The following is a 288,358-nucleotide window of genomic DNA, read 5'->3' as shown; positions in this document are numbered from 1 at the left end:
ATTTACATCCAATAACATTCTTGTCCTTTGGTAGGGCAACCAAATCCCATGTATCATTATGGACCAATGCGTCCATCTCCACATCCATTGCTTTTTCCCATACATGCTCTCCAATAGCCTCTGTGTAGCATGTAGGTTCCACATGCTTTACCATAGATGTCATGTATGCATAGTGCATAGCAAAATCTCTGTATGTCAACCTGTCACAACAGGATATCTGACCCTCTGGGATCTCCGCAATGCATGCGGGTCACTCTGTACACCTGTGACTCTAGCATGTGGTGGCACATATCTATCCTGTCTAGCACCAGGTGTGCGTAAAACAGGTATGCCAAGCTCCTCATCCAAACTTTCAGAACTGGATGACTCATATCCTGTGATTCCAATCCCTTCGACTTTCTTCTTTCCTTTGTCCATAGCACTACTCCCAGTGCTCACGCTCTCATGCCTCAAACGTCCTGACCATGGACGTACACTGCTACTCTCAGCTTCTGCTGTCTGCTGGCCCAGACATAGTAGTAGAACTTGAACTTGCTTGTGATGGCAAGTTCACATGTACATCAGCCTCAAGTGACTCAATAACACCCTCATCTTTTGCTTTATACCAACTAGCAAGCTCATCAAACACCACATCACGTGAGATGACCACTTGTCTAGTTTGTGGATTATAACACTTGTAGGCCTTTCGATCCTGTGCATATCCAACAAATATACATTTCTCTGCCTTAGGATCCAACTTTCTTCTCCTTTCATCAGGCACATGAACATAAGCTATGCATCCAAAAACTTTAAGATGTCCAATGTCTGGCCTGTAACCTGTGAGCCGCATCTCTGGCGTGCTTCCATGAATGGCTGCTGTAGGTGTTTTGTTCAATATGTATACTGCAGTAGCACATGCTTCTGCCCAATAGTAATCTGGCATGCTCTTTTCACTAAGCATTGCCCTTGCCACTTCACATATAACTCTATTCTTTCTCTCAGCCACACCATTCTGTTGAGGTGTATACCTGCATGTCAACTGTCTTCTTATTCCATGCTTCCTCAAGAAATGCTCAAAAGCCTTTGAGGTGTATTCACCACCTCCATCTGTCCTTAGACATTTAATCCAACAGCCATACTGCTTTTCTACAAAAGCTTTGAAATCCATGATTTTTTCCAACACTTCACTCTTCTCTTTGAGAAAGTATATCCATGTCATCCTGCTAAAGTCATCAATGAATGTAACATAGTATAAACTGCCTTTGATAGACGGGTTTTGTGCAGGACCCCATACATCACTGTGCACAATCTCAAGTGGCCTGTTACTCATATTCCCTTCTCTAGGAAATCTTAACCTTGCCTGCTTCCCAAACTGACAGGCTTCACAAACATGCATATGTCCATCATATTTGAACCTAGGCAATCCATTCACAATGCCTCTTGTTTGCATGTTCTTTAATCTCTGTATATTGACATGGCCAATCCTCTTGTGCCACATATCAATATCCTGTACCACATTCCTGCTCTTTGAGAACATGGCTGATTTTAGCTCAGGAATTCCAGCATCCAGCTTAAACAGTCTTCCTTCTTTCTTGCCTTTAGCAATCACTCTACATCCATGTTTGAAGTCTTCAACAAAGCATCCATGCTCGTTGAATCTAACCTGTAATCCCTGTTCCACCATTTGACCGATTGAGGCCAAGCTTTTAGTGATCGAAGGCACATACAGCACATCTGACATAGACTTTGTCTGACCATTATGCATGACCAATGGTACACTTCCAACATGTGTAATGACATGCTGGGTATCATCACCTGTTTCCACATAGCCTTTTACATCCATTGGCTTCATGTGCTCAAACCATTCACCATGGCATGTCATATGATTTGATGCTCCTGAGTCCATATACCATGTATCATCATTCTCAGCATTTGTTGTCATAGAACCCACAACATGCTTCATGGCAAACAAATGATTTGCAGCTCCATCATTGCTACTTGATGCATAGTTGCCACCATGTTGTGCATAGTTTCCACCATAATGACCACCACGTTGTGCTCTTCCCCCTCTCAAATCATTCTGTTTGCGAAAGCAATCTCTCGCCATATGACCATATTTGCCACAATAATGGCATTCCACATCTTGGATAGAATTTTGTTGGCCTTGCCAACGTCCTCGACCACGCGGGGGGTACCTCTACCTCGCTGAGGTGCATAACCACGACCACCTCGAGCACCATAAGAAGGCTGAAAATTCTGTTGTGGAGGTCTATCCTGCCATCCACGACCATTACCACCACGTCCACGCGATGCAAATCTCCCCCTGCCTCTAAAACCTCTCTGCGAGTAAAATGCCTGATTTCTGCCATCATCATGGCTAGTAGATGCATCCAGAAATGAATCACTGAGCTTGATTTCCTCAACCAACAAGAGGGAAACCAACTCATCGAAGTCGGGTAGACCTGTACTCCTCATTGAGATAGATGTATCAAAGGATTTGTATTCCTTGCCAAGACCACGCAAGGTAATATCCACCAAATCATCATCAGGCATGGGGGCATTTATTGTGGCCAATGCATCTGCAAACTTCTTGATTTCTTGCACATAATCATGTATGCTCCTTTTATTCCTTTTCACATTGTGTATCTGCTGTCGCAATTGAGACTTGCGAGCACTCGTATCTGTATCAAACATTTTGACCAAGGTATCCCATGCATCTTTGGGATTCTCAGCATCCTGAATGTGTATGAGCATAGCATCAGATATACATATAGACAAATAATGCAGCACTTTGAATGCTCTCTCTGACCACTGCTTATGAGCAATAAGCTGCTGCTGTGTAGGTTGCCGAGGTAGCTCAGGCTCTGGCTCAGCACCTGTAATGAGATTCCAGAATCCTTTCCCTTTCAAGAAACTCTTTATCCTGTACTTCCATGCCTGGAAGTTCTTCCTATCCAGCTTTTCACCAACAATCTGAACTGGATTGTCAGACATGTTCGCTCAATGCATACACCTTCCGCACACTTCAAATCTGTAAGTGAGCCTTCCTCAGCTCAACCACACTTCAATGAATGTTCCAGATACTCCAAGATAGCTAACAAACTCCAAATTTGATGTATAAAATCAACCTGTAATCATTCAAGATGAACTGACTCTCGCAGTGCGGAATACCCTGTATTGACACGCCTTCCAAGGCTCCAAATCGCAATGTCAGTTCATTCAAGATGAACTGACTCTCGCAGTGCGGAATACCCTGTATTGACACGCCTTCCAAGGCTCCAAATCGCAATGTAATGGTGCAATCAAGTCTAGGCAACTTGCATTGACACCTAATGAACCTCAATGTTGAGTATCAACTCCATCTGATATGTGTAATCATCAATTTTTGAAAACCCCTTTTTCTGTTTTTGAAAAAACCAGAAAAACCAGAAAAACCAGTAATGATTTGGCTCTAATTCCTTCAATATTTCACCAAATTGAGCAACCAGGCATTCATTGGCTTAGCAATAGTGTCCATCAACTCCATGTAAGAGGAATTTGTCCAATTGTAAAACACCAAAGATTAATTGCTCAATTAAAATGCTCTGTTTCTCTGCAACCAGTGGGGACAGCCTGTTTTAATCAGCTCATTCCCAGCTCAATTAAGCATCATTGGCCAAACAAATCACATAGCCCTCTTCTCCAAAGTGTAAAGCATCCAATTGCTAAGAGAGTTGTGGAAGATGTCAAGCAACCGAGTGCAAATCGACCTCCTCGTGTCAAGATGTACAGTTTTCAGGTGTGTTTCTCTGTAGATGGCTGCGCCGCCTGCTGTAGAGGGGTTTGGGAGTGTTTTTGATGCTAATTGAAGAGTGCTACAAGTGCCCAAGACACCTAAGTATGTGTGCAACCCACCAATGGTTGAATTTTCACCAAAAATAGGCTCCAAATGCATCAATTTTGGGCTTCCTCTTCTCTGTTTTGTGAGAGCTCAAAAAACCAGTAATTTCTCTCAATTAAATGCATGTAAATTGCTCCAAAATCACAGTAGGGCTTGCATAAGAGTTGCCAATACATCCCTCATTGTCAGATACATGTTTGCTTTGCCAGAATCACACATATTTCCACCATACATCAATGTTGTCAAGCTTTAATGGAAAGCTTTAATGGAAAGCTTCAAAAACCAGAATTTTGCTTTGCTTTGATTTGCTCTAAAATGCTTTGCTTTTGCCTGTTTCACCTGCAATCCGCTCAAGGATGTTTAGAAGACCTTACCCGGTAGGCCAAGCTCTCAGATCTGATAGTATTTGGTGTGCTCCAAGCTTCAGAGCTCCAATGGCAGCTTCACAGCTTCTTTTCACAGCTTCTTCTTCTCCCTCTTCACTCACTCACTCATAAACCCTAATAAACAGCACAAGGCTCTGATACCATGTTATGGCATCTTTTGCATGCTACCCAATATGATGCATATACCTGCAAAATGTGGATTGATCATACATTGTGGCTTTCAGATCATTCGCTTGTATGGCTTGGGTTATATTTTGGCATGTCAATCCATGACCATGCTTTCTATGGCAAAAGTTTGCTGATGGTAAATAATAGTTATCTATCGCATGCTCACTTTAAACAGATGATGGTACATGCCATTGCCCATCCTCTTATGCTTCACATGAGAGATGATTTGGATGTTGCTTGTTGGTATGGTTTTATGATGCGCATGCATGCTGTCATTCAAGATTATGGTAGAATGGTATATGGGGGAAACTAGGATATAGGTGCTCATGTAAAATCAACCCTGCAAAAATATATTGAAATTAGCAAATTGCAACATTTGATAGTTGATGAGCACCAAAATATGGCACATGCCAAACATTGTCTTGCCCAAAATGATGCTCTTCGCAAGTTGAACAAGTGGCAAACTCGAGCTCGACAAAAGCCGCTTCTTGACAAAGGTTGTTCTTCCAAATCCTTTTATAAAAATTTGCACACACCGGACAAAAGCACTCTATTATAAGAGCGACACTATGTGATAAAGCACAACTTGCTGATGTTTCATCACTCTTTTGAAGATATGTTTGCTACCCCTCATGCCCCTTCTGAGGAAATATTCCATGCGCATGTCATGAACTCTTGCAATATGTTCACCCTATAGCCACACCGTCGCTGTATGTTCAGGCTATAATCACACCGTCGCTGTATGTTCAGGCTATAATCACACCATCCTGTGAACTCTTGTAGTATGCTTAGCCTATAGTCACACTGTCATGAACTCTTACAATATGTTCAGCCTATAGTCACACCACATGAGGCAGCTAGTATGGATACATCTTTTACTGAGGAAGAACTAGATGATGCTCTCAAAAATCTAGGTAAATGAAAGTCCCTAGGATGGGGTGGGCTTACGGTGGAGTTCTTTCATGCATTTTGGGATGTTCTAAAATAGCCCATCCTCTTAATGGTCAATTAGTGTTGGTTTATTGGACATTTGCCATATTCATTGAAAAGAAGGCTTCCTTAAATTGTTGCCCAAAAAACATCTTTGTGAAGGTTTAGCAGATTGGCATCAAGCTTGTTACTAAGATACTTGTGAATAGAATCAATGGTATACTGCATGTTAGCCTTCATCCTAATCAGTATGGCTTTGTCCCAAGAAAGAAAATTATGGACAATACATCCAATGCTTATATAGGCATTGAATATGTCAAATACACGCACCAAGATGTCATCATTATGTAGGTGGACATATCTAAAGCCTTTGATACTGTGTCTAGTGGGATTTCATAGCACAGGTAATGGATAGAATGGGATTTAGGTGTAAAATGAAAAATGTTTTTTTTGGCTATATCAAGAAGGTATAATGCAATGCATTTTGGGAGGAGAACTTTCAGCTCCCTGGAAGTTAAGTAAATTTGTCAGATAGGGTTTTCCTCTCACTGCCTTGCTATATGCCATTGCCATGCATCCGCCGATGCTCTTGTACATGGATAAGCTGTCACATAGAATGGCCTACTACATGGATAAGCTGTCACATAGAATGGCCTACTACATGGAATTTCCATGGGGGATGGTGGAAACCAGTTTGTGGCTTAAGCCTATGTTGATGATTCTTTCCTTTTTCCTCGGAACACAAAGCTTGATGATTCTTTTTCCTTTTTCCTCGGAACACAAAGCTTGATGTGAGGGTTCTCATGCAAGCTTTGTCACTTTATGGGTTGGCTGCTAGGTTGAATGTAAACTTCACAAAATTCAAGCTATTACTACTAAAAGATTATGATTGGCATACTTTGGCTAGGACAAATTGTGTCACATGATCAGATAGTCAGACATCTTGGATATCCCATTGGTGGATATCTCCCTCAAAGAAGAGACTCAGTGGGTGCTGCAGAAGCTACATCACAAAATTGAACATTGGAAGCTATCTACATGGCCATTGCATGTACGTCTGCAAATAGTGTAGTATATAATCATGGCTTATGTGTAATTCTATCTCCCTTTACTGCCTTGGTCTTGCAAATAGATTGACATTTTCATGTCTAAAGCCCTATAATTCCTGTGGTGGAAAACAAAAGAAGAGGAAAAGTCCTTCGTCTAATGAAGCTGTAGATGACCCCGCCGGTCCTTGCTAGGGAACTTGAGGACTACCAACACAAACACTAGGGTTGGGGAAAAGGGAGCATGATCCTCTCAAGGAAATATACCCGCCAAGGATGAGTCGACCTCACTAGCTAGACACGCAAGACCTATGCTCTACATTGTCTACCGTGCTCTCCGACCACCACCTAGCACTGTAGTATCCCTATAGGCCTCTCACTCACACCACACCCACCATTGGTCACTCACTCACCTCTCTCACACAGAGAGATAGACAAAACACCACAAGAGTGAAACACTATATACCAAACTGTAGACAAGAATGATACAAGAGAGACTGTGCTCTAACACAGAGAATGTCATACACCAGAGAATGTACTATCCGTCGCCCAATGTGCTAGAGTGAATGTGATACAAGAGAGAGTCTTCTGCCAGAATGTGCTACGATGAATTTCCTACAGGAGAGAGTCTGTCCCACTACCAAGATGAGAGAGTGCTCCCCTTATCTCCTCCTTAGGTGTCCTCCTCCTCGAAGTACCAACCCTCATCATGTAGTATAGAGGGAAGATCTTCCGTCTCGGGAAAAGGGAGATGGTGCTCAAGAGGATCTCGTCCTGCCTTGGGAAAGGGAGAGGATGTTGCCTCCATGTGTGCCATTGGAGTTGGTCATGCACGTCGGAGATGTCGGAGGGCACTGGTGGTGTCGGCCCTGGTGGTGTCGGCATGGTCGGAGATGGCGATCGGAGCCGTCGAAGGGCATCAAGAGTGACGATGGTTGGAGCCGTCGGAGGGCATTGGCAGTGATGGTGGTGCACCGGCGATGATGATGGTTGGAGCCATTGGGAGGGCACTGGTAGTCAGAGATGCCAGAGGTGATGGTGGGAAGCTCTTGGTAGAGTATGGAGGACCTAGCTTCCTATCCACAAGTTGCCCACTACTACTCAATTCACCGTCCTGGTGAATGGCATAGAAAAAACACAAGTGGTTCTCTGGCAAGCTATAGACTCCGAGAAAAACATCCAAAACCTTCTTTCTATAGGGATACACAAATAATACAAATGATTCAACTAGGCTCCTAGGCAGCAAGCGAGCTTGAAAGAATTATTGAACTGAGAGCTCTTGGGCACTTCATCCAGCAAGACATTTCTAAGAGCTTATGGGCACTTCATCCAGTAAGCCATTTCTGAGAGCTCCTGGGCACTTCATCCAGCAAGCCATTTCTGAGAGCTCTTGGGCACTTCATCTAGCAAGCCATTTCTACTTGCATTACCACTGTCATCCCCCAGGTAAGGCATCCGCGGATAGGAACATTACTCTGACACTAATAAAAGCACAAATCAATGAAACAATAATCATCACTAGCCGCTTCGTCCGAGCAAAACTTTTGGCATGAAGTGCCAACATACAAAGATACAACATGAAACCTGGCCATAGCCCTGGCCATAGCGAGTACATAAAAGATCCGCTTCTCATTAACAAAAAAGGTCCGCTTCTCCCAAGCATCATTAGCATCTGCCAAGGCAGCTTCAGTGTCAAGACCGCACATAAACTACCACAGAGATGGCCATACCAAGGGCTCTATAGAAGTCAAAGGGTTTAGAAGAGCTGTACATGATGTGTTATGGTACATCAGAGCGATGAAGAAGGGGTGTGCCCTTGAGAGTTTCTCTGCAACCTAGCTACACCCCATGCTAAAAGCTCTATTACACTTTCAGTTGCCCGCCTCGCACCGCAACATGCAAAGGCGTGCTCCCAAATCTGAGGCTGCTTTCCAAATTATCTAAAGGTAGTGGAGGTTCCCACTGTGTGTAGTGTATTGCCTATAAGTCCTCCCACGGGATGCATCAAAGATGAGGACATTAGCTCCCCATTCCACCGACAGCTCAATGCTAGCTGCTCTTCCATTCGTGCAAGCAAACCTCAATGATGTCCGTTTGAGATGAATCAAGGCCTCCACCATAGCCCCATTCTCCAAAAGCAGCAAGAGGACATCAGGTTGTCCATGGGAAGTTGCATAGTGAAGCGGAGAAAGGGCATTGTGAGCCATTGACAAGCTTGGGCTTGTGGTTCAGAAGAAGATTCACATGTTGCAGATCACCTTCTCAACGGTTTAGTTACTTAACCCAAAGATAACCATAACCATAGCCAAAAGAAACTTCACTCTCTCTGAATCGGAGCTGTTCCGACAAGCTCTCCATAACCATGGCCGTAGCCATGGCAAGCTTTATCAGAAAAGCCCTTCAAGAATCAAAAGCTCCCATAGGCATAGCCATCAAAGTTAGGTGCAACCCGATTCTCTACATCAAAAGAGGCTTTGCTTTTCAATGCCTATCCCCCATTGCCATGGCCATCTGACCTTGCATTGCTTGGTAATTTGCACCATCACACGGGAGACATGAGTGAGGGGGAGTTGGGTGAGAGGGGGAAAGGGGGTTCGGTGAGTGAAGGGGGGTGAGAGAAGAGAGGGGGTGGGTTCGGGTGAGTGAGCAAGGAGGGGGTGAGTGCAAGGGGGGGTGGAGGCCATGAGTGGGGGGTGGGGTCGGGTTGGTCGGTGGGGGAGAAAGGGGTGGGGTGGTGGAGAGGGAGAGAGGGGGGTGAGAGGGTGGTCGATGGGGTGAGGGAGAGAGGGGGGGTGAGATGGTGGTCGGTGGGTTGAGGGAGAGGGGGGAGAGAGAGTGAAAGTCGCGAGAGAGAGAGAGAGAGAGAGAGAGAGAGAGAGAGAGAGAGGTTGGTTGGTGGGGTGAGAGAGATAAAGGGGAAAAATGGAGTTGAATAAGTTTCTGATAGCTTCCACATATTCTAGAGGGGTATCTTAGTTTGCAACAAGGTATGCTTGGTAGCCAATGATAAATGCATGTGCCCTTTGTTTGCTTGGGAGCATCATCATCGAGGCTGCCTTTTCGGCCATGGCTTAGTTCAGTTTTGAGATTTGATCCCTCTCTACAATTGCATGCACACTTTTGAACCTGCCGCCCGACGGGGCGAGGGGCGATGAGTGGGGGGATGGGTGCGTGTGAGAGGGAGAGAGGGTGGGTGGGTGACAAGAAGGTTGCTTGTGGGGTGAGAGAAAGGGGGGGGGGGGAGGAGCAAGAGAGTGGGGGTGGGTGACGGTGGGCGCGAGGCGGGGTTTGGGTGAGTGATTGGTGAGGGGGGGTTAGGTGCACCAAAGAGAGAGAGGGGGTGGGTTGTGCACGGGGGGGGGGGGGGGGGGGGGGGAAGCTGCACCCGAGAGAGATGGAGAGGGGGGGTTGACGGGAGGGAGTGAGAGGATGCGCAAGGGAGAGAAGGGGAAGGAGGGGGTCGCAAGGGAGAGGGAGAGGGAGAGGGGGTCGCAAGGGAGAGGGAGAGATGGGGGTCGCAAGGGAGAGGGAGAGATGGGGGTTTGCACCCAAGAGAGGGGGCAGGAGGTTGACGAGAGGGGGGCGAGAGGGAGAGGGAGAGATGGGGGTTTGCACCCAAGAGGAAGAGAGAGGGGGCAGGAGGTTGACGAGAGGGGGGCGAGAGGGAGAGGGAGAGGGGGTCGCAAGGGAGAGGGAGAGATGGGGGTTTGCACCCAAGAGGAAGAGAGAGGGGGCAGGAGGTTGACGAGAGGGGGGCGAGAGGATGCGCAAGGGAGAGAGGGGGTCGCAAGGGAGAGGGAGAGAGGGAGAGAGGGGGAAGGAGGAGGGGGTCGCAAGGGAGAGGGAGAGAGGGGGGTGCACTTGGATGGGGGGTGGGGCCGTGGGGAGACAGGTGGGGTGGCGAAGGGGGACAGAAGAGAGGGGGAGTGGGGTGAGAGGTAAGGGGGGGGGTCGATGGGGTGAGGGAGTGAGGGGTGGTCTTTGGGGAGAGGGAGGGGGGCTTGGTTGGTGGGGTGAGGGAGTGAGGGGGTGGTCTCGCTGGGGAGTGAAGAGAGGGGGGGATGGTGGGGTGCGGGAGAGGGGCTTGGTTGGTGGGGTGAGGGAGAGAGAGAGAGAGAGGGAGAGAGAGGGAGAGAGAGAGGGGGTGGGCAGTGAGGGGGGGGAGAGAGAGAAGTTTTGTAGGTTTTTTTTTCTTCATTTTTTTTTGTTGGTATTTGGAAAAAACACTAAGGGGGGGGGGGTTGTTTTTTTTTAATTTTGGGAAAAAAAACAAACAAGGGGATATTTTGTGGGATTTCGAAAAATAAAAACTAAGAGGGGATTTTTTTTGGGTTGATCGATGAGAAGGGGGGTTGGGCGGTACGAGGGGGGTGGGGAGTGAGAACAAGGGAGGGGTCAAGTGCAAAAGAGTGGGAGAGCGGGAGAGCGGGAGAGAGAGAGAGAGAGAGAGAGAGAGAGAGAGAGAGAGAGAGAGAGAGAGAGAGAGAGAGAGAGAGCGAGAGAGCGAGCGAGATGAGAGGGGGTGACGGTGAGGTGTGAGAGAGAAACCTTTAAAAAAATGTGTAATGGAAAAAATAACTCAGAGGGGGGATTTTTTTTTTGTTTTTGTTTTTAAGAGGAGGAGACCCTTGATACTAGCACTTCACGAACACCAGAGTGAGTTGAGGCAGGTCGAACCACCACCCTTGGCTGGCCACATCTTCAAAAAGCTACTCTATCACTCACACCACACCCACCACAACTGACCACACACTCACCTTGTTGTGGAATAAATGTTAGGGTTGCAAACAATGCACACACACAAGATAGAGAAGCTTGAGAGCACACAAACTCACTAGATTAGAATAAACAAATGCGTGCCACATACAAAAGATAAGTACACACCCCAAAATGAGTAGATAAGAGGGTGTACATACGCACAGGGGAAAAAACCTCCTAGTGAGGGAAAAAGTGCCTGGCAGTCGTAAGTACACATTCACACGCATCACTACCATATAATGCTGTAAATCCCCCCTGAAGTGATGATGTGAACACATATACAGGGTATGGCTGATCAATCCTAAAAAGGCAGTAAGCCCACGAGGAAGAGCCTTCGTGAATAAATCTGCCATGTTGTCATATGTAGGCACATAGACCAAGATGATCTCTATTATAGAGAGTCTTTCCCGGACATAGTGGTAATGCACTTCAATGTACTTAGTGCGAGCATGAAACACTGGGTTCCTCCGCAACTGCTAATACGCTCTAGCTATCAGTGAAAATTATAGTGTTAAATGACTGTCCAACACCATAAGACGTCTGAGCCACACATATTCAACTGTAGCTGTAAAAGCTGCCCTGTACTCATCTTCACATAGTTGGAAGTGGCCATTGTAGGTTGCTTCTTTGCTAAGCCATGATATACATGAATCACCAAGGCAAAAGCAAAACCCACTAGTGGACACTCGTGTGTCATAATATCCAGCCCAATCTGAATCATTGAATGCATGCAGCTATGACTCACCCCCCTTTGGATAAAATAATCCAAAATACTAAGTGCTCTGTAAATAGCGGAAAACCCGCTTAACAGCCTGCCAATGCTTCATACTTGGGCTATGCATAAATCTGCTCAACTGTGAGACTGCAGACTGTATATTTGGCCTCGTGTTGCACACATAAAGAAGGGATCCAACAGCCTGCTGATACAAACTAGCATCAAAAGAGTCTCCTGCATCTTGAAGACTAAGTCGAGTACCTGTCTCCATAGGTGTAGCCACATGTTTATAATCTTCAAGATTAAACCTCTTCAATAGCTTATGTATATATTTAGACTGCAGCATAACAATCCCATCATTGTGCTACATAAACTAAATTCCCAAATAGTAATGCAAGGGCCCCAAATATGACATCTCAAACAATGACAGCCTTAAAGGCTGAAATCTGATCGATATCACTGCAAGGGCCCCAAATATGACATCTCAAACAATGACAGCCTTAAAGGCTGAAATCTGATCGATATCACGTCCCGTGAGCAGCATGTCATCAATGTATAGAACGACGACCAAAAATGTGTCCTTACTCCTCTTCGCATAAAGGGTATTCTCTGTTGGACCGTTGCAAAAATCATTTGCAACCAAGTATGCATGAATTTTCTCATACCATGCTCTAAGAGCCTGCTTAAGGCCATAAAGAGCCTTTTTCAACATGCATACTTTAGACTCTTCTCCTTTCACAACATGCATACTTTAAACTCTTTTCCTTTCACAACAAAACCAAGAGGTTGTGATACATACACCTCCTCATGTAAATCACCATTCAAGAATGCAATCTTAATGTCCACTGATGTACATTCCACCCATGATGTGCTGCCAAAGCAATGAGACACCTAATGGTAGTCATACGAGATGTGGGTGTAAAGGTATCATCATAATCAATGCCCTTTGCTAGGCATGGCCTTGTAGCGATCAATGCTACCATCTGCTTTGCATTTTAACTTGTAAACCCACTTAGTACCAATGGCCTTCTTGCCACCATGAGGTAGATCTGTTAAATACCAGGTGTCATTCTTAAGTATAGAGTTATACTCATCCTGCATAGCATGCATCCACCAATGATCATCATCCTCTGCTTCCTTAAAGGAAATAGGTTCCTCCTCATTACATAAAGTAGAAATGAGAACATGATCCACATGATGAGAACCTACAAAAGTTTTGCTAGGTAAAGGAGCTGCTAACTTGCTATCCCTCAATGTCTGCATAAGCCATTTTGGCATACGCCTAGATTCTTCTATGGCTACTCTCTCCTCATCCACTACATCCTCAATAATTGCCTCATCAAAAGGCTGATTTGTAGGCTGATTTTACACTTGCAAAGGCTAAATTTTAGCACTTGGTTGAGCATTCAATTGCTTTACATATGGCTACCCTCCATTAAACAAAGGTAGGAGGCGAATCAAACATGTCTTGTGAGTATACATTCTTTTTTTTTTGCATGAAAGCATGGGCTGACCTGAGTTTTTGACAAAAACATCTCTACTTACCAAAATTCGCTTTGAGGCTGAATACTCTATATCCCTTGCTTTCTGAATTGTATCCCACAAATATGCATTTAACTACCTTATCATTAAGCTTACTGCATTGTTGCTCAGGCACAAGAGCATAAGCAAGACAACCAAAAACACGCAAATGAGCCATAGAAAGCTTCCTGTCATGCTAAGTTTCATAAGGAGTTTTAGACTGCAAGGCCTTGGTAGGGTATTTGTTCAACACATAGTTTGCACACATAGTTGCCTCTAACCAAATACCATGAGGTAATGCATGAAATTCCTTGGACATATACTCCCTCTCTCGATTTGAATGAAGGGTGCCAACTTTACATTCACATGCATTTTCAGCCATGGGTAAAAAGTGCCTAAAGCACATAAAACCTCTGACTTTTGCTTTAATGGATATACCCAGCTATATCTAGAGTAATTATCAATAAAAGTGACAAAGTAGAGATATCCCCCAATAGATGGTGTCCTCATAGGACCACATACATCACTATGTATAAGTTATAATTTCTTAACAACTCTCACAGATCCATGCTTTGGAAATGATGCCCGATGCATTTTACCAAGAATACACCCCTCGTATACATGTCGAGCTGGGGTCTCAAGAGTTGGCAACTCAGACACCATATCATGCCTTTGAAGGCGTAACAAACTGCCATGATTCAGATGGCCAAATTGTGCATGCCATAATTCTGCATCACTCAGAGCACGAGTCTAGAGACTGAGCAAGCATCATGCTGCAACTTCTCAAATATATTCATCTTGTATAGTCCATGAGAAACAAGGTACCTAAGGCAATGATAGAATAACCACCATCATTTCTATCCTAAACTGTGAAAAGATGCAGGGGAGAAGAGAGCTTGAGCTCTTGCCAAGTACACACACACTCACAAAACCCTAAAAGAGAACACACAAGGTGAGAGGCTGAAAAACTTCTTCTTCTTCACACAACACTCAACACACCATATACAAAGATAAGAGTACACACAATATGAAAAGGTACTCAACCAAATACATACTAGGGTTCTCTATAGTGTGAACCCAACTAAAATGAGCTGGCGCTATAACTATGCCAGTCTCTAGAATGGCTGTCACACAGCCTGTCATCCCACTGGCCGCATATCACCCATGATCTCACCAACCATGCCAGTGGTGTAAGTGTGGGACCTATCCCCCAAGCGGGTCATCAGTGTGGTGAAAGTGTGGGACCTATCCCCCAGGTGGCTCATCAGTGTTCACCGCCTCACTAGATGAGCTCGATATCTCAACACTCCCCCTCCTCGAGCTCAACTCCATCTCATGTACACCAAGCGAAGCCCTGAATCTGCGGAGCTTCTCTGTACCCAATGCTTTGGTGAAGATGTCAGCGACTTGATCCTGTGTGCTCACATAAACAAGCTTTGCAAGTAGCTTTCTCAACCAAGCTACCTCACATGCTGCCATAGCAGCACCTCTGTACTCGGCCTCTGTACTGGATAGAGCAACCATAGGCTGCTTCTTGCTGCTCCAAGTCATAGCAGCACTCCCCAAAGAAAACATAAAGCCACTAGTAGATCTTCTATCTGAGATACTACCCATATACACATATCTCTGTCCCAATTTCATAAAATAGTCCACAATGCAAAGTAGACCTCACATACCTCAGTATGCGTCTCAATGCATCCAAATGCGGCTTCCGAGGAACCTACATAAACTGACTCACCAACCCAACAACATAGCTCAAATCTAGCCTGGTGATCGTCATGTAGATCAAGCTTCCAACTATGCGCCTATACATAGTAGGATCCTCCAAAATCTCTCCTGAATCTGCACTCAACTTGCCATTCTGATCCAATGGCACTGAGATAGGCTTATAGCCTGTAATACCATACTTAGACAACATGTCCAAGCCATACTGTCTCTGCAGTAATCCAATACCATGTGGTGACCTAATCACCTCAATGCCCAAGAAATATCTGAGCTCCCCCAGATCCTTCATCTCAAACTTCTGTCCAAGCAAGATCTTTACATCAAAGATCTCTGCATCATGGTCCCTCGTAATGATCAGGTCATCTACATAGATGACAACAAGCACAACCCCTCTATCACTGTGTCTCACATACAGCGAGAAATCTGCATTGGCTACATGAAAGCCAATAGTGACAAGATATTCAAAAATCTTGTTAGACCATGCTCTTGGTGCTTGTTTTAAGCCATACAAGGCTTTCTTCAATCTGTAAACATGCTCGGGGTGACTCACATCCTCATAACCAGGTGGCTGCAACATATACACCTCTTCCTACAAATACCCATGCAAGAATGCATTCTTTACATCCATCTGATGTAAAGACCATTGCTTTGACGTAGACACCACTGCTATCACAACTCACTGTTGCCATCTTGGCAAATGGGCTGAAAGTTTCCTCATAATCAATGCCATATATCTACGCATATCCTTTGGCTACCAATCTAGCCTTGTACCTGCTTATGCTTCCATCACTGTTATGTTTTACTTTATACACCCACTTGCATCCAATGGCTTTCTTGCCTTCAGGAAATTGCACTAAATCCCAAGTCTCATTTCCATATAGTGCATCCATCTCCTCATCCATAGCTTTCTCCCAACACACATTTCCAACAACCTCATCAATGCATGTGGGCTCTACAACCTGCACAACTTTTGCCATGTATGCATAGTGATGTGCCACATAACCATCATAGGTAAACCTCTCCACAGGACTCTTCACTCTCCCAGATCTTCGCAGCTTTGCATTCATGGCTTCCATAGCCTTCTTTACACCAGGTGTTCTCATAGCTGGTATCCCAAGATCCTCATCAAGGCTTATCTCTGAGCCACTAGACTCTCCATCAACATGAGAATGCCCTATAGAAATGTTAGGCATACTAAGGGGCTAAAACCACTTTCTCTTTGCCTTTATGTGATGTACTAATCACATTTGTAGGACTGGTATTATGACACAGCCTGCCACTCCATGGTCTATCAACTGAACCACTAGATGAGGACTCTCCTGGTCCACTCAAAGACTGTGATTGCTGACTTGCATTCTGTGCAACCACATTTCCACTCACATCAGCCCCAACAGCTTCTTTTTCAGCAGCATACTAGCTGCTCATCTCATCAAAAACAAAATCCCTGCTTACCCTCAACTCACGTGTAGCAGGGTTATAACACCTGTATCCCTTTCAGCAGCTTCTTTTTCAGCAGCATACCAGCTGCTTATCTCATCAAAAACAAAATCCCTGCTTACCCTCAACTCACGTGTAGCAGGGTTATAACACCTGTATCCCTTTTGCTCAAGGGAATACCCAATAAACACACATTTTTCATCTCATAAAAAACAACATCCCTGCTTACCTTCAACTCACGTGTAGCAGGGTTATAACACCTGTATCCCTTTTGCTCAAGGGAATACCCAATAAACACACATTTTTTAGCTTTTGGATCCAGCTTAGTTCTCAGCTCATCTGGCACATGCACATATGCAATGCATCCAAAACTTTCAGATGAGACAAATCAGGTTTTCTGCCAGTAAACCTCTCCTCTGGAGTTACATCATGTATGGCTACAGTTGGGTGGATTCATGTTTATGATGTAAACTGTTGTCTCAGCCCAATAGCTATGCGGCATATTCTTCTCTCCCATCAATGCTCGTGCAATCTCAGCAATGTGCTTGTTTTTTCGCTCAGGAACTCCATTTTGATGCGGAGTGTATTTGCATGTAAATTGTCTCTGAATACCATTCTTCTGCAAAAATTCAGAGAACTCATTGGAGAAGTACTCTCCCCCTCCATCTGACCTTAGGCACTTTACATGTTTCCTTGTTTGCTTTTCAACCATAACTCTGAAATATCCCCCAGGCGGGTCATCAGCGTTCATCGCCTCACTAGATGAGCTCTCGATATCTCAACAAACTGTACATCTATCATCCACAAATTTCACCCTCAAGTTTGACAAGGCTAAGGTTGAAACTGATAGCAAGTTCTTCTTCTTAATGCCTGGCACATATAAAACTTTAGAAAGAGTAAATGCACCCCCATTTGTAATAGTGAGCACAACTCTACTAACTCCTTTGGCAGGATATGAGAAACTATTTGCACATGTGACGGTTCCTACACTTGGGACAGATTCCAGAGACGAGAATAAATTTTTTGTGAAGTAATGTGCTTACTAGCACCACTGTCAAAAGTACCAAGCATCCGATCCTGCCCACCCCCACTGACATGCATACATCATGAACAGAAGGGTCATAACTGCAATGTACAATCCATGCCCAATCATCTTGAGAAAAACTTGTAGATTCCTTCTTCTCTGCACTTGGTGAATTAGCCATAGCCATGCCTGATTCTTTCTTTTTATCCTTCTCTAGCCTTTTCTTACACTCATTTATGTAGTGCCCTAGTTTCCTGTAATAGTGACACTTGCCCTTCTTTTTAGGCTCATCACCTTCTTTCTTTTCATCCTTACCCGAGGATTTTGATTTTGGCTTATAGCCACCATGCGAAGAAGCTTTACCTTTGCCTTTATGACTAACAACAAAAGCTTGGTCACCAACTTACATAACAGATCTGTTTTGCCTAGACTGCTCTTCTTGTAAGAGTACTGAAGCCAGCTCATCAAATGTAAGGGCATTTGGATTTCCCTTCATCATGAGTCTAAGGGTAGAGATAAAACTTTGATAAGAATCCGGCAATGCATTGAGAACTATGGACACAAATATACTATCAGAATATATCTCATGCACACTAGCGAGCTGCTCCTTAAAATCTTTGATTTTAGGTCAAGAAGCTGTCCATTGAGTCTCCCTCATTCATGTGCTCAGACTCCAACTGTTTGTGCAGATATGTAACATGTGCTTCATTGTGCACCTGGTATAATGTAGCAAAAAGTACATCCCCCTATACCTATTTTGAAGTCTTACATGATCGAATATGAGGAATAATGCTTCGCTTCACAGAAACTGCAAGCAATGCATGTGCTTGTGCGTCTCTTTGATCCCATCTCATTTGAGCAACAGTGGGAGGTACTGTTGGTGCATGTGGAGGAGTCACATATGTATCAGATTCTACTTCAGATATACTTGTAGCACCTAGTTGCTCTTGTAGTTGTGAAATAGGACAAGTTTCACTACCACTGACCACATTCCAAAGGCCTTTAGCCAACCAATACATGCCTCATCATATAGGACCACAATGGGTAGTTAGTCCCATCAAGTTTGTCCTCAGTAGACAACATGTTGAATACATCACTATTGCCAGCCACCACCATGAGTGGCTACCAAATGCAAAATCTTTCAACACACTGCAAGTACTCATCAGTATTCACTGAATGCAACCCCGGATGGCTGCTAATTGACTAAATTACCTAAAAATGTATGAAAAATAACATAGAGTAGAGAATAGAATGTTACTGTGGTGAAAGTATGATAGTCAATGTTGTTGAAGATATTGTAGATGCTGTTGCACACTAAATCTTTGCCGCTGCACAGCCCAAACACCCAAAATCAAGCAAAACCAATCTAAAATGATGCCTCTCCGAAACGCTGTAGAAACCTTGCGGTGCCCAAAACGCACCACGGACCTCGAAAACACTGTATACTTCATATACAACACACTACAGTATATACCTTCTTCTCCTAAGAGGGTATATCAATTAGAGACAGAAAAATAGGGTTGTGAGGAGGGAGACCAACTACAAGATCAAGTGTTAAGGAACTTGGCTCTGATACCAATGGTTGGAATTAGGGTTAGGGTTGGAACAATGTGCACACACAAGATAGAGAAGCTTGAGAGCACACAAACTCACTAGATTAGAATGAACAAATGTGTGCCAGATACAAAAGATAAGTACACACCCCAAAATGAGTAGATAAGAGGGTGTACATACGCACGGGGGAAAAAAACCTCCTAGTGAGGGAAAAAGTTGCCCCAACGGTCCTAAGTGTGTTCACACACATCACACTACCATATAATGCTACACACCTTGCTCACACAGAGAGATAGACAAAACACCACAAGAGCGCAACAATGTATACCAAATTGTAGACAAGAATGATACAAGAGACTGTGCTCCAACACAGAGAATGTCATACACTAGAGAATTTACTCTCTGCCCAATGTGCTAGAGTGAATGTGATGCAAGAGAGAGTCACCTTGGCAGAATGTGCTGCTACAATGAATATCCTATAGGAGAGAGTTTGTCCCATTGCCGAGAGAGTGCTCCCCTTATCTCCTCCTTAGGTGTCCTCCTCGAAGTCCCAACCCTCATCATGTAGTGTAGAGGGAATATCTTCCGACGAGAAAAGGGAGATGGTGCTTGTTAGGGCTTTCTTATGTAATTCTTAGACCTTAATCAAAGGGCTTGGGGGTTAGTTACGTGTGGATGTACCTTTTGGGATCTAAACCAAGTGGTTATTCCCTGATAGTTGCATCTAGGGAAGGGCGCTGATTCTGATCGCTAATGAATGAAGGAGAAGATCTGCTATGTTTTTGCTCATCGTTTATCATGTCTTTCTTGATGTTTGTGCAATCATTATGCTATTGTGATAAATCAGAGTCTGTGCTCTGAATGGTGTTGAGTGAGTATTGTTTGTTAATGTCTTGTACAGAACCTTTTAGAGGCCATGTACACACTGGCGATCTTGCGAGTTTGAATGCCCTGAGTTCTGGGAGGATATGACATATTCAGAGGACCGCTCCTTGGATGTCTGAAGATAATTCGGGGAATTCAAGACGATATTATACAAGGTTAAGGGCCAGAGATGCTGATGCTGCTTTAAAGCAGGAATGATGACGAAGAAGGTGATGATTATGATTCAGATTATGAAGTTCCTCCATGGACAAGTGGACCATTGGAAACTGTTTTGGAAGAAGATGTAGAGGAGGAAACATTGGATCAAGAAGCAGAGGATATTGATGATGAGGAAGAAGCACATGATCAGTTTGTGGATGCTGTTCTAGGAGAAGGGATTCCGACAGGTTCGGTACAATCTGAATCTGATTCGGGCATTCCAATTTTAAAATGCTAATGCTAATGCAGAAGCAGGAAGTGTTGGGGATGCTCAAAATCCACCAGTATTCTCAAGCACTTTCAGGACATTTCTTGGAGGAACCTTGTTGAACAGAGTTATCAGGGGAAGTAGTAGGAGAAGGTTGCAGTTTCAACCATTACCAGTCTTAGCAATGAGGCCAGTTAGAGGGGCAGTAACAATGAATCCTCAAAATCCACCAGCACAGAACCCAAAGGTGAGATCAGCAAAGTTCAGGGGAAAACCCAAGGAGGACCCTGACTGCCATGTAGCCCAATTCCAAACAAGTTGGGAGGCTAGTGGCTATGACACACTTTATGGGGGAGAGGTGAAGAAGAGGTAGTTTGCTGCTACCCTAGAAGGCTCAGCAATGGATTGGTTTAGCCAGTATGGTTTGGGACATTTTGGAAACTTTGATGCTTTGAGAGATAGTTTTCTTGCCAGGTTCAGAAGGGAGAAAACAACCAATGATATCATAAATAAAATTAAAGATCTTCAACAAAAAGAAATGCTAGTAGAGGACTATGCTCAGAAGTTCAGGGTTCTCTCTAGAAGATTGGAAGGAGCAGATAGGCTTTCTAATGAAATGTTAGCTTCCTATTTCCTGAATGGATTAAGGAAGACAATCAGATCAGCAGTGGCTAATGTAGACATTGTTGCAAGTTTTGATGCTTTGGTGTAAGCAGCAGTAAGAGTGGAAAAGAGGTTGGGTGTAACCAAGAAGAAGAAAAAGAAAAAGAGGTCTGATTCAGACCTGGACTTTGACTCTAATGGAGACACAGACTCAAAGAGCTCTGATGATAATTCAGAATATAATAGTGACTCAGATTCAGATGATGAATCAACTAGCCAGAAAAGGAAAAAAGAAGAAGAAATCTTCTAAGTCCAAAGATAAGGGCAAAAAGAAGAAGAAAGGATTGGATGATGAATAACTGTTAAAGAGGCTTAAAGCATTGAAGTATGCCTCAGTATTAACAAATGACAGACCAGTGTGTCAGATATGCTCAAAGGAAGGACATTTAGCAACCAATTGCTGGTATAACCCAAATTTCAGAGGAAGAGTTCCCCTTGGTGTACAAAGGTCAAAGCAGGCAGGAAGAAACTTCATCTAATCAAGTCTTCCCTGCTCAAGCTATTAGAGGACCAAATAGACAGCTCAGATCACAGCCTAGACAAACATGGCAATTAGATTTTAGAGGAGAATTGAAGTGCACTTATTGTGACAAAGAGGGCCATAGACAGGGCCCAGCTTGTGAGTTATGGTGCAAGCATAGGACAGAGAGGGGTATCCCAATTGTAAGGTACCCTATAGCAGATCAAAATCAAAGAGAAAAGATACAGCAAAACCAACAAATAACACAGTTAAATGCAGTGACAGTGACAGTGACAGAGGACCAGTTTCAGAGCAACTCTGATATGGTTGAGAATGTTGCTCGTGATTGTTCTAGATGTGTAGACCATGCAAATGATAAGGATGGGAAAGAACAGGTTCCTGCCTTGGCAGTGACAAGAGCTGCAAAGTTGAATAAAGGTCCAATTCAATGGGTGGATCAGGAGAAAGTTAGAAGCAAGGTTCAGAGGAAGTTGGACAAGAAGAAGCCAGCTTTGGAAGAACTATTGTCAGAACAAATAGAAGAGGTTTGTGTGAAGAACAAGGACAGGACAAAGGAGAAGAGGAAATTTCTATGGTTGACTCACTCTATGAAGCTCTGTTACATTCAGAAATTCAGATTTCTCTTGACCAATTTGCTGACATTAGTACCAGGGTTTAGAGATTTGCTGTTTTAAAGAATTCTTCAGAGAAAAGGTGTTGATTCACCTCAAAGTAATTTTTCATTGAGCAATATTGTTCAGGTGGAAGATGTTGATTTCAAAGTTCCTGCCATATCAGTCAAATATCAGGGCTAGTCCATACATGGAGTTCTTTTGGATGGTAGATCAGGAGTTAACAGACTTCCTGAGTCAGTTTATATTCAATTTGGGAGCCAAAAGTTGCATCCAGCACCTTTTTAGGTTAAATGGCTTATCAGAGGAGATTACAACCTTTAGGTTTGTTAAAAAACCAGGAGATCTTCATTGCAGGATTGAAGTTTAAGGTCAACTTTGTAGTACTCAGGATGCAATTAGGGAACTTGGCCTACCCAATGCTCCTTGGAAGACCCTAGTTCAGGCAGGCTAAGTTAAAGCAAGATTGGGGAGCTAATATGGTGATCTTGAAACAGGGGAACCAGAAACAGACTTTACCCATGACTGTTGAAATATACAAGTGAATAGGGTGTGTGCGGGAACAAGCCCTTGGTTAGAGGTTGTAAAAGAGGAGATGTAATTGTGAAAGAACCCGTGAAAAGGTGAGAAGAATCTATTGGGAGAGAATAAAGGGTAGCATAAGAAAATTTTGGAGTGTGGAGATATTCTTGGAGATATTCAAGGAAAAGAGAAGAGGTGGAGAGAATCAGGCAAAAGGTGGAGATATTCTGGGAGTGAATCATGGAGAAATCAATGGGATTAGATGCTTGATGTAAACTCTATAAATTGAGGCATAGCCCTAATGAGAATTTGCTGGTTTTTTAGTATCCATGTCTACATTAATCTATTTGCTAATTATTCACTAATTACATCTTAATCATTTGCTAATCACTTTGTTAATGATGTTGATTCTAGTGTTTGATCCACCATAGCTCATCATTATGCTCAAATTTCAACATGGTATCAGAGCCATGCCTAGAATCTATCAGAATTATGAGCCTATTAGTTAATTAATTAGGATTAGTAGATAATTAGCAAAAAATCAAATTTTTAGTGAGTTTTTCACCTTCCCCTTCACCCCCAGCCAGTGGAGGACTCCATTCTCCTTGCATAGTCAAAATTAGCCCTAGTGCTTCTAACACAAGCTAGCTAACCTACTTGGCTTCAAGCCCATCTACTCCACGCATCAAACCACCGACCCCGGCAGCAGAGCAGATTTTCGCAGATTGAAGGGCGCCGTTTTTCTGAAGGAGAATTGAGATTCCTACTTGCTCAGTTCAAATGTTTCTAATTCCTCTTAGCCCAAGGGGTAATCAAGCATGCTCTACAAGCTGGTGAAGACAGAATTGAGTTTCATCAAGTCTACATTGAGATCCAAGCTCTTCATCAAATCTGTAGGTGACTTTGGTAAAACAGAGATTAAGCTTTCATTATTTGGTCAAATCTTGTGTTTCTTGGCTTACTCCTCTACTAGACTCATTGCTATTGATGCCTTTGGAAGCATTTGAGCTCATTTGAAGTGGAAGGCACCTGATCTGGACTCCCCGCATACTCTGTTTTTTGCACACAAAACAGAGCATTAATTTGCTAATCAGTGATTAATCAGTGCTAATCACTGTACTTTGGTACAATTGAGGGTTCAAATTAACCATTAGGTATCTGATACAGATCCCTATAACTTCAGATTTCAAATCGGAGTTGGTTTGATACTCCAACCATCCCGTACAAATTGGTTACCCTTAATTTAATGTAATTTTTGGTAAAATTGTGCTGATAAAATTGTGAAAATCATCATTTTGCATTTGACCCTTGGTTAATGCCTGTAAATCTCACTCAAATTCAAGATTATTCACAGCCAGAGTTGCATTTTAGAATGTGCATGAGAATGAATGCTATACGCATTATGTATTGGGCACATTGCATCAGTGTAAAAATGGGAACAGACACTGCCCTTGTCCAGATTAAGGCAAGAGGTAAGACCTCCCGCATAAATTTGGGTTTGCATTGCATAATCACAAAAGATAAACATAAAAAGCCCAAAGGAACTGTCAGCAAAACATTGAAACATGTTGCTCACATGGAGCAAAATGACCTGACGGACGAGCTCATGGCCCCAGCCATGGAAGCAAAAGAATATCTCTTCCCAAGAAGAGGATCCACACCAAGAAGATCTAAAGGAAGACATGGACACAAGAAGAGAAGCTGCCCCGAGAAGACTGAAAGAAGAGACGGACACGTGGAGAGAAGCTGCCACGACAAGAAGACTGAAGACAAGAGAAGATGTGAGGCTCCAAAGAGTGAGGAGCCATGTGAAAATCTCTGAGAGAGAGAGAGAGAGAGACCCCACAACCCAATGTAACCTGCCCCAACAAAGTAAAACCACCTCTGAGCCCCACCGATGATGTAGGCCACGTGGTAGATGTATGTGTGAGCACTTTAGTCAAGGTCGCGGGAACTTATAGTAGCCTTGGACACATAGAGAGAGAGAGTGTCAAGGACTATGGAGTTTAGGGACTTGAGGCACTGGTCGCAAGTAAGAAAGAAACTTGATACAGGGTCCAGGTGTGCTGAGATAACTTGAGGGGAGGAGTAGACACTGGTCGTCTCGCGGACTTCCAAGTAAGGGGAGGCAAACTTGGTATAGGGTCTAGGTGTACTAGGATTATTCACTTGAGGGGAGGTGTTGAAATATACAAGTGAGTAGGGTGTGTGCGGGAACAAGCCCTTGGTTAGAGGTTGTAAAAGAGGAGATGTAATTGTGAAAGAACCTGTGAAAAGGTGAGAAGAATCTACTGGGAGAGAATAAAGGGTAGCATGAGAGAATTTAGGAGTGTGGAGATATTCTGGGAGATATTCAGGGAAAAGAGAAGAGGTGGAGAGAATCAGGCAAAAGGTGGAGATATTCTGGGAGTGAATCATGGAGAAATCAATGGGATTAGATGCTTGATGTAAACTCTATAAATTGAGGCATAGCCCTAATGAGAATTTGCTGGTTTTTGAGTATCCATGCCTACATTAATCTATTTGCTAATTATTCACTAATTACATCTTAATCATTTGCTAATCACTTTGTTAATGATGTTGATTCTAGTGTTTGATCCACCATAGCTCATCATTATGCTCAAATTTCAACAATGACATCTACTATAACTATGTCAAAGGAGCAAAGAGCTTTGTGGGCACAAGGCATACACCTGGCAGATGAAGTAGAGATGATGGAAGAGGAATATTTGAAGGCCAATCCAGCAGTTGTCCCAGTGTTTGATATAAATGTGATGACTATTTTGGGAGATTATGAGGATTGTTTTGTTGTAGCTGTTGAAGGGGAGACAGACCAGTAATTACAGGATATTCAAACAGGGACTGAGATGACTAAGGAACAGTTCAGAGTTCTACAAGAATCAGAGCTGTCACAGTCAGAGGAGATACAGAATGGTCTATCAACTGATTAGGCTATTGCAATAGCAGAGCAAAGATATGAAAACAGTATGAAGAAATCAGCTAGAGTTATGGAGGATGATCTGAATGAATGGAATTTGGGAATAGAGAATGATCCTAAAGTTGTCAAAGTTAGTGTTCATGTGGAAGGAGAATTCAAAGACAATCTTCTGAAATTATTAATGGAATACAAGGACATTTTTGCATGGGAATATTCAGATATGAAGGGGATTGATCTTGCATTTTATTCCCATAAGATTAATTTGAAGCAAGATGCTAAGCCTGTTATCCAACAGAGGTACAGAATGAATCCTAATTATGCAAAGCAGGTTAAAGATGAAATTGACAAGCTGCTCAAGGTGGGATTCATTAAGCCTATACATGAAGCAACATGGCTATCTCCAATTGTAGTAGTTCCCAAGAAAAATGGAAGAATCAGAGTTTGTGTGGATTCTAGAAAGCTCAATGTAGCCACCATCACAGATCCTTTTCCATTACCTTTTGCAGATACTCTGCTAGATTCAGTTGTTGCAGGGCATCATGTATAGTTTTCTGGATGGGTTTTCAGGATATAATCAAATCAGGATGCACCCTGATGATGAACACAAAATAGCCTTCATTACAGAGTGGGGAGCATTTGTGTTCACATTAATGAGCTTTGGATTAAAAAATGGACCACCAGCTTTCTCAGAGGTGGCAAGCAGAGTGTTTGAGCCCTATTTGTCTTCTTTTATGAGGGTATTTATGGATGATTTCTGTGTGTTTGGATCCAAAGAGATGCATTTGGAGCACTTGAGGAAAGGTTTTGAGAGATGCAGGAAGTATGGTATGTCATTGAATCCATACAAGTGTGCAATTGCAGTTCAAAGAGGAGTCTTGTTGGGCCACGTAATTTCAGAGGAAGGTATACAGGTGGATCCAAGAAAAATTCAGAGCATCATAAAGTCCAAGAGCCCAGTGAATCTGAAGGAAACATCTAGGTTTGTGGGTCAGATCAAGTGGCACAGTAGACATTTAAGATATTTGTCAGATGTATGTGCACCCTTGTCACATTTAACCAAGAAAGGAGTAGAATTTAGGTGGTCAGAGGCCCAAGAAAAGGCATTTCAGACTTTAAAGAAGATGTTGGTGGTAGCTCCAATTTTGCAACCTCTTGATTGGTCTTTACCATTCCATGTATTTGTTGATGCCTCAGACATTGCACTAGGAGCTGTTCTTATGCAGGAACAAATCAAGAATTGTTCAGACTTGTCTACTATGCAAGTGGAATGCTAACTTCAGCTGAGAGGAATTACTCAGTTATTACATAGAGAGAAGCTTTGGGCATGGTGTTCTCTTTACAGAAATTTAGACATTATCTCTTAGCTAACAAAGTCTTTTTCCATGTTGACCATCAAGCTCTGTTATTTCTTGTGAAGAAACCACAGTTGACAGGAAGGTTAGCAAGATGGATGTTGTTGTTGCAAGAATTTGACTTTGTGATAGTACATACTCCAGGGAATCAGCATGCTGTGGCTAATTATTTAAGTAGACTTGAAAGTAAGGAGGATGTTGCAGGAGTTAATGATTATTTCCCTGACTCTGATCTGTTTGTTGTGTTCAGAGCTGGAGCTTTGACTCCTTTTATGATCAAATGTTGCTGTTTCTCACTGATGGATTTCTACCAGAAGAGATGAGTGTGGATCAGAAAAGGAAGTTTGTGCTGAAAAGCAAGTCATTTTTAGTCATTGTAGGAGCATTGTATAGAAAGGGGATAGATCAGATAATAAGAAGAAGATTTGTTCCTGATTTTGAACAAGCAGTAGTGGTACAAGCGGCACATGCAGGGTTGTCTCTAGAGGTCACTTCTCAGGGGAGATAACAAGAAAGAAGATTTTACAATTAGGTCTATGGTGGCCAACTGCTCACACATATGCCAAGGAATGTTTGGTTTGTCAGCAAGTGGGCCAACCCAATTCTAAAGATAAGATGTCAGACCACCCTGTGCTACCTCTAGATCCATTTCAAAAATGGGGATTAGATTTTGTGGGTCCTATCAAGCCAAAGAGCAAGACAGGTAAGAGTTACATTCTGGTGGGGGCTATAGATTACTGTACTAAATGAGTGGAAGCAGTGGCTCTCAGAGACAATAAAGCAGCTAGTGTGGCCAAATTCTTGTATAGTAACATCATGACAAGGTTTGGATGTCCCATTGAGCTTGTCAGTGATGATCAGGGAACACACTTCTTGAATGATGTTATCAGAGAGCTAACTCAAATCCATATGATTTTGCATAAGAAGTCCACTCCCTATCATCCTCAGGCAAATGGACAAGCTAAGAGTTCAAACAAAATCTTGCTTAAAATCATTAAGAAGATTGTTGAGGACAACAAGTCTGATTGGGATATGAAAAATTGGACTCAGCTTTATGGTCATTTCGAACAACCTTTAAAGTAACCACTGGAATGACTCCTTTTAGGCTTGTTTATGGGTTAGAAGCAGTAGTACCCATGGAGTTTGTGGTGCCTAGCTTGAGAGTTGCTGCAGAAAGTAGACTTCCACTCAGAGAATCTCTGATCTATAGACAACACAATCTGAATCAGTTGGAGGAAGACAGAGCAATGAGTGCTTATGTTTCAGAGATCATTCAAAAAAGGAGACAAGCTTGGGTAAATAGGAATGTCAAGTTCAAAGTCTTCAAAGTGGGAGATTGGGTCATGCTTTACAATTCCAAGTTAGCAGGGAAGTTGAGGGTCAGGTACATTGGGCCGCCCTACAGAATTGAAAAAGACTTGGGGCAAGGAACCTTCATGCTTTCAGATGCCTTTGGAACATTGGTACCAAAGGGGGTGAATGGGTTTAGACTTAAGCCATTTCTGGGCACCCCCCCTGTAGTTCAGAGTACATGTTCAGATCAGGGCAGAGCAAAAGATCAGAGAACACAGGAAATTCAGAGCTTGTGTGTGGATCAGAGTCCGTATGGATTTTTCAATTTGAACGGTGGGGAATATATTTCGCATGAGTCGGTTGTCAATTGGCTTGATTTAACTTTTTGTCCGACATTATTTGCGGTAATGGCGACGTGATGCATGAGAACCCCTATTCATCCAGCCTGTTCTAGTAGTGCATGGAAGAGGAGATTGCATGAGGAGACATCTGCATTTTAGAGGCGTCCGTTCTAGAAGCCTCATTATACTGTGTGCTATGCGCCTCATTCTTTTTCTCTTTGTTCTCCTTATCCCCCTGCTCACATGCCCCGTAGTTCTACCACTAGGCCAGACCTTCTTGCTCTGAATACTGTTAGGCAGAGGTTGGCCATGGTGAAGGGTAAGCAGGCTATGCAGCAACAAGGGCGACCTAAGGTGTGGAGACCACATCAGTTCGACGGTCCCTGCGAGAGCATTCAGCACCAAGCAAGGAAGTGGAGCAGTGTTTTAGCTCGGATTCTGAAGAGACAGGACAACAGGAGGAGACTTCTACGAAGGATATTACTACTGCTGGGTAGCCTGATGGAGAACTTTGCACCCTTCAAGTACAGCATGGACTTGGAAAATAACGCAAATGTTCAGTGGCTTACTTCAATTGGGTTGATCGGATATGCAAAATTGGCCTGGGCTGAGTGGCAAGACAATATCTATGCTCCCACACAGCTAGCTTTGCTGAGAAAGACAGAGGGAGTACTCAAAGGAGGTACAAGGGTAACCCCATCTCTGATTTCTCAGGTATTTGACTTACCTTTTAACCCAGGTTTGGAAGCTTTGAATTTAGTTTCTGATGAGGATATGGAGAGAGAATTTGGGAACCCTGTGGGCTCCAGACATTATTATCATTTGAAGATAGTAGAGGCCGCCAGGAAGCAGCAATTGCGATGGTTTATGGAGCGTGTTCTTTTACTTCAGAAGGTTGACTACATGTCAAAGGAATCTTATACCCCTTTAGCTGCAGAGCAGAGGGAGGAGTGGATGTGGATTGGGCCACTGTGGTATATCAGAGGATTATGATTGAAGTGGGAGAGAAGGATAAAAGGAGAGCAGTTAGTAAGAGTAGGCTTGGCCCTTTCCTCAAGGCCTTATTTGATTATGACTCTTTTCAAACAACTATACCTGCAAAGCCTGTGGACCCTAGACTTTCTTCACATACATTGGCTCTGACTCTGAAGAGGAAACTTAGGGATAGACAGTTGACAGAGGAGGAGCAGAAAACAGTAGGGTGTCTCTTAGAGGCAGGTTATAGTTTGGAAGAGGCTACAACTTCTGTGTTGCAGTCTAGGATAGATGAAGATGATGAACCATTTTTAGGGGCAAAAGTCTTTGGGATAGGGCAATCTCCGACTCCTTCTCAAACCAAGTTAGGGAAGAAGATACAGTTGATTGAAAAGGAACATGTGGCAGGAGGCAGCAAAAGATATGACCTATTGAAGATGCAAGGAATGCCTTCGAACCGTTGGCAGCAAAATTCGGTTCAGAGCAGTCTTGGACTGTCACTACAGAAAATGTGGGAGATACTCTTGTATTTCTGAGGAAGTTTTGTCTGTAGCAAGTTGAAAAGATTAGGGAATATCAAAATAGAGCCTATGCGGAAGAGCAGTTGCAAAAGGCTAATGATAAACTTAGACTGATGCTTGCAGAAAAAGCTCAAGAAGTGGAAATGTTGCAGAATCAGATCAAAGCTCTGAATGTTGACATGGCTGAGTTGAAAGTTTCTTCAGCCAAGGAGATCTCTGAACAGACTAGTCAGTTGGTTAAGAATAGATTGTCTCTGAAGCTATTTGAAGAATGGACATCTTTGAAGGATAGTGTAGAGTCAGAGATGCAAAGATTTCTTGAAAGACAGGTGGATCTTGAAACAGAGAATAGGATGCTTTTCAATAGATTGGAACCCTTAGAACAGATGACGGAGCAAATATTAAGTGAGCATGAAGAACTGTCTGTAGGAGGTGTTCTGGTCTCTGAAGTAGATGTGGGGAGAATCAAATCATAAATGATTCAGCACAGGGATCAGCGATATGGAAAGAGATCAGAGAAAGAATTGGGAAGTTTGTTTTCAAGCCATACCAGAACCTCAAAGGAGTTGTGAACACAATGGAGCAAGAGGTGAATTTGAAGCGCATTGCTCAATTGGAAGCTGAGGTGGTACAGCTTGTAGCTGAAAAGTCCAAATTTCAGAGCAAGGTAGATGAAACAGATATGCTGGAATATAAGACGCCGAGTGGTTTTGCTCTGAAAGGCACAATCAGGCCAGAGGAGTCCCATATAATGGGGATAGAAAGTCCTAGTTCTAATCCTTTTAAGCTTGTTAAGTTGAAATCGTCTGCAGAGGGAAGCTGAAGAAGATTAGAGCCCTTTTTTAGACACAAGAAGAAGGAGCAGGTGCTGCTGAAGGACAAACATCTGGAGCTGTTTCGAAAAAGAGCTCTGATGAGCACGTGAGCTTGCTGATGGGTATGGATAAAGCTTTACCAGATGATGAGGACCCTGAGGCGGTGATCAACATTGCAAAGGAGGTTCAAATGGACGTGGAAGCTCAGCAGGAGCAGGTCTTAGAGATTCAGACTGACCAACTGGGTCAGGCATAGTGATGCTCGGAATGTTTACCAGTGTTTTTCAACACTAGTTTAAAAAAAACAAAAACAAAAACAGACAAACACTAGGCATTTTCTTTTTAGGGAAATTTCATTTTGTTCTAGACACTCTCTTTACATGATCAGAGGTCTACTGCAGAAATCAGATTTTGCTGATCAAGGATTGATGGGTTCAGGTCAAATTTTTGGGAAAAATTTAGCCACCAGGCTATGCCAAGTGTTAGGGATTTCTTATGTAATTCTTAGACCTTAGTCAAAGGGCTTGGGGGTTAGTTATGTGTGGATGTACCTTTTGGGATCTGAACCGAGTGGTTATTGAGGGTGCTGATTTTGATCGCTAATGAATGAAGGAGAAGATCTGCTATGTCTTTGCTCAGCGTTTATCATGTCTTTCTTGATGTTTGTGCAATCATTATGCTGTTGTGATAAATCAGAGTCTGTGCTCTGAATGGTGTTGAGTGAGTATTGTTTGTTAATGTCTTGTACAGAACCTTTTAGAGGTCATGTACAGTGCTCAAGAGGATCTCTCAGAGGATCTCGCCCTGCCTTGGGAAAGGGAGAGGGGTGTTGCCTCCATGAGTGCCATCAGAGATGTTGGAGGGCATTGGCGATGTCGGTGGTTGGATATGGTTGAAGGGCATCGACGGTGATGGCATTTGGAGCCGTCGGAGGGCATCGATTGGTGACGGCGGTTGGAGACATCGGAGTGCACTAGCGGTGACGGTGGTTGGAGCTGTGGGAGGGCACTGGTGGTGATTACGGTCGGAGCTGTCCGGAGGTGATGGTGGGAAGCTCTTGGTGGAGTGTGGAGGACCTGGCTTCCTATCCTTGGAAGTAATAATTGGTTTTCTCGCCTAAGATGCATGGTGTGGACGTAATATTCTCAATATCCATTATCATGTCATTCGTGAGGAAGAGGCAATGCTTCTACGTGATTTTCTGGCACAAACAAAGCCATGGGTTGCATGTTGGGTAGTATGTGTGAGGCTCCATGGATATAGAAGCATACTTTGGGTCAGCCATTATAATGATATAGTTTTTGGACATTTTAATGGTGGCAAAATCACGGGTTCTCCCTATGCTACTGCTCTCATTCAAGATTAGAAAGCTTTGTTACACACCTACATTGGTTGGGCCAACCCCCAAACCAGGAAAACTCTTTGACTATGGAGACCATTCATTGGAATAGGGGGTTTAAAGTGCCTCTTGCATTATCCCAACCAAGGAAGGCCTATAACCTTTCTATGAATGGAATTCGCCACATAGGGGTTATTGATGAGCACGGTATGGTTTTTTCATTTCCTCAAGTAGTTAGACATTATCATTTGGGATTGCATCATAGGTTGATTTGGAGAATCATTATGGAGATGATGCAACCATTATAACCAGTGCTTGCACTTCAAGAAGAAGGCTGACTCAGAGACTGGCTTTTTGAGAGGCAGCTCCCTAGATATACACCTCTTCCATTTAGAGTAGGGTGTTTGAAGTGCCTCTTGCATTATACTAGTCAAGGAAGGCCTATAACCTTTCCATGATTGGAATTCACCACACCAAGAAAACTCTTTGACTATGGAGACCATTCATTGGAGTAGGGGGTTTAAAGTGCCTCTTGCATTATCCCAACCAAGGAAGGCCTATAACCTTTCTATGATTGGAATTCGCCACATAGGGGTTATTGATGATGAGCGCGGTATGGTTTTTTCATTTCCTCAAGTAGTTAGACATTATCATTTAGGATTGCATCATAGGTTGATTTGGAGAATCATTATGGAGATGATGCAACCATTATAACTACTTCAAGAAGAAGGCTGACTCAGAGACTAGCTTTTTGAGAGGTAGCTCCCTAGATATACACCTCTTCCTTTTAGAGTAGGGTGTTTGAAGTGCCTCTTGCATTATCCTAGTCAAGGAAGGCCTATAGCCTTTCCATGATTGGAATTCACCACATACGAGATGCCATTGATGAGCATGGTATGGTTTTTTCGTTTCCTCAAGCAGTCAGACATTGTCATTTGGGATTGCATCATAGGTCGATTTGGAGGGTCATTATGGAGATGATGCAACCATTGCAACATGTGCTTGTGCTTCAAGAAGAAGGCGGACTTAGAGTCTATCTTTTTGACAGATAGCTCCCTAGATATACACCTCTTCCTTTTCATCAGCTCACAGTTTCTAGGGCATATAAGCTCCTTTTGCCCCTTAGATTCAGGAGCATGCGAATCATCTATCGAGGATGTCTAAATCCTTGCCTTGGTGGAAAGCGGCATTGGGATGGATATGAATGAGTAAATTGCCCTTGAAGCAACAATTGTTTATATGGAGATGTACTGTGGGTGTTTTTTTTATGGGATTCTTTTGGCACATAGACACATTGCTTCAGCCTCATGTAGGTGATGCTCTCACCCACATGAGACAGTGCTCCATTTTCTATGGCATTGCTCCCACTCTTAAGCCCTCCTGGATAGCTTGTAGGAGGGCACTTGTAGGTAGACTTTTTGGCAAGAGGCAATTTTGGTATTTTGGTCGACTCTCTCCACCATTGCCCAGCTTATGTAGTCTTTACGAGATTTTGGGCACTCTGGACTATCTACCATGTCCAAAATCAGCTGCTTTTTGTTGTCGTTCATGTCAATCCTTTTTCCTTCTTTCATAGATCACTTTACCAGTCTCTTAGATATTCTTTTGACCTTGGAGAGCTCTCTTTCCCATAGCTCGAGGTGTTTTCCCATTGATTCTGATCTGAGTTGTAGCTGTCCCACCACTCTAGAATAGCTATGAATGTACATTACTTTTATTAATGAAGTAATGGTTTCACTTTTAAAAAGAGAGAGAGAGAGAGAGAGAGAGTGTGTGTGTGTGTGTGTACATGCATGCTTGCAACCCTTCCTCCCTTGCCATAAGCCATCTTATTCAAACCTCCTACACTCCCCCTATAAGGATTCTATTTCTACAACACCATTTCAATATAAGAAGCTAGGTTGAGAACATAACTTAGATGTGGCCCCTCCATACAAACAAATCATGCTGATGTTTTTCATGCCACGATGTTTTTTTGTTTGATTAAGAACGAGCAAAATTTATCTTTAAGAAAGCATGCCTTAATCCGTAATGAATGAGAGAGAAGGGGGTGGCGGCCGCGAAGGATTGTGTGATGCCATTTGGAGGGGGCCTAACACAATCATGCGTAATATGGCATATATTTGAGGGTGATATTCACTTATTTGCAAGTTTACAGGCCATCTGTCACACTATTACTTCCCTTAGCAATCCCTTCCTTGTTCGCTTTACACAAAGGTTAACTACCCAAGTGGCACAAGCTTACAGGTCATGTGTCACACTATTACTACTACCCCTAACATTCCATCCCTTATTGAAACATATCTTCTCACACACATCCCTTTATATTTTCCTATAGCTCTCTAAAGGTTCCTCCTAAACCACATATAGAATATTATAATCCTTCTCTAATTCACATCACACATATCAACATGTATAGTGCATACATTTCCTATTATATTTTCCTATAGCCTTCTAAAGGTTCCTCCCAAACCAAATATAGAATATTATAATCCTTCACTAATTCACATCACACACATCAACATGTACGGTGCACACATTCCCTATAAGTGGCACCTTGTTTTACCCTTCTTCTAATACAAAAGATATAAAGGGAGGCGACATAATGTCACATGGATTCTCTCAATTTTCCTAAAAGTATAAGAGATTGTCCTTGCTTTGTAAAATAAGAATACCTTTTACATTCAAGAAAATACTTAAATATCTTGTAGTGGGAGTGGCTCAAGTTTCTTTTGTTTTCTCTATAATAAAAAACATTATCTAAAGTTGAGACTATTTTAAACACATAAATACCATATTTTGGGGTTGGTGGTATGGCTCAAGTTGATGTTGTTTTTTGATATTTAACACCACACAAAGGTTATAAATTTATGTTATCCCTTTTAAAAAAAGATAATTATTGGAGAAAAGCAAAAATACACCACCATTGGTTCCTTTTTTATTTTCTTTATAGTTTGTGAGAAAACAATGCATGTTAGGCCGCCCCAAACCTTGACATTTTCACCTTTAAAATTTTGGTTACTCTTTTGTCTTTCATAATAGAATATTAAGCCTCACAAAAGGTCCCTTTAGGTCTTGATGAGAAAGTTAATAAGTATTTGAACAAGAATTGTAAGCAAAAGGATGGATGGACTTTGTGATTATTTTAAGGGAGCAAGGCTCCATATTATTTTGTGTAGATTTGAAAGATTTCTTATTAAATCATTAAAAAGGACATAAGGACACCTAAGGTCAAACTCAATACTAAAGAATGCATTTCAATGTAAAATGAGGAAGGTTCTATGTTAATACGATTGAATTATATGCAAAATTTAATTTGTCTTAAAGAAAAAGAGTGGAAAAGAAATTATAAAATGTATGTCTTTCCTAATGAGAAAAAGACATATTCTTGCCATTTTTGGCTTGCCATTGGAAAAATAAAATCTTAAAGACATTTATGCTTCTTGCTAAGCAAAAAGATCGAAAAGTGGCAACTCGCTCAATGCTTTATTCAAGTCAATGCCATATTTGGGTGACAATGGATAAAGAGACACTGCTATGGAGAGCACAAATTTGGGAAGAATTCTTATATCACATTTCATAAGAAGAAGGATTGATTTTATTTTTACATTTTGGTTAAAGATACATCTTTTAACTTTCAGATTTTTAAGTGAAAACCAATTTTGCATAATACCTTTTAAATTTTTTTACATATATTTGAAATAGAGCTCGAGAAGATGGTACCCAAAAATGTGCCTTAATGTCAAGATATTGGTACAAGGAGAAATCTCTCGCCACTCACTTACCTTTCAAACTAGAATTGAACGATGTACAAATAAATCAACCATGGCAAAAGCACATAAAAACATGAAGAAATTAACACAACCATGGCAAAAGCACATAAAAACATGAAGAAATTAACATAACACAAAGCATTGGGTGAGATCCCCCCCACATGAGTGGCTCCACATACGAGTATTTTTTTTTCCAAGATAGCCCAAAGAGCCATAAATAGCTTTCTGTACAAAATTGGCTTGCCTTTTACATAAATAACCATAAGTCTTGCAAACTAATAATTGTATGTGCACAAAATATTATATGCCTCAACTTTACAAAATGGGTGGCGGGCATAATAACAAAATGTTAGCTCGTGTGACGAAGTAACTTCAGATAATATTGCAAATGATAAATATATGCTATGTACAACCCTACACCCATATGACATCGTAGTCGGGTTTGTTGTAGTGCTCATCACCTATTACTCAATAATGTCAACCATGTTTAGTTACAACATGATAGCATATGATAAGCACAAATATATACTAATAATACTAACTCAATATGTAACACATAAGCATTCGCAATACCAACAATAACACTAACATGGCCCCAAATGTGCATACACCAATAACACTAGCCTATTCATATTCAATAACGGAATCACCCATGATACCAACTATTAGCATGGTGCAATGGTATTTCAGGCATCCCTAATCTACCATAGAAGGATCTAGCTAACATCTCTTTTGTTTGGGTTTCCAATTGTCCTCAACTACGTGTTTTCTTATATGAGTGGATAAGATCTAGACAAGTGCAAAAATATCTCTCAGGCATCCACCAAGCATCTTTTATATAGGACGCTTCTTGAAAGTCAAAAGATACTTGGTGTAAATGTTTCATGTACGTGCAGAAGTGTGTTGGTTGATCAATGATTGTGTCAAGCTCAAGTATTTTCTCTTGATTAACGATTAGAGATGGCTCTTCATAAGTACAATGTGAAGGAACTACTCCTCAAAATGGTTTCAACAAACTAATGTGGAAAGGATTATGAATGTGCTCGTGTGATGGTGGCAGATCTATTCGATATGTAAGGTCTTTTACCTTTTTGGTGACCCTAAATGGTCCATAAAACCTTGGTGCCAATTTCACTACTAGACTCTTCTTCCCAACACTTTTGAGATGTCTCTTTTCAAATGAATTCTTAGAAGGACAAAATCAACTTCTTTAAAAGAAATGGTTTTACATTTCTATTTGCTTGTTTAGTGTACACTTCTTGGGATTTGCATATAGCTTGGCATACTTTGCTGAAATATATTCTCAAAATCTCGAGTAAACTCATTAGTAGCCCCTACTTTATGCGAGAGGTAGGAATGGGTAAATCTTTCCAATAAATAATATCAAATGGTGCATGGTCTGTACCTGAATGAGGTGTATTATGAGGTGAATGAACAAAGCTTTCCAATAAATAATCTCAAATGGTACATGGCCCGAATGAGATGTATTATAAGCAAATTGAAGAAGATGAATGTATTTATCTTGAAGTCTAGGCTAGGATGAAACATAAGCTTTAAGTATGTCCATAATCATACTATTAGTGACTTCAATTTATCCATTAGACTCTGGATGAAATATAATTATGAAGTCCAACTTAGTGCCTAAGTTGTCAAGTAGTGTAGTCCAAAAAGACTGTAAAAATTAGAATAACGATCAGATACAATGACCTAGGGTAAGCCATGATGAACGAAGATTTTCTTGATAAACAAGTGTGCGACTTATTGAGATGTCAATGTCTTTCTGCATGGAATAAAATAGGCTTGTTTACTAAAGAGGTCCACTCTAGTCTAAGTCATATCGTTATAACTCACACTAGTAGAAAAGCCTATAATGAAATCCATTGATATTTGGTCCCATGGTTAATTAGGAATGGGTAATGGCATCAATAGGCCCCTTGATTCTTACCTTTGTAACTCTTGATCTTTTGGCAAGTCATGCACTCGGCAATAAATCTAGCTACATCCTTTTTCATCGTAGGCCACACTAGTAGAAAAGCCTATAACTCACACTAGTAGAAAAGCCTATAATGAAATCCATTGATATTTGGTCCCATGGTTAATTAGGAATGGGTAATGGCATTAATAGGCCCCTTGATTCTTACCTTTGTAACTCTTGATCTTTTGGCAAGTCATGCACTCGGCAATAAATCTAGCTACATCCTTTTTCATCGTAGGCCAATAGAATTCTTTAGCCACAACATGTAACGTTGAGGAGGATACCCCTTTATGACCCATATATGGAGGCTGATGCATCTCCTTTAAAATAAATTGTCTAAATGGTCATGTGATTCACAATCTTTTCTAAAAGAAGAGATATCCTTCATTATATGAGTACTCATAGCATTAGGAAATCTTTCACTGAGTTTCAAGGTTCCAAAAAATCTAGATCCTACTCTTAGGAATCCTTCATGGATTCAAGGGGCGAAGTCTCTATGAAAAAGATATGATCAATGCTTGGTCTTTTTCTTAGAGCATAAGCCATTACATTTTCCTCTCGCTAGGTTGATATTTTATCATTGGCTGAATAAAAGATGCCCATTTAATATGTCAATCTGAAATCATTGCTTAGAGCATTAGCCATTACATTTTCCTCTCGCTAGGTTGATATTTTATCATTGGCTGAATAAAAGATGCCCATTTAATATGTCAATCTGAAATCAAGGATTGAGAGAGTAAGTGTCTAATACTTTCTTGATGAATTTGGACCTATAAGATAATTCAATCTTTGATTGATGAATCTTGATTAGGAATTCAAACCTATAATATAATGTTTCCAAATCCTAAGGGCATGTACTATAATGGTTAACTCTTCACATATGTGTTGTAGTTACACTCTGCTTGTTTCAGCTTGTGGCTCTCATAAGCTAAGGGATAATCAACCTGTGCATGAGGGTTGCTCTAATCTCATAGCCACTTACATCACTTACAACTGCATTGTCAAAGAATGGTCTAGAGAAGTTAAGAAGTTATAGCACAAGGGCATGAGTAAGAGCTTCTTTTAAAGCTTGAAAGATTTATCATGTCTTTCAATCTAATGACATTATTTAGCCTTCTTTAAAAGTTAGGTCAAAGCATGTACAATGTATGCAAAATTCTTGATAAATTTCCTATAATCGCTACATAATCCTAAGAATGATTGTAAGTCATGTATATCAGGAGGTCTAGGCCAAGTGACAATGGAATCAATTTTCTTTGGATCCACCTAAATGCCCTTGGTTGAGGCTATGTGGCCCAAGTACTGAATTTTATCTTGAAAGAAACTACTTTTGTCAAGGTTGAGAAGAGTTTGTTTTCCTTCAAAAGGGAGAATAATAGCTCCAAATAAACTATTCTTTTTAGTGTTGAAATAAATTTGGTTCTCCTTTAAAAGGGAGAATACTAGCTCCAAATGTTTATTATGATCTTCAATATTTTTGCTGAAGGCTAGTATATGTCGTTAAAGAACACGACCATAAATTCTATATGTTTGAGGAATATGAGGTTCATTATATGACTAAAAGTTACAGGAGAATTTTGGTTCGTTAATTCTTTTTCGTACATATAAAATCATGGAATAGTTTCTTTTTCATGATTGCAGAACTATGCTATGGGAAATCATCCTCAAAAGAGGGTGGATTGCTAAACATGACTGCAACATTATTGGAGGACAAGACTGCAACCATCAAATTCGAGCAAGGAACCATGAATATTATTCTTCTAAAAGGAGAACCACAACAAGTCTCCTTAGAGATGTATAAATTTTTCACTTTATTACAACTTGGTCCAATCAGTCAAGTAAGTTAAATTATCTATAAACTCCAAGTCTCATTGAAACAACCATAACCTTTCCAACTCCATTCAAAAATAGGGGCCGATAAACCAAAAGCCGGACCTAAAGAGGTGAAGCCCAAGCCAAGTAGAAATAACAATTCCTACTGTCTCCACTTCACCACCGATATGCAAGGGTAAACTTCGACAAGTGTATGGGCACCAAAAGTCTTAGTTATTCAAGCTACTATATCCTATACTTCTCTAAATGCCAAGGTCAAGCAACCAAAATAGGTGTGGATTCCAAAACCCTATACTTCTCTAAATGCCAAGATCAAGTAACCAAAACAGGTGTGGATTCCAAATCCCAGCATATCAAATATGTAACGAACATATGACAAATTGGTATGGATCCCAAGGCAAGGAAGAAACATCAAATGAAGAAATGATCGAGCCACACAAGGATGGATAACAAAATGCTCCCTCAAGGCCCATGGATACTATCGAGGATAAAGCTTGATTTGGATGTAGAAGATAAAGCCAACGTGGGGTGTCCATCAACATCAAAGCATATAAGAGCTAGTGTGCATAAAAAATCATCATAATACTAAAGCCAATACACAAGATGGCTAAGCAGATATGGGTACCTAAAAGGACCAACAAAGGTAAGGCAAACAAAGAGGAACGGTTGACCGAGGAAGAGAGGGAAAAAATCCACAAACAAATTTAGCACCTCCCTTTAACCTCCAACATAAAGAAAATTCCTCCGAGCCTAACAAAAGTATCGGCGGCGGCTGGACAAGCAAGCCTCACCTCAGAATGGCCCTAAGACCTTGAAGCCTGCAATCCTTACATGGACAGAAACCTATTTGTAAAGAGGATGTTGTTAGAATGGCCCTAAGACCCTGAAGCCTTCAATCCTTGCATCATCGATGACAAGTAAGTCACACCCTCGGAGTGGCCCTAAGACCCTAAAGCCTTTAATCCTTACACAGAAAGAAACCTTGTTTATAAAGAGGATGTTGTCACCCACATGCCAAATCCTAGGACAAATGAAGTTGTTACTTACCCAATAGCAATACAATGTAGAAAGAAAGGACTAATAGGACAACCTGTTATGCAACTGACATGTCAAGTCATCGGAAGATCAAAATGTGCCAAGGGCATAAGAGTCAAAAGCTAGTTTGTAAATGGTTAAAATGTGGCCAAGTGTAAATCTCACAATATGTTGTTCACAAGATCTCTCATAGTCAAGTTACTTATGTTGGAGAAACAAGCATAACTGTCAAGTCAAGTTGCCTATAGCGAGATGTGGTAGGCATAATGGTCAAGTAAAAGTCAGGGTTGATGGAGTGAAGAAGTGAGTCCCACTCACGCATTGATCATAGATTGCATTTAAGTAAAACCTTAACTCAAAGAGCCTCTTAGGTACATTCCTAGATGGAGAATCATAGATTGCATTTAAGTAAAACCTTGACTCAAAGAGCCTCTTAGGATGGAAGGGAAACCTTTCTCTACTTGGCCTAGTGTACCACCCATCGCCTGAGAAATCCATGATAATCTCTAAGGTAAAAATCCCCTAGACCCCCACTAACTATTTTTGCATTGCATGTGAATCCTTGGGTGTGCCTATATTACACCAACGCATGCACTAGGCACCTTGATTTTGTTGAGACCCTTGCACTAACACCCAACCAAGAGCGAAGATATCCCAAAAGAAGAAAAAGGAAAAATATAACTGATAAGTTTTGGATCGCTTGATCTGAATCCATCCAATGATCCCAAATTTTGGATTGCCACTAGACTCTGGATCACTGATCCCATTGCTTTGCTCTTGATCGTCGTTGATCTTAAAAACTTTGCTTCCTATCGTGTTGATTCCAAATTTTGACCTCACCGACTACCCAATCCTAGCTTTAGATTGCATCTTTTGACCTTGCTAATCTTAAACTTTACTTGATCTTAGCTTCAGATTGCATCTTTTAGATCACCATCAAGCCGGTCACCTATCCCAAAATCTACCATTCAAATTGTTGATCCTAAAAATCTCAGATCGCTCTAACTTCAAATCATCTGGTTGCTTTTTGATTGTCAAGACCTTCAAATTGGATCATTGTATTTTTTAAGTTGCCTTAAGTTTAGATCGAGCAGTTTTGGATCATCAACAACTAGATCGCCTTAGGTATGGATCATTAAATTTTAGATCACCCACTCGACCCAATTATCTGATTGAGAAGCCTATAAAAGTAGAAGACCTAGCCCGTTTCTCAATTCGCCAATGATCTTGACTCTATCGCTGTGGAGACTCTATCAAAATTGCCTTAGTTTGATTTGCTTTTAGTCATTGATTTTCATCTCAATAGGGCACAGTCAAGAAGAGGTATTTGCAATCTTGGAATTTCCCTTACTAATTTTTGCATTGGCATAGCTCTCATAATTAGTGTGGTTGGAGAGAGTGCTAGGACACATTTGGGTTTTTCTGTAGGTTATTCCTCTTTGCTAAGTTAAAAAGGGATAAGCCCAGAGAGGAAAATCTACTAAAATTAGGGCAACAGCGCTATAGGCCAATGAAAGTTACCTTTTGTAGAGATTACCAGGATGAGGGAGCCCATTATAGTAAGGTTAATTTCAAGGTTTAGTAAGATGACTACCCATAGTTGGCATATCTAGGTCCCACAGGATCGTAAGAAAGTAGATAGTAGCACCAAAGGAGGGAGTTCCCTTGTATATCCCCCTACCAAGTCGTAACAGACATGGTTGGCTACTTCCAAGCCAAAGAGCTAGAGAGGGTCAATGAAGATATGCTCAAATTTCACGTCATAGTAGATAGGGTTGGCTACTTGGATTAGCATGAAAAGGAGGCTCAAGAAGATAGAGAAAATCTCTAAATTTTACACAGTTGGATCAATGCCTAAACTATGAGACTATGAGATATAGAAACTTATGAAATGTCTGCAAATGATGTAGATAATTATGAAGTTAGAATTTGTGAGCTTATGGAGAATTCATATGCCAGATACATTAAAGAATTTGAAAATATCATTGATCATGCATGCTGACCATATCAACTCCATCAAAAAAATGCAGATGATCAATCTGGAGCAGGCGGGGGATCTAGAGTAATAACATCCAGATACATTAAAGAATTTGAATATATCATTGATCATGCATGCCAACCATATTTTCTTCAGCAGAATAGCCAGATGATCAATTCGAAGGTGGGGGATCTAGAGCAGGAACATCTGGAGGAGTTGAAGCTAGAAAACACACAAAAGGAGCAACAACAATAAGCCAAGTTTCAGGCCAAACCTCTAATCAAGGCAAGAAGGTGATGGTAGAGCCAGATGAAAGACTTTAAAGAGAATGCATTATTTTTAAAGAACAAGCTCGTGCCTTCCATCACAACTCAAAGCAGTTTAAGAATGAAGCATAAAGCTTTGAGGCTTGCCCCACAATCAAGAACTCAAGAAGAGAAATGCTGAGCTTGAAGATCAGCGAGTTCTTGATTCAGTGAGAATTGCAAAGTTGAGAGAAAAAATTACTTCTTCCACATAATTGAGAGATTTTGTTAGGAAGGTGGATCAATATGAGGAGGACATTGAAAGGCTACAAAGTCAACATGCTGAATATGAAGAATTGATGGAAAGTAAGGAAAATATTTTTGAAAACACAGGTCATAGAATTGAAGACATCAGTTAATGTATTGGAGCGGGAGCTGGAAAAATGTTCCACCTACACACTAGATACAGTGGAAACCTTGTGATCCAGATAGTTGCCACTACCAATGAACTGGCATGTTGTATAGCATGTAGTGGCCCATTTCAGCAAGGAGGTTCCGCCACTGGCCCAACAATTATCTCCAAGTGCTCCCAAAGGTCATCAACAACATTTGGATTGTGCTCCAAAGACTTGCCACAATTAATAAAGGATTTTCATTAGCTCCAACCTGTTCACAAAGAAGAGGTGTCGTTACTTGACTATATGGTCAAAGTAACCATTCAGATGATGCTAAACAAAGTGCAGAAAATCTTGACTCAGGATACACAGAACAACAAACAAAATTTTCAAATATTTCATTCTTATAGGCAAGTTCATCCTTTAGCTCATGTTATAGATATAGATTTTAAATAGCCATCAAATAGATATGGGCTGGGTTTTCAAGAAAATATGTTATAATCAAGAAGTTACAGAATAGATTTGGGCATCAAATATATCTGGGTTGGGTTTTCGTCCTCTAGCTCATGTTATTTACATTTTATATTTCATTCTTATAGGCAAGTTCATCCTTTAGCTCATGTTATAGATATAGATTTTAGACAGCCATGGAATAGTTCTGGGTTGGGTTTTTAAGAAAATATGTATAATCAAGAAGTTACAGAGTCTAAATTTATTTTTACTTATCCAAATAATCCTAGTCATCAAGTGGGTTTGAATTTTGTCCGCAAGGCAGACTAACCACCATTGAGTGTACCAAGTGTTAGCTTAGGAAATAACTTGCCATAATAACTTTATAACCTTAGCTTAGGGGTAGTTTAAGAATAGGACTCCAACACTCGTAAATGTCATTCTGATTCTCAATTCTAATAACTATATATCCTCTCACAAGCGCTCCTTGTAATCATGAATGGATGAATGGATAATCAAGAAGAAGAAGAGCATTGAGTCTCCTTTTCTATTTTCACATTGTCTGTGCAATGTCATATTCGTGTGCAGTATGTATTAATCAACTATTCATTATTTAATTTTGCCATAATGTTTACTGCTAAATCTTTTATTACTAGGTTGGTTTATTCGCCAACACCGAGCTAAAGAGCCCTTTGGCCACTTTTGAGCCAAAGAGCTAGAGAGGGTCAATGGATATATGTTCAAATTTCACGTCAACGTGGCAACACCGATAAGGCTTATTATGCCATGGTGCCATTGTTGCCGGATTACAAGATAATAAATTTTTAGGATATAAATGCCAGTCTTGGCTTCTACCAAAAACTAGGACTCCTCAACTTCTTTAGGTTGCCACCCTGGGGGACAGACTACCTTAGGTTGACAGCAGACTACCTTAGGTGCTTCCAAGCCATGGCATCCTATGTCTACAATACAAAGGTCTTCCATAAAGACTTTGCCTAGGGCTAGGGAGGGTAAAGGGTCATTTGAGACTGACCATGAAGGTAGTGCAGAGTTCACCTAGGTTGCTAAGAGTGAACCATCATGCTTGGATCAAAGCATAATGCCATTGAGTCAGAGAGGGTAGCACTTTTTGACCCAACAAATTTAATAAAGCCTCACTAGATAGCTGTCAGGTTTCCCTATTTAGTCACCCCAATAAAGACCATTTGCACCTATTTCTCCTTTTATAAACCAACAAATTTATAGAGGTGAACACATGGGTGCTCCTCAAACTTTACATAACTTACAAAAGAGGATGAAGTGGAGGCTGCTATCCAAAACTTTGTAAAGTTAGTGTACAGAGAGCTCAAGAAACTCTTGACTTTGGGAGACCACAAGACCTGCGAGCAAGACTTTTACTAACTCGGGTCATTTATTCCTGATTGGAGGCATTCCAGTAGCTGTGCATACCCATGGAAAGACTTGTAAAAAGGGTAAAACCTCTACATAAGCCTTGTAAGGCAGAAAAGAAATAGAGTCCATCATTCCCCCACCTATAAAGAAGCTGAGGTTCAAAGAGAGGAGGCACAAGCTACAGTCGAGAAAGCTACAAAAGCCAAGGGCCAAAAAAGAAAAAAGTCAAGCTTAGGGGAATTGATTTAGTAATGACCTTAGAGAGAACACCTTCCCTTAGGCCACAAGTAAAGGGCAGGGGCAAAGAGCCTGAAGGGCCATCTGTTAGCACAACCTAGGCAACTATAACATGACAAGGCTTGTAAGAGAGCACAATGCAAGGAGGAGCAAGTGAGTCTGAGAGGATGCATGTAGTGCCACACCTTATACCATTGTTCCCAAATGCTAAATAGATTTCGGAGTGGATGGAAAAGGATTTAAGTGCTAGTTGGAGCTAGAGCTTAATTATAATTGGACAACCAAATATCCAAGCTAGATGTATCAAGTTGATCCAACATTTTGCGGCTCAAATCTCCCAAATCTACACCATACATGCCCAGAGGGTTGCAAAGAATGCACATCATATCCCTATTTTACAAGAGTAGATCAAATTAAGGGAGGCCTAATGCTTTGTGTTGTATTAATTCTTCATGTTTTTATGTGCTTTCATATACTTTTGCCATGGTTAATTTATTTGCACATGTTGCTCAATTCTAGTTTGAAAGGTAAGCAAGTGGTGAGTGATTTCTCCTTATACCAAGATCCTATCAGTGGTATAAAAGCCAAGGTAAGGGAAAAAATCAAAAGCATGCAAATAGGGAACTAAAGTTCAAAGGAAGGCTTACAGAGGACCCTTGGATAAAGAAGGAAGCAAAAGGAAGGGCAAACTAGGTTCTTGAAACCTTAATACAAAGGCTTGAAGAAAATGAGGAAACTTCACATATAACGGGGCCTATCATTCATCATAATGAAATTTTCTCTGGTGCATCTCTTCAAGATCCTGACTATACATAGAGTTTAGCAATGTCTTGAAGGTCCCAAATATGTAGAGACATAGCTACCTTATGTGCAGAGATAAAGATCAAATCCCTTAAGCAAAGAGCATCAAATTTCATGATCTTTCTCTTGGTGTGATAACGTTTCTTAATCCATATAAGGTGATTAAGCTACCTTAATAGCTCTTGTACACATGAGGCTTCAAAAAAAATAGCATTTCTACATTATGTTGGGCCCAAATCTTATGTCCCTTCACAATTGGGAGCCAGCTACAAGAGGTTGTTTTTGTACAATATTTCTACATAATCTTGGTGCTTGGAAAATAAAGAAAATATCTTTAAAAAGCTACCAAATCATCTTGGCTTTCAATGAGCAATTTGAGGAGTGATGTCCTAGCAATATGATTTATATGGATATCTAGAACAACCCCCATCCATTGACTATTCTTAATTATTTGAAGCTATGGTGAAATAAAGAGAGAGAGACTTTAATAACATGTCATGCATGCCCTCTCCATTGCAAGGTCCCGATGCACATCATGTTGCTGAGTGTCCTCATATATCCATCGCACCAAGGACCCCACTTCTTCCCTGAATCTAGTGCCAAACCCTAATGTCATTCCATATGGAGGCACATGCTACAAGTATGGATTTGAACATGCAAGGATTATCCCAACAGAGTGGCAATCACCCCACTAGTAGGAGCAAGTGGTCAAGTACTAACCACTAACCTTGCTTGATCATATTCCAAAACCTATTCCAAAGTCAATCATAGAGCTAATAAGGGAACCTCAGAGCGTGCCAAAGGCCATAGCCAAACATTGACCATTCTTAATAAGCTTCAAAAAAGAGCTGATTTTGGAGCCTATACCTTTGGAACCAATCCAACCAAATCATCTTGCACTATTAGATGATGCAATAAAGGAGAACTTAATGGGAGGTGAAAGTTGGCCTTCCATGAGTCATTATAGTTACCACAATATTTTTTATAATGTGATAGGTGAAGACTTCATTTTGACCCCATCAGAGGCACCATATCTTAGGAAAAGATCCCTTAAATGTGTTGGCAAGTCATCTAAGCCCATGTCTGAGTGAGTATAGACCAAGTGACCACACGAATATTGCCTGAGGGACATAGCATGCCTCACATGCTTCTTGTACTTGGAAGTCTGAGTCTCGAAAGTTCTCTTTCAAAGGAATTTCTCAACTTTGGAGATAACAACTGGATGATTAGGAACCTAAGAGCTCACAAACCTAAGTCTAAAGAGGAGGAGGATGAGCCATGCCACATTGAGTACTTGCCTTCCATAACCAAGATAAAAGGACTGCCAAAAGAGACTCTTTATAAAGGCATGACAATCTCTATAATCTTGGACGGTGGTGTGCTAGTGTCAACATAATTTCACTGAGGACTGATAGGAGGCTTGGGGAAGCCAACAACCAAGCTTGTTGATAAGAACATAGGTACACCTTTTCAAAAGGCTACAAAGATTAAGACATTGGGGCTAAGCTTCCACCACACATTGGTGTGGACAATTGGGAAATCAATCACATTTACATATGCAAAGGTAACCAATCCTTGAAAATAAACTTGAAAACATGAAAGACTTATCCTAAGGGTGAAGGCATGCTCATGTGTGCTACTCCAACCATGTTAATTGATATATGCAGAGCTTGCAAGATGTTGGATGACCAAGAATATGAGCCCCTCTTAGAGCTTATTGACTTTGAGGATGGGATTCACATTTTGGTGTCATCACGGACACTCTTCCACAAAATCTTAGGGCAAGTGGTATAATCATATCCTTGTTTATGTGGTCATGGTGTGCATTTGAAATAGAGCTAGCATAGTGGAACCCAAGGCAAGCAGCAGAATCCGCTCACCTTGAGTTAGATTTCTCTCAAAAAGATCACCTAGTTTCATTACTTGCCTTGGTTGACATTAGGGCTAGCCATAACATGTTATCTTGGGAAACATGGACCTCATTAGGCCACCCAACCCTCACACCTTCCACATCAGCCACTACCATAGTAAACAATCCCCAATCCATGATTGTTGAAGTGGTTGTTTTGAAGGTGAATTTTATATTGAAACTAAACCTGCATCTTTTACAAGTTTGATCTGATTCCCATAGGTATAATGAAAAAGAGTATCATCCTTTAGAAGGGACGGATTATAGCCTATGATTGTGTATTCAACTGGTGAAAAAGGATCGCTAGAATGGTTACCATACCCCTGGTAGATAACGACACCCCAACCCTATCAACATCCCAAACGTCATCCTATACTTATAAGACATAACCTTAGTTAACCCCTTGGTGGATGAAGGCACCCCGAATCTTTCAAAATCCCAAGCCATCACCTCAATGAACCCCTTGTTGGATGAAGGCACCCCTAAACCTATCAACATCTCGAGCCTCGTCCTCCACTTATAAGCCATCACCTCAATTAACCCCCCCTAACATTCAACACTTCTCTTGCCTCACCGCATTGTTGACACCCACTCAACCCGTTATGTAGATCTAAAATCTCGTCGGCAAAGATGAAGACCACCCCCTAAATGACAACGATAAGAACACTTCAAGGAGGTCACCACCAAGAAGGATTGGGTACCCAAAAGTACCCCAACTAGCCAAGGAAAGTATGATGCCCGAGAAAAGACATGATAGCCACACCACCATTTAGCCAAAAGACTACCCACCATAAGTAGAGATCTACCAAATAAAAGCCCTATGTAACAATAGAGTTTTACCCACACATTGAGCCCCATTGGATCTTCGAAGATGTTAGAAGCTTAAGGCTTCTATATATGGACAAAAACCCTGCCATGTGGGTCCTAAAAACCTCATGAACCCTAATCTCTAAAAGGATAAAGAGAGTCAAGTGGTGGCATTAAATGCCAGTGTTCGAGCCTAATAGCCAACATTCCATTGGGTCCACGCTACTAGAAGCACAAGGATTCTACAAATGGAACCCTGCATTTGGGTTCTTAGATCAAGAAAACCCTCACCAAAATATAAATACTAGATCAAAGATGGAGTGGAGACTAAAATAAATGCCTCTAATGCCAATTCCAAAGCTTAAGTAGGAGGATTTTGAGAGAAGTGGGTTCCACCTCAACTCATGTGCCATCATCACCTTCAGAAAAGCTGGAGGAGTCTATGGATGCTAAACAATAAGAGATAGTACCTTGCGATCTGATCATATTTTTTTTTTAAAATCACCTTCTTACTTTTCATTTCCCCCTTTTCACATTTTCTCTTTTTTTCCTTCCCCCGCCTCTCTTTTTCCTACTCCTAATTTAGCTCTACCATAGCTTTTGCTTTTCTCCTAATTTAGCTCTACCATAGCTTTTCTCCTAATTTAGCTCTACCATAGCTTTTTCTTTTCTCCTAATTTAGCTCTACCATAGCTTTTGCTTTTCTCCTTCTCCTAATTCAACTTGACCATCGCTTTTGCTTTTCTCCTTTTTAGGAAAACACTTATAGGTATGTTGCTTAGCCTACTAGTCTTCAAGTATTTATGATTCTAATTTTTATTATACCTCGTTGATATTTATGTCATTATTTGGTTAGTTTTTAATGTTCCAAGTTATTGATAATGCATGCATTGTTGTAGGTGTGGGCTTTCTATTTTGAAGTTTTGGTACTCAGAAGTTTTTCGGAGTAGGTAATAATCACTCTTTAGGTTTTCAAGTAAGCTAGGACTTTAGATTTGGAGATTAATCTTCCATGATGGTTGTAGAATTTTTTAAAGAGTATATAATAATGATTCTTTAGGTTTTTTAATTAAGTTTAGACTTTAGACTTAGAGATTAATCTTCCATGATGTTTAAAAAAAAGAGTAGGAGGTTTTTTTGGGTCTACGGGTTCTACTTCATTAAGCTTTCATGATGTTTGTCTTTGCATGGTTATTGCTATAGGTTTAATGATTTGCTTTATCTATGAACATCTTCTTTAAAGAGCTATATGATTACACGTTTTCCTTTCTACTTATTCTTTAATTCTTAATCTTATTTGCTTTATCTATCAACATCTTCTTTAAAGAGCTATAAGATTACACGTTTTACATTCTACTTATTATTTGGCTCTTAGTCTTATTTTAATTGTGATGTCCATTATATTTATATGTCAGCATCTTCTTTAAAGAGCTATAAGGTTGCATGTTTTACATTCTACATATTCTTTGATTCTTAATTTTATTTTAATTGTAATCTCCATTATATGCATATTTGTTTTAGATAAGAGAAGAGGGTCATACACAGTGATCCATCACCACATGTTTGTGGTGATGGATATTTAGAGAATAGGGTCGTACATAATGATCCATGAAAGACCTTACATGAGGGAAGCAAGGGTGGTTCATGATTGGGAAATCAATCACATTTATATACGTAAAGCCATCTAGTCCTTGAAGATAAACCTGAAGATAGGGAAGATGTGTCCCATAGGTTGAGGCATTCTCACAATAATAAGCCTAATGAAATTGTTGGAACCACTTTGGTCAACATGTGTAAATGTTACAACAAATTATTGGATAGTGAAGATGAGAACCATGACTACAAACCTCTCCCAAAGCCTAACAACTCTAAGGACTCAGTCTATGTCTTGGAAACAATGGACATGCTTCCACAAAATCTTGGGCCTAGCAACTCTAAGGACTGGGTCTATGTCTTGGCAATAATGGACACGCTTCCACAAAATCTTGGGCCTAACAACTCTAAGGATTGGGTCTATGTCTTGGCACAACAATGGACATGCTTCCAAAAAATCTTGGAACAAGGATTATATAACTAGATGGGATGGAACAAGGATTATATAACTAGATGGGATGGAAGTCACCCCCTTGTTCATGCCTAGAAAGCTTAATAAGGTTAAAGCTAAGGTAGAGAAGGAAGAAAAACTCACCGAGCTTGAAGAGAAGATTTGAGGTAAGTGCCTGAGAACTTTAAGTACTATAACATCAAGGACAGAGTGGTACATGATGATAAGAAGGCCACATGCTTTATATGATGGCCCAGCATCGAGGTTAAGGAAATAAATCTTGCTAGCCTAGGTAAAGAGCCTATGCTTATGTTCATTGCCGAGCACTTGAGCCCTAAACAAGAAGGAGAATTGATAACCTTGATCAAGGAATTTTAGGAAATACACTAACATAAACAGAATTACTTTGGAAGTGGTAAAGGCACTATCCCTCTTCCCATGAAGGTGTTAAACCATCCAAACAGAGAAGCATGAATCCTAAGTATGATCGAATGGCCAAAGAAGAGCTAGGCAAGATTATTGATGTGATATTTGTATATGAAATCAAGCAAACTAAGTGGTGGTGCCACCGATAGTGATCATTCTTAAAAATAACATAAAGCTTAGAGTGTTAATTGATAGGAGAAATTGATAACAGTGAGAATGCTTTAAAAGAAGAGTTAAGATGGCATCATGAGAAAATGTGTTCATGATGTTGGCCATGGTTTGCTTGGGATAAACCTAGCTTAGGATCGACACTAAATGTTAAAAACATTATAGCGTTGGACATGGTTTATTACCACTATTGAGGGAGAAAACCTTGAGATTCTTGGTCGTGCTCCTGCTCCTTCATTGAATCTTCACCCAAAGATAAGGTATTTTAGTTTCCTTTGTATAAAGTTTATGTAGAGCCAGTTGGTGAATTTAGAACTTGAAGGACCATGAACAGCTCTTATTTTGAGGTGTTCTGTTGTTCCTCCACTCACATTTATGTTTAGTTGGCTCATTTTATCCCAAAGCTTTTCGCTGTAGAGGTGGATCCGAAGGAGTTTTGCCTTCTTAACATGAAAGCACTCTATTGAGTGTGTGCTGGTCCGTCTGTTGGGATTAAAGGCTAGGTGGGTTAAAGGAAGTGTGGTTTGGTGCACTATAGTTGATTATGTTATAATTTCTAAAATTAGTCTAGATCGAGTTTACATTAAGGGTTTCACTCTGGTGGTGAAATGGCCTCTAATGCTTCTTGAAACTAATTTCAAACACGTTTGTGTTCTGTTGAAGCTACAAAAAAAGACATTTTTAATTATAGCAAGTAGGTTTCAAATTGATTTCAAACACGTTTGTGTTCTACTCAAGCTACAAAAAATAAGTTTTTGGGTTGTTTTGAACTCTTTTGCTCACATCTCTAGGTTCATGCCGCTAAAATCACCTATCGAGTCTCATGTATGTAGGTTTACATTTCTAGACTCACGTGTCCAGCCTTATGTATGCAAGTTTACATCTCTGGACTCATGTTTGTAGGCTCACGTCTCTAGATTCACATATAAAGCTCCATGTTTTTAGGTTCACATCTTCAGGCTCACACATGCAAGCTCATGTCTGTAGCTCATGGCTTTTTTGTATGAAATAGGCTCATATATTTTATTTTTATGAAATAAACCTACTTGGGATACACAATTTTATGCAATAGGACTATAATAGGGTTTATGTGTATAACTTTACCTAATGCCCCGATAATTACAAAGGATAAGATTTTTTCTTGGAGTTTATTAGCTGACATAGATTGTATGATAAGAAAATCCTTAAAGAAAATGAGTAGGTATGTCCTTAAAAGTCTTTAAGGCAGTAGAATGAGTTGGTATAGTTTTAGATTTACCTAGCTCTAGACTCACATCTCATGGCTCAAGTTTCTAGACAACGTCTGTAGGCTCATGTGTCCAAACTTACATCTTTTTGCAAAACTGTGGGCTCATGCTTCTCAACCCAAGAGCTAACATCTTGCTTGGTTTTTGGAGTTTTTTTATATTTTTTAGACTTGATGGGGGTTAATTCAAATTAATGATGGTTATGCAAGTAATTAAGTATTTTTTATTATTTTTTATTGGATTTGCATGCTCCTTCTAAGCTACTAATTCAAAAAATAATGGACTTTATGGGGGACGATTAAGGACCCTAATTCTAATTAATGATGCTTATGTAAGTAATTAAGTATTTTTGAATATTTTTATTATATTCACATACTCCTTCAAATAATAATGCATGAGTAAAAATTACCTATCCCACTCTAATCCACACCTAATGGAGCTTAATGCTTACGTTTTTGGAGTGGTTTTGACTCCTAATCAGAATTGCTAAACTATTCTTTGTCTCAATACAATGAAATCTAAGCCTTTTAGGGCTTAAAAATAATGTAAATCACCAAGAAACTAGAGATTTTCCCTTCCAAGATGTGAAAATAAAATGTCCTAATGCACATAAACTTCAAATCAAAATAAAAAACAACAAGCCAAACATATCTAAGACTCCGAAATCATATGTTTTTTGGAGTGTGACCTCTAATGATGAACAATGGGAAATATTGATGCTAATAGCTTGGATAGTGGCAGACAAACAAAGCTAAGCCCTAGGCTAGTCCTCACCCTGGTGGTGCCAAATATGTTCAATCTAAGATCTTACCTTAGCTTTCCAAATCATGTGTTATTAGGCCTCGCCTTAGAGCCACAATTGAAACTTCCCAATGTGGGTGCACTAGCTCATCCATTTGCATCTTCATGCATTTTGTCACATCAAAATTCTCCTTTGCTAATGGAGTGAAGAAGAGCTCTCTATGCTCAAATGGAGACAAAAAGAGATTTGCCTTTGTGGTACTTCTCTCTCACAAAAGGTAGGGGATGAAGAAGAAGATAATGTAAGAGGGAAACTTATAAACAAACCTATCTAGAATGCAAGTAAGATTTAATAACATATAAGCAAGAGAAGAGAAGAGAAGAAGGGGAGCTATTATTCTATTACAAGAGAATGATTGCATATAGCATACAAGCAAGAGAAGAGAAGAAGGGGAGCTAGTATTCTATTACAAGGGAATGATTTCTTATTACTTAGTATCAAAAATGACTTATATACAAGTGACTAGTTTTCACAATAGGTCAACTAAACTTAAAAATAATATGGCCTCTATTACTAGTCTTAATTAAGTATGCACACAAAGTCCTTATACTTTCCCTATTTGACATTAAGCTCAAGGTTAGGCTATCTTACAGACAATAAGTGCCCGTATGAGTGAGTAAGATGGCAAAGTGAATAATAGGTCAGACAAGTAAAACCATCTTAACCTATAGAGTGGTTAACAGCATGAGTCACATGTAGGTTTTAACATATACAACTATATAACGATTGGTGGTTTCTTTACTAAAAACCTACCAAGGAGAGGTGACACATCAAGTCTATTGGAATTCTTTTTGTACACCATTATCTAGTGCATAATATCTTCCACACTTTAAAACAAGTTGGAATTTGGTGTAGGGTTAGGGATCGAGTTAGAGTAGTATTTTAGAGTTTGGTGTAGGGCTAGGGCTCATGAAGGGCTATAGTAGTATTCTAGAATTTGGGCCTTATTTTCATGCCATTGATATAGGTTATATACTAGTATTTGATAAGGAAAGCAATTCTTACATATGGCCTACAAGAAGGTGAGTTCCTTAGCATTCAAAAAATGAGATTTATGGCCTCCTTGTATTGTCACACCGCCGCATTGCACTACGTGTACTTGTCCCTCCTCTTACCTCACTTCACTCACACACACTAACTAGCATGCATTAGAGAGATAGATTAGCAAAGAGCAAGACTCTATTACACAATGGGAGAGTCCTTTGTATTATGAGAGATATTCACTTATATACATGGCCATAAGTGTTCACACTCACTTAAATTGTGGCTCGTCGGGAGCTTTAGGCTTACAAGAGGCCTAATGTTATTACAATGACCCATCTCATAATATATCCATGAAGTACATCACGTGGGACTTCATCCTAACTTACTACCACACACTCTTGAAGTGGGAATCACCATAAGTATTCCATAGGACCATCACGGGCGCTCGTCTAAGTTGTAGATTTAGACACCATTGCTTCATATCTTGAATGTATGACCTTTAGGTGTATCTATCTTGACTCCTTGATATAAGATAATGGTAGTAGCTCTTGTTAACCCTAGGAATGGGTTAACATTCTCCCCTTCCTGATGTCGATCGCGTCCTTGTGATCGCATTGAAGACCTTTGTGTGGAGAGAATTGGTAAGCTTTGTTGAGATGGCTTTTGATGTTGAGTGACGTTCAATGGTCATTGTTCCTTCGGAAGGGATAAGAAAGGCTAGTTAAGTAAATGAAAAGGTTAGAGATTAGCAGGAATTCCTAACGGGTGGGGGTGGTGGGGTTTTTGCGAATGATTGCATTTTATATTTTTGTGAGCTTTAAAAAAATATTTTTTACTCACTTTGTTTTTTGGCAATCATAAGTAGAGTTACATGGGATTTGTGTTAGTTGGGGAACTAAGAGATGTTAATAATGGGGGAGAAGAGAAGGAAGGATCCGAAGGAATGTAGACAAAATCATCAAAACGAGATTGTGATTGTCAACAATTTCTCATCTGATTCATTGAAGCGACATTCATCATTTGAAGAAATTGGCCTTTGATGATGTCCCTTTTTGTGGTAGGATTCTTATCAAAAGTTGTTGAGTAGGACCTGTTTCCACATGCTTCTTCCCACGTGCTTTTTATGCTTTTATGTATATTTAAGTGCTCTATGAAGAAGCAGATAAACATGAAGTACATTAAAGGAGTCAATTGGACTCTTATTGAGCTGTTACTTGTTGTTGAAGTAACCACTTATTGGCGAGGCATTAAAGAAGTAGTCAACTTGCGAGGCTAATTTAGATATCTTCACCAAGGATTAGAGATCAATGTGTTGTGAAGATTCTAGCTTTGTTTGGAGAGGTTTGCAATTTGAAAGAAAATTCCAGGCTATGGGTTGTACCATTGACTAGGCTTTCGTCCACCATGCCGCCCCATCCAGAGATGTACCTGGAAGGTTGTTGATGATGAGGCTTTGGTGCATATGTCCTCCAATGCATGAGTATGGATATGTACCCATAGAGTAGCCACTACATTAACTTAGCCAAAAGATTGGTAAGCTATAAGCTTAACAAAAATGTATAGAGAGTTTCTTGTGATATTTTACTATTTTGAGGTAGGCAATACTGTGACTCCCTTTTGTTTCTTGTTTTTTTTTTGTGTGTTAGTAATTTGCATGGGTGTTGGATGGGAAGCGTGTTAGTGTGGTGAGCAATGAATCAAGAAGGGATGTGTGTGAATTAGTGTTTGTCATGAATTAGTCCTAATGCATGAAGTAGTAGGGTTAGTTCATGAATTAGTGTGGTGAGCAATGAATCAAGAAGGGATGTGTGTGAATTAGTGTTTGTTGTGAATTAGTCCTAATCCATGAAGTAGTAGGGTGTGAAGGGTTAGTTCATGAATTAGTCCTAATCCATGAAGTAGTAGGGTGTGAAGGGTTAGTTCATGAAGTGGGCTTAACCCGTGAAATGTTAATTCGTGAAGTGTTAAGCCGTGAAGTATTAATTCATGAAGTTTTTTTTGGGTTACCACCTTGCGAGTAATAGGTTCTCTCCTTTCTGAGAGAATAGGTTCTTATATCTGCTGCGTAGCTTCTGCACTCATGCTTCTTATCCAGAGTGGTGAAAAGCACATTGTGAGTTTATCTTTGATGCGCTCATAAGTCTTTGTTGTTGCCGATGTGGGAATTGATTCTTGAATTTGTGGTTCAAGTGTTGTTGAGGCGACAAGTACTGTAAGATTCCTCCTCAGCCTGAATAATGAATAGGCTCTACTTCAATCCCTTGTAATCATTCCCTGTTTCTGAATACAAGAAAATATTATTTTTCCTTATTTTGCCAAGTGAGATAAAAATTTCTAGAGAGTGGTAAATCAATACTGAGATATTTTTGGACATAAATTCTAAAAATATCAAAATATGTTTCTAGAGAGTGGTAAATCAATACTGAGATATTTTTGGACATAAATTCTAAAAATATCAAAATATGTTTCCCTGAAACAAAAAATCAAAATAAATTTTCCAAGGTGCAATTGAAATTAATTTAAAATGATTTAGAAGACCTTAGCCTAAGGGTCAAGATTTTCTGAAAATTTTGTAGGTTCCTATGGACCAATAAGATTAATCCAAGTGTTGGGATGAGATAAATCCAATGAATAAAAGAAAATACCCAAAAATGAGTAAATGCCCACATAAGATGAAGAGTTGACTGAGTGCAAGATTTATTAGTTAAAAATTATGAAATATTACTAAAAAAAATGAGATATTTTGGAGTAATCATTCATTTTTGACACCTTGGTAAGGAAAAGGGGGGCCTTCAAGGAGGTACCTATTTCACATGTGTGGAGGAGTTTTAAACTAAAAAATAATAGGATATTTTTATCTCTGCTCTCTCCTGGATCAAACCAAATAAAAAAGGGAGCCAAACTGGTCCAAATCTTGTCCAAATTCAGCCAAACTAAAGCCGAAAAATTCTAGAACTTAGTTGGACTCAGTTAGTGGCCTCCCTCACCTACTATAAATAGACTCTCATTCTTTTGTATTCTCATCTGTGAACTAAACTATGCCGGTATTACTCTAAGATAAGCTTATTTTCTATTATCCTCTAAAAATCCTCTACAAATTGAAGAGATTGGAGCTTCTCTCTCTCTCTTCAACCTTCCTTGGAGTCTTCATCAACATACCAAACCAATTGATTGGTTGGGGGCCTCTCCATTGACTAAAAAATCAAGCAAATTAAGAGGTAAAGTGTGGTTTATGGTCTTTTTTCTTAAATCTCAAAATGTTTCTCACTTCTCAACCCCTCTCAAGCTTGAGAAGCATTCAATTGAATGGCTCTTTAATGCAATTGGAACTCTCTAATGAATTTTAGTGATAAATCTTATAAATTTTACATTTATACTTAAATTAAAATGTTTTTTAAGCATATCTCTCTCCCCCCCAAAGAATGGTTATTCCTATGACCTATTCTATATTCAAATGATGCTTCTCATGAAGCAATTCTCAAATCCAAAAGTAATTTCTATGCTTGTCAAAATAGAGGCCAAGAAGTGGCTTTTTAGTGCTTTTATGCTACTTAATTTATGAAAAATTTAGGAATTAAGTCCATAATTGGATATTGATCCTAATGATAGTTATTCTATCATATTGTATTATTAAAACTTTATGCTTTAAAAATTATTAAAAATGATCAATAATAGCAACGGAGCTATGGCAAAATTTTCACATAAATCATTTTCATTCATAATATGAAAAGAGGACTTCCTACCATATTCTAGGATTAATCATCCTAGATTAATTGAATAATTCTCATCATAACCATGGAAAAATTGATTTTAATGTTTATGCTTAAATATTTAATTAGAAAAAAGAGAAATTTCTAGTAATTTATTTTTATGATAAAAGAGAAATTCCCATGATAATAGAAATCCATGTATTCCAATGAAGTAAGAGAAAAATGGGAATACTAAAATAATGTATATTTTATTTAAAAATTAAAGAAGAATTTTAGTTAAATTTATCTTTTTGCATAGATAAATTTAAATGATGAAAGAGGAATTCCCACTATAATTGGAATTCAACTATTTAAATGAGAAAAATGAAATTTCTAGTGTAAAGGAATTAATGGAGATTTCTATTTAATTTTCAAGAGAAAATTTAGTTAAATTTATCTTTTTACATAGATAAATTTAAATGATGAAAGAGGAATTCCCATCATAATTGGAATTCAACCATTTAAATGAGAAAAGTGGAATTTCTAGTGTAAAAGAATTAATGGAGAATTTTATTTAATTTTTAAGAGAAAATTTAGTTAAATTTATCTTTTTGCATAGATAAATTTAAATGATGAAAGAGGAATTCTCACCATATTTGGAATTCAAATGAGAAAAGTGGAATTTCTAGCTTAATGGAATTAATGGATATTTTTATGTAATTTTTAAGAAGAATTTTAGATAGATTTAATTTATGGTAAAAGAGGAATTCCCATGATAATTGGATTGCACTCATTAAATGAGAAAAAGAGGGATTTCAAATTTATTCAAAAAATAGGTAATTGGTATTTAGTTAAAAGAAGAATTTTTATGATATTTAAGAAAAGATGGATTTGAATTAATTTGTGTCAAAAGATGAATTTCCACCATAATTCTACCTAATGAATTAAGGTCGAGAAATTATGTGGCAGAAAGAATATCTTGGATATTTTAATTGGTAAAATAACTAAATTGATATTTACCCAAGACTAGATGTTTATCTGAAGAGAATCCTTGTAAGAACCAAACCGAATGAATTTGGTTAGACTACGAGAGGGACGGACAGTAAACCTACTTGTCCATCTCTCGATCTTCAAGCAAAAACTTCGTGAGTGACCAATTCTAGTTCCTAAATACAAAGAATAGACTACCGGAACTAAACTAGTTTTTCCTTTGACCGAATTCATCAAGAATCTAGTTGGACAAACAGACAAAATGATGGGTAGATTACCCTCATGAGAGATCAAAGATCCTCATTATGAAAGCGGGAATTATGGAGAAAAGGGTTTTGTGGAACCAATCTTAAACTGGGAATTTTACTTGCATTGGAACCTCTGTTTTTCATTCAAGGACTGTTTTATGCCAGAATGCTGGAGGAAGCATTTGGCATATGTGTTTTACTAAGAGGAGGTTCGTTGGAACAACTGGTGGTGGGGAGTCGTCAAGGGACATCGCTCGCGGCAAAGCCTGTCGAGGTCTTGACTAGCCTTGGTACGGTTAAAATGGTGTGCTTCTGGTATGATGGGTGAGGACTGACGAAGTGGTCCAGGAGTGAAGTGCGAGGACATCTAAGGAGGATCCTACAGGGTTCTGACCAGGTGATGCACGGGCTCGCGGTTGCTAGGACACCCATGCGTACGTCGAGGAAGATTTCGGATGCACAAAAAGGAAAGATTTTTGGGAACCAAATTTTGATACTGGATATCGTTGGTTGGCCAGCTGGTCTTCAACGGAGAGTCCACCAGAGGACACAATTTGTAATACAATGGACTCGGAATTTTGGAAAATGATGATCAGAAATATTATGATTTCTATTGAAGGATTGTTTAAATTTGTTATAAATGGCAATTTCATATTAGGTGTGTACGTGGTATGCCTACCTTAATTTTTGCATGAATTGCGGACCTGGGAACTCTTTTCCTTGGTACCCGGGCAAAAACACAATCAAATATTTATAAAGAAATCTTGAAGAGAAGACCTTGTTCTGTGGGAGGGGATCAGCGGGGCTGTGCCGCCTCGTAAATGGGAAAAAAAGCGGTGATTCCATGGACCAAGTGCAAGTCTCTTCTTGATCTGACCATGTGACTTCAGGTTTGGTCAGATCAGTTTAACTAGTTAAGACTTTGACTCGTTAGAATAATTCCCCGCCGTTAGAAGATTTTCCCATGGCGGAATCGCCCGAGCGAGGGGAGTCTTTTCGAGCCCGGCTTTGGAGGAACCGCTCGGGCCTCTCGTCCGACACCCGCGGGCAAGGCCCCGAGTGTGGATCCCCGCCCCGCATGGGAGGCCGACGCTGCTTCCACCGTCGCCCACCAGCAAGAGCCCTGGAGGGGGTAGGGATCCCATAGCTAGTATCAGAGCTTTGCTGGATAAGCGAATTCTTATCAGAAATTGATATAATAAAACTCAAAAAAAAGCATTTTTATATTGTATTTTCATTCCGTAAGCTTCATTAATGAAATCAAAGAAATTATTTTTATAGATGGAAGTTCCATACTTATCTGGTGTTCCCAACCTCACCCAGTCACAAGACATGATTGCGTTCGCCTTCGAGCCTCTCATCCCTTCTGCTACAACTCGAACGAGTCGAGCAAGACTCGCACGCCTTTTTGAGGATCTATATTTTCCTGACCCAGTGGAGAGACGACAGCACAAGTGGTTTGTAGGGCAGTATGTCCATGCCTCTTGTGACCCAGCGTACGATGCTGAGGCAGAATCTCTCATTGACAATGATTCTGATGAAGCTATAGGTGATACATGGCGTTATTTTATATCATTCAATGCCTCGAAATTTCAGACTTTCATGCCAAATCTACAGACTTCATAGTCGCTTTATTCCTAAGGAGAAGATAGTAGCTCCCTTGGCAGTAAGGGAACGTTTGTAGTATTAGGGCATGGCTATGGCCCATGGCTATGGCCCAGTACCACCGTCTTATGCGTCTCCCGAGGAGATTTTGATTTCTGGAGCCGAGCTGCTCTATGTACATATTGTAACTTTTATATAAATAAAGAAATGTTTTCTGGAGAAAAATTCCTTGTTGTGTAAGTGATTGTTTATGGACGAACTGGTAAAGAAAAATCTGTTACCGGACATATGTCATAGATCTCCGATAAGATCAGTTATCTTGTTTAAGAAAATGTTTTTCGAACCTCTTAAGTCTTAGGATCTTGTGGATGATATCAAAATAAAAATTTAATAATATATCATTTTTGGCAGAATCATGAGACGAGAAAATCGTGGCCGTCAGCCATACCCTCTCTCTGAAGATGAAGAGCTTGACCCCGATGTCCATAAGGCTCTTCTCACAAAACTCAGCCAGGACCCTTCAAAGAAGAAGGGGAGAACCTAGGCGAGGCTATGGAGAAATGGGTGGAAGCTATGGAAGAATATTTTGACGTCATAGGCTACAATGAGAGAAGCAAAATGGCTCTTACCAGGCTAAAAATTGTGGAAACAACCAGAGTGGCATGGAGGAACCATTGTGACACCAACTATCTAGACAGAAATGCTCAGTCCTAGAACGACCTTAAAACCTATTTGAGGAAGAGATTTTGTCCCCCCAGGTTTTTAGAAACCAAAATGAATGAATTTTTAGAACTAAAATAGGGGAGCAAAACCATCGACGAAGAATATCACTAGGCATTCGCTCTTCTACTCAAATATTCACCACCTCTAGATGAAGAGCAACTCATGGTGGCCAGGTTCATTTGGGGGGAATGAACGAACCCTTAGACACACTGGTCAAGAATGCCAAGCCAGTGTCCATAGAGCCGAAGCTGTCAGAATGGTGAAGGACTTTGCCAAAGCTTTCATCGTGAAAGTCCCGCCAAAGCCAGCTCCCTCATCCTTCAAAAGATTTCAGACACCAGGGAGTTCTTCCAACCTTCCGCCAAAGCCAGCTCCCTCATCCTTCAAAAGATTTCAGACACCAGGGAGTTCTTCCAACCTTCCGCCTCCAAAGAGACACCAAGGTCCCAACCAGAATATGTGGAGACAGGAAGCTTTAGGGAATGAAGGAAGACCTTTCCCTCGAAGTACATTCTGAGGAACTCCGGCTCTCTCAAGAATGCAGGTAAGAGCTTCGAAGTGGTGAGAAAAAATGCTTCGGATGTCAGGGATTTGGGAACCAGCTCAAGGATTGCCCATCTCCATAGAGCATTAGGGGAATAAGTCCTCCAGACTCCAGCAGAGTACCAGGGTAAGCAATTCAAGATTTTGATTGATTCAGGCAGCACTCATTCTTTTATTTCCCCAGGATGTCTACGTAAATTAGTCCTAAATAAAAAATCAGGGAAACCTATGCAAGTGGAATTGGCCAGTGGAAAGATTCTTTTTACACACCTTGAGAGTGACATTATTCAGTTTAGCCTAGATGGAAACATAACAGAGTGCGAGTTTAGAGTCATACCCTTGGGAATCTATGATGGAATCCTTGGAATGGATTGGCTCCAAAAGAATCAGGCTGACATTCACTGTCACAAAGGAACCATCTCTTTCCTAGACCTTCACGGGAATAAAGTTCAAGGAATTGGAATTTTTGGATCCCTAGTGCTGCAATTAGTCAAGGCTTCTAAATTATTAAAAGGGCTTAGAAAGAGGCAAGCTGTGTATGTCATTAAAACGAATCCAGTAGACATAAAATGCAAGGCTAAAGAACCAAAGTGGTTAAGTGAGTATGCAGATGTGTTTCTTGAAGAGCTGACTGAGATGCCTCTGTCTCATGAAGTAGATCATGAGATCCAATTAACCCCTAAGAGCTCGGCCAGTAGCCCAACATGCATACAAAATGCTAATCCCTGAAGCCATAGAACTTAAGGAATAGTTAAGACAGCTGTTAGAGTAGGGATTCGTCAGACCCAGTGTCTCACCTTCTTGGGGTGCTCCTGTTCTCTTTCAAAAGAAGAAAGATGGAACGAAAAAGACTCTATATTGACTATAGAGAATTGAATCAATTAACAATTGAAAATAAGTATCCTATTCCTAGGATTGATGAACTTTTGGATTGGTTAAGTGGGACCCAAATGTTCACAAAGATAGATCTCAAATCCAGGTACTACCAGATCAGAATCAAAGAGCAGGACATCCCCAAGACAACATTCAATAGTTGCTATGGGCATTATGAGTTCATAGTAATGCCGTTTGGATTGACTAATGCCCCAGCGACGTTTAATCGTCTTATGCAGGATATTATCAAAGAATACTTGGATGATTTTGTTCTTGTCTTCTTTGATGATATCTTGGTATACTCAAAGAATGCTGCAGATCATGAAGATCATGTGCGCAAGGTCCTGGAAATCCTAAGGAAACACCAACTCTTTGCAAAGAAGAGTAAGTGTTCTTTCTCTGTTGACCAGGTGGAATACTTGGGATTCATAGTGTCAAAGGATGGGATTTCTCCTGACCCCGCAAAGATCCAAGAAGTAGTAGAATGGCCAGAACCCAAGTTAGTAAAGGAAGTCAGAGGATTCCTAGGGTTAACCGGATAGTATAGGATCTTTATACCTAGGTATGCTCACATAGCATCCCCTTTAACCAACCTTCTCAAAAGAAGAGTACACTTTTTCAGTGGACTGCAATGTGTCAAAGTGTCTTTGACAAGCTAAAGACAGCCTTAGTAACCAACCCTATCCTTAAATTACCAAATTTTACCAAACCCTTTGAGGTGGTCTTACTGATGCCAGTGGATTTGCCTTAGGTGGTGCTCTCATGCAGGAAGGTCATGTAGTAGCCTATGAATATAGAAAACTCAGAACACATGAGAGGAATTATGACGTCCTTGACTTGGAGTTGCTCTCAGTAGTTTATACTCTGAAGTTGTGTGGAGACATTATCTTTTGGGACAAAGGTTCACCTTGATGATAGATCATCAAATTTTGAAGTGGATCTTCACCCAAAGGGATCTCAACATGCGTCAAAGGAGATGGATGTAGACCCTGTAGGAATTTGATTTTGAAATTAAGTATCGACTGTGGAAAGAAAATGTGGTTGTAGATGCGCTTAGTAAAAGCCTCCTTGCTTGCAATTATAGTGGTGTCAAATCCATTCATCAGTGAAGCAAAGGAGAAAATCATGCACGATAAATTCTTTGCCCCTATTGCTACCCTTCTAATGCAGGAAAGCAAGACTCCTTAGGAAATGAGTCGAGTTCGATGAAGGATGCATGTATTATAATAATCGGCTATGTATTATAATAATCGGCTATGTATTATAATAATCGGCTATGTATTATAATAATCGGCTATGTATTCCCAATGATGAGGAATAAAGGGAAGAATTTTGAGAGAAGCCCATGATAGCCTGATAGCTAGATATCCAGGGTTTATAAAAACCTATATGTCTGTGAAGAAAAGCTTCTTCTAGCTAGGACTCAAAAAGGATGTACTTGATCATGTGCGGAAATGCTTAATGTGCCAAAGAGTCAAGGCAGAGAGAGTCAAGATGCCAGGGAAACTGCAGCCTCTAGACATTCCACAGATGAAGTGAGAATGTATCAGTATGGATTTTGTCACTAGATTACCTTCAGTACAATCAGGTTACAACTCCATTTTTGTGGTAGTTGACAGGCTAACCAAAGTTGCCCATCTAATTCCAGTGAAAGAAACATTAGTGGATGTTGCCAGAGTTTTCCTTAAGGAGATCTTCAGATTACATGGCTTACCCAGGAGGATAATAAGTGATAGAGATCCCAAATTCACGTCGAAATTCTAGACTGCATTCTTTGAAGCAGTAGGAACTTTCTTGGATCTCAGCACAGCCTATCACCCCGAATCAGATGGCCAAACTGAAAGAGTAAACCAGGTAATTGAAGATATCCTTTGGTCATGCTGTGGCAAGGAACCCAAGAAGTGGTTAAGCCATTTGCATCTGGTCGAGTTTGCTTACAATGCTTCTTATCATCGAAGCTTTGGAATGTCCTTTCAAAGCCTTATATGGACAAGATTGCCTTACACAGTTGACTTGGTCTGACCCATTGATCAGAGTCGAAATGTCCAGACAAATGCTTGATGACATGTGTAAGATTCCTCGCCAGCCCCTCAAGATGTCCAGTTTCTTCCCTTGTAATCAATCCCTTTTTCATAATCTTGTTTCTACCTGTTTTGGACTAGAGAGAGAGAAAATGTTCTAGAGAGAGATAATTCAGTTTTTAGATATCTTTGGATGGAAAAATATCCCTTCTTATTAAAATAAATTTTCCCGAAATAGAAGTTTAAAAAGAAATTCCTAAGGTGCATTAGAAATAAATTATATTGTGCACAAAAGACCTTAGCCTAAGGGTCAAGATTTTCTGAAAATTTTGGATTAAGGTTCCTATGGACCAATAAGATTAATCCAAATGTAGGGAGGAGATAAATTGAAGAATAAAAGAAAAACCCCCCAAAAATGAGTAAATGCTCACATAAGATGAAGAGTGGACTAAGAACCAAAGAAAACAATTTAAAAAAACTGAATTTTGACACCTCTCAGAGTGGGGATCTCCCCTCATGAAGTAGGCGCCTTTTTCTCATCATTACCCCCAATTTTTTAATCAATAAAATGAGATATTTTCATCTCTCCTCTCTCCTATTTCAAAACTAGATCCAAAAAGTAAGCTGAACTGACCCAAAAATGGTCAAAAATTGACCAAACTAATTAGGAAAATTCTAGAATTAGTTTGCTTGGTTAGAGGCTCACTTTTTTACTATAAATAGAAGCCTCCCCCTTTGTAAAAGCTTAATGGTGTTTATGCACTGTTACTCTACCCCTGCCCTGAGCCATCTACATTGAATTTTTTAATAATTCAATTGCTTTTGGCCTAATCCTCTCCAAAGTGAATTGGAGGCCACTCTTGCTTCAAACAAGAGTAGAACCCTCAATCCCTCAAGCCAAAGGAGAGCTTACAAGCTCCATGTAAGCTAATTTTCTTACTTGTTTAATGAAAAATCTATGGTTTTCTTAAATTTTATGTTTTACATATGTTTGAATTAAATTCAAATGCTATGCCTTTGATAAAAAGGACACCCCCTTCTCTTCTTTACATTCCAACCATTCTCAATCCTAGAAAGATTAACTAAGGGATTAATTACACTCTTCTTATTGTTTACTCTCTTGAATTTAGAAAATTGTGTAAATTAGAGTTATATAAATCTAATTTGGGTTAATTTAAGTTAAATAAAGAATGATAAAAATGAGAAATGGTCAGCCATACAAAAGAGGTTACGGTAAAATTTTCCAGAATTTTGTGGAAAAGAAAGTTTATTTTTATGTTATTCCAAAAGAGTAATTCCCACCATTTTTGCATCTAAAAGAAATATTCTAATTACTCCATGTACATATTCACCTATGAATATGCATGGATATCACTGATATTTATTATTAAATTTAATTTCTATGCATAGGAAGATGCATAATGAAATTTTTATTATTATAAAAGTGTTATTCTCATTAAATTTGATTTTCATGCATAGAAAGATGCATAAAGGAAATTTTTTTATTGCAAATGTGTTATTCTTATTAAAATTGATTTTTATGCATAGAAAGATGAATAAAAGATTTTTTTATTATAAAAGTGTTATTCTCATTAAATTTGATTTTTATGCATAGAAAGATGCATAAGGGAAATTTTTTTAATTACAAAAGTATTATTTTTATTAAATTTAATTTCTATGCATAGAAAGATGCATAAAGGAATTTTTTTATTACAAAAGTGTTATTCTTATTAAAATTGATTTTTATGCATAGAAAGATGCATAAAGGAATTTTTTTAATTATAAAAGTGTTATTCTCATTAAATTTGATTTTTATGCATAGAAAGATGCATAAAGGAATTTTTTTTAATTACAAAAGTGTAATTTTTATTAAATTTAATTTCTATGCATAGAAAGATGCATAAAGGAATTTTTTTAATTACAAAAGTGTTATTCTTATCAAATTTAATTTCTATGCATAGAAAGATGCATAAAGGAATTTTTTAATTACAAAAGTGTTATTCTTATCAAATTTAATTTATATGCATAGAAAGATGCATAAAGGAATTTTTTTAATTACAAAAGTGTTATTCTTATCAAATTTGATTTCTATGCATAGAAAGATGCACAAAAGTGTTATTCTTATTAAAATTGATTTTTATGCATAGAAAGATGCATAAAGGATTTTTTTTATTATAAAAGTGTTATTCTTATAAAAATTGATTTTTATGCATAAATAGATGCATAAAGAAATTCTTTTTTTAATATAAAAGTGTTATTTCCATTGAAGTTGATTTTTATGCATAAACAGATGCATAAAGAATTTTTATATCAAAATTAAAATTCTCTTAAATTTTATGTTTAAATTCTATGAGTAATTGATAAATGAATAATTAAATACTCTAAGAGAGAAATTTCTATCGTTTTATATTCACACGGTTTGTAAAAAGAAAATTCAAGAAATCTATCAAGATCGAAATATTCAGATAAATGATTAATTTATTCTTCATTGGAATTCGTAACTAAATTAGAAATCAGTTGAGTGTATATTCGAAGAAAGAAATTCGATAAAATAGTAACTAAATTATCAAACCTTTTCGAGAAAGATAATTCAGGAAAAATCTTATCCGACTCGAACCTTGAATCAGACTATGACCAAGACCAAACTCTTTCGTCAGTTTCGAGGAAGGAAGATGTGACCAGTTTAGAAAAATACACTCAAAACTCCCGCCAAATATGAAACTAAGTTTGAGACCCTTCGAATTGATATGTGGATCAAGGTTACAGAATTCGAGGAATTCTGGTATGAAATTCAGAATTCCGTTCAAGAGTTTTGGGGATACTGATGCAAGAAATACTCATTGTATTCAAAAGAAAATCAAACTGAAAACTTGCATAGAAACCATGTTTTCTTAAAGGACTGTCTTAATGCCAGAATGCTGGAGGGAGCATTTGGTATATGTTTTTCTAAGGGAAATTCGGTTGCAATAGCTAGCAGGAGTGTTCTAAGGAGGACAGCTCATGCGGCAAAGCCTTGACCAGCAGCCTCGATATGGTTGAAAAATGGTGCGCTTCTGGTACGATGGACGAGGGCCGACAAAGCGGTCCCTGAGTGAAGTGCCAGGACACCTAAGGAGGATCCTGGAGGGTTCTGACCAGGCGATGCACGGGCTCGCGGTGCCTAGGACACCCATGTGTATGTCGTGGAAGATATGTATGATGGACGAAATGATTATTGTAATCTTTTACTAGATCTCGTTGCTACTGACCAGTTGGTCTCAACGGAGAGTCCAAAGTGATATTGTTTTTTGAGAAACAAGGGACTGGATAGAATTTTTGAGTTATGACATCTGTAACCAATAACCGTTTGTCAATGGATTATTTTATAAGTTAAAGTTTTAAAGAGGAGTGTGTGCGTATCTATATTCGAAAGCTAAAGTTAAGAAATGCATTCAATTATGGGTGGGTGAGTAATTGTCTGGTTCTACCGATTCCAGTGGTTGGGTGGTGGCTATAACCCATAGGTTAGAATCAGTGGAGTTTTAATAATTAAATTAAATTAATAAGAGTACGCTTAGAATTCGAGTAGTTAAATAAAACCGTGAAGAATTTCTCAAATGAGTAGATCAATGGCTGTGCCTGACTTCGGTTAAGAAAAAAGCATTGATTTCCTCAAATGATTAGATCAACGGTTGTGCCTGATTTCGGTTAGGAAAAAAGCGTTGATTTCTTCAAATTAAGTCAGTGATAGTTTTCCTTCTATTTGGTTTAATCAGGTGAAGGATAGTTGAATCTCTTGAAACCGTTAGAAAATTCGTTAAGAAAATCAAAAAGGTGGAATCGTCCCCGTTTTTTGGGCGAGAAATTTTCCCGGTTTTGGTTTCGGAATGACCACCAGATTAGTCTCGTGTCCGGACATTCGAGGGCGAGGCCCCGAGTGGAAAACCCTGCCCCACGCAAGAGGAAGCTACTTCCGCTGCTAACAACTGGAATCCGGTGCACGAAGGGGGCAGAGGAGTCTCACAGCTGGTATCAGAGCGCTATTGTAAACTTACAAAACAGCAGCAGAAATTACCTAAAATTTTAAAGTAAATCTGGGAAATAATGTTTTCACTTGTTAAGATTATGTTGAAATGAACTTAATAAATTGAACTGGATTTTAGATCGATACCCCAAATCTGTCTAGCATTCTTGGACTCTCCTAGAGTCAGGATGATATGATCGCCTTTGCCTTCAAAAATCTCATCAACTCCGCTACAACCCGAGAAAGTAGAGTGAGACTCGCTCGTCACTTTGGGGATCTATACTTTCCCGATCCAATAGAGCGACGTCAGTATATGTGGTTCTCTGGAGGGCGAAGTATTCACGTCAATACCAATCAACGACAGACTCAGATAGAATATCTCGCTAGCCATGATCTTGATAAGGCTAGGAGTTGTTCATTATGTACAACTCTATAATCATTCACCCCGGAATTTTATAATTTCTTGCCGTATTTTTAGACTTCTTAGCTGCTTTATTCCTAGGAGAAGAATTATAGCACCATTAATCGTGTATATCATAGCATGTCTCTATCGCAATATCACCTTTTTATGCATATGCGATTGAGGCAGTGACTTTTGGAGCCGAGACGCTCTATGTGTATATCAAAAACCTTTGATAATAAATGATGTTTTACAAAAGATTCTAAATTATTTTCGTGGTTGTGAATATTAGTTAATAAAATTATCAGAGAGAATCTTGTTTTCAAGAATTATGATGGAATATTTATTTGTTTAAGAAAAAAATGTCAAAAATTAAATAGTCATAAATCTGATGACAAAGTTAAGTTGATAAAAATATCGTTTTGTCAGAATCATGAGGCGCACGGCCCCCCGTGGTAGTAGCCGGATCCTCTTACGGATCGATGATAAAGAGTTAGATCCAGACGTTCGTAAAGCCCTGCACCGATCCCAACCTGGTCCCTTCAAGGGTGAAGGGGAACAATTAGAAGAAGTAGTGGAAAAATGGATCGAGGCAATGGAAGAGTATTTTGATGTAACTGGTTATAACGAGAGGAGCAAGATGTAACTGGTTATAACGAGAGGAGCAAGATGGCTCTCGCTAGATTGAAAATTGTGGAAACGGCTAGGGTCACATGGAGGAACCATTGCAAGACAAACCGTCTCGACTGAAATACCCAGACCTGGTCAGATCTTAAAGCTTACCTCAGGAAGAGGTTCTGTCCTCCGAGCTTCCTGGAAACCAAAATGAATTAGTTCTTGGAACTGAATCAGGATAGCCGGACGATTGAAGAATACCATCAGGTATTTGCCCCTCTCCTCTATCAAATTAGAGGCCAAGAAGTGGCTTTTTAATGCTTTTATGTGCTACTGAATTTCTAGTAATTCATTTTTATGATAAAAGAGAAATTCCCATGACAATAGAAATCCATGTATTCCAATGAAGTAAGAGAAAAATGGGAATACTAAAATAATGTATATTTTATTTAAAAATTAAAGAAAGATTTTAGTCAAATTTATCTTTTTGCATAGATAAATTTAAATGATGAAAGAGGAATTTTCACTTCCCATCATAATTGGATCGTAAATGGAAAAAAAAGCGGTGATTCCATGGACCAAGTGCAAGTCTCTTCTTGATCTGGCCATGTGACTTCAGGTTTGGTCAGATCAGTTTAACTAGTTAAGACTTTAACTCGTTAGAATAATTTCCCATTAGAAGATTTTCCCATGGCAGAATTGCCCGTGCCTTTTAGGCAAGGGGAGTATTTCCAGGCCCGCAACTTCGGAGGAACTGCCCGGGCTAGCCTCTCGTCGGGACATCCGTAGGTGAGGCCCCAAGTGTGGATCCCCGCCCCCCGCGCGGGAGGCCGACGTCACTTCCACCGCCGACAGGAGCCCCGGAGGGGGCAGGGGTCTCACAGGTACAACATCTGGTTAGTTACCACCATTGGGGTTGACTAAACAAGCAAGCTCTTATGGATGTGTTATATGCACGACGACACAAGAGGAGTTGAGTGGCTTGCTTGGTTGTATGTGGGTCTCCATTCTTGTTGAGCTTTAGGTGAAGCTGTTGGAGTTGAAGCTATTGGTGAAGCTTTCTTCACTTTGTTCGATCTTGGCAACCATATGATGGGATTACCATCATAATACCCTTGTTCCTGAAGAAGCACGTGCACATGCACCTATCTTTGATGAACATTATGAATTGGTGGGCTGATGCTTTTGGTGCCAAGGTTTCTTTTTTTGTGAGGCTTAGGGGACTTTTTGATGCGCTTGGGAATCCAAGCTTTGATATTACCTTGGTAGTACCCTTGAGCTTGCAGTAGAAGGTACCCACCCTTGTTGACTTATCGGAGTTCTGTGAGGAACTCGCATAGGCTTTTGTGGACAATGTCGTGGAGTACTTTTATTCTTCCTTGGCCATTGAGTTTTACGTTGAGGAAGAGGCTTTGATTGTTGAGGCACCTAGATTGGATTGGCACCTTCGTAGTAGCCTTGAACTACAAGTAGCTGCTTTTCCACCCACATTTTGATACCATCAAGATACCTTGATCTTGGCTGTCTTGGTGGAGTTTTCTTTGTGGATGAAGTGGAAGGTTTTGGGCCCTCCTTCACATTGGTTGGCATTGAGGTTGCGATTTTGAGACTCATGGGTATTGTTGTCGATAAGGCTTGAGTCTCGTGTGGAGTGGCTGTTGATGATGAGGCTTTTGACCATGTAACCGTCTCCTTTGGTGAGGTTGGTTGATGAAGAGGCGTTAGCTTCGAGGCTTTTCCTTTGAGTTCCTTTTTAGAGATAGATGGTTTCACTTGGGGAATTTTTTCAAGAATAGCTGATGATTGCGAGGTTTTGATATTGGACTTTTTCGTTGAAGATGGGGTTGATGGAGTAGATGATTTATTAGAGTCGGTCATAGATATAGTTGGTAGGTCATTGTGTAGAGAGGTTTTCGTGGAAGAGGCTTGTAACTTTTTACGTTCAACATCATAAAAATCCATTAGGGTTAGATCCTCTTCCTAGCAGTATGGTATTGTCAACTTTGTGCCATTGACCATCATGTGATGAGCCTATTTCTAGCAAAGCACAGTGGTGCTTGGGCAGCAATAAACCATTTATGCCCCAAGATCAAATTCGCTTCCAACACATATTCAACCACAAAAAATTTGTAAGTAAGGGGGTTAGTTTCAATATACATTGTATGTTCAAAGTACCCCAAAAATGGCATGTTTAAGTCTTGTGTAAATTGAATTCTTTCAGGATGAGCCGTGAGTGTTGGTTGACCTAACAAATCCCATAACTCGAGGGTCATGAGATTTTTCTCTCGTTTGTGAATAAAGTTGTGCTTGGATTGTGGTGATTTTATTGGAAAGTTCCAATCCAACCATAACCCTTGGGATATTCCAAGTAATATATGTTGGAAGCTCCAACTCCTCTAAGGTCTCTCCCTCCTATAATAGCAATTTCACAATTCCAGGAGTATTTAAGGTGACTATTTGCATGGATTTATCAATTGAATACAACGAGTTATGTACCCAAGTTCCACCCAAGATGACATCATACTCAAGGGGATATGGGGTAACATGGAATCGAAATTCCACATTTCCATCGATTGTTTGAGTAGCATAGCTAAAGTAACCTGGAACTTCAATGTTTTGTCCATTGGCACCTCTTGCAAGACCATTGTCTTTAGGGATGATTTTAGGTTGTCCCCACAATGACACCCAATTGTCTATTGTCATGATGTTATGACTAGCTCGAGGGCTAATCAATGCACGTTTGCGCTTAACATCATTGCCCATAAGGAAATCTAACCATACCATGAGAGAACCTTCAAGTGGATCCATAGATGTTTTAGTTTTGGTTACAGCTTTAGATCCCATGTCGGTTTCATATTCCCATTCACTTTCATCCTCTTCTTGGCTTTTAGCTTTTCAATAGTATCTAATGTGTACAATGGCACACTTAAACCTTTGACAATTTTAATTGAGGTCTGTTTGGAAACTTGCGAATCCATACAATCTTGTTCTATGTAGCTCTTGATGTCTTGGTATAACTCATGTTTAGCCTTTTTACAGGTGCAAGTGCTGACGCTATGCTGGCTTCACCACACTAGAGAAGACCACTCCTCAAAATGAGGATTTGAGAGACTACTTTAATTTTGTGTAAAATATTCATCGAATTCCTTACACGCTTTTTCAACAGCATCATTCGTGCAATCTGCCTCTAATGACTCTTCTTGGCTTAATGAGTTTATTTATGTAGTAGGAAGTGTGTCTTTCTCTGGAAAGGGGAAGCAACACTCCTCTGGTTTTTTTATTTGGGTTGCTTTTTTAGGTTTGACATTATGCGGTTCAATCACAACCGGTGATCCTATATGATGACACTCAATAATGCTAAGCATGCTCTCCTGAGATTTCTTTTTGCGTTTCATATATGTCATGTGATTATGATTTTCAGTTTGGGGTGGTTGGGCAGGTTCCAGATTCTTGATTGGTCTGTGAGAAATCAGAACTTGGTTCATCCTCACTTAGCGACATACTAGAACTTCTTTCATCTTCTGACTTTCCTTGGATCGTCAGGTTTTCATTATGTCTGCCCATGCGATGAGGTTTCAAGCTTTTGTATTCTATGTTGCACATGTGGGTTTTGTGGTTTGAGTGGTAGCCTTTGAGGTGGATGCTTCCGCATCATGTGTAGCTTTTGGCTCTTTTTCCCTATCCTTTGTTTCAACCCTTGTTTCGACAATTTGTTGCCCCTTGTTTTTCTTGGGTTTAGAAGGTTTTGTTTCCTCTTTTGGTTTTTTCTTTAAAACATGGTCTTCTACACATTTCGAAGTGTTTTCTTTTGCATTCTTTTTTATTGTTTCTCATGCCTTGGCTTGTAAGCGTGTAAGCACATTCAAGGGTACCGTGGACAATTGCCTGTTTTGCACACTCAAGATGTTAAGAGTTGTATTCTGCGAGAGATAGGTTGCATTAAAGCAACTCGTCTCCTTGAGCAATCTTGGAATATGTGATCAATGCCACATCGTTCACATATGGGTTGCAAAGTGTCAGTGACTGTGGGCATGGGAGTATTCCAAACTGTGCAATCTTCTACTTTGTGCGGTCCACGATAATAGAAACACCAAAGTAATCGTTGAACTGTTTCTTGAGCAATTTCGACCCTTTGAACTATGTTTGGGACACGGGAGATTGAGGTAATTATAGGTGCATTGCGGCATGGGAGATTGAGGTTTTGAGGTAATTGTAGGTGCATTGGGACATTATAGTGTGTCATGACCAAAGGTTTTACAATATATGCAGTATAGAAAAAAAGGTGCATTGTACGTACATTGGGGATTGGGATGGATGTAGCAATGGAAATCAACCCAAGACATTTCGCCCATCACTTTGAGAGGCATTAAGGATGTTTGGATTTGAAGGGGCTCATCCTCTCTTGGAGATTCTGGTTCAAAGCTTTTAAGCAAGGCTGTATAGAATTCAAGGAATGATAATTTTGAGATTAATCTTTCCTTAGCCATTGCTTCACTTGGTTTAGATGAGGAACATCTTGTATTGTGATTATCCTCCATCATGTTGTCATCTAAATGTATTGTTTCTTTACAACATTGATCGAATAATTCCGGATTGGATACAATGATAAAGTTGTATAAGCTGTTATTCTTTATGCCCATCATGAAATATCTCTTCAATTGAGCATCGTTTAGTTTCTCCCATGGCTCACATTGTGAGTTTAATATTTTTATCCGAAGGATAAAATCTCTAATGGTTTCGTTTTGTTTACGCTCAATTGAATAGATTTCTTTTGCTGCACTCCACCGATCACCTTGTCTTGAAAAGCTGTGGATAAAGGCTATTTTCAAGGACTGAAGTTTGTCTTGATCACCGGCATCAATGTGATGAACCATCGACTAGCCTTTTCCACTAAGCATAGGTTCAACGCATGTACCTTGGTGGGACAGTTTGGATTTCCAAAGGCTTCTCATATTTGTTCAAACATTTGTAAATGAATTGAATAGGATCGGTCGTTCCATCGTATTTGTCCATCGTATTCGTTCCATCGTATTTGCCCATGAATTGAATAGGATCGGTCGTTCCATCGTATTCGTTCCATCATATTTGCCCATGAATTGAATAGGATCGGTCGTTCCATCGTATTATAATGACTCATCTCATAATATATCCATGAAGTACATCACTTGGGACTTCATCCTAACTTACTACCACACGCTCTTGAAGCGGAAACCACCATAAGTATTCTATAGGACCATTACGAGCGCCCGTCCAAGTTGTAGATTTGGACGGCATTGCTTTATATCTTGAATGTATGACCTTTTGGTGCATCTACATTGACTCCTTGATAGAAGATAATGGTAGTAGCTCTTGTTAACCCTGGGAATAGGTTAACATTTAAGATTTCTGATGATTTCAACATCATAAATGAGTTCCAACGCTCTAATTCTTAACAATTTGTTCAAAACTCTATGATCCAAGCTCGTAGATGATTTTAGCGTTATGGAAAAATTCTAGTACTCTAACGCTCAAGTCAGCCTCTTAGATTGCAAATGATTTCTAGTACTCCAATGATGTGTTCAGGCTTTCAGATCGCAGAAGTGGGTCGTGTACTTTCTCATTCTTCTCTCCACTTAGATGTAGATGAATGCAGACGACCGTAAGACGATCCAGTGTTCTAATAGTGATTCATTTTGATAATCACTAGCATTAGACAATTTGTTTAAGATCTCCGATCATAGACAATCTTATAATTCGATTCAAGATCTTTGATCATAGACTCCAATCACAAATGATCGAGTGTTCCAATGATTTTGACGAACCTAGCATCAGATAATTTGATTGGAGATCTCAGTGATCCAACAATGCAATGATATGCGGCGATCCAATGTTCCAATGATCTGATAATCGGGCTCTCAGATTCACAACGATTAAATAATCTAGCATTCCAACGATCCGATGATCGGGCTCTTAGATCATAGACAATCCAACATTCCAGCAATCGATTATTCCAACTATCTAACGATCCAATTTGGTCTCTCAACTCATATTACAGACGATCCAACATTCAAACGATCCGACAATCCAACGATCAAACGATCCGACATTCAGACGATCCGACATTCAAACGATCCGACAATCCAACATTCAAACGATCCGACAATCCAACATTTTGTCGACTCGAATATCCTACTATTTTGTTTGGGTTCTCAGGTTGCAGAGACAAGGATATCGAATTGCAACTAAGAGGAAGGAGAGCTTATTCCACATGAGATTGATAAAAGCTTTAGCATGAGTTCATGCACTCCATTGTAAGAGAACCACATATCTAGTCCCTTGTACTACACATTTTTTCTCTCCATTTGAATCTAGTATGCTGCAAGGGTAGGCTTGGTAAGTAGAGAATAGGTGCCAAGTTGGAGAGTTTGCTTGAACCTTCCTTTTGCCAACCATGAGTGCCACGGTAAAGTGGTAGGGAAGAGAATTAGGTGTACCATGGTGAGTAGGCATTAAAAGAGACACACAACATCAACATTTCCACTTAAAGCCATTGATTACATGATACTTGCCTTGCCAATCATTATGGACAAGGAACGATGACAATATCAATTACAATGCAAAAGACATGGTTAGCACATGTATGAGCTATGTTTGTGGGCAAGGTACATGACATGAGGTTGCATGTATATGATGCCTTGGGAGCTAATGCCGGTGCTCATTCTTTGACAAAGCATACTTGAGGTGATTATGGATCAGAAGGACTATTGATCTGCACATTTTGGTGGGTTTATGTGTAAAATTTAGTCAAAATTGGTAAATTTTGCAAAAAGTATTAAACCCTAATTTAGTCCAAAAACCTAAGGGTTGTTTTAAAAGCGGTTACATAGTTCAATAGAGTTATCTTGGAGCTTTCTAACAAGCTATAGCACACTTAATTTGGAGTTTTTTTGGGGGTCATTTTAGCAAAGTTCACCATAACTTGGAAGTGGACCTAGTGATAAACATTATGTTATTTTTGGGAAGTGATTACATGGTTAAAAGTACATCCTATGAGCTTCCTATTGAGCTAAATAGTACTTTATTTGGATGTTGTTTCAACTGTCACACTAATTGAATTTCTAAAGAAGTTAAAATAGAGAATGGTTACCCTTGGGCTAATTGAAACGATACACATTGGGAAAATAGAGATAATAAGCTTTTCATAAAGCTAAATAAATCCTGAATGTGACATTATTTTGGTGTTCAACCAATTAAAATATTTTTTTAGCATGCCAAAAGGGGAAGACCAAAGAGGGTTTCAGAAGTGTTATAAGACACCAATGTGGAGCTTAACAGTATGGATATAATTGATGAAGAGAATGTTGCTCAAGTGCATTTGAGCAATGGCAGTCACAATACTATGGAACAACTGCATGACATGGATGAGAATGTGGATGTACCCATGTGGGGATGACTAGTACAAACCCTCCCCAATGAGCATGGAGATGTAGTTAATGATAATGATGATGCATCAACAAGTAACAAGAGAATTTGATGAAGGAATGATGAGCAAAATGTCTTCCATGCCAATGAGGAGAGTCATCCACCACCATCACGAATCATGAGAGGAAATCATTACCAAATGCCTTCTTCATTATAGAATCAAGACAAGGGGAACATGTGACTTGTGATTTCATATGCATGGACAAGGATGCATTTGGATGACATTGATGAATTCAAAGAGGTCAAAGGTAAAGTAGTTCTTACCAGGTTCAAAGGAGAGAGAAATTCCAATGAGTAGTTTGAAGAATGGGACATGTATTTTCAGCTCAATCCAAGGAGTGAAAGGGCCAAAGTCTATTTTGCCACTCTTCACCTTGAGGATATGCTCACACTTGGTGGAGACACATTTCTTCTCATGATTATGAGGTTACTACTTGGATAGCTTTTAAAGAAGATACAAGGGAGACTTTTACATCAAAATTACACCAGCAATAAGGCCATTGGTGCTTGGAATGACTTGGAACAAAGGGGAACTAGTGTTAATGAGTACTCACACCATTTTCTCAAGCTTTCTTGCATGTCAAAAGGGTGAGTGAAAAGTACCAAATGATCAAGTACATAAAGGCTTGAAGCCTAGCATTGGTACCAATGTAAATGCACAAAGACTTCTTTCTCTTGAGTGAAAAGTATCAAATGATCAAGTACATCAAGTCTTGGAGCCTAGCATTGGTACCAATGTAATAAAGACTTCTTTCTCTTGAGGAAGCTATGATGTGGCTGAGATTTATAAGGAGAATATGCTCAAATTAGTAATACAAAGGTAGTTAAAAGAGTTATTCTACTCTTGCTTCACATGTGATGGCTCCATATGGTTAAATAATGGGACCTACTATTTTGAGATATCCTATAGTCTATGGAAGAGGTGCAAAACTAGATTTTAGATTTGGGAGTACTTCTTTTAGGGGTCCAAATAGTGATGGGAAGCCTTCAAGTGGTTTGACTATTAACCCTTATCGGAGACCTCTATGGCGTTGACATCGGCCATCGTATTATTTTCACTTCTTGTGGGCCACAAGCATCGGAATGGCCAGAATTCATTGGAAAACCATGTATTGTACATTTTACGTGTGTGCTCACCAGTTGTCTATTAAAAGCACACCACAAGATCCTAGGTTGAGAGTTCTAGCTTTAGAATAGGCGTTTACACTAGCTAGACTGGCCAAATATCACCATCAAGAATAGGTTTCCAATGCCTCATGTGAATGATATTTTTGATGAACTTAAGGATGCCAAGTACTTCTCTAAGATTGATTTGAGGTTGGGGTACCATCAAATTAGAATGAAGGAAGGTGATGAGTTCAAAGAGGGCTATTTCATTTCATGGTGATGTTGTTCGGGTTGTGCAATACACACGCTAATTTCCAAAGCATTGATGAAAAAAGTACTATAAACTTTCCTCTTCAAATTTGTATTGGTGTTCTTTGATGATATCCTTATCTATAGCAAGGATGAGGATGAGCATTTGATGCATGTGAGAGAATAATCCCTTATATGCAAAGGAGAGCAAATGTACTTTTATGGCTCAGGAAGTGGAGTATCTTGGTTACATTGTGAGCAAAGAGGGCATCAAGGTGGATCCACAAAAAGGTTGAATGTGTGAAGAAGTGCCTAAACCCACTAATGTGACTCAATTAAGAGAATTTTTGGGCTTATATTCTTTCTATAGAAGGTTCATTATTGAGAGGTATGCAGAAATTACAGCCCCTCTTATCGACAAGCTTAAAAAGAAAGCCTTCTTTTGGGATGCAATAGCAAACAAGAGCTTTGAAGAGCTCAAAAGGATTCTCACTTCTACCCCTATTTTGGTTTTCTTACACTTCTCTAAACCGTTTACCACTATTATTACATGCTACACCATCTCTCTCCTAATGCTATGGACAATGCTTATCTTAATTTGTCATGGGGAACTTGCCAGCATCTGAACTCATATCTTGGAAGAGAGTGGCAGCTAGCTCCACTCTCTTGCCTCATCCTTAAGATGTCACCACCCATGAGGTTACCTTTCTCCATATAAGGGCACTCACTAATCTCTACTCTCACAGTCATGAAAACAAGGATAAGAGGAACATGCACCAAGAATGTAGCTCTCTCTCCTCTTAAATCTCTCTCTCTCATGCCATAAACACAAAAGAGCAAGGAGATAAGACTAGAATCAATTGGCACAAAGGGGGATTGTGTCTTGCATTACGAGACTGTTATTATTTATATAGTTGGCCCTTATTCACACTTGGGCACCCAAAACTTAATGAAAGATGAACTAAAAGATCACAAGATACATAGTTTTGTGGTATTGCTAGCCATTCTCATAATTAAAATGTTTATAGTGCCATTTCATGACACTTATTATGCTATCTCTCTTACGTAACCGAGAGATGCTAGGCTAATTGTGAAATGGGGTGAACATCCTCCCTATTTGATGGAGATTCTATCCTTGGAATCTATTGCCATAGGGCCTGCTTCCCTATATATTCTTTATAGTGGCTCTTTCTTGTTTGGAGGACACAAAGGGTTCAACATAGAAAGTAGAGTGACCTCTAGAAGTTTGTGTCAATCATATCCTCAAATGTTGTATGCATGTATGGGGAAAAACAGTCCAGTGGATGATAGTAGTACATGATGCTTGGCTAGAGGTCCTTTGTTGAGGTCAAAATGCATCCCTTCTCAGTTATAGCTATGGACATAATCATCTTGAATATCAATCAGAAGGATGATAAGCTTGAAGAACTGCATTGTTGTCACTATTGTAGGTTCACTTACCATGCAAAGACTGAAGCGTGAACTTCCTTTGTTGGTTTAGAGTATCAAAGAGGTTGTGCTTGAAGTAAGGGAAATTGTAGATGAAGGGAGAGTCTTGAGAACACCTTTAGTGGAATTCTATGGCAGTAAACCTTTGTTCAAAAATAGTGGGTCAACATGAAGGTGCCGTGGATATGCCCTGTATATGTCAGCATATTCTTTGATGGCAAGGAAGGGCAGTCTCCACGTCGGCTGGATACCAAAGTTGTTGATTGCAACTTGGCCCATCAGCATCAGTGTGTATTTCTTCATACCCTCCCCGTGACTTGACTAAATGCTCCTGCCACTTGTTTCTAAGTGTGGGTGATCATGAATGTGATAATTCATATCTCGAGAAAATTCAGCCAGCCATGGGTTGGCAAGCCTTGATCCTTTTGCCACGTTAGACCATAATGTTTCTGGGTGATACATCTGTCCCCAGCTCTACCTTTCTCCCACTAAAGGGTACAGCAAAGTAGTTGGCTATGCTCCTATTGTATAAGCTTCTGCTTGGAGTGGGGTGGTGGGATTGAATGGTGTGATCTATAGGATTTCTTGGTGCATAAGATGAGGCTTAAGTAGAGGATTCTTGCTCATGATTTTCTCATATACTAGAGCTGAGAGATCAAGGATGGGGTCAAAGGTATAATTTTTTGTGTCAAGATCTTGGTGTTGGTGGTTCCTCGGGGTCAAGAGTGTTAGGGGGGAAATCAAATGAAGAAGAGGGAAAGTCTTTCTCACTTATCCTTAGTCTTATTATCATGAATGCTAAATAAATAAGAGGTTATTAGAGACTAATCACCGAATAGGTGTTGTCCTCTTTTGCTTCTCTTTTATCCCAATCCCTACCATTGGAAGGTGAAAGTGCTTTCTTTGTGATAAAGAAATCATGTAGAGCATGCAAGTCCTCTTCCCCAAGGAATGAGGGGTACTCAATGTGCACTTGGTTAAAATCATAGACTAATGATGTTAATAAGTTTTGTAAATGTGCACAAATGATATCATAGACTAATGATGTTAATAAGTTTTGTAAATGTGCACAAATGATATCATAAAATTCAGCATACCATAAGTGTGAGATCCCATCAGTCCAGCCTACAGTCCCATGGGTTAGCCAACCGCCCAACCACTATAGTGATGGAATCCAATTAAGAATTTGTTTAGTTTTGTCCTGGGTACCAGGCAAAAGAGTTCCCAGGCCCCCTAGCCGCCGGATATTCATACAAACTTAAAACTAGTCACACCACTTATACACCCAATATGAAATTGCCTTTTTCTCAGCATCATCTATCTTTAAAAATAATCATTTAATGAAACCATTGTCTCACTGATCATAATCCTCAAAATCTTCGGTTGAATCCTTATTTCCAATCATTCCTTCATCGGTGTATCTATGGCATCATTAGCAACCAGAACGCTCACCACCTGACCACTCATCAGGGGCCTTTTTGATAGTTCCTAGCTCATAGTAATCGGCAATATATTCACATATCAAAATGGAAACTCCGTTGAAGATCGGCAAGATCAACCAACGGATCCATATAAAAGGGCCATGGACTCATCCGTTGAGGACCAGTAAGGTCAATCAACCAGATCCATGCCCAAATTCAGAAAACAACTCTTACTCCTTGTTCCAATATCTTCCTTGGTCCCTCATCCACCGTACCGGAAGCTCACCATTTTAATCGAACCGAGGCTGGTCAAGACCTCGGTCGACCTTGCTACGCGAGACGTCCTCCATTGACTCTCCATCAACTGTTGCAACTTTATCAGCTAGGTCTCCACGACCTTAATCACAAGATGGTCAAAACGCTTTCCCAGCATTCTTGACATAAAATAGTCATTTAAAAATAGGCCATAAATAGAGTTTCTATAACAAACTCTCGTCTTTCCACAATAATCAACATTACTTAATCCACATTCATTTCATATAAATTCCCATTCTCATTCAATTGCATCATTTTTCATCTTATCACTTCTTTCCTCAAATATCTTCATCAGATCTCATCCACTCGCATTTACCCATCTCCACATCTCATCACATCATATTCATTCACATCTCATCCATTCATATTTACCCGATTCGCATCACATCACATCACATTCATCACATCTCGATTCACATCACATCACATCCATTCTCATCTCATATCATTCATTCACATCCCGATTCACATGACATTTCATCCATTCACATCCCATATCATTCATATTTACCCGATTCGCATCACATCACATCACATTCATCACATATCGATTCACATCACATCACATCACATCCATTCTCATCTCATATCATTCATTCACATCCCGATTCACATGACATTTCATCCATTCACATCCCATATCATTCATTCACATCCCGATTCACATGACATCACATTCATTCACATCCCATATCATTCATTCACATCCCGATTCACATGACATCACATCCATTCACATCTCATATCATTCATTCACATCTCGATTTACATGACATCACTTCCATTCACATCACATATCATTCATTCACATCTCGATTCACATGACATTAAATCCATTCACATCTATCCATTTTACATCACATTACCTCCATCATTCACATCCATCACATCACATTCAATTCATATCCATCACATTCACATCCACATATATTCTTTCACATACACATCTATATCCATTCTTTCACATACATCCACATCCATTCTTCACATACACATTCACATCCATTCTTCTCATACACATCCTTATCCATTCTTTCACATACTCATTCACATCCATTCTTTCACATACTCATTCACATCCATTCTTCTCATACACATTCACATCCATTATCATCACATACATTCACTCATATCCCATATCATTCATTTACATCCTCATTCACATGACATCACATCTCATCCATTCATTCATATTTATCTGATTCATATCGCATCTCATCACATCTATCCACATCACATTCTCATCACTTCTATTCATATCACATCCATCCATCCATTCATATCACATCCATCCATCCATCCATCCATTCATTCACATCTATCTGATTCTCATCTCATCTATTCTCATCACATTCGTTTAAACATAGAATTTAAGAGAATTTCTAATTTTTGACATAAAGATTCTTTATGCATCTATTTATGCATAAAATCAACTTCAGTGGTAATAATACTTTTAACAAAATCCTTTTATGCATAAATTCAATTTTAAGGAAAATAATACTTTTAAAATAAAAATAAATCTTTTATGCATCTTTCTACGCATGAAATCAATTTTAATGAAATTAACACTTTTGGAATAAAAATAAATTTCCTTATGCATCTTTCTATGCATAAAATTAAAATTAATGAGAATAACTCTTTTGAAATAAAAATAAATTCCCTTATGCATCTTTCTATGCATAAAGTCAAAATTAATGAGAACAACTCTTTTGAAATAAAAAAAAATTCCCTTATGCATGTTTCTATGCATAAAATCAAAATTAATGAGAATAACTCTTTTGAAATAAAAATAAATTCCCTTATGCATCTTTCTATGCATAAAGTCAAAATTAATGAGAACAACTCTTTTGAAATAAAAATAAATTCCCTTATGCATGTTTCTATGCATAAAATCAAAATTAATGAGAATAACTCTTTTGAAATAAAAATAAATTCCCTTATACATCTTTCTATGCATAAAATCAAAATTAATGAGAATAACTCTTTTGAAATAAAAATAAATTCCTTTATGCATCTTTCTATGCATAAAATCAAAATTAATGAGAATAACTCTTTTGAAATAAAAATAAATTTCCTTATGCATCTTTCTATGCATAAATTCAATTTTAATGGGAATGACACTTTTGTAATAAAAACAAATCTTTTAGAATGCACTAGATTTAAAATTCACAATAAGTAAGAATTAAGCTTAAATGAAATTTGTAAGCTTTCCTTTGGCTTGAGGGATTGAGGGTTCTACTCTTGTTTGCAACAAGAGTGGCCACCAGTTCTTTTGGAGAGGATTTAGTAAAAAACAATTGAATAATCAATTGAATTCAATGTATTTGACTCTGGGGAGGAGTAGAGTAACAGTGCATAAATACTATTAACCTTTTACAAAGAGGGAGGCTTCTATTTATAGTAAAAAATGAGGCTCTAACCAAGCAAACTGATTCTAGAATTTTTCAAATCAGTTTGGTCAATTTTTGACCATTTTGGGTCAGTTTAGCTCACTTTTTGGATCTAGTTGAAACAGGAGAGAGGAGAGATAAAAATATCTCATTATTTGTGAGTTTAAAACTCATCCACACATGTGAAATAGGCGCCTCTTTCATGAGGGGAATTCCTCACACTAAGGTGTCAAAAATGCATCATTTCCTCTAAATATCTTTTCTTTTTTAACTAATAAACCTTGTCCTTAGTCAACTCTTCATCTTATGTGAGTATTTACTCATTTTTGGGAGATTTTTCTTTTATTCTTCAGTTTATCTCCTCCTTACATTTGGATTAATCTTATTGGTCCATAAAAGCCGTCATCCAAAATTTTTAAAAATTTTGGACCCTCAGGGGACAGAGAACCTTTTTACCTATTTTCAATTTATTCTAATTGCACATTGGAAAGTTCTTTTTGAATTTATGTTTCAGGGAAAATCATTTTAATAAGAAGGGATATTTTTCCATCCAAAGATATCTAGAAACTTAATTATCTCTCTCTAGAATATTTTCTCTCTCTAGGCCAAAACAGATAGAAACAAGATCTGTTATTATTCTGAAAAGGGGATTGATTTACAGGGAGAGAAACTGGACATCTTGAGGGGCTGGGGGAGGAATCTTACATCCTACCCCACTTAAAAAACGCGAGATATTCTCATCTCGCAGGTGGAGTATGATCTCTTTCATCATCTTCTTCTTCTTCTTCAATCACTTTCAGCGTTACTGCCTTGGAAGTGGATGGCCGATTTGGGAAGAACTCTCTTTGACTTCCCCTATTCTGAGAGGCAGAGGTCTTGCATTACTTTGGTTTGAAACTGCGGGTTGGTTAGAGGGTCTACCTCTGGGATTTCCCTGATTTTGGCGGATAGAAACCTGATTACTCTGCAAGGAAGGACTGGAATCTTGATCCCTGATTTCTCTACCGTGAAAACCTTGATCCAAAAGGAGTTGGACAATCCATACTGCGATGTCCAAATCCTTGACAGTTATAGCATTTCACTCCCTTGTTCAAGGGTGGAACTTTTGAAGTTGAATTCCAGGGGATTGAGTTTCGAGAAAAGGACATTTCTTTCATTCTGAAACTTCCCATATACTGGGCTTGATGACCCTGATATCTCTTAGGCGGTGGAAGGTTGAAATCACCTTCTAGAACTAAAAACCTTTTGAAAGGTGATGGTGCTGGCTTTGGTGGGACCTTGACATCAAAGGCCTTGGAGAAATCCTTCGCCATCTGCACTGCTTCGGCCATGGAAACTCGCTTGGCGTTCTTCACCAAAATATTCAAAGGTTTGTTTAGTCTCCCCGAATGAACCTGGCCATCAGCTGTTCTTCATTCAATGATGACGAGTATTTGAGGAGGAGAGCGAACGCTTGGTGATATACTTCAATAGTTCTGCTCCCCTGGGTTAACTCTAAGAATTCATTCATCTTTGTTTCCAAAAAGCCGAGAGGACCAGAACCTTGTCCTTAAGTAAATTTTGAGATCATTCCATGTTTGGGTATTCCAATCCAGACGGTTGTCTTGCAGTGGTTTCTCCATGCCACTCTGGTTGTTTCTACTATCTTCAGCATTACAAGAGCCATTTTGCTCTTCTCATTGTACCCGATGACATCAAGGTACTCTTCCATTGCTTCGATCCACTTCTCCACAGCCTCGCCCAAGTTTTTCCCTTCACCCTTGAAAGGTCCAAGCTGCGAACTATGAAGAGTTTTACAAACATCCAAGTCGAGATCTTCCTCATCGAGTTGGGGGTTATCATTTCTACCCACGATGACCTCGATCCATGTTCCTATCAATACGAAAAATCTTGTTAAGTCCCTTTATTTATGATTCAAATCCGATTTTTGATTCTTCTAATTTTGGGGTTCTTTAGATAGGTCGGCTCCCCATAGAATCGTGGGATAAAGATACTCGCATTATCAGATAACAATTCATTCAGAACATATCATTCATATCTTTAACACAATAATGGTCTATTAGACCGAAATTTTCCATCAGTACTCCATGGGGGATTTCAATTTTATAGATTTTTAATTTGTCATCCCTTACCTTGATCCACTGGGTCAAGAGTTAACAGTAGCAATCTGTCAGCACAATCCACTAATCTCATAGTGATTTGCTGAAGTCATTATCATCATGCTAGTTACAAACATCAACACAGGGACTCGTCCCATTCATCCTCATTGTGGTTTTGCTCAGTTTATCGCTTTTCAACCAAAAATTCAAGAATCATCATTTTTCAATCAGAATCCAATTCAACTCATCAGTTCTCAATCAGAATTTTAAAATCATATCAACCACATTCGAATTCATCATCTGGATAGCATTTTAGCTTATAATTTCAAGATCTTAGATTTACTCGTATATACTGCCAGTAAAGAGCTGCAGTTATACCCTTCGGTATACACGAGTAGTCACGGTCCTTGGAACTATAAGGTAAATACCATCATGTCTAAGCCTCAAGCAAGTCAAGGATTCCATACAATTGCAGTACTTCCATCTGAACACCCAATTATCAAATTAAGAATTTCATTATGAATATCAATTTGTATGAGTTTCATCACACAATTCTAACCTTTTATTGCTACTTCATAAATTTATGACATTTTTGGCTTCTCGGTTGATCCACTTTAGCCAATTTGCTCTAATACCAGCTGTGAGATCCCTGTCCCCACCGCGCAACAAATTCAGGGGTGCTAGCAAACAGCGGAAGTAGCACTTCTTACGTGCGGGGCAGGGTCCCACACTCGGAGCCTCGCCCACGGATATCCGAACAAGAGACTAATTCATCGGATCATCCAAAACCGAACCCGGAAAAACATCCCTTGACCGAAAAGCACAGGCGATTCCTCCAGGATAACTTTTCTCTAACGTAGTCAAAAGCCTTATCTAACAGAACTTATCTGACCAAACCCATAAGTCCCATAGTCAGATCAGGGAAAAGATTGCACTTGGATCATAGAGACCAACGCTTTTTTTCTCATTAAGAGGCACAGCCGTTGATTCTTTTCCATAGAACAATTTTTGTCCGGAATTTACTTCATCTATCGTACCATAACAGAATTGAGTCTCAAATTAGGGATCCATCAGTCCAGCCTAACCCATCCAGTCCCATGGGTTAACCAACCACTGTAGTTATGGGATCCAATTAAGAATTTGGTTAGGTTTTGTCTTGGGTACCAGGGAAAAGAGTTCTCAGGCCCCCCTAGTCGGATATTCATGCAAACTTAAAACTAGTCACACCACTTACACACCCACCAATATGAAATTGCCTTTTTCTCACCATCATCTATCTTTAAAAATAATCATTTAATGAAACCATTGTCTCACTGATCATAATCCTCAAAATCTCCGGTTGAATCCTTATTTCCAATCATTCCTCATCGGTGTATCTAAGGCATCATTGGGCAACCAAAACACTCACCACCACTCAGGGGCCTTTTCGATAGTTCCTAGCTCATAGTAACCGGTAATATATTCACATATCAAAATGGAAACTCCGTTGAAGATCAGCAAGATTAACCAACGGATCCATATAAAAGGGCCATGAACTCATCTGTTGAGGACCAAAAAGGTCAATCAACCAGAGCCATGCCCGAATTCAGAAAACAACTCTTACTCCTTGTTCCAATATCTTCCACGACGCACGTGTGGGTATCGTCGGGTGACCCAGAGCCCAAGCACCATATGGTCAGCACCCTCTAGGATCCTTCGCAGGTGACCTAGCGCTTCACTCATAGGCCGCTTCCTTGGTCCCTCATCCACCGTACCGGAAGCTCACCATTTTAATCGAACCAAGACGTCCTCCATTGACTCTCCATCAACTGTTGCAACTTTATCAGCTAGGTCTCCACGACCTTAATCACAAGACGGTCAAAACGCTTTCCCAGCATTCTTGACATCAAATAGTCATTTAAAAACAGGCCATAAATAGAGTTTCTATAACAAACTCTCACCTTTCCACAATAGTCAACATTACTTAATCCACATTCATTTCATATAAATTCCCATTCTCATTCAATCGCATCATTTTCCATCTCATGACTTCTTTCCTCAATTATCCTCATCAGATCTCATCCACTCGCATTTACCCATGTCCACATCTCATCAGATCTCATCCACTCGCATTTACCCATGTCCACATCTCATCACATCATATTCATTCACATCTCATCCATTCATATTTACCCGATTCGCATCACATCACATCACATTCCTCACATCTCGATTCACATGACATCACATCCATTCTCATCCCATATCATTCATTTACATCCCAATTCACATGACATCTCATCCATTCACATCCCATATCATTCATTCACATCCTGATTCACATGACATCACATCCATCCACATCTCATATCATTCATTCACACCCCGATTCACATGACATCACTTCCATTCACATCCCATATCATTCATTCACATCCTGATTCACATGACATCACATCCATTCACATCCATTCACATGACATCACATCCATTCACATCTATCCATTTTACATCACATCACCTCCATACATTCACATCCATCACATCACATTCAATTCATATCCATCACATTCACATCCACATATATTCTTTCACATACACATCTATATCCGTTCTTTCACATACATCCACATCCATTCTTCACATACACATTCACATCCATTCTTCTCATACACATCCTTATCCATTCTTTCACATACTCATTCACATCCATTCTTCTCATACACATTCACATCCATTATCATCACATACATTCACTCATATCCCATATCATTCATTTACATTCTGATTCACATGACATCACATCTCATCCATTCAGTCACATTTATCTGATTCACATCGCATCTCATCACATCTATCCACATCACATTCTCATCACTTCTATTCATATCACATCCATCCATCCATTCATTCACATCTATCCACATCACATTCTATCCACATCACATTCTCATCACATCTATCCAAATCACATTCTCATCACTTCTATTCATATCACATCCATCCATCCATTCATTCACATCTATCTGATTCTCATTCACATCTATCTGATTCTCATCACATCTCATCACATCTATTCTCATCACATTCGTTTAAACATAGAATTTAAGAGAATTTCTAATTTTTGATATAAAGATTCTTTACGCATCTATTTATGCATAAAATCAACTTCAGTGGGAATAACACTTTTAACAAAATCCTTTTATGCATCTATTTATGCATAAATTTAATTTTAAGGAAAATAATACTTTTAAAATAAAAATAAATCTTTTATGCATCTTTCTACGCATAAAATCAATTTTAATGAAATTAACACTTTTGGAATAAAAATAAATTCCCTTATGCATCTTTCTATGCATAAAATTAAAATTCATGAGAATAACTCTTTTGAAATAAAAATAAATTCTCTTATGCATCTTTCTATGCATAAAGTCAAAATTAATGAGAACAACTCTTTTGAAATAAAAATAAATTTCCTTATGCATGTTTCTATGCATAAAATCAAAATTAATGAGAATGACTCTTTTGAAATAAAAGTAAATTCCCTTATGCATCTTTCTATGCATAAAATCAAAATTAATGAGAATAACTCTTTTGAAATAAAAATAAATTCCCTTATGCATCTTTCTATGCATAAAATCAAAATTAATGAATCAAAATTAATGAGAATAACTCTTTTGAAATTAAAAAAAATTCCTTTATGCATCTTTCTATGCATAAAATCAAAATTAATGAGAATAACTCTTTTGAAATAAAAATAAATTCCCTTATGCATCTTTCTATGCATAAATTCAATTTTAATGGGAATGACACTTTTAAAATAAAAACAAATCTTTTAGAATGCACAAACGGAAGGAATTACTCTTTTAGAATAACCTAATGATAAACTTTAGTTCCACAAAATTTAAGAAAATTTTGCCATAACCTCCTTTGTATGGCTGACCATTTCTCAATTTTAACATTCAATTTATGACTTGAATTAATCCAATTTGAATTCTAATATCTCTTATCTACTCCATTTTCTAAAAATCAAGAGAGTAAACAATGAAAAGAGTTTAATCAATCTTTTAATTAAACTTTCTAGGATTAAGAAGGATTGAATTGTAAAGAAGAGAAGGGGGTGGCCTTTCCATCAAGGCATAACATCAGATTTTAATTCAAACATTTACAAAGCATAAAATTTAAGAAAACCATAGATTTAAAATTCATAATAAGTAAGAATTAGGCTTACATGGAATTTGTAAGCTTTCATTTGGCTTAAGGGATTGAGGGTTCTACTCTCATTTGCAACAAGAGAGGCCACCAGTTCTTTTGGAGAGGATTTAGTCAAAAACAATTGAATTATCAATTGAATTCAATGTATTTGACTCTGGGGAGGAGTAGAGTAACACTGCATAAACACTATTAACCTTTTACAAAGGGGGAGGCTTCTATTTATAGGAAAAAATGAGCCTCTAACCAAGCAAACTGATTCTAGAATTTTCCAGATCAGTTTGGTCAATTTTTGACCATTTTTGGGCCAGTTTAGCTCACTTTTTGGATCTAGTTGAAACAGGAGAGAGGAGAGATGAAAATATCTCATTATTTGTGAGTTTAAAACTCATCCACACATGTGAAATAGGTGCCTCCTTCATGAGGGAATTCCTCACACTGAGGTGTCAAAAATGCATCATTTCCTCTAAATATCTTTTCTTTTTTAACTAATAAACCTTGTCCTTAGTCAACTCTTCATCTTATGTGAGTATTTACTCATTTTGGGATATTTTTCTTTTATTCTTCAATTTATCTCCTCCCTAAATTTGGATTAATCTTATTGGTCCATAGGAACCTTAATCCAAAATTTTCAAAAAATTTGGACCCTCAGGCGGCTAAGGTCCTTTTTACCTATTTTCAATTTATTCCAATTGCACACTGGAAAGTTATTTTTGAATTTCTGTTTCAAGGGAAATCATTTTAATGAGAAGAGATATTTTTCCATTTAAAGATATCTAGAAACTGAATTACCTGTCTCTAGAACATTTTCTCTCTCTAGGCCAAAACAGATAGAAACAAGATCTGTTATTATTTTGAAAAGGGGATTGATTACAGGGAGAGAAACTGGACATCTTGAGGGGCTGCGGGAGGAATCTTACATCCAACCCCACTTTAAAAATGTGAGATGTCCTCATCTCGCAGGTGGAGTATGATCTCTTTCATCTTCTTCTTCTTCTTCAATCACTTCCAGCGTTACTGCCTTGGAAGTGGACGGCCGATTTGGGAACAACTCTCTTTGACTTCCCCTATTCTGAGAGGCAGAGGTCTTGCATTACTTTGGTTTGAAACTGCGGGTTGGTTAGAGGGTATACCTCTGGGATTTCCCTAATTTTGGCGGATAGAAACGTGATTGCTCTGGAAGGAAGGAGCTGGAGTCTGGAATCTTGATCCCTGATTTCCCTGATTTTGGCGGATAGAAACCTGATTGCTCTGGAAGGAAGGAGCTGGAGTCTGGAATCTTGATCCCTGATTTCTCTGCCCTGAAAATCTTGATCCAAAAGGAGTTGGACAATCCATACTGCGATGTCCAAATCCTTGACAGTTATAGCATTTCACTCCCTTGTTCAAGGGTGGAACTTCTGAAGTTGAATTCCATGGGGATTAAGTTTCGAGAAAAGGACATGTCTTCCATTCTGAAACTTCCCATATCTTGGGCTTGACCCTGATATCTCTTAGGCGGTGGAAGGTTGGAATCACCTTCTGGAACCAAAAACATTTTGAAAGGTGATGGTGCTGGCTTTGGTGGGGCCTTGACATCAAAGGCCTTGGAGAAATCCTTCACCAGCCATGGAAATTGGCTTGGCGTTCTTCACCAAAATATTCAAAGGTTCGTTCAGTCCCCGAATGGACCTGCAGCTGTTCTTCATTTAGCAGGGGTGAGTATTTGAGGAGGAGAGTGAACACTTAGTGATATACTTCAATAGTTTTGCTCCCCTGGGTTAACTTTAAGAATTCGTTCATCTTTGTTTCCAAAAATCCGGGAGGACAGAACCTCGTCCTTAGGTAAATTTTAAGATCATTCCATGTCTGGGTATTCCGATCCAGACGGTTTGTCTTGCAGTGGTTTCTCCATGCCACTGTGGCTGTTTCTACTATCTTCAGCCTTGCAAGAGCCATTTTGCTCTTCTCATTGTACCCGGTGACACCAAAGTACTCTTCTATTGCTTCGATCCACTTCTCCACAGCCTCGCCCAAGTTTTCCCCTTTACCCTTGAAAGGTCCAGGCTACGAACTATGAAGAGTTTTATAAATATCCAAGTCGAGATCTTCCCCATCGAGTTGGGGGTTATCATTTCTACCCCCACTACGACCTCGATCCATGTTCCTATCAATACAAAAAATCTTGTTAAGTTTCTTTATTTATGATTCAAATCTGATTTTTTATTCATCTAATTCTGGGGTTCTTTAGATAGGTCGGCTTCCCATAGAATCATGGGAGAAAGATACTCGCATTATCAGATAACAATTCGTTCAGAACATATCATTCATATCTTTAACACAATAATGGTCTATTAGACCGAAATTTCCATCTGAGCAGTACTCCATGGGGGATTTCAATTTTATAGATTTTTAATTTGTCATCCCTTAACTTAATCCACTGGGTCAAGAGTTAACAGTAGCAATCTATCAGCACAATCCACTAATCTCATAGTGATTTGCTGAAGTCATTATCATCATTCTAGTTACGAACATCAACACAGGGACTCGTCCCATTCATCCTCATTGTGGTTTTGCTCAGTTTATCGCTTTTCAACCAAAAATTCAGGAATCATCATTTTTCAATCAGAATCCAATTCAACTCATCAGTTCTCAATCAGAATTTTAAAATCATATAAACCACATTCGAATTCATCATCTTGATAGCATTTTAGCTTATAATTTCAAGATCTTAGATTTACTCGTATATACTGCTAGTAAAGAGCTGCAATTATACCCTCGATATATACAGGTAGTAACGGTCCTTGGAACTATAAGGTAAATACCATCATGTCTATGCCTCAAGCAAGTCAGGATTCCATATAATTGCAATACTTCCATCTGAAGACCCAATTATCAAATTAATAATTTCATTCTGAATATCAATTTGTATGAGTTTCATCACACAATTCCAACCTTTTACTGCTACTTCATAAATTTATGACATTTTTGGCTTCTCGGTTGATCCACTTTAGCCAATTTGCTCTGATACCAGTTGTGAGATCCCTATCCCCACCGCGCAACGAATTAAGGGGTGCTAGCAGATAGCGAAAGTGCACTTCTTGCGTGCAGGGCAGTGTCCCACACTCAGAGCCTCGCCCACGGATATCCGAACAAGAGACTAATCCATCGGATCATCCAAAACCGAACCCGAAAAAACTTTCCTTGCCCGAAAAGCACGAGCGATTCCTCCAAGATAACTTTTCTCTAACGTAGTCAAAAGCCTTATCTAACAGAATTGATCTGACCAAACCCGTAAGTCCGATAGTCAGATCAGGGAAAAGATTGCACTTGGATCATAGAGACCAACGCTTTTTTCCTCATTTTTGAGAGGCATAGCCGCCGTTGATTCTTTTCCATAGAACAATTTTTGTTCGGGATTTACTTCATCTATCGTACCATAACAGAATTGAGTCTCAAATTAGGGATCCATCAGTCCAACCTAACCCCGTCCAGTCCCATGGGTTAGCCAACCGCCCAACCACTGTAGTGATGGGATCCAATTAAGAATTTGGTTAGGTTTTATCCTGGGTACCAGGGAAAAGAGTTCCCAGGCCCCCTTAGCCGGATATTCATGCAAACTTAAAACTAGTCACACCACTTACACACCCAATATGAAATTGCCTTTTTCTCACCATCATCTATCTTTAAAAATAATCATTTAATAAAACCATTGTCTCACTGATCATAATCCTCAAAATCTCCGGTTGAATCCTTATTTCCAATCATTCCTTCATCGGTGTATCTATGGCATCATTGGCAACCAGAACGCTCACCACCTGACTACTCAGGGGCCTTTTCGATAGTTCCTAGCTCATAATAACCGGCAATATATTCACATATCAAAATGGAAACTCCGTTGAAGATCAGCAAGATCAACCAACGGATCCATATAAAAGGGCCATGGACTCATCCGTTGAGGACCAGCAAGGTCAATCAACCAGATCAACCAGATCCATGCCTAAATTTAGAAAACAACTCTTACTCCTTGTTCTAATATCTTCCACGATGCATGTGTGGGTATCCTCTCGACGACCCAGAGCCCAAGTACCATATGGTCAGCACCCTCTAGGATCCTTCGCAAGTGACCTAGCCCTTCACTCATAGGCCGCTTCCTTGGTCCCTCATCCACCATACCGGAAGCTCACCATTTTAACCGGGGCTGGTTAAGACAGGGCTGGTCAAGACCTCAGTCGACCTTGCTACACGAGACGTCCTCCATTGACTCTCCGTCCCAGCCCTGTTGCAACTTTATCAGCTAGGTCTCCACGACCTTAATCACAAGACGATCAAAACGCTTTCCCAGCATTCTTGACATAAAACAATCATTTAAAAACAGGCCATAAATAGAGTTTCTATAACGAACTCTCGTCTTTCCACAATAATCAACATTACTTAATCCACATTCATTTCATATAAATTCCCATTCTCATTCAATCGCATCATTTTTCATCTCATCACTTCTTTCCTCAAATATCCTCATCAGATCTCACCCACTCGCATTTATCCATATCCACATCTCATCACATCATATTCATTCACATCTCATCCATTCATATTTACCCGATTCGCATCACAACACATCACATCTCATCCATTCATATTTACCCCGATTCGCATCACAACACATCACATTCATCACATCTGGATTCACATGACATCACATCCATTCTCATCCCCCATATCATTCATTCACATCGCAATTCACATGACATCTGATCCATTCACATCCCATATCATTCATTCACATCTCGATTCACATGACATCACATCCATTCACATCTCATATCATTCATTCAAATCCCGATTCATTCAAATCTCGATTCACATCTCATATCATTCATTCAAATCCCGATTCATTCAAATCCCGATTCACATGACATCACTTCCATTCACATCCCATATCATTCATTCACATCCCGATTCACATGACATCACATCCATTCACATCTATCCATTTTACATCACATCACCTCCACACATTCACATCCATCATATCACATTCAATTCATATCCATCACATTCACATCCACATATATTCTTTCACATACACATCTATATCCGTTCTTTCACATACATCCACATCCATTCTTCACATACACATTCACATCCATTCTTCTCATACACATCCTTATCCATTCTTTCACATACTCATTCACATCCATTCTTCTCATACACATTCACATCCATTATCATCACATACATTCACTCATATCCCATATCATTCATTTACATTCTGATTCACATGACATCACATCTCATCCATTCAGTCACATTTATTCGATTCACATCGCATCTCATCACATCTATCCACATCACATTCTCATCACTTCTATTCATAACACATCCATCCATCCATTCATTCACATCTATCTGATTCTCATCACATCTATTCTCATCACATTCATTTAAACATAGAATTTAGGAGAATTTCTAATTTTTTATATAAAGATTCTTTACGCATCTATTTATGCATAAAATCAACTTCAGTGAGAATAACACTTTTAATAAAATCCTTTTATGCATCTATTTATGCATAAATTCAATTTTAAGAAAAATAACACTTTTAAAATAAAATTAAATCCTTTATGCATCTTTCTACGAATAAAATCAATTTTAATAAAATTAACACTTTTGAAATAAAAATAAATTTCCTTATGCATCTTTCTATGCATAAAATCAAAATTAATGAGAATAACTCTTTTGAAATAAAAATAAATTTCCTTATGCATCTTTCTATGCATAAAGTCAAAATTAATGAGAATAAATCTTTTGAAATAAAAATAAATTTCCTTATGCATCTTTCTATGCATAAAGTCAAAATTAATTAGAATAACTCTTTTGAAATAAAAATAAATTTCCTTATGCATCTTTCTATGCATAAAATCAAAATTAATGAGAATAACTCTTTTGAAATAAAAAATAAATTTTCTTATGCATCTTTCTATGCATAAAATCAAAATTAATGAGAATAACTCTTTTGAAATAAAAATAGATTCCTTTATGCATCTTTCTATGCATATAATCAAACTTAATGAGAATAACTCTTTTGAAATAAAAATAAATTCCCTTATGTATCTTTCTATGCATAAGTGTAATTTTAATGGGAATGACACTTTTGAAATAAAAACAAATCTTTTAAAATGCACAAACGGAAAGAATTACTCTTTTAGAATAACCTAATGATAAACTTTAGTTCCACAAAATTTAAGAAAATTTTGCCATAACCTCCTTTGTATGGTGACCATTTCTCAATTTTAACATTCAATTCATGACTTGAATTAATCCAATTTGAATTCTAATATCTCGAATCTACTCCATTTTCCAAAAATCAAGAGAGTAAACAATGAAAAGAGTTTAATCAATCTTTTAATTAAACTTTCTAAGATTAAGAAGGGCTGAATTGTAAAGAAGAGAAGGGGGTGGCCTTTCCATCAAGGCATAACATCAGATTTTAATTCAATCATTTACAAAGCATAAAATTTAAGAAAACCAGAGATTTAAAATTCACAATAAGTAAGAATTAAGCTTACATGGAACTTGTAAGCTTTCCTTTGGCTGCTTGAGGAATTGAGGGTTCTATTCTTGTTTGCAACAAGAGTGGCCACCAGTTCTTTTGGAAAGATTTAGTTAAAAACAATTGAATTCAATGTATTTGACTATGGGGAGGAGTAGAGTAACAATGCATAAACACTATTAACCTTTTACAAAGGGGGAGGCTTCTATTTATAGGAAAAAATGAACCTCTAACCAAGCAAACTGATTCTAGAATTTTCCAGATCAGTTTCGTCAATTTTTGACCATTTTTGGGTTAGTTTAGCTCGCTTTTTGGATCTAGTTGAAACAGGAGAGAGGAGAGATGAAAATATCTCATTATTTGTGAGTTTAAAACTCATCCACACATGTGAAATAGGCGCCTCCTTCATGAGGGAAATTTCCCACACTGAGGTGTCAAAAACGCATCATTTCCTCTAAATATCTCTTCTTTTTTAACTAATAAACCACCTTGTCCTTAGTCAACTCTTCATCTTATGTGAGTATTTACTTATTTTTGGGATATTTTTCTTTTATTCTTTAATTTATCTCCTCCCTATATTTGGATTAATCTTATTGGTCCATAGGAACCTTAATCCAAAATTTTTAGAAAATCTGGACCCTCAGGCTAAGGTCCTTTTTACCTATTTTCAATTTATTCCAATTGCACACTGGAAAGTTCTTTTTGAATTTGTGTTTCGGGGGAAAATCATTTTAATAAGAAGGGATATTTTTCCATCCAAAGATATCTAGAAACTGAATTACCTCTCTCTAGAATATTTTCTCTCTCTAGGCCAAAATAGATAGAAACAAGATCTGTTATTATTCTGAAAAGGGGATTGATTATACAGGGAGAGAAACTAGACATCTTGAGGGGTTGGGGGAGGAATCTTACAATAAGGATGATATGTTTTACTATTATGGATTAGCAGGTGCTAGTACGCGTGTCCCAAGCCTCAACCCAACCATGCTGTAGGATCTAATTCAAGCTATCTTGTATCTTAACAAGGGGAGCTAGAAAGGAATTTATATTAGAGGGTTGCATTAGTTCTATTGGTTCTTCCCCATCGCTAAAGTTAGTTGAGTTAATTAGTGCCCTAACCAAGATAAAAAATTTGTGCTTCTTCATAAGACTTTCTACCTAGATTTGCAACTATTTGGTAGGATATTTCCTCAGGCACCTCTTGCTTTTGGGATTCTAGTTGCTCAAGTAGCGTCTGGACCTATGTGGTGAGGACATAGTTGGCTTTTATACCTTTGCTCGGCCTCCTTTCTGACTTGATCCATTTTTGCATCAGTTGTGCATTAAGCTTTTTTGTTATGCTGGCATGGTTCTCGAAGAGAGCAAGCGGTTGGCGAAAGCCTACATATGAAAATTATGCTCCATCATCTGGGCAGAGAGGATGTTTAGGTGGAAATATATATACATGTATATGTATGTATATACATATATACAAATATATACATGTATGTATATATATATATATATATATATATATATATATGTGTGTGTGTGTATGTATGTATGTATGTATGTATGTATACATACATACATACATTATATATGTGTGTGTGTGTGTGTGTGTATACACACACACACACGTATATATACATACATACAAAAAAGTGGAGGAAATTTTAATTTGAGCGGGAAAATCAAAATTTTAATTTTCATAACCCGAAGGGGAGAATGGCATTATTGTCATTCATAACTTGATGGGGCTAGTGCCATTCTCCCCAACCCAAAAAGGAGATGGCACTAGTGCCATTCTCCAAAACCCATGGTGATAATGGGACTAGTGCCATTCTCCACCATGGGGTTGTGGAGAGTAGTACCAGTGCCATTTTCCACATTTGGAATATGGAGAATGGCACTACTACCATTCTCTCCATGACCTCATGGAGAGAATGGCAACATCGTCATTCTCCACCATGGGTTATGGAGAATGGTAGTTGTGCCATTATCCCCATGGGGTTATGGACCCAACGAGGAGAATGGCACTAGTGTCATTCTTAACTTTGGAGTTATGGAGAATGGCACTAGTGCCATGCTCCTCTTCTCTTTGGGTTAAAGATAATGGCACTAGTGCCATTCTCCGTAACTCCAAAAGGGATAATGGCATTCTCCATAACCAATGGTGGAGAATGGCACTAGTGCCATTCTCCGTAACTCCAAAAGGGATAATGGCATTCTCCATAACCAATGGTGGAGAATGGCACTAGTGCCATTTAACATAGTCTCCATGGGGTTATGGAGAATGGCACTATTACCGTTCTCCTCTACAGTCCTGTGGGAGCATAGCTATGCTTGTTTATGTGTGTAAGGATACGAACTTAACTATTGAAATTCATTGGCACCAATCTACTTGTATTTTTTTTTTCCATAATTGAAATGATATGGATGGCTACTAGAGGTAGGGACGAGCTCAACATGTTGGTGGAGAATGAAGTGGTTGCAGTTGGTGCGGTTTGTGTAACCGACCGAAATGGTTATTGTAGTGGTGTGAATATTGGGGTAGATAATGTATCAGTGATAGTGGAGAAGGGTATCAATAATGATGCGCTCATGTTATTTCCCACTATGGATGCAATGAATTCATGCGAATCACTTTGGAGTGTTGTCAGAGGTGGCCTAAGAACTCTCTATAACATGTTGGTGTGGCTTTAGATAGCCAATATCTCAAGGGGCTGCACGTAGTGAGCCCAAGAAACCTCATGTTAAGGAGATGCTAGTTTCTTCATTGGAAACTAACAACAACGTCTGTGGAACTCGGAAGGAGAAAAAGGCTATTTTGTGGGATGATGACATGATACGTACCATTAGGGAGGGCATGATCTTATATGTTTATCTAGACGAGTCTATAAACTTTGATCCATTGGGTAAGGATTTCCTCGATGTGGGTATTGAGAAGATCAACCACGTTACATCAAGTGCCTCATAGTCTTCTATGCAAAACATCAGTAGTGTAAGCCTAGTTAGGTGTGGCCCATTAAGCAGGTTACTATGTTGGATGGAAGCCCATTGTAATGATATGTGCCCATGACTCAAGATGCTAGTATTGATGATGAAGTGGTCAACAATGAAACGTTGGCACAAGATGCTCCATCTTCAAAGAAAAAAAGATACACTTTCATTAAGAGGAAGCCTAAGCAAAGAGAGCCACCAACATTAGTATTCAAAATGTCACTAGAATTGGTGCAACAAGTTTTCTCCATTGATTGTTGTGAGAGTAAGTGTTGCCAACATGCTGATCAAGGCATGTTAATGAGAATACATATTTAATTTTTGGGTTTCTCCTTGGAATCTCATATAAACTATGTACATGATATGATGTCTATGGCTTGGCATCACGACTTGGTTGGGAGGGTATGCTACATTTTTAGGGTGAATGGTGTGGTGGTATGTTGTAGAGCATGGCATGAGATATACGGAATACCAAAAACATAAATTTATCGATACAAGGAGTAGTTTGAGAATGGTGTACAACAATATGTGCATGTGAATATAGGGATTATGTGAGGAGGAGTAGGGTGCACACAGGTATGGGTAGGGCTCTTATCTAAGACTTTGTGGATAATAGCTCAAAGCGTATGCCTCACAAGAGTAGAACCATGTTGAATGGTTCTATAGAGACCTAATTGTTTGGTGATACGTGAAGTATACAAGTAGGTAGACACACCGCACTACACTAACGGGGCTATGAGAGTCTATCCACATCTACATTTGGTAGGATTTAGAACACATACTTTAAGAATGTGGCCCTAGCCAAGACTAGCGAGTACTCTAAATGCATTTTGTGCAGTGGGATGAAGGCTCAGTTGGCAGCCACAAAGAGACAAGAAGAGCATAATATGTTGATGGAGGAAAGAAAGAAGCATATGATACAGTAACAAAGTTGCAAGACCCCATACTGTGCATGGCACAGGTACTCAAAGATGAATCCACAATACCTATGCATAATCCATGACAAGATGGTGGACCAGAGGAAGATAGTAATTCTTAAACTTCAGATGAGGTCAAAGGACACAGATTCCATATGGCAATTATAAATGCCACTAATTGGAATGATTTCTCATGGGCATGGACATGGTCATTGTGGGCACTTCACCCTCAGTGGTTTGTGGCCATCTGACCCCAACCTCATGATTAGCTCCCTTTCATTTTGTTTGCACACAACTTGGAGAGGATGGACACACATGACCTTAGAGACCTAGCTACTTATGGGATTCCAAGAAGTAGTGTTCCACTTCAGAATGCTCTGAACTCAAGAAAGGCATTGGACTGTCATTACATTTCTGAAGGTAAGCGGCCTATGAGTATGGGTGGCTCATGTGCAATTGTAGATGCTACTATCATAAATGCAAATCTAGAGACCTCAAATGGTGGCCCAACATTGACCATGGAGGCCACAACTTCCATTGTGGAGGCTACAACCACATCCAGGGATCCCATGTGAAATTGTAGATGCCACTATCATAAATGCAAATCTAGAGACCTCAAATGGTGGCCCAAAATTGACCATGGAGGCCACAACTTCCATTGTGGACTCTACAACCACATGCAGGGATCCCATGAAATTGTAGATGTCACTATCATAAATGCACATCTAGAGACCTAAAATGGTGGCCCAACATTGACCATGGAGGCCACAACTTCCATTATGGAGGCTACAACCACATGCAGGGATCCCATGCCATTACATGCACATGGAAACTCCCCTCTTCAAATGGAAATGGTACTATTCACCCCCCATTCCATAAGTTGCTAGAGAACTTGCTACTCCAATTAGATAACTGTGCATTGGAGAATACTTATTTGCATACCTTCCTCTGCTTGTAGGCAAGGGGTGTTTTCAAGACTATTCATTGGGCTTCTTGATGGTAGGGCACACACAGGAGGATATCAATGCAATGTTAAGCAGGTTCTTGTAGTGATTACGAGTGGGCCAAACATTCACTTTCCTCTGCTTGTAGGCAAGGGGTGTTTTCAAGACTATTCATTGGGCTTCTTGATGGTAGGGCACACACAGGAGGATATCAATGCAATGTTAAGCAGGTTCTTGTAGTGATTACGAGTGGGCCAAACATTCACTTTCCCACATGTAATCGATACATTTAGAAAATCTACATCATCCTCACTAGTACCATTTCTTCTTACATGGGTTTCTAACTTTAAGCGTTATGTGGATGGCTACCTACGTGATGGGCAGGACATGCTAGTCGGTCATGTAAAACTATTACAGTTTTGATTTTGCATGCAACGTAACAAACCGATCATGTAGTATAAAGTGCATCCAAATCACTTGACTAGATGCCCATAGAAGGGGGCATTAAGGTGTGGAAGAAAGATAATGAGGGACGGCCATTGCTGCCAGTAGGCTATGGCTGAAATTTTAAGGGACCACTCACAAGTAATATCAGGGATAGAGAATTACATTAGGTTTTGGGAGAGGTGTGTAGCTAGAAGGGACAAGAATGCATCATATGAAGCCTATATTAGGCAAGTGATAGATTACTAGAAAAACACGATTGGAGAGCTTGATTGGCCAAATTTCTCAGAGACAGGAATGCACGCTGATTTTTGGTGGCCAAGAACAAAGTTACCCCATCAGGTGGATAATGTAGATGCTCACATTAATAAGTTCCAAGGTTATGAGGAATGCAATGACCACTAATGTGGTCAAGAACAAAGTTACCCCATCAGGTGGATAATGTAGATGCTCACATTAATAAGTTCCAAGGTTATGAGGAATGCAATGACCACTAATGTGGGCCGCCTCAAAGTGGTAAGCCAAGGGAAGGGTTCAGACCAATGATAGACATTAAGCAAGGTGACTTTGTCTTGGGGAGGCCATTTGACCCTATATACCCCATATGGCTTGGTGTTGCCCAATCAAGCATCAAGATGGATGCAACATCTCCTAACTTCAAGAAAGTATTAATTCAATATTGGGCACCATATGCCTAAAGAAAAGGTCTAAGTGATGCAAAAGCCTATGATTTTTGGAACAAGTATTGGGTAGTGAGTTTGATCCATAGGTATGGGAATGTGTTGATGCGATCGTGTGGTCATGGACATCAAAAGCCATAAATCCACTGAAGAAGATAAAGATTTCACAGCTTGTATGTATCAAAGCACATGAAGGCTTGCTTCTAGTGGAATCTAGACAATGGTGATGATTTTGTCCTTGATGATCTCCTAGCCTATCAAGATAATATATTATGTCATGTGATGTTTCTCATTTATAATGATTTTTCCTTGTCAATCTCCTAGCCTATTAGGGTAATATGTATTGTCATGTGATGTTTCTCATTTACAATGATCTTTCTTGAGCATTATAGTTTACAAAAGACTTTGACCAATTTTATTTCTCGTGATGCAAGAAAAATGCAAAATCAAAGGAGAACATACTTTACATGGTGTTTATTAACACCACCCTCTTGTACGATATTTAATAACCTCTAGCAATCCATTGAATCCCTAAATGGCACCAATTATATGATTTTCAATCTCTAGCAACCCTTCATGCACACTGTCACTACTACATTTTGGTTTCCCAAAATTAACAAAATTTCCCAAAATAAACAAAATTCTTCCAATTTAAAAACTCCCAAAATGCAAGATTTTTTTTCGCTTTAATTAATATGGTTATATAACTATGGTGTTACTATCTCGGAATAGAACCAAGAATTTTTTGAACTAGGGATGGGGATTACTATCCAAAATAGAACCAAAAAACGGGAACCTAGGAACTTGGAAAAGATAGTATTGCCTGATGGCATGGAGTTGCACCAACAAGGACATATTGAGAACCTAGAAGATTGAAACTTGGAAAAGAAAGTATTACCTAATGGCATGGGGTATAGAATGAGAAAATAGAAGATGCTGGCAAAAAACAAGCTAGGAAAGATCAGAGAAGAAAGAAACATAAGCCAAAGAAGCCGAACAAGCCGGGAAGTAGGCATAAGAATAGAGTAAGAATAGAGTAAGAAGACACGAGCAAAACAATTAGAGAATAAAGAAAAAGAAGCTAAAGAAACCGAACAAGCCAGGAAGCAAGTATAAGACTAGAGCAAGAAGCCACAAGGGGAAAGAACAAGTTAAGGAGCTCGAGGGAAGAAAGCAAACAAAGGAACAACAAAAGCAAGGAAAAATACATAAGCTAGTAGAGCTACTCCAAAGAAATCAACAACATAAAAAGAACAAAATTTCCAAGAACTTGGCAATTATAGCTCCTGGTACCATAGCACAAAGGGAAAAAGGTAGACTACTACAAGAAACAAAGTTGGTTCTTGGCAATTACAGCTCCCAGTACCATAGCCCAAAGGGAAAAAGGTAGACTACTACAAGAAACCTGGGAATTATAGCTCCCATTACCATAGGGAAAAGATAGACTACTAGAAGAAGCCATGAACAAACAATAAATTTATAGCTCTCATGACCATAGGGAAAAGACAAACTACTAGAAGAACCCATGAACAAATAATAAATTTACAAAGGAAAATCCAGGAATGACATCAAAAGACCAAACAGATCCAAGAAACGCAAAGGGTAGCATAACAAGTTACATAGGAGATAAAAAGAATAATTCAATAAGTCAAAGAAGGAAACAAAGATACGAAGAAACACTTGCAAAAGATGGCGACATAAACAATAATTCAACAAGTCAAAGAAGGAAACAAAGATACAAAGAAAGACTTGCAAAGGATGGCAAGGCATAATTAAAAGTTAGAAAAGTTATTGTAAGAAGGCCAAGAAGAGCAGCCAAGGCTAGCAACTCTCCTAATCACCAAGAAGAGCAGCCAAGGCTAGCAACTCTCCTAATCACCAAGGTCACAAGAGGTGAAGTGACTAGATGCATCAGTAGAAGAAGGTCATAACTGTCTTTTATAATGTTCTTGTGTGCATGTACTGCTATGAATAAAGAATTAATACATGCAGTATAACTCTCTGTGTGTAAACTTAAATGTGATAACCTTAATATAACAATTGCTTCTTAGTGCACTACTTTTCTCCACATGCAATGCTCATTATCAATAGTTGCTTCCCGTGGTGGTCAGCGATCCTAGACCCTAACCATTACCCTTTTCACTGAGTCTTGCTTGTAGGATAAGGTGCAATGTGTTTAGGTGGAGTAAAACCCATGTCTAGGAAAGAGACATGAAATCTGAGCAGTATTGCTATTGGGAGAAAGCTAGTAAGCAGGCTGCCTAGACTACTTTTGGGAAGGCAAGAAAGACATTGCCCGCTTCCCTGCCTGCTCTGCAGGGCTGGACTAATCACATGGAGTCCCTCGTACATTGTACATACATGCATGCAAACAAGATGGCTAAGTCTCTCGATCACTAATTCTAGAAGGAGTCTTAGACCTTTACAAAATCCACGGTAGCTCAAAGTTTCTAGAGTGGAGACCTCCGTTTTTTGGGGCTTGTCCTGCCGATGCGTGTGAAGGCACCCTAAGGAGCTCTATGTCACACGGAGACGCCCTTACGGCACCACGAAGGCGCCAAAATATAGGAATTCGCCATTTCAATTTCTTTTTGTGTATGTGGAGAGAGAGAGAGAGAGAGCTATGGAGCGCGAAGCACCTTCGCCTGTGGTTCTGCATGTCGATTTGGACTGTTTTTACGCAGCGGTGAAAGCTCTTCTGTTATTCTTAGCTCAGTTTTGTTGTTCTTCTTCTCTCGTCGGTGGGAGCAATTCACACGTGCGGTTCTATGGCATGAGCAGGTGGAGCAGGTGAGGCTCGGGATACCTTCAGAGAAGCCTCTGGCTGTGCAGCAGTGGGAGGGCCTCATCGCTGTGAACTACGCTGCTCGAGCCGCGGGAGTCGTCCGCCATGACCGAGTTTCCGAAGCTCTGCGCAAGGTATTCTAATTATTAGAATTTTCTGTTGCATTTTTTCAAGGTTTTGGCTCATCAGAGTTGCCCTTGCATCGTTTTCCGCAAATTTGCAGACACATTTATATGCAATTTTCAGAGTCTTCCCCTTTATTAATCAGGGCTCACAAAATGGTCAACATTGTGCTAAACTATCATACATCCTCGTCCAAGGAAGATGAAGTAGGTATACATTGTGCTCACACACACACACACACACACACACACACACATGCACGTGTGTGTACATATATATGTATACATACGAATATATCACACAGGTGTGTGTACACACATAGGTGATCTTTATAGAAGAGCCAACCATCCATATAATGATATGGTCTAGTGGCCCTAAGTGTTCGTGCCCATCGTGTTTCGAATTCTTCAGAATCCATGTGTTTGTGCTACATATCATAAAGGCCAAGCCCCTCGAGGGCTATTCAAAGTGGGAGGGGTGAATAGGAATTTGAAAGAAGTGACCCCTTTCCTAGTAAGAGCATCTGCAATTCTTGAATTGTACTGGATCATTTTCCAAAACTATTAAAAACTTGGCATGGTCTAGTTCTTGATGGTCCATGTGAATGTTAATATTAATAGTCCTTGATGGTCCATGTGAATGTTTTAGTGATTAATGTGGGCATGGTCCACTTACCACTCGGTATGGTCTAGTTCTTGATGGTCCATGTGAATGTTAATATTAATAGTGATTAATGTGGGACAAACTAACATAATGCAAATATGTTTTTTCATGACTCTTGTATACTCCCCTTTAATCCTCAATTAATCCTTTGTTAATGTGCAACATTAGTCTCTCTCTCTCTCTCTCTCTCTCTCTCTCTCTCTCTCTCTCTCTCTCCCCTCAGCCGTGCTTTTTGCCCTCATTGCACTGGGACCAACAGCGTGGTATTAGACGTGCTTAGAACCAGCTGTCAGAGCCAAATCCTTGCCGCTTTCAAAGCCAGCTGCCTTCACGGAGCTTGTCACCACTAGTGTTGCCACCTTGTGCTTGCCAGACCGGGCGGTGCGAGTGCAAAGGATCCTCCAACCTAGAAGGTGTCGCTAGTTTCCACCAATTTTGTAGTGGCTCAGCTCCTCTAGTGGGCAACAATACTGCAGCAAGCTCCTCCGCCTCAGCTCTAAGATCGCCACTGTTGCCCAACCACTTGGCCCTGAGACCACCATCCGTCCCATGTGCCTCTACCACCTCAATCACGCCCTTAGGTGGTTCAGCCACTTGCAACAGCACCGAACCTGTCACTAGTTGGGCATTCTCTATGCATCTATGGACGGACTTCATTGTGTGGACATAACACTTCATGGCAGGGGACTTATGTCTACGCCAATGGTCATGTGGACTGGCACTTCATGGTAGGGGACTGATGTCTACACCAGGGACAGTAGGCTAGACATGAGAGGTTGGGGATTTTGGTCTGCGTCCATGTCAAGATTACGGTATTTCGGTTGGCCTGGGAATGCAATATCTATGCCCGGAATGATCGTTTCTTACAAGCTAAATGAAAGGGAGATTGTCCAATACATTCTTATGCATGGCATACTTACATGTACGAACTATTTTTGTGTGCACTGTTTTATTGCTTGCAAGATCTATATGTGTAGTTTATGGGTAGGGGATGCCCGTCCGTGAATTGTGCGCATGAATCTGTATTCTGACCTAGCTGGTGGGTTGTAGACAGGTGGTAGGTGTACCTCTAAACTCTATGTTTCTTCATTTAAGAGTTATGGCTAAATTTGCTGTTTTGTAGGTCCACATCTCATTTAAGTGTGGGCGGATAAGTTATAAGTGACTTTCGTTTACACTTTATTAAAGTATGGGCAGACAACTTATAAGTGGGTTTGGGTGCCTAGACAAGACTTGGCCACCCTCCCACTCTTGGGAGAGTTATGGATACTTGGGAAGTGGCCCAATGAAAATCTTTTGTCAGAATTGGACCAAGGCTTATCCTCTCTCTCTCTCTCTCTTTTTTTTTTTTTTTTTTTTGGGGGGTGAAATGGTGTTTTATATTATATGTAAAAATGTACATCAGCCACATGGCTCACACAGAACCTATGGCCCCAAGAAAACCCCCACAAAAGATCCTCTAAAGGATCATGACCATGCAAACCTGTACACTAATAAGAAAGCCTCCTAGCCAAATAAGCATCCCAGATAAAAGCATCAAAGATGAGCCAGCCGAGCCGCCGTAGATCATAACAAAATAACATCTGCATCCAGTAGCTGAGCTTAGAGAAGAGAACTGCCAAAGCAGCAAACCGCGGATACGTAGAATGTGCCCATGTATTCCAGACAAGGAATCAAAGATGAACCCATTCTGTGTAGTCCAAATATGCCAAAGTCCTGTCCATCTAAGGAAATGGAATATCACAAGGTGATTGTCCGAAGTAATGACTTGAGGACAAATCCCAAATATCCACTGATGAGCCGAAACAGTAGACCTCTCTACTACCTCCCAAACGCGAGAGATAAAAGACCAAATCTGACGGGCCACTGGACAACTCATGAACAGATGCATAACTGTTTCAGTGCATGTCGTGCAGAAGAAGCAAGAGGCCAATATAATTTTACGACGGCTGAGCTGATCCCGTGTAGGTAACCCTCCCACCAACATCCTCCAAATGAAGAGCTTACCTTGGTAAGGGAGTTTAGACTGCCAACCACGCATAAGAGTTTTCTGCCACCATGATTTAGACTTGTGCAATCCCCACACCTTATTGGCCTTGGTTGAAACCCAATCTTTCTCTGATACGAGCTTATGATAGACCTGGTTAGTTGAAAGTGATATCAAGTCACCAGATTTACATAGTGCCCAATCAAGCCAAGGCTGATTTGCAGATGGCCGAGGCAATGGAGTAAAAGGCTCAAGTGCATGCATGATGTTAACCCATAGTGGCTGAAATGTCCGAGGAACCTGAAAGTGGTACCGAATACGACGAAACGAATATGGCGTCACGACCAGGTATCACAGCATCTCGGATTCTAACCAAGCCTAACGTGACCATGCGGTTGAATCGTATGCGTGAAGCATCTCTGTCTGGCCAAACAATGACACGCGACTCCACAAATGCAAAGAGTTCAAAAGTAGTCTTTCATTGTCATGTGCATCAGCAATGCCATGGACTTTCTCAAGACTAAATCCAGAAGGGGCAAGCAGATAAAGACTATGAACCAGTACCAGGATGATGGAGCACAGAGCACAGAGCACCTCTGCAGTGTAGACTGAAGCAAGGCTTGGAGAAGAACCAAAGGGATGCTGTCGACTGCTCACAGAACCAGTCGGCTGAGTCAGAAGACATGGGCAGCATCAGGCGCATCATAAACCAAGCAGCAGATCCAGTCGGGCAGAGTTTATTATCAGTCGGGCAGCGCTGAATATTAGTATGGACATGGAACTGGCCGACCAGCAGTCGGCCAGCATAAAGGGGGTCAAAGACCCATATAAAAAGGACTAAGTGCTCATTGTTTCAATCATTCAACCCACTAGGGGTATGAGTCATTAGGAGTCCTAGTCTAGGGCAGTTTTGGGTGTGTTATCACCTTTTCAAGAGGGCAGCCCATGGCTGCGAAGACATGTACCCTTTTTGTACAATAGATATACTGAAATTCCAGCACTTCTCACTCTCTCTCTCTACTCTCTCTCTACCTGCGTTTTTGCATCAGATGCTGCGTTTTTGCATCAGAAGGTTTCAAAGAGTGTTTAGGGCTGAAAGAAGACTACCCAGAGCTTCCGCGTGTTACACTCTGTCTCTGATGAAGATCTATGCATCTGGTCTTCCTCTAGTCCACAATCCATTCCTGCCCTAAACACTCTTGGAAACCTTCTGATGCAAAAACGCACCATCTGATGCAAAAACGCAGGTAGAGAGAGAGTAGAGAGAGAGAGTGAGAAGTGCTGGAATTTCAGTATATACTATGGTACAAAAAGGTACATATCTTTGCAGCCATGGGCTGCCTTCATAAAAAGGTAGCTAACCCTAAAATCTGTCCCCTATGGGACCTCCTATGATCCAATCCCCTAGTGGGAGAGAATCATAGGAGGTCCCATAGGGGACAGATTTTAGGGTTAGCTACCTTTTTATGAAGGCAGCCCATGGCTGCAAAGATATGTACCTTTTTGTACCATAGTATATACTGAAATTCCAGCACTTCTCACTCTCTCTCTCTACTCTCTCTCTACCTGCGTTTTTGCATCAGATGGTGCGTTTTTGCATCAGAAGGTTTCCAAGAGTGTTTAGGGCTGAAAGAAGACTACCCAGAGCTTCCGCGCGTTACATTGGTATCAGAGCATCAGGCTCAGCAAAGCTAAACACTGATTCAGTCCCAGATGATGGTGTGCAGGTCCAAGGTACAGGAAAGTACACGGATTCGAAGCCCAAGGCGGGAACACAGATCGGGAAGAACTCCCAGGAGGTTTGTTGGTGGTGTTCCACAGTGCCAGATGGGGATGGCAGTTCCGTGAGCCAGATGGGTTCTAAGGGAACGGTCCCAAGGGAGGTTGATCCTCCAAGGGTGATGTGAGAGTGCCAGACTCAGTTCCAGGAACGAAGACCAAGACGGTGTTCAGAGTCAGGGCAGGAATGGATTGTGGACTAGAGGAAGACCAGATGCATAGATCTTCATCAGAGACAGAGTGGTTTGGAGAACAGAACGGATTTTCAGACAAAAAAGGTTTGCCAGGGATGGATGATGACAGAGGGACTTCGGGACAGGATTGGGATGATGACAGTCATCCAAGAGCAGGTTGGATTCCCGTCATCAAGTTTAGCAGAGGGGGATGTCATGTGCATCAGCAATGCCATGGACTTTCTCAAGACTAAATCCAGAAGGGGCAAGCAGATAAAGACTATGAACCAGTACCAGGATGATGGAGCACAGAGCACAGAGCACCTCTGCAGTGTAGACTGAAGCAAGGCTTGGAGAAGAACCAAAGGGATGCTGTCGACTGCTCACAGAACCAGTCGGCTGAGTCAGAAGACATGGGCAGCATCAGGCGCATCATAAACCAAGCAGCAGATCCAGTCGGGCAGAGTTTATTATCAGTCGGGCAGCGCTGAATATTAGTATGGACATGGAACTGGCCGACCAGCAGTCGGCCAGCATAAAGGGGGTCAAAGACCCATATAAAAAGGACTAAGTGCTCATTGTTTCAATCATTCAACCCACTAGGGGTATGAGTCATTAGGAGTCCTAGTCTAGGGCAGTTTTGGGTGTGTTATCACCTTTTCAAGAGGGCAGCCCATGGCTGCAAAGACATGTACCCTTTTTGTACAATAGATATACTGAAATTCAAGCACTTCTCACTCTCTCTCTCTACTCTCTCTCTACCTGCGTTTTTGCATCAGATGGTGCGTTTTTGCATCAGAAGGTCTTCAAGAGTGTTTAGGGCTGAAAGAAGACTACCCAGAGCTTCCGCGCGTAACATTCATGACCAGGATCCCATCGAGCCAATAGTAGAACTTCATGCCAAGAAAGGAGAATATGCGATAAAATGTGAGATGAGCGAATACAGACAGGATGAGCCGCATTCACAATGTCCCACCATGACGCCTGCACACGTGTCCGTCCATGTGACAATCCCTCCAACTCAATCAAGTCACGAGCCATGAATACCCAAGGCTGCTCCTGCAAACACATATCCTAAAAAAGCGCCCACCTACGTGCCACCATATGCAAGCGGACATCCAGTAAAGTAGCCCCACCCATTCTTTTGGGCGTCGTAATGTGATTCCAAGCTATCCATGTTTGACCCATAATATTTCCTTGCCTCTTCCATAGCATAAACCGAATGGGAGCAACCAAACGGAGAAGAGATTTGTGCGTCCAAAGTAGCAAAGGCAAAAAATAGGAAATCATGCTAAGCATAATAACCTGAGCTACCTTAACCCTCACGTGCATAGGCCACCCTTGAGCTTTCCAATACACAAATTTATCCGAGATCCGAGCAGAAATCCAAGCAAGAAGTGCTTGGGGGTCCACATCCACACCCACCGGATACCCAAGATGACAAACAATGTCTCCTGTATGCACCACACGGCCTTGCCACCCTAATGCCTCAAGATCAAATTCCGTGCATACAATGAGGGTTGATTTTGTTGAATTTATTTTCAGCCCAGAAGCCAATGCAAAATTATTCCAAGCTTCCATTGCTCGATCTATATTGGCTTTTTCGGCCTTGAGAAACATAAAAGTGTCATCCGCAAGGGCTTGAGCAGCCAATTGCTTGCCCATGAGGGAGATGCAAACCAACCACTTCACCATGCGATGCCATAGCATCTAGGCGAGATAACAGAGGATGAGTGGCAATGGCAAAGAAAAGAGGGCTAAGAGGACAGCCCTGCCGGAGAGAACGGGTGAGAGAAGTACCATCCGAAAGTCCTCCATTGAGCATAATCCGCGTGATAGAGCCAGAGCCAAGTAAATGCACCAAATTAGCCATTTTGGGACCAAAGCCCATGGCTGTCATTAACTGAGACAGGAAAGACCAGCTGACATGATCAAAAGCTTTTTCAAGATCCAGCTGCACCATCACAATCTCTTGCTTCTTTGCCTTGGCATAATCCACTCCAATTTGAACATTAAGAATGTTATGCAAAATATTCCTGCCATGCATAAATCCATATTGATATGGATGAATAAGAGTAGGAAGCACCTTCTGCCAAGCGATTGGCAAAAATCTTTGTAAAGATTTTATACATAATACCCATAAGTGAGATCGGGCATCATTGAGCCAAAGAAGTAGGCGAAGGGACTTTGGGCAACAAACGAAGTATGCCCAACTTCCAATCGGCAGGCATATATCCCTCATCCCAAACCCTTTGACAAATAAGCGTCAAAGGCTTTGCAAGCTGATCAGCATATTTTTGGAAAAACTCATTTGTCAAACCATCCCAACCAGGGCTCTTTCCCATGGGAAGTTTGGAGAGAACAGCTTCCACTTCCCCTTGAGTAACAGGAGCATCAAGCTGAACCGCCACATCAGGGTCAACTTGATATCGTACTTCAGCAAACAATGACTCCCTTGCAGCAAGGACAGCCGGCGAGACATCCTCTCGAGGGGCAAGCAAATCTTCATGAAACCTGATGCAATGCTGAATAACCTCAAAAAGTTGAGTAACAAGGTTGCCTTGGGCATCCATCAGCCTAATGAACATCTTGAATCACAAGAGAAGGCTGAAACTGCGAACGAACAGCAAACATAACACCTGACTGCGAAGCAGGATGTCCGCTGTAGAAAACATGAAACCCCTTATATACATAGGCTTTGCCAGCCAACTTATGCTGCTTATGTTCAACTGCACACAAAACATCCCAACCATGACAAAAAGTTGTACACGCCAAAGCTTGAACTGCTTTTGGCGCGGAGAAATACCCTTTACATTCCACTGTACAATTTTCATAAGCCTTCCCAGAAAAGGAATCAACAAGGCCGTGTACTAGGCCCAGGACAATCTGCCAAATCACGAACCTTTTGAAGCATTGCATTTTTAGACATGGTATTTGTGATCTCAGACTGCCCTTGGAGTTCCCGAGCACGTGCCGAAGGGTAATGACCATCCCATGGCGAGATGACCTCACCCTTCGAACCAAACACAAGAGGCAATTGTTGTTGTGCTTCTTTTGTTAGGCGACTTCTAATAGGATAGCGTTCTACTCTATCCACCCCAAGAGCCCCTGTACCCTGAGAAAGTTGGCCTCCCGGCCTCTCAATCCTGGTCTGTTGTTGGGCACTTGGACCCAAAGGGCGACGAGCATATGTATGTAAGGGCCCCTGATGAGTACGCAAAGGCCCCCGCCAAACAACATTTGAGAAATCCCCCTGCGGGGCAACAAATCGTGTCTTTTTACCACGTACTTCCACCCATGGCTGCTCAACCTCATTCTGAACATCCAGATGTACATCCATGTGTTGGGCATCATGTAAAGGAGCATCATGCTCATCTTCCACGGGCAACTGCCCATCAACGATATCCTTGGTAGCAACAACTTGTTCTTTCTTAGGACATTCGGAGACAAAGTGGCCCATCTCACCACATTTGAAACAGTGGCGAGCAAATGTATCCCACCTCAATCCATACATTAAAGGTTGCAGCCTTGCCATATTGACACGCAAATGTGTCGGCCTAGGTCTCCCAGTATCCCACAACATGCATAGACGATTTCGGTTTCTAGATGTCATTTGAGGCACCACCAAGACATCATCGATACCTCGCATGAGACGTGGTAAAACACGCCAAAACATTGGTGGGAATTGTTTCACTTCAACCCAAACTGGGCAAGCCTGGCGCAACGTATCTTGGTACTCTGCCATAGGCTTCCACGGAACCACATGAACCAACTGCCCATCCAAAAAGAGTGGCACCTGCTCCAAGACTGCTCTACGGGCTTCCGAAGTGCGAAAAAGTATTTCATAAAAGCCTCTCGGATCATCATAAATCTCCTCAAGTGCCTCAGGCGACACCAAGCGGCCCAACCATGCTCTAAGACGAGGCAACAACGGAATACGCCCAGTAAAGAAGAAGATAGCAGCACGATCATGAAAATCTGCCAGCTGTTGTAGCAACAAAGGAGTCTCCATGCATACATCAGCCACACCACCATTATCTACTGCAGCCATTTGCACGCTATTTGCCTTCACATATTCTTGCAGAAGCTCACTAGTGATCTGCAGCAAACGTGCAAACTCTGGAGAAGGTACCTGAGAACTTTCCTCTGCATTCTCTCCAACATTCACTGGAGTGCAGCTTGCATCAACATCAAGCCTTTGACGTTTTTGTTGCTCCGAGGCATCTGAAGCATAACCCACATCCTTCTCGATCATCTTCTCGATAAGATCCATGTTAAGGCTATTGGCAGCCATGCCACCAACAGCAGCAGCCGGGTCATCCAAATCCATGTACAAAAGCAAAGAAAACCCGTTCTCTCAAACCCTAATTCAGCACGTGAAAACCCTAATTCAGCACCTGCAAACCCCGAGTCAGCCGTACATAGGCGGTGCAGTATGATCTACGCACTATTCTCTCTCTCTCTCTCTCTCTCTCTCTCTCTCATTAGATAGGGGCATATGTGAAACTCTAATTTTTTTAAAAATCCTAATTTTGAAAAAATTCTAATTTTAAAAATTTTCTCTACAAAAACAAGTTATTCATCAACCTTTGCTTATGCTTATCTCTACATATGGTGTTACCGAATTTTGAAACCCTAAATTTCAAAAACCCTAATTTTTGCAAAAAACCAATTTTAGAGTGTCGTAGAAACCTTGAATTTAGCTGAAACTCTAATTTGCAGAAACCCTAATTTAGCTAAAACCCTAATTTGTAGAAACTCTAATTTCAACCGGGAGTACAATGGAGTATTCTTTTATTACTACTTTAACTTAAAGTTGGAAGGAGTCTGTATTTGGCAACTATTTTTGGGTAAGAGCTTCTTGTGTTCTCTAATCTACTCTACATACGCGTTCTTAGCCATTAAGGTTTCTTATGTCTCGGCTTGGCACACACATTTGCATGTGTATGGATGCTAATGGAGCATAGCTTCTTGTGGCAAGACACTGGGGATTGGGGAGTGAGATTCTTCTTCGAAAGAAGCTGTGGATTCAACCTCTTCAACACCACAACTTGTTTGAAGATGTTTTCATATGCATGGATGTGATTGGAAATTTGGCAAGCATTGCCCATGAAGTTTGTATGTAATCTACCTAATACAATCAAGTTACAAGGGGGGTCGGTTCTTTCTGGTCCTATTGTAGTGTTATTCAAAATTCAGCATTGCTATCTCATTTGGTTTTGTGCCATTTCATCTTGTTTAATAGTATTAATAGTTTAAGTGTGTGACAAGATTGTGCTTAGTCCTAGTTGGGGTAATTTCATTGGTATCAGAGCCTAGGATCTTCCTTCTTTTTGCGTGGAAGACGATCCTATCTTGCACACACTAACTGTTAGTGCTTTTAAACACTATGGCAAATCATACAGTATACTCAAGAAGACAAGCTCGTGGAGAACAGGTTGTTGAAGTTGTGCACCATGGAACTCATGCTAATGATGAACACTATGCTGAAAATGTATTTCATGTATCCCGTGGTGATTATGCACATGAGGGACAGCCGTCCTGTAGTAAAGGGAAAGACCGTGGTGATTGTGTAAATGAGGGACAACCATCTTGCGATAAAGAGAAGGTGCAAGATACTTATGTACTTGATGCTATGCATACTGAGATGAAAAATCTCAAGAGGCAGCTACGTGAGAAAGATGCCCAATTGAAGAGCTTACATGAAGATCCGGAAGTTAAGCAAGTATTGGATGCACAAAGGTATTTAGCTTTTGTGAATGATGCATTGGAAATTGTTGTACTTGAATTGGGTGTCAAACCAAGAGAGATGACACGCTTTTTTCTCATTGATCAAGGTGATGTGGTGGAGGGAAAAGAGGGTGAGCTTATGTTCAAAAGGCCACCTCGTCCAAACTCTCTTGGAGTCGCTTCCGCAAAGCTGAAATCTGCAATTCAACAAGAGAGGGAAGAGGTGACAATAACCTCTCGTCATGCCTCTACTACTCATGGAATCCCATCTTAGAGGCATGCTTCTTCACTTTTAGGTACACATGGTAGGGAACCCACTCATGTTTCGATTCCCACAAGGAAGGAGTTGGACCGTTACATTCCTCATGGAGACAAAAGAAGAGCCAACATTAGGATGTGCATCATAGCAAGAGGGCCAAAGAGTTCAAGGTAGGAGACAAATCTATAAAATTTGAGAATTTCCACGACGAGTACGACTCTGTTAGAAGTCATCTCTTGTCCAGTTTTATACACCAGGGCCTTTGTTGTGGGTGTGCCCGCCCTTATGAGGTGTTTTATCATTCTTCCCCACTCTCCGCATTTTTCCCTTATTTTTCCCATTTTTTTTGTGGCTTGGGAGGCAGTTCTGAGTTGGCAGGAGCACTGAGTGACTGGCCGACTGACCCATCAGCAGACAGGTGACTGGCCGACTGCCCAACAGCAGTCGTGGACCTCTGTACTGCTGGTCGACTGGATGTATGCAGTCGTGGGCTTCATTTAGTGCTAGCCGACTGATGCTGCAGTCGTGGAGCTTTTTTTCAGCAGGCTGACTGCTCATCTGGGGGCATATAAATAGGCCCCCAGCCCCCATACCACTTGTGTATCATATCGGGATCTTCTTGTGTATATCAGAGCAGAGTTACACGCCTACATCTCTCTCTCTCTCTTGTGCTGTATTTTTTTTGCATGCGTTTTTGCTCGTGTCGTCCCAGATCTGGTCATCATCTCCGCTGCGTATTCTGACATGGTATCAGAGCCCTAGGCTCTAGATAGTTCTTGGGATTTGTGTGAGCAAGAGGGGGACTGTTTTGTGGCTGATTGGTGGACTGTTTTGTGGCTGATTGGTGGACTGTTTTGGACTGTTCGGGAAGAGGAGAAGCAAGAGGAAGGCGGGCTGATTTGCTGGACAGCCACTTGCAGGTTTTCGTTCTTCTTTGTTCCCACCCACCCACCCTTTTCAGAGTACATCCCCGCTATGGTAGATTTGTTTGAGATAGCCGAGAGACATGTGAAGATTCCGACACTCCCCACGTTCCCGGTGGACCGTCAGTTGGACGGGAGCAACTACGGCATATGGAAGGTGATGATGGAATCTGTTGTGGAGTCTTACGACCTTGCCGATTTCGTCGTTGTTGGTGTTCCACGGTGGGAAGTAGAGGAAGGGGAGTTACCGTCAACCCGAAAGGACCGGGAGGCCCAAACACAGATATGGGATCGTGTCAACGCCAGGGTCTGTTCGTTTATTTTCCTCAACTGCACACCACAGGTAATCAATCATGTAAAGCATATGACGCTGGCTAGAGGTATATGGCAACATTTGGCCTCACTTTACAACAGGGTATCGCCCATGAAGAGGATTTCCTTGGAAGTACAGATGCGGGTTATGAGCCCTGCAAAGTCGTTGACGATGCGGGAGCATATTAACAAGCTGCAGGCTCTTCAGCAGGAAGTTCTTCAGGCTGGGAAGGAGATATCGTCAGAGGACATGGCCATAACGTTGTTGTCGCACTTGCCCTCTTCGTACTCAGCATTTTACTCGTCTTTGATTACCAGTGGGGCAGGCTCAGCACCATCACGTGGGAGGAGCTTGTGCCTATGGTCCTGGACCAGGAGGAACGATTCACGAACCCTCCTCAGGGTGGAGGTTCGGAGGCCTTAACTGGCCAACGGTCGAAAGACCGTAACTCGGGCAAAGGGAAGGCTTCATTGGAGAAGTCTTCTGAGAAGAAGTCCGACACTGACCGCGAGAAACTGAAGGCAGAGAGGACCTGTAATGATTGTGGCGAGAAAGGCCACTATTGGAGGCAGTGTCCCAAGCGGAAGACCGAGAAGGGTGAAGACTCCTCAGTAGCAATCATGAAGACTCCGGCTTTTGTGCACCTGGAGGTGGTGGACACCGATGTTTCATTTTCTTCAGGCAGGGAGGAGATTGGAGGACTCTCCGCAACGGATACTCGGGAGTGGATTCTAGATAGTGGTGCTTCAAGCACATGACTCCTTCTCGTTCCGGTTTACAGGATCTCTGCAGACTTTTTGGTCACATTCTTACTGGGGATACATCCACTATCCCAGTTCACAGTGAGGGCAGGATGGAGATAGTTCCCGATGGCAGAGGGGGGAAGCATTCCTCCCAGGTGTTGTATGTTCCGGCACTTGGTTTTCATCTGTTGTCAGTGCATCAGGTTTGCAAGACTGGCGTACGGGTGGAGTTTGATGAGCATTTTGTTGCTCCCCGGGATAAAGCAACAGGTCAAGTGGTTTGGGAAGGTGGAGTGGAGAATGGAGTTTACAGGCTTTCAGCACTCTCTCTCCCAGGTCCTCAGGTTTGTGATTAGTGGCAGTCTGGTAATGGCCACTTGAGTGTGGATACGCTGCAGGTGCGGGCTTTCCGGGACCAGATGGTGGATAGCTTGCCAATAGATGGCAGCAGTTGGCAGGAACTTTCCAGTACTGATGTTGGTAGTTCTTGTGTTCGTCAATCAGAGGAAGCTGAACAGGTCGCTTATGCTCTGATGTCTCGTAGTGTTCGGGACATAGAACTTCCAGTTGTTGAGGATGTTCTTTCCACGGGGACCTTTCGAAAAGCCAGGCAGGTGGCATGTGCTTACTTGCAGAAGGAGGTGGTTTCTCCAGGCTTTGTGGTTCCGGATTCAGAGGGGGTGGTTGACAGGTTTCATCAGGTTTCCAGGACTTGTTTGTGCACCGTAACAGGTGTTGATCCTTGTGAGCAATGTGATGCCTTTTTGACTCAGAAGCAGTATGGTTCATGGATCTAGTTGATGGATACCAGATTGGACAGAGCTTCCTGATGAGGCAGTTGAGCTCATGGTTGCGGATGACTCTTTGGGAGGTAGGATTGCGTTTCCTGTGGTTTCTGCGGCATGCGAAGGATCATGGACTCTTGTACACAGGAGGGGGATTGTTGGATGGAGTCCGACTCCACGGTTGGAGTGACTCGGTTTGGGGAGGAGATCCGGACACGAGGAGACCTACTTATGGCCCAGGAGTAGTTTTACGGAGCAGCAGGAGGTTACACTGCAGGTTTGGGCTTCCACTGCAGGTTTGGGCTTCCACTGGAGGAACCCATGGTCATCCAGAGGCACTTTGTTCGTGAACAGATCGTTGCTGATGACATCTTGCTAGAGTTCTGTTCGACGGAGGACAGTACGGTGGACCTCTTCACGAAGTCGCTCTCCCAGGCCTTGCTTGGGTGGCACCCCAGCTCCCTGTGGTTGGTTTCACAGCCAGGAGCTGAGAGGGGGTGCTAGAAGTCATCTCCTGTCCAGTTTTATACACCAGGGCCTTTGTTGTGGGTGTGCCCACCCTTATGAGGTGTTTTATCATTCTTCCCCACTCTCCGCATTTTTCCCTTATTTTTCCCATTTTGTCTGTGGCTTGGGAGGCAGTTCTGAGTTGGCAGGAGCACTGAGTGACTGGCCGACTGACCCATCAGCAGAAAGGTGACTGGCCGACTGCCCAACAGCAGTCGTGGACCTCTGTACTGCTGGCCGACTGGATGTATGCAGTCGTGGGCTTCATTTAGTGCTGGCCGACTGATGCTGCAGTCGTGGAGCTTTTTTTCAGCAGGCTGACTGCTCATCTAGGGGCATATAAATAGGCCCCCAGCCCCCATACCACTTGTGTATCATACCGGGATCTTCTTGTGTATATCAGAGCAGAGTTACACGCCTACATCTCTCTCTCTCTTTTGTGCTGTATTTTTTTTGCATGCATTTTTGCTCTTGTGTCCCAGATTTGGTCATCATCTCCGCTGCGTATTCTGACAGACTCTACCAAAGCTTTATCTTTCATCTCCTAGTTTGAGATTGCTTTTCATGAGAGAGACTTCACGGAGGCTGCAGGCATCAAAGCTTAGACATGTTGGCATGTACATGAAGGGGATTGTGGCACATTGGTGGTTGGCCGAGCAGCTTTTCGTCAACACCATTGGTACATGGGCTGAATTTAAAAGCAAATTCTATGCTCAGTTTCTACCTCCCAATTTTGCGAAGAACATACGCAAAAAGTGGGATTGGTTGGCCCAGAAAGAAGGGGAATCAATCACTTCTTATGTAGCAAAATTTTGGAAAGTACTATTGAAAGTGGTTCCCTTTATGAAGATAGATGAAGAGGAGAAGAAGAGAAAGTTAGACTCGGGCCTTCAACCCATCTATCAACATGGGCTTAAAATCTACCCCAATCAAACTTTACAACAACTCATAAATTCAGCTTTGGCCATCGAGCAACTCAATGTCAAATTGGTGCAATCTAAGATTGATATGAGCATGGGAAAAGGCAAGGACAAAGCTGGTCACTACTTGCATAAAGGTGGATAGCCACCTAAGAAGGATCTTAAGGATGTCCCAAAAGCTGAAAATACTAAGGAGAAGAAGCCTTGGCATAAGAAGGGCACATTTGGTTTGTCACCGCAACAAAGAGTGCAATACATACGTGAAGGCAAGTGCTTCAAATGTGGTAGCAAAGACCACATATTGCCTCAACGTAAAACAAAGGCAAGAAGGAAGAAGAGCCCAAATTGCATGTAAATATGGTGCCAGATGTGCAAGGTTATACGAGTCATGCAAGCAAAGATAGAATGGTATGCAAGGCGTGGGGGCAACTCAAGGATCAGCCTGCCCTATTCATGTTTGATGACTGCTCTACCGACAACTTCATCTCCACCCAAATGGCTGCCGCCTTGGGGATTGAAGTGGGAGACATGGGACTTGAAATTTATGCATGTTCAGCTTTTGTTGAGAAGGATGTGAAGGTTACTCCTCTCATTGGAAAGCGAATTCACATCCAGGGTTATCTCGACCATGAGAACTTCCTTATTGCACCTCTCAATGGATGTGATGTGTTGCTTGGCAAACCGTGGCATGCACGCATTGAACCCCACAAGAACTACAAAACAAATAAGCTTTCTTTTATGTACAAAGACCGAGAGCATCTTATAGATGTAGGCGAATCAGGTGACACTATCCCTGTTGTATCACATGTACAAATCAATAAAGCAATAAAAAAGAGTGTTTCTTCGTACTTTGTTTTTGTACGTGATGATGTGGAACACAACAATGTGCATGTAGATTCTCTTACTTGTGATAGGCTGAATTTTCTAAGTGAGTATAGAGATTGTTTTGCCGATGTATTGTTGAGTGAAATGCCTCCTATACGGCCAGAGAATCACCGTATTGAATTGGTGCCAGGTAGTTCACCTTCTAATAGGCCGGCATATTGTGTGAGTTCTTGCCAACAAGAGGAGATTATGAAGCAAGTTGGTGAACTCTTAGAGAAGGGTTTAGTGCGACCAAGTTCCTCGCCATATTGTTCACCCTTTCTTCTTGTGTAGAAGAAGGATGGACATTTGTATGTGTGTGGATTACAGGGCACTCAATAAGATAACCATCAAAAATCGGTTTCCTATTTCGAGGATTGATGTTGGATAAATTGGATGGTTTGTCATGTTTTAGTCGCATTGATCTCAAGAGTGGTTACCATCAAGTGAGAGTGATGTCTCAGGATGTACATAAGATAGCTTTTCGCACATCTTTTGGGCTCTATGAGTATTTGTTTATGCCATTCGGTCTCACAAATGCTCCGACTACCTTTAACCGAATGATGGACAGGATTTTCAAAAATCATAGAGCATTTACAGGCGTCTTTTTCGATGACATTTTGGTGTTTTTGAAAGATGAGCAACAACATAAGATACACTTGAAAGTGGTCTTTGATGAATTGAGGAAACACAAGGTCATGATTAATGGCAAAAAGAGTACACCCCAGGAAAGAAGAATGTAGTGGCAGATGCATTGTCACGAAAGCTGTATGTAGTAGCTATTGCGGTTGCCTCCCATGGGGATTTGTTTGCCATGCGTGATTTGTATCATACGGATGTTGATTTTGCCACTATTTGGGCTGATTTGATGGTTGGTCATGCACATGCTACATATGTGATCAAAGAGGATTATCTTATGAAAGATACTATTGGGCACTGATGACGTTAGTGGGGATGTCGTAGTATGTAGTCCATACTATGCATAATGGAGTTGATAGTTATATAGTCTTGTGGGTTGACTACCATGAGTATATAACAGACACGTTTCTAAAAGGTGAATTTGGGCATGGTCTTGGATTCATCTAGGTATATATATATATGTGTGGTGTCAGACATGAGGCAATAGGTTTTGGATGAGTGCCATGCTTCTCCATATGCTGGTCATAGAGGCATAATGCCTACCACACACATGATTGAGCGGTATTTCTTTTGGCTAGGTATGCGGAAGGACATAGAGACACATGTACATGCATGTATCACTTGTCAAAAGGTGAAATTTGATAGGCAAAAGGCTCTTGGTTTGCTTTAGCCTTTGCCAGTTCCAAACCAGCCATGGAAAAGCATTGCCATGGATTTTATAATGGATTTGTCTCGTACACAATATGGCAATGATGCAATATGGACTATTGTGGACAGGTTTAGCAAGCAAGCTCACTTCTTGCCTGTCAAAAAGACCATAAAAGCTGAGCATATGGTCAGAATGTTTGTCACAGGTGTTTAAGCATCATGGTATGCCCAAGTCAATTGTGGGGGACAGAGATCCCAAGACAACAAGTCTCTTTTGGAGAGCTCTTTTTGACGATATGGACACTAAGTTGAATTTTTCATTAGCATATCATCCTCAAATGGATGGACAAAGTGAAGCTACAAATTTAGCCATATTAGATTTGCTTACATGCTATGTGGCCGATCAGAAAAGTTATTGGGAGAAGTATTTACCACTTGTGGAATTTGTATGTAACAACACAGTGCATGCTTCTAGAGGAAAGGCCCCATTTGAGATCATGTATGGCAAAGTGGTACTGCCACCCATCCTTCGTACAAAGGATGAGATATTTGCTGCCGATGAATTTGTTAGGGACCTTGATATTGCCTTTGCACAGGTAAGGACAACCATTGAGCGTTCTCATGAGAAGCATAAAAAGATTGCAGATAAGCATAGAAGGCAATTGGACATCAAAGAGAATGATTGGGTATTGTTGAAGTTCGAGAAAGCCAGACTTAGAAGAAGGCCTGGAAAAGAGGGGATGTGTCCTAAGCTCTCTACCAGGTACTATGGACCATTCAAAGTCATTGAGTAGATCAATGAAGTGGCTTTTCGGCTGGCTTTGCTGAATCATTGGAAGATACACAAAGCGTGTCATCTAAGCCTTTTGTGCAAATATGTGGGAGCGGAGCCTGAAGAGCCGGTTATGGAAGATCCACCTGAAGTGGATGAGCTAGAAGAGGTGTTATAGCGAGAGCAGATTGTGTTTCACAAGGAGTGTAAGCTTGCAGGTGAAAAACTTCAAAGACGTTACCTTGTGAAGTTAAAAAATTATTCACCCATGGATGCTAAATGGATGGATGAGGTATATTGAGTATCTACAACTCCTAGAAGCATACTTGGAAGCTTTTAAGCTGCGGTCAATTGCTTAGAAGCTCATTAGTTGGGCATTCTCTACGCTTCAGGACCTATGGACGGACTTCATTGTGTGGACATGACACTTCATGGCGGCAGGGGACTTATGTCTACGCCAATGGTCATGTGGACTGGCACTTCATGGTAGGGGACTGATGTCTACACCAAGGGCCAATAGGTTGGACATGAGAGGCTGGGGATTTTGGTCCGTGCCCATGTCGAGATTCCGGTATTCCGGTTCGCTTGGGGATGTAATATCTACACTCGGAATGACCGTTTCTTACAAGCTGAATGAAAGGGAGATTGTCCAATACATTCTAATGCATGGCATAATTGCATGTACGAAACTGTTTTTGTATGCATTGTTTTACTGTCTGCAAGATCTGTATGTGTAGTTTATGGGCAGGGGATGTCCGCCCGTGAATTGTGCGCGTGAATTTGTATTCTGACCTAGCTTGTGGGCTGTAGACAGGGTTGTAGACAGGTGGTAGGTGTGCCTCTAAACTCTATGTTTCTTCATTTAAGAGTTATGGCTAAATTTGTTATTTTGCAGGTCTAAACCTCATTTCAGTGTGGGCAGACAAGTTATAAGTGACTTTCGTTCACACTTCATTAAAGTATGGACGGACAGCTTATAAGTGGGTTTGGGTGCCTGGCCAAGACTTGGCTACCCTTCCACTCTTGGGAGAGTTATGGACCACTTGGGAAGTGGCCCAATGAAAATCTTTTGCCAGAATTGGACGAAGGCTTATCCTCTCTTCCTCTCTCTCTCATAGATGGGCTCATATGTGAAACCCTAATTTTCAGAAGTCCTAATTTTTGCAAAAATCTTAATTTTTAGAATTTTCTCAACAAAAACAAGTTATTCAACCTTTGCTTATGCTTATCTCTTTATATTGTTTTGCTGAATTTTGAAACCCTAAATATCAAAAACCCAAATTTTTGCAAAAAACCCAATTTCAAAGCCCTAGTGCTGTAGAAACCTTGAATTCAGCTGAAACTCTAATTTGCAGAAACCCTAATTCAGTTGAAATCCTAATTTGCAAAAACCCTAATTTTAGCTGACAGTACAATGGAGAATTCTTTCATCACTACTTCGACCAGAAGCTGGAAGGAGTCTGCATTTGTTAACCGTTCTTGGGTGAGAGCTTCTTGTGCTCTCTAATCTACTCTACATCTGTGTTCTTGGATGCTAGTGGAGCATAGTTGCTTGTGGCAAGACTTTGGGGATTGGGGAGCATAGTCACCAAAAACGTTTCGGGGTTTTTAACGTTTCGTCTTTCGGCTAAGAAACGCGGAGGTTTTGTAATTTTTCTATATAAATACAATAAAATGGTTTAGAACTTATAGTTTGTAGAATTATTTGTAGGCCTTCCTAGTGCTAGCTAGGGACTTAATATATGGTCAAAGCTTAGGTAATTGTGGTCACAATTGGACAATTGGGGAGTTGTGGAATTGAGTCGTGAGAAATTGGGGATTTATGAGAAATTGGACGATTGAGAATTTAGGGAATAGGGAATATTGGGGAGTTTGTGAGAAATTGGGGGAGAGAGAAGGAGGAGGAGGAGGAGAAGAAAAAGAAGAAGAAGAAGAAGAAGAAGAGGTGACTGTAGATCGCGTGCAAGAGAGAGAGAGAGATGATGTTTGGGTTGCACGCGGAGAGAGAAAGAAAGAAAGAAAGAAAGATTGACCGAACTCAGCCTATGAGACAAATCAGTGTACTTGTATGGGGTATCCTTTGTCATCCCAACAAAATGAAAAAGTAATGAACTAAAAAGCTGAATCTAGGTGTGCAATAAGTACAATGAGTGGGGGAGGGGATGGAGCTCTACTACTAGGAGAAAGAAAGAAAGAAAGCTGTATTAACGTCTACTAGAGGCCGAACTCGACCTATGAGACAAATCAATGTACAACTGTCAATGTCTTTTGGATGTCCAGAAAAAAAAAAGGACAAAATGAACATGAAATAAATTATAAAAGTACTGAGCTAGTGGGGGGGTGTGATGGATGGAGCACTGCTGCTAGAGGCTCAGTATGCAACCTATATGCGCAGGGTATACAAGAATGCAATGCAGATCTGTCTAGCTCCAACCAGTACCATAATGGGGGTGTAATAAGTGATACATAGGCGATGGCGAGGCAAAAATACCTCCGAGCATGATCTCTGGGTGTGAGTGTAAGTGAGCTAGCCGCTCTTGGATATGGTGCTGATGTCGAGCCCGTATCTCTGTGATCTCCCTTTGATGTAGTCTGGGAGTTTGGTAGCCTGGTGCTCTCGGTCTCCATCTGGCTCGGAGGTCTGCAGCGCGCTGAAGTGTAACCCCCTCCTGTGTCAGAATAGGCACTGGGATAGATCTTTGGAAGAAATCAGTGAGCTGGAGCTGTCGCCCACCTCTCCCTGTGGTATGAGTCCGTAGCAGTGTCTAGCAAGAACTGGCCAAATCTGCGCTGGTCTACGGACTCCATGATCTGGCGGAGTGAGGGATGTCCACTGAAGATGGTGGTGTATCTCTCTCTAATGACACTATATGCTCTGCATCTGCATACATAATGTTCCTCACTCTCAACCTCCTCCTGGCATAGTCTGCAAATCCTGTCTGCTCTGGGGATCCGTGCTGCCCTATCTTTCTCAATCTTAAGCTGGTGTGATGACACTCTGAGCTAGCCAATCACCACTCGGGCACTGTGAGGCATGTACACATCCATATATCCAGGTCTTAGGTCTCTGTATGAATCCATCCGCTGAGATATGCATAAACTGATCTCTGTAGTATAGCATCTTCGGCGGTAGAGGCTGACTGGGTGTAATCCAAGTCTCTTGAGTGTATCGCTGCCGTAAATCCTGCCGAAGGACTCTGTTCCTCTCAATGTGAGAGAGCTGGATGTGTGGTGCATGTATATCATACTGGAAAGGTGGTAGGTGATCTATGTCAAGACCATGCTGAGTGAATACCATGATCTCCTATCTCCACTCTCTGTGAGCTGCTTGGACGCCTCAAAAGCTCTATGTGAGAGTCGATGTGATGGCATATCTCTGATCCTCTGTATGAAGCAGATCGTCTGGAAGAGGGCCTCTACTAGCATAGGAGGTGCAGCATTCGGACAATGTCATGTGGGACGGAGGGTTTGCTGCGGATCATCCGTGAGAGCATGAGAATCTGAGGCCTCTCCATCTGAGACCATGTGGAGGTGGCGAGCCTAGGTGCCCATATTGCTGTAGCATACATCAAAGCAGGGGTGACTAGTGTGTCAAACAACCACCCCTTCGTGCGGGGCTCCTGGAAGTGTGCCTGGTGACACTGTCTCTCTAGCATGGCCAGAGCTGCATACCCTCATGTGAGTCTATCCTTGGCTGCATGTGCCATAGTAAATCTTCATGGTGGCGGAGTCGTAAATGTAATCCCCAGGTACACATATGAGTCTACCACCTCTACCTGTCCTCTTGCTAGTGTGAAGATGGGGCCTGTCGTCGAACCGGCCCTTAGGTGTGGAAAATCATGGCCTTGGTTTTCCCAAGGTTCACTGTAAGCCTCCTCTGTGTGGAGAAGTCATCGAGTGCATGGAGATGGTGCTGTAGTCCCATCTGCGACTCAGAGACCAGAATAATATCATCTGCATATAGCATAATGTGGATTGTGGTACCTGAGATGTCTACCCCTTCCCCACCACCGTGACCAATGAAGTCAGCCACCTCATCGATGTATAGCCCAAATAGTGTAGGAGAGAGTGGGCATCCTTGCTTCACACCTATGGTGCTAGCAATAACATCAGATAGCCCCCCCGGGGCATCGTATGCGCCTGAAGACCTGCTCATATAAAGCATAGATGCCCCAAACCATCTCTGATGGGATCCCCAATGACTGTAGGCGCTGGAAGAGTCTCTCGTGGCACCGTGTCAAATGCTTTGCGGAAATCCACAAAGCAGCAGTATAATCTGTTCTCCCGTGTCCTAGCTTGGTCAATCAGACATCTCAGAGTGAATATACGGTCAATAGTGGAGAAAGCTCGTCGGAATCCAGCCTGCCTTGGTGCTCACAATCCTCCTCCTCTGTATATGAGCTCAACTCTGCCTCGAGCACTGCGCCATAAAGTTTGGCCAATGTATGACCAATCATGATAGTCCTGTAGTTGCTGGGGTCTAGCATGTCTCCTGCTTTGTGGAGAGGCACGATGGTGTGCATAGTCCACTCAGCTGGTAGGCCCTCCACTAGTGCCCTATTGAAGAGGTGAGCAACAAAGGGTCCCAGTGTGTCAGCTGCATAAATAAGATGCTCACTCTGTATACCTGTGTGGTCAGCCGATCTCCCATGCTGTAACCGGCGGATAGCTCTCTCTACCATCGAGGCGGTAAAGGTGGTAGTGCGGGATTGATTGATTGATTGATTGAGAGAGAGAGAGAGAGAGAGAGAGAGAGAGAGAGAGAGAGAGAGAGAGAGAGAGAGATGAGAAGAGATGAGATGAGATGAGATGTTATATTAACGTCTTCAAAAGGCCATAATGACCTATGAGACCAAAAGTTACATCATGGTGGATCTGATACAATGTCTGGATAAAAAAACCCAGAAAATGAAAAATAAAGATGATACTACTGGCACCTAGAAAATGAAACTGGAACTGGAAGGTACACTATGGAGGTACCTCCATCTCATAATATGTGCCGCATCGGACACAAGCGGATCTCCTCAATATCCTCTGTGGTCAGCACCCTGACTGGGTGTCCCGCATGCCTCGCAAGAATAATCCGAATCTGCCGCTGCAACCTCCGTCTATGCTGGGATGCCCTCCTCCGTAGTCGTGGGCGTCTGGACCACCCAAGCTCAATCGCACGATCAATCAGTGTACCCCTGGTGTGGGCGGTATCCATGTCCTGCTGCTGCTGTGGTCCATCTGGCGCAGTGATGGCTGGACTAAAGAAGTCTGTAATGTGCCTCTGAGTCTGGCTCTCTGTGCGCCTAAGCAGGCTATCTCTATGTCTCCGCAGCTCAAGCAAGAACAATCCCAAACACCTCTGGTCCTGGTACCCCATGACTCTGGAAAGTGGTCCAAAACCCTCTCTGAATAAACAGTGGAAACGACCACGTATCTCATAGTATGCAGTACAATGGCATATATAATGCAGCTCTGTCTCTGGCTCCCTATGGCATACTCGGCATATCCTGGCCTTAGCTGGTATACCTCTATATCGGCCAATCTCAATCTCAAGCTGGTGTGAGGATGTGCGAATCTGACCAATAGCACATCGTACTGCATGAGACAAGTGTACATCCATGTAACTGGGTCTGATCACAAAACCATCTGCTGTGAGCTGAAGAAAATGCTCTCTGTAGAAAGCCATCTTCGTGCCCAGCTCCTCAGTCGGCTGTATCCATGTCCTCCTAATGTCCAGCTGAACTAAATCCTGACGGATGAGTCTGGTAATCTCTGTCCGTGTAAGAGTGAGAGAGGGTGCCTCCAGAGAATACTGGAAGGGAGGCAATCTGTCCATGCTAAAACCATGTGCCTGGAACCAAGATGTCATCTGTCCATACCAACAAGCCGTGTCTCCCTGTAAAGCTAACTGTCGGGAGGACTCCAGGGCGAGGCGTGCATATCTGTCTCGGGGGAGATCCCACAAGCCATGTATGTAGGAGACTGATCTCGTAAGAGCCTCAATCACCAGAGGGGCAGCCGCCAGCTCTGCTCGAATAATCTCATGAGGTACCACAGCCTTGGCTCTAATAAGCCTAGCAATCATAGATACCAAAGGCCTCTCCATACCTCTCCACCCGCCTGCGCTGTGATGGCCCACTGAAGGTCCCCATATCTGCACTCCATAAAGCATAGCTGATGTCACTAGAGTGTCAAAAAGCCAGAGTTTCGTTCGAGGTTCCTGAAACTGAACCTGCGAACACATCCTCTCCAAACCACCCAGGGCTGCATGTGCTCTAGTCAATCTAGTCTCTGTTGCTCTCCTCATCGAAAACACTGGCCCACTGAATACTACCCCAAGATATGTATATGCATCTGTATACTCCACAATCTCCTGCCCATATGTAAATGTGGAAGCTGATCGCCTAACCCACTGTGGCGTGGTGTTAAACACCATAACCTTGGTTTTGCCAAGGTTGACAGACAATCCACTATCATGTGCAAACTCATGTAAAGCATCCAGATGACGCTGCATACCCTCAGGGGAGTCAGAGATCAACACAATATCATCAGCATATAACAATAGTGGGATCCATGTACCTGCTAGCTGGGCTCCTCTGTCCCCCAATCTCTCAATGTAGTCAGAAGCCTCATCCACATACATACCAAACAGTGAAGGAGATAACGGGCAACCTTGCTTCACTCCTATAGTGGAGTGAACCAAAGTAGAGACCCCTTCTGGGGTGCGTACCTGTCCTGCAACTGATCTGTATAAAGCCATAATTCCCCATATGAGCTCTGTGGGTACCCCCATATCCTGTAATCGCCTCATCAATCTGGCTTTGGGCACTGTATCAAATGCTTTGCGGAAGTCCACAAAGCTACAATAAATCCGTCGCCCATGCGACCTGCCCTCCTCACTCAATAATGGAGAGAGAGAGAGAGAGAGAGAGAGAGAGAGAGAGAGAGAGAGAGAGAGAGAGAGAGAGAGAGAGAGAGAGAGAGAGAGAGAGAGAGAGAGAGAGAGAGAGAGAGAGAGAGAGAGAGAGAGAGAGAGAGAGAGAGAGAGAGAGAGATTTTATTAACGTCTTCCAAAAGACCGAACTCGGCCTATGAGACAAATCGGAGTACCTGTATGGGGTATCCTCTGTCATCCCAACAAAATGAAAAATTATTGAACAAAAAAAAACTGAATCTAGGTGTGCAGGGGATGGAGCTCTACTACTAGGAGAAATGCAAAGCTATATGCATGGAGTATACAATCATGATATGCAACCTAGCTAGCTCCATCCTGTACCATACTGGGGGTATAAAATGGTATACATCAGTGAAGGGGGTGTCCACAGCTCCCTGAAGAACATGCCTGGGTGTGCTTTGAAGCGAGCCAGTCGCTCTGCACCCTCTGTGTGAAACTGAGCTCTGATCTCTGTCATCTCTCTCTCTGGTATAGTCGTGGTGTCCGAAAGCCAGGTGTCCTCTGTCTCCTGCGGGCTCTAAGTGTCTCTGCTCTCTGGAGAGTAATTCCCTGCCGTGTAGGGGCTGGGAGGGGGATGGATCTCTGAAAAAATGCAGTAATCTGTGTCTGTCGCCCCCCCTAGGTAACCCCTAGGTACACGTATGATGTCACCACCTCCACCTGGCATCCTGCGAGAGTGAATGTCAGCTGACTCCTGCCCTGTCTCGATGTATGAAAGACCATAACCTTGGTTTTCCCAAGGTTCACAGTAAGACCCCTCTGTGTGCAGAAATCATCGAGTGCATGTAGATGCTGCTGTAGACCACCTGGAGACTCAGACACTAATACAATATCATCAGCATAGAGCATAATATGAACTGAGGTACCTGCTAAATCAACTCCATCTCCGCCTCCCCGTGTAATGAAGTCAGCCACCTCATCAATGTATAACCCAAATAGCGTGGGGGAAAGTGGGCATCCCTGCTTCACACCAATGGTGCTAGCAATAGTCTCGGACATACCTCCTGGACATCTGACTCGCCCAAAAACCTGCTCATATAATGCATAGATGCCCCATGTCATATCTGCTGGTATGCCAAGAGACTGCAGGCGCTGAAAGAGCCTCTCTCGTGGTACTGTGTCAAATGCCTTGCGGAAATCCACAAAGCAGCAATAGAGCTTTCTCTTCCTCACTCTGGCCTGATCAATCATACATCTCAAAGTGAATACATGGTCAGTGGTAGAGAAAGCTCTCCTGAAGCCTACCTGCCCTGATGAGCGTAAACCTGCTCGCTCAGCATATAAGCTAAGCTCTTGCTCCAGCACTGCACCATAGAGTTTGGCCAGCACGTGGCCAACCATAACCGTCCTGTAGTTGCTCGGATCGAGCATATCCCCTGTTTTGTGAATCGGCACAATGGTGTGCATCGTCCACTCCGCAGGCAAACTCTCTGCTAGTGCCCTGTTAAACAGGTGTGCAAGAAAAGGAGCTAAAGAATCTACTGCATATATGAGATGCTCACCCTGCAGGCCCATATGGTCGGCGGCCCGTCCATGCTGTAGGCGGATAGCTTCCTGTACCATCGAGTGGGTAAAGAAGCTAGCTGTGGTAGGTCGAGGCTCCTGTGGCTGAGGTATAGGTGGCTGCTGTGGGGCATGGTATAGGCCCTCTGCATATGTGTGCCATGTCTGTTGGTCTGCAATAGGTGTCGGGGTCCGGGGCTCTCTGAAGTGCCGCCATGAGACAGGGCTATCTCTACTCATGAAGAAATGAAAGATCTCTAGCTCCTGTATCTCTGCGAAGGCCCGCCTTTTGCGGCGAGTAAGTCTCCTCATCTCTCTCCTCGACTCCTGCTCTGTGATGGCTCCCAAGGCTCTCTGTATGCGGAGCCGTGAGTATAGGGCTCTGCACTCGTCATCATACCATCTGTTCTGGGGCATAGTCCCAGGTCTCGCAGGCTCTCTTGAGTGTACATGATGTGGGAAGCTCTGTAATGCAGCCGTGTGTAGGAGTGATGCCAGTTGGGCTGTAATGGTATCCATAGGTGCCAGGGGATCCATGAGTAGGAGCCCATCCTCTACTCTGCCAGTGTATATGTCTGCCATGTCATGTGTGAAGTAGATGGTAGTGTGTGGCGTCGGTATGTGGGGGGCTGGTGATACTGGTGATCCAGCTAGTGAAAATGCCAAGTATGTATGATCTGCCCCAATAGGACGAGGTGGAATGGAGAATGAGGTGACAAGCTGTGATGCCTCCAAAGACCCCATAATGTAGTCTACCACCGTGCCTCCAGTCCGTGTATGACCCCCATGTGGGAAGCATGTCAGCCCTCCTGATCCCGGCCACTGTAGCATCCCGTTATAAATAACGAGACGATGCCTGGCTCCCAACTCTAGTAAGTGGTCCCCATAATGTCCTCTGTCTGGTCCAGTGTCCTCTGATGCCCGACTAGCCCCTATCTCCTCTGGATCCACAGGGTGGAGGATCTCCATGTCATCATAGTCATACACCTCACACTGTCTGCTCTGTGTGTGGGCATTGAAGTCGCCCGTAAGAAATACTTCCCCTAGTGTAGAATAATGCATAATCTCCTCTGACAGACAAGTGTATGGCGAGGCTCCTGTCTCCTCCTCCTGTGGCATGTCCTCTGTAATGACATAGGAGGATCTTGATGGAGAAAAGTAACATAAAGCTATGTATATAATCCTGTCCTGTGAGAGCTGTAAGCTGATCCACATGTATCTAGCCTCTGGATCCTGTGCTACCACTCTCAGTCTCCCCTGTAGCTCCCGTCTGAATAGGACTGCTACTCCCCCCGACCCTCTCAAGGTACCCTGGCGTGTGGTCCTCCTGTATGCTGACTCCCACTGGAATCCCTCTACTCGAGGTAGCCCTCTCTCTGGGCTCTGATGTGTCTCTGTCAGAAGTATGATGTCTCTCCCCACCATAACATGCTCCAATCGTCCAGGCTGCACCCATAGTGAACCATTACAGTTCCATACTGCCATGTGTATCTCTGTCAGTGGCCTGGTCTGTGTCCCATAGGCCCCAAACCGCTAATCCATGGGCCGGCCATCAATGATGACCCGACCATCTCGATAGAAGGCCTTCTTGCCTTCTCTCCTCGCGTGTAAGACTCGTGGCATGCAAGTTCTCCTATGCTCAAGCTGCATCCTCGTGAGATCATCATCCAAGAAAATAGGAGCTCCCTCTAAACCCCGTAGTATGACCCTCTTCCTCATGAAGGTGACCCTCTCCGTCTCTCCTGCAAACTGTAGGATGAGGGCTCGCTTGCGTGTTGAGTCTTTCCCGGCTCTCCATGCTTTGGTGAAGGGGAGAGGGTGCTCTTCCTTGTAGCCGAGCTTCATGCATAGAAGCTGTCCATCTTTCTCGGGGGTGGAGTCGGGTGTCTCGGCTATACCTGTGACTCGAATGTTGAGGCGGCGGGCATGCCTCATCTTCTCCTCCTCAATGGTGGTGTGAATGATTTGGTGTTCTTCCCTTTGAGTCTCCTCCCTCACTTCTTTTCGGATGTTCTTCTTCACCACCTCGACCCATCCTGACTGCTTGGCTTCGAGCTTTCCCTCCATGTCCTTTGTGATCTCCTTGGAGATCTCTTCTTTGATGGCCGTGAGAGTGTTGTCATTGATCTCCCCTTCTTCCTTCTCAGCATTCTTGATGGCTACCATTTCCACTTTCAATGCACTCACCTCCTCCTTGAGTGCTGTGTTCTCTTGTTCGAGGTTTGTGACCCGTGCTTCGAGAGCTATGATGTGCCGGTGTAGTTTGTTTTCCACCTCATTGAGGTTGGAATCGGCTGTCTTCTTGTTCTCCTTGATTAGTGCCTTCATTGCCATCTCGAGGGCCTCGAGTTTCTCTTGGAGACTCGGGGCCATTCCTCCAGATCACTCTGCAGTCCTTCCCACAGGCAGGGAGGAGAGAGAGAGAGAGAGAGTTATGTTGCTGCCTTGGGGGCCTGAGCAAGGGTGGGTGTGTGGGGAAATGTGAAAGGGAGTAGACAGGCGAAATGTGAATGGCGAAAGGGGGCAAACAGGCGAAATGTGAATGGCGGGCAGAGCAGACAGGCGAAATGGGAAAGGGGGCGAGCAAGGCGAAATGTGAATGGCGAGCAGAGCAGACAGGCGAAATGGGAAAGGGGGCAACAGGGGAGCAAGGCGAAATGGGAAAGGGGGCAACAGGCGAGCAAGGCGAAATGTGAAAGGGAGCAGACAGGCGAAATGAGAATGGAGAGAGAGAGAGAGAGAGAGAGAGAGAGAGAGAGAGAGAGAGAGAGAGAGAGAGAAATGAAATGATATATTAACGTCCTCAAAAGGCCAAAATGACCTATGAGACCAAAAAGGTTACAACAATTGGTGGATCTGCTGATACAATGTCTGTGTAAGAAAAGCTAAAACAACTAAACTACTAATTGAAATTGAAACAATAACTATGAGGAAAAGTAAGGTACTAGGAGCTCCTAATGGATAACATCTGGGAAGGAAAACTCCAGCAACAAAGGTAAGCATCATATACATCACTATCCAAAGATGTCTCTCATCGGTCGATGGCGGATATCCTCAATGTCCTCCATGGTGAGTACTCTGACTGGACGTCTCCCATGCCGTGCTAGTATGGTCCTGATCTTCTGTTGTAGTCTCCGCCGGTGTCGAGATGGGCCTCTCATCTTGGGGTGCCTGGACCGCCCCAGCTCTATAGCCCGATCAATCAGTGTACCTCTGGTGCGGCTATACGCTGGGGCTAGCTGCAATGCCTGTTGGCCTGACTGCTCAATCTCTTGTCGAAAGAAGTCGAGAGAGAGCCCAACATAAAAAAAAACACTTGGATTAAAAAAAAAAGACTGTTTTTTTTTGAAACGAAAAAAATTCTCGTTTCTGGCGTTTCGGGGTTTCGGAGTTTCTCAGCCTAAAAACGCGTTTCTATGTGACTATGTTGGGGAGTGAGTGTAACAAGCTTTGGGGGTCTTCTTTCAGCCCTAAACACCACTGGAAAACATCTGATGCAAAACGCAGACATGAAGAGAGAGTAGAGAGAGAGAGATATGCTGGAAATTCAGTATATTAATATGGTACAAAAAGGTACTCCTAATCTACAGCCCTTGGCTGCCCTCTTGGAAAAGGTGAACATCACCAAAATCTGTCCCTAATTGGGACCCTAAGGACCCAACTCCTAGATGAGTTGAATGAATCAATGAGGAGCACCACATGTCTATTTATAGTCTACTTAAATACGTGGCATACTGGCCGACTGCTGGTCGGCCAGCCTACAGTGCACAAATGCTTCAATGCTGTCCAACTGGCATTCCTCCACTGAAGCGCCCCTGCATCTGACAGCCCTCCTGGTTTAGCCGACTCCCTCTTCCAACGCAGCCGCTAGGTCCTATGATAGCATCGCCTTTGTCTTCCATGCTCCAAGTCCACACTACTGCCAAATCAGCACTGTGTGCTCCAACTTTTGGTTCTATCTGGTTGTCTGGCTGCCTCTTCTGGACCAGCATCTGAGAATGTCCATGGCATCTTTCATGCACATGACAGTGAGATTCTTCTTCGAAAGAAGCTTTGGATTCAACCTCTTCAATGACACAACTTGTTTGAAGATGTTTTCATATGCATGGATGTAATTGGAAATCTGGCAAGCATTGCCCATGAAGCTTGTATGTAATCTACCTTGGTAATACAATCAAGTTACAAGGGGGGTTGGCCCTTTCCGGCCCTATTGCAATGTCATTTAAAATTCAGCACTGCTATCTCATTTGGTTTTGTACCATTTCATCTTGTTTAATAGTATTAATAGTTTAAGTGTGTGACAAGATTGTGCTCAGCCCTATTTGGGGTAATTTTAGAACCAATGGTTGGTCACTTGTCTAGGTATTTTGCTGTCCGTTAGGGAAGGAAAGAGAGGCTGCTTTCACATGCACCCACCAATTAGAGTGAAGGGCAATCCAAGATCAGCGTCTTGTCTAGAGGCTGCTTTCACATGCACCCACCAATTAGAGTGAAGGGCAATCCAAGATCAGCGTCTTGTTTACAGACTGATATAAATTTTGGGGCTTTCTTATGTATATATCATTTTTGCCAAATTCAAAGCTTCCGTGTTGCATTTTTGGGGATTCTTGTTCAAAGGGGAAAACTTGTGAAGTGGAAGCATCCATAGGCACTCACTCCAGTACAAGTGCACACTCTAGGCACTCCCGTTCTTGTGCATATTTCTCATAGCCTATTTTCGCTCACTCAAATATACATTTTGTCTTGGTATACTTAAGTGATCGCATCCTAAATTTTGACAAATCCCGGTGTCTTGTGTACACATTCTAGTCATCATTCAGTATTTTCTTACAAGCATATAGGGTGCATCAAGGGTTCTCTTCGAGGGGGGCTCTCCTATTTTGAGTGCACATAGTTTGCTTTGAGAAATCCAACATTGTGAGGATAGATGGCATAGAGAGGATTTGACATTTTTGGATATATGGCCACTGAGGATAGACTTGTTGGCTCTAATTATTCACTGTGGAGCTTTATGATGAAAAGCTTGTTGATAGCGAGGGGGTTATGGGAGATTGTCAGTGGGGATGAATCTCGTCCTCCCTCGATAGTAGTATCCACACTAGCAGGTGGGCCAAGAATAGTTGCTCAAGTGGTTGCTAGAATTCCAGAGGGTCCTCCTCCTACTGAAGAGCAACATAGTTGGGATTCTTGAGATGTAGGCGCCATGATTGCTCTCTCTGTCAAGCGGTCCATCATACCTCACATTCGATCTTGTAGTTTTGCTTGAGCTGCATGGGTGGTCTTGAGACCACGTTCCAGTCCCGTATTGAAGCACGAGTCATGTACGTGTTGCGGGAGCTGGATAACTTGACCATGAATGAGGGTGATTCCATTGTAGATCACCTTATCAAGGTAATAGACCTAAAGAACAGTTGTTGAATATAGATGAGGTAGTTGATAACAAGAAATTGGTCACTACCATTCTTAATTCCTTACCTGAGTCTTATCAAAGTTTTCATACTTCTCTGAATCTCTCTATGAGAGGAGGTAATCCTTTATCTTTTGAGGAGCTGGTTGGATTACTTCTCCATGAGGAGCAGACAAGGAAGAACAGATCTAGGGGTGATGCAAGCAGAGGAGACCAAGCCTTTTTTGTGAGAATATGTGAATATGAAGCGGAAGCAAATAGAGATCACACAAGAGAGAGTAGACAACCAAGAGAGATCCAACACTTGAGCTAGAAACTGAAATGTATTGAATCTATTGAATGAATTATGAAGGCACAATGGCCATGCTTATATACATCTCATGGAGAGCAGTCGGCCAGTAGCACTAGAATAAATGCATATGCCACCTTTGGTCCCATGTGCACATGACCAAAAAGTGTGTCCAAAAAGGATCTTACCTGTTTTACCACATTGAAGCATATCCAATTTGTGCTCCTGTAGGAGCAACACATCCATAGGTTCACCTGTGATGGCAGGGTGGAGCTGTTACTCCACAAGGTGCTTCCTACTGCAGCTGGGAAGCCTCCCTAGACCTTGCACATTCCATGAGATAATTCTCATGGTAAAGAAGTGGTTTTGACTCCGGACCTGAGCAACTGCTTGGCCGGAGTCTGAACCCGCCTCCCATAAAGGCCTAGCCATAGAAATATTGCCAGTCTTGTTATGACCTAAGTGGCCATAACATGTCATTTCTCCATTTGGTTCCCTTTGAATTTTTTTTTTGGTGACAAGTAGTACTAATTTGTTAGGTGTTGTAAAAGCTTCTTACTTTTCGTCATGTGCATTTAATATTTGGGATTGCAAAGATCGGCTTCTGAAGCTTTACAAGTGCTTTGCAGTGTCCAAATTTGCATCTTGTGCATGTTGAGACTATCGGAAATGATCAATGGAGTGCTGCAGCTGCTAGGCGTGACACTGCAAAGGTGTCGCTAGAAAGGTATCGACAGGTGCGTAACTTACGATTGCATGATTTCTTGCTTCTGATTTTTATTTGTTTCAATTTTCCTCTACTGCAGGTGTAGAGGTTCTCAAATTTTTAATTAATATCTTGTGTCTGCATGTATTGCCATCTATATGGTTAGGTGGCAGTTGAGCTTACTTGCAATTGGTTAAGCGACCGTGATTGCTTTTTAATGATGACTTGTTAAGTCTTTATTTAGCTTGACACCATCCTCAGTTTGCTACTGTATTGGAATTTGTAGCCTTAATTTGATGGTTGATCTGTTTTAATTAAGAAGCAAAGCATTGTATAAATTTTATGCATAAGAGGGCTTGTTCGCTTTGGCTTCAGCTTATGTGAGGTAATGTTAACAACCCAAGCTTCAATACTGATTGGTTACCTTCCTTTGGCACATTGGATGTGATTCACGCACAAGTACAAGGCAGCAGACAGCAGCCAAGGTCCCCCCAGCAAAAGCTCATGCGGCAGCCCACGGGGCAGTTTTAGAGCAGTTTTGGGGCAGCCCAAGCACGTGAGACCAGAATGGCCTAGGGGCCAATGGTTGGGCACCTTTTTAGCCCAGTGTAAACAGGTAAAGTGATTTTTATGACACTTGCAAGCCTTGCAAAAGGCTTGCTGACTAGACATGAACTTGCCTATAAATAGGCACCCCCAGCCCCTCATCGCACATACTGCTCATCAAATATTCCTCACTCAAGGCTTTCCATTTAGCAGAGGCACAGGCAATAGGAGAGCAAGGAGAAGGTTCTGGCAGCCAGTGTTTGTTTCGGAATCTGGAATCAGCAAGCAACTTGGGCTGAGATCAGCAAAGGATTGATCATCTTTGTATTTTCAATTGTACTTTTATTCATTGTACAATACACATTAGCGTTAAGATGTATTATCATGTGTTTTGTGTTTGCTTGTCTCTACTGCATATCCATCTCTGTTAACACAATCAGAGCACTAGTACACTTACAATTGGTATCAGAGCTTGAGGATTCTTGCAAAATTTAATTTCCAGCATCCTATGTGTGCTGCCAGCCTAAATAAGTTAGGATCATGGGAGCCTAGTAGGGTTTGGGATACGGTAATTCTGTTAACTCCTTTACTGTTACCATTTTTTCATCATGTCTTCATATGAAAAAAATAAGTTAGGATCAGGGAAACCTAGTAGGGTTTGGGATATGATACTTTTGGAAACTCCTTTACTGTTGCCATTTTTTCATCATGTCTTCATACGAGCAGATGCTGGCTTGGGTGGCATTTTTGGCGAACAAGTTTGCATATCTTGGCAATCAAAACAGCCACACTTTCTACTTGTGGATTTGACTCAGCAAGGGTACCGACTTCCATATACTCTGCTTCTGTTGCTTATCACCCATAGCAGGCGGATGATGACCTCCAGCAAGAGCTGGAGCCTGGAGTACTCAGCCCCCTTCAAGCGGCACGGTGAGAGTGAATTGGAGCGCCGTCCCTGGTCAGGAGATTGCTCTAAGTTCCAAGCAAGCTGGCACAGGAGCTGCCAACCCGCTGAGCGGCACCGGGCGGTCCCCTTCGCTGGATCCCCCTCCATTATCTCTAGTTTGGCGTGGTGTAGCAATGTTATAGGGATCCGTATTCCTCTCACACGGCCCATGAGGAGCATAATCAACTTTTGAAGATGCTCAAAACTCCCAAGTTCAATGAAAGGCTAGATGGCGATGTGTTTGGCACTTGGACATAGGAGATGTCCGCGCCAGGTTGGTCATGAAGCCAAAAGAAATATCTCCTCACCATATCCTTAAGATATCCCGAGATATATCTCCATATAGCTTTCTTGTAAGCTTGATGATATAATCCACAATATCCATATGGAAAGAGTGCTTAACACGTGCACATAAAGCCAACTCCATACTTCCAAGATAAATTTTGTGAATTCATAACTCCTTAGACCAAGTTGTCTATTACTCATGCTCTTGCTTCATAGGCTATGAAGCGGCTGGCCATGCTTAACAGCAATGATGGTAAGTGTGGTTGAGATCTTTTCTCTTCCTTGTTGATAGAAGGAAGCCTCCGCTTCCAAGAAATCGTATGCTCTGACACCAATGTAACTTCCAAAGGGGGCCAGAGGTTTTGCAAAACACTTGACCATTAATGCAATTAAACGTTGAAATTGGCCACAGCCTTAAACATATGCCACTTAATTCACATAATTGTAAAAGAGAGATGTGCACAGCTAACACTACATAGAGGCCAAAATGGGCTGACCCCCCCTCCTTGGAGTATTTTATTACTGCGAGATCAGCCTGCGGCCTCCATGAAACCTGCTAGAAAAGAATAGGGCAACTCTCCACCCAACCGTCGATATAGGAACCCTAGACAACTAAAATAGCCTTGGTTGTTCCCTACCCGTGTCGTGACACTACTATCCCCTTTTGGAAGACTTCATCATATTGTTATGATCTTGCAGAAAATCTTTCACTTTTTGAATTCTTTCGGCAGCTAACCCCACAGCTACTGGAGATCGGGGTTGAAACCCATACATAAGCATGAAAGGACTAAAGCCTGTAGCGACATGCTTCGCACTATTGAAGGCAAATTCTAAAATTGCTAAGTAATCTTCCCAATTCACGAGTACTTGGTTGACCCTTTCTGTCTAACCATCACTCTGTGGGTGGTCAGCTGTGCTCATACTGAGCATCGTGTGCAACCTTTTGAACACTACTCGCCAGAAGTGACTATTAAACTTTGGTCTGTATCATTGACTATATTGGCTGGCAGTCCATAAAGTCCATAGATATTCTCAATGAAAAAATCGAGCTAACTCTGGTGTTTTCACCGCGGTTTTAGTCGGAATAAACCAAGACATCTTGGTCAACTTGTCCACTACAATCCAAATGGCATCATGGCCTCTGCTAGTTGTAGGTAGACCTACAATAAAATCCATAGAGATGCTTTCCTACTTACCATCAGGGATCTCTTATGGTTGTAATAGCCTGCCTATCTTAAGACGCTCAACCTTATCGACCTGGCATTTTTGGCAATGCAAAACATATTCTTGGATGCCCTTTTGAAGTCCAGGCCAATAGAATTGTCTTCTCACTAAGGCATAGGTCTTCCTAATTCCAGGATGACCTGCAATTGGACTATCATGACACTCATAAAGTATTTGGCACCTAGTGTCGGAGTTCGAGGGTACACACACTCTTCCTTTGTGTAACAAGTACCCATTATCGATGGAAAAATGCTTTCAATGATTAAGCTCGTCCCTGGAAAGAGAAGAGCTGGGTGTGGAACTATCATGTGCACTCGCTACTGCAGAGTGGGATGGATCCTTGTGTGTAACAACTTTCCACACATGTGCATATGACTGATCATGTTCGTAGCGGTAACGGATACTTATTCTTTATCATGATTGCATTCAAACCACGATAGTCCACGCATAAACGCATAGACACATCTTTCTTCTGCACCAATAAAATTGGTGATGCCCATGGCGAATTGCTAAGCCTAATGAAGCCCTTGGCGAGGTAGTCAGCAAGCTGACGCTTTACCTCACTGGCTTCACTAGCGCTAAGCCTATACGGAGGCTTGCAGACTGGTTTAGCATGCTTGAACACTTCAATGGCATGCTAGACATTGCGCTCAGGGGACAAACCAGATGGCAAGTCACTTGGAAATACATCATGAAATTCATGCAAAAGATTTTGCAAAGAATTAGAAGCTTGTTGAGTGAGCTTAGGAAAAATTTTAGTTTGTTCATTATTATGCATAGCACTAACATGTTGTTCACATATAACAGAATTGAGAGATTTAATGTTCACATATAACAGAATTGAGAGATTTAATGCGCAAACTGAAATTAAAATCACCACCACTAGCATCATCATGAGACAAAATTGAAGGAGACATGTAACACAAAGAGATTTTCTATTTCATGAGCATGTACAAGGCGGTTCACTTCAACAGAACAAATGAGTGGAGATGGGGGTACATCACATTCACCTTGCAACTGAACTTGTTTATCATTGACCTCAAAATCAAGATAAAACAACCACTCACGACCCAAAATAACATCAACTCTCGTAATATGCATAACTTGAAAATCTAAGTGCATTTCATGTCCGTGAATAGTGAGTCACTGAGTGGTACTTGCTTAACCATTGTGTCCCATACATGCTTATCATGCCCATTAGCAAGAGATACCATGTATTCATGATCACTAGGGCTTTGTGGCAATTTTAAATTTTTAACCAAGTGATAATTTAAAAAGTTGTGTAGCGCCATCGTCAATCATGACACGAACTCTTCGTCCGTTGATGTGTCCATGCGTCCGAACCAAATCATAAGGCCCGAAAGAGGGTATCCACATCGTAAAGGTTACATAACACTTATGCGTGGCATTGGTATGGCATACTTGAACTTTAGAAAACTTTTGAGAAGTTTCAAGTTGCAAGACTTGCACCGTGTGCACTGCCTTACTACCGCCCTTATCGACATCTTTGCCACGGTTCTTTGTTTATCATGATCAACAACCATGCAAATAAAACATAATTTTTTCTTTTTAGCTCACTCATAATCTTGTGGTGATAAGGGATCCCTTGGCCTTCTTAATCGCATCATTATCTTGTTTGGTCCCCTTCCGTTTGTTCCCCTTAGAACTACGGAAGTCGGATGCTCCAACCCAAGGTGTCTTTGCCGTGTGTTTCTTCTCAGTATTATCATCGAAGATCTGCGCACTTTTTATGGCCTCTTCCAAAGTTTTAGGATATTGAGTTTTAACCTTAGTCTTATATTCATTATCTAGACCATGTAGAAAACCTCGTACTTTCTGGAAATCATCCAAACCTTCGAGCTTGAGAATTATATCGTGATACTTAGAAATATATTGGGTCAACATAAGACCTTCCATCTTACAAATGTCCCAAGCATCCCAATTGTGATCCTTCTCATTCTTAGGTAAGAATTCTTTCCGAAAGAGTGTCTCAAAAGTAGCACATGTTGTAGGTTGATCGCGCTCGTCGAGACTCATCCACCACTTGTAGGCCTTGTCCTCAAGCATGAGACTTGACTCGAGTGTGTGAACAACATCAGGAGAATGCTTCAAAAGGTGCAATTTCGTCCACTTTTGTAAAAAAGTGTTCATTGCATCTTTATTACGCTCCTTCTCTTCCCTATGGAACACATGAGGCTTCATACTCTTGAGCATAGCTGCCACTTCTTGATTCCCGGGCGTTTCGGTGTCTTGAGTTGATCCCCCAGGAGTAGATGTACCTGGAGTATCAACCGGGACAATCCTGTTAGAAGTCATCTCCTGTCTATATTTATACACCAGGGCCTCTGTTGTGGGTGTGCCCGCCCTGTATAAGGTGTTTTATCATTTTTCCACACTCCTCGTATTTTTCCCTATTTTTTCCCATTTTTTTTTAGTGGTGGGGAGGGTTGCCAGAGGGTGGCAGGAGCACTCCAGAGTTGGCCGACTGTCCCAACAGCAGTCTTGTGGCTGGCCGACTGCACACAGGTGATGCGTGGGCTTCAGGGCTGCTGGTCGACTGCATACAGACAAGTCGTGGGCAATTTTTTTTCTTCGTACACACCCGGGGCCCACTCAAGTGGGTGGAGCCGATTTCCCCTTCCAACAATTAGCCAATTATCATGGTCGGGCAAGGGCCACACACCATCGGGCAAGAGCCACGAATTAGGCATCCCCCATGACCACCGCGATGAGTTGAGCGCTGGAATAGCGGAGGGGTCTCGTATGGATCCTCCTATCTCGGGTGATCCACCACGCGAGGAGGAGGAGTCACTCGAGTGTTCAAGGGGCAAGAGTCCGAGCAACCAAACACATCAAGCGAGCATAGGTGTCCCTTTATAACATGAGAGAGCCTAGTGGGACTTGAACTCATAACCTAGAGGTTACAAGTCACAAGCTTTGACCACTACACTAACTCAGTTGGGACAGTCGTGGGCAATTTTCTGCTGGGCCGACTGCATTTATGCAGTCGTGGGCACTTTTTATGCTGGGCCGACTGCTCTCCCAGGGGCATATAAATAGGCCCCTTGCCCCCACCACTCATTCATTCAGTTTTCTCGGGATCTTGTGTATAGAGAAGAGTTTACACACCTATCTCTCTGTGTTTCTTGTGCTGTTTATTTTCTGCAGTCTACTTGCTCTTGTCTACCCAAGTTTGGTTATCATTTCCGCTGCATATTCTGACATGGTATCAGAGCCCTAGGCTCGAGATAGATCTAGGGAGTTTTTCTGAGCAAGAGGGGGAGCGTTAGGCTGCTGATTGGTGGACTGTTTTGGGCTGTACGGGAAGAGAAGGTGCAAGAGGAAGGCGGGCTAAGGGGCTGGACAGCCACTTGCAGGTTTACATTTTTTTCCCACCCACCCACCCTTTCAGGTTACTCTCCGCGATGGTAGATTTACTAGAGATGACTGAGAAGCACGTGAAGATTCCGACTCTCCCCACGTTCCCAGTGGATCGTCAGCTGGACGGCCCAATTACGGCATCTGGAGGGTCATGATGGAGTCGGTGCTGGAGTCATATGACCTTGCTGATTTTATCATCATCGGGGTTCCACGGCCGGAAGCTGAGGAAGGGGAGTTACTATCGACGAGGAAGGACCGAGAGGCACAGGCACACAGGTGGGATCGTGTCAACGCCAGGGTCCGGTCGTTTATTTTCCTCAATTGCACACCACAAGTGATCAATCATGTGAAGCACATGACGCTGGCGAGAGGCATATGGGAGCACTTGGCTTCTTTGTATAACAGGGTATCACCCATGAAACGGATATCCTTGGAAGTGCAGATGCGGGTTATGAACCCTGCAAAGTCCTCGACGATGCGGGAACACATTAACAAGCTGCAGGCCCTTCAGCAGGAAGTCCTACAAGCTGGGAAAGAGATATCATCTGAAGACATGGCCATCACTTTGCTGTCCCACTTGCCTGGTCAGTATTCTGCTTTCTATTCCTCGTTGATTACGAGTGGCAGGCTTAGCACCATTACTTGGGAGGAGCTTGTGCCAATGGTCTTGGACCAGGAGGAACGTTTTACGAACCCTCCTCACAGCGGAGGTTCGGAGGCCTTAACTGGCCAACGGTCGAAAGGCCGGAATAACAACGAGGGCAAAGGGAAGGCTTCACCGTAGAAGTCTTCTGAGAAGAAGCCTGATTCAGAACGAGAGAAGCTGAAGGCAGAAAGATCTTGTAATGATTGTGGCGAGAAAGTCCGTAACCCTGAACTAGTGACCAACTGCTTAAGAGTCTCTTGCATGGTTTGTAAACTTTGAGAAAGAACAAGTAAACTTTGCTCAATACGTTGTGTGCGTGATTCTAACAAAGTATGAACAAGTAAACTTTGCTCAATACGTTGTGTGCGTGATTCTAACAAAGTATGTGCATGTAAATCCACAAATCCGTGATCACTCGCATCCAGATCAACCATATTGGTATCCAAAGATGGATGACCGTCATGCTGTTAACCCTCGGGGTGCTTGGAATGTTTTGAGGTCATGGTAACAAATCAAATTCGAATGCAAGATGAAGATGAATACCTGACCAAAACCAGCTCGCCTTGCTATAGACACCGCGCTCGTCTCCTTGGTGTGTGCGGGTTGCAGAGAAATATTGAGAAAAAGCCTCCTCGAAAGCTTGAGAGAAAGCCTCTTATCTAACGTGTATTGGTGGCTCTTCAAAAAGCCTCCTTCTTTAACTATTGTTGCGGGTCTCTTTCTCTCCTTCCGTCGTCAATACAAGAGAGAAAGAGAGAGATGATGTTCCTCCTTTAATTTTGCCCACGGTTGGATACAACAGCCTTTGTTTTGTTTTTATATATATATATTTTCTCAAAAAAAATCTTACCTGCCGATGGCCGGCTAGCGTGCACTTTAACAGCGTTGTTGTTGAACTCCTTGGTTGTCGATGTTGTTGCTTTCGTGGCTAGCTCTGTTGGGGTGACAACCGCCTTGAGTGCAATCCAAAAGGGCGGGTGTTGGAATAGGGGAAAAAGGGTTGACCGGCGTGTGCTTGCCATCGACTGGGCGACTGGCTCTGGCCGGTGTGCGCTTACCGTCGATTGGGCGATTGGTTGGAGGGGAAAAAGGGCTGGTCGGTTGGTGTCGGGCCTCGGCTGTGTCTTATGCGCCGGTTGTCAGCTGTCTTGTATGCCATAACGGTGCTGCTGTTCTTATGTGGGGCTTATGCGCCAGCTATACAAGAGATGAAAAACTTGCTCTCTTCACGGCTATGGTGCGTTGATTCTGCAGCGATTGTGAAAAGCCGTGTGTGTACTATGGCTGTCGTGCGCAGCCTGTTGTATGAATTCGCAGAGACAAGCGGAAGACGATGATGAAAGAGCCTTGCTCTGATACCAGTGTGAGATCAGTTTGTGACCTCCATGAAACCTGATAGAAGAGAATAGGGCAACTCTCCACCCAATTGTCGGATATAGGAACCCTAGCTGGCTAAAATAGCCTTGGCCGTCCACACTAGTCCGGACTCCCTTGAACCGCCCAACTCCCGCCTAGTCCTACCCGTGTAGTGACAATTACCCAAGGAGAAAATATCACATACAGGCTTTGAGGGCCTTACTCTTCCCACGAGAGATGTCGGAATATCAAATACAAGCTTTGAGGGCCTTACTCTCCCCACGAGAGATGTTGGATTATCCATATACAAATGCCATAACATAGTCCAACACGAGGCAACCATACAATTCGGCCAGTACATAAGCTGTAGAAATGCCGGGCCAACAATATAATCCATATACCTCTATGTGGGTATTGATTCTTTCCCAAAAACCATGGGTCTTCATGCAATAGAGCTAGTACAGCTGGTACGACTCTCCATTCAGCCGGTACAGCCAATACATGGGTTGGTACAATAGGTACAATGGTTGGTACATCAAGTACAAGGGTTGGTACAACAGCCTATGCACTCTTCCCAATGGTATGAGGGAGGGATGCAAAGCTAGGGTTGAGAGAGGGGCTTTTTGGGACTGTTCTAAACTGTATATGAATGCTGTAAATGAATGAGAATGTTGCGTTTTACCTTCACCAAGTGGCTGGAGCAAAACGATGAATGGATGAATGCTGAAAATTGTATGGATGTAGAAAACGCAAGATGGACTGAAGGCTGAATGCTGAAGTGTTGCCTTTTATTGATGCAAGATGGCTGAAAGCTCATGCGTTGAGGCGCCTACTACTGCACGAGGAAAATGCTGATATGAGGAGGCTGAAAACTGCAATTGCTTGGCTCCTTGTGCTGAAGATGCTAAGCGCCTGAATGCTCCTTGGCTGAATATGAATGAACGATGGAATGATTATGCAAAGGCTCTATTTATATGGGCAAGATGTGCTAGTCTGCTGGCTACAGTGCTGGCCGACTGCACATGTCCAAATAAAATATCTAAATGATGTATAAAATGCTAGGAAAAAGACCAGAAAATTCCTAGATAAATATTGGATGCTATCTGGGTTCCTGCAATGGTCTAGATGCTATGCATGAATGATTTGCAATATGCACGATGCTTTTTGATGCAAACCCTAAGGTTTCTATTGATTGTATATGCATGAATGCGTCTCTTTAAGTGGGTTAAGGGACTTAGACTGACTGATTGACTGACTCACTATGGTTGAGAATGACCTACGTAGCTCGTGCCTGACTTATCCTGGATTGAGGATTACAATGGGGTCATGGCGTACGACAAATATCATCCTGAATGGAACTAATACTGTACAAATGTTGCACTGTTGATGATGAGCCAGTTTGTCACCATGCACTACAGTGCAGAGTGCATGTGACACCACACAAGGTGATCCCATGATTGTAGTGAAGTCCAAACATATAGGTACCCGCTAGTTAGCGAACAACCCTGATCGCTGAACTCCTTCTTCGGAGTATTGAAATACTGACTTAAGAGATCAATCATCTCAAATGTTCGTCTCAGCTGTGCCATGATATTAGGCACTTTGGCTTGATTTGAACCAGAGATGATTAGATCATTGACATACAACAGTAGGTAGCACATCATTCCGTGATCTGTGTGGATATAGATATTGCGATCATAGTGGGATGGGTGAAAATCTTGGCTGCGAAGAAATTTGTCGATGCGATGATACCACGCTTGGGGGGTTTGCTTAAGCCCATAAAGAGCTTTATGCAAGCGGAAGACTTTGTCCTCATACCCAGGGAGCGGGAAGCCCGGAGGTTGGTCAACATAGACTTCCTTCTCGAGAATGCCATTTAGGAAGGCACTCTTGACATCCATTTGGTAGACTGGCCATGTGTGGTTTGAGTAAGAGACGGATTGTCGTCATTCGAACTGTAGGTATTACGAAGGTCTCGTCCAAGTCAATGTCTTCTTTTTGGCGAAAGCCTTGCACCACAAGCCGGGCTTTGTACTTGTCCAAGGTACCATCGGCTTTAAATTTGGTGCAAAAAATCCATTTGGTTTCAATGACCTTCTTATGACGAGGGCGATCCACAAGAGACAACGTGCCATTACGGTCAATGCTTTCAAGTTCTTGTTCCATAGCTTGTTTCCAAGCTGGCTGTTTGATTGTCTCTTTCCACGATGTTGGCTCATCGTGCGTGTAACTTGGTTGAACACAATGCTAATCCATACACTTAAATACACTAAGATTTGATGGACACTTGCTCAAATACAAGAAGTAAATTGCTGAATTGACAAGAGACACACAATGAGCCGGAACGGCCGATCCCTCCCTCAAATAAAGTATATTGATCTTGGGAGAATCAAGTACATAGTGTCATGGGCATTTCTGACCAGATTTCCATTCCAATTCATATGAATACTGTATTGCAAATAAGTGGTTGTCGATGAAGACTTGCAATCCACATTACCCTCTCAAGTGCCCATATGTTCCCTACCATCTGCTCTCTATTCCACCAACACATGGTAGCAACAATCTGCAAGAGAGCACGTAGGACAAGAGAACACTACACAGGGTATGTGATCTTGTAATCCGGTTCCTCCCTCCTGCTACTTGCTTTCATATTTAAGCATTAAAGCTTACCAATTGCAAGTAGAGTCGATGATAGCGGAAGTCTTCGCGATGGAAGTCCTTGGAGTGAAGAGATCTTCGATTTGTCGCAATTCTTCGCGACAAAATTCTTCAAGATGATGAAGGGAACCTTGGGAAAGCTTCCCCTATGGTTCAACTTGAGAAAGGAGGACTGAAATTAGGGTTTTCAATAAAAAGACCAGAAATTACAGCAATAAGGAGAGTTGTTTTGCTGAATTTCAGTCATTGGGAGTGTGTAGGAGAGTGATTAGCACCTGGAAACACTCTTGGAAGCTTGGGAAACACCTTAGCAAGCTTGGATATGGAGTAGGGAAGGAGAATGTGTAGAAAATGCAGCCCAACAGCCCTCATGAAGGAGGCGCCAATTTCTAGAGAGAGGAGGAGGAGAGAGGTGGTGAGTTGTCCAATGTAGGTGGCAGGCAGGTGCTTTGTGGAGCAAGCTAGAGTGGACACATGGTTGGTTACTCCCTTTGTACAAAGGGGATAAGGTCTGGGCGGTGGACATTGGGTTATGTCCACCTCAGGACATCAATGTGTGCGAACACCGGGCTGGTCATAATTTATAAATGAGTTTTGGTCATCCAAAACTTAATGAAGTATGTACACACTCACTTATAAATTAGTGCTAACTCCTAAGGCCAAGTTTATGACCAATACTTACCACTTGTCACATGCCACATAACCATGTCAGCAGACAGTTTCGCACGCACGGTTCGTGGGTGGGCGTCCCCTTACCCGGAACTACACATTGGTCAAGCAAGCATGAAAACAGCTTGCAATTTCAATTGCAAGCAAGCAAGCACATAGAGATGCTATGCAATGCAGCATTGGTATGGATAATCCCCGTTCATGAGACTATACCAAAATAGACGTGTTCCAGGCAAGTACATGAGGTACCAGACCCAATGGAACACCAATCCACCAAGCATTTCCGGGCATGTACACGGAGGCACAAGTCCCAACAGAAAACCAAGTCCACAGTAACACATGAGTGGCATCAATTCTCGGCATATACAACTGCCATGGACACTAGTTCCATGTACGTACATGATAAGAAAGCACGGGTGGACCAATTGGGTGGCCAAATGGTGACAATGCGCCACATAGTCTATGAAAAAGTAGAGGCAAATGAGGCACGAGGATTGAGTTTGTTGGATCAACAGGAACCGTCCAAAGGGATATCGCTTGGAAGCATGCCTGAATCCCGCATTCTCTGTTGATACCAGCCGGGTAAAGGGTCCCTGGGTGGGAGGAAGGCTCCTCAGGTGGCGGAGTAATAATTGACTGATTAGGTTCATGTGGAACAGCCGAAGAATCTTGATTGGGTGGTATGGCAGTGGAAGGCGAAGTAAATCCCGCTCATCAAAGACAATTTCTCGACGAACGAGACTTTGTTTGATCTTGGATCAAAGACTTTGTAAGCGTTTGATTCAGAAGAGTAGCCCACAAAAATGAGCAATTGCCAATGAGGTGATAGCTCAAGTGGTAAAGGTGTTTGCCTAGGACCAAGAGGTCTTGGGTTCAAAACCCCCCTTGGTGCTTTCTCAGCGGCATCGCCTACAGGTGGATAAATAAGCGCCTATAGGCAGCTGCCTATGAGCGGTGAAAATTAGTAACTATGGGAGGATCTTGGGCCAAAGGCGAGTTGAAAAAAAAATAATAAAAAAAATTAGCAACTCACTCCTTGGCTAAAGCTTGCCCCTCATGTCATTCAGAGTGTGTGTGTAAGCATGACACCCAAAGACACGGAGATGGGAAACAATCGGTTATTCGCTATAAAATGCCTTAAACGAGGTCTTGTGAGGAACAATGACTGTGGGGCAATGGTTCAAAAGGTACACCGTAGTGTTGACCGATTCCGACCAAAGGCATTCATGCAACTCTATTGCAAAGAGCATGAAGCATGCCAAATCCAAAACAGTTCGGTTCTTGCGCTTGATCACTCCATTTTGTGAGCGGGAGTTGGTGGAGGTGACTTGGCGTTGAATGCCCTGCTCTTGCAAGAACTCGGCAAATTGGTGGGAGATAAACTCACCACCATTGTCACTCTGAGCAATCCCAATCGAGACGCCCATTTGGTTAGTGACTAACCGAATCCACGTGGTAAAGTATTGGAAAGCATCTGATTTATGTTTCAAGAAATACACCCAAACGTACCTCGAATAGTCATCTACAATCAGCATGTAGTAGAGTGATCCGTTCAATGAGGGGATTGGGGATTGCCCACTCAAGTTGAAGTGAATCAACTTGAGGACACCCTGAGCACGATGAGTAGCATGATGTAGGAACGGTGTACGATGCTGCTTACCCATTTGACACGGATGGAAGACATCCTTTGGCAGTTTGAGGCGGGGTATGCTTTCAACCAACTGGTCCTTGGACAACTCATAGAGCGTGTCATATTGAAGGTGACCATAGTGATAGTGCCCTAGTCGTTCAGTGTCCGAAGGAGCTTTGGTCACATAGGCACGAACCCGATGAAACTCAGAACCCTTGAAGGATGGCTCATATAAAAAAGTAGACATCCGGTATAAGCCATCCTTCTGTGCTTGACCTCGGGCAACAACGAGACCGGTAGTCTCATTAATCACCTCGACAAGTCGCTTGTTGAAGTAAACTCCACGATCGAGTTGGGTCAGTTGGGATACAGAAAGTAAGTTTAGGCCCAAGTTATGAACAAGATAGACATTGTCCAAGGTTGCCAGGTTGGGGCCTGTGTTTGTGTCAAAAAAGACGGTGCCAATAGATTTGATGGGCAACAGTGTGTTGTTGTCACATTGAACTTCACCCTTAGTAGGACGCTGAGAGATGAAAATGTTGGCATTGCGTGCCATATGGTGTGTAGCTCCACTGTCAACTATCCAAGTGACCGAATGGCCACAGAGAAGAGTTGGGTGGGCTTTGATGATGGACATGGTGGATCCTCAGTTAACAGACAGATCTGAACGAGAGCAGAAGCTTCCACACGCTGATTGCCTCGTCTAGTCCGTTGTTTCTTCTTTCTTTCGGAAGAGTGGCCAGAGTCAACCTTGGATGTGGCATGAGCGACATTGGCCGAGGGGCCGGGATGTGGTGTAAGTGATGATCAGTTAGACATCTCTTTTGGGGTGGCCAAGGAAACTGATGGGGGGGGGTGGGGGGACCTTGAGCGACCTGACTAGTGGTTCACTATTGAGAAGATCTAGGCCAATTCGTACGGGTGCCTTGTTGTTGGTTCCTTGGTGGGGGACCCTACAGAGTAGGTGCTGGAGTCTTACCCCCTCTCGATTGCCAATTTGGGGCATTGTTACCACCTTGGTTGTTTTGGTGATTCGAGTTGTTGGTGTTGGGGTTGTTACCTCTATTTTTCTTGGCTTTAATGCCACACTCATCATCAACATGTCCAGACATTTGGCAATGAGTGCAATATCTATTCTTTTGGGGAATATTTTGCTAGTAGGGAGTGGATGTCGAGGCAGGGTTTTTGGGATCAGTGTTGTTGCCTTGGGGTTTGCCTTGATTACTTGGGTTGTTGTTCCCCTTCCCTTGTTGCTCTTTTTGGGTAGAGTTGGTATTGGAAATAAGGGCCCCCTCTTGGGTAGAAGAGGAAGAAGATGACTTCTTGGGGTGAAACTGGTCATGCAACCGAGTTGGCACTCACACTCATATAGCTTAGGCATAGGTTCTAAACTAATGGTCTGTGTGGCAAAGTAAAGAAACTACGTGGCAACTTGTGATGGCTTGGTCTTCTTGAGACTTGGCGGAGCTAGTGGTGGTGTGCTCCGCGTTAAGGCACTGGTATTCAGCAACCTTGACTGTCAGGTCATCGCCCTCTTTAATAGAGAATTGTTGGATTTGATGCTTGAGATCAATGCGACGTGTGCAATCATCTCTCTGCAAGGTGTGCCCATCCCTCAGAGACATAGGGGAACTGCTAGAGTTGTGAATGAAAATATAGCAGAAGGCCTTGCATGAGCTCCACTATGGCAGTGGCATTTCTAGCTTCCCAATAGCGGATGACTTCAGGAGGTGCTAGTGAAGGGTGAGGTTTCGGTTCAAAACCCTTCACTAGGTTCCAAGAATGTTGGGAAGTGAAAACTTGTTCCATAAGGTTAGCCTAGGTGGTGTAATTAGACTCATTGAAACGAGTCTTTTCTGTGAAAGCATTTCTGGACATAGAGACATGAAGGAAAGGAGGTGGTGGGGTCCAGGATGGCTGGTACCCATATCTGGAGTGCAGAGGGTTAGTTGGACCTTTAGAATATCCACTAATACCCGGCACAGGTGTAGGACTTGGCGAGGGTACTCCATAAGATGGGATATAAGGTTGGGCACTTGGCACAGGTGGAATACTTGGCCGAGGCACAAATCCTTGAGTAGGCACATAAGTTGGAACTGGGGTAGTGCCTGAGATGGGTTGGTAAACTACCTGATACCGCGGGGGCCGGAATATTGGGTGGTGACACAGTGTCGGGAAGCATAGTGTCGAGAGATCCCTGTGTTGGGTAAAACCCATATGCAGGTCCCTGTGGTGGTGCGGTCGGTAATGGCTGCATGCCAACACCAGCGGGAAGAAACATGGGTTGGGTGGGAGGGTTTTGTGCTTGTGGTTGTGGAGTATTCCAAAGCACATCAGGAGTGGAAATAGAAGGTGAACCAGAAGAGAAAACAGTGTTACCTCCTTGTACATCAGTAATCTGGGAGCGTACTCTGCCCCTAGACCCTCCTCTATTCGGGTTCACATTACTCCAAGGATCAAGGGTAGTTGTTGGTACCATATGTTGAAACTGTGCTGCAGAAGAAGACAGCCAGGTAGTGTTAGGCACATAAGCACTCAAAGGTGCATACGAACCCGACGCGGTCTCTGGTTGAGTTGATGATAATGGATCTCCGGACAACCATGGTGGTACATGTCCTCCCTGAGAGAAAGAGCCAAACCGAAGTCTAGGCTGTCGGTTAGACTGCGTAGCAGGGCTCTCCAAAAGAGGTTGGATATTGGGGTCCAGTACTGGCACACTAGCTATAGGCATGTATCCCCCTCTGGAAGCAAAGTCTGATAAGCTGGACGAGATGCCAAAGGTGTAGAGGGTGAGTAGGTGTAGACAAGCTGGTCGTCTCCCAATGTAAGACCTCGAATGGGGCTCTCCAATGAGTAAGAAGTCCCATCCTTCGTGTGGTCTAGATCTGACTAAGGAGAATCAACATTTGATGACTAAGGCTGGTCCTCCAGAATCATGGGTAGACGATCCATGTGTGTGCTCTCGAGGTCTTCAATCCCTTTGCGCACGATAGCTTTGATGCCATGTGAGGGCAAAAGGACGAAAGGACCAGATGTGCGAGTGATTGGAGCAAATCAACACAGCATGAAATGGAAGAATGAGTCTTTGTATAATGATGAATGTAATCTAGTACAAGAGGCCCTCTGATGTGAGGTGACTTTGAGTAGGAGACCGACGAAGAAGCAACAATGAGGTTGGAGCGGTGACGAAGGTGATTGCGGTGGCTCTCCAAAGTAATAGCTGTAGTCGGCAGCAGAAACGCAGTGGTGCAGGCTGTAGTGACAAGGGTGCTGCTGTACCTGAGAGGTGCAGACTTTGGTGACGAGGGTGCTGCTGCACCTGAGGGGTGCAGGGCTGGGTGGCTGCCAGAGGACTGCAAAAGAAAAAAGCAGAAGTTGGAGATGATGAAACACAGGAGGTTGCTGGGCTGCTGCTGCTGTAGGGGGTAGAGCCGACAGCAGACTGATATGGGCAGAAAAGTGGGCTGCCGTTTCTGTGTGCAGAGGAAGGAGCCGACGGCGGTTGCTGCTGAAAAACGATCATGATGATTCAGGCCGCTGCAGAGGAAATGCCGGCAGCAGAAGTTGGTCTTTGTTGATTATTATGTTGTGTGTTTGCTGAATTATGAAGCGGTTGTTTATATATGTTGTTGGGCTGCTGGTCAGCCCAGATAAGGGCTGTCGGCCAGCAGCACAAGACAAAAAACCCAAATAAAATGCCCTTTTTGGGCTGGTTTTCACACAAAGAGAGGGCTCCAATTTATAGATTTGGCCTCCCATGTGCTAAAATGCAAGAGAAGGCTATAATGACAAGGGAAGAGCCACACAATAGCTGGAGTGACAAGTGCAAGGCCACTTGTTTCACTTTGATCCACTTTCTAACAAGTGTGAGGCCACTTGTCTCACTTTGATCCACTTTCTTGCCAAATGTCCCAATCTAACAGATGGGTTCTCCCATAATCTTCACCTTTAAAAATATCCCAACTGTTAGACCGTCTGCCAAATGTGCTTTGGCATGTCCCCCCATTTCCTCAATTCTAGACGCAATGACGTGACGTGAACGGAATTTCCATTGGAATCGGGCCAAACATAGTAACTCTCCTAAATTTTAGGAGTGTGATCCTTTGTATTCTAGGATAATCCCCCATTCCCAAAGCTTGTACTTTCCAAATATTTAGACGTCCTAGAGTCCACCAGACCCCTTTCATACTGGGAAATGTCTAGACTGGTGATAGAAACTTACCCTTTTTTTGAGGCGGTGAGTTTGTTTGGCCAAAGGATTGAGATTCCTAAGACCATTAGGATGGGCAGTTTGGAGCAGTTTTGATAACCCTATAGGTGCACAGAGGTGTCCAAGACATGCACCAGTGGTTGGGACAAGTATTGATCACAATATGAACACATTTTATGATATTTTTGATGACTTTTTATGGCCTGAAAAGGGTTGTCCAGGATACGACTTGCTATGAAAATCCCTATATAAAGGTAGGTCAAGGGTCATTCAAGAGGATTCAAAGGTAGAGGCTAAGCCAAGGCCAAAGGCATGTAGACATGACATTTGGATCAGTGACACCTCATTAACGCACAAAAGCGGACAATAAGCATTAGTTTATGCATAGCATTAATTCATGATCATCATTCAGGGCTCGGATCTTTGTCAATCATTGTAATTACTCATTCATTTAGTAACATATAGTAGGAGTAGATTAGGTAAAGATTCTTTCTTTTCTACTTTTGTTTATTTCTTTGTGTCATCATGTGCATGTGATTACCGTTAATCTATGTAGCTTAATGTTAATCACCATTAATCAGGCTTGTGCATACTTAGCATGTTGCATGCAATGTATAGTAGATTAGGGTCACATCTCTTGTTGTCTTTTGTGCATTTGCAAGGTCAAAAGGATTAGTGTTAATCTTTTATGTGCTTACCGTTAATCTATGTTTAGTCTTCCATTGCATCACTTTTCCTTGAGGCGGCTGCAAGGGTGGCACTCACATGGGTGATGCATCTGACAGATGACGTGTTTAAAATTTTAGATGTGGGAATCATTTGTTGGTGGAGACAATGGTGGACTAAGATATCAAGGCTCATTATAGTTGGAAGGGTAGAGAATAGTGACAAGGTGGTCATAATAAAAGGCATCATCAGGAGTGGCCTTTGTGAGCTCTTGGCATATGCCAAGCCCGCTTATGTCTAGCTTGATGCAGCATGAGAGGTTTGACACTTGTGTGACTACCTTGGTAAGGATGCAGGAGAAAATTGTGGGAGATTCCTCAGTCATACATGATGTGCTGGACATTTGCAAGGCTAGTGTGATGGCTTGGTATTTGTTTGCTTCGCTTTGTCATTTTCATGTGCTGCTTTTGCAGCCTTGTGCATTTGTTTGACAAGAATTTTCTATTAGTCTTTGATTGGCCAAAGTATACTATAGGCTTCTTCTCCCTCTCTTTGGTGTGAAGATCGAATCTGTTATCTTTATCTACGCAGGCATCAAGGAGTGTATTTGACATCTTTCGTCAGCATGCTGATATCTGTGAGCGGGCAAGCATTGATGAAGCCTATTTAGATGTTACCAAGAAGGTTTGCATGCTTTCAGTTCAAGTTTTTGTTTCAGATAGATCCTAAGATTTCACCTGCATTCCGGTCCTTTCGGTAATTGGTGTTATTATTGACGTTGATCAGTATGGTATCTTGTATTGGTTTTAGTCATTGAGTGGATATCAGTGGTTTTGACAGGTTGAATTTCTGGTCAAGGAAGGTTGCAATTGGGATAACGAGTTACGGCGTCTAGTTGATATGGAGGAAAAAACCGGCATGATTGTTGAAAATGGACCAATGGAAATTTGTGATCCCATAAGTAAAAGGTGGCTTCTTGTTTGTCACGTTGTGTAGATATATGCCATTATGCTGTGCTATTGTCAAAGGGTCTGTAAAACTTGTGAGCATCACATTGCTATTGATGTACCTCACTTAATTCTTGTATATCTATAATGCAGTGCAGGTTATTATCAGGTGCCATTATTGCAGAGCGAATACGTACTGACGTCAGATCTAAGTTGGGGTACACTTGCTCTGTGGTAATTACCCATGTTAACTATTGTTTTATTGGGTCATGGTCTAGAGCTGCATTTTCTATGGCTGTATGACATGGCATACTTTGGCCAGTCCAACGTGTCCTCAATGAGACATACGATGCTAGGGATGTCCTCTTCTATGCAGAGATAAGAGCAGTTTTTAGTCCATCCATGGCTGCACATGGGGATCAATGCACGAAACGTAGGGATTGTTGCTAATACTGCTACGGGGGCTGAAAGATAGCCATGGGGTGTATGCACAGAGAGAGAGAGAAATGAAATGATATATTAACGTCTCTATGAGGCCATAATGGCCTATGAGACCAAAACTGAGAGTACATCTGAAGTTGGTGTCTCATCAAAGAGAACAACTAAATGAGACTAAAAAGTACAATAAACTGATTGTCCTACAGTTATAAGAACAGAACTGTAAGACTCCGAGATGATACTGAGTAGAAAATACTGGAAAATACTGAAAAATGTATATCAGGTAGATCCATGTATGCTGATCAGTTGAAGTGTTGCCCTCTCCTTAGATCAAGTATCTCCGCCATGGGGCTGTCTAGAATGGAGAGGTCGTAGAAGCGAGGTAGGCGCCTCCGATGTCGAGCAATAATGGCTTTGATCTGGCGATGGTGAGGATGCCGTGGTCGGGATCTTGGTGGGCGTGGCCGACAACGAGCACGACATAAGATAACTGCTCTATCAGTGGTGACTCCCTGGGAGCGTGGTCGGTGCCCTGATGGCCCAATGGAGGAGGTATCAGGAGGTGTGTGGGTTGGGTTGTTGGTGTTGGTGTCGGTGCTGAAGAAATCTGTCAGGGTCCTTTGTCTAGGTACATCATGGCTCGGCCTCCTGTCTGCCAAGAGGGTCTCTCTGTGTCTCCTGAGCTCAAGTAGAAACAATCCTAGGCATCTCTGATCCTCAAACTCCATGACCCTGTGTAACGGCCCAAAACCCTCTCGGAAGAGGCAGTGATATCTCCCTCGGATCTCATAATAGACTGTACATCGGCAGATGTAGTGTTCCTGTGTCTCTACCTCCTGGTAGCATAGCTGACAAATGCGGTCATCCAAGATCTGATGCACATATCGCCCTGTCTCAATCCGCAGCTGGTGTGATGAGGTCCGGATCTGTCCAATGGCACAACGTATCCCATGTGATAGGTGTACATCCATGTACGCCGGGCGGGTGATAAAATCATTTGGTGAGAGGTGTAGAAAATGGCTCTTGTAATAAGCCATTTTCGTGCCTAAGGGGTCAAGGGGGCTAGTCCATGTCCTTTCTGTGTCCACTCTATGATATCCATCTTGATCACGCGGTTTTGCTCTGAGCGGGTGAGATCCAAAAATGGACAATCCAGACTGTACTGAAAGGGTGGTAGTGCCTCTATTCCAAACTATGTAGGTCAAACCATGATCTCATCTGAGCGTACCAGCAATGAGTATCTCCATCCTCTGCCAACTGTATGGATGAGGTCAATGCCAATCGGGAGTACTTTTGCTCAGGGAGCTCCCATAGCCGCTGTAAAAAGGTAAGTGCCTGGAATAGGGCCTCGGTTACTACTGGTGAGGCACCCAGCTCAGCTCAAACAATCTCATGTGGTACTGATGATCGCTCGAATCATGCGGGCAATCATTATAATGTCTGCGGTAAAGAAAATACATGTCTGTGGGCATGGTGCTGGCGGGTCAGGAAAAGGTGTCTGTCCAGGAACTGTATATAGAGATGCTGCATAACTACCCCAGACCTCTGTAGAAGTGATGGCCAAAGCAGGGGAGGACTCATGAAACAGACGCCAAGCCTCCCTCGAATCCTGGCTCAAGAACAGCTGGTATAATTCCTGCTCTAGCTGAGCAAGGAAGGCCCGCTTCTTCCTTCGCACAAGGCGTCGGAAGGCAATACGTGACTGTCGGTGAGTAGTGACTCCCAAAGCAACCTCCCGCTGCAGTCGGCGGGCTCTGGTCTCTCTGCACTCCTCATCATACCAGCTGTTCTGGGGCATACATCTAGAATGCTGTCTCTGTCCAGGCTGAGTATGTGGATATGCCTCTCTCGCTGCATCATGTAAAGTCTCTGTCAGGTCAACTCCTCCAAAGGTCTCCCTGGCTCCTCTGTGTACAGACGTCTATAAATCCCATCTGTGTAGACAGCATCAGTCTCTGAGGTAAAAGTATATCGAGTGTGATCTGCCCCTCGTGTCCTCTGAGCTGTGGTAAAGTGAAAAGAGATAGTCAATGTCAACAATGCATGATCCACTACTACCCCAATGGGCCGAGATCCAACTGTGAAGTCCTCAATGCATGAAACAAAGCTGGGCATAGCCATAACATAATCCACTATGCTAGCACCATGTCTATGTGGAAAGCAAGTAAATCCAGCTGCTGACGGAAACCTCTGCAAGCCATTAAGTATGGCCAACCCATGTGCAATCCCCATATCTACCAAATATCTCCCATACTCTGTGCACTCCACATCCTGTGAGCGTCTGTCTAATCCCATATCCAGAGTGTCCAGCTCTCTCAGCATCTCCTCCGAGGTATCATAAAAGGCTGTCTGGCGGTTGCCTGTCCGGGCATTAAAGTCCCCTAACAGGATGATGTCTCCATCCCTAGAGAACTCCCATATGTCATCATCTAGCACAGAGAAAGGAGACTGCCCTCTAGGTGCTGCATATGTCGATGTACTAGGAGCAAAATAGCATATGGCAATATACAGGAATCTGCCTGTGTCGGCCCTCAGTCTCACCCACATATATCTAGCCTGATCATCTCTCCGAACTATTTGTAGAAGCGGTTGCAGCTCCTCCCTGAAAAGAACTGCCACCCCTCCTGATCCTCTACTACTGTGTACCGATCTCGTCCCTACTCTGCAAGCTGTCTCCCATCTGTATCCTGTCACCTGTGGCATCATCTGACCAGGGGCCTGGTGAGTCTCCGAGTAGAAGACTATATCTCTATCTCTAAAGCTGTCCTCAAAGGCACCTACATCAAGTCTGAGGGATCCATTGCAGTTCCAGGCTGCCAGCTTTAATTTGGTCCCATAGGTCTCGCACCGTCATGTAGAGCGTCGCTCCACGATGACCACCCTCCCTTCTCTATAAAATGCTATCTTACCCTTTTCTCTTGCCGCTCTAATCTCTGGCATGACTTCCTTCATATGTGCAAGCTGTGAAAGAGTAAGATCATCACCAAGAAAAATGCCTGTATTCTTTAAAGTGGGTCGTCTCTTCAAGAACTCCTCCTTCGCCTCAATAGAGGGGAAGCGAAGTATGAGAGCTCTTTCCTTTGATGTTTCCCCATTGCCTCCGCTTTTTTTGCCCACTCTCCAGGCTTTTGCGTGTGTCGGACTGTCAATCCCCATCAACACCATAAGCTCTTTCACCTCCTCTTCAACTTTATCCCCGTCTTTAAGGCCGGTAATCCTCACATGCACAGCACGTGTACGTCTTCGTTGTTCCTCTTCCAAAGTCATGTTAATGATTGTAGGTGTAGGGGTTGTTATCTCCTTACCTTTACCCTTCTTGGCGACCTCTATCCACTTCTCCGCTTCATCCATCTTCTTTTGAGTCTTGGTGATGACTTCCACCCATGAGGAAGTCTTTGCTTCTTGTTGCTTCTCTTCTTCCTTAATTGCCCGTACTTGTTTCTTGATAACCTTGAGCTCTTCTATCATGGATGGCTGAATTTCACCTTCTTCAAGTCCACCATTTGCCTTGGCCTCTGCAAGCTCCCTCTGAAGAGCTGAAATTACGCCTTTGAGCGTGTTGACTTCCCCGTGAAGGTCTTTGACTTCCGCTATGAGGTCCTCCTCCTCTTTCCACCGCTTACCCTCATTGAATACCATTTGGAGAAAGTTTGCTTTCTCCTTCCACCATCCCTCCATCTCTGCCTTCCATTCCTTCATTTCCTTTTCCACATTTGTTATCCTCTTGTTTGTGACCATAAAGGTCGCCTTCGTCGGGTTGCGCAAGGGGGAAGCCATGGAAGAAGCGAGAGAGAGAGAGTTATGCTGCTGCCTTGGGGGCCTGAGCAAGGGTGGGTGGGGAGAGCAGGCCACACCACCTCGCGGATAGATAGACTGGCCATTGCCAGCAGACCTGTGCGGCGTACAGCGAACAGGGCAGCAGGCGGGAGGGAAGGCGGCGGAAGTGAAGCAGGCGGCGCTAATAACAGGGCGGCGGCGGCGAGCAGGGGGAACAGCAGGCGGGAGAGAAGGCGGCGGACAGGGAAGGGCGGCGGAAGCGAGCAGGGCGAACAGCAGGCGGCGGAAGCGAGAGAGAGAGAGAGAGAGAGAGAGAGAGAGAGAGAGAGAGAGAGAGAGAGAGAGAGAGAGAGAGAGAGAGAGAGAGAGAGAGAGAGAGAGAGAGAGAGAGAAATGAAATGAAATGTTATATTAACGTCTTGAAAAGGCCATAATGACCTATGAGACCAAAAGTTACATCATGGTGGATCTGATACAATGTCTGGATAAAAAAACCCAGAAAATGAAAAATAAAGATGATACTACTGGCACCTAGAAAATGAAACTGGAACTGGAAGGTACACTATGGAGGTACCTCCATCTCATAATATGTGCCGCATCGGACACTGGCGGATCTCCTCAATATCCTCTGTGGTCAGCATCCTGACTGGGTGTCTCGCATGCCTCGCAAGAATAATCCGAATCTGCCGCTGCAACCTCCGTCTATGCTGGGATGCCCTCCTCCGTGGTCGTGGGCGTCTGGACCACCCAAGCTCAATTGCACGATCAATCAGTGTACCCCTGGTGTGGGCGGTATCCATGTCCTGCTGCTGCTGTGGTCCATCTGGCGCAGTGATGGCTGGACTAAAGAAGTCTGTAATGTGCCTCTGAGTCTGGCTCTCTGTGCGCCTAAGCAGGCTATCTCTATGTCTCCGCAGCTCAAGCAAGAACAATCCCAAACACCTCTGGTCCTGGTACCCCATGACTCTGGAAAGTGGTCCAAAACCCTCTCTGAATAAACAGTGGAAACGACCACGTATCTCATAGTATGCAGTACAATGGCATATATAATGCAGCTCTGTCTCTGGCTCCCCATGGCATACTCGGCATATCCTGGCCTCAGCTGGTATACCTCTATATCGGCCAATCTCAATCTCAAGCTGGTGTGAGGATGTGCGAATCTGACCAATAGCACATCGTACTGCATGAGACAAGTGTACATCCATGTAACTGGGTCTGATCACAAAACCATCTGCTGTGAGCTGAAGAAAATGTTCTCTGTAGAAAGCCATCTTCGTGCCCAGCTCCTCAGTCGGCTGTATCCATGTCCTCCTAATGTCCAGCTGAACTAAATCCTGACGGATGAGTCTGGTAATCTCTGTCCGTGTAAGAGTGAGAGAGGGTGCCTCCAGAGAATACTGGAAGGGAGGCAATCTGTCCATGCTAAAACCATGTGCCTGGAACCAAGATGTCATCTGTCCATACCAACAAGCCGTGTCTCCCTGTAAAGCTAACTGTCGGGAGGACTCCAGGGCGAGGCGTGCATATCTGTCTCGGGGGAGATCCCACAAGCCATGTATGTAGGAGACTGATCTCGTAAGAGCCTCAATCACCAGAGGGGCAGCCGCCAGCTCTGCTCGAATAATCTCATGAGGTACCACAGCCTTGGCTCTAATAAGCCTAGCAATCATAGATACCAAAGGCCTCTCCATACCTCTCCACCCGCTTGCGCTGTGATGGCCCACTGAAGGTCCCCATATCTGCACTCCATAAAGCATAGCTGATGTCACTAGAGTGTCAAAAAGCCAGAGTTTTGTTCGAGGTTCCTGAAACTGAACCTGCGAACACATCCTCTCCAAACCACCCAGGGCTGCATGTGCTCTAGTCAATCTAGTCTCTGCTGCTCTCCTCATCGAAAACACTGGCCCACTGAATACTACCCCAAGATATGTATATGCATTTGTATACTCCACAATCTCCTGCCCACATGTAAATGTGGAAGCTGATCGCCTAACCCACTGTGGCGTGGTGTTAAACACCATAACCTTGGTTTTGCCAAGGTTGACAGACAATCCACTATCATGTGCAAACTCATGTAAAGCATCCAGATGACGCTGCATACCCTCAGGAGAGTCAGAGATCAACACAATATCATCAGCATATAACAATAGTGGGATCCATGTACCTGCTAGCTGGGCTCCTCTGTCCCCCAATCTCTCAATGTAGTCAGAAGCCTCATCCACATACATACCAAACAGTGAAGGAGATAACGGGCAACCTTGCTTCACTCCTATAGTGGAGTGAACCAAAGTAGAGACCCCCTCTGGGGTGCGTACCTGTCCTGCAAAACTGATCTGTATAAAGCCATAATTCCCCATATGAGCTCTGTGGGTACCCCCATCTCCTGTAATCGCCTCATCAATCTGGCTCTGGGCACTGTATCAAATGCTTTGCGGAAGTCCACAAAGCTACAATAAATCCGTCGCCCATGCGACCTGCCCTCCTCAATAATGGCCTGGAGAGTCAAGATGTGGTCAAGAGTAGAGAAACCTCTCCTAAACCCTGCCTGTCCCTCTGCTCGAATGCCAACTCTCTCTGCCCATCTACTCAACTGCTGCTCAAGAATGGATGCATACAATCGTGCTAGTGTGTGACCAATCATAATAGTGCGATAATTCCCTGGCTGCATAGGGTCCCGTGACTTGAAGATAGGCACGATGGTGGACCTACTCCAAGTCTCGGGTAAGGCTTCGCACATAGCACGATTGAACATCACTGCTAGAAGCTCTGCCAGCATGTCTCTCGCATGAATAAAGTGCTCAGCAACCAATCCATCGTGATCATATGCTCTCCCAGTCTTCATCCTATCAATGGCCTTCCTTAGCATCTCTGCGGTAAAGAAAGTACATGTCTGTGGGCATGGTGCTGGCGGGTCAGGAAAAGGTGTCTGTCCAGGAACTGTATATAGAGATGCTGCATAACTACCCCAGACCTCTGTAGAAGTGATGGCCAAAGCAGGGGAGGACTCATGAAACACGCCAAGCCTCCCTCGAATCCTGGCTCAAGAACAGTTGGTATAATTCCTGCTCTAGCTGAGCAAGGAAGGCCCGCTTCTTCCTTCGCACAAGGCGTCGGAAGGCAATACGTGACTGTCGGTAAGTAGTGACTCCCAAAGCAACCTCCCGCTGCAGTCGGGCTCTGGTCTCTCTGCACTCCTCATCATACCAGCTGTTTTGGGGCATACATCTAGAATGCTGTCTCTGTCCAGGCTGAGTATGTGGATATGCCTCTCTCGCTGCATCATGTAAAGTCTCTGTCAGTATATGGGTCAACTCCTCCAAAGGTCTCCCTGGCTCCTCTGTGTACAGACGTCTATAAATCCCATCTGTGTAGACAGCATCAGTCTCTGAGGTAAAAGTATATCGAGTGTGATCTGCCCCTCGTGTCCTCTGAGCTGTGGTAAAGTGAAAAGAGATAGTCAATGTCAACAATGCATGATCCACTACTACCCCAATGGGCCGAGATCCAACTGTGAAGTCCTCAATGCATGAAACAAAGCTGGGCATAGCCATAACATAATCCACTGTGCTAGCACCATGTCTATGTGGAAAGCAAGTAAATCCAGCTGCTGACGGAAACCTTTGCAAGCCATTAAGTATGGCCAACCCATGCGCAGTCCCCATATCTACCAAATATCTCCCATGCTCTGTGCACTCCACATCCTGTGAGCTTCTGTCTAATCCCATATCCAGAGTGTCCAACTCTCTCAGCATCTCCTCCGAGGTATCATAAAAGGCTGTCTGGCGGTTGCCCGTCCGGGCATTAAAGTCCCCTAACAGGATGATGTCTCCATCCCTAGAGAACTCCCATATGTCATCATCTAGCACAGAGAAAGGAGACTGCCCTCTAGGTGCTGCATATGTCGATGTACTAGGAGCAAAATAGCATATGGCAATATACAGGAATCTGCCTGTGTCGGCCCTCAGTCTCACCCACATATATCTAGCCTGATCATCTCTCCGAACTATGTGTATAAGCGGTTGCAGCTCCTCCCTGAAAAGAACTGCCACCCCTCCTGATCCTCTACTACTGTGTACCGATCTCGTCCCTACTCTGCAAGCTGTCTTCCATCTGTATCCTGTCACCTGTGGCATCATCTGACCAGGGGCCTGGTGAGTCTCCGAGTAGAAGACTATATCTCTATCTCTAAAGCTGTCCTCAAAGGCACCTACATCAAGTCTGAGGGATCCATTGCAGTTCCAGGCTGCCAGCTTTAATTTGGTCCCATAGGTCTCGCACCGTCATGTAGAGCGTCGCTCCACGATGACCACCCTCCCTTCTCTATAAAATGCTATCTTACCCTTTTCTCTTGCTGCTCTAATCTCTGGCATGACTTCCTTCATATGTGCAAGCTGTGAAAGAGTAAGATCATCACCAAGAAAAATGCCTGTATTCTTTAAAGTGGGTCGTCTCTTCAAGAACTCCTTCTTCGCCTCAATAGAAGGGAAGCGAAGTATGAGAGCTCTTTCCTTTGATGTTTCCCCGTTGCCTCCGCTTTTTTTGCCCACTCTCCAGGCTTTTGCGTGTGTCGGACTGTCAATCCCCATCAACACCATAAGCTCTTTCACCTCCTCTTCAACTTTATCCCCGTCTTTAAGGCCGGGCATCCTCACATGCAAAGCACGTGTACGTCTTCGTTGTTCCTCTTCCAAAGTCATATTAATGATTGTAGGTGTAGGGGTTGTTATCTCCTTACCTTTACCCTTCTTGGCGACCTCTATCCACTTCTCCGCTTCATCCATCTTCTTTTGCGTCTTGGTGATGACTTCCACCCATGAGGAAGTCTTTGCTTCCTGTTGCTTCTCTTCTTCCTTAATTGCCCGTACTTGTTCCTTGATAACCTTGAGCTCTTCTATCATGGATGGCTGAATTTCACCTTCTTCAAGTCCACCATTTGCCTTGGCCTCTGCAAGCTCCCTCTGAAGAGCTGAAATTACGCCTTTGAGCGTGTTGACTTCCCCGTGAAGGTCTTTGACTTCCGCTATGAGGTCCTCCTTCTCCTCTTTAGAGAGAGAGAGAGAGAGAGAGAGAGAGAGAGAGAGAGAGAGAGAGAGAGAGAGAGAGAGAGAAGCTTGAAGATGAGCTCCTCCGGGGTGAACTGCATGGAGGGTATCTGTTGGTGATTTCCGATGATCTCTCTAATCCTCCCATGCCATCTGGATCTGCTAACGAATACCCCGAGGTCTAGGGCATCTGTCCCGACATAGCTGAGAGGCATGCTCAAGAGTGACCCCTCTGAATGTGGATGCGGCTGTGTCGTGTCCTTGCCTCTGCTGTGCTGAATTGGTGCTCCCAAAGAAATCAGTAAGTTGTCGTTGCATAGGACTTGTGTGTGCTACTCCTCCACGTATGAGTCTCTCTCTATACCGGCGTATCTCTAGTAGAAAAAGTCCTAGGCATGTAGTCCATCACTCTGGCAAGGGGGACCGAACCCCTCTTTGAAAAGGCAATGAAGCCTCCCTCTAATCTATAGTACACAGGGCATGGGCAGATGTAGTGCTCCTCCGTCTTTGGCTCTAGTTGACGGAGAGAGGTAAGGTTTACATCGTTAGATTTTCCCTCCCTTACCTATGCGAGACGTACTTCCGCCTCTAAAGGGGGTCCTTCGTTGACCACGAGATGTGGTCGTTCCTACTTTGAGTCCTTATGAGGATTGTCCATGCATAAATCTTATTGATATGTCCATATGCATATGGCTAATGCATAAGTCTCATGCGTGAGGCCTCGACACCCACATATACTCCTCGGACACCCACTCCTTCGTCACCAGCTGCCAGTCCCAGCCCTAGCCCTTTGCTCTCTCCTCCTGATCGACCACTCTACACCGGGTGGTCTATTCTTGCTCCTCCATTGACAACCTCGCCTTAGCCTTCCTCCATGGCACCCACCCGCTCTTTTGGCGATGGTTCTCACTAGGGCTCAGCAGCGCCAGCATGAGCTTCAGCAAAGTAATCCAGCTGCTTCCCCTACCATGGTGGATGAACCAATCATTCAAGACGAACCTGCTCTCACCCAATGGCAGCAAGAGATACAAAACCAAATGGTAGCTATGCGAAGTCAACTCTAGAAGACTTTGGAGACTCTTACGTCGCAGATGCAGTAGATGTAGTCCTGACACTCTCAACCTGCGAGTTCAACGGCTTCGATCGACGTACCAGTTTCGGACACCGACATTGTACCCCCAGAGGTAGAAGCCGATGACTTAAAAGTAATTTATCGCTTGTTACAAGCATCAAAAACTAAGAAGCTAGACATAAAACCTCTTGAACCCTATCACGCTCATTGAAGCCCTCGCCCCCCCCCTCCCCCTGCTCGAGCCTGCTGCCCGCCTTCGCCGTCGCCTTGCCTTCGCCCCCCGCCTGCCTACCCTCGCCATCGCCCTCGCCCTCTCCCTTCGCCTCTCCTTCGTCCCCGCCTGCTCGCGCCCCCCCCTCCGCGTCCCGCCCTTGCCCGCCTGCCCCCTTTTCCTTTCGCGCCCCCCGCCCCCCTTTCGCGCCCGCCTGCCCGCCTACCCCTGCCCCCCTTTCGCGCCCTTCTCCCCCCCTTTTCGCCCCCCCCCCCCCCTATTGCGCCCTTCCCGCCCCCTATTGCGCCCTTCCCGCTGCCCGCTCCCGCTCCCGCTCCCGCTCCCGCTCCCGCTCCCGCTCCGCTTCCCCTCGCCTTCCCCCCCCCCCACTTTTTCTCTCCTCTCTCATCTGTCCCTCCCCCCCTCGCTTTCAGTCTTTCCCTCCCCGCTCCGCGCTTTCCCCCGTTTTCGTGCAGCTTGGTTCTTGCAGGACCCTCCGTCTCCGCTTTGCCCTCGACTCAGCTTCAGATTCTGATGGAGGCCCCTCCTGCCTCACCTCAGAGGGACTCTTCTGCAGCCCCCTCGCCCGCCGCCCCTGAGGATACCCCCATCAGGCTTTCACTTTCGCCAGAAGAGGAAGCGAGCCTCGCCGCAGAGGTGGAACGCCTCCAGGTACATTCCACCATGTGTCGTATAGTTGGCACCCGCCCCAGCAGAGGGGAGATCCGGGATCTTCTCCAGGCTTGCCTTCTTGCAGATGTGGGCAAGATCCTGGACGTTCAGTTACTCTACCAGATTGAGTTCGAGACAGCCCAGAGCGTGGCCCAGGTCCTAGCCATGAGTCCCCTTGACATCAGGGGCGCTCGGGCCTTCTTCAGACATTGGCAGCATGGTTTCGACCCAGCAGTGGTCGAGTAGGGAGAGTGCCTATTCCATGTCACAGTTTGCTTTCCTGGACTTCGCCACGAGTACCTTCCGCTCCTTTCCAGGATAGGATCATTGGTGGGCTCAGTGCTTGAGACTGGCCCCACAGCAGCTTCAGTGGTGGCTAGAGCAGCTGGCCTTCCTTCGGTCAGAGTTTTGGTTCCTGACATCTCCTCTCTTCCGAAGGTCATTCAGTTACCTAGGATAGGGGGGGGGGGGATGGATCGATCAGAGAGTGGAGTTTTTGAGGCTCCCGAACCAGTGTTTTATATGCAGGCAGGTCGGCCACCTGGCCAAGGCCTGCCCTCGCAGGAGACCCCGACCTTCACCGCAGCAGCAGCAGACCTCCGATGGCCCGTCCACAGATGCGGCTCGGCAGGCAGCCTCCGGGACACCTGCTCAGCCCATAGAGACCTCTGATTGGCAGCTTGGACAGGGGCGCCGTAGAGGGAGACAGCCACAGCAGCATGCTCAGAGACCGACGCAGCAGTAGACACAGCCTCAGCATCATTGGGTTCCTGTGAGGAACAGCTTTGCTCCCCTCCAGGAGGAGACCCCAGCGCAGACTGAGGATCAGGAGATGCCATCGTCCACCCCTTCACCTCCACCTCCACCTCCACCTCCACCTCCACCTCCACCTCCACCTCCACCCCCCCCTCCCCCTCCCCCTCCCCCTCCCCCTCCCCCTCCCCCTCCCCCCTCCCCCCCTCCCGCCTCGCTTCCACCCTCGCCTCCTCCCGTTCCCGCTCCCGCATTTTCAGCGTCTCCTTCCCCACCCCCTTCTCCCCTTCCCTCCTCCCCCTCCGCTCGTCTCAGCTCCGCGGGAGGCAGTGGCAATGCCCTGGCGCTCACCTGCAGTCCGGCGGGCACTGAGCACTGACCTTGCTCGTGTCTGTGAAGCACTGACCTTGCTCGTAGACCTACCATGCCGATTCGTGCTTCACGGATATCCTCTATCCGCAGTCGGCTGAGTAGTCTCGACACTAGACAGCGCTCGAAGGCTTTCGACTACTCCTTTACACGCCTATTTGGAGCGGAGGGCCCCCATGAGCCAGCACCTTTCAGAGTTCATGTGGTGATACTTCCGGCCCGAGGGGAGGAGGCACTTGATTCAGCGGTGGCCTTCTCCTTCCCTCTTTGCGGCACTCGCGACCGGGAGTGGACTCTGGATCTTGCTCTTAGTATTTTGCAGACACAGGCAGTTGAGTTTTCTCACCATGTGAGCGACTTGGAGATTACAGACATGGTAGGCCGACTCTGGGAGTTGGCACATTTCTTTGATACCGGGAGTGCGGGTGCCTTCCGGAATCGACACTTGGTGGTTCGCATAGTGGCAGACCTAGCGCGAGCTATGTATGCATACATGAGGATTCTTTCTCCGAGCGGGAGGCAGTCGCTATGGGACACAGCCACTGGCGCTTGGTCCGAGACTCTTGTAGCACACTGGGTGGGCAGATTCGTAGTCGCTCGGATGGGATTACTCTCCATCCAAGCCGCTTGCGAAGGCCCACTGTATGGCTGAGACAGCCTCCACCTCAGCAGGTCATCCATGAGGATCATCTCATGGAATGTACAGGGCCTTGGCGGTGCACACTATGTACGTTATCGTGGTTGCTTGAGATAGGAGCTTCAGAGATGCCTGGTTGGGGGCAGTATTGATATTCTGATGATGCAGGAGCACCATTTGAGTGAGCAGGATTCGGAGATATGGTTCGGTGATGCCTGGTAGATGGGACACTTTTTGGTCAGCAGGTTTTGGCCCCTTGGGTGGGCAGAGAGGAGTATGTATGGTCATTGCGGATGCATGGTGGCAGGCCATTGTGGATCGCGGGGTCACTTTGCCTGGTAGAGCCAGTATGTTATTCTGAGGATGCACGACGAGCACATTGGTGTGCTCAATGTCTATGCGCCCAATCATGCTAGTGCCAGAGTAGAGTTTTGGACCCTTGTTACAGATGCATTGCCCGAGGCCGCACATTGGTGTGTTGGGGGAGACTTCAACATGCTTGAGGACTCGGCCGACAGGGTGAGAGGCAGTCATGTTACAGTGCATGGCATGGAGCTTGCAGCTTGGGAGCGATTTTGTATGACACTGTGGATCACTGATGCATGGAGCATAAGGCTTTCTCCCGTTCTCAGGACAGTCTTAGTTTTTCTCGGTCGGATCGCCGGCAGGGAGGGACTAATCTATCACGGATTGATCGCTTCTATGTGGGCGACAAGTTCGGGGAGCGTGGTGGCTCCGTTGGCATTCTTGCTGGCACCTCTTTCTCAGACCATGCGCTAGTTATTTTGACTCTTGAGGAGAGGACACGGGAGACCAGCTTGCAGTTGAGGATCCCATAGAGGATACTTACAGACCCCAGTCTTTTTGAGGACATTGAGAGGATATGGCAGGATAGCCAGAGCTCTGACCTGGATGCAGCAGGCCAGTGTGCCCAGGGGCTCATCGAGCTCAGCTCTTTTTTGCACGCTACAGCCTTGACACGGCTGGGAGAGATACGAGAGCGGGAGCGTCGCTTGAGACGTAGCCTTGCTTCGCTCCAGCGCCTTCAGGAGCAGCAGCCTACATGTGAGTGGGTGGCGTCCCAGTTGAGCTAGGCATGCCAGGAGGTTAGAGAGGCAGAGGAGCAGAGACACGAGTTTTACTATCATCGCCAGGCCTCTCAGTGGACTTAGCTTGGTGATAGAGTGACTGGGGGGTTTTTTGAGATCACCGGACCCCGCCATGCTCGAGCAGGTGTACGCCAGTTCAGGAGGCAGGACGGATCGTTAGCCATTGAGCCCGAGGAGATTAGAGCTATTGCCACTGAGTTCTACAGAGACCTGCTTTCAGCAAAGCCAGCCACCACGGAGGCACGTGATGCTTGCAGACAGACTGTGTGGGCCCATGTGCAGAGGAGGGTCACAGATCGTATGCGCACAGCTTTGGGTGAGCCCCTTTCAGAGGATGAGCTTGGTGAGGCTTTGAGGGCCCTCCCGCGTCATAGTTGCCCTGGGGAGAATGGATTGACGCCTGCCTTTTTTATGCGCTATTGGGACCTTTTGGGGCCAGGCCTCCGCAAGGATTTTCAGCATGTTTTGGACACTGGGGTGATGCCACAGTTTTTCGGAGGGCTTGATCTTTCTTATCCCTAAGGGGGAGGGAGTGTTAGATGATATTCGACAGTGGAGGCCTATTACGATCCTCAATACTGTCTACAGGGTCCTAGCCAAGGCCTTGAGTTTGAGGATCCAGCCCTTCCTTGGGGATTTGATTCATGCTACCCAGACAGGATTTGTCAAGGAGCGCAGTATCCTTGACAACATTTTCACCTTCTGGGAGGCGACGGCCCGAGCTAGATTTCTCGGCGAGGACTTGGTCGTTATGCTTCTCGATTTTGAGAAGGCATACGAGAGTCGACTGGGTTTTTCTGGAGGGCACTATGCTTCGCGTGGGTTTTGAGCCAGACTGGATTGGAGGGGTGGTAGCTATATATTCCACAGCTCATAGCCAGGTGTTGATGGCAGGAGGACGGGGGCTGAGTTTTGAGCTGACCAGATCAGTCCGTCAGGGATGCCCTCTCGCTTCGTTCCTTTTTCTTTTCTTTGCAGAGGCTATGAGCATGTATCTGACAGCAGAGAAGGTTGGTTTGAGAGGACTCCAGCTTCCAGTCCGGGGTGAGGACTTGCTTGATTCTGAGTTTGCTGATGACACGGGATTGTTTTTGCATGGTTAGGAGGCCAATCTACAGAGGGCAGAGCAATCTCTACAGGTTTTTGGTGTGGCTTCGGGAGCATTGATCAATTGGCGCAAGAGGCTTTTTGGATCAGTAGCGCCCCCGCTCCGGCATGGAGCCCAGACCCGGGTTTTAGATGGATTCCTCCTGGCATAGCAGTGCGGTATCTGGGATGCGAGATTGGACTTGATTTGTCACCTGAGCAGCAGATCGCCCCGCTTCTTTTGAGCATTCGGAAGAAGCTTTTATATTGGAGTACAGCTTGGCTTTCCTTGGCTGGGAGGGTGGTGGTGACAAATCAGGTGCTTTTAGTGACTATGTGGTATATCACGTCTTGTTGGATTTTCTCGAGCTCTTGCATCAGCTAGGTACAGAGGTTGATTAGGAACTTTCTTTGGTCTGGGCGGGATGGTCAGCCGACCCGGGCTAAGGTTGCTTGGGTAGTTATTACTCTTCCGTTGGCCCGGGGGGGCTTGGGTATTATAGATCCAGCTGATCAGAGTAGAGCTTATTGTTCGGGGGCTGCTTCCAGGTGCTAAGCCTTGGAAGGAGCTTCTTTTTCAGCGGCTGTAGGCTAGAGCTCCCCCAACAGGGGGCACTTGGGCACCAGAGATACGGTGGATCTTCACAGAGATAAGGAGGATAGGCCTCAGTAGAGGATGGGAGGACAGATTTGCCTTGAGTATCTTGCGAGCTTGGGAGTTGCTGAGACCGGGGCTTTCTCAGAGACCTCCCACTTGTGAGGAGGAGCGGGCCAGACAGCCGCTCATCTGGAGCCCCGCGGTACGCACAGAGCAGGGTCATATGCTGGGTTCTCGGCCTCGTCTAGCCTGGGGACCACTAGGGGGGCTGATTATGAGGGATGACATTCAGGAGGCTCTCACGGAGGAGTGGTTCACGCCTTTTGAGCCAGCGGCCCCACGGTGGATGGGAGCCTTTACACAGTTGGAGATCCTGATTGCTGTTAGAGCTTGCACTGAGGATGGTAGATGCCTCTACTATGAGATACAGGATGAGGGCAGACTTCAGAGAGTGGAGGCGGAGTCGCCTTTGGTTGCAGAGTGCATCTTTCAGAGGATACGGGTAGTGGCCGCCGCTTCTCGGAAGTGGCATATTGATCGAGACCCTGCAGATGTGGACTCTGATTGGTGCATATGGGCATATGCTGCGCGTCCCTTGGCCCGGCTCCAGTGGGACCTTGGCGAGTACGAGTGGCATGATCCTTATGCGTCCCCCGAAGCCACAGAGATCACCTTTTTCCAGTACACTGTTCGGTTGGGGAGGCATATTTTGACTGCGAGGAGGACGGTCTCTCCAGCTGCATCGGAGCATTGGCGGCTACAGGGACTCTCACAGGAGTTCCTGGAGGATTTTTGGACCAGGCTCTGGGCTAGCAGACATGCATGCAGGATCTCGGCTTTCCAGTGGTGGGTGGCTGGTTGCCCACAGGGGCTCTGCAATTGGCACTTGGCTTGTCTACAGTGGCCTTCCGCCGGCTTGCGTCCGATGTGGCCACCCATTGGTGGAGACACAGCGACATTGCCTATGGGACTGTCCACAGGCGCAACAGATTTGGCTGAGGATTCTGCGCATTTTGGCCCCCCTCTCTCCAGAGGGAATGTATACGTGGGGAGCCGTTGCTTGGTTGACTTCGTCAGGGCTAGCTCTGGGATATGAGACGGAGCAGGCCAGCCAGGCCATGTAAGATTCCTCCCCCAAACCCCTTTTTGATGTCTAGTATCTTCTTCTATAATCAATCCCTCTTCAGAAATATAAAAGACTTGTTTCTAACTGTTTTAACCTAGAGAGAGAAAATATTCTAGAGAGAATATTCAGATTTTTAATATTTTTAGATAGAAAATTATCTCATCTTATTAAAATAAGTTCCCCTGAAACAGAAATTCAAAAAAGAACTTTCCAATGTGCAATTGGAATTAATTATAAATGTGTATAAAGGACCTTAGTCTAAGGGTCTAGATTTTCAGAAATTTTTGGATTATGGTCCAATTAAGGTTCCTATGGGCCAATAGCATCAATCCATGTGTAGGGAAGAGATAAATCCAAATTTGTAAAAAGAAGATACCCAAAAATGAGTAAATGCTCACATAAGGTGAAGAGTTGAAAATGTACAAGGTTTATTAGTAAAAAACTATGAGCAATATTAAAATGATTCCATTATGACACATATGTAAGGAAGGGGAATTCTTTAAAGGAGGTGCATATTTCACATAAGATGAAGAGTTGAAAATGTACAAGGTTTATTAGTAAAAAACCATGAGCAATATTAAAATGATTCCATTATGACACATATGTAAGGAAGGGGAATTCTTTAAAGGAGGTGCATATTTCACATAAGATGAAGAGTTGAAAATGTACAAGGTTTATTAGTAAAAAAACTATGAGCAATATTAAAATGATTCCATTATGACACATATGTAAGGAAGGGGAGTTCTTTAAAGGAGGTGCATATTTCACATGCTTGAATGAGTTTTAAACTCATAAAAATTGAGATATTTCATCTCTCCTCTCTCCTCATTCAAGTCTAGTTCCAAAAAGTTAACTTAACTGACCTAAAAATGGTCAAATATTGACCAAACTGATCTAGAAAATTCTAGAATCAGTTTGTTTGGTTAGGAGCTCAATTTTTCCTATAAATAGAAGCCTCCCCCTTGTTGAAAAATATATAGTGTTTATGCATCGTTACTCTACTCCACCTAAGCCAAGAACTGTGAATTCATTTAATAATTCACTAGTTTTTGGAGCTTCCCTCTTTCTTCAATCCCCATTAGTGGCTCCATCAACATACTTAACCAATTGATTGGTTGGGGGCCTCTACCGTGAACAAAGAATCAAGCAAGTTGCAAGGTAATTAGTGAATATTGATCTTTCTATAATTTCTCAATGTTTCTCTCTTCTCAACCCCTCTCAAGCTTGAGAAGTTTAATTGGTATGGTTTTTTTTTAATGCTATTGAAGTTTGAATAGTAGTGAAGAGTTACATAATGCTATTGAAGTTAATTTTCATTTATGTTTAAATTCTAATGATTTTTATGTAAATTCTCTCTCACTCAAGAAATGGTCATACTCATGACCCGTTCTCAATCCAAATCAAGCTTTTCATAAAGCTTTTCCTTAACCCAAGATTAAGCTATGCTTGAGGCCAAATTAATGGCTTTTTTTCATGCTTTTAGTTTATGTATATTAATGATTCAATCCATTATGGATTAATAATCCAATTAGAGATTATTTTAATTATTCCTTAATGATAAGCATTATCCCTTAGAAAAATTGAGATTTATCAGTCATAGCAGCGGAGCTATGGCAAATTTTTATAAAAATTATGCATAAAATAATCTCATTCAAAGCATAAAAAGAGGACTTCCTACCATATTCTAGGAATTATCATCCTAGATTAATTGAAAGAATTTCATTACAATCATGGAGAAATTGAATTTTAATATTATGCATAATGGATAAATTTTTATATCAAAAGTGTTATTTTTACCATTTTTATTTCATGCATAGAAGTATGCATAATGGATAAATTTTTATATCAAAAGTGTTATTTTTATCATTTTTATTTCATGCATAGAAGTATGCATAATGGATAAATTTTTATATCAAAATTGTTATTTTTACCATTTTTATTTCATGCATAGAAGTATGCATAAATGATAAATTTTTATATCAAAAGTGTTATTTTTACCATTTTTATTTCATACATAGAAGTATGCATAATGGATAAATTTTTATATCAAAAGTGTTATTTTTATCATTTTTAATTTTCATGCATAGAAGTATGCATAAAGGAAAATTTTTATATCAAAAGTGTTACTTTTATCATTTTTAATTTTCATGCATAGAAGTATGCATAAAGGAAAAATTTTTATATCAAAAGTGTTACTTTTATCATTTTTAATTTTCATGCATAGAAGTATGCATAAAAGAAATTTTTTTATATCAAAAGTGTTACTTTTATCATTTTTAATTTTCATGCATAGAAGTATGCATAAAAGTTGATTATTTTATTATAAAAGTGTGACTTTTATCATAATTGAATTTCATGCATAGAGGTATGCATAAAAGTTGATTATTTTATTGTAAGAGTGTTACTTTTATCATATTAGATTTCATGTATATAGGTATGCATAAAAGATATTCTTTTTATACTAAAAGTGTGATTTTCCTCATAAATGGATTTTATGCTTAACTTGGATGCATAAGAGAAATTCTTTTATTCTAAAAGTGTAATTTCCTACCAAACTGAATTTATGCATAAGAAGATGCATAAAAGATTGATTTTAATTTCGAAAGTGTTAGTCTCCTTAAATGGAATTTATGTATAAATAAATGTGTAGAGAAATCTTATATCAAATATAAGAATTCTCTTTAAAAAAAAAGATATGAAATGTGATAAGATGTGATAAGAGGTGTATGAGATGTGATAAGAATTGATAAGATGCGCATGGAAAGTGATAGGATGTGATAAGAGGTGTATGAGATGTGATAAGAATTGATAAGATGCGTATGGAAAGTGATAGGATGTGATAAGAGGTGTATGAAATGTGATAAGATTTGATAAGTTGCGTATGGAAAGTGATAGGATGTGATAAGAGGTGTATGAGATGCAAAAAGATGTGATAAGATGTGTATGAGATGTGATAGAATGTGTTAAGATGAGTTAGGATGTGTTAAGATGTATATGGGATGTGTTAGAAAGAGAATGGATGTAATATGGTTGTATGAATGTGATGTGGATGTATACATGTAGATGTATATGTATGAATGTGAATGTCAATGTGGATGTATGAATGTGGATGTATACATGTAGATGTATATGTATGAATGTGAATGTCAATGTGGATGTATGTATGTATGTGGATATGGATGTATGAATGAGGATGTGAAAATGGAGGTATGCATGTAGATGTGGATGTATGGATGTGAATGTGGATGTGGATGTGGATGTATGGATGTGGATATGGATGTGTATGTATGAATGTGGATATGGGATGTGGATGTATAAATGAGGATGTGAAAATGGAGGTATGCATGTAGATGTGGATGTATGGATGTGAATGTGGATGTGGATGTGGATGTATGGATGTGGATATAGATGTGTATGTATGAATGTGGATATGAGATGTGGATGTATAAATGAGGATGTGAAAATGGATGTATGCATGTAAATGTGGATGTATGGATGTGAATGTGAATGTGAATGTGTATGTGAATTAATGTGTCGTCGATATGAGAAAATGGATGAGAATGAGTACACATTGAAATGGAATGTGGAATAAGTAATGTGGACTAAGGAGGGATAATGTGGAAAGACGAGAGTTCAATTTAGAAACTGTATTTTGTGACTGTTTGTAAATGACTGTTTTATGTCAAGAATGCTGGGGAAGCATTTTGACCGTCTTATGGATTAAGGTCATGAAGACCTAACTGTTAAAGTTGCAACTGCTGACGGAGAGTCAATGGAGGACGTCTCGCGTAGCAAGGTCGACCGAGGTCTTGACCAGCCTCGGTTCGATTTAAATGGTGAGCTTCCGGTACGGTGGATGAGGGACCAAGGAAGCGGCCTATGAGTGAAGCGCTAGGTCACCTGCGAAGGATCCTAGAGGGTGCTGACCATACGGTGCTCGGGCTCTGGGTCGCCGAAGATACCCACACGTGCGTCGTGGAAGATATTGGAACAAGGAGTAAGAGTTGTTTTGTGAAACCGGGCATGGATCTAGTTGATTGATCTTGCTGGTCTTCAATGGATGAGTCCATGGCTCTTTATATGGATCTGTTGGTTGATCTTGCTGATCTTCAACGAGAGTCCATCTTGATTTTTATAAGTGATTATATTGCCGAGTATTATGGGCTAGGAACTATTGAAAAGGCCCCTGTGTGGACAGGTGGTGAGCGTTCTAGTTGCCAATGATGCCATAGATACTCTGATGAAGGAATGATGGGAAATTATGAATCAACCAGATAAATTGGAAGATTGTGATCAGTGGTACTATGGTTTCATTAAAGGATTGTTTTAAAGTTAGCTGAAGCTAAGAAAAAGGCAATTTCATATTGGGTGTGTAAGTGGTGTGGCTAGTTTTATGTTTGCATGAACTTCCGGCTAGGGGGCCTTGGAACTCTTTTCCTTGGTACCCGGGACAAAACCTAACCAAATTCCAAATTGGATCCCATCACTACAGTGGTTGGGCGGTTGGCTAACCCATGGGATCGGATGGGGTTAGGCTGGACTGATGGATCCGTAAATCGAGATTTAATTTCTATTATTACGATAGATAAAGTAAATCCCGGATAGAAATTGTTCTATGGATAGGAATCAACGGCTGTGCCTCTTGATGGGGAAAAAAGCGTTGATCCCAATGATCCAAGTGCAAGTTCTTCCTTGATTTGACCAAGTACCGTTAAAGGTGCAGTCAGATCAGTTTGATCAGTAATGATCTTGACTACGTTAGAGTAAAGAGTTATCCTGGTGGAATCGCCCGTGCTTTCCGGGTAAAGGAAGTTTTTCCGGTTTCGGTTTTGGACAAACCGACAGATTAGTCTCTTGTCCGGATATCCGTGGGCGAGGCCCCGAGTGTGGGACCCCTGTCCCGCGCGAGAAGTGCTACTTCCGCTGCTAGTACCCCGAATCCGTTGCTCGGTGGGAACAGGGATCTCACAGTTGGTATCAGAGCAAGGTTTTGAAAGCTAATAAAGATAATTAAATTCTTATCTGAAATTGGTAATAAGAATTCAGAAACAGCATTTTCATAATGTATTTTCATTCCGTAAGCTTCTTTAATGAAGAAATTTTAATCAAAGAAATTGTTTTTATAGATGGAAGTTCCCCATTTATCTGGTATTCCCGACCTCACCCAGTCTCAAGATATGATTGCATTTGCCTTCGAGCATCTCATCTCTTCCGCTTCAACACGAACAAGCCGAGCAAGACTCGCACGCCATTTCGAGGAATTATATTTTCCTAATCCAGTGGAGAGACAACAGCATAAGTGGGTTGCAGGGCTATATATCCACGCCTCTTATAACCGGCGTGCAATGCTGAGGCAGAACCTCTCATTGGCCATGATTTTGATAAAGCTGAAAATGACGCGTGGTGTCATTCTATATCTTTCAACGCCTCAAAATTTCAGACGTGCTTGCCGAGTTTATAGACTCCTTAGTCGATTTATCCCTAAGGAGAAAATAATAGCTCCCTTCGCAGTTAGAGAACTTATGTAACAGGGCATGACTATGGCCCAGTACCGTCGTCTTATACGTCTCTCGAAGAGATTTTGAATTTTGGAGCCGAGCCACTCTATGTAATTATTGCAACTTGTATATAAATATACAAATGTTTTTTTTTACGGACGATCGGATAAAGAAAAATCTATTTATCAGACTTAAGTCATAGATCTCCAATAAGATCAACTGAGGAGCAAATTATGTCAAAAGTTTATCAAGACGCACAAAAAGGTTGTAATTGTTTGATATAATTCATACAATTTGATATTCAAACTGAAATTCGTAAATTGGTAATTGGGTCTTCAGATGGAAGTACCGCAATTATATAGAATCCCTGACTTGCTTGAGGCCTAGACATGATGGTATTTACCTTATAATTCCAAGGGCCGTGACTACCGTATATACCGAGAGTATAACTGCAGCTCTTTACTGACAGTATATACGAGTAAATCTAAGACTTGAAATTATAAGCGTTAATGCTATCCAGATGATGATTTCGAATGTGGTTGATATGATTTTTAGTTCTGTTTGGAAACCGATGAATTGATTTGGATTCTGATTGAAAAATGATGATCCCTGAAAATGGATTGAAATGTAATAAGCTGAGCGAAACCACAAGGTGGATGATTGGGACGAGTCCCTGTAATGATAAATGATGAAAATGATTCAGCAAATCACTATGAGATTAGTGGATTGTGCTGTCAAATTGCTACTGTTAACACTTGACCGTTAGATCAAGTTAAGGGATGACAAATTGAGAACTTACTTGACTGAAATTCCCGTGGAGGAATGCTCAGAAGGAAATTTTTCGGTCTAATGAACCTTTATCATGTTAAAGATATGAATGATATGATCTGAATGAATTGTTATTTAATGATGAGTTCTAAGGGATATTTATCCCAGTATTCTGTTGGGTTGACCAGAATATAAGGAACCCCAGAATAAAATTGGATCTTAAGAAAAAGAGTTGTCCTCTACTTTATGAGATGAGGACATCTTGCACCTTTTAAGTGGGGTAGAATGTAAGATTCCTCCCCCAACCTTAGAGGTATACAGGAGTAAGAATCTCTCTTTCTGATCTTATAATTATTCTCTCTCTAAAATAAAAGAAAGATTCTGTTTAAAAAAGGAAGAACCTTTTTCCTGAATACTTCTCAAGAGTCCCACCTGTTTTAAGGATTCAGAACAACAAGTTCAGAAGTGAGAATCGATGTTTTGGATATCAAGGTTTTGGTCTCGAGTACGGCCCAAAAGAAGTTCTTTATCTCTTGGGAAGTATAAGAAGTTATCTCCCAGATATTGTGGACCAAAGAAAGTAGGTGATTTAGCTTACGAACTTCTTTTATCTCCTCATCTCAAAGTTCTGAATACCTTCTATAGAAAAATGTGCCAAACCCAAATCATGGAAAGACGGTAAAACTTCAGTGGCAAGCTACCGTTGGCTTCTAAGTTACGCTAGCTCCTTCCTTTATATAAGTCGTAACTTTTACTTGTCGCTCACAGTAATCTTACTCCCATCGATCTCCTTTCTTCCTAATCTCCTTCATGGCTTGGCAACAAGAATTAGTTTTATCCATAATGATTCCTCACCTTCAAGACGCAAGTAAGTCTGTGAAGAAGGAATTTATAGAACAGTATGAGCACTCACTTTTCCCTCATTTGGGAACTTCTGTAGCGCAGACCAAATGGCGGACCTATCAAGACATAACTAGGGTAACACCCTGGGGTCAGCAGCACTTTCGCAACAATGTCCGCTTGGCCATGGTTATTGAAGCCTTGGGTTTGGGTCCCCGATACTACTGCGTCATGAGATCAAGGCATCCTGGGTTTTCTGAGCGGGTCTTCTTACTGGCGTGTTTTCTTCCTCATGAGAAGATATGCCTTTACCCCGTTTTTGGCTTGCCTCTCAGAGGTCCTTTTCTTAGAACACCTCATACCACTGAGATAGGCGCATCAATAACCAGCAGAATCATTCCCATAGATGAGTTATCCTATACTTGTGCAGCTTGTGAGTGCTGCTTTTGTGATCATATGATGGACGGGCTTATGGAAGTGTAAAGAGTTCTTCTATCTTTACTGTATAAGTTTCGAGAATGAATAAAGTTTAAATCTTGTTCTTATCTTGAATCTTGCTCTCTTTGAGACTTTTTCTCGATGGTTAATCTTGATTTAAATTTTTCTCTAAGTCTCATAATTTGTGCATCTTGCGAAATTATCCCAGTTTGCGAGATGAGGACATCTCGCGTTTTTTAAGTGGGGTAGAATGTAAGATTCCTCCCCCAAACCCCTTTTTGATGTCTAGTATCTTCTTCTATAATCAATCCCTCTTCAGAAATATAAAAGACTTGTTTCTAACTGTTTTAACCTAGAGAGAGAATATTCAGATTTTTAATATTTTTAGATAGAAAATTATCTCATCTTATTAAAATAAGTTCCCCTGAAACAGAAATTCAAAAAAGAACTTTCCAATGTGCAATTGGAATTAATTATAAATGTGTATAAAGGACCTTAGTCTAAGGGTCTAGATTTTCAGAAATTTTTGGATTATGGTCGAATTAAGATTCCTATGGGCCAATAGCATCAATTCATGTGTAGGGAAGAGATAAATCCAAATTTGTAAAAAGAAGATACCCAAAAATGAGTAAATGCTCACATAAGGTGAAGAGTTGAAAATGTACAAGGTTTATTAGTAAAAAACTATGAGCAATATTAAAATGATTCCATTATGACACATATGTAAGGAAGGGGAATTCTTTAAAGGAGGTGCATATTTCACATAAGATGAAGAGTTGAAAATGTACAAGGTTTATTAGTAAAAAACCATGAGCAATATTAAAATGATTCCATTATGACACATATGTAAGGAAGGGGAATTCTTTAAAGGAGGTGCATATTTCACATAAGATGAAGAGTTGAAAATGTACAAGGTTTATTAGTAAAAAAACTATGAGCAATATTAAAATGATTCCATTATGACACATATGTAAGGAAGGGGAGTTCTTTAAAGGAGGTGCATATTTCACATGCTTGAATGAGTTTTAAACTCATAAAAATTGAGATATTTCATCTCTCCTCTCTCCTCATTCAAGTCTAGTTCCAAAAAGTTAACTTAACTGACCTAAAAATGGTCAAATATTGACCAAACTGATCTAGAAAATTCTAGAATCAGTTTGTTTGGTTAGGAGCTCAATTTTTCCTATAAATAGAAGCCTCCCCCTTGTTGAAAAATATATAGTGTTTATGCATCGTTACTCTACTCCACCTAAGCCAAGAACTGTGAATTCATTTAATAATTCACTAGTTTTTGGAGCTTCCCTCTTTCTTCAATCCCCATTAGTGGCTCCATCAACATACTTAACCAATTGATTGGTTGGGGGCCTCTACCGTGAACAAAGAATCAAGCAAGTTGCAAGGTAATTAGTGAATATTGATCTTTCTATAATTTCTCAATGTTTCTCTCTTCTCAACCCCTCTCAAGCTTGAGAAGTTTAATTGGTATGGTTTTTTTTAATGCTATTGAAGTTTGAATAGTAGTGAAGAGTTACATAATGCTATTGAAGTTAATTTTCATTTATGTTTAAATTCTAATGATTTTTATGTAAATTCTCTCTCACTCAAGAAATGGTCATACTCATGACCCGTTCTCAATCCAAATCAAGCTTTTCATAAAGCTTTTCCTTAACCCAAGATTAAGCTATGCTTGAGGCCAAATTAATGGCTTTTTTTCATGCTTTTAGTTTATGTATATTAATGATTCAATCCATTATGGATTAATAATCCAATTAGAGATTATTTTAATTATTTCCTTAATGATAAGCATTATCCCTTAGAAAAACTGAGATTTATCAGTCATAGCAGCGGAGCTATGGCAAAATTTTTATAAAAATTATGCATAAAATAATCTCATTCAAAGCATAAAAAGAGGACTTCCTACCATATTCTAGGAATTATCATCCTAGATTAATTGAAAGAATTTCATTACAATCATGGAGAAATTGAATTTTAATATTATGCATAATGGATAAATTTTTATATCAAAAGTGTTATTTTTACCATTTTTATTTCATGCATAGAAGTATGCATAATGGATAAATTTTTATATCAAAAGTGTTATTTTTACCATTTTTATTTCATGCATAGAAGTATGCATAATGGATAAATTTTTATATCAAAAGTGTTATTTTTACCATTTTTATTTCATACATAGAAGTATGCATAATGGATAAATTTTTATATCAAAAGTGTTATTTTTATCATTTTTAATTTTCATGCATAGAAGTATGCATAAAGGAAAATTTTTATATCAAAAGTGTTACTTTTATCATTTTTAATTTTCATGCATAGAAGTATGCATAAAGGAAAAATTTTTATATCAAAAGTGTTACTTTTATCATTTTTAATTTTCATGCATAGAAGTATGCATAAAAGAAATTTTTTTATATCAAAAGTGTTACTTTTATCATTTTTAATTTTCATGCATAGAAGTATGCATAAAAGTTGATTATTTTATTATAAAAGTGTGACTTTTATCATAATTGAATTTCATGCATAGAGGTATGCATAAAAGTTGATTATTTTATTGTAAGAGTGTTACTTTTATCATATTAGATTTCATGTATATAGGTATGCATAAAAGATATTCTTTTTATACTAAAAGTGTGATTTTCCTCATAAATGGATTTTATGCTTAACTTGGATGCATAAGAGAAATTCTTTTATTCTAAAAGTGTAATTTCCTACCAAACTGAATTTATGCATAAGAAGATGCATAAAAGATTGATTTTAATTTCGAAAGTGTTAGTCTCCTTAAATGGAATTTATGTATAAATAAATGTGTAGAGAAATCTTATATCAAATATAAGAATTCTCTTTAAAAAAAAAGATATGAAATGTGATAAGATGTGATAAGAGGTGTATGAGATGTGATAAGAATTGATAAGATGCGCATGGAAAGTGATAGGATGTGATAAGAGGTGTATGAGATGTGATAAGAATTGATAAGATGCGTATGGAAAGTGATAGGATGTGATAAGAGGTGTATGAAATGTGATAAGATTTGATAAGTTGCGTATGGAAAGTGATAGGATGTGATAAGAGGTGTATGAGATGCAAAAAGATGTGATAAGATGTGTATGAGATGTGATAGAATGTGTTAAGATGAGTTAGGATGTGTTAAGATGTATATGGGATGTGTTAGAAAGAGAATGGATGTAATATGGTTGTATGAATGTGATGTGGATGTATACATGTAGATGTATATGTATGAATGTGAATGTCAATGTGGATGTATGAATGTGGATGTATACATGTAGATGTATATGTATGAATGTGAATGTCAATGTGGATGTATGTATGTATGTGGATATGGATGTATGAATGAGGATGTGAAAATGGAGGTATGCATGTAGATGTGGATGTATGGATGTGAATGTGGATGTGGATGTGGATGTATGGATGTGGATATGGATGTGTATGTATGAATGTGGATATGGGATGTGGATGTATAAATGAGGATGTGAAAATGGAGGTATGCATGTAGATGTGGATGTATGGATGTGAATGTGGATGTGGATGTGGATGTATGGATGTGGATATGGATGTGTATGTATGAATGTGGATATGAGATGTGGATGTATAAATGAGGATGTGAAAATGGATGTATGCATGTAAATGTGGATGTATGGATGTGAATGTGAATGTGAATGTGTATGTGAATTAATGTGTCGTCGATATGAGAAAATGGATGAGAATGAGTACACATTGAAATGGAATGTGGAATAAGTAATGTGGACTAAGGAGGGATAATGTGGAAAGACGAGAGTTCAATTTAGAAACTGTATTTTGTGACTGTTTGTAAATGACTGTTTTATGTCAAGAATGCTGGGGAAGCATTTTGACCGTCTTATGGATTAAGGTCATGAAGACCTAACTGTTAAAGTTGCAACTGCTGACGGAGAGTCAATGGAGGACGTCTCGCGTAGCAAGGTCGACCGAGGTCTTGACCAGCCTCGGTTCGATTTAAATGGTGAGCTTCCGGTACGGTGGATGAGGGACCAAGGAAGCGGCCTATGAGTGAAGCGCTAGGTCACCTGCGAAGGATCCTAGAGGGTGCTGACCATACGGTGCTCGGGCTCTGGATCGCCGAAGATACCCACACGTGCGTCGTGGAAGATATTGGAACAAGGAGTAAGAGTTGTTTTGTGAAACCGGGCATGGATCTAGTTGATTGACCTTGCTGGTCTTCAATGGATGAGTCCATGGCTCTTTATATGGATCTGTTGGTTGATCTTGCTGATCTTCAACGAGAGTCCATCTTGATTTTTATAAGTGATTATATTGCCGAGTATTATGGGCTAGGAACTATTGAAAAGGCCCCTGTGTGGACAGGTGGTGAGCGTTCTAGTTGCCAATGATGCCATAGATACTCTGATGAAGGAATGATGGGAAATTATGAATCAACCAGATAAATTGGAAGATTGTGATCAGTGGTACTATGGTTTCATTAAAGGATTGTTTTAAAGTTAGCTGAAGCTAAGAAAAAGGCAATTTCATATTGGGTGTGTAAGTGGTGTGGCTAGTTTTATGTTTGCATGAACTTCCGGCTAGGGGGCCTTGGAACTCTTTTCCTTGGTACCCGGGACAAAACCTAACCAAATTCCAAATTGGATCCCATCACTACAGTGGTTGGGCGGTTGGCTAACCCATGGGATCGGATGGGGTTAGGCTGGACTGATGGATCCGTAAATCGAGATTTAATTTCTATTATTACGATAGATAAAGTAAATCCCGGATAGAAATTGTTCTATGGATAGGAATCAACGGCTGTGCCTCTTGATGGGGAAAAAAGCGTTGATCCCAATGATCCAAGTGCAAGTTCTTCCTTGATTTGACCAAGTACCGTTAAAGGTGCAGTCAGATCAGTTTGATCAGTAATGATCTTGACTACGTTAGAGTAAAGAGTTATCCTGGTGGAATCGCCCGTGCTTTCCGGGTAAAGGAAGTTTTTCCGGTTTCGGTTTTGGACAAACCGACAGATTAGTCTCTTGTCCGGATATCCGTGGGCGAGGCCCCGAGTGTGGGACCCCTGTCCCGCGCGAGAAGTGCTACTTCCGCTGCTAGTACCCCGAATCCGTTGCTCGGTGGGAACAGGGATCTCACAGTTGGTATCAGAGCAAGGTTTTGAAAGCTAATAAAGATAATTAAATTCTTATCTGAAATTGGTAATAAGAATTCAGAAACAGCATTTTCATAATGTATTTTCATTCCGTAAGCTTCTTTAATGAAGAAATTTTAATCAAAGAAATTGTTTTTATAGATGGAAGTTCCCCATTTATCTGGTATTCCCGACCTCACCCAGTCTCAAGATATGATTGCATTTGCCTTCGAGCATCTCATCTCTTCCGCTTCAACACGAACAAGCCGAGCAAGACTCGCACGCCATTTCGAGGAATTATATTTTCCTAATCCAGTGGAGAGACAACAGCATAAGTGGGTTGCAGGGCTATATATCCACGCCTCTTATAACCGGCGTGCAATGCTGAGGCAGAACCTCTCATTGGCCATGATTTTGATAAAGCTGAAAATGACGCGTGGTGTCATTCTATATCTTTCAACGCCTCAAAATTTCAGACGTGCTTGCCGAGTTTATAGACTCCTTAGTCGATTTATCCCTAAGGAGAAAATAATAGCTCCCTTCGCAGTTAGAGAACTTATGTAACAGGGCATGACTATGGCCCAGTACCGTCGTCTTATACGTCTCTCGAAGAGATTTTGAATTTTGGAGCCGAGCCACTCTATGTAATTATTGCAACTTGTATATAAATATACAAATGTTTTTTTTTACGGACGATCGGATAAAGAAAAATCTATTTATCAGACTTAAGTCATAGATCTCCAATAAGATCAACTGAGGAGCAAATTATGTCAAAAGTTTATCAAGACGCACAAAAAGGTTGTAATTGTTTGATATAATTCATACAATTTGATATTCAAACTGAAATTCGTAAATTGGTAATTGGGTCTTCAGATGGAAGTACCGCAATTATATAGAATCCCTGACTTGCTTGAGGCCTAGACATGATGGTATTTACCTTATAATTCCAAGGGCCGTGACTACCGTATATACCGAGAGTATAACTGCAGCTCTTTACTGACAGTATATACGAGTAAATCTAAGACTTGAAATTATAAGCGTTAATGCTATCCAGATGATGATTTCGAATGTGGTTGATATGATTTTTAGTTCTGTTTGGAAACCGATGAATTGATTTGGATTCTGATTGAAAAATGATGATCCCTGAAAATGGATTGAAATGTAATAAGCTGAGCGAAACCACAAGGTGGATGATTGGGACGAGTCCCTGTAATGATAAATGATGAAAATGATTCAGCAAATCACTATGAGATTAGTGGATTGTGCTGTCAAATTGCTACTGTTAACACTTGACCGTTAGATCAAGTTAAGGGATGACAAATTGAGAACTTACTTGACTGAAATTCCCGTGGAGGAATGCTCAGAAGGAAATTTTTCGGTCTAATGAACCTTTATCATGTTAAAGATATGAATGATATGATCTGAATGAATTGTTATTTAATGATGAGTTCTAAGGGATATTTATCCCAGTATTCTGTTGGGTTGACCAGAATATAAGGAACCCCAGAATAAAATTGGATCTTAAGAAAAAGAGTTGTCCTCTACTTTATGAGATGAGGACATCTTGCACCTTTTAAGTGGGGTAGAATGTAAGATTCCTCCCCCAACCTTAGAGGTATACAGGAGTAAGAATCTCTCTTTCTGATCTTATAATTATTCTCTCTCTAAAATAAAAGAAAGATTCTGTTTAAAAAAGGAAGAACCTTTTTCCTGAATACTTCTCAAGAGTCCCACCTGTTTTAAGGATTCAGAACAACAAGTTCAGAAGTGAGAATCGATGTTTTGGATATCAAGGTTTTGGTCTCGAGTACGGCCCAAAAGAAGTTCTTTATCTCTTGGGAAGTATAAGAAGTTATCTCCCAGATATTGTGGACCAAAGAAAGTAGGTGATTTAGCTTACGAACTTCTTTTATCTCCTCATCTCAAAGTTCTGAATACCTTCTATAGAAAAATGTGCCAAACCCAAATCATGGAAAGACGGTAAAACTTCAGTGGCAAGCTACCGTTGGCTTCTAAGTTACGCTAGCTCCTTCCTTTATATAAGTCGTAACTTTTACTTGTCGCTCACAGTAATCTTACTCCCATCGATCTCCTTTCTTCCTAATCTCCTTCATGGCTTGGCAACAAGAATTAGTTTTATCCATAATGATTCCTCACCTTCAAGACGCAAGTAAGTCTGTGAAGAAGGAATTTATAGAACAGTATGAGCACTCACTTTTCCCTCATTTGGGAACTTCTGTAGCGCAGACCAAATGGCGGACCTATCAAGACATAACTAGGGTAACACCCTGGGGTCAGCAGCACTTTCGCAACAATGTCCGCTTGGCCATGGTTATTGAAGCCTTGGGTTTGGGTCCCCGATACTACTGCGTCATGAGATCAAGGCATCCTGGGTTTTCTGAGCGGGTCTTCTTACTGGCGTGTTTTCTTCCTCATGAGAAGATATGCCTTTACCCCGTTTTTGGCTTGCCTCTCAGAGGTCCTTTTCTTAGAACACCTCATACCACTGAGATAGGCGCATCAATAACCAGCAGAATCATTCCCATAGATGAGTTATCCTATACTTGTGCAGCTTGTGAGTGCTGCTTTTGTGATCATATGATGGACGGGCTTATGGAAGTGTAAAGAGTTCTTCTATCTTTACTGTATAAGTTTCGAGAATGAATAAAGTTTAAATCTTGTTCTTATCTTGAATCTTGCTCTCTTTGAGACTTTTTCTCGATGGTTAATCTTGATTTAAATTTTTCTCTAAGTCTCATAATTTGTGCATCTTGCGAAATTATCCCAGTTTGCGAGATGAGGACATCTCGCGTTTTTTAAGTGGGGTAGAATGTAAGATTCCTCCCCCAAACCCCTTTTTGATGTCTAGTATCTTCTTCTATAATCAATCCCTCTTCAGAAATATAAAAGACTTGTTTCTAACTGTTTTAACCTAGAGAGAGAATATTCAGATTTTTAATATTTTTAGATAGAAAATTATCTCATCTTATTAAAATAAGTTCCCCTGAAACAGAAATTCAAAAAAGAACTTTCCAATGTGCAATTGGAATTAATTATAAATGTGTATAAAGGACCTTAGTCTAAGGGTCTAGATTTTCAGAAATTTTTGGATTATGGTCGAATTAAGATTCCTATGGGCCAATAGCATCAATTCATGTGTAGGGAAGAGATAAATCCAAATTTGTAAAAAGAAGATACCCAAAAATGAGTAAATGCTCACATAAGGTGAAGAGTTGAAAATGTACAAGGTTTATTAGTAAAAAACTATGAGCAATATTAAAATGATTCCATTATGACACATATGTAAGGAAGGGGAATTCTTTAAAGGAGGTGCATATTTCACATAAGATGAAGAGTTGAAAATGTACAAGGTTTATTAGTAAAAAACCATGAGCAATATTAAAATGATTCCATTATGACACATATGTAAGGAAGGGGAATTCTTTAAAGGAGGTGCATATTTCACATAAGATGAAGAGTTGAAAATGTACAAGGTTTATTAGTAAAAAAACTATGAGCAATATTAAAATGATTCCATTATGACACATATGTAAGGAAGGGGAGTTCTTTAAAGGAGGTGCATATTTCACATGCTTGAATGAGTTTTAAACTCATAAAAATTGAGATATTTCATCTCTCCTCTCTCCTCATTCAAGTCTAGTTCCAAAAAGTTAACTTAACTGACCTAAAAATGGTCAAATATTGACCAAACTGATCTAGAAAATTCTAGAATCAGTTTGTTTGGTTAGGAGCTCAATTTTTCCTATAAATAGAAGCCTCCCCCTTGTTGAAAAATATATAGTGTTTATGCATCGTTACTCTACTCCACCTAAGCCAAGAACTGTGAATTCATTTAATAATTCACTAGTTTTTGGAGCTTCCCTCTTTCTTCAATCCCCATTAGTGGCTCCATCAACATACTTAACCAATTGATTGGTTGGGGGCCTCTACCGTGAACAAAGAATCAAGCAAGTTGCAAGGTAATTAGTGAATATTGATCTTTCTATAATTTCTCAATGTTTCTCTCTTCTCAACCCCTCTCAAGCTTGAGAAGTTTAATTGGTATGGTTTTTTTTAATGCTATTGAAGTTTGAATAGTAGTGAAGAGTTACATAATGCTATTGAAGTTAATTTTCATTTATGTTTAAATTCTAATGATTTTTATGTAAATTCTCTCTCACTCAAGAAATGGTCATACTCATGACCCGTTCTCAATCCAAATCAAGCTTTTCATAAAGCTTTTCCTTAACCCAAGATTAAGCTATGCTTGAGGCCAAATTAATGGCTTTTTTTCATGCTTTTAGTTTATGTATATTAATGATTCAATCCATTATGGATTAATAATCCAATTAGAGATTATTTTAATTATTTCCTTAATGATAAGCATTATCCCTTAGAAAAACTGAGATTTATCAGTCATAGCAGCGGAGCTATGGCAAAATTTTTATAAAAATTATGCATAAAATAATCTCATTCAAAGCATAAAAAGAGGACTTCCTACCATATTCTAGGAATTATCATCCTAGATTAATTGAAAGAATTTCATTACAATCATGGAGAAATTGAATTTTAATATTATGCATAATGGATAAATTTTTATATCAAAAGTGTTATTTTTACCATTTTTATTTCATGCATAGAAGTATGCATAATGGATAAATTTTTATATCAAAAGTGTTATTTTTACCATTTTTATTTCATGCATAGAAGTATGCATAATGGATAAATTTTTATATCAAAAGTGTTATTTTTACCATTTTTATTTCATACATAGAAGTATGCATAATGGATAAATTTTTATATCAAAAGTGTTATTTTTATCATTTTTAATTTTCATGCATAGAAGTATGCATAAAGGAAAATTTTTATATCAAAAGTGTTACTTTTATCATTTTTAATTTTCATGCATAGAAGTATGCATAAAGGAAAAATTTTTATATCAAAAGTGTTACTTTTATCATTTTTAATTTTCATGCATAGAAGTATGCATAAAAGAAATTTTTTTATATCAAAAGTGTTACTTTTATCATTTTTAATTTTCATGCATAGAAGTATGCATAAAAGTTGATTATTTTATTATAAAAGTGTGACTTTTATCATAATTGAATTTCATGCATAGAGGTATGCATAAAAGTTGATTATTTTATTGTAAGAGTGTTACTTTTATCATATTAGATTTCATGTATATAGGTATGCATAAAAGATATTCTTTTTATACTAAAAGTGTGATTTTCCTCATAAATGGATTTTATGCTTAACTTGGATGCATAAGAGAAATTCTTTTATTCTAAAAGTGTAATTTCCTACCAAACTGAATTTATGCATAAGAAGATGCATAAAAGATTGATTTTAATTTCGAAAGTGTTAGTCTCCTTAAATGGAATTTATGTATAAATAAATGTGTAGAGAAATCTTATATCAAATATAAGAATTCTCTTTAAAAAAAAAGATATGAAATGTGATAAGATGTGATAAGAGGTGTATGAGATGTGATAAGAATTGATAAGATGCGCATGGAAAGTGATAGGATGTGATAAGAGGTGTATGAGATGTGATAAGAATTGATAAGATGCGTATGGAAAGTGATAGGATGTGATAAGAGGTGTATGAAATGTGATAAGATTTGATAAGTTGCGTATGGAAAGTGATAGGATGTGATAAGAGGTGTATGAGATGCAAAAAGATGTGATAAGATGTGTATGAGATGTGATAGAATGTGTTAAGATGAGTTAGGATGTGTTAAGATGTATATGGGATGTGTTAGAAAGAGAATGGATGTAATATGGTTGTATGAATGTGATGTGGATGTATACATGTAGATGTATATGTATGAATGTGAATGTCAATGTGGATGTATGAATGTGGATGTATACATGTAGATGTATATGTATGAATGTGAATGTCAATGTGGATGTATGTATGTATGTGGATATGGATGTATGAATGAGGATGTGAAAATGGAGGTATGCATGTAGATGTGGATGTATGGATGTGAATGTGGATGTGGATGTGGATGTATGGATGTGGATATGGATGTGTATGTATGAATGTGGATATGGGATGTGGATGTATAAATGAGGATGTGAAAATGGAGGTATGCATGTAGATGTGGATGTATGGATGTGAATGTGGATGTGGATGTGGATGTATGGATGTGGATATGGATGTGTATGTATGAATGTGGATATGAGATGTGGATGTATAAATGAGGATGTGAAAATGGATGTATGCATGTAAATGTGGATGTATGGATGTGAATGTGAATGTGAATGTGTATGTGAATTAATGTGTCGTCGATATGAGAAAATGGATGAGAATGAGTACACATTGAAATGGAATGTGGAATAAGTAATGTGGACTAAGGAGGGATAATGTGGAAAGACGAGAGTTCAATTTAGAAACTGTATTTTGTGACTGTTTGTAAATGACTGTTTTATGTCAAGAATGCTGGGGAAGCATTTTGACCGTCTTATGGATTAAGGTCATGAAGACCTAACTGTTAAAGTTGCAACTGCTGACGGAGAGTCAATGGAGGACGTCTCGCGTAGCAAGGTCGACCGAGGTCTTGACCAGCCTCGGTTCGATTTAAATGGTGAGCTTCCGGTACGGTGGATGAGGGACCAAGGAAGCGGCCTATGAGTGAAGCGCTAGGTCACCTGCGAAGGATCCTAGAGGGTGCTGACCATACGGTGCTCGGGCTCTGGATCGCCGAAGATACCCACACGTGCGTCGTGGAAGATATTGGAACAAGGAGTAAGAGTTGTTTTGTGAAACCGGGCATGGATCTAGTTGATTGACCTTGCTGGTCTTCAATGGATGAGTCCATGGCTCTTTATATGGATCTGTTGGTTGATCTTGCTGATCTTCAACGAGAGTCCATCTTGATTTTTATAAGTGATTATATTGCCGAGTATTATGGGCTAGGAACTATTGAAAAGGCCCCTGTGTGGACAGGTGGTGAGCGTTCTAGTTGCCAATGATGCCATAGATACTCTGATGAAGGAATGATGGGAAATTATGAATCAACCAGATAAATTGGAAGATTGTGATCAGTGGTACTATGGTTTCATTAAAGGATTGTTTTAAAGTTAGCTGAAGCTAAGAAAAAGGCAATTTCATATTGGGTGTGTAAGTGGTGTGGCTAGTTTTATGTTTGCATGAACTTCCGGCTAGGGGGCCTTGGAACTCTTTTCCTTGGTACCCGGGACAAAACCTAACCAAATTCCAAATTGGATCCCATCACTACAGTGGTTGGGCGGTTGGCTAACCCATGGGATCGGATGGGGTTAGGCTGGACTGATGGATCCGTAAATCGAGATTTAATTTCTATTATTACGATAGATAAAGTAAATCCCGGATAGAAATTGTTCTATGGATAGGAATCAACGGCTGTGCCTCTTGATGGGGAAAAAAGCGTTGATCCCAATGATCCAAGTGCAAGTTCTTCCTTGATTTGACCAAGTACCGTTAAAGGTGCAGTCAGATCAGTTTGATCAGTAATGATCTTGACTACGTTAGAGTAAAGAGTTATCCTGGTGGAATCGCCCGTGCTTTCCGGGTAAAGGAAGTTTTTCCGGTTTCGGTTTTGGACAAACCGACAGATTAGTCTCTTGTCCGGATATCCGTTGGCGAGGCCCCGAGTGTGGGACTCCTGTCCCGCGCGAGAAGTGCTACTTCCGCTGCTAGTACCCCGAATCCGTTGCTCGGTGGGAACAGGGATCTCACAGGCCATCAGATTCATTGGGGGCCAGCCTCGCCTTGTTCCTTCACCGGATTTCTCGACAGTCTGCTGGACACAGGAGAGGGATTTACGATGGGAGCTCCTTAGCAGCCTCACCATATGGTTCACCTGGAGAGCCCGTTGTTTCAGGGCCTTTGAGGGGAGACTGGAGCCACCAGCAGAGACTGTTCGGGCTATCTGGCAGGAGTTGATTCACACCCTGCGAGGCCAGTATGACCGCATCCGGGCCGACTCGGATCGAGCGATCTTGCGACGCCAGGCCTTCCACACCACTTGGTGCAGCAGCCCTTTCAAACTCTACACGCGGGTACCCCCCGCTAGCACTACAAGCCACCTGTTTGGATTTCCCCCCCTCCTATTGTATGATATAGCCTCTCAGTTATTTGTACTTTTCTGCACCTAGGGAGAGTCTCCCTAGCTGCCTTGATTGGATCTCTGCTCTGCCTTCTTATGAGCAGGAGAGGGTTTGTAGCCCATTGGGTTTTTTTCTTTTTATAACTAATGAAAGGATATTTCATGAAAAAAAAACCTCTTGAACCTTTTTCTGGTCAACGCAATAAGCGTACACTTGACCAATGGCTGTACAAGCTCCACTTGTACTTCGATTCTATTGACCTCATTGATGCATGAAAGATTACCTTCGCCGCGTCTTTGTTAAAAGACAATGCATTTTTATGGTGGCAATGACGGTTGTCTGATGGGCAGACGTCAGCACGTGGGACAAATTCAAGCGTGTCATCTGTAAGCAGTTTGTACCTGCCAATGCGGATTTTCAAGCACGCTCTCGCTTATGCCATGTGACCCAAATTGGATCATTGGCCTCTTATATCTCGCAGTTTACCAGCTTGGTATTGGAGATCTCCACATTGTCCCCAGAAGACAAGCTACACACTTTTATCGAGGGGCTTACTCCCACGTTGCGCACCGATCTTCACAAATATGACCCAGTCGACCTTGCAGTTGCTATTCACTATGCTAAACGCATAGCTGACATCATGGCCACACAACAGGGATCTTCGTCACAAGGTCGCCCAGGCTCTTCTACTTTCGGCAACGACAACAAATTTGTTCATAATGGTTCTAAGTCCTTTGGCGGTTCTCAACCTCGCCCCAGTTCTCAGCAGCAGCAGCAGTCCTACCAAAAGCCTTGACAACAAGAGGGGTCCTTTTTTGGCCGACCATGGTGTCAACAATCTTATCACCCACGAGGATCAGATTGTGGCTGTGACACTGGACGTGACCATTCATGAAACCCAAAGTAGTCTATTGCTACTACCGGTCACCACAAGACATGACTCTGCACCATTTGTTCCGGAGACCACCGATGGTTCGGATGCCCTAAACGATCCAGTAATCGACAGACCTCCAATGTCGAACCTTCCACCTACGAAGACAAGTCTCAGGTCCAGTCTGTAGAAACTTCCAAAAGCAAGCGTGTTATGGTTATATCCCAGCATGCGCAAGCTTGCATTATTACATCAGTGGCTCAAACACACCTTGCCTCTTCAATCCCAACCTCCGTGTCTACTCACGTATTGACACTAATTGGCTCTATTTTTGGTTGTCCCATTACTATCCTAATTGACAGCGGAGGTTCTCACAATTTTGTGGCCACAACTATGGTGCAACGCTCGAAGATATGCACCACTCGTAGTACCCACACTTATGAGATTGAGTTGGCAGGTGGATCAGGTTTTAATTGCAATACGACGGCTCCTCAACTTTTCTTTCGTATTCACCAATACCGTGATAAGATGGATTTTGAGGTTATGCCTTTGTCTCGATACGATATGATCTTGGGTCAACAATGGCTATATCAGTTTCCGTAGCCACACTTTACAATTTGTCAAAGATGGTATGGACATCGATCTTCAAAGTGTTTGCGATCAACCCTCCACACCAACCTTGTCTGCATTACAGGCAAAGCGGTGGGTTTGTAAGGCCGATTGCCCTTCAACACTCTTAATGGTTTTCTTTGCTACGGAGACGATGCTTGACCAGAATTCCAAAGTGGCATATTTGGCTCAACCCTTCTTTGCCCCACATTTGGATTTGTTTCCTGCAGAGCTACCTCCAGTTTTACCTCCTCGACGTCTTGTGGATCATCCGATTGATTTACTTCCTGGCAATTCGCCACCAACTCGTAGGGTCTCTTTTGCTGAATCCCAAGAAATTCAACGCTAGTTAACGGAACTCTTGGACAAGGGTCATATTCGTCCTAGTTAGAGTCCTTTTGGTGCACCAGTTTTACTTGTGAAAAAGAAAGATAAGTCAATGCGACTTTGCATTGATTATCGTGCCCTCAGTAAACTGACCATCAAAAATAAATATCCTCTTCCTCGGATTGATGAATTATTTGATCAGTTGCTTCATACCAAAGTATTTTCCAAGATTGATCTCAAGTCCGGATATCATCAGATTCGTATTCGTGAAGGTGATGAGCACAAGACTGCCTTCTGCACGAAGTATGGACATTTTGAGTATTTGGTCATGCCTTTCGGGTTAACCAATGTCCCGACAACTTTTATGAGTCTCATGAATGACATCTTTCAACCATTTCTGGACAACTTCGTGATTATTTATCTGGACGATATTTTGGTATTTAGTGCTTCAATCGATGAGCACAAGAAGCATCTACATGCAGTTTTTCAGATTTTATGAGATAATGCACTTTTTATCAACCCAGAAAAGAGTGAATTTTTCAAGGCGTCACTAGAGTACCTCAGACACATCATTTTAGCTGAAGGCATTTCTGTTGATCCTAAGAAGATACAAGTTATTCAGGATTGGCCGACACCGCAAAATATCCATGATGTGAGATCATTCTTGGGTCTTGTTAATTTTTATCACATGAAGGTCTTTAAGTTTTCAGTGTTTGCAGCACCTTTGACAGAGGTTTTGAAATCAACACCTGCTTTCCGATGGACAGATGATGCTTCTCATGCCTTTGATAAGCTAAAGGTGGCATTGACAACAACTCCGGTAATGGCAATCGTAGATCCCAATCTTCCTTTTGAAGTTATGACAGATGCTTTTGATCTTGCAACTGGCGCAGTTCTCATGCAACAAGGCCGAGCCATCGCCTTTGACAGTCATAAGCATTCAGTAATTCAAAAACGCTATCGAGTGTATGATAAGGAATTCTTGGCGATTGTTCATGCTTATCGAGCATGGAAACATTATCTTTTGGGAGCAGATTTTGTTGTGAAGACAGATCATCATTCCTTAAAGTATATTTTCACCCAACCAGTTATGAATGCACGAGGTAGATGGGTGGAGTATCTGGCAAACTTCCATATGACTATTGAATATGTTCCTGGCCTTTCTAATGTGGTTGCTGATGCTCTTAGCCGAATGCCTTAAGCCTTAGCAATGGCGATTTCTACAGTTTAAATCGACATTCCAGCAGCTTTTGTGGATCATTATGCAGACGATTGAGATTTTGCAAATGCTTTTTGAGTGATTACAACTCCACACTCTAGTCCTTCTGATTTGAAGATTTATGCAGCTTATTCTCTTGTCCATGGCTTATTATATTATCAGGATCGCATGTGTCCCTCATAACACAAGTATGCGTAAACTCTTGTTAAAGGAACATCATGAGGTTCCTTATGCAGCTCATCCTGGTATCAACAAGACATATCGGTTGCTGACAGCTTCTTATTATTGGTCTCAAATGAAGCAAGATGTTATAAATTTTGTTACAGTATGTTTTTCCTGTCAACAAATGAAAGCCAGTAGACAAGCTCCAGCTAGTCTTCTACAACCACTTCCAGTACCAAATGAACGTTGGGAAAGTATCAGTATGGATTTAATTACATCTTTACCTCGTTCTTCGAAAGGTAATACACAGATAATGGTGGTGGTCGACAGATTGTCCAAGATGGCACATTTTATACCATGCAAGAAGACAGCTCAAGCTCCGGATATTGCTTCATTATTTCTTCAATACATTTTCAAGATACATGGGATGCCAAAGTCCATTATTTCAGATCGAGATCCTAAGTTTACAGGACCATTTTGGACTTCACTTTTTAAGTCACTTGGCACAAATTTATTGTTCAGTTCAGCCTATCATCCACAGACAGATGGCCAAACTGAAAGAGTTAATCAAATTCTTGAAGACATGCTTTGACATTATATTCAGTTTGGCTTAGCATCTTGGGAAGATTATCTACCATTGATGGAATTTGCTTACAATAATTCTCATCACACAGCAATAGCAATGAGTCCTTTTCAAGCCGCTTATGGTCATACACTAGTTGTACCATCAAACTTTGTTCTTCAACACAAGGTGGCATTAGCAGATCAGTTAGTTCAAGAAATGCAAGATGTTCTTCTTCAAGTTCGAGATCAGATGATTCGAGTTCAAGAACAATATCAATAAGTAGCTAACCGACGTCGCCGACATGATGAATTCAATGAAGATGACATGGTTCTTTTGTTCGTGGCTCTTCATCGATATAAAGCAATGAAATCAGTTTTTCCAAAATTGCGACCACGTTACTATGGTCCTTTTCGAATTATTAAGAAGAATTCTCCTTTGAGTTATAAGTTGGAGTTACCACTTTCATGGGGAAAGATTCATCTGACTTTTCATATATCATGGATCAAGAAATTTGTACAAGGAGATTCTCCCATTCCAGATATTTCAGATTATGTTCTAGAGATTGAAGATGAGCATATGATCTTAATCCCAGAAAAGATTCTTGATGTACGATAGAAAGAAACTCGGCAAAAGATTATTACAGAATTCTTAGTACAATGGAAAGACTTGGATGATTCAGATTCAACTTGGTAAAGTGATGAAGATCTACAACATTACCCAGAATTATTTCAAGAGTTTATTCGACAACAACAGTCACTTATATAACCATGGGTCTTATTTTAAGTGGGAGGGAATGTCACGATTGTGACTTAATTACCCTTAATTACTCTTAATCATTGAAAGGACACCAGTGAAGGGTCACACCTTGTCACATGGGTCATCATCGAAGGACACGTCTCTTCAAAGGGACACATCTATTGATTAAAGGACACACCTCTACGTCCAAAAGACGTAATTATTCATTCAAGAGTCACACCCTTTCATTAGGGATGTGCCTCTTCATTTGTACCTCTTCGGGCTCTATTTAACAAGGCCTTGTGTCTCAATGCAAACAACTCAGCTTTTTCGCTCTCTAATTATCTTTAGTTCTTGTATTCAATTTTAATCATGTCTTAATAGACTAGGAAGTCCTCACACACGGGCCTCTCAAAGCCTGGCCTCTGCACTGTGATATTAGTAACTTTTATCACACATGTGCCTTGCCTAAGAGGCGAGAGGCCTTGGATTTAGAAAGGGCTATTAGATGTAGATTAGTTGCCTTACAGAAAGAGCACGAGAAACATCCTTATGCTCAATGGGTTGCAGATTCTTTATGTATTGTTAGGGCAGAACTTCATAACTCTCTCGAGCAGCGCGCAGGGTATTGTTTCCATGCTTAGGAATCTTTTTGGACACAGATGGGTGGCAGATGCAACAAACATTTCTTTGCTACTCACGGCCCATCTCATGCTAGAGATAGTGTCAGGCAGTTTGCAGGATTCACATGGCACTCTTCACTCAGATCCTCTTATGGTTAGACAGATTGCCACTGATTTCTATCACTAGCTTCTTAGTGCTGAGCCGCACTCTGATTTGAGACACAAGGCACAAAGGAAGGTTTGGAATGCATTGCCACATTTGATCACTGAGGAGATGTGTGCCGCTCTGGATGCCCCTTTTTCTATGCAGGAGTTCAGTCATGCTCTTCATGTCTTACCTCATGGTAAGTGTCTAGGGGAGGATGGCCTCTCCCCTGTTTTTTTCATTACTTTTTGGGATGAGATTGGGGTTGAGATCACATCGGCTCTCCAAGAGATGTGGGACACAGGTTCTATGCCTTCTTCTCTCACTGAGGAGCTTATTTATCTTATTCTTAAGAGTGGGGATAAGACATTGATTGGCTAGTGGAGACCTATCACCTTACTTGGGACTACATATAAGATTCTTGCTAAGGCAGTGAGCATCAGATTGCAACCAATTTTGCATGATGTCATTCATGATACTCAGAATGGATTCTTACACGACAGGAGCATCTTTGATAACATTTTCTCGTTTTGGGAGGCTGTCGAATGGGCTAAAGCGAGCAATCAGCCCTTAGCCATTTTGCTCTTGGATTTTGAGAAGGCCTATGATAAAGTGGATTTGGACTTCCTTGAGGGTACTCTTAGCCGTATGGGCTTCTCTTAGAGATGTTTCAAGGGAGTTTCATGCATGTATCGTGATGCCCATAGTAGAGTGCTCGCTTGTGGTGATAGAGGAGAGTGGTTTCAGATTTCTCGCTCAATACGGCAGGGTTGCCCTTTAGCCCCATTATTATAGATCATAGTTGCAGAGGCAATGAGCATCTTTCTCCGCTCCACTGTTGGTATTTCTAGATTGAGGTTGCCTCTTCGTAGTCAAGAGGAGTTGGTTGACTCTGAGTTAGCTGATGACACAGCCATGTTCACATGTATGCTTATGTTCCTTTCGGGTAGCACTAGAGGAGTTCTATTTGGTAGCAGGGGCACTCATTAATTTGCACAAATCTGTTGGTTTTTGGGTTAGTGATTCACCGAGAGTTGCTTGGGATGCAGAGCTTGGTTTTACGTGGATCAGTAGAGGATGCATTGCTAGATATTTGGGATGCTAGGTTGGCATTGATATTTCTCTTGCATAGCAATTTGCTTCGGTACTTATGAGTATCCGGAAGAAGCTCCTTCATTGGAGCTCCAAGAGATTAGATTTAGCTTCTAGAGCTTTGGTGGTGGCTAATCAGGTATTGCTTGCCTCAGCTTGGTTTATCGCCTCTTGTCGGTGGTTCTCTCGTGCGTGCATTGGTCAATTCCGGAGATTGATTCACAATTTTCTCTGGTCGGGTTTGGATGGCACCTCAGATACTCATGCCAGGGTAGGTTGGCTCACAGTTATTCAGCCCAAAGGAGAGGGGGACTTGAATAATATCGATCCGGATGTTCAGTGCAAGGCGTTGCTCTGCAAACTTGTGGTCATAGGTTTCCTACCAAGCACTGAGCTTTGGAAGGATTTTTTCTTGTCTCAGATTTCCGGATGTACACCCCTGGTCGGGAGAGACTGGATGCCCAGCACACGATTTTTGTTCACAGAGGCTGATATCAAGGCACCATCATCCCCTTTTATTGTAGCCATTATCAGAGCATGGAGAAGCATGAGATCTTTTTTGCGACGACAAAGGCTTCCTAGGTCTTTGGATGAGGTTGACCGACAACCTATTATGTGGAACGAGCTCATCAGAAATGAGGCCGGTTAGCCACTTGGTGCATCTTGTTATATGTAGTGGTCAAGATGGGAGAGATGTGCATACACAGTTCTTGCTTGGAAGACCTTTAAGAGTCTTCCGGAGAATCAGAGAGTTGCATCCATTTGGCATCTTAGGGGCTCTTGCACTCGTATTGATCAAATTGATGCAGCTATTCTGCATGAGTGGCTCTTTGGGACCTTTCATAGAGACTATCATCCGAGTTGGTTGGGAGTTTTTTCGAGGATAGGCATACCTCTGTAGGTCATTGCTCTCCCGGGCCAGGAGGCTACAGATTGCATCATTTACTCTATCATGCTTGGAGGGAGATTGAAGAGATGTAGTATGGAGAAGATCATCCTAGATACTAGGCTTAGTCCAGTGAGGATTGTTGGTCGTTCGGGGAAGCATTGGTTCATTGACCCTTCTCCTTTTGATAGTGACTCATGGCTCTTGGTGTTTGTGGTTATATGGTGGCAGTCCTATCAGATATCTTCAATGGGATCCAAGAGAGTGGAAATGGATTGATGCCTTCGATCCTTTGAAAAGCCTTTCTTTTTTCAGTTTCACCGTCTGGAATGCCAGGCTTCTCCTCACTCGACAGATGCATAGGATCCCTGCTCTCAGGCCTCATTGGGAGAGCTATGATATTTCTCCAATGATACAACGCAGATATTGGCATAGGCTTTGGCACTCATACAGAAGGAGCCAGATCTCTCATTTCTTTTGGTTATTCTTACATGGTGGTCTCCACACCAATCAGTGGAGATCGGTTTTCGGTGTAGAACCTACCTGCCCTAGGTGTGCGGCAAATTTTGAGATTGTACAACATTGCTCATGGGGATGCAGCACTGCACAACAGATTTGGGGTTCTGTAGCCCAAATTATGGGCAAATTGAGTGGCCAATGGCTCTCCTAGTCTGGTCCGCAGCTTTTTTATGAGGGCAGTGGTACAGATTCTGCTATTTTCATTCGTAGAGGTATTGCCCAGCATGGTTTATTGCAGGATGTCCCTCACTCTGATTATACACCCCCTAGACAGATGATTGACACCAATTTGGAGATTGTTGCTAGTATTACAGCATGGCAGATTTGGAGAGCTAGATGCACGGAGGCTATTGAGGGTGTCCAGATTTTTGGGTCTCAGTGCATTAGTACTATATGGGGTGATATCATCCATACTCTTATGGCTACTTGGGCTCGTATTCAGGGGTCCTCTCGTTCTGCGGAGGCAAAGCGCGTGATATTTATGGGGGAATGGGACCATGGTATCTTCTTTTCCTCTAGTCCCTCAGGTCTTTCATGGCATCATGATGCTCCTCAGTGGTTGAAATCACCTTACATATTGGGGTGATTCTATTCTTTTCCGGCTTATAGCTGTGATTGTTGTATGTCTTTTTCATACTTAATAGAAGTCTCTTTCTGAAGAAAAAAAAAACTCGCATGTCAGGCATGATACAAGAGCTTAACCATACATAATGCCTACATCAGTTTATCCATTGAACCTCCCCCCCCCCTCCTTGCGTCGCGCCCTGGCTCTAAGTAGGGAAATTAAGATAAAGAGGAGCCGAGCCTTTTATTTAAAAAAAGGCCTTCCAAAAAAACATCGAAAATACTCAGATTTTGGGGGATTTCTTGAGAGAACCCATAACTACTATAAAATATTCGGATTTTGGGGGACATCCCGAGCAGAGAACTCTTGACTCATTAAAAAAAGGACTAAAAAATGATTTTAGAAGTTTAAAAACTCCGCATGTTGGTGCAATGTCGATGAAGATCTTCTTTCAACGTTGTTGCCAAGCGATTGACACTTTGGGCTATTATTTTAGGCTCAGGGGCCAAGGCGCAGTATCCGGTAATGCTCAATTTAGAAGTTGTAATGAAGAATCCCCAAATTTTTGTTGATGTCGCATGGTCCATGTGATGATGAAGGCTTTTTTGTGAAAAAACGTCATGTAATTTGATGATTTTCTCAACGTTTGAGAAAAGCCCCAAATTCTCAATTGGGTAGAAGCTGTAATTAGGCGATTTTGTGCTAAGCCCCAATTGCTTTTGGCTCCAGGAGCTTCAATTTGTTGGATTTTTCCATATTTGGGGAAAGCCCAAAATTTTTTCTGAAGCAATGCCTCATTTTTTTAAAAGCATAGACAGAAATGTAGTGTAGTTTGGAGGAAGAAATTGAAGCATCAAATGAATGGGATTTTCCAAAATTTGGATATATATGGGAATAGCGACTCACAAATTAATGATTTGAAACCTGAGAACTCCAAAGAACTCAAGGTAATTAGAGTTAATCAATTGATTAGTGAAGGAGGCCTGAAATTGATGATCTGCTTGGTTCTCATCAACCACTTGATGGTTTGCCTTCAAATTTGACCTGTGGATAGCTTGTACCACCAATTAAAAGACCATAAAAGGAATTTGATCAATTTTATATGTAGCCCCTGATTTTTGCGTTGTTGCGATGGTTTTTATTGTGTTTTTGGCCGCCTTTGCTTTTGAGTGGGGCTGAGCCCCTTGAGGAGATGATACAGCTCTATGTGATTAATGGTAGTAATCATGGATCAAGCTGTGATACCATGTTGGTATTCACAGGGTCAGAGCTCATGCTATGGTGTGTGAAAGATATCCATGATGTGAGTGTAGGAGCAGATCTTGTGCAAAGATGGAGGTTCAAGCCATGGAAATGGTGCTCGAAGAGAGAAAGAGAGAGAGATAGAGAGAGTAAGAGGGAGAGAGAGAGAGAGAGAGTTGTGAAAGCCAACAAAAGAGAGATCCTCCCATAGTTACCGATTTTTCACCGCCCGTAGGCGGGCGCCTTTCCATAGTCGCTTAATTATCCACCCATAGGTGATGCCACGGAGGAAGCACCAAGGGGGGTTTTGAACCCATGACCTCTTGGTCTTGGGCAAACACCTTCACCACTTGAGCTATCACCTCATTGGCGGGCGCCCATTCACACTTTTATGATGTGGGTGGTCAGTTTATAAAAGAGTTTGGACATTTTATTATATGGGCACTCCTTATTTTAAAGATGTTCACATTCATTCAAAAGACAAGACAATTTATAAAGTGGGGCCCCGTGAGTAATAGGCTTCACACTCATTTTATTAAACAGGGTGAACATGGGCATGTTTGGGCATCTAAAGCATAGAGAAAACCATCGTGGACATCTGCTTGACCTTCTCCAAACATGTGGCGACGATATTTTTTGTGGCCTAACAAGGTCCGCGTCTCCCAAGACAAAACATTGTGGCTAGGCCCAGTGTAAACCATCCGTAATGTCTAGAAACTACTTTTATTTAGCCTATGGGTGAGTCTAATAGTGTTGGACATGACGCCTAGTTGGCAGAGGACAAATGTCTACGCCAAGGGTCATGTGGACTAGCACCTAGTAAGAGAGGTCTTATGTCTATGCTAAGTGTGAGTATAGTGGAATCTGGTATACTGGGGACGATGTGTGCGCCCAAATTGAGTGAAGACTTGTTTGGACACTCTTTGCTCTACATATGCGTCTCTCGTTGTTTTGATCTTCTATCTCTCGGTTGGGCACACACTTGTATGCATATGGATGCCTGTGGACTTAATAGGGTACTGGGTATTGGGGAACGTGGGCTTCTCCTTGGAGTTGGTGGATTCGACACCAACACTTATGTGTGTTGATATACTCTTGAATTATGGATAGAGATATAGTTGCCTCTTACGCCCGTATCTATTTAGATACAGTTGTCTCTCATGCTTGTAACTAGTTTTGGTATTAATCATTATATGGCCAATATAAATGGAATTATGGATTTCTATGAAATTTTAGGAGACACAGTTAGCTCTTTAGAATATACTTACTATGATGGTCATATGGTAGGATTTATCTCATTGAGAGATATGGGCTTTATATATATTGATTATGCATTGGTCAAATCTAACCTTAGAATTGTCTGATTCCTCGTATAGAATATTATGGATATTAGAATTTATATATCAGATGTTCCTCAGTTGAGGACAACTATTTCAGAGGACGGGAGATATGTCACCACTTGTGACATAAGCCCCGTGGATTTTGTGTACAATCTTTGGAAATGGGGGATAATCCAAATACAAGTTATGGCAAGGCAAGATATATGGTGTACAAGATAGTGCTGAGTGGATGGGTGATTTTTGAAGTCAATGAGTGCATATGCACATGTTGGATGTCTTGACATTATTTTCTTTGTGAAAATGTCTTTTTGTGTAGACATGGCATGGTATTTGTGCCCGTGAAATGTCCATGGGACCGGTGACACTTGGGCACCCTGTGGACACGTGTGTGCATGACCTATTTGGGACTCGCGCACTGTTCTTATGGGTTTTGCAGGTGGCAAGTGTCTACACAAGTTATTTACAGATTATTTTTCATGTAAATTTAATGTTTGTGTTGGCAGGCACACACATTAAAATAAATTTAATGTTTGTGTTGGCAGGCACACACATTAAAATAAGGCTGGTGGGTCTCAATCTGAGATTTGAGTGGGTGGTCTTGTGGAGTGGTGTCATTTGTCCAGCACTCTGCATGGGCCAAATCTTGGAAAGAAAGAAGTGTTTGGGTGGTGTCTTCTTGCTTGCAACTGTGCTTTTTCAACGGATGATTTATATGCATGTGAATCATCCAGGGCCACACATCTGTGGTCCTGATAATCAATGACTGTGGGGGGACCAAATAACTCCCTCTAATCTCACAGTATGTTGAACTGGGGACAGGGCCACACATCTGTGGTCCTGATAATCTCTCTCCAAAGTCCTACCTGGAGAAACAAGGTTGAGGCTAATGTAGCTGATACACAAATGCCCAAGGCTCTACCAGAACTTAGAAGTCATAGAGTTTGTGCATGGAGCTAGGTACCTTTTGGATGCAACCATAGATCCCCTGCTCATGCACCTCTACTACGATGTGAATCTCTTGATCTCATACTAAGTGAGTGTAGTAGCATGCCTCCTCCAGATCCTAGCTGTGAGGGTTGAATGTATGCAGATAGCCTTTGCTTGTGTCCTCCGCCCAAGTCTCTGTGAATGGTAATGCACAAGAGGAAGACATGAATCAGCAGGAATTATCTGCTCCCACAATAAGTAGAAATTTCATTAGCTGCTTGTATGCCTTGGCAGCCCATTATGGACGGAAAATTTGTTTGGTGGAGACCTTTCCTGAATGAACTATCTTTAGGGATAGGTGTACATGAAATAGCCACTTGTTTTTAGGTCTTAAGATAAGCATGGCTCATGGTGAAGGATCTAGAAGTGCATGCAAATAATTCACCTCTTTTGTGGCAGGGGATTGCAACAAATAAACTTCTTGCCAAGATAGCGTCAGCTAGGCATAAGCCGGATCAACAGACCTTGGTAAGCTCTTTTATAAAAGTATTTATCTGAAGGCTAGCTTTAAAATGAAGAGACTATTGTTTCACACACACACACACACCCACACCCCACCCCACCACAAATTATCTCAAAAGAATTGCTGCCTTAATTGCATTTACAAGTCAGAGAAATCCAGAAATGACTGTAAAAACCGCCATATGTTTTTTGGTATTTTCCAAGTTATTGTGTGGGAACATATATATATTACATTTATGCATGCACATGCTCTCTCTCTCTCTCTCTCTCTCTCTCTCTCTCTCTCTCGCCCCCCCCCCCTTTCGCTGCCTGTCTACCTGCGCCCCCCCCCTTCGCTGTCTCTCCCGCTGCCTGCCTGCGCCCCCCCCCCCCCCCCCCCCCCCTTCGCTGTCCGCCTCCGCCTCCGCCTCCTCGCCCTCCCTCTTCCCACCCACCCTTCCTAAGGCCCCCAAGGCAGCAACATAACTCTCTCTCTCTGCTGAATCTCCTCTCTTTCCCTTTCCCCTACATGACTTGAAAACCCCCCCCCCCCCTCCCTGTTGCTGCTGTTTCGCGCTGGTGTCATGGATTAATTTTCAGTCCATTGGCTGTGGGAAGTTCTGCAAAAAGTCATGGCCAAGACCGGGGTTAAAGAGGAGCTCGTGAAGGTGGAGGACAATCTCGGCACAATTATCAAAGAAAACAAGAAGATGGTCGACTCTTCCGTTACTGCAATCATAAACCGCCTCTCCAAACTCGAGAAGGGATTTGACAAAATCCAAGAGCTCGAAGAGAGATCTTCCAAGCAAGAGGCTGAGATTTCAGCCTTAGAGGAGGAACTAGTGAAGGCCAAATTGCATGCTAAAAGTCAAGCGGCTGAAATCTCAGCCCTCAAAAAGGAGTTGGAAGCCACTTCAAAAAGCAAGCTTGAGGATGGAAAATTTCAGCCTTCCTTTATTGAAGAGCTGAATACCATCAAGGAACAAATGAGGATCATTCGAGAGGAGGAGGAGCAACATAAAGAGAAGACATCTTCATGGGTGGAGGTGATCACAAAGACACAAAAGAAGATGGACGAGGCGGAGAAATGGATCGAGGTCGCCAAGAAAGGGAAAGGTAAAGAATCGCCACCCATCCCCACTCCCACCATCATCAACATGACCCTTGAAGAGGAGCAAAGGAGGAAGACCCGGGCCTTACATGTACGAGTGTCCGGTCTAAAAGACCGTGATGATGCGGAAGGGGAAACCAAGGAGCTCTTCTCTATGATGGGCATTGAAGCCACGCACACAAAGGCATGGAGAGTGGGAAAGAAGAGAGAAGGTAGTGGCGAATCTTCTAAGGAGAGAGCACTTATCATTCGTTTCCCCTCCATGGAAGCAAAGAAGGACTTTTTGAAGAGACGTCCTACACTCAAGAAGACGGGAATATTTCTTGGAGATGACCTCACACTCTCGCAACTTGCCCACATGAAAGAAGTTATGCCCGAGATAAGGGCAGCCCGAGAGAAAGGGAAAGTGGCCTTCTATAGAGATGGTAGAGTGGTGATTATGGAGATTCGCTCTTCATGACGGCGCGAGACCTATGGGACTACACTCAAAGTTGCTACTTGGAACTGTAATGGATCTCTACGCCTTGATGTAAGGGCTTTTGAGGATAGTTTCACTGGGAGGGACATCATCTTCTACTGTGAGACGCATCAGGCTCCTGCACAGTCCATGCCACATGTTAGTGGATACCGATGGGAGACAGCTTGTAGACAGGAGACTCGTTCAGAGCATAGAGGATGGGGCTCAGGAGGAGTGGCAGTATTGTTTAGAGAGGAGCTACAGCCACTAGCCACTGATACATATAGTCCGCAGAGATGAGCAGGCTAGGTACATGTGGGTTAGATTGAGGGCAGAGACGGGCAGATATCTCTACATTGCTATATGCTATTTTGCTCCTAGTACATCAGTGTATGCATCACCTAGCAGGCAGTCTCCCTTTTCTATTTTGGATGATGACATTTGGGAGTTCTCCAGGGATGGTGACATCATTCTCCCGGGGGACTTGAATGCCAAGACCGCCCATAACCAACCAGTATTTTATGATACCTCAGAGGAGATGTTGAGGGAGCTTGATGTCAGGGATATGGGCCTATCTAGACTCTCACAGGATGAGGAACATACAGTGTATGGGCGGTATTTGATAGACATGGGGACTGCACATGGATTGGCCATCCTGAATGGCCTACAGAGATTCCCGACATCGGGCGGTTTCACTAGCTTTCCACATCGGCATGGTGCTAGTACAGTGGACTATGTTATGGCTCAGCCCAGTCTCATTCCCTCTTTTCAGGATTTTATAGTAGGCACTAGGCCGGTTGGAGTGGATCATGCTATCTTGTCCTTCACTCTCACATTTCAGTTCAGCACCGTTCCATTGGGACAGGTCTCCACACACACTCGTTATACCTTTACGAGGGAGACTGACACCGTGTACACGGATGAGATATACATACGCTTATGTGCCGAGGAGCCGGGACGGCCATTAGATGAGCTCACTCAGATATTGATAGAGACGCTTCATGTTGCAGCATCAGAGGCATATCCCCATAGTCAGCCTACACGGAGACGATCTGGGAACATGCCCCAGAATAGTTGGTATGATGAGGAGTGTAGAGAGATGAGGACCAGATTACAGAGAGAGGTGCTCATGGGTGTTACCACTCACAGACAGTCACGGATTACCTTCCGGCACCTAGTGCAACGGAAGAAGAGGGCTTATCTTGCTCAGTTAGAGAGGGATTTGTATCAGTTATTTATGAGTCAGGACTCAGGCGAGGCATGGAGACTATTCCATGAGCATTCACCATCACCAGCCATTACCTCCACAGAGATTTGGGGTGAGTATGCAGCATCCCTGTACACAGCACCAGGACAGCCGCCCATGCCAGACCCATCGGAGCCATGCCCAGAGACATGTGCTTTCTTTACTGCTGAGATGGTAAGGAAAGCTATTGACAGGATGAGGACTGGGAGAGCATATGATCATGATGGTTTGGTAGCAGAGCACTTTATTCATGCCAGAGATATGCTTGCAGAGCTTATTGCTATGATGTTTAATCGAGCCATGTGTGAGGGTTTTCCCGAGACTTGGAATATGTCCACGATTGTGCCTATCTTCAAGTCAGGGGATCCCATGCTTCCTGGGAATTATCGTACCATCATGATTAGTCACACATTGGCTAGATTATATGCATCTATGCTTGAGCAGGAGTTGAGTAGATGGGCAGAGAGAGAGAGGGCATACGTGCATCAGGGCAGGCAGGGTTCAGGAGAGGTTTCTCCACTCTTGACCATATCTTGACACTCAGAGCTATTATTGAGGAGGGCATATTATATGGCAGGAGGATTTATTGTTGCTTTGTGGATTTCTGCAAAGCTTTTGACACAGTACGGAGAGCCAGACTGATGCGCTGACTACAGGAGATGGGAGTGCCCACAGAGCTGATTTGGGGAATCATGGCTTTATACAGGACAGTTGTGGGGCAGGTACGTACTACTTAGGGTATATCTGAGATGGTTGACTCCACTATTGGGGTGAAACAGGGCTGCCCCCTTTCTCCCACCTTATTTGGGATGTATGTGGATGAGATTTCAGACTATGTAGAGCAGGAGGGTGACAGAGAAGCACAGCTAGCAGGCAAGGACATGGATTCCGCTGTTATTGTATGCTGATGATATTGTGCTGATCTCAGATTCTCTAAAGGGGATGCAACGTCATTTGGATGCATTGCACACGTTTGCACAGGATAGTGGATTGTCTGTTAACCTTGGTAAAACCAAGGTGATGGTGTTTAACACCACAGCACAGTGGGTTAGGAGGGCAGTACCCACCTTTACATATGGTCAGGAGACAGTGGAGTATACAGATGCATATACTTACCTTGGTGTGGTTTTTAGTGGCCCACTATTTTCCTTGAGGAGAGCAGCGGAGACCAGATTGACTAGAGCTTATGCAGCATTGGGGAGACTAGAGAGGATGTGTTCGCAGGTTCAGTTTCAGGAACCTCGAACAAAGCTCTGGCTCTTTGACACTTTGGTCACTTCAGCCATGCTGTATGGAGTGGAGATATGGGGACCCTCAGTGGATCACCACAGCCGAGCTGGTAGCACTGATGGATGGAGACGTATGGAGAGGCCCTTGGTTTCTATGATTTCCCGGATGATTAGGGCCAAGGCCTCCGTACCCCATGATATTATCCGTGCAGAGATGGCTGCCCCCCCATTGGTAGTAGAGGCACTCACTCGATCAGTCTCCTTTATACATAGCACTTGGGCTCTCCCTAGAGACAGATATGCTCGCTTAGCCCTGGAGTCTTCACGACAGTTGGCATCACAGGGAGACGGATCATGTTGGTATGCACAGATTGAAGGAGCTATGGAAGCTCAGCTGTAGAGAGTTAGGGTTTCATGTGGGAGACATACACAGAGAGAAGAAGGGAGAGAGAGAGAGAGAGAGACATGTGGGGATAAGTCAACTCAATAGTATGAGTGTGTGACTCTCCTATCACACATGTATATTTGCTCTAGTACACATAGTGTACTTAGTACATTAAAAGTACTAAGTGTACTATGTACTATAAAACTTTGGGCTAGTACACACTATAAGGGTGGGCATAATGCCTTTACCCCAACAACCTCCCACTTAAAGGTAGAGTGCCCTTAAATGAAGGAAAAGAAAAAATCAGCATGTACATGATAACAGATCAGCCGGGTTGTCATCCGTATGAATCTTGACAAGCTGAATCTGCTTGTTCTCTATCACCTCTCTGATGAAGTGATACTTCACATCCACATGCTTCGTCTTTGCATGAAAGATAGGGTTCTTTGCCAACTGGATGGCACTCTGACTGTCACAATGCAACAATGGAATATCCCCTGTATAACCCAAATCAACCACTAACCGAGATAGCCATAATGCCTCCTTGCAAGCCTCTGTGGCTGCAATATACTCGGCCTCTGTAGTAGATAAGGCAGTGCACTTCTGCATCCTGGATATCCATGACACAGCACCTCCTGTGAATGTAAACACATAACTGGTAGTAGACTTTCGGTTATCTGGATGACCGGCATAATCCGAATCCGTGTAACCATGCACTAATGCATCCTGTTTGCCAAAGCAAATGCACATATCATGACACCTTTCACTGCTTCCCAATGCTTCTTGCCAGGCTTGGCCATGTATCTAGTAACCACTCCCACTGCAAATGCAATGTCCGGCCTGGTAGCAACCATGGCATACATGAGACTGCCACAAGCTGAAGTATACGGAATCTTGGCCATATCAGCCCTGTCACTATCCGACTGTGGGTTGTCCATAGCACTGAGTTTCACATATGGAGGCAAAGGAGTACTAGTCTTCTTTCCCTCATCCATATTGAACCTCTGCAAAACTTTGCCAATGTATTCCTTCTGAGACAAATACAACACATGCTGATTTCTGTCCCAAAGTATCCGCATACCCAAAATGTGATTTGCATCACCCAAATCCTTCATATCAAAGGTCTGATGCAGCCTCTTCTTCAAGGCATCCATCTCTTTACGAGATTTCCCGGCAATCAACATATCATCAACATACAAGATGAGGATCAATAGGCTGCCGTCCAAAGCTTTCTTGGTGTATAAGCAGTGATCTATGTCACTTCTCCTGAAATCCTGGGATTTCATGAATGTATGAAATTTATGATACCATTCCCTTGGTGCCTGTTTGAGCCCATAAAGACTCTTTTTCAGCTTGCATACAAGCTTCTCCTTTCCATTCACTGCATAACCCTCTGGCTGTTGCATATATATCTCCTCATGGAGATATATATGCATACAAGCTTCTCCTTTCCATTCACTGCATAACCCTCTGGCTGTTGCATATATATCTCCTCATGGAGATCACCAAAGCAGTCTTCACATCCATTTGAATCAAATCCAGATCATCATGAGCAACCAAAGCTAATACAGCTCTAAGTGTGGTCATTTTGACCACCGGAGAGAAGATCTCATCAAAGTCCACACCATATTCCTGCTTGAAGCCCTTAGCCACTAACCTGGCTTTGTATCTTGGCTTTGCATTAGGTGCAACTTTGAGCCTGTAAACCCACTTGCATTGCAAAACCTTCTTGCCTGCAGGCAAATGCACCAACTTCCATGTTCCATTTTTGTGCAGAGAATCCATCTCTGACTTCATAGCACGCTCCCAAAGAGCCTTGTCTGCCCTCTGTAAAGCCTCCTTATAACAAGAGGGCTCCCCACAGTTAGTGAGCATCAAGTAGTCAACCCCTGGAACAAACCTGTCAGGGGGTGTGGAGGGTCTTGTGGACCTCCGTACCCAATGATCATCATTTGCAGGTTGCTGTCCAGCCTGCATATCACCTATTGGTGGCTCCTGTTCCATGCCATAAGGTTGAAAGATCATGCCCGGTATCTCCTCTAACTGTGGGATATCCATAGGGATATCTTCTGCCATCTCTGGCTGTCCATTTGGACCATTTTCAGCACCATTTAAGGGCTGGTTTTGATGCTGTAATGGCTGATTTACAGCCCTTGGTTGTTGTCCATGATGTCCATCATCATCAAAGATGACTCTGCCAGGCTCCTGTTGCCTTGCAGGCTCCTTATACATGCATGTTTCATAAAAAATGACATCATTGCTGCGTATAATCTTTCTATTGACTGGATCCCAAAGTCTATACCCCATTTCACCTCTGTCACCATATCCTAGGAATATGCATTTGTGAGACTTAGGATCAAGTTTGGTGCGTATTTCCCTGCGTATGTGCAGGTACGCAACGCAACCAAACACTCTCAAGTGCTTGTAGGACGGAGGCTTCCCTGTCCATACTTCCTCTGGCACTTTCCCACCAAGCCTCGTGTTAGGTGACCTGTTTATAAAATGAACGGCTGTCATAACAGCTTCAGCCCAAAAACCATGAGGTAACGCAGCATGTGACAACATAGAACGGACCTTCTCCTGAATGGTCCTGTTCATCCTCTTTGCTGTCCCGTTTTGTGGAGGATCATAAGGAGTAGAGAGCTTCCTCTTGATGCCTTTAGCATCACAAAAGTCCTAAAACTGTTTGGACATATACTCTCCACCATTGTCGGAACGCAAAGCCTTCAGTGTTTTGCCAGTTTGATTCTCAACATGAGCAACAAACTTCTCAAACACTGAGAATGTATCACTCTTCAAACGAAGAGGATAAACCCACACCTTGCGTGTGGCATCATCAATAAAAGACACAAAATATTTTGCCCCTCCCAAAGAAAGCTGAGGCATCTCACATACATCTGTATTTATGCACAAGCTCTAACTGAGCATATTTCTGTCCAAGAGCTTTCTTGTGGGGGCACTGGAGTTGCCTGCCATATATACAATGCTCACAAAACTGAAAACTTGAGAACTTTAGAGAAGGCAAGTAACCAAAACGAGACAGTTGCTCCATTCCTTTGACACTCATGTGTCCCAACCGGCTATGCCACATAGAGATTTCCGGAAGCTCGGTTGCATTTACATTAGCATGGTGACAAACATTAGCATGCATGAAGTAAAGAGTGTCCACCTTAGAGCCTCTGGCAACAACCAGTGAGCCCTTACTAATCTTCCACTTTCCACGACCAAATGTGGTAACATAATCAGCATCATCAAGCTGTCCAGTAGAAAGCAGGTTCTTCTTGATCTCAGGCACATGCCTGACATCATGGAGCATAAGCTGTGAGCCATCTGAAAACACAAGCCTCACATCACCTCTGCCAAGAATCTTGCATGCATGGTTGTCACCCAAATAAACTACTCCTTCATTGCCAGCAGTATACTTGACAAACAAGTCTCTGCAACCTGTGACATGAAAGGAGGCACCTGAATCAATGATCCATGAGTGCATACCATGACCATCTCCTGCAAGGAGTGAATGGGCATCAAGTGAAGACGTGAATAGGACTTCATCCTCACTGTCACCTGCATGTGACACATTGACTTCTTCAATCTTGACTCCACTTTTGCCCTTTGGCTTTGCATCTTTGGCTTCATCTTTGTCTTTGTCTTTGCCTTTGCCCTTTTCCTTTTGATCATTCTTCCATTTGTAGCATTGCTTTTTGAAATGTCCCTTCTTGCCACAATAATGGCATTCCAAGTCCTTTTTGGAGCGGGACTTGCTCCTTCCTCGTTCTTGGCTTTTACCCCTTTGCTGGGATCTCCCACGTGCATTCATTGCATTGGACTTTCCAACAGAGTTGTTCTTTCTGTTCATCTCCTCTTGAAGGAGAGCACCCTCCACATCTGCATATGACAACATAGCATTTGAATTGCTAGTGGTTGTCTTGAATGTGTCCCAACTCTCTGGCAAAGTGCATAAGAGAAAGGTGGCTTTGAACTCATCGTCCATTGCCAACTTTTGATTGATGACCTGACTGACACATTAAACTCATTTAGATGGGCTGCCATAGACGCCCCTTACTTCATTTGAAGACCTATGAGTTTCTTCAACCAATACACTTTGCTTGAGGCACTCTGTTGGGCATACAAGTCCTGCAATCTTTGCCACATTCCCCAAGCTGTCTTCTCTTCACGTATGCTGAAAAGTAAAGAGTCTGACACAGACAACATGATGGTAGATGTTGCCAGCTCATCCATATCTTCCCATTCTTCAGCAGTAAGAGAAGCGGGCATTACACCCCTTTCTTTGATGGGCTTGTGCTGCTTCTTCTGGAGCAACACATTATAGCACTGGGTTTGCCAAATGTCATAATTATGTGAGCCTTCAAGCTTTTTGATGTGAAGCAATGAAGAGCTCTCACCTGTGGTTGCCATAGCAATATGCAACCTTTGATACAGTCAATGCTTGACTGCAAGATGTGCAAACACTGCACCAAAGCACACAAAGTGCTCACAGTTGTTCTCCCAAAGTTTATCTCCCACTGCGGAAGCACGAATGCAACTCTCCTCCCATTGAATGTGATAAAATCACCAAAATCTGGTTGCTGCAGATTTATGACAGCACCTTAGATGTGCTCTGTTCCCCTTCCAAAGTACTGTACAACAGTACTAAGTGCTCACCAATGATGTACCAAACTTGTAACGGCAAGTACAGCAGCTGAAAATGAATCTTTTCCTCACTCAAATCAATGTACAGCCATGCCAAAACTTGTACAAAGTTGTACCAAATCTGTACCAGCAAGTACAGCAGCAATAAATGCTCTCCTGGCTGTCCAAATGAGTGAAAATCAGACCTTGACAGTCCTCACCACTGCATACAACAATCCCGGACAAAAATTGAGCAAAAGCCCCTTGACTGCAAGTGGATTTCTGAGGGTTCAAGGCATAAAAGTCTTCCCTGCTGCTTTGCCAAGCTCAACAAGCACAAAATCTTGAAAAGCCCTTTGATTCAAGATCAATTTCTGATCATGAATGGTACATTAATGCACATGAAGGCATCCAGAGTCTTCACAATGCTTCCCCCTGGCCACATATACATCCAATACATAAAAGTCCCTTGATTTACTGGCACATTGAGTGCTTGACAGGCATCAACACATTGCCCAAAGCATCAAATGCCAGTGCCTGCATGCAAATCAACCCAATTGGCACAAAAGTCCTTTGAATTGCACTCCAATTTCGTGCAATTTTGGCCCAAATGTGAGATTGCTCACATCATATAGCATGTATGAATGCCCAATGGCACAATTACATCAAAAGCCCCAAATGTTGACATCCAATTTCTTGCCAATTGACTTGGAATGTGACCAATGTCACCCAATTGCTGCCAATTGTGCTCAAATCTGAGCAATTTGGACCTGTACCTGCTCAATTGATGAAAATGGACATGCAAAATCCCAAAAAATTGAAGCAAAATACCTCAGACAATTTCTGATTTTTGTTTCAGAAAGGGAGGAGTCGTATTGCTCTGATTCGTGAACTGATGATGCTGCTGCTGTGCAGGTATTGAGAGGGCAGCTGTATTCGTGCAGGTTGGCAGCGCTGATTAGGGGGGGCTGGCTATGAGCTGGCAGGTAGTGGCGAATCAGACCCACACATGGCAACACTCGTGGGCGGGGTATCCTGGCGATGGACAAGTCCAACGCTATAGAGGCACTGTCGGAGGCACCTGCTCTCCCCGAAGCTGGCGGGCTGCACACAAATGGTGGCGGGTTGTGCTCGCCGGCTCGCTCGTAGGCGACTACGGCTCAACAGCTCTGCGCACAGGCGACCAGCGACGACCGGTTCTGCACACGCAGCACACCCAGGCGACTTCCAGCGCTGCAGCTCGTTGACCAGCAGCGACCAGTTCTGCACACGTAGCTTTTCTACAGTCGACGTGCTGACACCAGCGTTCTCAACGGCCAGCGTAGCAGTTTTGTTGTCTCGACGGCCTGGTCGGCTGGAAGCGATGGAGAATGTGGGCCAAAAGGAGGAGAAGCTTCAAATCTCACAACAGCTCCAATCGTGCCTTGAAGCTTCAGCAGAAGCAACACACCAATCCTCACCTGCAGGCTCTGATACCAGTTGAAGGAGCTATGGAAGCTCAGCTGTAGAGAGTTAGGGTTTCATGTGGGAGACATACACAGAGAGAAGAAGGGAGAGAGAGAGAGAGAGACATGTGGGGATAGGCTAACTCAATAGTATGAGTGTGACTCCCCTATCACACATGTATATTTGCTCTAGTACACATAGTGCACTTAGTACATTAAAAGTACTAAGTGTACTATGTACTGTAAAACTTATGGGCTAGTACACACTATAAGGGTGGGATAATGCCTTTACCCCAACACAGATGACAGCTTGGTTCCAGCTGCATGGCTTTAGTATGGACAGGCTACCTCCATTTTAGTACTCCCTGGATGCACCCTCCCTCTCTCTCACACGGGCAGAGATTACCAGACTTATCAAGCAGGACTTGATTCAGCTGGACACTAGGAGGACATGGATACAGCCGACACACGAGCTTGGTACGAAGATGGCTTTCTATAGAGATCATCTTCTCCAGCTCACGGAGGATGGGTTTGTGATTAGACCCAGCTACATGGATACTCATCTTTCTCGTGGGGTACGATGTGCTATTGGTCAGATGCGCACATCCTCACACCAGCTAGAGATTGAGACTGGCACATTCAGAGGAGTACCAGCTGAGGCCAGGATTTGTCAGCTATGCCAGATGGAGCCAGAGACAGAGTTACATTACATATGTCACTGTCCAGTATATTATGAGATACGAGGCCGTTTTCACTGCCTGTTTAGAGAGGGTTTCGGACCACTTTCTAGAGTCATGAGATACCAGGATCAGAGATGCCTCGGATTATACTTGTTGGAGCTTCGTAGACATAGAGAGGGTCTCTTGAGAGGGAGGGGATCAGAGAATGAGAGACACCTACAGAGGCAGATTACAGACTTCTTTTGACCAGAGATTAAGCAGTCACAGGCCAGCAGGCATTGCAGATAGCCCCAGAGTATAGCCGCACTAGAGGTACACTGATTGATCGGGCTATAGAGCTGGGGCGGTCTAGGCGCTCCAAGATGAGAGGCCCATCTCGACATCGGCGGAGACTACAACAGAGGATTAGGACCATACTAGCACGGCATGGGAGACGTCCAGTCAGAGTACTCACCATGGAGGACATTGAGGATATCCGCCAATCGACCGATGAGAGACATCTTTGGATAGTGATGTGTATGATGCTTACCTTTGTTGCTGGAGTTTTCCTCCCAGATGTTATCCATTAGGAGCTCCTAGTACCGTACTTTTCCTCGTAGTTGTTTCAGTTTTAGTTAGTTGTTTAGTTGTTTTTAGCTTTTCTTACACAGACATTGTATCAGATCCAACAATTGTTGTAACCTTTTTGGTCTCATAGGTCATTTTGACCTTCTGAGACGTTAATATATCATTTCATTTCATTTCATTTTCATTTCTCTCTCTCCTCATAGTGCCCGAGTGGCGATTGGCCAGCTCAGAGTGTCATCACACCAGCTTGAGATTGAGGCAAATAGGGCAGCACGGATCCCTAGAGCAGAGAGGATATGCAGACTATGCTAGGAGAAGGTTGAGAGTGAGGAACATTATGTATGCAGATGTAGAGCATATAGTGTCATTAGAGAGAGATACACCACCATCTTCAATGGACATCCCTCACTCCGCTAGATCATGGAGTCCGCAGACCAGCGCAGATTTGGCCAGTTCTTGTTAGAGACACAGCGCCACAGAGAGACACTGATACGGACTCATACCACAGGGAGAGGTGGGCGACAGCTCCAGCTCACTGATTTCTTCCAGAGATCTATCCCAGTGCCCACCCTGACACAGGAGGGGGTTACACTTCAGCGCGCTGCGGACCTCCGAGCCAGATGGAGGCCGAGAGCACCAGGCTACCAGACTCCCAGACTACATCAGAGGGAGATCACAGAGATACGGGCTTGATATCACTTGACATCAGCACCATATCCAGGAACGGCTAGCTCACTTACACTCGCACCCGGAGATCATGCTCCGAGGTATTTTTGCCTCGCCATCGCCTATGTATCACATATTACACCCCCATTATGGTACTGGTTGGAGCTAGACAGATCTGCATTGTATTCTTGTATACCCTACGCATATAGGTTGCATATTGAGCCTCTAGCAGTAGTGCTCCATCCATCACACCCCCCCACTAGCTCAATACTTTCATAGTTTATTTCATGTTCATTTTGTCCTTTTTTTAATGGACATCCAAAAGACATTGACAATTTGTACATTGATTTGTCTCATAGGTTGAGTTCGGCCTCTAGTAGACGTTAATACAGCTCTCTCTCTCTCTCTCTCTCTCTCTCTCTCTCTCTCTCTCTCTCTACAGAGATGGGATTTATACACGTCTGTACACAGAGGAGCCAAGGAGACCTTTGGAGGAGCTGACCCATATACGGACAGAGACTTTACAGGATGCAGCGCGAGAGGCATATCCACATACTCAGCCTGGACAGAGAGCGTTCTGGGTGTATGCCCCAGAACAGCTGGTATGATGAGGAGTGCAGAGAGACAAGAGCCCGACTGCAGCGGGAGGTTGCTTTGGGAGTCAGTACTCACCGACAGTCATGTATTGCCTTCCGGCGCCTTGTGCGAAGGAAGAAGCGGGCCTTCCTTGCTTAGCTAGAGCAGGAATTATACCAGCTGTTCTTGAGCCAGGATTCGAGGGCGTTTGTTTCATGAGTCCTCTCCTGCTTTGGCCATCACTTCTACAGAGGTTTGGGGTAGTTATGCAGCCTCTCTATATACAGTTCCTGGACAGACACCTTTTCCTGACCTGCCATTACCATGCCCACAGACATGTACTTTCTTTACCGCAGAGATGGTAAGGAAGGCCATTGATAGGATGAAGACTGGGAGAGCATATGATCATGATGGATTGGTCGCTGAGCACTTTATTCATGCGAGAGACATGCTGGCAGAGCTTCTAGCAGTGATGTTCAATCGTGCTGTGTGTGAAGGCTTACCCGAGACTTGGCTTATGTCCACCATCGTGCCTATCTTCAAGTGAGGGGACCCTATGGAGCCAGGGAATTATCGCACTATTATGATTGGTGACACACTAGCACGATTGTATGCATCCATTCTTGAGCAGCAGTTGAGTAGATGGGCAGAGAGAGAGGGCATTCGAGCAGAGGGACAGGCAGGGTTCAGGAGAGGTTTATCTACTCTTGACCACATCTTGACTCTGCGGGCCATTATTGAGGAGGGCAGGTCGCATGGGCGACGGATTTATTGTAGCTTTGTGGACTTCCGCAAAGCATTACAGTGCCTAGAGCCAGATTGATGAGGCGATTACAGGAGATGGGGGTACCCACAGAGCTCATATGGGGGATTATGGCTTTATATAGATCAGTTGCAAGACAGGTACGCACCCCAGAGGGGGTCTCTACTTTGGTTCACTCCACTATAGGAGTGAAGCAAGGTTGCCCGTTATCTCCTTCATTGTTTGGTATGTATGTGGATGAGGCTTCTGACTACATTGAGAGATTGGGGGACAGAGGAGCCCTGCTAGCAGGTACATGGATCCCACTATTGTTATATGCTGATGATATTGTGTTGATCTCTGACTCCCCTGAGGGTATGCAGCGTCATCTGGATGCTTTACATGAGTTTGCACATGAACCTTGGCAAAACCAAGGTTATGGTGTTTAACACCACGCCACAATGGGTTAGGCGATCAGCTCCCACATTTACATATGGGCAGGAGATTGTGGAGTATACAGATGCATATACATATCTTGGGGCAGTATTCAGTGGGCTAGTGTTTTCGATGAGGAGAGCAGCAGAGACTAGATTGACTAGAGCACATGCAGCCTTGTGTGGTTTGGAGAGGATGTGTTCGCAGGTTCAGTTTCAGGAACCTCGAACGAAACTTTGGCTTATGACACTCTAGTGACAGCAGCTATGCTTTATGGAGTGCAGATATGGGGACCTTTAGTGGGCCATCACAGCGCAGGCGGGTGGAGAGGTATGGAGAGGCCTTTGGTATCTATGATTGCTAGGATTATTAGAGCCAAGGATCTCCCTTGAGACAGATATGCACGCCTCGCCCTTGAGTCCTCCCGACAGTTAGCTTTACAGGGAGATACGGCTTGTTGGTATGGACAGATGACATCTTGGTTCCAGGCACATGGTTTTAGCATGGAGAGATTGCCTCCCTTCCAGTATTCTCTGGAGGCACCCTCTCTCACTCTCACATGGACAGAGATTACCAGACTCATCCGTGAGGATTTAGTTCAGCTGGACATTAGGAGGACATGGATACAGCCGACTGAGGAGCTGGGCACGAAGATGGCTTTCTACAGAGAGCATTTTCTTCAGCTCACAGCAGATGGTTTTGTGATCAGACCCAGTTACATGGATGTACACTTGTCTCATGCACTTGTCTCATGCAGTACGATGTGCTATGGGTCAGATTCGCACATCCTCACACCAGCTTGAGATTGAGATTGGCCGATATAGAGGTATACCAACTGAGGCCAGGATATGCCGAGTATGCCATGGGGAGCCAGAGACAGAGCCGCATTATATATGCCATTGTACTGCATACTATGAGATACGTGGTCGTTTCCACTGTTTATTCAGAGAGGGTTTTGGACCACTTTCCAGAGTCATGGGGTACTAGGACCAGAGGTGTTTGGGATTGTTCTTGCTTGAGCTGCGGAGATATAGAGATAGCCTGCTTAGGCGCACAGAGAGCCAGACTCAGAGGCACATTACAGACTTCTTTAGTCCAGCCATCACTGCGCCAGATGGACCACAGCAGCAGCAGCAGGACATGGATACCGCCCACACCAGCGGTACACTGATTGATCGTGCGATTGAGCTTGGGTGGTCGAGATGCCCACGACTACGGAGGAGGGCATCTCAGCATAGACGGAGGTTGCAGCGACGGATTTGGATTATTCTTGCGAGACATGCAGGACACCCAGTCAGGGTGCTGATCATAGAGGATATTGAGGAGATCCGCCAGCGTCCGATGCGGCACATATTATGAGATGGAGGCACCTCCATAGTGCACCCCCCGTCCCACATGATATTGTATCCCCTCACTGTACTCCACTCACCTCCATAGCGTACCCCCCCCCCCCCCCCCCCCCCCCCCCCCCCCCCCCCCCCTCACTATATTCACACCCTATAAGGGTTTCTGTTTACCTTCGAGTTCCAGTTCCATTTTCTAGGTGCCAGTAGTATCATCTTTATTTTTCATTTTCTGGTTTTTTATCTAGACATTGTATCAGATCCACCATGATGTAACTTTTTGGTCTCATAGGTCATTATGGCCTTTTGAAGATGTTAATATAACATTTCATTTCATTTCATTTCTCTCTCTCTCTCTCTCTCTCTCTCTCTCTCTCTCTCTCTCTCTCTCTCTCTCTCACACACACACACACACACACACACACACACACACACACACACACTTATAAAAAAAAATTAGTAAAAACCAGTTTTCTATTACCAAGAAACAATATACATAGGGAGGATGTACTTCAGAGAGAAGTATCCAAGGAAGAAAGCTAAAAAAAGTAGAAAAAGACTTCAAACTGTGGGATGTCAATTGCCTTTAGTTGTTGATAGTTATGTAGGGAGTGGCGAAGATTAGTACGAAAGAAAGCATAAGCATACACAGAAGGTCGTTGAAACATAATATGGTTCCTAGCCTTCCAAATAGTTGAGAGTGCCCAGTATCTCATCCAAATGATGAAAGTGTCAAATTCAGCAATGCAAGATGGCACAACACCAAAAATCTAGAAGGATTTTCCTCCTTTGAACGATGGAAAACGTCCTCGGAAGTTGAGTTAGTGCTTGCAAGAAATTCTTGGACTCCATGCAATGCCAAAGAAGAGGGGGGACAGACTTTGCATGTCGTCCACATCTACAACATCTATCAATGGAAATATGTCGTTTTGCTAGAAAAGTAGAAACTGGAAGTATTCCCACAAGGCCTTTCCATAAGAATAGACATTGTTTGAGAGGCAGCTTACAATCCCAAATTATGCAAAGCCTTTGTTTCCACCATTTAGTATTCTTATGCAAGCCCCATAAAGTATCAGCATGAGGTTGAATCCACGGTGAAGGAAGCAACAATTTGTACACGTTACTTGCCGAACGCGCATTTAATCGTAGAGAATTGGTATGAGCAACAAGTTGCCAATCATGAAGTTTGTCTTGATCATCCGAGGGTGAGATGGGTTCAAAAGACTGCAACAACATAGTAATAGTTTTTCACACTCGCCTGTGATGCAAACCCAAGTTGTGTTTCAAATAGGCTCGTGGGGAAGTCATCACAAGTCTCTCATCTGTGACAACATCCACTATAGTGGTAACTCCAATAGAGGCCAAAAAGCATGCCTTTCGTGGTTCGTGTACTGCAAGTGGTTGAGGAAATACCGAAGACCAATGGATGCGTTCCAATTGAAATTCCTACCATGCCAGCGAATAGAAGACAAAGCTAATTTCCAATCACGAAGAAGGGAGGATGCATAAGGGCATCTCGGAATTCTTCCTTCAAATTTACTAAGCACTGTTTCTCCCCAGTGAGAAATGTGCCAATTGCCATAAGCTCTAGTCTTGATGAAAGCACACATGCTTGCAAGCATTATGGCCCATGGTTGCCGAAGTTCAAAGAAAGTGGGAATCATGGTGGCCTTTCTTGCCAAGAGATGATAATGCAGATCGAGTATATTTAATCCACCATGCTTTTAAGGAGTGCAGACCAAAAATCATCTCAAAAGACGTAACGCTTTCATATGATGCTTGGTTTTCCACAGCAATTTCAACGCATCAGACATAAAAGTATCAATATTAGTTCTACGCCAGATCAACAATGGCAAATAAAATTGCTCATAGGCCATAATGATTGATTGAACAATTTTGAGACGCACATGTAAAGGCCATGTACAAAGCTTCCAATATGCTAACTTGGCCTTCAATTTGTTCAATACCTAAAGAATGGCATCTTGCATAGACATATGCCATGCCAGTGGATATCCCAAATGTCTAACTAGGTGGTCTAGTGGAATAACAAGAAGTCAATGGATGCAGTTTAGACCTAGAAAAGTTGATATAAGGTCGAGTTGCTTTACCAAATAATTCCAAAGTTCTCATGATGCACTAAAGATCATTTAGATTATTTTTAGGCATGAACAAAGAATCATCTGCATAGGCTTGGGTCACAAAATGGGAACCATTGGGTAATCGCAGACCATGTAGTTGCCCCTGTGCAGTTAAGAGATCCATATATATCAAAAGTGGATGTGTGGCAATCGCATAGAGCAATGCACTAAATGGACATCCTTGACACAAATTTTTGCAATGTCTAGCCAGATGAAAGATTACGACAAAAAACGCACTGGTGGACAGTACTATCTCTATATAACCAAAAAATAGCTGCTTGTATTTTACAACCAAAGCCCATTGCAACCATGCCCTCAGCTATGTAGTCCCGTTGAATTGTATCAAAAGCTTTTGCTACATCCACTTGCATAACAAGAACATCTTGAGAAGTATATTTGGCATATTCCATCACCATATATACACTAGCAATATTATCCATAATTTGTCTTTGTCTTTTGGGGACAAAACCATATTGTTGTGGATGCAAACCATGGAAAAGTAAACTACCAATACGATTTGCAAGCATTTTAGTTGCCAATTTACATGGCATCATGATGCTCCTCAGTGGTTGAAATCACCTTACATATTGGGGTGATTCTATTCTCTTCTGGCTTTTGTTGTATGTTTTTCTCATACTTAATAGAAGTCTCTTTCTGAAAAGAAAAAAAATAAATTATTGGCATTAACGTGATTGGTCTCCAATCATCAAAGGATTGTCCCAATGCTTTTTTAGGTACCAAAGTCACAAGGTCTTCTTTCCTTGAATTAGGCATACATCTTGTTTTCCATGCAACATTAATCATGTTCAAGATCAAAAGTTTAAACTCATCCTAGAAGGCAACAAAAATAGACCATCCCAACCAGGTGATTTCCAACGTCCCATACCATATAACACATGTGTCAACTCTGCCTCAGTGAAGGGATATATGTCTCAAAGTAGATTCGTTGTCAACAATGGAATGCACACAATTTAAGAAATTTTTTCAAGCATCATTAACATCAAAATCCACAGGACATAAACTCTAAAATATGTGCTGATAATGATTGACACATTCAGTTGCAAGCTCCATTTTTGTGGATGTCCATGTGCCATCATTCTTAACACGCAGTATTTTGTGCCTCTGCCTATCAGCATGCTAGCTTTTGAAGAATTGCTTGGATGAGCAACCTTTATCTTGGAGTTGCTTGCATTTGCCATTTCTGTATCTTTCTTTATTGACTCACAGAGACACACGTTTTGGCTTCACATAACACATTTTGTTGATCTTGCGTAATATTTTGAAGATGGTCGAGCGTCGTGAGTGATTGGATTTGTCGTTTAGCCATTTCAACTCTTTGCTTGGCGTTAGCAACATAGTACTTGCCATAGTCAGCAATGACTGTTATTTTCTTTATGGGCTCTAGCTATTGTACCGATTCTTTTCCTTTGGCCAATGCTAGCTTTGTTTTTTGTTGCTCATTTTCTCGCTAACTTCTAAGTGTGGCTATCTGCTTTTGCTGGTCCAATAGCAGCCGTTGATCCACTGAGCCTTCCCCTGCAGCACCTTTTGCTGACAGCTGTTTCTGTTGTAGTTCGAGCTTGATCTCCAGCTCCTTTTTCTCATTCAGTTGCTTTGTCAACTTTTGTGCTTTGTTCTGCAGCTCCCTCACCTGTTGACGTGTTTGTGCATTTCCTCTCGTACTGGTGACTGTTGAGGTGGTTGTTGCTATGGCTGAGCTTTGTTGTGGGTGTGCAGATGTTGATCCTCTAGCTCCGCCTTTGTCATGGGGTGGAATCGGTGGGAGCAGCAGATGGCATGTGGGAGTTGGCAGTACCATGTCCTCTTTCAGTAGCTGTAATTTGCAAATTGTCCTCCCAACATGCCTTTTGAGTGGCTGTCAGTTCTTCTTCCCACTAGTCCATCACTTCCACCGGCATTTGGACTACAAGGAGTTCTTCATCAGCCTCTATGGCCTCTTGTATCCGCAGCTTGCCCTCTGCGAGGAGTAATGCCTTGCCATCCTTTGCAGTTGCCAACTTCACATTGCGGATCATCTGGGTTGCATGGTCCACAATGTGGGTTGCTTTATCGGCCGCTGACTAAGCTGCCTGTTCCGCTTGATGCAGCTTGGTTTGGATTTCATAGTTTGTCCAACTGATCCCCTTTCCTCCGCAGTCTTGCTGCTTCCTCCTGGAGTCTGTCGATGGTGTCCTACCGCTGCTGCCTTAGAAAGTCTGTGCAGCAGCTTGTTGATTGTGTTGTTGGAAGCTGATAGCTGTTGAACTTGTTCTTCTATCTAATCTACCCTGGCCATTCTCTCTTAATTCTCTGGCTTGTCCATGACATAGTTTGCTATGTTTTCTAATGCTGTGAGAATATTCTGAGTGGTTGGGTTAGTTCTTTGCATCATTCTGTTCAGCTTGTCACTTAGTTTTGATGATGGTGGTGATTGTTGGATTTCCTCTTGTGTCATCTCTTCTGTTGATTCTTCTCTGAGAGGGGACAATTCTCTTATCACCAGATTTTTGCCTGTCTTCAAGTTGTTGCTCCTGTTGTTCCTTGTTTGCTTGGGCCTCCTTTTGCTTCTTTACCTTGAGAGTGGTGATGTGCTAAGACAAATCAAAATTTCTTTTGTGAGGATCTGTTTTGTTGGAGGCAGCTTCTTGAGTCTGCTTCTCAATTCCACTTGAGGTCACTTCTGCTTTGCCCTTGTTTGCCTCCTCTAGTTCCTTCTCTATCTCCTTTTCTATATGAGCCTCTTCATGTTTGGCAGATTCGGCTTCAAGGCGTTTTCTCTGTGCCTCCTCTGCCAGCTTTGGTTGCTTCCTCTTCCTACTGCTTCTTTAATCTCTCCAGTTCTGCAGCTGAGTCATCCTTCTCCAAATCACCTAGCTTTGCCAAATTTCTTAAGTGACTTGCCATCTTTGTGTGTCCTCTTGATAGTGTAAGCTTTTGAGCTTGCTACTGCATGTTCTTGGTAACCACCATTGCCCAATTCACCTTCTGTCCGTTTTTTGTTGTTGCCAACAGTCTGTAGTTGGTGTTCTTGGTGAGCAGATAGATCATATCCAGATAAAATCTGAATTGCTTTTGCTTGTTGGCATCAAAGCAAGTGGAGATAGAGTATTCCTTACCGACTTTGGAGAGCTCCTCTTCGATGTCAACATCATAAGAGTTAGCCGGCATTGGTGATACCTTCAATAGGAAGGTTGAATGCTTTGGCAATATTTTCTGGTGTCACTGGCACTGCCTTGCGCCCTTCCATCTTCATTGTGTTGTTCTTCGTCAAATCTGTTAGCTGTACCTCGGCTTCTAGGTTTTCTTGCAGACTCGTCCTGTACTTTATTGCAAAGCCGTACAGTCCGACCTTGTGTAGCCACTCATGCTGAAACATAGGGTCCAATGGGTCAAACTCCACTTGCTTGTTGTTGCTAGCCATGGTTGATTCTGATTGCTGAGGTTTGCAAGGAAGAAAGACAAGAGATGGTGAGAGATCAGGAGATAGCGAGTGAGCAAGAGATAGTGAGAGAGCAAGGCACAAATAATTCCACGAGAGTGAGGGTAGCTTGTGTGGGGTTGTTGTAGGGCTTCTTGATTAGGTTTGCAATTTTGAGACTCTTGCTCCTTTGCATGATTATTTCCCAAAAGTGAGGTAGGCGCCTGAAAATGTCATGATTTCCACATGTGTTTGCATTGTTTTGCGTGCCACATTTACACCTCTTAGCTCCTCATCATTCATTTTCTTTCTGTTTGATGTTGCTTGTTGGAGTGCTCCACACGTGTCTTCATTTGGTTGCACTATGTAGATGGGGATCGTTACCACCATGCACTGTTCTGTTATGTGTGTGTGTGTGTGTGTGTGTGTATGGAGTGCGTGTATGAGAGCATATCTTGATACAGAGTTCTACACCCACTATTGGGCACTGATGACGTTAGTGGGGATGTCATAGTATCTAGTCCATACTATGCATAATGGAGTTGATAGTTATATAGTCTTGTGGGTTCACTACCATGAGTATATAACATGCACGTTCCTAATAGGTGAATTTGGGCATGTTCCTGGATTCATCTAGGTATATAATTCAGCTGTATTATCGGACATGCAAATTTCACATTGTGAAGTTTTCGTCCGAGTTGCGGCCAGTTGATATTGTGCTAATTCTTTCTATCTTTAGCAGTGCATTTGCCCTATCAACTACTTATTTGCCCTATCAACTACTTATTTGCTCTACTAATTCTTTCTATTTGCTACTTCCCTCAGTGCTAGGCTTCATTATGGCTAAGTCTGCCTTGCATCTCCGGAGGTTTGACAGAAACTCAGTACGGAGGGCTTTGTGTGAATATATGCTCTTATGTGTGTGTATGTGTGTGTGTGTGTGTGTGTGTGTGTGTGTGAGAGCATATCTTGATACAGAGTCCTACACCCACTATTGGACACTGATGACGTTAGTGGGGATGTTGTAGTATCTAGTCCATACTATGCATAATGGAGTTGATAGTTATATATAGTCTTGTGGGTTGACTACCATGAGTTTATAACATGCACGTTCCTAATAGGTGAATTTGGGCATGTTCGTGGATTCATCTAGGTATATATAGTGGTTGTGCCACATCAACAAGGTACCTAAGAAATCTATTGTGCCATTTAATTTGGTTGAGGATGAGCTTCTTTAGGTTTTGAGGTAGACTTAGCTTGACTATCATCCCAACCTTTGCTGCATCAACAACAATTTCATCTTTCGACACACTGTGTCCGAGCAGTGATGTGCTCCTCACAACAAATGCACATTTCATCGGGTTCAGCTTCAACTTAGTTTGCCTGCATCTTTTCAAGCATAGGCGTAGTTGATGCAAACTCCCTGCGCTTCCCGAAGACACTAAAGTCATCCACAAACACACGCATGAATTCCGTTATATAATCATAAAAAATTTATTGTACCATGCGTTGGAATGTTGCAGGTGCATTCCTAAGTCTGAAGGTTATGACATTTGAAGTGAATGCTCCCCATTCTGTGTGATGAATGCAATTTTCTCCATGTCCTCAAGGGTCATCTTGACCGATTGTATCCACTGAATCCATCTAGGAAGGAATACATCTCATGGTTGGCTACAACATCTAGCATCAAGTCTGTGAAAGGCAATGGAAATGGATCTGGTATGGTGGTTGCATTCAACTTTCTGTAATCTACACAGACTCTTAGCTTTCCATTTTTCTTTGGCACAATCACTATTGGGCTCAGCCAAGTTGCTTTCTCAATTCATCTTGATGAATCCTACTGCCAACAATTTATCAATCTCCTCCTTAACTTGCTTGGCATAGTTAGGGTTCATCTTGTACCTTTGCTGCTTGATCGGATCTGCATCTTCCTTCAGATTTATCTTGTGCTGGTAGAAACTTGGGTCGATACACCAGGCATATCTATGTAGCTCCAGGCAAATACATCTTTGTACTAGGTCAGTAGTTCTTGAAGTTTCTTTTTCATTGCTGCTTCTAGCTTTGTGCTAATTTTTACCTTTTGAGGGTGCTCCTCAGTTTCCAAATTGAGTTCCATGAGCTGCTCCTCTTGCGCTATGATGGATTGTTGCTGCTCTCTGTCTTTGCAGCGCATTGCCTCCATCCATTCTCTTAGTTCTTTGGTTGACTGGTTCTTCTTTATTCTCTAAGGGGTCCGCTTCTTCTATCTGCTCCTCTACACTCCTTCTGTGTCCGTTCCGGCTTGCATAGGGTTTCTTTTGCAAGTTGCACATTTGGTACCTCTGCTGAGTACTTGGACACGATCTTTTCTATATTCAATTGGAACAAGGATATGAGTTCTGGATTTTCTAAAAGGATTCTTTCCTTCTCATCCTCTTCAATCCCTTCCAGCATGTTTAACCCTTCTGCATATAGTGGTCTAATAGAGGGATTCACTTTCCTCTTGGGGTTTGTGGAGATCTTTACTTTCTTCTTTCCCTTTTTGATTGTGTTCTAATCCCTATACCAATCATGCTTGATCTTTCCTTGCCTTAGCCAAGGTCTTCCTAGCAGTATCGGATATGATCCCTCATTCTCCATTTGGAGAACTAGAAATCTGATCGAGAATTCATAGCGAGCAATTTGAATGCGTTCCTCTCAGACCAACCCTAGCAGTCTGACTTTGAACTGATCCACCATCTTCACAGCAAATGGAGCATGGTCATATTTTGTCAGGCCTAGTTCTATTGTTGTGGATTCTGATAGTATATTGACTCCCGAGTCTCCATCCAGTATTGCTCCTGGGATCTGCTTCCCCTTTAATATCACTGTTATTTGGGATACATCATTATCCATTACTGGTATTTTTCTATGTCTCCACTGACTTGCAGTCAGCTTTCGGCTCAATGCTGGAGGAATCAAACAAGCTATTGTCCTGTTCCTTGGGACTTAAACAGATTGATCAGCAATTTCCTCCTGTAGTTGGGCACTAAGGATAGGAGTTGATCAAGTGATATGTCTAGTTTTAAACCTTTCATATTCTCCCATATGTCATATTTTGTCGCCTTCTCTTGTGGCTTGCTGTTCTGTTGAAGAACTTCGTTTCTGTTGTCGTCTCTCTTCCGCTGAGCTTGAGGACTCTACCTCATTGTTGCTTCTTGTTGCTAATTCAGTTCTTTTTGTGGGTTTTCCCGTCCACGTATCTTTCTATTGCTTTTTGGCAGGCAAGAACTGCTTCTGATGGTCTATCTGTTAGAGAGAGCCTTGCACGTAGAGTGCGGAACTTGGTTGCATAGTCCTCCATTGGTAGCAATTCTGTTTCAGACTTCTTAGCTTGTCTTGCAATTCAAAGTGAGTTTTGATAGTCTGGAACCTTATGAGGAACACCTCTTTTAGCATATGGAAGGTGAGGAAGTGGTTCGGGTCATACTGGGATACCCATTCATTTCGTATATTGCTGAATGTGGCCTGGAACTAATCCCTCTTTCTTTCATCCGGAACATTTGCGCGAGTGTGATTCACCTTCCACATAGCCTTGAACTTCGTGACGTGTGTCAGGGTCCTCAGTCTTCTTACCCTTGTAGGTGGGGTACTTGTTGTTTCCTCCTTGGTTAGCCATTCGGTTGGAATGACGTTGGGGAGAGGGGAAGCATTTGCCAAGCCTAGTAGGGCATGATGCCTCGGTAGGTGATGTTGCATTGAGTTGGCAATAAGTTGCCTTGCTATGGCTTCTACAAGAAGCGCTTCTCCCCTTTTGGAGTGCTGCATCATAATACTGCCTTAATGAGAAAATGGTGAGAGTGAATGCAACAAGATCGCCAAAGTGACGGTGGTCAATCTGACGGACAAGATAGTCGCTTACTGATTGAAAACGAATCTGTCAATGCCTAAACCCAATGGGTTTGGAACTCTTAGGCTCACAAACTGATCAGAAAACACACAAAAACATAAAAGCTCACTCTCTCGCTCACTCAGACAGTACACAATGAATAATGTTCAAACACTCTGTATTATTGTGCTCTCCAAGTTTGTACAATACTACTCTGTCTAACTCTCTATTCTGTTTGTTCTCTGTATCTCTATCTGTTACTTCTATTTGTTTCCTACTTTATCATCTTGGAAGGACCCTCTTTCTTGTCACGCTATTGGCCTTTCTGTTACAAGATTGTTACAATAAAATACATATGTTTACAATGTACGCGCATGTGCGCTGTCGTCTATTATTGGCATGTGTTCGAGGGCCAGTTCTTCAGGTCCCACCAGTCCGCGGCTTCCGTCGGTCAACAAGCCTTTCAGTATTTCTTGCTACTTGGCCAAAGTAGTAGAGGGTGACACAAGAATGCCATTTGCAGTAGAATTGATGCCACTAGAGGCTGGGCCACAGCTGGTGGTTTATGAATGATAGTAGGACATTTATTGGAAATATGCCCAAACTATCTACATTTAAAGCATGCACCAACAAAAGTGCCCCAAATAAGCTCATAGTTCCGACGACCAATCTCGAGTTGTCTATCATCAGTACATTTTATTCCAATAGAGGCCGAGGGAACAACATGCCTAGTTGTATCCGAGAGAATCATAAAACAATTTCCATCTTCAAGAGGCTGAGGAGGAGAAATGACCATACCCAATGAAGGAGCCAACATAGGCAAATGTTCACGGAAATGTTTTGGGAAATGCTTCACTGTAACCCACACTGGGCATTTATGCTTGACACTTTCATAGTCCTTATTCGCCGACCATGGCAATACATGAACCAACTGAGTGCCAAACATCTTTTCGAGCAAAGCTACTCTGTGTTTAGGTTCTTTAAAAAGAACCTCATAAAATCCTCTGGCAGCCCAATACACACCATCAACTACATTTCCCTTCAATTCTGATTTTATCCATTGTGCCACCTCAGTCGCAAGGGGCATCTTGCCTGGGAAGAAAACCACTGCAACATTTTTTGAGAATTTCTTCAGTGGTGAGACCACCGAAGGGAGAGGAATATCAAACTGGAAATCGGGAACCGGTAACTGCCAAACCTTTTTACTGTCCACAAAGTTGTCAATCAGCATATCATGAACAAAATGTTCGTCAGGAGATAACTCCTGGAGAGATTTGCCAAGCTCAGTACAGAGAACCTTGTTCTTGTGCTCATCATTCTTGTGAGCATGATGATAAACCTTGATATTCACATTTTGGTTTGAAGCCAACTGGTCTAGAGAAGAGGCCATGCTGAACCATGCACTGAAGAGATACAAACTATCAGACCCGTACACACACACACACACACACACACACACACACACACACACATAGTGGGTTGTGCAGAAAAGAAAAGCAAAGAGTAGGAGCTGGACAGAGGAAAAAACAGCAGTGAAGTGTGAGGGCGTCAGGGTGTAGGAAGGCTCGACAGAGGAGAAACAGGACACGCCAATACACCAACATAAGCACCGAACTCCTGTACTCGCATAACAGAGACACATGGTTGTCACGGTACGAAAATACGATACCGTACGATACGATACCATACGGGAATTTTTGGTACTATATAAAATTTTCGGATACCGTATGATAAAATACGGTTTTTATTTTTTACACTTACAAGTTACAACCTATGGAGCTTCAAGCTTGAATGTGAGGGAAGGTTGGGAGGGGAGGAGTCTACAGTGCTTGAGGAACCAGAACATGGATATGTGTCTCTCTCAGTTGGATCTCCCGATTGTCTCCAAAAAGAACCTGGATGGGTAATGCAATACCAAAGGTCTCCCAGTGTAGCGTTTATGACTAAGGGACCGTCCTTGCACAAATACGAGCAGTGTATCTAGGGTGATAAGTTTAGGGACTCCTCTCTAGATCAAAATGGCCATGTCCAAATCTTCTCCCTCGTACATAACTTGAGAATCTAATTGTCTAGCCTACCTATACCAGGGATCTCCAAGTGTGACGTAGCAAGATTCTCTCATCCTACCAATCAAGTGTACACTACCAGTCTACCTCGCCAGATTTTTTAGGTCTCTCAACAACCCCATATGGAATACTGAGTGGACACGAAAGTTACGAAGTATTGCAAGCATTTGGGATCTTCATTAAGCAGGGTTTCTATATTTTTTAAGCATTTGGAATTTTTCTTTCAAGGAAATTTTTTTTTGAAAAAAAAAACTTGTACCGTACGATATCGTGCGGTACCGTACCGTACGAACCGTACGGTACGAACCCATTCATACCGGTACGAGAAACAACTATGTAGAGACACATGCAGACTCACGTGTGCGAAGGCGCAAGAAGCAGAGACAGCACTGAACAGTCAGCAAAGATGGCTGTGCACAGAGGCGGCATCAGTCAGTAGATCTCCTCATACACACACACGCGCGCGTTTGTATGTGTGTACGTACATGCACACGTGCATACAATGTGTGTGTGTACATACTACACACATGCATACATGTATGTGTCATAGTCACCAGAAACAGGAATGGAAACGTTCGAGGAATGTAAACGGGGAAACGAGTTTTTAGGGGTGGAAACAACTGTTTCCTGTGACAATATCACTTGGGAAATGAGAAACGGCCATGGAAAGAGATGGGGTCCTGAAACAGAGAAACATGTTTCTTGGGACTGAAACGGCCGTTTCCTGTGACTATGGTATGTGTAGACATTTATATATCTATATAAACACAACCCCCCCCACACACACACACACATTCACACACGCATGCACACACGTTCCTTTTTGGCATCTCTAGACTTTATCTATTTGAAAACTCTGCTTCTTCAGAAAGAAATGCCTTAAATCAGGCGGCGTTAATGTCTCTAGTAGGATTCCATGTTACAGATCTCGCCAGGCGCAGTAGCTGATTTGATGGATGCACTTCCTTTGAAGAAAGTCAAACTCCTGGGTGGGAAGATTGGTGAGGTGTGTAGTAAGTCTACCTTTTTATTTTAGCTTGAGCTTTTTCCTTTCTGCAACAGTCTACCTTTTTATTTTAGCTTGAGCTTTTTCCTTTCTGCAACTTGGTGAAAAGAACTTTGAAAAAGTGTGCAGGAACTTTCTGAGAAATGGAGTTGCAAAACAGCTGGAGATGCTCAGAAAGTACCACTGAAAACCTTGGTCATGTCTTTTGGTGACCGTTTGGGAAACTATGTTTATAGAGCAGTTCGAGGAGTTCATGAAGATAAAGGTGACACTTACTGATATAGTGGGCTACGTATCATATCATAGGCTTGGGATTTGAAGTAATGCCCCCTTCTGGATGGTGTGGTACGATAGTCACTCTGGCAAGGGCCTACTGATACCCCAAGGCCTTTTACGTGATTAAATTGTTTAGTTCCATAGAGATTGGAGCAGTCAAGCTATTAAGAACTTGAATATTTGGGGGCCTTCTGGTTAACTTGCGTATCTTAATGATTTGTTTCCATAGAGATTGGGGTGGTCAAGCTATTCAGAACTTGAATAGTTGGGGCCCTCATCTCATTAACTTGTTTACCTTACGAAAAGTTGTCACTTTTTGCACAGCCTCATCAACTATGCATCACAGAGAGCTTATGGTGTCATTGCAGTCCAAGAAAAGCAGACAACCAAGTCCATGCTAGCTGCCAAGTCTTTCCAAGCTACACAAGATCTCTCAGTCATCAGGTAGTAAATAGTACTCTCTTCCCTTTGACATGACCACATGCAAATCTCAAACCCTAAGCCTACCCTCTTGCTACCTTATTCTGTGTGTGTTTCAGGAAGTGGCTTGGAGTCCTAGCTGAGGAGTTATCGATCAGAATGCTGCGTGATGCTAGAGAAAATCATCGTCAGCCCCACAATTTGCAGCTCTATTACCGATCGGGATTATCCCGACAAACTGGAGACCATTCAAAATCATGTACTATGCCACATGCAGCAATTCAGTTGCTGGCGTCAGCATGCTTCAGGACTCCGAGAGCTGCTGTCGGGAAGCAGCAAGGCGATGAAACAACAGGTTTTTCCAAGAAGTTTGAGAAAATACTCATGATGGAAAGAGCACCTCCATCCAAAGAGGAATGCGAGTCTCATAAGTCACAACCTACAGAAGTATTTCAATCCACAGAAGAAGGTGAAACTGATGGAGAAATGCTCTCAGCTAAGAAAAAGTGCGACTTTCTTGATCCAGAACTCAGGAATGAAGAGGATGGGAGCAACACAGATATTGATATAAGACTTGCAGATGAAACAGCCAAGGACTTGTCCAGGTTGCTTGAACAAGCTTCCTTCCTGTTGTTTCAGCGCATTGAAGATGCATTCCCGTGTACACGTTTGGCCATTGCTGCAAGTGGTTTTCAAGATGCACCTGTACAGGTACATTCTTCTGGTTGCTTGAGGTTGTTTCATTGCTCTGTATGAGCTTTGAACTGTCCCTATAATGGCAATCTTGAGAAGGATCTTTTCACATTGTTGTTGAGCAGGGTTCTCAGTCCATCCAGCATTTCTTTGGTAATGCCTTCCAAGACATGAAGGTGGCATCTCTCAAGCCTTCCCCTTCTGTGCAAGGACCTGTGGGAGGGGATAAGCCTAGAGGTATGTTGAGGTATGTCAATAATAGCAGCTCTGGTTTCAAGAGACCTGAGGTGATATCTTGTAGCAACGATGAAGGGCAATTCTGCTTGATGAAAAACGACAAGGAAGGTTTGCATGTTGAAATTTCAAACAATGATCATTTGTCTGGAAAGTATGGTTACGGGGGCTCAGTTCTTCAAAGTGAGAGCTTGTCATCAAAGGACACAGGCTTTTCTCTGACATCAAAGTCTTTGGGAATTGAAGAATCTGATGTGCTCTCTGAAGAGCCACTTTGTCAGCAAGGTTTACCATCGACGACTCTGATGGGTAAACATCATTCTCAAACTCACCCTGTGTCTCTTTTCCATGCTGAATACATAATAGCACGTATGTGTATAGCCCTCAATGGCTGCTGACTCAGGCGAGTTTTATTGTTGTTTTCTACAGATGTAGACTGCCACGTTGACTTAAAAAATATAAATGTAGAAGAGCAACTGCGCATCTTAGGGGAAATATATGCAGTAAGATCAGCTGGCAAAGACAGCCCCGTGTCTACACATGAGAAATCTGTGCATCCTCAAGAGAGGCGAGTTTCAAAGCGCAGAAAATTCATGAGCTCCAAGTCCAAGTCTGGCCAAGTGTCTTTGTCTAAATACTTTCCTTCCTTTGATGCTTCTCGGGATGAATAAGATGGAGAATTTATTGCAGTTGAGTATACCTGTGCAAGGATAAGTCTTTCTTGTGATTATTTTGTAAAAAGGCCTTCACTACATGACACAACATCTTACTGTAATATATTATGGGATTTATTCACAGGTTGCAGTTTTTAGCTTACTATACATGAAATGTCTTGAATTTGCAATTTGTCAGAAATGAAAAGATGAAACTTACAGAACTGAAAGTAGAAGACTTGAATATTGCAAGCCCATGCTGTATGGTTTGCTGGTTTTCTGTAAGCATGGTCATGAGAACAGAGAAAGACCAGCCTTTTCGGTCTGGACTATGTTGGTGGTGTTTATTTGTTTGAGTCAATGTATCAAACTTTGGGGTGGACTATCTGGAGCCCATATAACAATCTTTGTTTGGACCACCACTTGAGAGGACATGAAACATGTTACAAAGGTCTTGACAACTGAACAAGTTCTCAGTTTGTCATTACTATGCAACTTTATGTACATTTTTCTGTCATCTTCATGTGTTGTATGTACCTGTTCACGGGAAGGGGAGCTAATGCAGGTGGAGGAAAAGGTAGGAGATGAAGGTTAGGAGAAGAACATAGATAGGTAAGGTAGTGGAACATGATAAGGCTAGCAAAGGTGTAGATTACCAATGATGGGTCTAATGGAGGATGAGAAGAGTGCATGATAATACGTTTCAGTGCAAGGAATAGCTAGACACACTTCTTTAAAAATGGACAATATCAAGCACCAAGTAGAGAAGACTATTATTTGATGTCCACGACCCCAAGAAGCATAGTGATTATTTATTCTATTGATTAGACTAGCATATCTCCCAAGGGTCTATCAAGGCATCATTCACGTAGTGGACCCACACTTACACGAAATAGAGTGTTGGGATTTGATTCTTGGTAGATCTGTTGGGACTCTTGAGTTCTACCACTTACACCATGGCGACTCATCATGTGAAGTTAACATGCATTAGTGTTCACAGAAAACCCGCAAACAGTGACAATGAACTCGCAAATATTTGGAGCTCACTTGCAAAAGTAAAATTTACAATTTTTGAAAGATTACATAATTTGGGAATTAAAGCTAATTTACCTACATAATAAGAAAGCCAAAGTTTTGACATTTCTAAATGTAGGCAAGAAGGTTTTACATGGTGCAAATAATTGACAAGAAGGTTTTCAAAGGTTAAGTTATCTAGGTATAAAGGTTATACATGGTGCAAATAGTTCACTAGAAGGTTTTCTAAGGTTAAGCCCATCTTTTAAGAGTTATAGTGGGGGTCTAATAGGAGGAGGACAAGTGTAAGGCATATTACCACTATATAATAAAAGACACCTTCAATACCATCACCTATAGAAAATTTGATTCCTCTTCGAGTTATAAATTCCCTCCAAGCTCGGTAAGTGTAACATTTTATGAGTAACGTCTCTTTTTTTTGGTGGTGGGCTTGGACTAAGGCGGTTTCCCTCTTGCCATGGCAAGAGTGCAAGTGCTACAAGTAGTGCTCTCATGGTGTCGTTTGCATTCTGTAGGCTATGATCCATCATCTTGCTTTTTTCCGGCTTGCTCGCCTAAGGCAAGCCGACTCCCTCCTTTTTGTGATCTGTCGTCTTGCTCTTTTGGGCTTCTTCAATCTTCTGGTCTTGCTCTCCTAAGGCAAGCCAACTCCCTCCTTTTTGGTTGCGGGCTTGGGCTTGCTGTGCTTCTCATGCAGTCACCTATGTCTTGCACTTTCCACTTGAGTGTTGGCCGACTTGTTGCATGATGCACAATCTGGTTTGGTGTTTACTTATATTCTCTAAATTTCTTTTATTTTTCTTGCATGTTATTTGAGCATACATGCAACGTTATTTTTACAAATGTATGGGCCTTGCAGATTGAGTGGACGTTACTTGTATTCTTTGATATTTTTATTTTCTTACTTGCCATTTGAGCATACATGGCACTTGCAACAATCGCTCCAGTGGTGGTGATTATTGTGAGTTTTAACTTTTATTCTCTTATATTTTTATTTTCTTGCTTGCCATTTGAGCATACATGGCACATGCGATTGGTCCCGTGGTGATTATTGTGAGTTTTAACTTTTATACTTTTTCTTTTCTTTCTTGTTGTTTGAGCATATATGGCACATGCAATCGGTCTAGTGGTGATTATTATGAGTTTCATCTTTTATGCTTTGATTTTTTCTTTTCTTGCTTGCTATTTGAGCATACATAGCACATGCAGGCGGTCTAGTGGTGATTATTATGAGTTTTATATTTTATGCTTCGATTTTTTCTTTTCTTGCTTGCCATTTGAGCATACATGGCGCATGCAATCGGTCCGGTGGTGATTATTGTGAGTTTTAACTTTTATGCTTTGATTTTTTCTTTTCTTGCTTGCCATTTGAGCATACATAGCACATGCAATCGGTCACTAGTGCTAATATTTTTTTCTTGGTAATAAATGTAATGCTTAATCAGTTTTCTAAGTTAGAATTTCTTTTGTATTGAAATTTTTAGTTTTGAATTTAATGTATTGCGCTGTTATCTTTTCATTACATTGCTAATGTCATGCCTCCCCTCCCCTCACTCTTGGGCATGCTATGTTACACTTCTCAAGTTTTTAAACTTTCCAAATGCCTAGCTAATCGACGCTAGTCTCTTCCCCTTTTAGCATCAGCAAGTCATGAGGCCTTGGAACACATGTTGCCCATTGCCTATGAGTAGCCCAACATGAATAGTAGAGAGAGAGAGAGAGAGAGAGAGAGAGAGAGAGAGAGAGAGAGAGCCACTTAACGTTGACTTTATTGATCTAGAGAGACCAATCGATGGAGAGACTTGAACCCAGGTGGGTCCAGAGAGAGAGAGAGAGAGAGAGAGCCTCATAAAATAACTTTTACTTTCTCTTGTATCATAACATTCCTAGTGGATATGACAAATAGCCCTAGTTTGATAGATTCCACAATTGCAGTATTAGATGTTGAATTTTGTGCAGTGCCTTTAGATATTAACATGAATATGCAAGGACATGATTGGTTATTGCTTTTCGTCTATTCCTGAATATGGAGGGCAACATGGTTGGTTATGGACGTTGCACAAGGTAATGAAGGGAGACGTATTATGATGTTAGAATAGAGTGATGTGTTGCGGCGGCTGAAGCTCTTACTTCCAAAAACAAAGATTTGTTTGGAAATATAAGACCATTTGAAAACCAGGTTTGGTGACTCTTCCATTATGCGAAATTTTAGCATTCTTTTCCTCTTGGGTTTTCTCCTACAAAAGAGTTGAAAAATATTGAATTAGGTGCCTTGGTGAAGCACTATGGAAATACAGTCACTTTAGAAGATGGTACACAAGTTGATGCAATGATTGAGAGATTATTAAGGAGAGAGTTCCATGTCTTAAAGATTCAAGTTGATGCAATGATTGATGAGATATTATTATGGAGAGAGTTCCATGTCTTAAAGGTTCAAGGTGCTTCACATTGGAAAGGAAAGTCACTCAAGGACACATGGACTTTGATTGGAAGACGTGAAGTGTGGCATTGCAAGTATCCTAACTTATTATCTTTGGCTCAAATTGCAATGCTACAATGTTGTAGTACTGTTGTTTATGAGAGGGGCTTTAGCATTCAAAACAAGCTTGGAGACAAAAAAAAAGGATATACTCATGCATATTTCCATTGAAGAACCACCTCTCATGTCTTTTGATTTCACAGATATGATCGATTTATGGAGCGATGAAGCAAAGACTTCAAGACATGTGTACACTCGTATAGCTTAAGAAGGCTTATATTTTATGCTGTTGTTGTGGATAGAGCATATGTATTTGCTATTGCTAGAGTTAAGTCTATAGCTACTAACGTCCTTTGATGACTCCCCGCTAGCTGTTGCAACAGAACTCTCCTTAGATTAAACCATAAGCCAAATGCTTCCTCTAACATTCTGGCATAAGACAGTCCTTTTTCAAAAACAGAGTTTCTATGCAAGTAAGATTTTCCCGTTAAGTTTGATTCCACAATACCCTTTTTCTTAGAATCCATGCTTTCTTAATGAAAATCACAATTCTAGTATCTCGGTAACCCACCTATCAATTACGATGAATTTCTGACTTATTTCTCGATGATTCCGGGTCTAAGGAAAACTTCTCTAAATCACCGGTAATCCATTCTTCGTACTGAAGAAATGGGAATGGTCACAAGGTTTTGCTTAATTTCTGATTCGAGAGATGGGTAAGAATCTTACTGGCCCACCTTTCTCACGCGATCGTAGTCTATCTAACCCTAAATTACTCGAATTTAATCCTAAAGATATTTTCTAAAGATAATTCTTTGTTTTTTTTCTGATAAATTAACTGTGATTTCCATTCTTAAGGGAAAATCCAAAATTATGAGAATTCATTCTTTCTTGGACATAATAGAACTTTAAATAATTCTATTCGTAAATAATGGATTTTTATAAAGATAATTCTTTTTCCAATGATCCCTTTGTGAATATGGATACATCATTTTATTGAATTATTCTAAATTATTCTTTTCTCCAATTGAAACTCGGCATCAACATGTCCTAAATTTCTATGTAGAATTATGGTGAAACCTTCTCTTTTAACACCGAAATTACTTTAGGCATTTTTCTAATTAAAGTACAATAAAAATTTCTCTAAAAAAATATCCATGTATATGAATATACCTATTTTGAAATATGACCAAAATTCTTCTTTTAATATTTAAAATGTTTGCACATAGAATATCGTGAAATTTTCTCTTTTTGCATCTAAATTTTTATGCATGTAAAATAGATATAACAAAAATTCCTCTTTTCTCTATTTAAACAATTGTGTATAATTACTATAAAAGTATTTTTCATAAATGTAACAAAAATCATTCTTTTAGCATAAAAATGTTTATGCCTAGAATACGATAGAAATTTCTCTTTTTGTATTAACAAAATTATGCACAAAATTAAATTCATTAAAAAAAATTTACCATAGTTTTGCTGTATTTTTTGAGAATTCTCAAAATACTACTTTTAAATAAATACCCATAATTATGAAATGTGGTGGGGATTCCTCTTTTAAACTAAAAAATTTATTATGCATACATAGCATAATTTTAAACATAATTATAAGCATCATTATAATTAAACCTCTTTATTAATCTTAAAAATATCCATTTAGCATTCCTATATGAAAATACTTACAAAAATGTTAGCATAACTCTTTTTCAATGAATTAATATGATTTTTCTTAATCATAAACAAGTTTAAAAGAATTAATCATCATTTTTATCTAGATTAAAATCATAAAAATACTTAATCTTCTTCTCTAGAGCATGTGAAGCCTAGAGTTTTGATTAAGATAATGAGATTAGCACTAAGATCCATCCTTCTAACAAGGATCCATCCAAAAAGATGATTAATCTTTCAAAAAGAGATTTACTAATAAAAAATATTAAATTTAAGCATAAAAGATTAGCATTAATCCAATTAAACATTATGAATCGCTAAAAAGCTTGATTTCAAGAAAAAACCATTGATTAAAAAGCTTCCCAAGCATTAGAGAGGTTGGGAAGAAGATAACTATTGAGAAAGATAGAAAAAACACCATGGATTAAGGCTTACCCTTGGTTTTTGGCTTGATTCTTTTAAAAAGAAGTGAAGCCCACAAGGAAACTTGGCCACCAAGATAGGGAGGGTAATATCCAAGGGAGGATGGAGATTTGTGAAGCTCCAAAGCTTTCCAAAGTAGAGGCAAAATAGAGGGATAATAAAATTACACTAAAATGAAGATAATACTGGCATGTAAATACACAAAGATGAAAATACAAAGGAATGAAGGTCTATTTAAAAGTGAGGGAGGCCACCAACCAAGTCCAACTGGGATCTAGAGGCTTCCAGCTTGAGTTTGATCCATTTTGGACAAGTTTTGGACCAGTTTGACTCACTTTTTGATCCAGTTTGAAAGAGGAGAGAGAAGAGATGAAATATTTCAATTTTTTTGAATTAAAGATATGGAGTAATGATGTGAAATAGGCATCTTTTTCATGAGCCCCCTCCTGAGGTATCAAAATTTTATTTTATTTACTAATAAACCTTTATTTTTTTACTAATAAACCCAGTACTTGGTCACCTCTTCATCTTATGTGAGCATTTATTCATTTTTAGGAGATTTTCTTTTATTCTTTGCATTTTTCTTATTGAAACACTTGGATTAATCCTATTGGCCCTTTAGAACCTTATTTGGACCTTAATCAAATTTTTTTGAAAATGTGGACCCTTAGGCTAAGATCTCTTATACACACATTCAGTTAATTTCTAATGCACATTGGAAAATTCTTTTTGAACTTCTATTTTAGGAGAATTCATCTTAAATATAAGGAGAAAATTTTTATCCAAAAATATCTCAAAATTGAATTACTTTTCTCTACAACATTCTATCTCTCTAGGCCAAAAACAAGGGAAAATATTTTCTTGCATTTAGAATTAGGGGATGATTACAAGGGACTGAGAGGAGAGCTTATACATCTTTTTGGGCTGAGGAGGAACCTTAAAGGGTGCAAAGGTCTCATCATAATCAATGTCCTTTTGCTAGGCATACCCCTTGCAACAAGTTTGACCTTGTAGCGATCAATGCTACCATCATTTGCTTTGCGTTTTAACTTGTAAACCCACTTAGTACCAATGGCCTTCTTGCCATGAGGTAGATGTGTCAAATACCAGGTGTCATTCTTGAGTATAGAGTTATACTCATCCTCCATATGCATCCAATGATCATCATCCTGTGCTTCCTCAAAGGAAACAGGTTCCTTCTCATTACATAAAGTAGAAATGAGAATATGATCCACATGAGAATAATCTGCATGATGAGAACCTGCACAAGTTCTGCTAGGTAAAGGAGCTGTCAACTTGCTATCCCTCAATGTCTGCACAAGCCATTTTGGCATACGCCTAGATTCTTCTATGGCTGTTCTCTCCTCATCCACTACATTCTCAATAATTGCCTCAATAATCAGCCTGTAAATGAGCCTGTAAATGAGCCACATAAGGCTTCTTGCCATGCCAATCTTATAAGGAGTTTTAGACTGCAAGGCCTTAGTAGGGCATTTGTTCAACATATAGTTTATGCACATAGTTGCCTCTAACCAAAAACCATGAGGTAAATCTTGGGCTTTCACCATACATCGTGCCATCTCCATGAGAGACCTGTTCTTCCTCTCATCCACACCATTTTGCTGAGGTGTGTATGGCACTGTACATTGATGCCTTATGCCTTTTTCAGCCATATATGCATGAAATTCCTTGGACATATACTCCCCCCCTCGATCTGAACGAAGGGTGCCAACTTTACATTCACATGCATTTTCAACCATGGATACGAAGTGCCTAAAACACATAAAAATCTATGACTTCTACTTTACTGGATACACCCAACTATATCTGGAGTAATCATTAATAAAAGTGACGAAGTAGAGATATCCCCCAATAGATGGTGTCCTCATAGACCACATACATCACTATGTATAAGCTGTAATTTCTTAACAACTCTCACAGATCCATCTTTTGGAAATGATGCTCGATGCATTTTACCAAGAACACACCCCTCACATACATGTCTAGTAGGGGTCTCAAGAGTTGGCAACTCAGACACCATATCATGCCTTTGAAGGCATAACAAACTGCCATAATTCAGATGGCCAAATCGTGCATGCCATAATTCTGCATCACTCATAGCACGAGTCGTAGAGACTGAGCAAGCATCATGCTGCAACTTCTCAAATACATCCATCTTGTATAGGCCATAAAACAAGGCACCTAAGGAAATGATAGAATAACCATCATTTCTATGCAGAACTGTACATCTATCATCCACAAATTTCACCCCGTCAAGCCCGACAAGGCTATAAGGCTGAAACTGACAGCAGCAAGTTCTTCTTAATGCCTGACAGCAAGTTCTTCTTAATGCACCCCCATTTGCAGCAATGAGCACAACTCTACCAACTCCTTTGACAAGATATGAGGAACCATTTGCACATGTGACGGTTCCTGCACTTGGGATAGATTCCAGAGATGAGAATAAATTTTTTTGTGAAGTAATGTGCTTACTAGCACACTATCAAAGTATTAAACATCTGATTCTGCCCCCACTGACATGCATACATCATGAACAGAAGGGTCATAACTGCAATGTACAGTCCATGCCCAATCATCTTGAGCAAAACTTGTAGATTCTTTCTTCTCTGCACTTGGTGCAAATGCATCAGCCACAGTCATGCCCAATTCTTTTTTTTCTCCTTCTCTAGCCTTTTCTTGCACTCATTTATGTAGTGCCCTGGTTTCCTGCAATAGTGAAACTTGCCCTTCTTTTTAGGATTATCACCTTCTTTCTCTGCATCCTTACCTGAGGATTCTGATTTTGGCTTATAGCCACCATGTGAAGAAGCTTTACTTTTGCCTTTCTTCTGATTGACAACAACGAAAGCTTGGTCACCAACTCGCATAACAGATCTATTTTGCCTAGACTGCTCTTCATGCAAGAGTACTGAAACCAGCTCATCAAATGTAAGGGCATTTGGATTTCCCTTCGTCATCATGAGTCTAAGGGTAGAGGCAAAACTCTGATAAGAATTTGGCAATGCATTGAGAACTGTGGATACCAATGTACTATGAGGATATATCTCATCCACACTAGCAAGCTGCTCCTTAAAATCTTTGATTTTGGTCAAGAAGTTGTCCATTGAATCTCCCTCATTCATGTGCTCAGACTCCAACTGTTTGCGCAAATATGCAACACGTGCTGGTATAATGCAGTAAGTGCATCCCATGCCTGTTTTGAAGTCTTACATGACCAAATATGAGGAATAATGCTTCGCTTCACAGAAAGTGCAAGCAATGCATGTGCCTATGCATCTCTTCCATCCCATCTTGTTTGAGCAGCAGTGGGAGGTACTCGTGGTGCATGTGGAGGAGCCACATCTATGTATCATATGTACCTGCAGCACCTAGTTGTACTGGTAGTTATGAAACAAGGCGAGTTTCACTACCACTGATCACATTCCAAAGGCCTTTAGCAACCAGTACATGCATCATCATATAGGACCACAATGGATAGTTAGTCCCATTAAGTTTGTCCTTAGCAGACAACATGTTGAATACATCACTACTACCAGCCATGACTTTCTACCAAATGCAAAATCTTTCAACACACCGCAAGTACTCAGTATTCACTAAATGCAACCCTAGATGGTTGCCAAAACTGACTGAATCACCTACAAAGTGTATGAAAAATAACACAGAGTAGAGAATAGAGTGTTACTGGCGAAAGTATGATGGTCGATGTTGTTGAAGACACTATAGATGTTGTTGCACACCAAATCTTTGCCGCTACATAGCCCAAACACCCAAAATCAAGCAGAACCAATCCAAAATGACACCTCTCCAGAACGTCTGCAAAAACCTTGTGGTGTCCAAAATGTGTCCAAATCGCACTGCGAACCCCGAAAATGTTATATACATTGTATACAATACACTACAATATACACCTTCTTCTCCTAAGAGGGTAGCTCAATCGGAGACAGAAAAACAGAGTCATGAGGAGGGAGGCAGACTACTAGATCAAGTATCAAGGAAGCTAGCTCTGATACCAATTGTTGGAATTAGGGTTAGGGTTGCAACAATGCACACACACAAGATAGAGAAGCTTGAGAGCACACAAACTCACTAGATTAGAATGAACAAATGTGTGCCAGATACAAAAGATAAATACACACCCCAAGATGAGTAGATAAGAGGGTGTACATACACACGAGGGAAAAAACCTCCTAGAGTGAGGGAAAAAGTGCCTCGACGGTCCTAAGTGTGTTCACACATATCACTACCATATAATACTACACACTCTTTATGCACAACTCCAATTATTAACCCTTAATCTTCTCCAGTGATTTTCTACTAAAAGACAATAAAGGCATGACAATTGTCATGCCATGATTTTGTAGTCTGCTAAATCATGACCATGATTGTGAATCCAAAGAACTATAATTCATTTTTCACTACCCTCATAGTTTTGTGATAACCCAACATTCTAACATTTAACCTCTAAAAATGCACCATAGTGAAATGATCAAATATTCTTTGTTTCAGTATCATGGCAAAAAAAGATGTCTCCTCCTACCCACTGTACGAAGACTCGAGGTCACTATTTTCCTCATCAGGAGAGGAGATGATAGGACTCCCAATAATAAGCAGTCGAAGGGAAAGAACTATAATTCATTTTTCACTACCCTCATAGTTTTGTGATAACCCAACATTCTAACATTTAACCTCTAAAAATGCACCATAGTGAAATGATCAAATATTCTTTGTTTCAGTATCATGGCAAAAAAAGATGTCTCCTCCTACCCACTGTATGAAGACTCGAGGTCACTATTTTCCTCATCAGGAGGAGATGATAGGACTCCCAATAAGCAGTCGAAGGGAAAGGCAAAGCTGGTCCACTAAAAGGCTAGTCATGTATGAAAACTCATGGACCAGTGCCAGGGCACCATCTCATCAGCCACACCAAAATGGTGGATAATAAGAACGTTTACTTTCAATATCATTCACCTTATTGCATGCAGTTAGTGAATGATACTGAGATAAAAGAGAAGCTGGACAAAATAGGGCTTGGGAATCTAGTGGAGGCAGTGTAGTGTAGGGTCTCAACACCAAGATATGTGTGGAGTTTTAGCATCATACCAACAAGGTTCTAAAGCGAGGCATGGTCATAGGTACAGATGGAACCAAGAGGCCCATCCTAATCACAAATGGAACCAAGAGGCCCATCACAGAGAAGATTATTAGGGATACCCTCCACCTTCCTGTCCAAAACCAGACCCAACCCTTCTCCAAAAAATTGGATTTCTTTGACATCTATCCACCCAACAAGGTCAAAAATAATGGAGCCAAGTTCGATGTCCCTTAAAGACCCCAAGCTAGATAAGGCTTGCAGGGTTGCCTCCATGATCATGCAAGTTAAGCTCATGGACAAGTATAACAGGGTAGACATGCACAAAGTCTATCAATTGCATAAGGGGGGAATAGATGATTGGGCAAGCATGATCCACAAGGATTTCACCCACTACTTGAGTAAACATGGCAACAAGGTGGTGAATCCCGACATCCTCACATAGGTTTTGAGCCATGCTATAGGGATTCCATTGCCAAAAAATCAGCCCAAAGAACCTAAATCAACCACACTGGAATAGGTGGTAATGCAAACGGAGCTAGCCAAGAATTCATTATTCATAGTAGAAAGATTTGATCGTGGTGATTCTTGGCTTAAGTTCTCAGAAACAGGAAACAAAGAAAAGAATAAATACCCCGTGACGTCCCCACCCCCAGATGCCCCCTTTCAGTTTCCCCACTCCCATCAACTTCAACTCATGCTAAGGAGCACAAAATTATAGCCGAAGAAGTCTAAAGTTCTCCACCTCCACCTTCTCCAGCTCCACCAGAACCTACTATCCTAGAAGTCTAAGTAGAAGCCACCCTTCCCAGTGTGCTGACCCAAGAGCTTGAGGCGTCGAGTACTACACATAGCTAATAGGAAGCCTTTCCTCTGCCACAATAATAGCCAACTTTTGTACCTCCTAGGGATTCAACAAACCCATTCAAATTAGAAGATTTGATCACCCAAGCCTCTGTAGAACCATCATCTTCCAAGAAGCATGCTCGCGAAAGCATTCAAGTAAGTTCTGGAGAATAGGGAGATATTGTGGCAAAGCATCAAAAGCGAGAGGAAGAACAAAGGGAAGAAGAGAGTTGCAAGCCACTCATTTTACATCTAGAAGATATGGACACCACAACCAGGTGGGTGGTAGTCCATGAGCTTGAAAAAGTCCTCCTCCACTACCTAAAACCAAAATACAACAGGGTCGATGAATACCTAAATCAAGGCAACAAGTGAGAAGATTATGAAATGGAGGTGTACATTTGGCATAAAAGGATTGGACATGTAAATGTGCAGAGATTGAAGTCTATGCAGACAAAAGGAATTGTGACAGGGCTGCCAAAATTTAAAGTGGAAGGTATGCAGAAAATATGTGAAGCATGCCAATTTGGGAAGCAAACAAAGCATGTGTTTCCACGTAACAGACATGTGAGCAGAAATGCACTAGATGTTGTGCATTCAGATGTATGGGGTCCTACGAAGACCATATCTATGGGAGGCTGCAGGTATTATGTGACTTTCATTGATGACCACACAAGGAAAGTGTGGGTATATTTCATGAAAGAGAAGAGTGAGGTGTTCACTCACTTTCAGAATTTCAGAGTTTTGGTTGAAAAGCAAACATGAAAATATGTAAAGTGCCTAAGGTCAGATGGAGGGGGAGAGTACTTCTCCAATGAGTTCTCTGAATTCTTGAAGAAGAATGGTATTCGGAGACAGTTTACATGCAGACACACTCTGTTAGCAAAATGGAGTTGCTGAGCGAAAAAACAGGCACATTGCTGAGATTGCGCGAGCATTGATGGAAGAGAAGAATATTCCGCATTGCTATTGGGATGAGGCTGTTTCTACAGCAGTATACATCATGAACAGGACTCCAACTGCAGCCATACATGATGTAACTCCACCAGAGGAGAGGTTTACTGGCAGAAAACCAGATTTGTCTCATCTGAAAGTCTTTGGATGCATTGCATATGTGCATGTGCCAGATGAGCTGAGAACTAAGCTGGATCCAAAAGCTGAAAAATGTGTATTTATTGGATATTCCCTTGAGCAAAAGGGATACAGGTGTTATAACCCTGCTACACGTGAGTTGAGGGTAAGCAGGGATGTTGTTTTTTATGAGATGAGCAGCTAGTATGCTGCTGAAAAAGAAGCTGTTGGGGCTGATGTGAGTGGAAGTGTGGTTGCACAGAATGTAGGTCAGCAATCACAGTCTTTGAGTGGACCAGGAGAGTCCTCATCTAGTGGGTCTGTTGAACAGACCATGGAGTGGCAGGCTGCGTCATAATACCAGCCCTGCAAATGTGATTAGTACATCACGAAAAAGAAAAGAGAAAGTGATTGAGCCCCTTGGTATGCCTGACATTTCTGCAGGGCATTCTCATGTTGATGGAGAGTCTAGTGGCTCAGATATGAGCCTTGATGAGGAGCTTGGGATCCCAGCTATGAGAACACCTGTGGTGTAAAGAAGGCTATGGAAGCCATGAATGAAAAGCTGCGAAGATCTGGGAGAGTGAAAAATCCTATGCAAAGATTTACCTATGATGGTTATGTGGCACATCACTATGCATATATGGCAAAGGTTGTGCAGGTTGTTGAGCCCACATGCATTGATGAGGCTGTTGGAAATGTGTGTTGGGAGAAAGCTATGGATGAGGAGATGGATGCACTATATGGAAATGAGACTTGGGATTTAGTGCAATTGCCTGAAGGCAAGAAAGACATTGGATGCAAGTGGGTGTACAAAGTAAAACATAACAGTGATGGAAGCATAAACAGGTACAAGGCTCGATTGGTAGCCAAAGGATATGCGCAGACATATGGGATTGATTATGAGGAAACTTTCAGCCCAGTTGCCAAGATGGCAACAGTGAGAGTTGTGATAGCAGTGGCTGCGTCAAAGTAATGGTCTTTACATCAAATGGATGTAAAGAATGCATTCTTGCATGGGGATTTGCAAGAAGAGGTGTATATGTTGCAGCCACCTGGTTATGAGGATGTGGGTCACCCCGAGCATGTTTGCAGGTTGAAGAAAGCCTTGTATGGCTTAAAGCAAGCACCAAGAGCATGGTCTGACAAGATTTCTGAATATCTTGTCACTATTGGTTTTCATGTAGCCAATGCAGATTTCTCATTGTATGTGAGACATGGTGATAGAGGAGTTGTGCTTGTTGTCATCTATGTAGATGACTTGATCATTACGGGGGACCATGATGCAGAGATCTTTGATGTAAAGATCTTGCTTAGACAGAAGTTCGAGATGAAGGATCTGGGGGAGCTCAGATATTTCTTGGGCATTGAGGTGATTAGGTCACCACATGGCATTGGATTACTGCAGAGACAGTATGGCTTGGACATGTTGTCCAAGTATGGTATGACAGGCTGTAAGCCTATTTCTGTGCCATTGGATCAGAATGGCAAGTTGAGTGCAGATTTAGGAGAGATCTTGGAGGATCCTACTATGTATAGGCGCATAGTAGGAAGTTTGATATACATGACGATCACCAGACCAGATTTGAGCTATGGTGTTGGGTTGGTGAGTCAATTTATGTAGGTTCCACGGAAACCACATTTGGATGCAGTGAGACGCATACTGAGGTATGTGAGGTCTACTTTGCATTGTGGACTATTCTATGAGACTGGGATAGAGATATGTGTACATGGATACACAGATGCTGATTGGGCTGGTAGTATCTCAGATAGAAGATCTACCAGTGGATTCATTTTTTCTTTGGGGAGTGCTGCTGTGACTTGGAGCAGCAAGAAGCAGCCTACGGTTGCTCTATCCAGTACAGAGGCCGAGTACAGAGGAGCTGCTATGGCAGCATGTGAGGTAGCTTGGTTGAGAAAGCTACTTGCAGATTTGGGTCTATTAGTGGATAGAAAAGTTGTCATTTTCTGTGACAACATTAGCAGTATACAGTTGGCCAGGAACCCAGTCTTTCATGCTCGTACGAAGCACATAGAGGTTCACTACCACTTCATCAGAGAGAAGGTCTTGGCAGGAGATCTTGACCTTGTTTATGTCAGCACAGAGGATCAGGTAGCTGACATCTTCACCAAAGCATTGGGTACAGAGAAGCTCCGCAGATTCAGGGCTTCGCTTGGTGTACATGAGATGGAGTTGAGTTCGAGGGGGAGTGTTGAGATATCGAGCTCGTCTAGTGAGGCGGTGGCCACCACTGATGACCCGCATGGGGGATAGGCCCCACACTTACACCACTGGCATGGTTGGTGAGATCATGGGAGATATGCGGCCAGTGGGATGATAGGCTGTGTGACAGCTATTCTAGAGACTGGCATAGTTATAGCGCCAGCTCATTTAGTCCGGTTCACACTATAGAGAACCCGTGTATGTATTTGGTTGAGTACCTTTCATATTGTGTGTACTCTTATTCTTGTATATGGTGTGTTGAGTGTTGAGTAGAGAAGAAGAAGATTTTCAGCCTCTCACCTTGTGTGTTCTCTATTAGGGTTTTGTGAGTGTGTGTGTGTGCTTGTGTAAGAGCTCAAGCTCTCTTCCCCCCTGCATCTTTTCAATATATACATACATATGTATATATATATACATATATATATACATATGTATATATATATACATATGTATATATATATACATATGTATATATATATATATATATATATACATATGTATGTATGTATGTATATATATATATATATACATATGTATATATGTATATATATATATGTATATGTATATATATATACATATACATATACATATATGTATATATATCTATATATATATGTATATATATACATATATACATATGTATATATATACATATATACATATGTATATATATACATATATACATATGTATATATATATATATATATATATACACACACACACACACACACACACACACACACACACACATAGTATTTAATCTTCCTTCTACCCAGTCTTTTATATTTGCCCACAACGCCAATGAATTGTGTAACAAAGGTCCTAAGGGCATTTGAACAGTGGTGGACAGTTTGGTTGTGAGACTATCTATGTCTCTTGGCTCCCTGGAAAATGAGGGCTCCTTCCATGTGTTTGTCTCATATTCTCACCCCTAGGGAATGAATGAATGGTCATATCTTGCTCTGCCTCCTCAAACATTCTTGCCATGAGGTCACTGTGTGTCCCTCCCTTAGACTCTTTTGGAATTGGAGTAGGCACATCCAATTTCCTTTCCCTTATCGGCTTGTTTCTTGGATACATTGTATCCCTTGCCCTGTTAGCCCTTAATTTGGCTTCATGAATTTGTTGGCATTCCTCCACTAGGGCCTTAGTTTCTTCAAGATTTCTTATCTCTTCCTCCTTAGCATTTGGGTATTCATCATCAATCCCCTTAGGGGTTGCTAGTCTCTCTCTTTTTGCCTCTTTGGTACGCTCATATGATTTTAGCACTTGTTCACTTCCTTCCTTTGATTGGGTGGATCCGGTGTCAATATTATCTTCCTTGGATCTATCCTAGATTGTGACCATGGTGTTGCCCTTACCTACTTTTTTCACTCTCCTCCTAGTTTTAGAGGTTGTAGCACCTACTGGGTTCTTCCCTTTGTCCTCTTGTTTGGCTTGAGCTCGTGTTAGGACATTCACAGTGGCGTGATATTCCTAGGTTGCACACTTATGGTCCTGATAGTGGCCTGGTTAGAAGTGGAAACGGAACTACTAGAGCGATATGGACATTCTTTGATCAAATGATCAACCCTACATTTAACATAAGTAAGTGTTGGCATGTCATTATGCGGTGCTACAATTGGTTGAGTTTTATGTGTATGAACCACATTCTTATTAGGACAATCTGCTATTCGATGAGGTCCATCACAACCAAAACATTGTAGTGGCCCCCTTCTCATACCTGAGTTCACATCTTTACCTTTCCATTGCACCTTGGTTTGGAACATTGGCACTAGTGTGTTAGTTTATAAGAAATAAAACTGTAGCACAATCTACGTGGCCTCCTCATAATAATCATTATTGATTTCTACCTCATGCACAATCTCACCCCTCGTCCAATGGTTCCTCAATCAATACTTGGTTGATTTTGGCCTGTGGTGGTTGTGGCGGTAGAATAGGTGGTGGCAGGGGCGACGTTCTATATCTAGAACATCCCTCTTGGTAAGTAGGATGGGTTTGGCTACCCTGCAGCCGCAATGATTTACACAGGTGGTAAGGCTAATGGCACTCTAGGCGTCGGCAGTTGTGCTACGATTTGGAACCTCGGATACCTGCACATAGAAGTGTCATGGTTTCCTAATTTCACACAATGAGCATAATAGAGTAGTGGTCTTACTCCTAATTAAGGGCATTCGATAGTGGTGTGATTCATTCTCTGCAAAGGGAGCACCATACCAGATCCCTTTGAGCGTAGAGATGAGCATGCCCATGCCCTGATGCTTCTCTTTCATCCTTTGACTTTTAATTTGTCCAGTATAGCATTACTAATCTCGTCCACAATCATGTTTCCAACTTGCTTGCTCTGGTTTGTTGTGTCCTCGGGTGACTTAAGACTCGCGATGTTGTTGCTACTAAAGATATCTTGGCATCTTCAAGTTGTGGCAATTCAAGCATGTTGTCTTCATATTCTATTGCCACTTATAGCATGCATCTAAGGTAGCCAATTGGGCTAATACTAGATAATCATGCATTTTATGATCTCGGACCCCTCTATGGACGCAAGGCAATAACTAATCATTCGTTAGACTCTCCCATAGCTTACATCTTGAATTCAAGTGCTTGAGCCGGGATACATAATCTTGCATAGACTCATTATCTTTCTGCTTAATATTGTGAAGCTGAGCCACATAACTCCATCTGTCACCACTTCGAGCGAAGCTTGGTATGAACACATTCTTGAGCTGAGTGAAGTTGATTTTATCTTCTAGCTTCAAGGTTTGATACCATTGATAAGCCTTTCCTTCTAGGGTCAGTGTGAGAAGGCATGGATCATGTCACATCACTCGCTGGCCCATAGGTTTTGCATGTTGACTCAAAGATCTCAACATGTTGGATCCAGTCCCCATCCCCTGAGAACTTTTGTATAAGCTTGGAAATGATATGTGGCTTCATTTGGGATGGCCTGGATTCTAGAGCAGTGCCTAGTTCCCTAACCATTCCTCGGTCCATTTTTGAAGCCATATTGAGTAAATCTGCCCTTGTGACCGTGTTAAGATTTGCATTTGGATCCAACATTGCTCTTTGAGGAGCTACTCCCCCCTACCTAGACCTCGTCCTCTTCCTGCATAGGCTCTTTTAGGCAATTCGGGTCTATGGGTAGGTCCAGCCAACTCATTATGGCATGGCTCATTATTAGCAACCTCCACTTGCCTTTGTTGAATTAAGAGCTCCGTGTCCTATAAGAATACGGGATCATTGATCATTTGCTCTATGTCTTCCTTTGTATAAAGGTGATCCTCACCTTCAGCGGTTTCCCTAGGTAAATTGTCTCCTTCATTGTGTGTATTAATGCCTTCCTCCGCCCTTGGCTCTTTATCGATGGGTTCTAGATTTGGGATTTCTCCTTCAGTTATACCCAATTCCATACCATTAGTGGTGTTTCGTGATTGAAATGGATTTACATTCTCCATTTCCTTTGGTTTAGCCCTTGTTCTTCGAGTATCAAGCTTTTGTTTCCTTAAGCTCAATAATCACAGTTGTCGCTCTACTTTAGTCCTCTTTAAGTCTAATTCTATTTCTTCTGATGTTGGGAAGAAAACTTGACCAATCCTAGCCGCACTTTCCTTGTATCTCCTAACCTTGGGGGTTCCACTGATCCTCACAATGTTAGACAACCGGGTACTCGAAGGCTGGGTTGGTACTTTTGGTCTTAGACCTTGTCCAGTGCTGGTTGATGGGCATGTACCTGCAGATTATGCTTCGTCTTCTGTGTTGGTTTGGAGACCAAAAAATCCCCTGGCTATATCAAAGACACCATTGCATCTTTGCTATGGGCTACCACACCTCCAAGAGGGAACTCAATGCATTCACCTAAAAGGAAGAGCAATAGAACACAACTGTCATAGGAAACTTACCAATGCGTCAAACTTGAGTCTCTTGAGGCCTCCAAGCTCACTTGTTAAGCTCCAAACCTCTAAGCTCCACCTCCACGCTATCATCGTAGAGTCGCTCACACCGTAGCATAAGGCAATCACTCTCTCTCTCTCACTCTCCACACAAGCATAGAAGAGGCACAAATGCTAGACTGCTCTCTCTCAATCTCTCTCAAGACACAAGGAAGAGCTCTCAATAGCACAAAGGAAGAGCTCTCGATAGCACAAAGGGGGATTGTCTGTTCATTATGAGAAAATGCATTATATACATTTGGCCCTTATTGGGCATCCAAAAATTAATTAACTAAGGCCTTGGATGGCTAATATCTCATAATGTACAACTTTTATAGTGCCTTTTCATGACACTTATTAATGTCCTCAATTGGAGGAGCATACTTGTTGATCCAAAATAGAATTAACATCTCCCCTACCTGATGTAGGTTCTATCCTCAGAACATGTTAATCGAGGTTGAAAGACCTGGTCACCAAACTCATGGTGGTAGAAGTTTCCACAGCATGATTGAAGCTTTTGGTGACATGCATGTATGCAGGAAGACACCGCAATACAATGATAATACAACATCATATACCGTTGTCAGATGGACCTTGATTCATGTCGAATTGCAGTTGTTCAGCTTCATATCCATCATATGGCTCTTTGGGTTGATCAATTAGGACCACGAGCAATTTTAAGAATCTAACACTAGCCACGATTGTTGGGTCCGGGATACGGCGCCATGCCTGTATCCAAGTGAGCATCTATTTTCTTTGCTCTCGTATGTCTGTAAAGATTGCTGGCATGAAGATTGGGAAGTTGTAATAGACATGCGAGTTGCACTGCTTGGCCTCCTAAAACTCTAGTGGAGTCCATCTTCTCTTTAGTGGCATGTACAATGGGTCAACTCATTGAGTTGGTGGCATGTACAATGGGTCAACTCATTGAGTTGGTGGCGCACACATATAGACATGGCTGTATTTTGGGATTGTTAAGAATTCCTTTCTCTAGTTTGGATGTATTCCAAAATCATCGAACTTGGGATGTGCATCATCTGTGATGATAGTTGCATAGCCCCCTTGCGTGTGGACTGGGTAAGCTTTTCTCCACATGCAAAAGCAATAATTGATCATGAATGTAACTAATTCGGATTTCCAATAGGTCGGCCAATTGTGGATTGGATTATTTTGTTTGTCGAGCCACATTAGACCACAATGTACCACCCTCTCTAGCCAAAGGGAGGAGTTCTTCTAAATCTGGGTGAGGTGCTCGTAGAGGGTATGGTACATAATGCTATTTTGTTGGCGTGACCTTGGGTAGAATTCTTCGAGTTGGCTCAAATGGTGTTATTTGCATTAACACCTTGAACATCAGCTTCGGCTTTAGCAGTGGACTGCCAGCTCGAATGAAGCCTTCATATTCTGCACCAGATAATGACTCCAAAAATGTATCATCACCCGTCTCCCCAACGGCAACCTCAGGGGCGAGAGTGTTAGTGGGAAAATCTATATGTTGAGGAATGAGAGTAGAGAAGATGCACTCGGCCTGAGACTCTGCTAGTAGGTGGGGCATTAGGATATGGATTAAGTAGTTTACTAGCAACATTAGAATATATGTGGAGATGGAAGATGAAGATGGTGTCTTTTCTTGACCATGACCCGAGCTGGGGGGAGTGGGTGGCTAGGGTTGTGAGGTTTCATAAAATCTTGAAGTTCAGGGATATCCTCAGGATTGATGTTAGGATATTTACCATATGTGTTGATGTAGCGGTCCATTGTGAGCCAATGATGAGCTTTGCGATGGTTGAAAATTCACAGCTCGTTGATGGTTGTGTGAGCAAACCTCTTTCACCTTTCTCGACTCTTCACACTTGGATTTATGATGCAATTATTGATGATTGTTGGGGGCAACAAACACATGTGGATTGGCACTGCGTTTCTTGGAATGACTTATCTTTTCTTTGGGGTTGACTTGGAGTCATCTTCAAGAGATATTGATGTGCATGAGATGATGAAGTCCATATGTGTTATGGAGGTGGATGGTTTTGCTTTGGACACTACACCTTCTATTGATGCATGTATCCATGGGTATGATGACTTGGTGGAAGAGATGGATGCCTATGTTCACAAGAGATGGATGCCTATGTTCACAAGAGATTGGATATTTGTGCATCTACTTTGTGTGATGCTTATTAAAGAGACTATGGGGGAGAGGGAGAGCTTCAAACCCTAGCAAGCAAACACACACACACACAAGAGAGCAAGACACAAGAGAGAGATGGATAGCTGAATTTTCTTCTATCTTCTTCTCTACTTAACCAACATAACATAAAGATAAGCGTACACACTATATGGGTTAATACTCAACTACTACAACATACAAGGGTCGGTTCATAATGTGAACCCGACTAAATAAGCTGGCGCTATTTCTATGCTAGTCTCTAGTAATCCAAAATGGTTGTCACAAAGCCTGTCATCCCACTGGCCGTATATCACCCATAATCTCACCAACCATGCTAGTGGTGTAGATGTGGAAGCTATCACCTAGGCAGATCATCAATGTTCATCGTCGTAGCACTAGTTGAGCTCGATATCTCAACACTCCCTCGAGCTCAACTCCACACACTGCACTCCAAGTAAGCTCCTAAACCTCTCGAACTTCTCTGTGCTGCCCAATGCCTTCGTGAAGATGTCAACCACTTGATCCTCTATGGTGCTGACATATACCAGATCTACATCTCCTGCTAGAACCTTCTCTCTCACAAAGTGATAATGCACCTCAATGTGCTTCGTTCTAGCATGATATACTGGAGTACTGGCCAACTGTATGCTGCTCATGTTGTCACAATATATGACAACTGCCCTATCCACGGGCTCTCCCATGTCACCAAGTAGCTTCTTAAACCAAGCTACCTCACAAGATGCCATAGCAACACTCCTGTACTCTGCCTTTGTACTCGATAAGGCAACTATTGGCTGCTTCTTACTACTCCAACTCATACCAGCACTCCGAAATGAGAACATAAAACACCGGTAGATCTCATGTCTGCAATACTACCGGCCCAATTAGCATCTGTGTACCCATGCAACTGTATCTCTGTATACCAGTCTCATAGAAAAGTCCATAACCAACTGTGGACTTTATGTTCCTGAGGACCTGTCTAGCCACATCCAAGTGTGGCTTCCTAGGGGCCTGCATAAAGTGACTCACAAGTCCAATAGCATAGCTCAAGTCTGGCCTTGTAATGGTCATGTAGATCAAACTACCCACTATGCACCTGTATGTAGTTGGGGTCCTCCACCAAAAGCTCACCTGTATCTGTGCGGCGGAGAGCTTTGTGTTGTGCTCCAATGGCACTGAAACAGGCTTACTGCTTGTCATACCATACTTGGACAACATGTCCAAGCCATACTGCCTCTGCTGTAAGATTCCTCCTTAGCCTGAATATTGAATAAGCCTTTACTTCATTACCCTGTAATCATTCCCTGTTTCTAAATACAAGAAAATATTATTTTTCCTTGTTTTGCCTAGTGAGATAAAAATTTCTAGAGAGTGGTAAATCAATATTGAGATATTTTTGGATATATAAATTCTACAAATATCAAAAATATGTTTCCCTGAAACAGAAAATAAAAATAATTTTTCCAAGGTACAATTGGAATTAATTAAAAATGAATTAGAAGACCTTAGCCTAAGGGTCAAGATTTTTTGAAAATTTTGGATTATGGTCCAATTAAGGTTCCTATATGGACCAATAAGATTAATCCAAGTGTTGGGATGAGATAAATCTAATGAATAAAATAAAATACCCAAAAATGAGTAAATTCCCACATAATAAGATGAAGAATTGACTGAGTACAAGATTTATTAGTTAAAAATTATGAAATATTACTAAAAAAATGAGATATTTTGGAGTAATCATTCATTTTTGACACCGTGGTGGTGGTAAGGAAAAGGGGGACCTTCAAGGAGGCACCTATTTCACATGTGTGGAGGAGTTTTAAACTAAAAAATAATAGGATATTTTTATCTCTCCTCTCTCCCGGATCAAACCAAATAAAAAAGGGAGCCAAACTGGTCCAAATCTTATCCAAATTCAGCCAAACTGAAGCTGGAAAATTCTAGAACTTAGTTGGACTCAGTTAGTGGCCTCCCTCACCTATAAATAGACCCTCATTCTTTTGTATTCTCATTTGTGAACTAAACTATGCCAGTATTACTTTAAGATAAGCTTATTTTCTATTATCCTCTAAAAATCCTCTACAAATTAAAGAGATTAGAGCTTCTCTCTCTCTTCAACCTTCCTTGGAGTCTTCATCAACATACCAAACCAATTGATTGGTTGGGGGCCTCTCCATTGACTAAAGAATCAAACCAATTGATTGGTTGGGGGCCTCTCCATTGACTAAAGAATCAAGCAAATTAAGTGGTAAAGTGTGGTTTATGGTCTTTTTTCTTAAATCTCAAAATGTTTCTCACTTCTCAACCCCTCTCAAGCTTGAGAAGCATTCAATTGAATGGCTCTTTAATGCAATTAGAACTCTCTAATAAATTTTAGTGATAAATCTTATAAATTTTAGTGATAAATCTTATAAATTTTATATTTATGCTTAAATTAGAAAGTTTTTTAAGCATATATCTCTCTCCCCCAAAGAATGGTCATTCCTATGACCTATTCTATATTCAAATGATGCTTCTCATGAAGCAATTCTCAAATCTTAAAGTAATTTCTATGCTTGTCAAATTAGAGGCCAAAGAAGTGGCTTTTTAATGCTTTTATGCTATTTAATTTATAAAAAACTTAGGAATCAAGTCCATAATTAGATATTGATCTAAATAATAGTTATTCTATCATATTGTATTACTAAAACTTTAACCATAATTGGAATTCAATCATTTAAATGAAAAAAATGGAATTTCTAGTGTAAAGAAATTAATGGAGATTTTTATTTAATTTTTAAGAGAAAATTTAGTTAAATTTATCTTTTTACATAGATAAATTTAAATGATGAAGAAGAATTTCCACCATAATTGGAATTCAATCATTTAAATGAGAAAAATGGAATTTCTAGTGTAAAGGAATTAATGGAGATTTTTATTTAATTTTTAAGAGAAAGTTTAGTTAAATTTATCTTTTTGCATAGATAAATTTAAATGATGAAAGAGGAATTCCCACCATATTTGGAATTCAATAAATTGAATGAGAAAAGTGAAATTTCTAGCTTAATGGAATTAATGGATATTTTTATGTAATTTTTAAGAAGAATTTTAGATAGATTTAATTCATGGTAAAAGAGGAATTTCCATGATAATTGGATTGCACTCATTAAATGAGAAAAAGAGGGATTTTAAGTTTATTCAAAAAAATAGGTATTGGTATTTAGTTAGAAGAAGAATTTTTATGATATTTAATAAAAGATGGAATTGAGTTAAATCTTAGTGTCAAAAGATGAATTTCCACCATAATTCTACCTAATGAATTAAGGTCAATAAATTATGTGGCATAAGGGATATCTTTGGATATTTTAATTGGAAAAATCACTAAATTGATATTTACCCAAAACTAGATGTTTATCTCTGAAAGGAATCCTTGTTAGAACTAAACCAAATGAATTTGGCTAGAGTATGAGAGGGACAGACAGTAAACGTACTTGTCCATCTCTCGATCTGAATCAAGCAAAAAAAAAAACTTCGTGATGACCAATTCCAGTTCCTAAATCCAAAGAATAGACTACCGGAAGTAAACTAGTTTTTCCTTTGACCGAACTCACCAAGAATCAAGTTGGACAGACAGATAAAATGATGGGTAGATTACCCTCATGAGAGATCGAGGATCCTCATTATGAAACCGGGAATTATGGAGAAAAGGGATTTTTGGAACCAATCTCAAACTAGAATTTTACTTGCATTGGAGCCTCTGTTTTTCATTCAAAGGATTGTTTTATGCCAGAATGCTGAAGAAAGCATTTGGCATATGTTTTACTAAGAGGAGGTTCGTTGGAACAGCTGGTGGGGAGTCGTCAGGGGACGTCACTCGCGACAAAGCCTGCTGAGGTCTACCAACCTCAGTACGGTTAAAATGGTGCGCTTCCCCGGTGGTACGATGGATGAGGACCGACGAAGCGGTCCTTAAGTGAAGTGCTATGACTTCTAAGGAGGATCCTAGAGGGTTATGACCAGGTGATGTACGGACTCACGATTGCTAGGACACCCATGCGTATGTCGAGGAAGATTTCGGATGGACTAAAAGGAAAGATTTTTGGGAACCAAATTTTGATACTGGATCTCGTTGGTTGGCCAGCTTGTCTTCAACGGTGTAAGATTCCTCCCTCCAGTTTTTGAGGTGTGCAGGTGTAAGTACCTCCCCTTCTGATCTTATAATTATTCCCCTCTCTGAAATAAAAGAAAGATCGTGTTTTACCCTTTTTTAGCCTAGAGAGAGAAAATGTCTAGAGAGAGGTAATTCAAAATTGAGATATTTTTAGATATAAAAATCCTCCTAGTGTCTAAAATGGTTTTCCCTGAAACAGAAATTCAAAAAGAACTTTCCAATGTGCAATTGGAATTAATTAAAAATAGGTAAAAAGGACCTATGAATATGCATGGATATCACTGATATTAATTAATTATTAAAATTAATTTCTATGCATTTATTTTTATTTCAAAAGTATTATTCTCATTAAAATTAATTTTATGCATAGAAAGATGCTTTAAGGATTTATTTTTATTTCCAAAGTGTTATTCTCATTAAAATTGATTTTGTGCATAGAAAGATGCATAAAGGATTTATTTTTATTTCAAAAGTGTGATTCTCATTAAAATTGATTTTTATGCATAAATAAATAAATGAAAGGATTTTTATAAAAGTGTTATTCCCACTGAAGTTGATTTTTATGCACAAAATGTGTAAAGAATCTTTATATCAAAATTAGAATTCTCTTAAATTCTATGTTTAAATTCTATCAAATGGATGTGAATGAATGGATGGATGGATGTGATGTGAATAGAGGTGATGAGAATGTGAGGTGAATAGATGTGATGTGAATCAGATAGATGTGAATGGATGGATGGATGGATGTGATGTGAATAGAGGAGATGAGAATGTGAGGTGAATAGATGTGATGAGAATCAGATAGATGTGAATGAATGGATGGATGGATGTGATGTGAATAGAGGTGATGAGAATGTGAGGTGAATAGATGTGATGAGAATCAGATAGATGTGAATGAATGGATGGATGGATGTGATGTGAATAGAGGTGATGAGAATGTGAGGTGAATAGATGTGATGTGAATCAGATAGATGTGAATGAATGGATGGATGGATGTGAATAGAGGTGAATGAATGGATGGATGTGAATAGAGGTGAATGAATGGATGTGATGTGAATAGAGGTGATGAGAATGTGAGAAGGATAGATGTGATGAGACGTGATGTGAATCAGATAGATGTGAATGAATGGATGGATGGAGGTGATGTGAATAGATGTGATGAGAATGTGAGGTGGTGAATAGATGTGATGTGAATCAGATAGATGGGAATAAATGGATGGATGGATGTGATGTGAATAGAGGTGATGAGATGTGATGTGAATCAGATAGATGGGAATGAATGGATGGATAGATGTGATGTGAATAGAGGTGATGAGATGTGATGTGAATCAGATAAATGTGAATAAAAGGATGAGATGTGATGTCATGTGAATCAGGATGTAAATGAATGATATGGGATGTGAGTGAATGTATGTGAAGAATGGATAAGGATGTGTATGTGAAGAATGGATGTGAATGAGTATGTGAAAGAATGTGATGTGATGTGACATGGATATATGTGGATGTGAAGTGATAGATATGAATGTATGGATATATGTAAGTAGTCGTACATGTGAACGATTGGATGGATGTGGATGAATGAGATGAGATGCGTATGAATGAGATATGATGTGGATAAAAGTGATGTGATATAATGGTGATGAGAATGAATGTGATGGATATGAATGAATGTGAATGTGATGTGAATCGGGATAGATGTGAATGAATGAATGTGAATGTGATGGATATGAATGAATGTGATGTGAATCGGGATAGATGTGAATGAATGTGATGTGAATCGGGATAGATGTGAGGTAAAATGAATGAGATGTGATGTGAGTGAATGTGATGTGGTCTGAATGGATGAGATGTGAATGAATGTGATGTGATGAGATGTGGATATGGGTAGATGCGAGTGGATGAGATTTGATGTGATGAGATGTGGATATGGATAGATGCGAGTGGATGAGATTTGATGAGGATATGGGTAGATGCGAGTGGATGAGATTTCATGAGGATAAATTGAGGAAAGATGTGATGAGATGAAAATGATGTGATTGGATGAGAATAGGAATACTTATGGAATGGTTGTAGAATTAAATAATGTGGATTGATGTGGAACAATGTGGAAAGACGAGAGTTCGTTATAGAAACTGTATTTATGACATGTTTTTAAATGACTATTTTATGTCAAGAATGCTAAGGAAGCATTTTGACCATCTTGTGAATGAGGTCGTGGTGGAGACCTAATCTGATAAAGTTACAACAGCGGACGGAGAGTCAATGGAGGACGTCTCGCGTAGCAAGGTCGGCCGACCAGCCTCGGTTCGATTAAAATGGTGAGCTTCCGGTATGGTGGATGAGGGACCAAGGAAGCGGCCTATGAGTGAAGCGCTAGGTCACCTGCGAAGGATCCTAGAGGGTGCTGACCATATGGTGCTCGGGCTCTGGGTGGCCGATGATACCCACGTGTGCGTCGAGGAAGATATTGGAACAAGGAGTAAGAGTTGTTTTCTGAATTCGGGCATAGATCTGGTTGATTGACCTTGCTGGTGGTCCTTAACGGATGAGTTCATGGCTCTTTTATATGGATCCATTGGTTGACCTTGCTGATCTTCAACAGAGATTCCATTTTGATATGTGAATATATAGTTAAAAAAGAAGAGATAAAAGTGTTGTTTTCATTGAATTTAATTTTATGCATAGAAAGATGCATAATGGAAATTTTTATTATAGAAGTGTTGTTTTCATTGAATTTAATTTTATGCATAGAAAGATGCATAAATGATTTATTTTTATTTCAAAAATGTTATTCTCATTAAAATTGATTTTATGTATAGAAAGATGCATAAAGGATTTATTTTTATTTCAAAAGTGTTCTACTCATTAAAATTGATTCTATGCATAGAAAGATGTATAAAGGATTTATTTTTATTTCAAAAGTGTGATTCTCATTAAAATTAATTTTTAAACATAAATAAATACATAAAAGGATTTTTTATAAAAGTGTTATTCCCACTGATTTATGCATAAATAGATGTGTAAAGAATCTTTATATCAAAATTAGAATTCTCTTAAATTCTATGTTTAAATTCTATCAAATGGATGTGAATGAATGGATGGATGGATGTGATGTGAATCAGATAGAGGTGATGAGAATGTGAGGTGAATAGATGTGATGAGATGTGATGTGAATCAGATAGATGTGAATGAATGGATGGATGGATGTGATGTGAATAGAGGTGATGAGAATGTGAGGTGAATAGATGTGATGAGATGTGATGTGAATCAGATAGATGGGAATGAATGGATAGATGGATGTGATGTGAATAGAGGTGATGAGAATGTGAGGTGAATAGATGTGATGAGAATCACATACATGTGAATGAATGGATGGATGGATGTGATGTGAATAGAGGTGATGAGATGTGATGTGAATAGAGGTGATGAGATGTGATGTGAATAGAGGTGATGAGAATGTGATGTGAATAGATGTGATGAGATGTGATGTGAATCCAATAGATGTGAATGAATGGATGGATGGATGTGATGTGAATAGAGGTGATGAGAATGTGAGGTGAATAGATGTGATGAGATGTGATGTGAATCAGATAGATGGGAATGAATGGATGGATGTGAATAGAGGTGATGAGAATGTGAGGTGAATAGATGTGATGAGATGTGATGTGAATCAGATAGATGGGAATGAATGGATGGATGGATGTGAATCAGATAGATGGGAATGAATGGATGGATGGATGTGATGTGAATAGAGGTGATGAGAATGTGAGGTGAATAGATGTTATGAGATGTGATATGAATCAGATAGATGGGAATGAATGGATGGATGGATGTGATGTGAATAGAGGTGATGAGATGTGATGTGAATAGAGGTGATGAGATGTGATGTGAATCAGATAGATGGGAATGAATGGAGATGATGAGATGTGATGTGAATAGAGGTGATGAGATGTGATGTGAATGAGATAGATGGGAATGGATGGATGGATGTGATGTGAGTAGAGGTGATGAGCTGTGATGTAAATCAGATAAATGTGAATGAATGGATGAGATGTGATATCATGTGAAGATGTCATGTGAATGGATAAATGTGAATGAATGGATGAGATGTGTCATGTGAATCAGGATGTAAATAAATGATATGGGATGTGAGTGAATGTATGTGAAGAATGGATAAGGATGTGTATGTGAAGAATGGATGTGAATGTGTATGTGAAGAATGGATGTGAAAGAATGTGATGTGATGTGACATGAATATATGTGGATGTGAAGAATGGATGTGAATGTGTATGTGAAGAATGGATGTGAAAGAATGTGATGTGATGTGACATGAATATATGTGGATGTGAAGTGATAGATATGAATGTATGGATAGATGTAAGTAGTCGTACATGTGAACAATTGGCTGGATATGGATGAATGAGATAAGCTGTGTATGAATGAGATATGATGTGGATAGAAGTGATGTGATATATCAGCGGCGGCTATGCCACTTCAGGTTCAGTGAGATCAGTTTACCTAGTTAAGACTTTGACTTGTTAGAGTAATTTCTCTGTATGAAGATTTTTCCCTAGCAAAATCACCCGTGCCTTCCGGGTGAAGGGAAGTTTTTATGGGCTCGGTTTCGGAGGAACCGCCGGGCTAGCCTCCGTTGGGCGAGGCCTCGAGTGTGGATCCCTATTGAGATATCGAGCTCGTCTAGTGAGGCGGTTGGACACTGATGACCCGCTTGGGGGATAGGCCCCGCACTGACACCACAGGCATGGTTGGTGAGATCTTGGGTGATATGCGGCCAGTGGGATGACAGGCTGTGTGACAGCCATTCTAGAGACTGGCATAGTTATAGCGCGAGCTCATTTAGTTGGGTTCACACTATAGAGAACCCTTGTATGTATTTGGTTGAGTACCTTTCATATTGTGTGTACTCTTATCTTTGTATATGGTGTGTTAAGTGTTGAGTGAAGTGAAGAAGATTTTCAGCCTCTCACCTTGTGTGTTCTCTATTAGGGTTTTGTGAGTGTGTGTGTGCTTGTGCAAGAGCTCAAGCTCTCTTCCCCCGTGCATCTTTTCATGGTATCAGAGCCTGGTTCATGCTAAGGGCTGAACTGCAAGCAAAAGAACTATAGGAAGCGGTACGAGGATAAGAGCTTCAACTACTATTCCCTATTTGTGTTGGTGACTACACCCTTGTCGGGAGCTCTACGGGAGGCACCGGCAAACGATCTCTGATTGAGGAGCTTTCTTCGCGGGAGTAAAGCTATAGGGAAACTATAACGTCCTATCGGCGGACAAAATTTTATGGGCCGAAAACACGTTTCGGGCGCGTCTGGACCTTCGTTTTTCAGAGAGCAGGCAATTTCGAGCACTGCGGGTAAGTCATCGATTCTCTGCAAAACTCTGTTTTAAGAACTGCAGGAAGACAGATTGGCTGGGCAGAAATTGTGGGTGCTGCAAAGAGATCAACAGTTGCCATTGGGTGTATGTATGCATATTGAAGTCACTGGTTGTGACATTTGAGAGTACTACAGTACTGTTGTAAAAAATACATCAGTTGTGCAAGACAAACCAGAGTGCTGTTTTTGGTAAAATTGTGTGTCTGGCAAGATGTCAAATGATGGCATAACCCAGATTGTGGCTGAGAAGCTAGATAAGAACAACTTCCATGCTTAGAGGTTCAGGTTGACAAATTTCCTGATGGGAAAGGGCTATTGGGACTACATAGAAGGTGAGCATGAAGAGGCCCCGGAGATATCCCTTGCATCTATTGGTGTGTCAGTAGATGATGATGATAAGGTGGAAGTTTGTCTACGTGGTCTCAGGCCACAATACAAGGCATTCAAGACGTCTATTCAGACTCGAGGAAAACATTCCCAACTTTACAGATTTGGTGTCTATGCTGATTATAGAAGAGAAGAGCTTGGGTGAAGACCAACAGTCTTCACAAAACAAAAACAGTTCAAAGCAACAGGCCTTCTACACAAGTTCAGGTAGAGGACAAGGTACAGGAGGCCGTGGACGTGGTCAAGGAGGTGGCCAAACAGGTAATCAGAATTATGGCCAGCAGCAGCAGCAGCAGGCAGCAACAACAACAGTCCCAGAATACACAACAACAACATCAACAACACACAGGTGGAAGAGGCAAATTCAGAGAGAGGGGGAGTCAAAGAGGACGTGGAAATTGGCAAAGGCAATATAATGATGCACGTGAATGCTTTTATTGTGGTAAGCCTAGACATGTACAGGCAGAATGTTATAAGAAGCAGGCTGACATGCAAAATGGAAAAGTGCAGCAGAACAACTATGCATCCTCAAGCAGAAACAATGAGGATAATGAAAGGTTGTTTGTTATGTAGCATGTCGAATGCCATGTCTGAAAATATTGAAGCAGCACAAAAAGATGATGTATAGTATGTGGATTCAGGTGCTTCGAACCACATGACAAGTCATGGGGAGTGGTTCAAGGAGATGAAAAACCTTGAAAGACCAGGTTTTGTGGAAACAGGGGATGACACTGCTCATCCAATTGCCCATGTTGGAGATGTGCCATTGTCTATGCAGGATGGCAAAGTGATGCAGATGTACTTCAAGTTCCGAACATAACAAAGAATCTGGTTTCAGTTGGCCAGATAATTGAGCAGGGTTTGCAGATTCGGTTTAACCCTGATGGTTGTTATGTTGAAGATTTTAAAGACAAGTGCAGGTTGGTTGCAAAAGGCAACAGAGTGGGCAGAATGTTTACGTTGAATGTAGACATGCCTGAAATGAGTGCTGCGATGTTTGCAAATGGTTCAGGAATTGTTGCAGACACAGACATTTGGCATAAAAGAATTGGACATGTGAATGTGTAGAGAATGAAGTCTATGCAGACTAAAGGGATTGTGTGACAGGGCTGCCAAAGTTTAAAGTGGAAGGTATGCAGAATATGTAAAGCATGCCAATTTGGAAAGCAAACAAAGCATGTATTTTCACGTAACAGATATGTGAGTAGAAATGCACTAGATGTTGTGCATTCAGATGTATACCAGGATGCACTTGCAGCTAGCAGATGGAAGCTTAGAACATCCCCTTGGGTTGCTTGAGAACATATTGGTCACCACGTGTGGGATTGAATATGAGCATGCCTTTGCAGTAGTGGATTTTGGAAAACATCCAAACTACGAAGTGATATTGGGTAGACCATTCATGCGACAATTTCAAATGATTCAAGATTGGGGATACAATTATTTGTACCTCCGACATGATTCTGTCATCACAAGGGTCAACCTAAGAAATCACTCATATCGTGATGTAACAAGGTCTCCAATAGATGAGTTTGATTCTGCTTCATCTGAGGTCTCAAAAGTTACATTGTCAGACGGAAGAGAAGATCTATGGATGTGTGGAGCCTCATGTAGGGATTTCAACACTGAGAGACTTAAGGGTAATTGAAGTGTATCAGATGAGGCATACATTCCACAACCCTTCCCTGAGCATTTAATTGATCCATTAGAATGGAGTCATGTCCTTGCAACATTATCGACATGTGCTTTACCGAAGCCAATTCAATTTTGTGACTCAGATGGATATGATATTATTCCTATACGAATGGTACAACCACGTGCCCATCTAGATGATTTATACTATAGATGGATATGATATTATTCCTATACGAATGGTACAACCACGTGCCCATCTAGATGATTTATACTATAGAGATACATCCACAACAGCTATGCATGTCGAGGAAGTCTCAGTAGAGGACTTAACACTCGAATCTGCTAATGATGCTGATAAGGAAGATGGATGGGACTCTGATTTTAATAATGATGTGACAATCCCTGAGGAAGAGTTAGGAAAGGCACGCCTACTCTTGAGAGGACGGGAGGTTCAGGTAGAGATCCCTCGAAGCCGACCTAAACGTAAATGTTGTAAGGGCCATAAGAGAATCAGCAGACAAGATGAGCGGGAACAACGTGAGAGACTACAAAAAGAAAACTCTCGACCACCACCTCACTTCTCAAGAAAGAACGGATATCTATACTGTCCAAGCACAAGATAGTATCAAAGACCAAGTCAAACGATCAGATGGATTCCAAGCAGGGGAAAAGCTAACAACTGTTAGCAAAAATCGTAAAACGAAGAAACAAAAAGCAAAACTCAAGTCTAAAACCGATTCAAAAAAGAGTGTGGGAAGTGCAAAGACAACGGTTGAACAAAAAAATCCGATGCAAGATAGCAAAGGAGAGCTCAAAACCGCATGGTCTTCAATGAGTGAAGACTCAAGTGGACAAGAACAAGGTCTCAATGTTCCTCCCAATTTCACACAGTACACTCTTCAAGATCGGAAGATTGTTCTTCAACAGCCCATGCGAGAAAAACCAAGCGTGCCAGGGGTTTCATACGATGGTCCAGAAGATGCAAAAAAGATTGATATTGCTAAGCCAGGAGAGGAGCCTAGCTATGTGTGGATTGCCACAGACTTGTCCTTAGATGAGGAGAAGTTATTAATACAAACAATAAAGGAGTATCGCGATGTTTTTGCTTGGAGTTATAAAGACCTCAAAGGAGTTGATCCAAGCATATGTCAGCATACAATTCCATTGCGAGAGGATGCAAAACCCTCCAAGCAACATCCTTATACCTACAATGAAAATTTTGCACGGAAGATAAAGGAAGAAATAGACAAGCTCTTAGAGGCAGAATTTATCTATGAGATTGAACACACTGAATGGGTCTCCCCTATTGTAGTGGTGCCCAAGAAAAATGGAAAACTTCGAGTATGTGTAAACCTCAAGAAGGTAAATGCAGCTACTGTGCGTGATCATTACCCACTTCCAATCACGGATCATGTTCTGGAACGAGTTGCAGGGAAAAAGGCATATAGTTTCTTGGATGGATTCTCCGGGTACAATCAAGTGTCAATTGATCCAAAGGATCAACACAAGACAGCCTTTGCTACTGAAGATGGCATCTTTGCCTATCGTGTTATGCCATTTGGTCTAACAAATGCACCAGCAACCTTTCAGCGGTTAATGAGTCATGTATTCAAGGAGTACCTTAGGCAATTTCTTGAGATTTTCATGGATGATTTATGTGTTCACTCATAAGAGCGTGATGATCATATAGAACACCTGAGACTTGTGTTTCAAAAGTGTCAACTTTATCGTATATGCTTGAATCCTGACAAGTGCAAATTCATGGTAAGACAAGGGAAAATTTTGGGCCATATTGTTTCTCGCAATGGGATTTCAACAGATATGGATAAAATTGATGTCATTGTCTCATTACCTCGGCCTATCAACCCTAAAGGGGTACAAACATTCATGGGACATTGTGGCTATTACCGTAGATTCATCTACATGTATGCTGTCCTAGCCAGACCGTTATATGCTCTTCTTGTAAAGTTTAATTGGACTGAGACTTGTCTTTCAAAAGTGTCAACTTTATCGTATATGCTTGAATCCTGACAAGTGCAAATTCATGGTTAGACAAGGGAAAATTTTGGGCCATATTGTTTCTCGCAATGGGATTTCAACAGATATGGATAAAATTGATGTCATTGTCTCATTACCTCGGCCTATCAACCCTAAAGGGGTACAAACATTCATGGGACATTGTGGCTATTACCGTAGATTCATCTACATGTATGCTGTCCTAGCCAGACCGTTATATGCTCTTCTTGTAAAGTTTAATTGGACTGATGAGTGTGAGGAATCCTTTGAAAAGTTGAAGCAAGCATTAGTGACTGCACCCATTTTACGGGCACCAGATTGAAACCAAATCTTTCATGTCCATATATGATGCTTCAAACTTTGCAATTGGATGTATTTTGGCTCAGTCAGGAGAACACAATAAGGATTTCCCAATCTCATATGCTAGTCGACAGTTGAACAATGCTGAGAAGAATTACACCACAACAGAAAGAGAAGGATTGTCCATGATATATGCAGTGAAAAAGTTTCGCCATTACCTTTTGGCAAACAAATTCATATTTTTTGTGGACCATCAAGCATTGCTATATTTGGTGAATAAGCCTTGTGCAACTGGAAGGATAGTAAGGTGGTTTATCATCCTTCTTGAGTTTGATTTTGAAGTTGCAGTTCGAAAAGGAACAACTCATCTAAGAGCAGATCATTTGTCTCGAATCACCTCTGGCGAAGCTCCTGTGGGTGTGGATGATGATATGTTAGATTCAACACTTTTCCTTGTAGAGACAGCTCCTAGATGGTCTGAATCCATTTTAGAAATTTTGACAAGTGGGCAAATACAACTAGCGGGTCCTAATGTGGACCTATGGCGACCATTCAAGCTAATCTCAGGGAGATTATATCGTCAGGGTAATGATGGAGTGTTGAGGCTTATACCTAACCCCGACCAATATGAGGAGATCTTGGAATGGGCACATGCGGGTATCGATGGAATCCATGCATCAGCTACTACTTGTGTGCGACGTATAAATCAAGATGGGCAATGGTGGCCTACCATGCATGCAGATGGGCACATGCGGGTATCGATGGAATCCATGCATCAGCTACTACTTGTGTGCGACGTATATCTCAAGATGGGCAATGGTGGCCTACCATGCATGCAGATGCTGAAACATTTGTTCGTAACTGTGATTCATGTAAAATTCAGAAGCCAATTCATAATGTCACATTATTCCAAATTTCAACTACACAAAGTTGGAGTAAGTATATTGTGGACTATCTTCAGCATGGTCATTTGGATCAAACAATTCCTAAACATCGAAGCAGGCTATTAAAATTGAAGCGGCAAACTATATGCTGATAGAGGGCCAACTCTACAAGAGGGGCAAGGATGGCAACTTACGCATGTGTGTATGTGAAGCTGACTATCTGAAAATCTTAACTCATGCACATGCAGGTGTTGGTGGTGGACACTTTTCTGGCAATACCACAGCTAAGTTGATTAGGTGGTCTGGGCTTTGGTGGCCAACCTTACAAATGGATGCCGACGAATATGTGAAACGTTGTGACGTTTGTCAAAGGACCAAACCTCCCATCACAAAGGACAATATGCCATTGCGACCTATGTTAAGCACACGTGCTTTTGCAAAATGGGGTATTGATTTTGTCGGTCCCATTAAACCTCCAGCTCGTAACACGCATGCAGAATATATTATAGTCGCAACCGACTATTTGACCAAATGGGTTGAGGCAAAGGCAACAGTCCAAAATGATGCCAGAACCACAGCCAAGTTCTTGTATGAGTACGTGTTTACACGCTATGGCTTACCTATTGAGATCGTTAGTGATCAAGGTGTACACTTTGTAAATGAAGTCATAGAATTTTTGCTTCAAGAATTTATGGTAATTCACAAGCGTTCTGCACCCTATCATCCCCAGACCAATGGACAAGCCGAGAGTACTAACAAGATTCTCTGCACAGCACTCACAAAGATTGTTGAGGGACATAGGACTGATTGGGAGCAAAAGTTGCGCTCAGTTCTCTGGGCATATAGGACAGCCTATAAAACATCTGTGGGCACAACTCCATTTGAACTTGCTTTTGGGCTAGATGCAATTCTTCCCATTGAATTTCTTGTACCTACTCTATGAGTAGCTAAACAATTGGATTGGACTGGTCATGAGCTTTCACAACGCATTGACGAATTGGAAAAGCTTGATGAGACCCGCTTATTGGTGGTAATGGGGATGTATGCCGAGAAGAGGAGACAAAAGCGATTGTATGATAGAAATGTAACAACTGGCCGATTCAAAAAAGGAGACCTGGTGCTCTTGTACACACTTAAGAAGCATAAGAGAAAGCTCAAAAAACGTGGCCTAGGACCGTTTGTGATTAATGAGCTTACTCCAAGTGGTGCAGTGCGTTTAGAGACACTAGAAGGTGAGCAAATGCCTAACTTCATTAATGGAAGTCGTCTCAAGAAATACAATGAACCATTAACTGAAGCCATGCTTCAACAGATGCATGCTGCACAAACATGAAAAGAAGCACTTGACCTACTTAAACGTCAGGCTCAAGAGGAGGCTAAAGCTAGAGTTGCAAAAGCCAAGGAGCGTCGCAAAGCTTCTATGTTGGCCATACAGTTGGCTACTGATGAGCCATATGTCGCTCCATTCAATATTCAAGTGTGCCTTCATCTTCATGAGACTACCTACTTTGTCTCTGCCTTAATTGACTCTGGTGTGCAGATTATAATGTTCTCTCGTTTGACACCTGGATAGCCTTGGGTCAACCACCACACTTGTGCAAATTCCTGTGGACCTACGAAGCTTCTCCGGAGAAGATAACCCTATAGAGGGAAAATGTGTCATTATGATGACCATTCAGGATCACCACAGATGTCAGTGCCCGTTTATGTGGCACGTAAGTCCAAGGTACTAGTAGAGGTTGTTCTCAGTAGATCGTGGTTAAGTGCTACCAATTGCTCATTAGATTGGAAGAATAGACAATACACGTTGCAAATTGATTCTGATTGCATCTTGGGATCTGCTACTCCACGAGCTTTATCGTGTCAAAGGGGTAATGTTTCTACCTTACCCAACCCACAATCAAAATCTGCTCTTGAAGCTCCAAAACAAATGATGTGGATAATTGATGAGTACTCAAGTGAGGGCCATGGCTGGCATGTTCCAACTACTCTAGTTGCTGCTCAAAGAAGGCCAGGTAAGAAGGAATTATCAATGTGGCTACCCAAAGATGCGTACAAACTTGTACCATCTAGTCCAGTTGCTAAGCCTCCTAAGAAGCACATCATTTCCAAGCCTAAACCTCGGATTTTAATCGATGGGTCCCAAAACATGTTCTTAAAGCACAAGGCTATTATGAGGGTGCAACAGCAATTTGGCTTCCAAAATGCCATGCTTTGACAGGGGTAAAAGAGTGTTTCAGAAAGATTCCAAAAGCCACCCTTGATTTTCCATATCAGTGGGTGCAAAAGAAATCAACACAAACTCTTCAATCAAGAAAGGAAAGGTGGCTGTGATAGCACCTACAAAACTACTGGTGTTGATCTTCCTAAAACATGTATTGAAACACCGGTTGTCCCGATTTCTCCTTGTTACACAATTCAACCATCAACTTGTGTACCTAACGACAAGTCCAAATGAGTCTAATTTGAGCATAGATTCTAGCATTTCAATGCCTAAATCCTCTTATCTTGCTCAAATTCCAAGACAATTGCTAAAGTTTCCACTGCTTAAAAAGGATATACCAAAAACTAAAGATAAGGCATTAACACTACAATTAAAGCTCTTTGGTAAATCAATGTTTGAATAATGTAGTTCCTTATGCCTTTAGAAGATGTGTTCTCTTTGAGATAATCTTGTTTTTGATTGAAATTGTCATGATGGATATGAGTGTTCTAAATTTCATTGTTCTACGTCTAGATAACTCCTGATGGATATTTGGCGAGATACATGTCCACCATGCATTGACCCTGATAGTACTCGACCAGATCATCGCGGGGGTTATAGTGCTCCTCCGTTTCAAACACATTCTAGGTACTTCTATGCTCCTTTAGGTGAAAATTGTTGTGGGCATCACTTTGTCACGTTATTCTATCAACAGCATCACCCATTTCCACATTGTCAAGAGTGTGCACGGCTCGTATTAGAAGAAGCTTCACATATTTGTTGGATATGCCGCTCTTACTTTAGACGATATGGCACGGGCTTAATGAAGCAAATTGTGGGAATTACACCCCAACGCCATAATCTTCTTAATGTGAGAATACCAGACAGAGGACCAAATCAACGTAGATTACCTGAGGAGGTTCAAGCACAACAATGGAGGGATACAAGCTTAAATGACTTGCAACCACCGATCTTGCAAGCCCTCCTTCCCCAGGCCTCAACATGTCAATATTGGATAAATATGAGTACCTATATTGCGCAGTTCCAAAATCGAAACTGTCTGATTAACCTTCCCATAGAACCAATGCCATATTTTAGTGAGGAAGCACTCCTTCCTCTACCACCTTCTCCAGCGGCGGCAGGTTTTTGTGAGGGGTTGTCTCTGCACCCTGAGGAAATTGATACCATCTTTCCAGCAGTCGAGGACACGGATCCACCACCAGCGCAAGGGTAAGTTCAACGACTCCACAATAAAATCGACAAGCCAGGGCACTTTTCTCCCACTGGGTTTTTTCCCTCGGCTATATTCGATGTTTGGCACCAATGGCAAATTTTATTCTTTTCTTTTCTTTTCTTGTTTGTTAATAAAAATTTTGCAGAGATCTCCGTAAAAAACAAGAGCATCAAACACGCCCCAATAGTCCACCTACCATGCACACAAATTAGGAAGGGGGGAGACATGCTACGCCTACAAAGACCAAGGAGGAGCAATCTGCACAAAATCAGCAATGCATCAATGCAAACGAACAACATCAACAGGGCACTACAACAGGTGTATTCAAATCTTAATCTTTATTTCTTTATGTGCTCTTATCTTTCGAATATATGGTTTGCATGTTCACACAATGTTGGCTGGTTTAAGTTTTTGATTTGTTGTTGTTAAAATATGGTGAGTGAATTCTAGACTCTTAGAAGACTTAGTAAAAGATATTTCTATCTAAAGACAGTGTAGGATATATACCAATGGAATATGCCAAGTTCTTATGCTTTCAAGGTATATTAGTTATCCCTAGTGGTAGCTACCTCTTAGATATGAGCTAGGTGCTAGGAGTAATAAAAATTTACGAAAATATACCCTAAAAAAATATATATCCAAAGTAAATTGAGACATGACGTGTCTACAGCCATGAGAAATGCTTGGTAGGACCTGGGGTTGTCTTAGCACCTTGGGGCCGATGCCTTGGTTTCCATGGGGTAAACACTAACGTCTAAAAGCTTCAGAAAAAGACCTTTGAGGAATTTATCGCCTTGATAGATGTTGGTAGGACTCTGGGGTACACTATGGGCCCTCGAGACCGCCCGATGCCCTCATCTTCATGGGGTACTCCTTAGGTCATAAAAGAAAGAAAAAGGGTCTGTCGCCTTTGAGATACTTAGCGGTCTTTAGATTCTCTTGGCGGAGGTCTCTTGGCCATTGCTTGGGTCTCTTTGGGATGGAACCTTAATCTTTATCACCTTCTACACACACATCAAAAAAAGAAAAAAAAAAGAGAAACAAAAAAGAAACAAAAAGGAGAGAATTCAAATCACCTTTGCTCATATTTAGGAGTAGGTTTGCCACTTAGGAATAACTTACATACTTGTAGGACATTGAGACTGCGGTCATAACCGGCGGTGTACAAAGCACACTTGCCTTTGCATAGCACTATCTACCACTTAAGTCTCACTTTGCCTAGACTTTACTCACCTATTTTAGGACTCATTAAAACTTTAATCAGCCTTGCACTTGTATGCTCACGTGTGAAATTATCATTGCTGGTTTTTCTTTTCTTTTCTTTTTTTCAATAAGAGACTTTACTTGTATCCATTGTTTTTTTGTTGCAGCTCTTGCTACTACCGCACTCGAGGACGTGCGCAAAATAGGAAGGGGGGAGTGTTGCATGACGAATGAAGATCAATACAAGGATGCAACAAAAAAGACACTTAGGGCTCTTGAAAAGAGTTCCAAGTTGTGGATAAGTGTGGGAGTGGGTTTGACAATAATCCCACATGGGAACTTTTGGGAGTTTTAGAGAATTTGTATAAAAAGTGGCTCATTTGAGAGCTTATGGACATTGGGAAAACTCATGTTTGAGCTCTCTTGAGACTAGCTCTCCCTCTTCTTCCATAGAGGTGCAAGCTCTTCTCTCTCCCCATCTACATTGTTGTAAGTTCTATTCTTTTGTTAATTCAATGCAATGAGTTGATATTTGTCTCTCTTCTCATGTCAATTCTCTAGTGTGCATGTTTCTTATTGATAGCTTCAAGGGTTGTGTGCATGCTAGGGAAATGAGTATTTGAGAATGAAGAATGCTTTGATCTTGTGTAAGCAATAGCGAAGCTTTCTTCTTGTTTGGATGTATGGATGAGTGGAATGTGGAGTTGAGTGAGCAATAGCAAGATTGAGCTTGAGTGTGTGTTGAGTCTATGTCATTAGTAGTAGTTTTCTTAGCATTCTCTCCATCAAATGGATAAGCTTTTGTGCACCGGTACGGGTTGAATCCCTAGCTCCGAAAGGGATGCAAATCCCATTGGATTGAGCTAAGTGTGGATCATACTACTCTTGCTACAAGTGAGAGTTTTTCCGTCTCTCCACTACACTCCTTTCTCAATAATTTTAGAACACAAAAGGTCTTTGTCACACCCATGAATGGGATCTTAGGATCTTGTCTATATGGATGATGCCCATAAATCTTGAATACTAGCCTACAACCTCAGCTACAAAATCCTTGAGATTGACCATTACACCCTTAAGCATTTTGCCAAATGTATCTGAATTCCATTATACATCTTTGGAAAAACCATGTAGGAGGGGGGAGGACTCAAAGGACAGGGCAAAGGAGGGGTCAAAGGAGGAGAGGAGTCAGAGGAGGGACCGGTGGTCAAAGGAGGAGAGGAGTCAGAGGAGGGACCAGTGGTCAAAGGAGGGGAATTAGAGGATGGGGTAGAGAATGAGTCAGAGGAGAATTCCCAAGTTCACAAAGGATCATGCACGTGCTTAGGTGGCATCACCAAGAGCAGCACCTCCTAGGAAAGATTAGAGGAAGAGGCAAAGGAGGGGATTCAGAGGAGGGGAGGAGAAGAGGAGGGGACAAACAAGGAGTCAAAGTAGGAGGGATCAAAGGAAGAGGCGGAGGAGGGGAGGAGTAGTTAGAGGGGTCAGAGGGGAGGAGTAGTTAGAGGGGTCAGAGGGGTCAGAGGGGAGGAGTAGTTAGAGGGGTCAGAGGGGAGGAGCAGTCAAAGGAGGGGAGAGAGGAGGAGTTAGAGGGATCAAAGGAGGTCTTGGAGGGGAGTTTGAGGAGTTTGAGGAGGGGCCAGAGGAGGGGAGGACTCAGAGGATGGGGAAAAGGGGTCAGAGGAGGGGGCAGAGGAGGGCACTCAGAGGATGGGGAGGAGTCAGAGGTGGGGGCAGAGGAGGGCACTCAGAGGACATTCTTGACCACACAAGCAACATGGATCGTAACATAGTGAGACCTACACCATTGATCCCCTTTATTTGGCCAGTGCAAATAGGAACAAAATTGACAGTAGGTGAGATCTACAAACTAGATTCTGTAAATTTCAGATTGGAGAAAGCTTCCCACACCCATAGCATGCCACAGGGGGTCATGAAAGCAAGAGAGAGTCTCAAGCTAGGGGGGTCATGAAAGCAATAGAGGCAATGGACTTAGGGAGTTTACGTGTCTGACTGCACCATGATTGAGTAGATGAGATTTGGAGAGAGAGGAGGTGAGCTCAAGTTATAATTGAAAAACATATAAACATGCTTACCTAAAGAGAGAGGAGGTAGCTTACTCTAATGTTCAGGTGAATTATGTCATTGTAAAAAAGAGTGATTGTCCTTACCTTTACATTAATATGCCTTGTTGTAAAACAAAGAGTGTTTGGCTTGAAAAAATCTCATCAGAAAAGTAAATATGCTCATATAGTAGTACAAACAAGAGATTGGCTTTTAGAAGAGCTCACCAAAATAGGAAAAAAGCTCACCATAGGAAGCTCACCAAAAAATATTCGCGACTCTAACATGGGGGGTCTTAATGTTGATTTTTTCTAATGATAAATGTATTGTCTATGATAGAGAATAGGATATTGAAATTGGTTGTGATAGAGAATAGGATATTGAAATTGTGCTTATTATTGAAACTCTCAACCATGGTTCTACAAATTTAACATGTATGACAAGATTGATGATGCTTACCTAGCTATGGCATGCTAGGTTTGGCTATAGATCTATTGATGGTTTAATGCTTTTGCAAATACACGGGATGTTGGAGGACCTTTCTCAACTTGATCCCCTACCCACATATGTTTGTGTAGGATGTATCCTTGGCAAACTCTCTCGCCAACCTTTCTCTCAAAGAATGCAACATATAGAGCTGACCACAAATTGCAGCTCAAGTGTGTGTGGTTTAATGCGGATTATTCCATCTTTGGGAGGAAATCTTTACTTTATGACCTTCATTGATGATTACAACAAGTTTGCCTGGTCTTACCCCATGAAAGAAAATCAGAGGTAATTTCTCATTTTCAACATTTTCTTGCTATTGAGAATGAAACTGGCTTAAAACCCCAAACCCTCTGTCTAAATAGAGGGGGGTAATATTTATCCAATGCTTTCAAAGGCCTTTTGGCACAAAAAGGCATCAAGCATCAATGTATAGCTCCTTATACACCACAACAAAATGGTGTGTTGAGAGAAGAAATAGGACTCTCATGGAGATGGTTAGATGCATGGTTAAAAGCAGCTTCCACACATGTCTTAACATCTATACATTAAAAGATGTTGAAAGATGCCTTATCTACATTATAGTAACAATGTAACATGAGCAAAATTATAGTTACAACTTTGAAGCAATCAATAATTAGCTATAAAGCATGTTCTAAGTCTTAATTTGTCATAAAACTTTTGGAAGTTTTACAAGTGCATCTTGGGGTAGAAGAGGCAAGGGTCTAATGGACTCGCTATCACCTTCTAGGATAGGTGTCTTCACTTTAATAGCTACTTTAATTGCCTCCTTGTTGATGCAAGCCCATACCTTGATCATTGGATCATTTGATGCGAAAGCCACACACATGGACTTAACTTCTCTGGCTTGCTGATGTGTCCTTACCAATGAAACTACTTTTCTTTGGGACACCAATGCCCATATTGACAACACTCGTCTAGTGAAGAGGTCAACAACATATTGATCTTCTCTGCATTGCACTCTTGGATGACATTGCCTTTCATATGCTCATGTGCATCTTCTGTCACTTCATCCTCATCTATGTTAAGGATGGATCCTATGAGTCTATAGGAAGGCTAGGTGTCTTCTAACAACAAGCAATCATATCCCCCCAAGCTACATGTTGCATACGAATGAAGATCAATAATGCAACAAAAAAGACACTTAGGGCTCTTGAAAAGAGTTAAAAGAGGTACGTTGCTAAGCTCTTCCATAGCTTATGCAAGCCCCATAGACTCCCAAGCATGAAGTCCGCTTAAGGATGAGAGGAGAGAGGGAAAGAGAAGGGAGCGGCCGGCTGAAAGTGAAGGCGGCTGAAAGCTAAGGAAAAGAGGAGGCGGCCAGCTGAAAACGTAGAGGGTGGCTTAAAAATATAAACATATATATATATATATATAAATCTATATATATATATATATATATATTTTCAGTGACGTGAGCGCTGCTTGCAGAAGCGCTGGGCTGTAAGGAGCGTCTGGCGCACAGGCAGTTGGAGGAAAAGGAAGGCGGCTTTATATATATATATATATATATATATATATATATAATACATTAACGTGGAGGGGGCCGTCGGCATCGAAAATACATTAACGTGAAGGAGGCGCAGCTGGCAGAGCGCTGTGGAGGGCGTCTGCAGCTAAGGCGGCTGCAGCTAAGGCGGCTGAAGAAGGGGCTGGAGCTTGAACAAGACGTCTGGCTGAAGCTAACGAAGGCTGGCCGCCCGCAAGTAGTGCAGTGGTGAGGGCGTTGCTGCAGTGGCCAACGTAGGCCACAAAAGAGGTTGTGGCGGCGGTTGTGAAGGCGGCTGGAGGCCAGCACAAATGGCGAAGCAAGCATCGATTGGCTGCAGCTAAAGGCCCGCTGGCTGGCTACAGCTAAAGGCCAGTAGTAGTAGGCGGCTGCGCTGAAGACCACGAAAGCACAAGAAGGAGGAGTGACTGGCAGCTGGCTGCAGAGCAGACAAAGAAGAAAGAGGACGGGTGACTGCAGCTGAGAGCAGAGCCGCAAGAAGGAGAAGAAGGCGTAGAGCCAGGCGAAGCGACTATTGCAAAGGCTGAAGGCGAGAGCCTGGGAAAGAGAAGCAGAAGGTGAAGAAGGTGACCGGTGGTTGTGCAGCAGACTTGGAATAGGTAGTGGCCACGATGCAAGAAGGCGTGGAGACTGGCCGGTGGCCGTTGCGTGGCATTTGGCTGGCTGTAAAGGTGAAGGAACCAGCTGGCTGGCGAAGAAGCACGTGAAGAGGCTAGCGGCGCGGCGACGAATCCGGAAGCGAGCGGCGAGCGGTGGATAAGGTTGGTGGATTTTTTATTTTTTAATTTATTTTTATTTAATTTTCATGATTTTTGTATATTTTAAAAAAATATAAATTAAAAAAAGAAAAAAAAAAGAAAGGAAAAAAACAAGAGAAAAAACAATTAAATTAAAAAAAGAAAAAGAAAAAAAACAATTTTTATTTTTTGAATCCATTGTTCCTTATTTAAATTTTTGCATAATTAAAGTAGCTTGCATTTTTTATTTTTATTTTTTTAGAATTTTTGTAAATGATGCATAATTAGTAAATTCATATTTTTTATATTTGGCACGAAATTTATTAGTTTAAAAAAAACAAACAAACAAACAAAAAAAAAACCAACAAAAGGAGAAAAAAAAACAAAAGAATTTTTTTAAAAAAAAATTCTATAAATTAAGTGTTTTTTTAAAGAGTCTTTTTTTTGCATATTTTGTAATTCTTCATTTAAAATTTTTTTTGCATAATTAGTATTTTCCTGCATTTTTTAATTTTTATAACTTTGTGCATAATTAGTATTTTTTAGTGTGATTCATAATTTTTGTGTAAATTTAAAAAAATAAATAAAAAAACATAAAAACATAAAATCATTAAAAAAATCATTTAAAAAATATATATATAAAAAAGGGATAGATAATTATGCCACACACATACTCCTTTTAGTTGCATTTAGTGATTAGGTAAGTTTATATATATATATATATATATATATATATATATAATTTAAAAATAAAAACAAAACAAAACAAAAACAAAACAAAACAAAACAAAAACACACAAAAAACCAAAAAAATTTGACCTTATGCATTTGCGGTCGGGACGTCTTGTAGATTCTTCCATAGGGCCTAGGGCACCTTCTAGAGTACCTACGCAAGAAAGTGGGACCCAATCGGTAGGCAATTTGGCAGATATTGCTGAAACCCTTTCTGAATCCCAATTCGATACCCTTTCCTCTAGAACAACTAGTTCATTGTCCATGGACAATCTAGGGCCGACAAATAGTCATCCCGTATCCCCAAATAGAACACCCACCACAAGATCCTTTAATCCATTTGAAGCCGACACCATGGGGTTAACACTCAATGTGAGACTCCAATATGTCTACACAAATGCTCAAGGAGCTGAGATCTTTAGGGACCCACAACAACGATATCTTGTTAAGATCGCAGACATTTTCTCAGAACTTGATAGAGCACCTCTAGTCAATGACCAGGGTAACATGTACATGGGTGTAGATGGTGTTCGCTACGAAGTCACCTACCATCCAAAAAAGGTAGACAAATTAGGGGAGCTTTCTAAAACCGAGTTCTTAGACTTATCAGAACTTTCCAGAGCAAGGGAGTCTAGAGATGACTGGCTCATTGAGCCGGACATGCCTGGACCATCCAATGCCCAGTCCTCAAAACCATCCATAGATGATTTACTTCTTGTAGATCTAAATTTGGAAAGGGATAGGAAAGGCAAGAGTAAAATGGATCAGGGGACTGAAAGCCAATGGGAGTTTGTACGACAAATTCCAGTGACAAGGGTCTTACAGGATGACCCACTTCAAGAGGTCTATAAGGACTCGTTAGAGGGATATTATGCCACAACTAGATTGCCACAGCTGGATCTTCTTCTAGCTCATGTGGTGGTAGTTGAGAAGCTTGCAGGACACATGAACAGAATAATTGATAAATGGGGGCTAATGAATACCGAACCTTAGATTGGAAAGAGATTCGGGAACTCACGTGGAAAGGACAACCATTATTCATGGAAGTGTTCTCAACAAATACAGCCAAACCAGGAGAGACAGCCTTTCTTGGAGAAACTGTTGCTCCTCCCCTACGAGAGTTCACTAGAGAGGGACCTTCAACATCCAAGTGGACCACTGCTACTAGTAGCCCAACTCTAGCACCAAGATATCGTCCTACACCAAATGTGCGACCACAAGTCACACCACAACAACATCTTTCTCACTATAACAATCGGAGGGTAGGGGAGCCAACTCGGCCTCCCATTAATGCACCTCCTGAAATGCAGGTGACAAGATCTTTGGAGGGGTTTGGTGAGGCTGGTAATAGGGTACCCACACCAATTTTGGAAACATGTGGACCATCTTTCCAAAGAGAGGAACAATTCCCACTGAGAGTAAGAGGCCGTAGGCTCTATGATGAGTATTCAAGACAAGTAAGGCCATCAACTCTTCAGAAACTGGTAAAGAAGTATGAAGGGTCGGGAGATCCATACGACCATGTAGCAGCATTTAGGCAAGCAGTTCGAGTTGAGCAAGTGGCTGATAAGCATACTCAAATTGAAGGATTTGGACTCACTCTTGAGGGAAAAGCCCTGGCTTGGTTTCAGGCATTAGAGGCTTCAGACAAATCTTCTTTACGAGTTTTGGAAGAGAGATTCATTGCTGCTTTTTCCTTGATGGGAATTCAACATGACACGGTAGCACACATCTACTCTTTCAAACAAGGCGAGGCCCTTCCAAAAGCGGCTCAGAAGATTTGAAATAATAGCTATGAAATCTGGACACTTCCTAGCGCTTGACAAGAAGCAAGTACGCAAGCTCAGTAGAGGTACCATTGGCCATTGCTTCATATCATGACTGGCTTGCTTTGTTTTCTTCCTTTCAGAAGAAGAGGAGGAAGAGAAGATCGAAACGCTACAACTGGGCCTTGGTGGATTCATCCACAACAAGGAAGAGCCACACAGGTGTCAACGAAAGCCTCATCGTTGCAAAACAATTCCCAAGAGGTGCGTTAGCGCTCATAGAAAATCCGCATCACTTTTGAGGCCAGTGGAAGCGGCACCACCATTGAAGATGAAGATGACTCTGCCCCCCTTCCTGAGATAAAGATTGACTCTCTATGTCTGGTTGTGGTAGGGGGGGGAGCTTTTCATTTTGTTGCATGACATTGAAAAGTCATGTGGCCTCCACATGGATGAGTGCTTGAGCATGCTCAAGGTGAAGGCAAAGTTCCCATTTGACGACTCCAACACAGGAAACATGAAGGAGAACCTCCTCCCACTCATAGACTCTGTGGAGGAGACAGTGGTGATTGCTTTGGAGGTAGCCACCAGGAATGCAGAGAAGGCAAACGTCACTGAGGAGGAGCTCCAAGCGACGCAACAAAGTGTATCCCGCGCAATTGTGCCTTGGACACCAACTCCAACACATAATATTGATGAATCTAAGTCCAACATTGACTTGGAAAGAAAGGCTGATGTAGATGAAGATGATAAGCAAGAGAGGGTGCTAGAGATGGATAACTTTGCTATGTGGGGCGGGGGAACGCGATCTACTGCAGGTCCATATCCGGCTCTTGCCCACTACATTTCACCCAATGACTTTGTGATTATTCACAAATAATTCACACTTGATGCCAGCTTCCCCCTTTTTGCATTGAAGACCTTCTCAAAGCAACTATACGTGGCTACTATTGGCCGGTAGGTCAGTTTTGTAATCCTAGTTAGGAAGTCATTAGTCATCATGACCACTTTTGGGAGCAGATATAGAGACAAGGTGCTTGCCCAATTAGGAATTGCTAAGTCCCTTGGCCATGAATCACCTCAAGAAATTGCCACTGCCATTCTAACCGGCGAGCTCCCCATAGCTATAAGAAGGCAGAACCTCGCTTGTAAAAAATATTCCCGAATCCCATATGTAACTTTGTATATCAATACAATGCAGAATGATGCTTTTTAAGTGCATTTGTTTGATTTGTAATGTGAAAATATTTGCTATTTAATTTTAGTTGGTTTTCAAGTGAAATAAACGTATTATCCCCCCTTGACAACATGAACCAAAATAAATGTTCAAATATTAGGGAAAAAACTACCAAAAAATTTAGAAGGGCCAGAGAGGTGTGAAAATGGCTTGCACACAAGGCCCCTGTACACAGCTTTTTTGCACTCCTCTGGCCATCATGATTTTGAAGGCTTTACGACCGAAACTAGAATGAGAATAACTTCTTTAGTTCTAATTAATCATGTAAAATGGTGTGTCTTCAAATTTTAGGAAAAAAACTACAAAAAATTTTACAAGGGCCAGAGGGGTGCAAAAATGGCATGTACGAGGCCCCCGTACACAGCATTTTCACACCCCTCTAGCCATCACGATTTAGATAGCTTTATGCTCTCCACTAGATTAAGAATATCTTCTTTAGTTCTAATTAATCATATAAAATGGTATTTCTTTATATTTTAGGAAAAAAACTACAAAAATTTTTACAAGGGCCAACAGAGGGGTGCGAAAATGGCCTATACAAGGCCCCCGTACACAGCATTTTTGCACCCCTATGGCCATCATGATTTAGATAGCTTTGCTCCCTCCACTAGATTGAGAATAACTTCTTTAATTCTAATTAACCATATGAAATGGTGTGTCTTTATATTTTAGGAAAAAAAATTTAAAAAAATAGAAGGGCTAGAGGGGTGCAAAAATGGCCTGTAAGAGGCCCCGTACACAGCATTTTCGTACCCCTCCGGCCATCACGATTTTGATAGCTTTACACCCTCTACTAGAATGAGAATAACTTATTTAGCCCCTAATTAACCACAGAAAATGGTGGAAATTAAAAAATTAACTTCGGTTTGGTAATCAATGAGCATGCAAAAAGATATTGGGAACCACATG

General features: G+C 41.8%; 1 protein-coding gene across 2 annotated transcripts; it reads left to right on the top strand.

The window, feature by feature from the left end:
- Nucleotides 1-106,142: 106,142 nt before the first annotated feature.
- LOC147611380 (DNA polymerase eta-like) lies at nt 106,143-238,690 on the top strand. Of its 2 annotated transcripts, none has more exons than XM_086784449.1 (13): nt 106,143-106,346; nt 106,442-106,579; nt 139,048-139,155; nt 157,933-158,025; nt 158,182-158,309; nt 158,447-158,522; nt 208,245-208,313; nt 236,192-236,272; nt 236,402-236,537; nt 236,917-236,992; nt 237,088-237,679; nt 237,787-238,204; nt 238,325-238,690. In XM_086784449.1, exons 1-13 carry the CDS (start codon nt 106,284-106,286, stop codon nt 238,564-238,566), a joined length of 2,220 nt encoding a protein of 739 aa, XP_086640575.1. In that variant the 5' UTR covers nt 106,143-106,283; the 3' UTR covers nt 238,567-238,690. The 2 variants fall into 2 exon arrangements, with proteins under 2 accessions (XP_086640575.1, XP_086640574.1); XM_086784448.1 differs by having other exon boundaries at nt 236,177-236,272.
- The last annotated feature ends 49,668 nt before the right edge of the window (nt 238,691-288,358 follow it).

The sequence above is a fragment of the Cibotium barometz genome, chromosome 47 (genome assembly GCF_041138505.1).
Source record: "Cibotium barometz isolate CiBa-2024 chromosome 47, ASM4113850v1, whole genome shotgun sequence".
Lineage (NCBI taxonomy): Eukaryota > Viridiplantae > Streptophyta > Polypodiopsida > Cyatheales > Cibotiaceae > Cibotium > Cibotium barometz.
This window is presented reverse-complemented; position numbering and strand designations above follow the sequence as displayed.

What these genes read in the sequence shown, in the direction of transcription:
- LOC147611380 (XM_086784448.1), top strand. Translation starts at nt 106,284, where the DNA reads ATGGAGCGCGAAGCACCTTCGCCTGTGGTTCTGCATGTCGATTTGGAC. An exon ending in AGCCGGATCAACAGACCTTG is followed by an intron (nt 208,314 to 236,176) that starts GTAAGCTCTTTT and finishes TGTCTCTAGTAG; the next exon opens with GATTCCATGTTACAGATCTC. An exon ending in CAAGATCTCTCAGTCATCAG is followed by an intron (nt 236,993 to 237,087) that starts GTAGTAAATAGT and finishes TGTGTGTTTCAG; the next exon opens with GAAGTGGCTTGGAGTCCTAG.